General features: G+C 39.9%; 14 protein-coding genes and 1 long non-coding RNA gene across 28 annotated transcripts; 7 read left to right on the top strand and 8 right to left on the bottom strand.

Annotated features, from left to right (window-relative positions):
• Nucleotides 1-4,874: 4,874 nt before the first annotated feature.
• Nucleotides 4,875-17,404, top strand: dyrk3 (dual specificity tyrosine phosphorylation regulated kinase 3). 3 transcript variants are annotated; one of them, XM_037771379.1, is made up of 6 exons: nucleotides 4,875-5,795; nucleotides 8,777-8,886; nucleotides 13,356-13,561; nucleotides 13,678-13,981; nucleotides 14,101-14,517; nucleotides 14,613-17,404. In XM_037771379.1, exons 1-6 carry the CDS (start codon nucleotides 5,753-5,755, stop codon nucleotides 15,342-15,344), a joined length of 1,812 nt encoding a protein of 603 aa, XP_037627307.1. In that variant the 5' UTR covers nucleotides 4,875-5,752; the 3' UTR covers nucleotides 15,345-17,404. The 3 variants fall into 3 exon arrangements, with proteins under 3 accessions (XP_037627307.1, XP_037627325.1, XP_037627315.1); XM_037771397.1 differs by lacking the exon at nucleotides 4,875-5,795 and adding an exon at nucleotides 6,784-6,822; XM_037771387.1 differs by lacking the exon at nucleotides 4,875-5,795 and adding an exon at nucleotides 6,987-7,143.
• A 661-nt stretch (nucleotides 17,405-18,065) lies between these two features.
• On the top strand, nucleotides 18,066-21,789 carry LOC119480844. Its single transcript, XR_005205020.1, has 2 exons — nucleotides 18,066-19,057; nucleotides 21,444-21,789. It is a non-coding gene; the product is annotated as an uncharacterized LOC119480844 (long non-coding RNA).
• A 19,139-nt stretch (nucleotides 21,790-40,928) lies between these two features.
• mapkapk2a (MAPK activated protein kinase 2a) lies at nucleotides 40,929-77,251 on the top strand. Its single transcript, XM_037773971.1, has 10 exons — nucleotides 40,929-41,724; nucleotides 60,868-61,007; nucleotides 70,619-70,683; nucleotides 71,721-71,800; nucleotides 71,966-72,092; nucleotides 72,237-72,312; nucleotides 72,410-72,534; nucleotides 73,800-73,885; nucleotides 74,013-74,093; nucleotides 75,377-77,251. Exons 1-10 carry the CDS (start codon nucleotides 41,491-41,493, stop codon nucleotides 75,509-75,511), a joined length of 1,149 nt encoding a protein of 382 aa, XP_037629899.1. The 5' UTR covers nucleotides 40,929-41,490; the 3' UTR covers nucleotides 75,512-77,251.
• A 5,888-nt stretch (nucleotides 77,252-83,139) lies between these two features.
• il10 (interleukin 10) lies at nucleotides 83,140-86,713 on the bottom strand. The gene is made up of 5 exons (XM_037791508.1): nucleotides 86,291-86,713; nucleotides 86,018-86,077; nucleotides 85,094-85,258; nucleotides 83,759-83,821; nucleotides 83,140-83,639 (listed from the first exon to the last, which is right to left on the bottom strand). Exons 1-5 carry the CDS (start codon nucleotides 86,453-86,455, stop codon nucleotides 83,529-83,531), a joined length of 564 nt encoding a protein of 187 aa, XP_037647436.1. The 5' UTR covers nucleotides 86,456-86,713; the 3' UTR covers nucleotides 83,140-83,528.
• An 11,603-nt stretch (nucleotides 86,714-98,316) lies between these two features.
• On the bottom strand, nucleotides 98,317-100,328 carry il19l (interleukin 19 like). The gene is made up of 5 exons (XM_037779350.1): nucleotides 100,079-100,328; nucleotides 99,808-99,870; nucleotides 99,519-99,671; nucleotides 99,349-99,411; nucleotides 98,317-98,812 (listed from the first exon to the last, which is right to left on the bottom strand). The coding sequence occupies exons 1-5, from the start codon at nucleotides 100,235-100,237 to the stop codon at nucleotides 98,720-98,722; spliced, it is 531 nt and encodes a 176-aa protein (XP_037635278.1). The 5' UTR covers nucleotides 100,238-100,328; the 3' UTR covers nucleotides 98,317-98,719.
• A 3,081-nt stretch (nucleotides 100,329-103,409) lies between these two features.
• LOC119496751 (proline/arginine-rich end leucine-rich repeat protein) lies at nucleotides 103,410-118,443 on the bottom strand. Of its 2 annotated transcripts, none has more exons than XM_037784296.1 (7): nucleotides 118,392-118,443; nucleotides 107,450-107,888; nucleotides 107,182-107,367; nucleotides 106,935-107,092; nucleotides 106,625-106,821; nucleotides 104,257-104,332; nucleotides 103,410-104,118 (listed from the first exon to the last, which is right to left on the bottom strand). In XM_037784296.1, the coding sequence occupies exons 2-7, from the start codon at nucleotides 107,882-107,884 to the stop codon at nucleotides 104,028-104,030; spliced, it is 1,143 nt and encodes a 380-aa protein (XP_037640224.1). In that variant the 5' UTR covers nucleotides 107,885-107,888; nucleotides 118,392-118,443; the 3' UTR covers nucleotides 103,410-104,027. The 2 variants fall into 2 exon arrangements, with proteins under 2 accessions (XP_037640224.1, XP_037640214.1); XM_037784286.1 differs by lacking the exon at nucleotides 118,392-118,443 and adding an exon at nucleotides 111,892-112,020.
• A 7,196-nt stretch (nucleotides 118,444-125,639) lies between these two features.
• On the bottom strand, nucleotides 125,640-133,808 carry zgc:113307 (uncharacterized protein LOC553753 homolog). The gene is made up of 5 exons (XM_037786221.1): nucleotides 133,419-133,808; nucleotides 131,138-131,469; nucleotides 130,617-130,941; nucleotides 128,845-129,162; nucleotides 125,640-127,632 (listed from the first exon to the last, which is right to left on the bottom strand). Exons 1-5 carry the CDS (start codon nucleotides 133,498-133,500, stop codon nucleotides 127,481-127,483), a joined length of 1,209 nt encoding a protein of 402 aa, XP_037642149.1. The 5' UTR covers nucleotides 133,501-133,808; the 3' UTR covers nucleotides 125,640-127,480.
• Nucleotides 133,809-146,465: 12,657 nt separating this feature from the next.
• On the top strand, nucleotides 146,466-151,723 carry fmoda (fibromodulin a). The gene is made up of 6 exons (XM_037792659.1): nucleotides 146,466-146,574; nucleotides 147,243-147,638; nucleotides 149,077-149,199; nucleotides 149,309-149,449; nucleotides 149,533-149,800; nucleotides 150,809-151,723. Exons 2-6 carry the CDS (start codon nucleotides 147,273-147,275, stop codon nucleotides 150,958-150,960), a joined length of 1,050 nt encoding a protein of 349 aa, XP_037648587.1. The 5' UTR covers nucleotides 146,466-146,574; nucleotides 147,243-147,272; the 3' UTR covers nucleotides 150,961-151,723.
• Nucleotides 151,724-156,771: 5,048 nt separating this feature from the next.
• Nucleotides 156,772-165,892, top strand: slc6a14 (solute carrier family 6 member 14). The gene is made up of 15 exons (XM_037790355.1): nucleotides 156,772-156,867; nucleotides 157,660-157,804; nucleotides 157,894-158,025; nucleotides 159,960-160,121; nucleotides 160,351-160,465; nucleotides 160,572-160,704; nucleotides 162,138-162,278; nucleotides 163,157-163,292; nucleotides 163,388-163,480; nucleotides 163,576-163,701; nucleotides 163,822-163,940; nucleotides 164,027-164,126; nucleotides 164,216-164,325; nucleotides 165,246-165,413; nucleotides 165,566-165,892. Exons 1-15 carry the CDS (start codon nucleotides 156,802-156,804, stop codon nucleotides 165,683-165,685), a joined length of 1,866 nt encoding a protein of 621 aa, XP_037646283.1. The 5' UTR covers nucleotides 156,772-156,801; the 3' UTR covers nucleotides 165,686-165,892.
• Nucleotides 165,893-169,774: 3,882 nt separating this feature from the next.
• Nucleotides 169,775-173,262, bottom strand: LOC119500225 (acidic mammalian chitinase-like). The gene is made up of 11 exons (XM_037789894.1): nucleotides 173,152-173,262; nucleotides 173,033-173,062; nucleotides 172,740-172,941; nucleotides 172,588-172,644; nucleotides 172,333-172,498; nucleotides 171,593-171,717; nucleotides 171,019-171,142; nucleotides 170,750-170,932; nucleotides 170,343-170,462; nucleotides 170,119-170,257; nucleotides 169,775-170,033 (listed from the first exon to the last, which is right to left on the bottom strand). The coding sequence occupies exons 1-11, from the start codon at nucleotides 173,174-173,176 to the stop codon at nucleotides 169,792-169,794; spliced, it is 1,413 nt and encodes a 470-aa protein (XP_037645822.1). The 5' UTR covers nucleotides 173,177-173,262; the 3' UTR covers nucleotides 169,775-169,791.
• A 3,918-nt stretch (nucleotides 173,263-177,180) lies between these two features.
• On the bottom strand, nucleotides 177,181-180,607 carry LOC119498945 (acidic mammalian chitinase-like). The gene is made up of 11 exons (XM_037788101.1): nucleotides 180,497-180,607; nucleotides 180,378-180,407; nucleotides 180,085-180,286; nucleotides 179,933-179,989; nucleotides 179,678-179,843; nucleotides 179,174-179,298; nucleotides 178,598-178,721; nucleotides 178,329-178,511; nucleotides 177,922-178,041; nucleotides 177,698-177,836; nucleotides 177,181-177,612 (listed from the first exon to the last, which is right to left on the bottom strand). The coding sequence occupies exons 1-11, from the start codon at nucleotides 180,519-180,521 to the stop codon at nucleotides 177,335-177,337; spliced, it is 1,449 nt and encodes a 482-aa protein (XP_037644029.1). The 5' UTR covers nucleotides 180,522-180,607; the 3' UTR covers nucleotides 177,181-177,334.
• A 10,781-nt stretch (nucleotides 180,608-191,388) lies between these two features.
• Nucleotides 191,389-201,397, top strand: lrrn2 (leucine rich repeat neuronal 2). Its single transcript, XM_037768763.1, has 2 exons — nucleotides 191,389-191,696; nucleotides 197,998-201,397. The coding sequence occupies exon 2, from the start codon at nucleotides 198,387-198,389 to the stop codon at nucleotides 200,703-200,705; it is 2,319 nt and encodes a 772-aa protein (XP_037624691.1). The 5' UTR covers nucleotides 191,389-191,696; nucleotides 197,998-198,386; the 3' UTR covers nucleotides 200,706-201,397.
• Nucleotides 201,398-206,890: 5,493 nt separating this feature from the next.
• On the bottom strand, nucleotides 206,891-234,976 carry elmo2 (engulfment and cell motility 2). 4 transcript variants are annotated; one of them, XM_037772848.1, is made up of 24 exons: nucleotides 234,654-234,976; nucleotides 227,851-227,920; nucleotides 227,421-227,518; nucleotides 226,574-226,614; nucleotides 225,896-225,968; nucleotides 225,761-225,811; nucleotides 224,143-224,312; nucleotides 223,910-224,009; nucleotides 223,333-223,484; nucleotides 221,774-221,852; nucleotides 218,637-218,672; nucleotides 218,254-218,304; nucleotides 217,363-217,485; nucleotides 216,209-216,328; nucleotides 215,990-216,094; nucleotides 215,794-215,902; nucleotides 215,505-215,641; nucleotides 213,633-213,796; nucleotides 213,423-213,535; nucleotides 213,224-213,331; nucleotides 212,995-213,077; nucleotides 212,813-212,890; nucleotides 211,983-212,186; nucleotides 206,891-208,750 (listed from the first exon to the last, which is right to left on the bottom strand). In XM_037772848.1, the coding sequence occupies exons 3-23, from the start codon at nucleotides 227,496-227,498 to the stop codon at nucleotides 211,986-211,988; spliced, it is 2,172 nt and encodes a 723-aa protein (XP_037628776.1). In that variant the 5' UTR covers nucleotides 227,499-227,518; nucleotides 227,851-227,920; nucleotides 234,654-234,976; the 3' UTR covers nucleotides 206,891-208,750; nucleotides 211,983-211,985. The 4 variants fall into 4 exon arrangements, with proteins under 4 accessions (XP_037628776.1, XP_037629592.1, XP_037630323.1 ...); XM_037773664.1 differs by having other exon boundaries at nucleotides 223,339-223,484; nucleotides 234,654-234,975; XM_037774395.1 differs by lacking the exon at nucleotides 218,637-218,672 and having other exon boundaries at nucleotides 234,654-234,975.
• A 3,512-nt stretch (nucleotides 234,977-238,488) lies between these two features.
• Nucleotides 238,489-254,314, bottom strand: arfgap1 (ADP-ribosylation factor GTPase activating protein 1). 8 transcript variants are annotated; one of them, XM_037789164.1, is made up of 14 exons: nucleotides 254,078-254,314; nucleotides 250,101-250,171; nucleotides 249,007-249,116; nucleotides 248,748-248,919; nucleotides 247,905-248,005; nucleotides 247,733-247,819; nucleotides 247,523-247,637; nucleotides 247,358-247,414; nucleotides 247,197-247,229; nucleotides 246,941-246,970; nucleotides 246,047-246,103; nucleotides 244,330-244,389; nucleotides 243,701-243,756; nucleotides 238,489-243,000 (listed from the first exon to the last, which is right to left on the bottom strand). In XM_037789164.1, exons 2-14 carry the CDS (start codon nucleotides 250,158-250,160, stop codon nucleotides 242,661-242,663), a joined length of 1,278 nt encoding a protein of 425 aa, XP_037645092.1. In that variant the 5' UTR covers nucleotides 250,161-250,171; nucleotides 254,078-254,314; the 3' UTR covers nucleotides 238,489-242,660. The 8 variants fall into 8 exon arrangements, with proteins under 8 accessions (XP_037645092.1, XP_037646723.1, XP_037645938.1 ...); XM_037790795.1 differs by lacking the exon at nucleotides 244,330-244,389 and having other exon boundaries at nucleotides 243,701-243,750; XM_037790010.1 differs by lacking the exon at nucleotides 246,941-246,970 and having other exon boundaries at nucleotides 254,078-254,313.
• Nucleotides 254,315-256,497: 2,183 nt separating this feature from the next.
• On the top strand, nucleotides 256,498-258,300 carry LOC119485782 (ammonium transporter Rh type B-like). Its single transcript, XM_037765543.1, has one exon. The coding sequence runs from the start codon at nucleotides 256,618-256,620 to the stop codon at nucleotides 258,070-258,072; it is 1,455 nt and encodes a 484-aa protein (XP_037621471.1). The 5' UTR covers nucleotides 256,498-256,617; the 3' UTR covers nucleotides 258,073-258,300.
• Nucleotides 258,301-259,036: the final 736 nt, after the last annotated feature.

Below are 259,036 nucleotides of genomic sequence, written 5' to 3'. Positions count from 1 at the left end.
TTTTTTTACACCAAAGCTTAGAGGGACAGATCTATTGAGAGGATTTTAAAGGGATGAGAGACATTTTGGAAGTTTATCTAATTAAAGGTGGTGTATGTAAAGAAAATTAAACCAGCTTCTGTTTTTGCACATATAGATGCAGGTCACTGAGTAGCTCCCAGCTCTGCTGGGGCAGAGCTTGAATTTCTGCTTCTCTTTTCTTTTTACCTCCCCATCTTCCACCTAAAAAAAGAAACAAAAATATATAAAGTTCAAGATAATGGCTATGATGTACCAATGACGTGTTTGCAATGCATATGTATTATGTAGACACTGGAAAAAGAGTGACACGGTTGTTGTTATTACGATGAATATTAATATTCTTTTGGTATCATTCCTACTGGCTAGTGTGTGTGCCTGCGTGTGTGTGTGTGTGTGTGTGCCCATCTAGGGCAGGGAGGATAATGTGAATTGTGTTTTATAATGAGTGTCCGTTCAGCGCTCTCTCATTGGGCCTCACTTATCAAGTATTAAAACAGTGCACATGTTATATTAACACATTACAACTGGTTGTTTTGGAAAAGATATTTGACGTGCATGTATCATAAAATGAATGCATTTAAACCAAAGCATTTACTGTGAACATTTCCCACACACCCTTCTTTTTCATCTTTTTATTTAATACAATAGAAATACTGATAAATGAGGCCCTTCGTCCATAAGCACATGCTTCTCAGTAAACCCAATCCTGTTCTGTTTTTTTGTTTGTTGTTAACGCCACCACCCAAAGCCCAAGCTGTTCCTGCTGGCAGTGCCTTTTGTTTCATGTGCCCCCTGTGGATCTAATGTAAGGTGTGTTGCAGCACACAGGTGCCTGAGTGGATGTGTGGGTGCTTTTTGCATGTGTGCAAATCTGTGTTTCTTGGTGGTGTTGTCATTTTTCTTTCTTTCCTCCACCCTTAACGCATTTTGTCTTTCCAACAAACCCTCTGTGTGGGTGTGTGTGTGTGCGTGCGTGCGTGTTATTTATTTCATGGTCCACCTCATCCACATGATATCATGTCAAGGATGTTGAGACTTAATGCTTTTATTCTGCAATTTATTTTGTTTCATTTGAAGAAGTGTGTATAAATATAGCAGTAGAACTGTACAGAATATCACAATGAAATAAAAAGGTCATCCCTTTATTGAAATGTTCTCATATCCTCGTGTGTCAATGTGGTTTCACTGAAGGCCATACAGCAGTATAAAACATTACTCCTCTGCATTTTAAGTTTGTCGGTACCTTCAGTCTGTCTCTACGTCAGGAGGGACAGAATGGTTGCCTCTGTATGGATCTTCAACCAGCAGAAAATCACATCATGTAGACCTTTATCACATCACATTAAATATTTTAGAAAGTTATAAACTATGGGGCTTATCTTAGAAGAAATCCCAAAGAGATGCCTCTCAGTTACCTTGACTGAAAAGGCATTTTTCTTCCATCAATAAATCAAACTTTATTTGTATAGCAACTTTCAGACAGGCTAGTGCAGTTCAAAGTGCTTCACAGATGACTGACAAACCGAAAGTAAGACAGAAGACAGAAGTGTGAACCGTGAAAACAACAGAAAAAACAAAAAGAATTCAACCATTTAACAATAAAATAATTAACGCGACAATAACATGACAAAAATAAAATAGAATTAAAAGCTATAATAGAAATAATAGTAGAAAAACAGTGTGAAGTAAAAACTAGATTAATAAAATAACAATAAAATAGAATAAAAGTATACAGAATTAAATACAATAAAATAGTGATTAATAAAATAACAAAAATATAATAAAATTATACAAATTAAATATAATAAAATAAGTGACAAATAATATGACAACAATAAGATTAAACTATTCAAATTAAATATAAAATAAGTGACTAATAATATAACAAAAATATAATGAAACTATACAAATTAAATACAATAAAATAAGTGATTAATAAAATGACAAAAATATAATTAAACTATACAAATTAAATACAATAAAACAAGTGATTAATAAAATAAAAATATAATGAAATTATACAAATTAAATACAATAAAATTGGTTATTATTAAATAACAATAAAATATAATAAAATTTTACAACTTAATTACAATAAAATAATATAAATATTAATCAGTTTTAATCAAATGCCTAGCTGAATAGGAAGGCTTTACATTTACTTTTAAAGATTTCAGACTGTGCCAATGACATAATAGCTAAAAGTTGCCTCACCAAAGGTTTTAGTCCTGCACTTTGGAACAACTAACAGACTCGTGCCAGAGGACCTGAGGGGCTGTACTGGTTCATACACCGTAAACATATGAGACATATATGCCGATGCAAGATTTCTTAGTTCTTTAGTACAGGGTTGGGTGACAAAAAAAGACTTGAGAATAGCAGCAAAGGAATCAATAATTTACAGTTACTTGTTATTATGTGCACATCACCATCATCATATTATTGTAGACATCAAATTCAAGATTTTAATGCCTGCGGATTAGATCTACTTATTTATTCATATCTCTCTAAATGCATCATTTAGTGGCTCAATGATCTGAGACGAATGTGTCACCCAGACATGCCTCAAGTAGAAAGTGATGAGCTTTTCATCTTTTCATCAGCTTGTATTGTTTTCAAATCACCAGCAGGTGGCAGTAGCTCATCTAAACAGCAGGTGTTGTCTGAACATGCAGAATATAAGATGTGTGTGCAGTAGATGCACGTGTGTCATTTTGTTTTTTATATGCTCTGATATGATAACACATTTAGGTTTTATCACCGTTTTACACAATACTTTCCCTGACATGCTCTGTTGTCAAAGGGCATTCAAAATGAGGTGTTAGACCAATAAACCCCCCGCAGGTGTCAGTGTCTGTCACAGGCTCTGAGACCAAATACAGCCAGAACCCACATCCCCCCACGAGGACCTATAGGTAGCTTTGCACCTGGTCCCATCTCCTGCTGGGGTTGTAAATTCGCTGGCTGCGATTAGAGCACCTCTTCGTCCACACACTTTTACACCTTGAACCCTTTGGCGAGGAAAGTGCAATAAGCAGATGAATTTATTGGCATACTCTCTCTGTACACCACCATCTAAGAATAATCAGCATGGCCAAGCTGGCCTTAAGGACTGGCTGCTGCCCAGAGGGCCACCTAAAACTGTGTCAGGATGCTTATTTATGGCAGCAAATATAGACAGACCCCTCTTCTCACCTCTGAGAAAGAGCTAAGATTAGCACCACCCTCTGCCCAGCATGTATCACCGTCTGAATTTAGCCCGCTCCCCTCCTCATGCCTGGCCGGTCTCACTCCGTCTGTCCTCTGCCCTGCCCCTAACTATATCTAGCCCTGTATAGATCTCCATACCCTCTCCAGTTTCAGCCCACGGTTCAGCTTTCCTCTCAGGGTATGCAAAGTGAATGGCCAACAGCGCTGAGTGAGGAAAGGTCTTCTTAAGCTCTTGGTCTGCAACCAGTGGTTAGTTTCATTATCAGTTCTTCTGTTCATTATTCATCAATATGTGGTTTGGTCTATAAAAAGTAAAAAAAAATTCAATTAAAAAAGTGAATCACAATCTCCCAAAGAACGAGCTGACATCATACAATGGTTTGTTTTGTTTGACCGACACTCCAACAAAAAAAACTAAGAAAACCACCGACTACTTCCAAGAAGTCAGAGACACTTTTGCTAAAAAAGGACGTACTTTTCTGTGGATCAACTAATTAATAAATAGAGTAATTGTCCACTTTACCCTTAAGCTACATCTCAAACATGCATCTGTAAAGTAATTGGCACATGCACAAACATTTGGATTCAATGGTACCACTTCGTAGGTTTTTTTTTAGTTGGAACAAATGGCTTTATTAGTGGTTGATCAAACGGTCAAACTAGGCAGCGCTGATCAAATATGAATCAATATTCTGTTAGTGTAATGCCCATTTCTCGTAAAATGAGAAAGTTTGTGACCCGGCAGCCATGTTGAGATCAGTTGAGGAAATACCAAGCACCACCCACCAGCTGGAGCACAGCCAATAGGAACGCTCAATAGGAACGCTTTCTCGCTGAAATGACCTGTGATTGGTCAAAGTCTCCCGTCACAGGCTAGATTTTTTATAGGTGCCATATTGTAAAAAGTGAGATTTTCATGTCTTTTATATTATAAAGCAGATTTCAGTTCTTTATAAATACTGTGAAAGTATCAAAACGCTCAATCCATGGAGAAACACAGACAGCCTGTATTCAGAAACTGTGCGTTTGAAACAAGCCGTGAGGATTTCTGTCCATTTGTGATGTCACAAATATACAATATTTAGACCATTTCACAGTTTTAAACGTAAACATTCTAAATGTGTTGCAGTTTATTCCTGGTTGCAGTGTATGTAAATAACATCAGTTAACACAAAGTAAACATGGACCCAAACTGTTTCCTAGCAACGCAATTCCGTTGCCATTCCGTTGAAATGCGCTAAAACGGAGTGTTTCAGACAGATGGTGAATACAGGTATATTCAGGCAGACAGTACGAGAAAAATAAAGTGTTGTTTCAACATTAAAGCATGTAAACATGTTCTAGTAGAAACCCAAAATACAAGTATGAACCTGAAGATGAGCATAACATGTCCACTTTAAAGCCTGAAAACAGAGCCATGAGGAGGTGTAGTTTTCTCTCAGAACACTTGAAATACAACATGCTGAAAGGTTATTATGGATTTTTTTTTTAATGCCAAAAACATTCTACCTACTGCAGCTTTAATGACTTGATTTGAATGCCATAAAACCTGATATATATAATTCACGATGGCAGTTTATATAACACATGTAGAGTAAACATACAGTATATATACAGTATGCTGGAGCACACAGTCCCAGTCGCTCCATGCAGAGCTCCATGTGTCCGCTGCGGGTCGCCCTGCTGCTGCTGGCCGTCCTGGTGCTCACTAAGCACCGCCCTGCTCCCTCCCTCCCTCCGTCTGCCTGCTGACTCTCCGGAGCTCACAGAAGAAGACGCCCTTAGCAACAACACACTCACACAGCTGCTGCGTCGAATAAGAGACTCCTAACCAGCACAAGAAGACGGATTAAACCCTGCTGCTGCTGCTGCTTTACTCGCTGCACTGCGTACTAACTTTCCCTGCTGCTGCTCGGCGCTCTGCTCTGCTTGTTTCCATGGAGATGGAGATTGAGCTCAGCTAGCCTAGCCTAGCTTCGTGCTGCTAGCCATCATCATATCACCCACCCTGAAGAAGAAGAGGAGTCCCAGAAGGAGCACACACAGACATCGTGTTGTGGGGGGTTCACAAAGTCAGCTAGTCGGGATAATAAGCACGGGAATGGTGCTCTGGATCGAGTCACAGAGAAAGGAGACGAGGGGTACCCGGGTCAGAAGCTGTAATATCTGGACTCAAACTCTTTTTAACAAGAACAAGAGGGAGCGGCTCCTCCGGCTATCTTAGCTTAGCTTAGCTGAAGAGAAACGACCCCCAACAGCAACACCAACCAGCCTGCTCAGGTTCTCCTATCTGCAGCAATGTCAGCCTAACTCTGTGGTTTAATAAGGATAAACAACCAGCTAAAGCCAACAACAACAACAACAAGGAGACTCTAGTTAAAGCACAACTCTCAAAGGGACTTTATTAGCAACACACTACAGATGTTAGTGAAGTTTGCTACGTGACTTTTTTAGTTTTTTTTACAAGGGATTTTTCTTTTTTCTTCACTTCGGATGCTGGCATCACATATTAAATGCAATCATGATGATAATAAGCAGAAAACCAGAGGGCCCAATAGCAACAGGTAACCACAACAACAACAAAGGGTTGCAAAGTGTCTTTGTGTCAATAACCCTTTTTGTTTTCCCCTAAAGATGTTGTTTAAATGCAGATTTAAAGTGTTAGTTTCCACCTTAAGTGTAACAACAACAAAGTGTTGCAAAGTGTCTTTGTGTCAGTAACCCTTTTGTTTTCCCCTAAAATGTTGTTTAAATGCAGATTAAAGTAGTTAGTTTCCACCTCAAGCAACTCTTGTTGGCAAATACAGAAATATATTGTGGACTAAAATGTCTTTCCTTAATCTGTGGACAGACATATGTTAGTTAGCTGCCTGTGGGGAGGCACTAGACCCTTGTATAATATATTAATAATAATTAATAAACAGAAAACCAGAGGGCCCAATAGCAACAAGTAACCACAACAACAAAGGGTTGCAAAGTGTCTTTGTGTCAGTAACCTTTTTGTTTTCCTCTAAAGATGTTGTTTAAATGCAGATTTAAAGTGTTAGTTTCCACTTCAGGTGTAACCACAACAAAGTGTTGCAAAGTCTTTTGTCAGTAACCCTTTTTGTTTTCCCCTAAAATGTTGTTTAAATGCAGATTAAAGTAGTTAGTTTCCACCTCAAGCAACTCTTGTTGGCAAATACAGAAATACATTGTGACTAAAATGGCTTTCCTTGTTCTGTGGACAGACATATGTTAGTTAGCTGCCTGTGGGGCATTTCACTAGACCCTTGTATAATATATTAATAATAATTAATAAGCAGAAAACCAGAGGGCCCAATAGCAACAAGTAACCACAACAACAAAGTGTTACAAGTCTTTTTGTCAGTAACCTTTTTGTTTTCCCCTAAAATGTTGTTTAAATGCAGATTTAAAGTAGTTAGTTTCCACCTCAAGCAACTCTTGTTGGCAAATACAAAAATGTCTTTCCTTAATCTGTGGACAGACATATGTTAGTTAGCTGCTGCATGTGGGGCATTTCACTAGACCCTTGTATAATATATTAATAATAATTAATAAGCAGAAAACCAGAGGGCCCAATAGCAACAAGTAACCACAACAACAAAGTGTTGCAAGTCTATTTGTCAGTAACCTTTTTGTTTTCCCCTAAAAATGTTGTTTAAATGCAGATTAAAGTAGTTCGTTTCCACCTCAAGCAACTACATTGTGACTATAATGTTTCTTTCTTGGTTTAAATGTCAGTCTGTGGACAGACAGCTGTTAGTTAGCTGCTGCCTGTGGGGCATTTCACAAGACGCCCTGGTTGGTTGTAAACATGTTTTCTTTTGTTTTTGCAACTCCATATCAATCATGAGGCATGTGTCTGGATGTTTTGGAGTTCAGCCCAGGAAGCTCTGCGTTTGTTTTCAGGTCATTTTATTGTCTTATCATTGTTTCATAAGCCTTGATGTTTATCTCGGCTACTTGTTATTGTTTTATATGCGTTTATATATAACTAGGCACTCATCTTTGTGTTGCCATTTTTGAATTTGTATACTAGAAAAAGTAAAAAAACTTGACATTGCCTCTGTCAGATGGTGCACATTTGGACATATTTTTCTGCACACTTTGTCCAGGATACCAGGAAGAGGAGGATAAAAAGCTGTGACTTTACCCCACCACCACCACCACACTCCCACGTTTTATGACACATGATCTGCTGCATGTCTGCGTGAGCTCAAACCTTGTTCTCCAGTCTTTGCTGAGCACTGAGGGTGGATTCTCACAGCATGGAGGAGATCTGCACGCCAGCTGGACTTTGTAGTAGTAGGCTGGATGTTTGGTTACATAGAAGAAGTTTGGGCCCTGAAAAAGTTTGCTTGGACAACAAAGTTGAGCCCCCGCTGAGTAATAATTAGAGGGGTTTGCAGAGAGGGCTAATGAGGCCTTGCCTAATATTGTGTGTGTGTGGAGCCTTAATGCCTCTGTTTGCTGTGCTGTGCAGGTCTAATGCATCTGTATCCAGGCAGCAGGTCTAATCTGTCCCGGAGCTGACGAGCCAACGCGAGGGACACGGGCTCTGACGCACCTGCACATGGTTACGACACTCTCAAGGGCTAGTCAGAGACATCCCTGCCACAGTTTGGGGCTAATGCTAATGAGTTAACAAGACACAATAGCTCTATAAATGGCTTATGCCAACAGGCTGCTGCTCAGCCTTACTTCAAGCCATCAGAGATTGATACTTGTATTGCAGTGGCAACTTTTGTGAGATGAACAGCCGGCCGATGGAGGTTTGTCATTTGAGTAACTGGCTTCCTCCTACGGTCCCAAATGCTCCCCTCATCCGTCTACTTTGTGTCATCTCACATTCGGTGTTTTGGCTCGATGCCACAGAGGTGAGCGCACGCACACCGCACTATTGAATATCAGGCACCCGCATCCGACCATATGGGCTCTATTTCTGAGCACACCTGGTGTGTGTGCACTACATGACTCGGCCTGAACGGACAGATGGGCAGACGGAAAGATGGTGTCGTCACAGAGGCATCTGTTACCCCCATTAGGCCAATAATACCACTTGCAGCGCTAGCGATCTGGGACCCTAAGCCCTATCTAAGCTGGCCAGGTCGGCGCTCTGGCCTTGGATACAATGTATTGGACACAATAGATACAATGGATGTATCTGCTAATAATGGCCTTTTCATAGTAAATGTGGGTTAGGATGTTGTGGCAGACAATGTGCATCCCCAACGGTCTGCAGAGAGCAGTGTTGCGGGGCCGTCCTGCTGAGGTTAGCTGGCGGGATTCGTTGGGGCCATAACGAATCGTTTGTTTTAGTCTCAACTCAAGGTTTGAACTGGTGGGTTGATTGATGAAATAATCAATGGGACTTTGCTTGGTTTGAACAAACAGATTGTCTCCCTCTGTGGAGATTAGATTGCGTTCTGTAGACGCGTCGCCTCTGAACGTCATCCTCGAGCCTTTATCCCCGAGTGCGTCAATGTTGGAGATTTGATGATGCCACATTATCACACTGATTTGTTCGTCTCTGTTCCTTCAGCACGCCACGGCGATGGTCTGTATGACTCGTACATGAGGACGGACCACATCCTCAAAGACGAAGCGGATACAAACAGTCCGTCTGGACTGCCCCCTATGCCCAAACACACAGTGAGTACAAACACACACACATAAACACACACATCCAACAAAGGCCTGTTTCCTGTGCTGGAGCACGCTCTGTCTCCAGACATCCTGTTCCTCAGAGAGATATTCCCATTCTTCACATGCACGCCCCTCCCTCTTCCCTAGGTCTCGATTTGCAGGCTTATCTCTTATCTCATCTCTTATCTCCAACCAGTGTAATTCAGTCAAGTGTTTATACTCGTCAATGAGAATAACATGATCATGTGAGTAGTATTGATTGACTGCCTGAGGGGGATACCAGACTGTGTGTTGCAGAGGGGCAATTCTCCATGACCGTGTCAGCTTAGCTGAAGTCAAGTAGCCATTTTGTGTCTCCTTCAGCCAGAGTAAATGCAGAGATCCAACAGCAGTTCCCAGCCTTGTGAACCTACAGTTCACAGGATGCAAATTTAGAGCACAGTATATTGACCTATTGTATGTCTCCATTTGACTGCATGACTGCATCAACATGACTGCATCCGCTCGGCAATTAGAGTGCTGCAGCAATGAGTCCTAAAACCAAGAAATGAGCGAGCATTTTAGCACTTCCGGTTTCTCGAAGTCTGTGTTTGGCTGAAATAAGGTCTGTGGTTAACACAAGCTTAAAAAAACATTTTGTTCTACGATATAAAATACAGAAGTAAATACCTCACATGTGAATTTTAAAGGTTTTACGTGTCTTAAAAAAGGCGGTTGCTAACAAGTGGCTAAATGAGACTACTATCACGCCGACTCGTCCGCCTTTACAGCCTCGTTGTGCATACTAACACTCATGTAACAGTGGTGTAGTTAGTTTATAGCCTAACGTTAGCTTTTTACTTCTGGCGACTGCAAATTTTACGCTTCAAAAATCATAAAAGTGTATAGGAAAGTGTACGTGAACAAAACGTGTAGGTATCATAAACGTGTGTTTGCCACAGAGCTTATTTTCTGCAATAATCCAAAACCCAATGGAACAATCATATTGGCTTTTTGTCGGGGGAACCGGGGCGATGCTAACTTCCTGGTGGGCCTACAAAAATACGCCATCCCTGCACCACTCTGACTTCACTCTGACTTCACTCTGACTTCACTGTAGACCCAATCCCAAATCATTTTTGATCTGCAGTGTAGTCATACATATTTATGGGGACTATTAACTCTCATTGATATGATGCCGTTCATTAGATCATAAATTCAGTTCTATGACAGTAAACTGAATATCTTTGAGTTGTGGACAAAATAAGACATTTGTGGACATCATCTTGGGCTTTGGGAAACACTGATCGCCATTTTTCACCTTTTTCTGACATTTTATAGACCAAATAATTAATCGATTAATCAAGAAAATAATCGTTAGTTGCAGCCCTAGTTGGATTTATGCAAAAGATTTATTATAATTAATTTAAATGTGCTTCTGTTTTAGTTTTAAGGTGCTTACAAAGACACACATACACTGAGAAATCATTTTTCAACATTTTCTGACATTTTATAACCAAACAACTATTCAATTAATGGAGAAAATAATCAACAGATTAATCAACAATGAAAATAATCGTTAGTTGCATACATTTATCAAGACTTAAAAAAATGTCCTAGTGGGGATACCTTTCCGCTATGACTGCCTCTCTGAAAAGCCCCTTTGGCAGAAAATGCATACACATAGACAATGATACTCCATCGCCTCCCGCACCAGCAGAGGAAAAAAGGCTGGTTTGATATATTGTTGAGATTTATTGGGCTTGAAAATGTGACCCACAAAAAAAATCACCAATCAACATCCCTCCCCCCTTCCTCCCGTGCTCCATCTCATGTAATCCGCCCATCAGTGTTGCTTGCACAGGGGTTAGGCCTAGTTTTTTTTATTCACGCCTTGTCCTTCCTCCTTTGTATTTTCTGTCACGCTCACAGAGGTAATATCCTCTGTTGAATGTGACTGACGGTGGTTTGCCCCAGTTCAGTGTGTTCTAACAGCGAGTGCTCAGAGTTGCTCTATTAAAGTAAGACATTCATGTCGTCCCTGTTCATTGTTAGAGGAGGGGACAAACTGATAACATAAATTGTCGTAGCACTTAGCAGCGGGTTTGAATACAGCATTAATGAGACAGATCAGTTTAATTATTTCTGTAGGACCATGCTTTGCTAATGAGTGTGTGCTTGAGAGAAGGAGAATACTTAGGTGTTTCTCTGACAGCAGAGAGATTAGCTCTTCTCTCCATCTGTTGCACCATGCAGATTTGCACACAGAGGGCTCGCCACCCTACTCGGTGGTAAAAAAGATTCACGCTCTCACAGCGGTTTTCATTTCCTTCACTGGTCACTTTTCTTTTTTTCCCATAATAATTTATTGGGAGTAACAACAGGTGTACAGAAACATCAAAATAGAGCACAAATGTAAATGATTGTCCCTCCATATTTTGGTATTTTTCCCCCAAAGCCCCCTCCCACCCAACCCTAAACAATGCCAGTGAAAAAAGGGTAAAGAACAAAAAGGAAAGTTATATTAAATAAAAAAAAAAAAAATGTTTTTAAAGAAAATTAAAATGAAAAATAAAACATAAAGTACACATTGACATTAATGATAATTATAGGATAAATCCCAAACTACAGATAAAATAGGCTGATAAATGTTATCATGTACAAATGGACAATATAACTTATTAGTGGTCATTTCTGTTTACATAAATCAAACTTTATGATGTGCTGGTCACTTTTCAAAATATGTTTTTCTAATTGCGCCCCCATGTCCGCTCGATCAATAATCCATCACAGCTGGTGCTCCACATGCAGAGAGTTTGATTTTGAAGGCCAGCGTTTGTGTGTCCGGGTGAAGGGGGCTCAATCGATGACATTCACAGTGTTTGTAGTGCAGCTTTGGGACAACAGCTGCATGGGACCCTGGGTCAGCAGCAGGGCTGTTGTGATAAGTTAAGACTATATGGTTACATGTATGGAAACCCATCCTGCATTCCTGCTCTATTTCAGGACTCAAACATACAACACAAACACACTCGGAGCTGAGTCCTCGCTCAGTGGAACTTGTCAACACCTACTTTTAATATACGTTTCCTTGTTGTCTTTATCAGCTGACATGTTCTCAGCCGTAGACATGCTCAGCTGTGTGAACAAGCCTGAAGCCAGGAGCTCCACAGGACAGCATAGCAGTCTAATGGGAGAAAAGAAAACATTAAAATCTCCCGTCCCTGCCATTAAAATAAGGAGTGTTCCTGTGAAAGAGAGGCTAAATATGCCTCTCTCTCAGTGTGTCTGTATATAGGAAGGCCGTGCTGAGTTTATGTCGGCGTGTCTTATTAACAGCCACACTGCTTCTACAGTTTAAGAGTATAATCTAACTTTAATGACTGTCATTTCCCTCGAGCTCCATAATCTTGTGGAGGGTTCTTTCCGTTGTTAAGAGAGAGACGAGAGGGAGAGACGGAGAGAGAGAAAGAGAGCGAGAGAGAGAGGAGGAATGAATTCCTGGGGTTGCTGAAACGAAGTCGTTTTTCTGGCACGCAAGCGAGAGCGAGACTTTAGAGCTTTCCTGAAACTCTTATAAGCTTTCAGGTCATCGCCAAACGAAGGTGGATCTGTCGCTTTTAAAAGTTTGTCTGCAAATATGTTCAAAAAGGGCAACAAAATGTACAGTGGTTGTTTAGTCCAGATGCAAATGCAACCCCTGTCGCTCCAATTGCTTTTGTTTTGTGCACTGTGTAGTCATATTGAACCCCAAATCGAAATATTCAAATCCTTTTTAAGATATTAAATTCAGGACTTTACAAATTAATTTTTTTTTGCAATGCTGAGCCATGGATTGCCTATACCTTGATGCTAACAGCTAGCAATCAAAATAGGTGGGTGCGTGGGTCGTTTTGCATGCGTTATTGTTGGGGGTGGGCCTGTTAGTCTTTTGAATTTCCTGCCAGACGGGATCTAAATCCAGTTTCGCTGGTTCACCTGCTGCTTGCCGCATCTCTGCTAATGGCTCACTGCCCGCGTAGCTGTTTATTATTACGCCACTATCAACCAGAACCTGCCCTAGATCTGCTAACTAGCACGTTCTGCTTTTGTTTTTCTGTCGTCACTCTTTTGTGCTTGCAAAACGAGCCTGAAAGACTCCTTATCTCTATCTTTTATATTATTATGTATGAAATGTTGACATGATTCAGGCCAGCAAAGGATTATTTTGTGTGTGAATATTCAGTTGCCTCTCAGCTGAAGTCTCACAGGCTACAAGTACAACCCCTGTTGTGCACAATAATGTGTCTCTAGTCTGTAGATAGACAAAAAGCAGAGCAGGTCCTCTCTTCACTCTATTGAATACATTCATACAACACAATAAACTAGATGTCTTTTACACACTGAAGAAGTACAATGCGTACACGCTGTTCATAGACTGAATAAGCTCCAGTGAAGTGTTTACCAAAGGGATTTTCTAATAGCTTTTCTTTTTGTCTCCTTTCTTCCTCTAACAGGTCGTCAGTAACAAGACTGTTATGAGGGATCAGGTAACTGTGCGAGGTGGCCAGCTGAAGGTCAAGTACCTGTATGAAGACTCCACCAATAACCGGAAGATCAACGCCATAACAACAGCAACCACTCAGAACAGCGGGACCACAGGTCAGACGCCTAGTAAAGCCACCCCGGTCTCCAGTCTATCCAAGGAGCACAGCGTAGACAGGTGAGAAAGATCTTTTAACGCATGTTCAGTGGCCAAAAAAATCACAAATTTATAAGCCGTAGGAACACCACTTCAGTCGTTTAACGCCACATTTCTGTCATGCTTGTTTGCCGCAGCACTGAATCCAGTAAGGGCTCCAGTGACTCCTCCGGTCCTCATGGCGTTGCGAATGGAGGGAACAGCGGGAAGCTGTGCGGCCCGCTCACTCCCGACCAGGCTCTGAGACTGTACCGATCTCAGCTGACCACCCTGGAGCAGACGGAGATCCACTCCTACCCAGACATCTACTTCGTGGGACCCAATGCCAAAAAGAGGCCGGCCGTCGCTGGAGGCAACAACAACTGTGGCTACGATGATGAGCAGGGTGGATACATTCACGTTGCCCATGACCACCTGGCTTACCGCTACGAGTTCCTCAAGGTCAGACACACACATATTGTGTTTTTTAGGCTATCACAATCACAGTTGAGTGTAAAACTATAATGTTTCCCTCTTTGATGTTTAGCTAACCCAGTTTTTTTTTCTCTCGCCCTCTTCAGATCATCGGTAAAGGTAGCTTTGGTCAGGTGGCTAAGGTGTACGACCACAAACTGCAGCAGCACCTGGCTCTGAAAATGGTGCGCAACGAGAAGCGTTTCCACCGGCAGGCGCAGGAGGAGATCCGCATCCTGGAGCACCTGCGCAAGCAGGATCGCAACGGCACGATGAACGTCGTGCACATGCTCGAAAACTTCACCTTCCGCAACCACATCTGCATGACCTTTGAGCTGCTGAGCATGAACTTGTACGAGCTCATCAAGCGCAACAAGTTCCAGGGCTTCAGCCTGCCGCTGGTCAGGAAGTTTGCACACTCCATTTTGCAGTGCATGGAGGCCCTGAGTCGGCACCGCATCATCCACTGTGACCTGAAGCCAGAGAACATCCTGCTCAAACAGCAGGGACGCAGCGGCATCAAGGTGAGACACCCGTCACATTCATCGGTGGCCTGTGTGTGTGAAGACCTATAACAGGTTTCCTACATTGATTCTTTTCCTCTCTTGTCTCTTGCCAGGTGATTGACTTTGGCTCCAGCTGTTTTGAGCACCAGCGGGTGTACACCTACATCCAGTCTCGTTTCTATCGAGCTCCAGAGGTGATCCTCGGTTCGCGTTATGGCCTTCCAATCGACATGTGGAGCTTCGGCTGCATACTGGCCGAGCTGCTGACCGGCTACCCGCTGTTCCCCGGCGAGGACGAGGGCGACCAGCTGGCCTGCGTCATGGAGCTGCTGGGCATGCCTCCGCAGAAGGTCCTGGAGCAGGCCAAACGGGCAAAGAACTTCATCAACTCCAAGGGTCACCCTCGCTACTGCGGAGCCAACACCCTGCCCACGGGGGCCACCGTGCTCACGGGCACTCGCTCTCGCCGCGGCAAGATGAGAGGTCCCCCCGGCAGCAAGGAGTGGAGTGCCGCTCTCAAGGGCTGCGAGGACCCCACCTTTACTGACTTCATAAAGAAGTGTTTGGACTGGGACCCCTCGTCCCGTCTCACCCCTAGCCAGGCCCTCAGGCACCCTTGGCTGTATCGGCGCCTACCCAAGCCCCTACCTGGGACCGACAAGAGCCACGGTGCCACGGTGAAAAGGCTCCCCGATCATCACAGCACCTCCTTCCCCTCTATCCTGGCCAAAGGGGGGCCTAGTTTAGGCGCCACAGCTGTCAACAACAAACTGAGGAGCAACATGATGGGAGACTCAGGGGAGGCCATACCTCTTCGCACGGTCCTACCCAAACTTGTCTCATAGAGAGAGAGAGTCCTGTGATCTCCTCTCTTCTTCCACTTCTTCCTCCTCTGCACTCCTCAGGAGGAGTCAGAGAACAGGAGGAAGCGGGGACTAGGTTTTAAAACTCGTTTGGTTGTTCTTTTATTTGTTTTCTACTGAGAGGTGTCGACACCCCCAGTTCCTGGTTTTTAATATTAGCTGAACACGGAGAGAGAAAGACAATTAAAGAAACACTCTAAAAAAAAAAAAAAAGTTTTTATACAGAGGATTTCCTTGAGCGGCTGTGGAGTTTCTGTATTCAGCCAATTGATGAGGTTTGATTTTAGATAATGCTTTTTAAAAAAAACTTCCTCGTATGAGTGGGACGGCTTCGTAAATGAGCAAATGTTTTTAAACCTGCGTGTGTTCTCACGTGAGTGGTGTGTGTTTTTTTTTAGTAAAACACACTCAAGCACACCTGCACTGTCACTTGCCTCACTTCACTCTTTCTTAACACTCAGAGGACGCCACCCCTTTCTTGGGAAGTGTTTGTATGAGTGAAACTTGAAAAGGGCTACAGAGATTACTCTTATCACATTAGCAAACGATTTGTTCTGCCAACATGATTTAATAGAGGAAAATAAGAGTCATGAGCTAGTGTTTTGGCCCTGCACACACACACACACACACACACACACACTGACACAGATCTCCCTCATAAACATAAATGCCTTCACACAGGTAATAATGAGGGATCGGCATTATGTAACATTTTTTAGCAATAAGTCTTCACTTCTTTGTCTTTTCTAATTGCGCTCTTTTTTCTACCTTTCCTGATCCCTGGTGCTTGCATGTCAGCTCAATATGTGACGTTAGTATGTGTGTGTGCTTTAGCTTCATGGTGCTACTGCGGGAGTGGTATCGAGAGGGCGTCGGACAACCTATTTACAGCCCCCTCCACCTCCTCACCTCTCCCGTTTTGAGTAGGGGGGTGGGGAGGACAGTAGCTTCGCTCAAACTGTCACAAAGGTGTCACCGTCACAGTCGGTACTTCACAAACTGAGCCTGCCGTGTGAGGCCGGCTCACATAAATCGATATATATAGAGAAGGAGAGCTGCAAGTCATTGCACATACATACCTGCGGGGTGGAAAGTTGGCTGTGGGAAAGTTAAAAAAGTTTATATGAATGTCACCTGCCCATGCCCTCCTAATTGGCTGCTGTGATTTGTTGGCAAGTGGTGCATTCATTAATCCTAATGGAACAATAGTGCGAGATGAGATGGATCATGGGATAAAATGGTATGTTTTTAATATGAGCCAAGATGTTTTTTTTTTTATTTCAGGGGGGAGATGTTTGAAAAGTTGACAGGACGGGCCAGTGACAAAGGAGGGTTTTTATGGTACTGAAGAAAGGTTTCTCAGGGAGACATACTTGATACATCCCTTAATCTTATATTAACTGTGTTCCACTTAACAGTCCCGACTCTGGATGAACATGCATGCAGTTCTGTCCAACGAGAGCGAGAGAATGCGTATACGAGTGTGTTTGCGAAAAGGGGGTCTGCATGCTCCACAATCTGACCTAGATTCCCTTCTCCTCCTCCCCCCCTTCCACCATCGCTTTCTCTCTCTCGTTTTCTCTCACTCTGTAGGGCAGCAGGGAACCTCTTAAACTCACACATACATAGTGAATTATGGTGCTGTCCAAAACACACACAGACACACACGTCAGGTGCACGTTGTATGGACCACACCGCTCAAAGAGTTCTTTCTCTCGTCCCTCGAAGTGAATCTGTCAGGGATTTCTACTCTGTCTCCGTTTTTGTTTTCTTTTTTTTTTTATATAGAAGTGATTTCTATTTGCTATTCAGTCCAGAATATCAGAGGATGTAAAAACGCAAAAGCGGAAAAAGAGAAAGCAGTATACTGTCATGTTGTACCTAGTGGTGTGTGCGTTAGTAGGAGGGTGTTTGGTGTTCCAGCATGAAATCACAACCTGTTATCAGACTGAGTGACTATGAGAAGAGAAACTGTACAGTAACCAAATGAAGTTGTGATAGTTTCTTTTTCTAAAGAAAATAAAAATGATTATTAACTGAAACGTGCTGCTCTGGGATGATTTCTGATTTGAGAAACGCATATTTAGATATTGAAAAACTGCCTCGGTTACACGCAGGATGAAGGAAATGTTTCCTTTTTACGTCAACATCGGCCAAATCCCGTATGTGCTTTTTTACAGAATGCCAGATAAGCATTTTCCCATGAATGCTAACGATTATTTGACATCTTATTTTAAGATCAGCTCTGAGGAAAGCTTCCTGTGGAGATTTCCAGAGATAATGAGACAATGAATCATCCGAAAACTCTTTCCTCATTTGTCGCCTAACCTGAAGCTCTGTCGTAACCAGCGGCTACCGTGTTGTTTTTGCTACGTGACACCTGGGGCCTGTGTTATGAAACAAAAGTGAGTCTCCAGACAGCCCCCGGCTCAGTCGCTACAGTGAATCACTATAAAGTGAGTTGGATTTCAGTCTGTGATTAGGTTACAGATTCAGTGAACACTGGGACACTGATGAGTCAGTGGCCTGTGACACAACATAGAGCCAGCGTGTGATACTGACATTAACTTGTTATATTGCAATATATATACCATGAAAGTCACGAAGAACACAGAAAGCATGTAACATAGGTGTGAAGATTTCCAGTCATTATATATATATCTGGAAGTCAAAGGCCACATTTGCCTTTTTACTGAAACAATATGTGTCTTATGGGAGGTGTCACAGCTGCAGCTGGTAAAATGAATGATGGGTGGTTACAGTGAGCTAATGAGCAAGTGTCATTGTTGATTTGTAGCTGCAGCTTTTCCCTGCTGTGACACCTGAAATGGGTCCGTTGGGTGTGTCACGATGTCCCTTGATTGTCCCCCATTTTAGGAACCTATCGAGAGAGCTGGACATCTATTGTTCAATTCAATTTATTATTTATTATTTGATATAGCATCAAATCATAATAATCTCGAGGCGCTTTTCATATAGAGCAGGTCTAGACCGTACTTTAATAATTTAGAGACCCAACAAGAGATCCCCCCCCTGAGCATGCATTGTTATGCGACAATGGCCAGGCAAAACTCCCCTTTAACGGGCAGAACCGGGGTCTGGGTGGGTGGCCATCTGCCTCGACCGGTTGGTTGACATATGTCACAAAATATAATGACAATTCTGGCACTTGTTGACTCCCTGTGCAGTTCACCAACTCTTAAACTTGGGACTTAGGGGACCAAGTTAGGTGGATAATTGCTTAAATGTTTGAATCCACCTCTACATTTAGGAGGGACTCCTTGCAGACAAATCAGTAGTGTTCTTCCCCTGCACTAGCCATATTTATCTTTTCCAAAATATCTCTCTGCGAAAGTGCTTTGCACCTCTTCATAATGTGCCTCTGCTTTGCTCTTGCCCCTCATACCTCACAATTTGTCCCATCTGTATGGCTGACAGAACAGATGTACAGATCTGTGGGAACACTGCCAGAAATACTCCTGTGAATAAAAAGAGTGGGACGAGATTGATGATGACTCGCTGCTTAATCATGACGGTAGCCTGATCATCTCCTGTATCGCTGATGATTCACTGGTTGTTTACACTGCAGGCTGGTGCCCTGAGGGAAGAGAAAGTCAGGTACGCACGCAACATGAGGAGCAGGAACCGGTTGAGCAGCGTCGCCTACTGAAGAAGACGCAAGGTGGAGGTGTTTGGTGAGTGGCTGGTTGGGTATGTGTGGGGGAATTTAAACCAGGTGTTCGAGCTGATTTTAAAAGGATGTTGTGGTAAACGTGACGTTCTTTCTCATCAGCATCATGTGTGTTACTCACTCTTTCCATCAACAGCAAGATGTTCAAATGATGATGAGGTGAAACAAACACACAAACAAACAAGTAGACAATGTACGAGAGGAGACAGAGATGACTCTTTCCTTTTCAATTATATATTTATGACCTCCTCTCAGACTCTAACTACATTACAGTAAGTTGTTTGTGAAATCTAAATGACTCCGTCTGTCTTTGTCTCTCCTCTTTTCTATTAATGTAAAAGCAGATTAGATCAATCCCATTAGACACCAATCCAGTCACCTCCTGACCATATGGTCTGAAGCTCATTCGTCCCTACATCCCCCCGGCACACTGACTTGTATTCTCTGAACCGCACACGTTAGACGGTGTGTCCCTCCCTTGCCCTCCTCTCCTCCTCTCCTCCTCTCCTCCTGTATATGTTGAGAACGAGGAGTCTAAGCTTTCAGACCATATGGAGCCACAGCAGGATCTCTGGTGGTGAGCGTGGACAGGACAGGACAGGGCGGGGCGGTGACAGCTCTCTGATTACCAGGAGGTTAAGAAATCTTGACCTGCTTGTTGCTTCATGTTTGGCTCAAAGTGTAAACATCTCTCTATTCCCTTTATGTCCTTGTTGATGTTGTCGTGTGGATACCTGTGGTCAGATGTAATCAGTTATATACTGAACCTGCTGTCAGCTGTTGTCAAGACTCTTTGTTTGAGACGATAATATCATTAAGACTACAGTCTAGACCTGCTCTATATGAAAAGTGCCCTGAGATAACTTCTGTTATGATTTGTCGCTATATAAATAAATGTAATTGGATTAAAGGAGACCTATTATGCTTATTTTCAGGTGCATACTTTATAATTTATTATATTTTATTTTATATTTTGTATTTCTGGGTTTCTACTAGAACATGTTTACATGCTTTAATGTTCATAAAACAATTTACTTTTCTCATACCAGCTGTGATACAGCACCTCTTTTCACCCTCTGTCTGAAATGCTCTGTTTGAGCTCCAGCCCCGCCCTCTCGAAAAGCCCAGTCTGCTCTGATTGGTCAACGAGCCAAACTCTTCGGACTCCACTCCAACCTCCGCTCTAACTAGCTTTGTTTGAGGGCGTGCCAAACTAGCCGCTAGCCAGGTGTTATGCAATTGTGTTACTTGGTGACATCACTACATTACTGAAAGAAAGGCGGGACTTCAAGCAAGGCGTTTCAGGCAGGTCAGGCGCAGTGTTTCTGTGGGGGGAGTAATTCCCTTTGGTGTGGACTTTAGGCTTTATAACTTTGCAGACGTTTTACGTGCACAAAAAATTACATAACACACTAAAGGAAAGGGAAAAAGCACAAAAGCATAACAAGTCCTCTTTATAATGTAGATGAATAGAATTAAGCAAGGTGAATAAGAAAATATGTTTTTGGTAATTTAGGCAAACCAACCCTTTAATTTTATGTCTGTCTGTTTACCTAAACTCTTGGCTATGAGTTTTGGTATTTATGGCTTTGTTTGGGAGCTTAACTAGAACCAAAGTGGCCAAAATGTGGAATTTAACTGCAAAACAAATTTATCTTTTTTTCTTCTTAAAGGTACAGTGTGTAGGATTTTGCGACATCTAGGCCTAGTGGTGAGATTGCAGATTGCAGCCAACTGACTACCCCTCTGCTCACTCCTCTCTTTCCAAGACTGTGGTAACGTGAGCCGCCGAGTGCAAAACCGTTGTAACGCTGTTCGTACCATAACAACACTACTTTAGGAGTAACGGAAGTCAGACGGCGGCTGACAGTACTACAGTTTAGCACTCTGCAGCTCACGTTACCGCAGTTTAACCAGAACTACGGTGGCCTTCAGGTAACGTAGAAACAAGAAAGTCTCTCTCTAGAGCCAGTGTTTGGTTTGTCCGTTCTGGGCTACTGTAGAAACGTGGCGGACTCCATGAAGAGGACCCGCTCCCTTAGTAGATATGAAGGGCTCATTCTAAGCTAACGAAAACACAACAATTCTTAGTTTCAGGTGATTATACACTAATAAAAACATAGTTATGTACATTATATTTAATTTCTGCTAATAGATCACCCAAAATGTAACACACTGTCCCTTTAACAGCCTCTACTAGCTCTTTGCCATTGTGTAAGCTTCTTTTCTGGATGACCGAACCAAAAATGCAGTTTAAGGACATAAATCTGCATGATTGTTACTTACGTTGCTTACATAAATATGTTAAGGTGTATTTTGCTTCGACCATAAAGGCTTCAAAAGTGTCAGAAATATGCTAACTTTAACTTTTGTGCTTGTTCTTCTTGTAGATCTCCTGTGACAGCAAGACTTACTCAACCTGTGTTTACGGATGTGACAGAGTGCCCGAAACTTGATGGATTGCCCCGAGGGGCTGACAGTGCTTGTATAATGCTGTGTTTGTTCACATATGTATTTGCATGCTATATATGATATTCTTTATGTGGTTTGTTTGATGTCAGTGCGAGATGTCTGTTGTGATTCACCAGAGGATCCACTGTTGTCTGGACAATAAACTGCGACCAGGGCCGTGACTCACGACTCCACAGCGCTGTCGATCCTCAGTACTTCACTCCTCCATTTACACAAGCCTTTTTTTTTTTTTTTGCTTGATATTGGAACGGACACACAGAACTATAAACACACACAGTCCTGGGTCAGGGAGTGCAGACACACTCCAGAGCTATGTGTGTCGTCTGGCTTCGGTCCACTGGGACAGCTGAGGTACGAACCAGGCGATGGCAGCAGCAGGAGAATGCCACTTTAGCCCCACCGCCCCCCACCAACACCACCCCGTTGCACCAAAGAAAGAGAGACAACACATGTCCCCACATGCACAAAAGCAGACTCCAGCCTACTGTTCCTTACCTCATGTACGCACAATGACACACTCACAGCACTCACAGCTGAGCGCACACTAGTCACACACAAACACACACACACCAATGCACAGCTGAGCACATGTCGACACAGGCTGAACAGATGCAGATCGTTGCGAGAGGTGGGGTTGTGCTCCAGGAACATTTGCCCACCCAACCCACCAATCTACATTCCACACAGACTGCTGGGTAGAGGAGCTGTGCAGAGACCTTTAACTTCATCTTACCGGTTGAAACCTTAGCCGCCCAGTTACCGTATTCTCCACCTGCATATGCAGCCCCCATATTTAGGTTTTCAGTTTTCCTGTCTTGTTTACATGACCCGGCTGGGTCACAGTTAAGACCGGAATAGAAGATGACTCATCCCCCCCCTGTCTACAGAGATGAGTCTGTCTGTCTGTCTGTTTCTCTATATGTGTGTGTTTATGTGTGTGTAAGTTTTATGTTTTTATGGTTGTGTCTTTCCAGTGCTCTTATAGCTTCAAGGTAGCAGGTCTGCATAGCAACACTCTGGGAAGAAGCTCCAAGGGCACATGAAAGCTATCATTGTGCAATATCTGTGAAGCCACCCACTCGAAAATCTCTGCCGAGGTTATTTTCCTCAGTCTGCTCTTCTTCCACTGTACAAAATGAAGAGGCGGATGAATATATTTATCATAAATCGTGCAGTTCTTCTTGTGATTGATTGCTTCATGACTATACCCTGCATTTTTGCACATATTAATATCCAACTATACTGTACAAAAACAATCCAGCTATCTGCACCTTATTATTACTTTCTGAGCCATAAAAAGGTAAAACAATCTCTCTTTCTGCGTCCTTCTTTTTGTCTTCTATCAACTGCAAAGGCAAGATTATCTATACAGCAGCTTTCAACAACTCAATGTGCTTTGCAGAAGACATAGAAATGCATTAAAGGTGCTCTATTAGATAACCAGAGCATTAATATAGCAGCAAACAGCTATTTGCTATGTAAAGATATAGAGGAGTAAAGTCTACCTGAGCAGAGAATGAACTCACTCTCCCTCTGTGTGTGTTGTAATCCGAGCTTCTCTGTGCTTTGTTGACATAGACGGGCCGTGTGTGCTTTTAGTGCAGGTTTGTTTGAGCATGAGCACACCCCTCTGGTTAGCTCACGGCCGCCGCTCTGTACTGCTCTCATACAGCAGTTACTGCTGATAACGCTGTCCCGACCGATGGCGCCGTTGCAGAAGCATAGCACCCACCCTCCAGTTCCCCTTAACCTCAATGAGTTTTTACTCTTGGTTAAATAAAGAATAATATACCTTTTACCACTGGGAGCCATAAACGGCTGCTTCACACAGCAGTGCCCAACTACTGTCTTTCATAAAACCCAGTTCACTATATATTACTATCTGTTATTCCCCTCACACACACACATACGTCCACACACACATAGGATGTATAACAAACAGTAGACATGAACATGAAGGCATTTTCAGGTTTAACAGTCCCACCATCCCACCCACACTAGGGATGGTAAAAATGGGAGTGAAAATTAAGTAAATAATAATGGCAGAAATTACATAGGGATGAATAGTGGATAGCCACATACTTACGTATGCGCACATACATGCGTATATTCATATTTATATATACATATGCACATGTACACGCGTGCACCTGCATACAGAGCCGTATATAAACAGAACATTTTTAATGAAAAATAAATAATAGTGATGATAACAATAATAATAATAATTCTGCAAATAATAAAATAATGAATAAATGAACAAACAAATTGAACACGAATAAATAAATGAGTAAATTAAAAGACGGATAAAAACAAGTAAAAAATAAAATTATAATAATGATAAAATAAAAGTAAAAATATAATACTATTATTGTTATTATTATTATTAATATTATTATTATTATTAATAATAATAATAATAATAATAATAAAATACTATATATATAATAAAAAATAGATAAATAAATAAAAAAGTATAATGAAATAATAATAATAATAATAATGATAATAATAATAATAACAATAATAATAATAATAATAATAATGTACAAATAATAATAAAAAGAATGAAATAATAGTTACACTTATAAATCCAGCCATTTCCAAATATATGGTGTGACTAGTGTACACACCTGTATACGCGAATATATACACATGTTAACAATATACACTCACACACTACTAAGAGATGTTTTGATGAGCAGGGTGACCCAAGGCTGTCCACTTTAAACACATCACTTTGATGCTTTGCCACTGCGATGCTGCATTATGTTCTGGATGTGTAGCAGCCGCTAACAGAATGAGACTGTGTGTTATCTGTGGTGAAGCTCTGAGCTCCTACTGTATTGTCCGGTAAAGGGACCTACAGTCTGGACGCTGTTGTCACAACCTTTCTGTTGCTGGGGAAAATGGGATATTTATGGTTAGTTTCAAGTTTCACGGAGAAGACGGGGGGACAACCTTTAGCGGGGAATTTTTGGAGTTTGGGTCAGTCATCTGCTGGTGTGAACTTTGGTCCTTGTTAGTTTATCTCTCCTTCTTTTGAACTTACTGACCTTCAGGTGACTCCACATTAAATGATGGTCTCGGGGCAGTTGTAAACCAGGGGAGTTGCGTCTGTACTTAAAAAAAAAGCAAATAGCAAAAAGAACATGCAAATGTTTGTACTTGCCTGTCCCTCTGAGTTTGTGGTTGTATGTGTGTATGTAAACGACACCAGCTCATGCACTGTGTCAGCAAACACGGACTCGGTTTCTGTCACATGCTTCGTCTTGTTTGTACTTTCACTGAAACTGCTTTCCAAGTACAAAATTCAATATATGTTACGTAAGAAGAACAAAGACTTATGTGAAATTGACCTTTTGTGCTACTGTCGGTCAACGAGAACAACAATTTAGTGTCTTCCATGTCAGGTCATCTGTAATTTGAATGCTCTCATAATAGCCAGTACTCCTCCAGCAGCGGGGACAGTAAATCTAATTTGAAGATGACACGATGAATTATGTTGTCACAAGGGACGACAAAAGCTCCATTGAAATGTTCCCTGGAAGTATTAAACAGCATGTTATATGGCGATGTTTGCAGAACAGGAGCAGGCAGCAGTAGCTAGTGTACACAGCAGATATCTATATATATGTTTATATGTTTGTGTGTGTGTGCGGGGGGGTAAGCCCCATTGGCCTCATTCTCGCCGATGTCCTCCTTCTCTCGTCCGTCTCTCTCTCTCCTTTGTAGCAGCTGCTGGGTGAATTGTTGTCCTAAGAGCTTTTTCCATGGCAGTGTGGAGAGCCAGTTTCCGTCTGCTTCTGACAGGAAACGCGTTGACCTGCTGAGGAGCGGAGAGGAGAGGAAGGTTTCCTTTGGCAGACAAATCACACTGTGCACGGTGGATTCTCCTTCTCCTTTATCTCTCCGTCTGTCGTTCTGTCTGGCACTCACACCCCCACACATGAGGGAGACTGAGGAAATGTTTGAACACAGCCCATCAGCTGGGCATCAATAATTCAGTCATTCTGCAGTGCGTTAATGTTTATGTTTCACTGGTGGCTGAACACAGAGACTCTGTGCTATATTAAGACCTGGAGCGGAAAACTGTCTGCTTTGTAAAACATCACAGAATTACTGAGAATAACACAATGACCTTTTTTTGGGTCTGTTTTTACTCACAGGCCTCCAGTGTTCAAGGAGATGTTTGACAATTTGGGAAATACCCTTGTTTGCTAGAGTTAGATGAGAAGATTGATTCTCTCTATTTATTATAAGGCTACAGCCAGCAGCCGCTTAGCTTAGTTTAGCACAAAGACTGATAACAGGGGAAAAAACTATCCTGGCTCTTACCAACGGTAACAAAATCCACCAAATGTTTAGTCCGTACAAAAAACAAAGTGTAAAAAGTGTCAACCCTGTTGCCTTAAAGGGATAGTTCTGGTGTTATGAAGTGTGGTTGTATGAGATACTTATCCATAGTCAGTGTATTACCTACAGTAGATGACGGTCGGCACGCCCTCAGTTTGGAGAAGCAGACAGGAGTTACCACACAGGACCAAAGCAATGTACTGCTGTGCACGGGGCCGGCAGCAAAACGTATTTTAGCAACTTAAAAGAAAGGCCCACCTAAAAAAATCAATATCAGTTGAAGTGTATATATTTTCACCGCTTTATTTTGTATCAGACAGCCCTTTCAGACGGGGACTTGAAGCCGTATCCATCTATGCTCTCACCAAAGCCACCAGATTCCATTGAAAGAAACTGTAGTTTTACATTGTAGAACACGGAAAAATTATAATTTTTTTTTCAATGGAGTCTGGTTACTTTGGCGAGAGCGTGGATAACGGCTTCAGTTCCCAAACATAGACTGTTCAGCTGTCTGACGGCAAGGTAAACCAGCAAAAATATTCTAGATATAGCGTACAATATTGATTTTTTCAGGTGAGCCTTTCTTTTAGGTGGCTAAAATCTGTTTTGCTGCCGGTCCCGTCCACAGCAGTACATTGCTTTGCTCCGGTGCGGTAACTCCTGTCTGCTCCTCCAAACTGGGGGTGTGCCAACCGTCATCTACTGTAGGTAATACACTGACTATGCATAAGTACGTCATACAATCCCACTTCAAAACACTCAAACTATCCCTTTAAGACCCAGCAGAAGGGTGAATCTTTGCTCATGGTGGTTACAAGGTCAGAGTCAAGACTTTGGCTTAGACACAAACACACACAGATGAATACAAAGCAAAGCAGTGTGAGCCCTCCCGGATTGAACAGTGGCAGTCCATCCTCGATGTTCTCTGAGTGCATTAAGACCCGAGTTCAAGAGTGCAGGGCTTAAAGTTACTAATCCAGTCAGTTGAGAAATGCACACTGGAAACGTGAGGCAGCCAGTGCAGCGTTATGCATATACTGTATAGACTGTGGGGTCCATAATGACGTCTATTTATGTCAAAATGGCACGGGTTCACATCTTATAGATAAGCAGGTGTGTGCATGTGTGTACTGCACATCCACGTGGACATTCTGTATATGTATGTCAGGAGGAGGACGACAGCTAGTTGGCATGAGGCGTGACAGGACATGATATTGGCGGAGGGGACTATATGTTTGAGGAGGGAGCTCCAGGAATGGAAATCTACACCAGTGGGGCATGCTGGTCTGTGGGTCATACAACCTTACAAGGGCATAGTAGAGGCAGCGGACCATCATACCGGCCCTGCACATGCACACACATCTATGTGGGTGTGTGTGTGGGGGGGTGACGGGGTGGTAGTGCCAGCTGGGCAGCTTAAAAATAGTGCAGAGTGGAGCATTGCAACTGCACGGGACTCTAGGAACACATGACCGCCAGTCTGATAGTAATTCACAGCGGATTTCTCTCAGCTTTGTGATGACTGACGAGACAAGAGAGGACGATGATTAAACTGAGTGACCTCCTGTGTTTTTAATCACGGGAGACTGGTAGAAGCAAAGTGAGTGTGTTCTTAGGGGCAATATGTCAGGTAGGGCCGTGTTACAGGTGTCACAGCAGGGGCGGTAAGCTGAGGAGTATAGACGGAGTCCGTGGTGAAGCGAGCCGGGCAGACATGACGGGGCAGTGGGGCAGTAGGCTGAGAGTAGAAGGTGAAACGTAATGGGGATCAGACTGGCAGGATTAAAGAGCACCGTACTGACCTCTGCCGATGCACAGAACAGAGGGAAGGGGATGAAGAAGTGAGGGGGAGGATGCAGGAACATCTGCTCATTAAAGAAGGAACAGCACACGTCGCCCGCCTCCCCCCCACAATACATACACATGCAGATACATTAATACGTGTGCTCACATATGCAGAAATGTGCTAGTGTGCACACATAAAACATACGTAAACTATGGGAGTGATTTAAATTGGAGGATAATCTCATGCACAAAGTGGCTCTTTCACCTCACGTAATCTCAGTTTGGATTAAGATGGATTATTGGATTACAAGGGCCTCGCAACGGGGGGGAGACAGACAGACAGACAGAGACAAGAGAAGATGGAAAACTGAAGCTTGGAGAATATAGGAAGAATGTATTATATTTAAATATTGTATTATGATATTATCTTTACCTTTTATTTCATCCCCCACTGTACAGCATGTTTATTCATATATATATCAGTATAGTTCTAGAGTTTTTTAGCTATTTCGTGACGTCTGCTGAGCAAACTCGTATCATTTACCCTCAATTTTTTTCTATTTCTATGCTACTGCTTGTGTCTCCCTTTAAAGGAGCAGTGTGTAGGATTTGGCAGTAGCGTTAAGGTGGCAGATTGCAGCCAATTGAAGCTTCTCCCTCGTGCCAAGCCTGTAGAAGAACTGCGGTGGCAGACGCGAAACTGCAAATGGTCCTCTCTAGAGCTATTTGTTGTAAGAGTAGTGTAGGTCACACACCGAAGGCTGTGCCATTGGTGTGTGAATGAGTATTTAGATTAGATCCTGATGGGCAGGTTGGCACCTTGCATGGCAGCCTCTGCCATCAGTGCATGAATGTGTGTGTGTGAATGGGTGAATGTGCGCTTTGAGTGGTCAGAAGACTATAAAGGTGCTATATAAATGCAAGTCCATTTAACGTAAAGGTCGTTTCAGCAAAAAAAAGTGACAGCACAGCAGGAAATGAATCAGAAATGAAGGATGGGACAGAGAAGAGAACAGACAGGCTGAGAGTGAAGCGCTGGCATTGGCTCCATGGCATGGATGACTGGAGGAGGAGACACTGTTGATTTAACAGGAAGTTGACTTGAACTGAATACATAAGCATAAACCTCCAGGGTGACCTTTATGTCAATCTGTGAAGGACACAGCAGATGTATTTTTACACACACACACACTCATACACAACTAGATAAGAAACTCATATTCACAGTGTGACTATTCAATACATACATATCCATGAAAGGCCCCTTGTAAGCCCCATCATATTCTAGACCATCATAGCGGCCCCTCAGATGAGACTCATGTGTTTGTGTCAGTCCTCAGTGCCTGAACAGACACATTAAAGGGCCTATATGAGTGAGCGGGACTTTGTATCTTCTCTGTGAGACTGGGCCAGCGGCCTGGAGTGAATCACGGGAAGCAGAAGCAGCGTGACATTGTTGTGTCTGTGAGGAAGTCAGTGTTGTGCCAAAGCACCAATAACTGCAGAGACACGCTCTCTGTGTGGGAGAACTGGAGCATCTTGCCGCTCCACGTCACTCACTGGGTCAGTAGAATCAGACGAGTGTGCAAATGGGAGAATGAGGGTGAAAAAGAGTACTGTGGGTGAGTGTGTACAGTATGTATGTGGCTGTATGTTAGCGGGGTGGAGGTGAAATTGGGGCATTCTTTACAGCTGAGTAGGGCAGAAGACGAGCTGGCAACAGAAGTAGGCTAAATAATTGTCCTCTGTCATCAAACGGTCTCTTGTTTATTGGGGGCCAAGGGGGGGGGACAGGAATGTCCATGTGACTAAAACGTGAGCACAACTGCTCACAGCTAACAAGTTGCTGTCCCACTAACCTCGAAAGAAAGAAGAAATGAACTTGTAGTGTGTCAATCCACATGATTCTAGTTTGTATTTCACTTTCTTTGATTTTGCATAATTTCCCTCTTTCTCCTTGTTTCTCTTTCAGTCACCCAAAACTTTCCTCTCTCTCCTCAGCTCCACAGCTCCACAGCAGACCTGTGGTCAGTTTAAAAAAGGCCAGCAGCACACGCGAACACTGAGGGCCCTCATTCCTCTGCAGGGACCTATGCTGTTCAGGCTCTGTTCATAGATGAAAGGGGGATTCCAGCGGCGGTCACATGCTCCCTGCAGGGCTATAGAGGAGGCCGTCCATTTCATGGATGACGAGCCATACATGGTTTCCTTTGTGTGGTTGCAAGTGCAGATTTCTATGGCATTGTGCAGCTCTTCTGTTACAGGCAACCTGTGCACGACGTGTGCCTTTTCATGCTTGGTGCAGGTATTTATGTGTGTGAGAGAGAGAGAGAGAAAAGAAAAGATAACAAATGTTTGTCCTTGGTCCTCAAGGCTTTTAAAGTGGCAGTAGGCAGAATGTTTTTGGCATCGTGGGAAAAAAAATCCATAATAACCTTTCAGCATATTGTAATTCAAGTGAGATAACTATATTTCTGCACCTCCTCATGGCTCTGTTTTCAGGCTTTAGAAAATCTAGCCCGTGACGACAGATTTCGGCCAATCATAGGTCATTTCAGAGAGAGAGCGTTCCTATTGGTTGTTCATTCAACAGAGGCAGCTGTCAATCACTCGCTAACTTCAATCAAATGTTGAAATTAGGCAGCGCTGATCAAATATGAATCAATATTATGTTACTGTAATGCCTATTTCTTTCCTCAAATGTTGTCAGAAACATCTTGTAGTGCACTGTGTAGCTGTAAAATTAGAAAGTTTGCTCCGGCTGGTGGGCGGTGCTTGGTATTTCTTCAACTGATCTCAACATGGCTGCCAGGTCACAATCTTACAGCTAAACAGTACACTACAAGATGTTTCTGAAAACATTTTATGCAAGAAATAGGCATTACAGTAACAGAATATTGATTCATATTTTATCAGCACTGCCTAGTTTGACCATTTGATCGGAGTTTGTGAGTGATTGACAGCTGCTCAGAGACAGCAAGGCTCCAGCTCGGCTCTAATTGGTTGTTTTCCTCCGGTCTGTGAAATCTTGCAGATACCATTAGTAACACCGGAGGACACAGAGGAACATGATTTTTTTCAGATTTCCTGTCTCATGCACTACTGTCAGGACATAGTGGCCGTTTTAGCTCTATTTCTATCCACTGCAGCTTTAAGTGGAATATACTAGCAGGCAAAAGTGTGAGAATAATGTGAATGAAGTTATACTTAAATATATATGAGCTATATGAATAAATGATAATCACCCACGCATACTCACAGCAAGCATCATGTCCTGCAGGCCGTGGTCCACTTCCACCTCCAGAGGCTTGAGCTGCAGAGCTGAGATTGTGAAATGGCTTTGCACACTCTGTATCATTCTGTCACAAGACTGGTTTGCCTTGGAGCTGATAACGCCTGTGACCCGTTTGTGGGATCTTTTTACGACCTTGTGTATGTGTGCGAAAATGAGAAAGAGGAGGAGAGTGCGAGGAAAGAGAAGGGAGGATAGGGGGAAGTCAGCCGCTGCCCTTCAGAGCTTTACATTCTCTGAGGAACCGTACATCCGTCTCCAACGCAACCAGAACAAGGAAACCACCTCTTCTGTCCTCAGAGAGTTTTATCATGCTTCACTGAGGTGAACTAGGCGAAGCGAATCACGACACAAATAGGCCAGACGAGTAAACAGGCTGACAGACAAAGTTTCTAGTTTCTGCAGAGGTTCAGTTCAGACAGGCCCTGTGTAAACACATGCACTGCAGTGGTTGAAGGATGCAGATTAAAGCAGGGTTAAAATGAGCTCATGTGTAAATGTGGCTTCTTGGTGCTCTACATAGCAATTAGAGAGAGATGGAGAGACAAAGAGATAAGACTGAGAGCTCATACAGGGGGATCATGAGGGTGTGTGTGTGTGTGTGTGTGTCTGCGTGCATCAGAGGGGTGAGCAGGTTCAACAGGTCCCATGTTGGGAGGCTTGCGAGTGTTCAGGTGCTAGAATCCTATATCGGAGCCAGTGCTGACCGTGGGTCTATATCAAGAGCCGGCTAGGGTTTCAGCCCCAGGCGGCGATGGAGGATTATTCTGACAAAGACGGGTTCTGGCCAGCCTGAAATAACTGATCCAAAGTTGTTCTGACTTTTCGCGCACTAATGAAGAACAGAGGGAGGCGAGGGAAAGGCGAAGGGAGATGCACCTCCTGCCCCTGAGATTTCCTTCCCGTCAGGAAGTTAAAAGAAGTGCTGTGAAACAGGAGAGTGTGTCAGGGGAGCGTTCTGGGAAGCAGTGGAGAAAAGGAAAATGTCAGCACGCCAGATCCTGCAGCTCCGTGCGCAGGCCTCGCATTCCTGATGCTTGTACGCCAGGGCCAACTTTGGGACACTAAAGCCTAACCCATCATTATGGACAGAAATCTTCTATGTGCAGTGAGCATTCTGGTCTCTTTGATAGTGAATAAAGAGAATAATGGTTGGAGCCATGACGCCTTCCCCAGGGAGAGCCCTGTAATGAACAGGCTGTCCTGGGTGTCTCGGGAGCAGCTATAAGTGAACCTGCAGCTATGCAAAGTAACTGTAACTCTGTAGCTTGAGTTAATTCATCAGCACAAAGCTGTCAAAGCTGCAGGCAACAGTTTCCAATTTCAGACTCCTCTCTCACATAGCCTGTGTGTGTGTGTGTCTAGGTGCATATTACACATGTGTGTCTGCACGTGTGCCTATAGGTGTTTTAAAAGGTGTTCTCTGTGTGTTTTTATGGGATCCGTTTCGTGAGGACATGATGTGCTTGTCTTACATAACTCAGAATAATGACATGTCTGAAATGTATCCAAGTGCAAAAGCACTATGTCTCTTGGGAAGTTGGGAATCTTACATAATATCCTTTTAGGACATTATTTTATCAAACTGTAAATCAAGGATTTTATTATCCTTAAGATTAAAGGTACCCTTATATCATTCATTGAAACATTTTTAATTATAGGTGTAACAATGTTTGTTGAAGATTGTAACAGCATATTTCAAATTCACAGGACACAATGTCTACATAACTGATATTTTTTGCATAGAAGAAGCTCTACAAGGACGAACTGTATCAAAGACATTTTGTACAGACCAGATTATTTGTCTTCCTAGCTGCCAAGCAACACGTATTTCAGGGAATACTCTTTCTGGTAAAGTATGTAAAGGACAAAGGTGCAGTTTTGGATCTAAAATTTTTTTTAAAGTTCACTCAGTAATCATACATAACATTTTTGAAATGAAACATTATGAAAGGGACACACATCAAGATGAGTTGACTCATGATGGGGAGTCATCTGGTGAAAACAGTTGCAGCTTTCTAATGTCTGATAAAACTGATGCTATCATCAGGGTTATCACGGCATGGGTTTACAGACGAGTTGCATTGTGGGAATTTTAGGAATGTTTTGGACTTTATCAACTCTCGAGACTAAAAGTCAGAATATCTCTCCCTTTGCTGCATTAATCTCGACCATTTTGTTTTTAAATATGCCGCTTGTGAGTCTGTGAACTTTATGGAAGTGCAGTCTTAAATCGTTGGAGTTCCCCTTCAAAAATGAAACGTCATCATTTTACATTTTACTTCTATACATATACATTGGCCTCTCCTCAAATGTCCCTGGTCTCATTAGCCTCTTCGGTAGTAAATGTTTGATGGATGTCAGATAAGACAAATATTATTAGGGCTGCAACTAAAGATGGTTTTCATCGATTTTCATTGATTAATCGATTAGTTGTTTGGTCTATAAAATGTCAGAAAATGGTGAAAAATGTTGATCAGAGTTTCCCAAAACGCAAGATGCTGTCCTCAAATGTCTTTTTTTTGTCCACAACTCAAAGTCAATTCAGTTTACTGTCATAGAGGAGTAAAACAACCAGAAAATATTCACATTTAAGAAGCTGGAATCAGATGACTCAAACCGATTAATGGATTATCAAAATAGTTGGTGATTAATCGAATAGTTGATAACTAACCAATTAATCCTTGCATCTCTAAATATTATAACACTTATTTTGGGTGAAGACGCAGTTTCCCGTCTCTTTGTCACGTTGTCAGTGGTGTGGAATTACACTTAGCTTTCTAACAACGTGACACAATATAAACATCTTAGATTCATTAAACATATTTCGGTAATATTCCTTCTTGTTTGACGGCATTTAAAGAAAGCATTTCAAGATTAAATCTAACCAGAGGACGTACTGGGAGTAGAGTGGAGTGTGTTTCCATAGGTGGAAGTGGAGTTGAGGAGCTGGGTCTTGGCCCCTCCATCCTATTTATACATTGCATTACACAAGACTACGCTATATTTATTCTGTTTATTCTATGAAATCTGTTCTTGTCCTCTTAATGGTGTCATCTATAATCAGCTGATCTGAAGTCCTTTGAGAAAAGCTAGTGTGATTAAGGACAACCGCATCCATATAAACAGAGGTTAGCTGAGTGCATCGCTTCGCTCACAGCAAAACAAACCAAAGATGCATTGTTAAAAAATTAGGTTTGCTGACATGTTCCACATTTTTCAGATACAGCTGGGCCTATACAGTACACAGCTGTGTTATTACCCTACATACATACTGAGGCATTTCAACAATTTATTCTTTAAACCATGGAGGCGGTGACGTCTGATCAACACGTGTCCCTCAAGGCTGAGAGTATTTTCACTTCAGTGTATCTATTTTGATTGAGATTGAGGTGTTTGGAGGGTTTTCCAGGAGGACAATTACATTTTAATCAAGTGTCAGACAAATGGTCAATTATAATACAGTACCATACTTTTAAACACATTAAAAAATATGTGATTATGTGACTCCAACTGTATTGTCTTGTGTGGCCAACCCTAAAACACCGAGCTCTGCTATCGTTCAAGGCGAGGATAAAACCTTTGGTTGCTCTGCCATCTAGTGGTTACACACAGTGCTGCATTTAAAACCAATGAGTCCAAGAAATAGGCTACACTATAGAAGCAGAGAAAGTGTGATTTAAATCAGATTAAACAACACAGGATATCAGATGTGTGGACATTTTAATGTGAGATAACATAAGATTATAATGTAAGTATAACAGTATGAATTTACAGCGATGATTTTATAGTTAAAATGATTGTATAATTTAACTATTTTACTAGCACTGCTCCCAGTAGACCACTTACACGCCAAAAACTGAAAATAAATGCACTTTACTGTACACTGACTGTGCAATATCATTATTACTAGTCAAGTGTAATTCATACTGTGTAAAGTTTTCAGATGGAATTTCATTTCATTCTCACTGTGCAATATAATTTTTCCACTTGTGCAATTTTGTTAATAGTCTATTTATTGTCAATACTGTATATACTACTCCTATTTTTACATTTCCTTATAGTTAATTGTTCATATTTTGTTTCACTTTGTGTAGTTCTTTTTTTTTTTACTGTGTTAGCTGATGCTTGTTTCTGCACTATCCCCTTTGCTGCTGTACACTGCAAATTCCCCCACTGTGGGACTAATAAAGGAATATCTTATCTTATCTTATCTCTTATCTTAACTCTGATAGCCCTCATACAAAGGGTAATTCAAAGATGAACATATGGAATATAAGGTACTATGATATTTTAGAAGTCAGGGTATTTTTATTCACTGTCAGTGGTTCATTCATTCATTCAACCTTTATTTAAATCTCGAGGAATCATTAAGGGTATGCTCTCATTTTCAATGATGTCGAGAGTACAATAAAAACACACTATCAGCCAGACAACAATAGAACAACATTAAAAACAGTTACATTCACGAGTAGTTTGTAATCATGGATTTAAAAATCACCTAAAGGTACAATTGTGTTTAGTTCTAATCTGTTTTGTAAACTCTTCCATGTTTTTGCAGCACAGACACCAAAAGTCAGTTTCCCCAAACTCACTTCATTTGAACATTTACATTTTTTATGTTATATAATTCAATCGCTTGATTTAATGCACATACTTGACTTTAAAAGACGCAACATTCAGATTCACAAGATGTGACCAAACATGTGAATTAAACTGAATGTTGTTTCCCATTAAACCTGTGACAAAGTGAACTGCTAAATGAAAATGTTTGATTCATACAATCTGATGTCCAGTCCATTAAAATTACAGCTAATTGAAAGGTTTGGCCTTAAAATCCAACTATAACCAAGCATGCATCAAAGACACTACCATAGTCAATTAACAATTATGTTTTTGTTTCACTAGATATCTTGTTTATTAATATTTGCCAACAGACATTTCATTTCACTGCTGATTTGAATAAAGAGTGATGATAAGCTTGAAGGGTAAATGACAGTGCGAAGAGCGCTTTGTTAAGGGGAAAATGTTGAAGCCATTTAAGATTTCTATCAGTAAGTACCATGATTCAATCAACACGCATGCTAAAGGTCAGGGCCTTACTCATTTCATGTCATTTCCTGGTAATTTGGGTGGTTTTACCAACCTAGCGGAAGTTTACATTTAAAACTGTGCACATGGTGGGCGTTGTATGGGCTAATGTCAGTATTTCTAAACTACCTTTAGGCCAACAAATAAATATACAACGGATTCAGGGATTTTATTTGTGGCCGTGTGGAAAGGGATTTGAAACAGCCCTTTCCACACGGCCACCAGTGGTGGAAGAAGTACCCAGATCTTTTACTTAAGTAAAAGTACAAATACCACAGTCTAAACATACACCAGTACAGGTAAAAGTCCTGAATTCAGAATGTTACTTAAGTAAAAGTACCGAAGTATTATCAGCAAAATACTTCAAAAGTAAAAGTACTCATTATGCAGAACGTCTCCTTATAAAGTGTTATATTCTCATAGAATATTATACTATTCAGTTTTTATCACTAACACATATTTTAACATTCATATTTTTACATTACTGTATCATAGCACAAAAGAATATCATGTGTTTTTATGTAAAAAGTAAATAGTAGCTGTCGAATAAATGTAGTGGAGTAAAAAGTACAATATTTCCCTGAGTAGAAGTATAAAGTAGCAGAAAATGGAAATACTAGGTAAAGTACAAGTACATCAAAATTGTACTTAAGTACAGTAGACTACTTGAGTAAATGTACTTAGTTACATTCCACTGCTGACTGCCACAGACCTTCATGTTGTAGAGTAAAGGTTACAGAAGATATACAGTAACTAGCTAAACAGTGAAGTTAACAAATTCAATACAAATAATAATAATAATAAGAAGAAGAAAAAGAAATATGTATAAAGATACTTCCTCTTTGGTGTCTGAGTTTGGGGGTGGGAAGGGCACTTATAGCAAATTGTATAGCAGATTAACAATTGTGTTTTACCATGTTTTGAGGCCAATATTTGTGTTTCACTTGACCTATTGAGAGTCTTATCTTCTGGGCTGTCAGCAATAAAGCGTATAACTGAAGAAAAAGTGTAAAACAAATCAGATTTAGGCATAAATGAGTGAATTATGTTTTAATGAGGAAAAGCAGGCTGGCAAACACCATACCTCTCTGACCTTGAGGTAACCTATAGGACTTTAGTCAAAGATTACGGGTCTATTTTTGTCCTTCTCTCTTTTACTATCAAAACATCGTCAAGTGGGTCTCTTCAGAAGAACAGAGGTAATCTGCTAACTGACGGTGACCCGTGTGGGAAATTGAATTCCCCTTAAGGAACTTAAAGCTGCAGTGGGTAGAAATGGAGCAAATATAATATTAAAAAAATATTTTTATAAAATGGTCACTATATCCTGACAGTAGTGCATGAGACAGGTAATATGAAAAAAACATATTCCTCTGTGTCCTCCAGTGCTCCTAATGGCATCTGCAAGATTTCACAGACCGGAGAAGAAAAAAAAACATTCAGAGCCGAGCTGGAGCCTGCCGTCTCTGAGCAGCTGTCAATCACTCACAAACTCCGATCAAACGGTAAAACTAGGCAGCGCTGATCAAATATAAATATATATTCTGTTACTGTGATGACTATTTCTCGCCTCAAATGTTTTCAGAAACATCTTGTAGTGTACTGTTTAGCTGTAAAATGAGAAAGTTTGTGACCAAGCAGTCATGTTGAGATCACTTGAGGAAATAGCACCGCCCACCAGCCAGAGCAACCTTTCTCATTTTACAGCTAAACAGTACACTACAAGATATTTCTGAAAACATTTGAGGTGAGAAATAGAAATGACAGTAACAGAATATTGATTCATATTCGATCAGCGCTGCCTAGTTTGATTGTTTAATCAGAGTTTGCAAGTGATTGACAGCTGCCACCGTTGAATGAACAGCCAATAGGAACGCTCTCTCTCTCTGAAATGACCTGTGATTGTCTACCATCACGTGCTAGATCTTTTAAAGCCTAAAAACAGAGTCATGAGGAGGTGCAGAAGTCTAATTATCTCTCAGAAAAAATGAAGGTAACACTTCATTTTACAGGTCTGCAAATTTCATGCGAATTACTGTCAAAATACCCTAATAATTACCTCAAAATGTATTGCAAATTACTTTATCATAAACATTATTTAATAATTACATTCTGCTATTTCCCATAGATGGTAATGTATTTAATACATTTCCAGGAAAAGAATACAAAGTTAATTGATATGCTATATTTCCATGTCTGCTGATAAATAGATGATAATTAGCAAATAACTTTTGAAATATCTTTTAAAAACTCCCTAAATCATTACATTAGATACCAGGTTACAGTTGTGTAGACAATAAGTCACACAATGGTGAGATTTGTGCCTGATCAGAAGTGTCTTTTATTAGTTTGAAGAGCAGCGCACAGCCGCTTCTCAAGCCTATAAGGGCCCCATTTTAACGATTATACGCTATTTTAGCATATCATTTTTAAATAATGTTTATAATAAAGTATTTTTTGATAGATTTTGAGGTAAATATTGGGGTAATTTGGCAGTGATTTCAAAGAAATTTCAAATAGGTTACTTGCTAATTATCACATAATTACCATGACATTTTTGCTGTCAGGGCTCCCAAACTCTGGAAGGCACTTCCTATAGAGATGAAATCATCTAACTCTGTATCCACTTTTAAAAAACTTTTGAAAACGCATTTTTTTAGGATAGCATTCCTATAAGTAGAAGACTGGGTATAAATATATGTATGTATACATCCGTTTCTGGGCGCATGTGTACATTTATACACATTTATGTATATATTCTGTATATTTGTTTTATCAACTATTCCTACCATTTTACCACTTCTATTATTATTGATATGTTCTGTGATGTTCTGTTTTAGCAGTTACCATATCTTTTACTTTATTTATCTGCTTTTATTGTCTTGTGAAGCACTTTGTAACATCTGTTTTGAGAAGTGCTATATAAATAAATGTATTATTATTATTATTATTATTATTATTATTATAAATTTGCGGACCTGTAAAATGAAGTGTTACCCACTTGAATTACAATATGCTGATGAAAGGTTATTATGAAATTTTTTGCCCAATGATACAAAACATATACTGACACTTTAATCTACTAACTGACAGTGTGGTAAATTTAATCAACAAGATATATAGAAAACGAAAATGCGTTGGTTACTTTTCTTTTTCTTTTAAAATAAAGAGTAAAATATATCTATAAACCAGTATATATACATACACACATATATTAATAATATGAATAATAATAAAAAGGACGATGATGATGATGATGATGATGATGATGATGATGAGGCCGTGATAATAACATCAATAACAATAACAATAACAATACCAACACTTACAATAATAAGTGAGATAAATAAATAAATACATAAATAATAAATAAATAAATAAGTCAATAATAACAATAATAAAGAAAACAAATGTTTTAAGTTAATTCGAAGATCATTTATAATTATAACTGTGTATGTGTGTGTGCGTGGGCAGAAATGTCGCTTAAAGGGTAATTTAATTGCTGTCTTGTAATTGCTTTTCCCCATGTTGTCCATGTATCTGTTTTTATGTTTTTTATTTTTTCCCACTCACAATGTTGTTTGGTCACGATTACCCAGAAGTTTTTATAGATATTTAAATCAATATCCTCCTCACAAACAATAACCATACACTTCCACGCAACACACACACACACACACACACATATACTTGTCTTTTTTGATATATTTACTGTACTGTTATTGTTGTTATTATATATATATCTTGTCCTAATTGTCCTTATACTAATCTTGGCTTGAGAAGACTAACGGTACGTGTCCACAGGTTCCGTGCTTTCCACGCTCCCCATTCATTGTCTAAGCAAGCAGCCGCGCAATGCATTCCGGTAGCGTGGCGTCGCGATTCGAGAGACTAGGCGTGCAGGAAGCCCGCTCCTCATTTGCATAAAGTTGAAGTCCTGGCTACTTTATGCAAATCACGGGCGTCCGACGCGACTCGCCGTTTCTCGAAACTCCCGAAGATCTTTTAAAATAAACGTTGTCGATCCAAATTAAAGACATATTCAGCAACTGCATGGATTATTTCTCGCCTCAAATGTTTTCAGAAACACATTTCAGTGAACTATTTTCATGAAATAAGAGAAGAAAGTTTCCAAACGAGCCTCCATACTGGTTCCGGTTTGAAAGCTGGGAGCAGCAGCCAGCGGAGGGAAAGCGTTCGTCCAATCAGGAGCCGAGTGCCTTGTTTCTAGGGACACCCCACCAAGCGTCCAATGTTGGGAAGCGTCGCGTCCCCTCGCGATAAAAAACGCCCCTGTGGACACGTACCATAAGGGCCCTATTTAAAAGATTATATGCTATTTTAACATATAATTTTTTTGATAATGTTTAGAGTAAAGTCTTTTTTGATACATTTTGAGGTAAATATTGTGGCAATTTGGCAGTAATTGCCCTATTTTAACGATTATATGCTATTTTAGCATATCATTTTTTAAATAATGTTTAGAATAAAGTATTTTTTGATACATTTTGAGCTAAATATTGGGGTAATTTGGCAGTAATTCCAAAGAAATTTCAAATAGGTTACTTGCTAATTATTACCTAATTACAATGAAATTTGCGGACCTGTAAAATGAAGTGTTACCCATTTGAATTACAATATGATGATGATTTGCCTACTGCCACTTTAATCTCCTGATTTACAGTGTGGTAAAATTGAATCACCAAGATATAGAAAATGAAAAAGTGTTGTGTTGGCTGCATTGCGGTAATCAAGCCATAACTTTAATAATATTTAACTAGCTCTGTGACAGTCCTCAGTCCTCAGAGTGGAGCGTCTGTCTGTTATATAAACGCTCTCTTCCTCTCTCTCGTTACTTCTCCTTTAAGAACCGGAAAAAAAACCCCGGCCATGACGTCAGCAGTAAAACCTGCTCCGGCTGGCTGTCTGTCTGTCTCATGGTCTGTCTGTCTGTCGGTCTCAAAGTGAAGTGTGCTGCTACTGCTGGCGGAGTTTCCCCCCCTTCTTGTTGTCTGTCTTTCGTTGAGTGTTTTTTAACTTCACTCGCGGTCTTTTTACGTTTTATGGAGGTGTTTTATAAAAGTTCCTGAAGTGTTCTTTGAGGAAACCGGCGGACGGTCGGACGGTCGGACGGTTGGCGGATCAACCACCAGAGAGAGCGAGAGAGAGATGGATAAGCTAACTGATAGCTGAGCTTGTTAGCCTCGGAATCAACGGTCAAGAATAGGAAATCAAACTAGCATGCTAACCGCTAAGCTAACTTAGCATTTTAACGGCTAACCAACTGACTTTGTTTGAACCTGTAACGTCTCAGCAACTGCTTGTTTTGTTGTTGTTGTCTCGGGGCCTCTGCTGCTGCTACACCTCAGCTAACCCAGGAAGAAGAGTGTTTGTTGAGAGGTTGTTCCGTCTCTCAGCCACCACAAAACCACACCAAGAGCATGCTGTCCAACGCACAGAACCAGCCACTGTTTCCCAACCCGGCGGGTCAGCAGCAGAACCCGGGCCAGGGCCAGTTCCTCCCCTTCCACCAGACCACCAGACCCTCCTTACAGATCAAGAAGAACGCCATCACGGACGACTACAAGGTGACCAGCCAGGTGCTGGGTCTGGGCATCAATGGCAAGGTGCTGGAGATCTTCCAGAAGAAGACTGGAGACAAGTATGCGCTGAAGGTACGTTGTTATTATGTGGGAGAGAGAAACTTAAACTTAAACTTAGAGTAGAACTGTGGAGCCTGGAAGAAACAGACAGATAGGTAGGCCGCCTTGTTTTTATAATAGAGTAATGCTACTGTGGAAGTTGTGTGTCCCAACTGTGGGTTTAATCCAAACTATCCCAACTCTATCTATCTATCTATCTATCTATCTAACCGTGGGTTTAATCCAAACTATCCCAACTCTATCTATCTATCTATCTATCTATCTAACCGTGGGTTTAATCCAAACTATCCCAACTCTATCTATCTATCTATCTATCTATCTATCGTCCAACTGTGGGTTTAATCCAAACTACCCCAACTCTATCTATCTATCTATCTATCTATCTATCGTCCAACTGTGGGTTTAATCCAAACTATCCCAACTCTATCTATCTATCTATCTATCTATCTATCTATCTATCGTCCAACTGTGGGTTTAATCCAAACTATCCCAACTCTATCTATCTAGATAAAATGTCAAAAAGTCACTCTATCTGTCTATCTATCTATCTAACTGTGGGTTTAATCCAAACCATCCCAACTCTATCTATCTATCTATCTATCTATCTATCTATCTATCTATCTATCTATCTATCTAACCGTGGGTTTAATCCAAACTATCCCAACTCTATCTATCTATCTATCTATCTATCTAGATAAAATGTCAAAAAGTCACTCTATCTATCTATCTATCTATCTATCTATCTATCGTCCAACTGTGGGTTTAATCCAAACTATCCCAACTCTATCTATCTATCTAGATAAAATGTCAAAAAGTCACTCTATCTATCTATCTATCTATCTATCTATCGTCCAACTGTGGGTTTAATCCAAACTATTCCAACTCTATCTATCTATCTATCTATCTATCTAGATGAAATGTCAAAAAGTCTATCTATCTATCTATCTATCTATCTATCTATCTATCTATCTATCTATCGTCCAACTGTGGGTTTAATCCAAACTATTCCAACTCTATCTATCTATCTATCTATCTATCTAGATGAAATGTCAAAAAGTCTATCTATCTATCTATCTATCTATCTATCTATCTATCTATCTATCTATCTAAAAAAATCACTGTTTCTAGCTTCTTTAATGTGAATATTTACTAGTTTTTCCAGTCTTCTATGATAGTAAATTGAATACCTTTTTACATTTTGTGTTGTTGGTCGCACAAAACAAGCAACCTGAAGACATCACCTTTGTTTTTTTCTGACATTGTATAGACTGACTGACTAATATATTAACGAAGAAAATAATTTGCAGCTAGTTTCTTTGTGATGATATATTGCGTTGTGAAAGTTGTGATAGTATTGTTTTACTCACCTTTTTTAGTTTTTATCATCATCAGGATTACTTAACCAAAAAAATCAAACAGATGTTCGCTGATCAGGTATTAGCAGGTGATATGTGACTTATTCACCTCATATAGGATAGATGGGTTTCTCATATATTTCAAGTTGAGACAAAGATACTGGAGTATTTTATATGCGAACAATGGTCTAATTTATTAGAGGTACACCACCATCTCAGCTGTGATGTGCTGCCCCTCATCACGTGTCGAGTGTTGTGAGTAGTGGAGTCCAGAGCACGCTGCTGGACAGGCCATGTGATGTTGACACTGTTTCTGAACCCGCTCAATTGTAATTGTTTTGCCTATCGTTTATTGTGATGAGATAACACTGTGATAAGCAAATATTTGTTGGTAGTTTCAGCCCTCTGTGTGTTCTCTGGATTTTAATTTAGTTACTCCCCTGTGTCCTGTAAATTAGAAAAAGCTTAGGACAGGCTGTAAAGTGACTCTGCAGTGTCAGGAACTACATCTAGAGATCACTTTTGTTATCGGTCAATGATTGATAAAGAACAAACGCCACAACAGCTATCCACACATGGGTGACCGAAACACAACCCAGTGAAGCCATTTATTACCCATTCAGTTATTTCTTTATTATTACAGAAAGTGTAAAGCTCGTTAAAATAGGTATTGCACAAAATCTTCCCCAAGTGAATCACAGCCTGGGAACATCCTGTGTGGTGGTTCAAAATGAAATTCAGTCTAAATAATCGGGTCACAGCGTTCTGCACACGACTGTGTGTGTATATTAAACACACACACACACACACTCTTGCTCAAACCTGTTTGATGTCATGTCGTGATGTGTTTGTATGTTGGTGAGCCATGTATAATTAGTATTAAAAATAGAAAGTTACGTTACACTCTATATCAAATCGTTGTACCTTGTCAAGTGTCTTTTAACAAGGCGTTTGCTATTCTTCAAATTTTATTAGACTGTAGGGACGATACACCTATCTCCCGATTCGATACTTTCACAAAAATTGGTGTTTACCGCGTTGGATTTAAAATGTGAGGGTTCAAGTCGTATCCACGCGGACCCTACGTCGTTTTCTTCTTCCTTGTTGCGGATACGGAACGGATATGACGTCACGTTACTCAGACTACAACAATAAAAGCAGTAATTTCCTTCAACCTCCACATAGACTCAAATGAAGCAAATATATCGATTCTGGCATTAAAAAAATCTATTTCAAAATCGTAAAAAAAAAATTGCAATACTTAGGTGAATAGATTTTTTTCCCCACCCCTATTAGACAGTATTAAAGCTTAAGCCTGTGGAAAGTTACAGTTGGTGAAGATGTTGACATCAAGTGTGACATCATGTTATAATTTCAGATAGTCGTGATATTGCACCTGAAGAGAGCTTTTGTCATTGCAGTCCAACCACAGTTTGGTACATGTCACTGAATTGAAGGTTATTGTAAGTGCGTAAAATGGAATGACTCAACATTTTGACCTTTATGGTCATCCTCAGGCAAACAATTAATCATCCAAACATGTCTCTTAAAGTCCTTTGCAGTCAGGTAGCCACAAACCTAAAATTTCTCCTCTGATTCAGACCGGCTCAAACGTCATCAATGTTCAAGGCCACATTAGAACAAATAGTAAAACATGTCAAAACATTTTCCCAATCATCCACCAGTTTCCTAATTATATTTACGATGAGCCATCACTGTAAGCACAGTTACAAAATAGTTGTTGCGTTCAGACTGACAACATAACATGATCAAACCCTTGTCTGGGGCCTATCTGAATGGGTCGCAGGCTTGACCCTCCTCTTAACCTGGATTGGACGTGGGTTTGATGCTACCTGACTACAGTAATACGTGAAGAGAGAGAAATGAATATAGCAATAGAGAGTGTGCACATTTGGGTAGGGGCGTCACGATTTCGATTCTAAATTGGAAATCGTTTGAAATTAACTTCCGAGTCTCGATCATCAAAATCAAAACCAGGTTCGATGATCTCCAATGATTATGTACTGAGGTGGATCACACAGATACTGATATTGAAAAGAAGCTGCTTTTTATATTGTAGACTGTTGTTGTTTTTGAAGCACTTTCTTAACAAAAAGGGAGTTCAGTTCTCTTTTTAAAGAAGAATTTGAAAGTGCAAATGACAGTTGTCAGGGCATAAAACCAATGATCTGTGGATCTTTATGAATCAAGACTCCATAGTCAAACAATGGCATGTTTAAATCGAAAATCAAATTGAATGTGGCCTTAAAATTGAAAGTCAAATCGAATCGTAGATTTGGAGAATCGTGACACTCCTGCATGTGGGTGATGTAACAATTTTATAGTAAAAATATCTTGGCTAAATTATCACAGTACACTATAATATTTAGAATTATTAAATCCCAAAATTTAGTTAAAACATACATGTACTCAACTGAATCACCAGTGGGTTTACACCTCAAACAGATGTTGCTTAGCCAAGCTTTGTTTAACCCCCTGTTGCACAAAACATCTGGAAAATATGTTACAACTGAGAAACAGTTGCCAAACTGGCTGTATTTGGTCCCTTGTTTTATATTTTTAAAATACAGCTCAGTTTTTTTATAACAATATAAGGTGGTACTGGTTGATTAATTGATTCCTTGTCAACTATTATATTAATTGTCAACTATTTTGATAATTGCTTTGAGTAATTTTTTAAGAAAAAAAAAAGCGTTTGAGCTTCTGGACAGATGCCATCTGTGAGCTCTCTCTCTCATGTCAGAGCTGGAAATAGTCTCTATTTGTCAGATAACCGCATATGTATAAATACACACACACACTTGATTCAAAGACCACTAAGTTATATGATTGTAAAAGGCTCCTATATACTTCCTCGAACCCTCTCCAGTTACTTTTGTAGCTCTTAAAACTTGTTGCACTTCGGATGTAATGTGCTAGCGTCACTGATATCGTCACATGCTGTTGTAAGACGGACTGTAACCACATAGATTGATTCCTCCGCTGAATGAACTTATGCTGTTGTTGTTCCCTTCACTGACGTCCGCTGAGTCAGCCCCATCTCTTCTATTGTATTCATTAGGTAGGCAGTAGATGCCAGAGCCAGGAATCCGCCAGACTGGCCGAAGGTGACCTTACCTTGTAAAACTTTTACCTGTCTCTTGAACCAAGTTTTGTGCCAACAGTGCAGCCGAATAATTTGTAACTGTGAGTGTATGTGTTTGAAGGAGAGAGGCTGTGGCAGAGAAATGGAGACCCTAAAGTCTTGAAAAATGCATATTTTAATGCATTATATAACCTGTCGCAGAGAATCAATACCTTTTGACTTTGTTGCTTTTGTGAGAGACAACGCAATGTGCCCTTCTGTGTTGATTGATCTGTGTCCTGCCACACGGTCACTCTATAAGGGTGTGAGGCATCTGTAGGTATCGTCTTACAGTGACTACATTTATAAGCATACAAGAAAGCAGGTTATTGAGAGCAATCAGGTTAAGGCCACATTCTGACCAGAAATAGCACTGTGTTTAAAAAAACACACACACAAAGGGGTGTGTTGGTGTGGCCTTGATGCTACAGCATACTGGTAAGAAAATTAAGTTCTTTCACAAAGTTCAACTTTTTACAACTTTGGAACATCATGTGGATCTTTGGCAATAATTTTGTGGTAAACAGTAGAATAATGCAGTTTGCATTATAAGGCATTTTACCTTGAATCTGCACTTGAACGCAACTCGCTGTTACTGGATAATGTTGCATTGTTTTGCGGCAAAAGTTGAGCAGTGTGTGTGGTCAAATCCTTTGCCAGACAACGCTGCATTTTTTTGTGCAACCTTCGGTGTCTGGACCTCCCGCTGTGCCAACGCAGTGCAATAAATGAGGAGGTTGTCATTTTTAGTGCAAAACAATTGTTGGTTTGAGGAAGTTGAAGAATATTTCGTGCCATTTAGTTATGTACAGTTTTGGGCTTGGGGCAGGTTTATTTCTTATTATGTATTATAACATTATCTGTCTCTCTCGTGATTTCTCTCTTTCGTAAAGCATAGCTCATGCCTGGCGTTACCCTGCAAAAGTATCGGTTAAGTAAAGAAAAAATAACTTGCTAAAGGTAAACGTCTCAAAATCCACAGTGATTTCAGCAAGGTTTGCAGCAATGTGATGACCTGACCTGTATACTATCATTGTTCCCAACTACAATAAGGACTATTTTTCTATCTTTAAGTATAATGACTGCTGGGATTCAGGTTTCCTTTTCATGTCCTGTAGACCTCTACTCTGTAGTGAGTGAGAGCACACAGTGTTCTTTACTCCAGATGTGTCTGATTTGTAGGAACAGTTCTACTGTTAAGCTTTATAAACTCATCGCTTGTCTTGTACTGTATGTTTCAGTTTAGTTGGACTTTGAATTTAATTAATTTGGATTTAATTAATCAAATATATCTTAATCCCTCCCTCACCTGAATTTATGAAAGTTTTCTTGTTTACATGATATAGAAGCTATCTGGTCACTGCAAAAAAGCTGAAAATAACCAGTTTACTGTACATTTAACCCACTGAGACCTGCAATCTCGACCGACTTTACTGTCTTTCAGAGGCTGTAGCAGGTTCAGTTTTAGAGCTAGAGTGAAGCTACTGATATCATATGAAAATAGAAGAACTAAGGAATCCACTACCATGAATTCCCACTACCAACCATGTCATGTTAACTTGTTGGGAGGCTCAGTAACGCTCCAAAGTTATGCTAAGTTTTGGCAAGGAAAAACTGGTATGGCCATTTTCACAGGTGTCCCTTGACCTCTGACCTCAAGATATGTGAATGAAAATGGGTTCTATAGGTACCCACGAGTCTCCCCTTTACAGACATGCCCACTTTATTATAATCACATGCGATTTGGGGCAAAAACCATGGAGTTTTATGCATGCAGTATAAATGTGTTATTTTCACCTATTGTAAAATAGTGTATTTGAATATTTCTGCATACTGGGGTCCGTAAACAGTCTTGGAATTGCATTAATTGGGTATAACTGGAAAGCTGAGACTGTTATAGATCCAATGAGCCCAGTTGTATTCATGTGTGATGATGGTAGTCCTCATATCAATTCTCGAGAGGTTAAAAAAAAGTTTGGTTTCGACCCAAAAATTGCTGCAACAACTTATGAGACATAAGTGAGCATGGGAATGGCCATCATATACTGATATCATAATGTTCTTAGCCCTTACTTTCACAATGTATTTTGAGTAATTAATTAATTAATTTGTATTTCATGTTTATGACTAGAACAACTTGACACACAGTGCTGAGCTGCATATCAAATTAATCTTCAGGTTCCCAGCTTTCAAATGATGTACATCACTTCTATGTGACATCTACTGTTGACCTGCTTTCTACCCTTAAAGACCCCTGTACCCCCCTAAAAAAAAGAAAAAAATGGGTCTATTGCGGGTCTCAGAGGGCTAAAGACATTCAACGGACCAAAAGGTTGCAGTAATGTTGACTTACAAACTAGTACATATTGAAGTGATGACCAAGAAAAGGTTTTGAAAAACAAATTCTGGTCTTTAAGCCTAGTTCTGCCTCGTCTGGAAAGGAACTCAGTGAAATGTGTGTCGTTAAGGTGATGTAATCACAGACAGGATGACTAAATGTTTTGGCCACATTTTGTGGCCAAAGCGTATAAAAACGTTGAAGTTGCTCTTCCTGAAATTTGGGAAGATGTGGAAGTCGTGTGGTGAAGTAAACACACCTGTCAAGACTTGGCTAAGAAAAGAGGAACTGGAAACATTGGCCTGCTTTTTTAAATTTCCTCTTGACTTACTCTTGAACAGAAGACTTTGTTTAATTTGTGTGCTGAAATAAACGTGTCTTTCTAGTTTCACCCACCATCCACACAACATAAATCCTTCTGAATGTAGCATTGGCACTGTCAGCATGTCTGATTAAAGGTTAACACAGAGAGGAAGAGCCAGGCCCATGCTTCAGTCATGAGATGGTGAGAGAAAGGAAGGAAAAGGAGGGAGGGAGAGAGGAAGGAAGAGGTTATCTGGTGGCCTTCTTTGAGTTATTTCTCTACCCCTTCTGTCTAACTGTACCCTCATGAGAGTGGCATCTCTAAGATGTCTTTTATTCATTGCTGGAAGAGTACTAGCTCATGATTCCATTATACCACTGATTTACTGCTTGAGCAAGAGTAAAAAGTCCCAGCTTTCAGCATACTGAGTTCATTTATCATCACAATTTTTTTTCCCTTGTCCCGGAAAATTCGTTTTTGCCTCAGCAATGTGACATATTTTTTCACTGGTCATCTCCGCTATTCTAGTAATTACTCTCACAAGAAATGTTGACGATGAGAAAATGTTCTTACTTGGTATTTTATTACATAATGCCCTTAACTAATTTCCGTGTGTTGTGCAGCCAGAGATAAAAGCTGTTGGTTGGTGGGGGGGGTGATGTTTTTAGCTTTCCATGGGATGAAAATTGACTTGACAATATTGGCAATAACAGTGGCAGTTTATATGTTACGAACGCTGTCCTTACGTTCAACTATTGAGGTCATTCGGAACAACGGGCCTTTCTCAAACCGTGACTCCATTTGTAATCACAATCATAGCTGAATGAAGCACCCTTCTTTAAGGTGTAGGGTATAAATACAGCGGCAATCTTAGGGACGAACTTCCCTCTCTCTGACTGTAGCAAGCGGAGGGGATGTGCAAAGGTTCACAGTATTAAGAATAAAAAGAATATGTAATACACTGATCAGCAACTTATGACCACTGACAGGTGAAGTGAATAACATTGACAGGTGAAGTGAATAACATTGACTATCTCGTTGTAATGGTACCTGGCAGTGGGTGGGATATATTAGGCAGCAAGTGAACATTTTGTCCTTGAAGTTGATGTGTTGGAAGCAGAAAAAATGGGCAAGCATAAGGGTGTTAGCGACTTTGACAGGGGCCAAATTGTGATGGCTAGACGACTGGGTCAGAGCATCTCCAAAACTGCAGCTCTTGTGGGATGTTACCGGTCTGCAGTGGTCAGGACCTACCAAACAAGACGGGCTTCACTAGATATAACTTTGCGGTTTTGGTGCTTCTGTGTAGTTTGCGTTGGAGTCTTTTCTGAATAGCGTAGCCGCGCGCGAGCGCACATGGGACACCAACCCGCAATGATTTATACGTGTAAGAAGTTACACACAGTCCCTTTTAAGTTTAGTTGATCCCTTTTTGACCCTGATAAAGAAAAACGCCTTTTATTTCAATTTTAATTTTTGTAATCTTAAAATGAAAATCAAATAACCACTCATTTTTTGTATTTTAATATCCTTTTGTGAAAGGAAAATCGAATGACCAAAAGATACTGACCCTTTTCTTTTCTTTTTTGTAAGCATCTTCTCGTTTTTAAATCTGATGTTTATGTTATGTTAATGAGCTGCTTGGTTTTTGCAACAGTCCCTGTAAATATACAACACGTCAAATGAACACGTCTACCATTTTCTAGACTATACAAGGGTAGATTTGATCCTAAATACAATGTAACCTTAAGTTGTTAATGTATGTATGACAATATTAAATGTCTTAGTTTGAGCAGTTCACGTTTGTACGGGTAGTTGCATGGAACTACATTTGTGCGGACAGTGTTCCATAATGAACACAAAACGCTGTTGCACTTGGCCAGTAACTCAGCATTATCCTACTCTGAAGCAAAATACTTTAATGCTTCAGTATCTCAAAGCATAAAAAAGGTATTTCCACACTTATTTTCCATGACATTGTGGAGATGGGTTGCAAAATTATGATTTAATACTTTTCTTTGTCATGTACTATGTTAAACTGAAAATCTTTGGATTTTTACTGTGGTCTGCTACCGGAAATTGTAACTGCCATTTTTTGCTATTTTCTGATAGAAAAAATTATAAATTAATTACTCAATAATTAAAATAATCATTAGCTGCGGTCTGAGAAAATGTACCATTATTTTTTGGATTCTATGTTAGTATGGATTAGCATTGTTCCTTGCCACTTATATCCAATCCTGTGCCGAGCAAGAGTCTTTAAGTTCATATTTTTAACTCCAAGTTTTTGTTTAAATCAAACTCAGAATCAAATCTACAGAATTTGATTTTACAAATTGACACATAGATCAAGTGTAACTGCAACTTCGATGTAGTGTAAAGTAATAAAATCATGTCTGAGTAACAGTCCTTTAAGACTCTCACTCTGATTGCCATTTGTGAATGTTTGGACTACAGGAGAGCCAAATTGATTGGTTAGGTGTTACACAACCCTGTGTCTGTGTGTGCTTATAGAGGAATGTGTACTGTATCTTCAGGGAGAGTGGACTATTTATTTATTTGGCCAGTAGTTACAGCCATACTAAGGGGCAGAGACAATCTAGCCTGTTTATTGACTTTTTATAAATGTAAACTTTGTTCTTCTCTGTATTTGTTTTCCCTTGTCCAGTGAAATGCTTTTGGCTAGTAACATACTGGACTGGTTATAACTGGATCTGTATTGCAGCCTGGGGGTGTTAAAGTCTATATTGTTTGACATTGTTATGGCAAAACTATGACCGATCACTTAATGTCATAAGATCTTATTTCTCCCATCAGATTATTGTGAAAATATTTGTTTGCCATTTGTCACAAACAAACAGATTAGCCGAAGTAAAAGCTCCTTTGGTAAACATTTATCTTGGTGTTGTAAGCTCCTTTGACATAATATGATTTACTGGATTGCAATTTATACCGTCTGTGATTGTGTGCAGTATCCACCAACCCCCACACATTGACCTTGTCTTTCTCTGTTTCTCTGCCTCCCTTTCTGTTGGGGGAAGTGTATTTGGAAGGATGTGGTATTATAGTTGTGATAGATGGACCCAGAACTCGGTAACCAACCGTATCTGTGATACCGAGTAGTTTCCAAGCTGATGCAGCACTGTGTCATAGTGAAACAGCACTTATTTATGAATGGTTGTGGATACTTCCTTAATGGGCTCTCAAGAGATGTAACTTTCTTTTCATCATTTTATTGTTGTTGAACTCATTCTCCACCAACTGTTCTTGTATGTGTGTGTGTATATTTGTCCTGCTTGGGTCTTATGATCAGTTCCTAATAAGGAAGTAGTTGAATAGTGCTGAATGGTGTTAACGGTAAAGGGAAGTGAAATTTTTGCTATATTCCAGAGTTCATTCATTCAACGTGCTACACAAATACTCTGTTGTGGAGGATGAACCTACCAAAATAAATAGATAAATGAATAAAGGACTCAATAAATAAATGAATAAATATGTCATTAAATGTAGCAGAAATAATGTTAAAAATATGTAATCATTAGTTAATTGATCAAATGTGACATAAATTGATTTCTGTTTTAATTTGCTTCTTTATTTATTTATCTTTGTATTAATTCCCTTATTTATTTATGCTCCTGATTAATATTCCCTTTTATTTATTTATGTATTTATGCTTTTATTTATTTACTTTAGCATTTTTTTTAATGTATATTTATGTATTTAGTTATTTAAAAATAAATGCAGAAATTAATAAATAAGTTTAAAAATAAAAATAATAAATACATAAATAAATAAAAGAGAAAATTAAACAAGAGTAAAGAAATAAGGGAATTAAAACAGATAAATAAATAAAGAAGCAAATTAAAACAGAAATATCAATTTATGTCACATTTCAACAATTAATTAATGGCTACATTTATTTTTAATATTAATTTTGCTACATTTAATGACATTTATTAATTTATTTGAGTCATTTATTTATATATTTATTTTTTATTTTGGCTGTTTGTTTCAATAGGGGTGTCTTTAGATTCTAGGTTCATGGTGGAAAAGACAATGGGCAAAGTTTTTACAATAATAAAATTGCTTTCTTGGTGAGAGTTGGATGAGGAGATGGATATCCCTTTCATATCTGTATGGTAAATGTCTAGTTGAGCCAGCTGCTGGTTAGCTCAGCATAAAGACAGGAGGAAACAGGTAGTTTGTGAAAAAGGCAAACTTTTTCACAAACTCACTAATTAACAATTTTATGCCAGTACAAAAACTGAAGTTCGGTTTTATTTTTATGGGGGGTTATGTGCCAGACTATTTCTTTGCCGGGACTAGTAACTTCCTGAAGTCTTCACTGGTTGCCTGGCAACTGGTCTGTATTGCGCTTCCCTAATTTTATGTAGTCTGAAAACATACTCTTATGTACACACGCACAACTTATCAAAGGGCCAAATCACCAGCTCTCAGTGTGAATCCTCTGTCATTTTAAATCGGCTGATAATGCACCAGTCAATGTGTATCTATGAAGTGAAACCAAAAGTATACTCTGTTGCATCAGGCACAATGGTGGGGGATTCACATCATGAATCATAAGGTGTCAAAAGGGAGGAGTTAGTGAAGCCAGCTCAAAGGGACGGATAGAGGTAGAGGCTGTTGAAAATAATGCCAAATTCCTTTAGTCTCTAGTTAAGTTATTTATTCACACTGATCTGTTCATTATCTGTCTTTGTCCCTCACAACCCTGCTGTTCCTCTTAAAAGACTCTATCTCCTTCTTTGTTTCCATGCAGATCTTCCAGCCTGTATCAGGAAGTGAGACAGCTGTTTCTGTGTGTCGTACAGATGTCACACTCTCTCACTTCCTCCCCCTCGTCATTTTTTAAGAATGTGTGTTGTGTACTGAGACACCTGTTGGCTAAAGCTACTCACCTGCAAGCTAGCAATCTGTCTTGAGGGCTATGATGCCATCATGACTCACAGAACTGGTAGAGCATTATTTTGACAGGTGATATCTTCAAAACATGGAGCAGTCCTTTTTGAATAGGAAGATTTTGTCTTTCAAAGGTGTGTTCAAACACGTTTTCACCTTGTGATAGAGGCACGATTGACAGCTGGAGTGTTTTCTCACTCCCATGTTTAGTCTCCCCAAACCACCGGCTGGAATTCTAGGAAATGGGAATGTGTGCACCAACTAGTTTGCAACTAACAATTATTTTCATTGTCGATTAATCTGTTGATTATTTTCTTGATTAATCGATTAGTTGTTTGGTTTATAAAATGGTGGGAAATGTCGATCAGTGTTTCCCAAAGCCCAAGATGACGTCCTCAAATGTCTTGTTTTGTCCACAACTCAAAGATATTCAGTTTACTGTCATAGAGGAGTAAAGAAACCAGGAAATATATTTAGTTAATTATTAGAAAATAATTTAAGAAGCTGGAATCAGAGAAATTTTTTTTTTCTTAAAAAATTACTCAAACGGATTAATCGTTTATTAAAATATTTGGTGATTAATTTAATACTTGACAATTTATTAATTGTAGCAGCTCTAGCACCAACTGTGTGTGGAGAGTATGATTATGTGTCAGCTAAGACTGATTGATCTCAGGAGTTATCAGGAACTCAATTACTTTATTTTCCTGCAGTCTCTCAAAGTGGAGTCCTATAACCTTTTATACATCACACATTTTTCAATAAAATTTAAATATTTTCAATTTGTGCGATTGCGTCTTCCCCTACCTTGTGCTGCCCTGTGTAAAGTCAGGCCTATTTTTGTCCACTTGTGTCTTTGCATTGTCTTCATGTTAGTGTTGGCACAATACTGGAATTTCTGACTTTGATACAATACCTTGAAAAATATCGACTTTTGATTAAATTCAGGCCTATTTTTGTCCCCTTGCATTGTCTTTATATGCAATCACGCCCACTCTAATGGTGTGTTTACACAGTAGCACGTTTTTATGCATTACACACACTATTAATACATGATTAACACACACACACACACACACACACAGATATCTGATGGCCCTGTTAGGCCTAGCAGATGTCTTTAATCAGATCATGTCCTATGGATACACAAACATGTTTGCTGCTTCACTGAGCGCACAATGAACAAGTCACACACACACACACACACACACACACACACACACACACACACACAGAGACACCTCTTCTGGTATATTGTTGTTTAACCCTTTTTGTCAGGTTAAGAGGCTTTTCTGATTGAGCCAAGCTTAACCTGTCACCCCTCAATAATCTCTCCCCTCCACAGAATTTCACTGCACCGTCTCTCTCTGTGTGATATATTTTTCTGGTTTCACCATATCAACCCTGGACTCTTCCTCAGCTCACGAGTGGCAGGTGGAGGATGGGTGCTCCTTCAGCTTACCCCACCTCCCACTGTCCTGCCCCGGGGTTCGGGAGCTTTTGTGTTGGCTAGTGGAAGTGCATTGTGTGCCCATCTGCCCCCCCCCTCATCTCCCTCCTTCTCCACAAGCTTCGCTGTTTACCCTCAAAGGGCCAACAGCAGATGGGGGGCTATGTAGTCACACAAGCACCAGCAGAAAGGTGACGGGGGTGTGTTCTGGGGGGTGTGTGTCCTCGTGTGGGTATACAATTGTGAATGTGTGAAGTCTTTTGTTTGTGGAGGGAAGTCTGCTATATTTAGATGTGCCAATGTTAGTTTCCGCACATGATTCTTGTTTCCAGTGCATGCCTATATCTATCTGTTAGTTCCTCTCGACAGTTGGGCATCGAAACTCAAAACTGCCCCAGGCATCATCCAAAGTGACACAAATTTGTACATTGCTTAGTATTATTTATTAGTTATTGATGTAGACAGCATTGCAGTTGGTGTAAAGACCTATAGGTTATTAGCTATCAACAATTTGGAAGCAATAATGTTGTCATTGACTCCTGCGGGAAGGTGCCGAGACTTCCTGTCTGCTGGCTGTGGCTCAGCGCTGCTCTCGTTAAACTACAGACATCCCTGAAATATGGCCACTTTGTATATGGGGACTTGTGCCTAGGTATCTGAAGCCAAGGGTCACAGTGGCGTCATTTGACCACCTGGACGGGCTGCACATCCTGCATGCTGTTATTGGCTGGGCGTTTTTTCACTCTGCTGTGACGCAGAAAGTACGACCCACCCTTGTTTGCTCTGTCCCAAAGGTCGTTGAACTTTGCTGCTGTGTGTTCACTGTTGAGATAAAGCAGAGAGTAATACACCACTACGCCATACCAACTCTTCCCAGTAACAAAGAAACACATTTTTTTATTGGCCAGTCACTCAGCCCTCACAACCTCGCCTCTCACCTGAACAAGTAATCTATTTTGTAATTATAAAAGTAAAAAACTGCATGTTATCTCTCGTCTGTTCACCCTTATCTTTCTTGAGTACTTTCCTTTTTTGGTAATTACCTGTCTTATTGTTTTTCTTAGTTTGTTTACTTCATATCATATGAACAAAGTCACATGCAGAGGGTGGGAACAGTATCATTTTCACTTTTCAGTGTTGCAAACTCAAAACTAAACTAAAAGTTAATTGTCACAAACCGACTTGGATATTATCAAAAGGACCATATGAATTTGATGGATTTTTTTCAATAAAAAGACTACTGTTCATCAGCGGACTTAGTAGCTGTCAGCTCGTATTAACTTAAACATACTGCAGCACATCAAGAAAGTCAGCTCCAATCACAGAGCAACCTTATGTGAATTTTTAAAATAAATGTAGTCCAAGTGAAAGTAAAACCTGGTATACAAGAGTGACACAGAAACAATGACTTGACCGTTTTGGTTAGAATTGACATGTGCCTGACCTCCACGCTGCTGTGAGACAGGCCTCGTGCTGCGGTTTGAGGCTAGAAAATTGAGGCGAGGGTCTTTGAACTAAAAAAACAATGCCAGATTTAAATATGCTCTCTACATTATTAAAGGAAATCAAGAATATTGAGAGATCTGGTTCACTTGTAAAGGAATAATTGTAAGGAAACTTTGGAATTGGGTCAAAACAACAGAAAAAAACCCTCACCATCTAATATTAATGCAGTGGAGATAAAGTTTATGGCAAAAGTATCAAAATTGTCTAAAATGTGTGTTTAGAATTTTACTGTTGATCCTGCTGGCTTCATTGAGGGCATACAATTGTCTGCTGAAATGTCTGAAGCTATAAGACACCTGTTGTGCAGATTTTAACAGGCACAACCTTTTTCAATAATTTATGTTCTAGTTTAATTTAAACCCATTTAGAAACATAACAGCCTTATTGGCTTGTTTTGTATTGAAACGGACGCATGGACACACAAATGAGAACAGAGGCTTTTATAGCATGGTTTGACTTTGTGATCGGTTTGAGTTTAGGTAGTTTTGGTAGATTGAAGTTTGTTATGGTTGAACTGAGTTGAGATTTTTTATTAGATTGAGAAAGGACATAATGGAGCCGGGTGGACGAGTCAGGCCAGAACAGTGCATTTAAATACATAACCAGGTTACAGTTGGCTTTCTGAAGTCACCTGATTTCTTAAATATCAAGTTGTGAAAAACCCACAAGTTTTTTGTTATTCGGTCCTCTCACTATGCCTTCAGCCCTCCGACACACACCAAACAAACAAAATCAGAGAGCAGTGGCTTTTATCACTAATAGTTATATTAAGGAAGTAATGCTTCCAAAAATAAGGAGGTAGAGGAACATGTTATTGATGTTACTGATTTACAACTTTCCAGTAATCAGTTTTACCACAGTGTATGCAAATGCATTGTTTGCCTGTTGTTTTCTAAGTAACCTGGTTTCTTATGTGCATGTAAAGTGACAGTTTTCCAGAGAGCAGACTGGATACTCTGGCTCTCCCAGCACTCTTTGCCCGCTGGAACGAAGCCAACTGTTGTGTTGTGACTGTGGGCAGAGATGGAATGTAATACAGCACAAGATAGACAGACGATGGCTCATTGTCAAAGCTACAAGGCTGAATTCCTTCCATTGACTGACAAGGATATTTTAAGGGTTTTACTTTCAGTATTGTATATTGTATAATGAAATCTATAAACAAACAGTAGCGTTTATTTAACATTAAATTGTTACTACTTCAGTCACAACCTATACTTTGAGCGGCTTTACTGAAAAGTTGTTAAAATCTGCTATGAGTCAATTTCTTCATACCTATATTATTGACTTATTTGTGTTTTGATATCTTCTTTAGCAAAGGAAAATTAAAGTGTGGTGTTTTTTTGTTTATAAATTCAAACAAATTTTCATCACAGTCTGTTTTGAAGGTGTAGCTGTGTAATCAATACTGTCTCCTGGTTGATGAACTTAAAGATGATTATCTTATATTTACTCTTTGAGACAAGTTGGAGCACATAGTTCAGAAGTTCAGGCCTATATTTGAACCAGCAGCGACTCTTTTTACTACTGTAAAGGAGACAACTAGTTTCTTGTGACAATCTCGGTGGAATTTGTTGTTATTTACAACTGGCAAGGTCATAATATATGACCCTGTCCAGAGTAAGTCCTTCTGTTTACTAAACAGGGGTACCCAATGTTAAAAATTCATACTTAGTAACTCACTGACAGCTTTCTCTTAAGGCTGGCCCACACTAAAAGGTTTTTCAAATCTTAACAGATGTTGAAAATGTGGGAGACCCCACACGTTAAACAGCACACACACACACACACACTAACAGATTTGATTCATGAACAACAAGAGTCCCGACTCTCAAAACTGCAAATCTCGCAAAATCTCTCGCGATCAAACGTGATTTTAGTGTATATATACATGGCGGACGACGGGCAGGAAGAATTAGGTATGTTAAGTTTTTGCACTACTTTGTACTGAAAATTGAGGTAGAAAAAAGAACAAATATGGATGAAGTCATGGAGACACATTAAATAAACACTTGTGTGTTGTTGCCACAAATCAACAACAAGATGCTCCGCGTTTGCATTTGATGCTGCTGTTGCCCTTCGTTCTTCAGTCAGCTTGGTTCTCAATTGGCTATCGTTCTCTCCCACGCGACTGCGTCATCAGCCGTAAATATCGAACATGTTTAATATTTGCAATTTGAAATTGGTGCGGCCAGGATGGACTTCCGAGCAGATCGGGATGTAAAAACACTCTTAACATACCTCACACCACAGGAATATCTGGCAAGATAATCTTTAGAACCATTAAAAAAATCAGGGCTTTGCTGACCTTTGTCGGGAGAGGGGAATCGGGCCCAAAATCCACTTGATTCTAGTGTAGCATTAGCATAGCAGCATTACTTGCATTAGCATTATTGTGTGTCCTAGTTTTGCTATACATTTTCAAAAAGGTTGCCTTGGCTGTCATATTTCTAGAAGTGAAGGCTTGTTGTTATGTGATTTGTGAAATAAAAGGCAACCATTTGAAGGCAGCGTTCTAACAAAAAGTGAAGCTCAAAGTGCTTCACTAACAAAACAAAACAAAACAAAACAAAACAAAACAAAACAAAAAAAACTCACAAAGGACAACAAATAATGCTTATGGCAAGAAAAATATTCAAATAAAATGTATATTCAATTATCATACCTCTTACTTAGAATAAAGAAATTAACTTTTGTTTTTGTTGAAATCATATTTAACAGAAACGACAACTGCGTAAATGAATGTCCTCAAATGACCAAGCCTTTCGTTATTTACTTGCTCTACACCATGGTGATGAACATAATAACGTTGTGTTCCAGGGGAAAAAAAACACTATACCCAGACAATATTGCGAGCAGTGTAATACTGAATTTAATTACACCTGGCCATAAGGCCTGAGTCATGCCAGGTACCATAAGGCCAGAGTGTGCTTGAGCAGCATGCTGAACTTTTTAACCCTTTCTCTGCAACTGACCCTCGGGTTTTGTAGTAACATTTTACTGTTGTGGATTAGTAAAGTAGCAGCAATGAATAGATAAAAAATATATATTATGACACAAAATCTTTTGTTGAATGGTGCATTGACCTCTGGACACACAAAGAGGGTGCTACATTCACACAAGACTCGATTGGAAAATCTCTACACCATCTTTTCAACTTTCTGCCAGCTGATGGCAGCACTGCGCTTCTGTCTTTTATGCTTACTATTGATGTGAAGTAGTTGTGGCATTTGCAATTGGTTTCATGTTACCTAGTACAATACAACATTTATGTCACTCCTCATTAATGCCAACATGAAACAGATTATTATTTGGGGTCCAATTCTTTCTCAGTTCAGTACTTTTTATGTGAATAAAATGGGTAATTAAACAGTAGTGATGACTTGTAGTTAGGGATGTCACGATACCAGAAATCTAGTACCACGGTAAAAAATAAATATAAATAAAATAAATCCCATGTAATGTGTACATGTGTTTATCCTCAAATTGCAAGCAGTAGTTTAAATTCACTGACATGGTTTTGACATTTCACTGGGTATAGGCTACCAGAGGTGGGACCGAGTCATTGTTTTGCAAGTCACAAGTACAATTGGCTCAAACAAAGTGGATCTGGGGAGTTAAGTGTAAGATAATCAAATGCAAGTCCCAGTAACATTCCCCGAAAATAAAGAGTCCAGAGTTCAATAATAAAAAAACCCCACTTCTTTTCAGAGATTTAGCAATAAGCAACAAAAGATAGAATTTCAGTTTGTTAAGTTCAGTTCAGTTTTTCCCCCACGAGTGAATCCTCTTCTCGAACAAGTGCGTGCGTGCGTGCGTGCGTGCGTGCGTGCGTGCGTGCGTGCGTGCGTGCGTGCGTGCGTGCGTGCGTCAAACTCAGATAGAGAGCAGAGGACAGAAGCAGCCCCATTTGGCGCTTGGCGGGTGTTAATTTCAGACCCTGCAGGCATCGTACGGTACCCTCGGTACTGTGGAAAACGAGTACCGTCACGTTTTTCTAGAATTTTGGCATCGACTTGGTACTGAAGTATCGGTTCCCGTGACATCCTTACTTGAAGTATACTTTGTAATTTAACTGTTATGTTTATATTTGATGTTAATCAGCCTCACCTTCCTTGTCTCTGTCCTTCTGTCCAGATGCTGCAGGATTGTGCCAAGGCCCGTAGAGAAGTGGAGCTCCACTGGAGGGCGTCACCTTGTGCAAATATTGTGCGCATCATTGATGTGTTTGAGAACCTCTATCAGGGCAGGAAGTGTCTGCTTATTGTCATGGAGTGGTGAGTGCACAGTCTCAGTGACACACATACACTAAAATACCTATCCGTAGTGGTGAATAAGTGAATGCAGCTCCTCATCCTCCTGTCAAAACTCTTTTGAGTGCATTTTCAGCAGATGTGTTTTGGTTGGTCACAGTCGCAGATAATCCTTCTGACAAATAGATTTAATTGTGGAACGTAACATATGCAGACGGCAGCCACCCCAGCAAGATATCAACAGCACACTGCAGGCACACACATGGCTTTAGTGGTCCATCCTTGGTGGGTCTTTTGACAGCATGCTGCTCAATATGCAAAGGTGAGGATTTGATGGAGATGCTTAAAGTGAAATTGCTTTAATAGAGCAGAGGCTTGAGGTTACAGCTTTCCCTTTTCCTCCCAGAAAGTTGAAGTTTATTGTTGGAGCATCTGATCCGTGGTTTTGGTGATTTGCATGTGAAAGGTACTTAGTTGTCTATTTAAAGTGGACAAAATTTTGTTAAATTACATTTTCATTGCTGTATTTTTGAGATGGTATATGATACTGGTAAAAAAAAAAAAAGGATATACCACAACTGTTTTACAAGTGAGATGCCCCGCAGCAATGATGGCTTGTTTACATTCACCTTCAACGTGGATTAGTATATTATTTGATTGTTTCCAACAGGATTTTGTGAGACCGTGGTGTGTGGACCTCAGACTCTCTAGGGGTTTCTAGGGGCATGTTCCATCAGAAGAAATGTTGTACATTTTGAAGTTAAATGCATCAATCTGGTGCACTTTGAGAGTAAAATTAAGGGGCTAGATCTATGAAGACTGTTGTGTTCTTGTAAACAATTCTGTGCTCTAGCAGTGTTGGAATGTAACTAAGTACATTTACTCAAGTACTGTACTTAAGTGCAGTACATTTTTGTAACTTTATACTTCACCACATCTCAGAGGGAAATATTGTATTTTCAACTTCAATACATTTATTTGACAATATTAGTTACTAGGTACTTTGTAGATTCAATACAAATTAAAGCTGCGAGCAGCGATGAACGGCCCCTTGCCCCTCCTCGCGCGCGGGGGCTGCTGGAGGGACGCCGACCGACGCGGCCGGGCACATGACACCGAAACTCTGACGAGCGCCATGACGCCTTCAACTAGACTCTACGACAAACGGTTCACGAGTTATGAAAGGGGGCGTGGCTAATGTGTAGGGTGTGGGGATAACAATACCAACTTAACAGGCACTCTCTGTCGAGTGATATGACATCACCCACAAGAGTCTACGACAAACAGTGCATGAGTTCTGAAAGGGGGCGGGGCTTATGTGTTGGGGGCGGGGATAACCCTACCCAACTTAACAGGCACTCTCTGCTGAGTGATATGACACCTCCCATAAGAGTCTACGACAAACAGTTCATGAGTTATAAAAAGGGGGCGTGGCTAATGTATAGGGGGCGGGGATAACCTTCACCAATGAAACAGGACCTTTCTGCTGAGTGATATGACACCTCTCACAAGACTCTACGACAAACGGTTCATGAGTTACTAAAGGGGGCGGGGCTAACGTATTTGGGTGGGGCGAAGAGTATATTTTTTCATGTACATGTCCTCATGACTGGACCACCATCATACCTGAGAAATTTGTGGCAGAACGGACTATGTACAGTTCAGTTACATCAACTTCCTGTTTCATGGCTCAAAATGGCCGCCACGCCACGGTCAGGTCGTTAAGTGAAAACTCACCATTTTGGTAACTTTTCATCCTCAAGGTCTTAAGATGGTCCTGACCAAATTTCAACTCGATCTGATCAAATCTGTAGGAGGAGTTTGTTAAAGTACACGGCCTATAAAGCCCCAAAAATGGGCGAAAAATGGGAAAAATCGCACATTAAATTCAATATGGCTGACTTCCTGTTGAGTTTTGGGCATACCTTCAAGAGGCAATTTTGTGCGTCTCCACATGTTAGATCTGTCTGCCAAATTTCATACATGTAGGTGAAACCGGAGCGCGGGGGTCACTTTTCCTAATTTTCTAGGGGGCGCTAGCGAGTCATTTTGCAACGGCTAAGCTCGAGACCCTTAAAATATCAAATTTTTCACCGTGTCTGATAAGTCTGCAAAGTTAAGCAACTTTTTGAGATGGCTAAGGTCGTCAAAAAGGCGATTCATTTGAGAGAAGAAAAAGATGAGGAATAATAATAAGAAACATTACAGTTTCAATAGGGCCTTTGCTGGCCCGACATTGTCGGTGCTCGGACCCTAAATATATATCAACTGATAAGCTGATGTATCATTAAGTAGTATGTTATTAAGTATATAAAGTGGTTAAAATGAGCTCCTGCTGCAACATTAAAGTGCTAAAATCATTAATGCATCAGTAATTATAATCCAATGATATATACATACATTATTCTGAAATAGGCCATTCTGCATAATGAGTACTTTCACTTTTGGTACTTGAAGTATATTTTGATGCTGACACTTTTGTACTTGAATGCAAGTCTTTTATTTGTAACAAAGTATTTTAGCTTACAGTAGCTCACCTGGCCGAGCGGGCGCCCCATGTACCAAGGCTTTTTCCCCCCACCCCTAGTTATTAATGGGAAACACTGATGGTTTAAATGGACCAAAAAGTGCAATAATTTGCCATAACTACAGGCATTATTTTGAATAAAATATTTCCTTCTGTACAGAATTAGCTTGCTTTGCAAAACTATACATTCAATCAAATATGCTGAGTATTGGTTGAATTTCTTTGTGTAATTACAGTCTGCAGTTTCGAGAATTGGGAGGGCAGGTATGAGAAAACCTTGATTACCCCGAGCAAAAGTGAAGTGATAAGCATTTTGCCTTCTCAATTGTTCTAAACACATTTCATCCAGGTTAATTATTGTAAATCGGTATTGTACGACCTCAGTAGAAAATGACCCATTTCTTCTAAATGAGCGTTGTATCCTTTCCTCGCTTTTGTATTTCCATCTTGCAGCACTTTAAAACCACCAAACCCCCACGACTTGTCACACGTGCAATCGTTATGTTTTGTGGTGAAGTGTAGTGGTCTGCCTCTACAGTCACATGCAGCTGATGACTAATTTCCTTGAGAAAATGTTAAGCATGAATTGCCAATAAAGAAAAGTAGTTTTTCTGATGAAACTAAATAATTTCCTCGAATCTCACACACAGGAGGCTTGTGAGATCTAGATACTCAGTCTGCTTGCCTTCTGACTACTGAAATTGGGTCAGTCTGATGACCTATATTCTGCTGTTGAAGTATTCTCCCATGTTGTGTAAAGGGTCACTATGTCACTATGTCAAGTCACCTTGATAATTTAGGACATTCAGTGATGGTCCTTCATTATGATCAATATGGGCATTTAATTTAATTTAATTGTCAATCCCATATACACCATCCTCGGAGAATACTCAATAGCACACCACATTTGTAGCAGACTCCGTAACACATTGAAGAATCCACAAGCTGCCAGGTGTGCGCTACGAGCTATAAGCTGCAGTTAATATTGCACCTTTTAATATCAATAGAGCAAACAAACTTTTATTCAGTATGTAAAAGATCCATTTTATTATATCATAGAGTATCTCCAAACTGTAAAAACAAATAATTTTTTTCGATGCTGTTTTGGAAAAAAAAACAGCTGACGTGTATCAGGGTTTCTTTGTAAATGGTTATGATATCTCCAGCGAGTACATCTTATCATCCCTGCTGGCTTGGTGTCTCCATACAGTACACAAGATGTGAAAGAATGTAGACTGAAACTGTGTAAGGGTGTAACAAGGTTTCTTCTCTGATTGTGTAAGATGTGCACTCTTACACAGTAAGTATCTATTCTGCTGAGAATTCACACTTCACCTTCACCAACATTTTCAGAAACACAGGGTGGGGTCAAGAGACCTCAAGTTCATCTCTAACTTTGACCACATCAGAGAAATGACAGATCAGTGTGAAAAAACATTTTCTCACATTGCAATTATTTTGATATCAAAACGCACTGGATGGAGCTACCGTCCGTTTGTCAGTATGCAAAATGTGAATGTGAATGATTGATTCAGAGAAGTTAAAAGTGTGCTGTGGTTAAGCAGGGCTGTCCCACGGCTCTAAGTCTGCATGTCCTGCTCTCCCGTTAACACATGCACGCCTGTTGAATCCGTCGGTGCGGTCATGCACGTATTCACACACATATACATAAAATTGGCATTGATGATTGGACCTGAAACTCACACAGTCATACTGAGCAAAAAGATTAAATGAAACTTATCATCAAGCGCATTGAGTAAGATTTTCTCATACTCATTCTCATGCATATTGAATTCAGGTTAACAACCATTTAGCTTTGTATTTGACAGCACCAGTAACATTTTCTGTAATTCTGTCTTGAATGTGTCTGTGCTACCTTACTAAATACTTATGTTGTTTACAAATGTTCTTGATCTTTTAGTGGATTAGGGAATACTGAGTTATAATCCTAGTATTATAGTAATGATGCTGTAGTAGGATTTTTTAAACAGCCTTATAACAATGCAACCTGCTCAGCACTGTAGAGACGATTGCTGTGCTCCCAGTTATTAACATTTCCTCCCAGCAAAGGTCAGAACCTGATGATGTCTAAATTGCGTCCCATAGCCTACCTTTACATCTATATAATCTCAGTCGTTGTCAATCAGTGTGCATTACATCATTTGTTTTTATATTGTAGCAGGGCAAGCATGCTTGCTGAAAAAATGACGTGAACAGTGTTTCCTCTCAGGTGGTTGCAGGCTATGGGGGATGGGAATTGCGGAGCATTCTTGGGCACTGCGGCTAATTTTGGAGGGTAGCGTACGGAGCTACGGGAGACTGTCATTTTCTGTCACCGGTCTATTCATCTGTCATCTGTCAATCATCAGAAATGTACAAAGTATACGTGAAAGATAAATATCCATATAAAGAGAAGCTGAGGCAACACTGATGTGTTTTGGCGTTAGTGAACACTAGGGCTCTATGAAATCCGTTTTATTTTTTTTCCAGATTCCGTTTCATTTTTTCCGAAATACGTCATGTAGTGTGAACTATGCTAGAGAGGGCATCTTCGACATGAATGCGTGCATGTGCAAGTGTGTGTGTGTGTGTGAGCAGCAGTTGAGCTTGCTCTTGGTGAAACACCGACACAGAGCAGAGAAGCGAGGCGAGGCATGGTGCCCGTAACTGAAACCAAAATATAGCGGCATCGTTTTTTCTGTTCAGTCGGCTTAGGTGCTGTGAAAAAACGCTTATAATGGAAACCCCTGATTTTCATATATTGCATCAACATTTTAGCAAGTTACACACTGTTCTGCGTTTTGCAGCTTATTTAATTTTTATCTTCAGATTACGCGATTCCGTCCGTGTTTTCCACATCGCGGAAATCATAGGGCCCTAGTGAACACCTGTAAGTAGTTCAGAAAATGTAAATGTTTGGAGGCCCATGTCCAATTTACAAACGGATGTACAGGACCTTCAGATCTACAAGCCAAATACCAACTACAGAGTCATCTGCACAAAGTTAAGCAAGCTAACGTTATGCTAACTGAATACTAACAAAACAACGGCTAATACTGCATATTTAATCTATCGCTATCTTGCAAAATGAAACCCATAACGTTAGCCTACCCTTGTGTCTGACTGTATACTATATCGTATAAACTACAAATCTGTGAGCCACCTTCCCCGGTTCCGTGCCTTTACAAGCCGACCTAGAGCTGGTCATGGTGCACTGCCGCAGAGGAAATGCACCTGGTGAGGGCCAGCTAGCGCTGGGGAGAGATCCTCCCACACCGAGCGGCCGTCCCTAACCTGCAGAGTTGGGGGGAAGAAAAGGAACGAATCGTCAAATCTTTGTATTGAATAGCCAAATCCGACTAAAATAAAAAAAAATATGATTTGGGTACAGCCCTAATTTTCATACAATTTCAACAATATTTATTGTCTATTTTCAAAGTAGGATACTTTTAAAATACACACACATTGAACTGATATGATACTTGTATGGAATACAAATGCTGGTAGCTAACTAAATAAATATGAGTCCTAGCTAGGGGTGGAACGGTTTGTGTATTTGACCTGAATCGTTCGGTTCAGGACGTTCGTTCCGGTCCGCGACATCTTTTCGGTTCGCCGTTACCCAAACAGCTGTTTGTGTCTACTACTCGCACGCGCGGAACAGAAACTCAGGAGCGTTTGACCCGGAAAGTTTTGGCAGCGCACCAGGGATGATAGCAACGCTGTAGCGTCCAGTAGCTCATGATAGTCAAGCTAAACTGAGAACGATTTGTGTCAAACTGTACGCCGACACTGTTCAACTGAAGTCGGGTTTATATGTGGACACTTGAAACATTAAATTACGACGGCATCACCCGAAAATGTCGATTAGCGTAGCGAAACAAAAGCAGACTGGACGGAGAGTCCGTTCCCCCACAGCATTCAGGCAGCCTCCCACTGCAGATTCACACCGTGCCAAAGTAATATCTAATGCTATAAGAGTGTTTATCGCTGCATATACGACCACACTCGATCATAAACAATACAGAATTAAAGCATATGGTCAAAGAGTGTGAATGTTAGTCTGTTGTGCCTGCCCTGTATAAACTAGCATAAGCAGCAGTTGAGGATTTACCAACAGCCTTAAGATGGAACATTACATTTACATTACAGACATTTGTAATTTTATTTTTGTAATTTATTTTGTCTTATTGACAATATGTCAGTATTTGAGTGACTTAAGTTTTATAGTAAGAATTATGGCCAATGTGCCACTGTTGAATGAGTGGGACATAAAAAGCTATGTTTTTTAGCATAGTTCTGGTTGAGCTTATGCTTCAATGTATGGCCTTAGTTTATAATTTCATCATATTTATATGAAAATAACAAAGCTGCATTTTTTTGTTTGTACTAATTACTGTAGAAGACCTATTCTTTCTATTAAGATTTGTCAATGAAGAAGTGTTTGTTCCTTATGCAGCCATACTTTTGTTAAGGCAAACATTTGTTTACTTATTTTTGCCAAATAAATGAAAAGCATGTTGAAATCAGAGATTGACCTCCTTGCTGTAACATAAATGTACCGAACCGAACCGAAAACCGCGACCCCAAAACCGTGATATGAACCGAACCGTGAATTTTGTGAACCGTTCCACCCCTAGCACAATAAACTTAAGGCCTACATTTCAAGTAAAATAAATAAAAAGTGCCTCTTTTAAAACAGTGTAAACAGACCTTTGGGCAGCCCCTTTTCACTTTATTTTTAGAATTTTTTTTACTTCTTTCCCTAGTGAGATAAATGGGCCTGTGACTAGCAGCGGCCAGTAGTTTGAATCTTTACTTGAACGGAGTTGGTGGCATCTGCTTGGTGTTAATAATGTTCATAGCAGAGAAAACTGACTCACAGCTGTAAGTTCATGGTCAAGGTGTGTTGTGCTACTTTGGTTAGACCAGGATATACGTCTGTAGTCAGAAAGTAGCAGGTCAGATGCTTCATGCTGTTATCTCTCCCACATATTTGTCTTTACGCTGTTCTCTCTAGCGAAATGTCTTTGCACGACAAACAATCGATTTGATTGCCTCAATTGAGTGAAGCATCTGTAGTAACTGGATTAGCTGCGACCGTCAGGGGAAAAAAAACAATGCTCTGTGAAGATTATTATTTCTGCTCATGAATTTCTGAGAAATTGATCACAGGTCCGGATAGAACCGCCACTTGGTCCGCCATCTAGTCAAAATCAGATAACGGGAGATAAGAGCTCTGCACACGCTTTATTTCTTTTCCCTTAGTAAATGCTTACATTGAACACCTAAATTTGGAGAGCCTTTCTGTGTCTTCATTTCCAGCTCAGTAAAGTAAAATTTGTGTAATTGAGCTGAGCAACATGGCTACAAGCCATAACGTCAATAATTCAAGTCCTTTGACGATATAGATATTTACGGAAATTACTTTTCAAAGGATTTTTCTTATCAAAATAATAATTTAGACTAACCAGTCCTAAATAAATGTCATCAGTCTTAAACAGTCCATTACACCAGACTGGTACAAAGGTACTTTTATCAAACATTTACTGTTTTAGATAATGTTTTTGAGAAAATGAAATTAAAATACCAAAACTTCAACCACACACAAAGTTAACATATTGTGACAAATCCTGAAAGTAGCATCTCGCTACTAAAATCACTATAATTTCCTGTTTGTTTCCGGCAAGTTACAATTTTTCATCATTTATCATCATTTGTAATCAATTATTTTTTAGTTCAAACATGTTTTCGGATGCAAAATTGCCAAATAAAGACGTGATGTGTCTCTGCGTCCGATGAAATGGTGAACTCGTGTGCAACAGTCTAGTAAGTTACCGGTTGATTGTAATGCCGTACTGGTCATACATAGACTGATGGTGTGTACTGGATTATTAAAAAAAAGTTAAAATAGGTGTGATTTTGATAGTAATGGTGCCTTTGTAGCTCCTGCTGTGTAAGGTTTTAAATAGGGAGCAGATTGCTGAACTGGTCTTTAGCAAAGTTATGTGCAAAAGGTGTGAACCAGTCATTCAGATGGTTTCACACAGTGTTGGTCAACCAACAGACCACAGACCACCTCTTCTAGCAAACCAGTCAGAGGAAGAGTGGGAAAAAAAATTGCATCAGGGTACGCTATGTTTTATACATCCAGAGCGCAATTGGGATAAATCTTACATTATGCCATGCCGTTATTTTGGCTTAGTACGGTATTTTGCAATCAAATTTGATTATACAGTGGTGTAGCAATATGTTTTATTACCCAGAGCCTTCTTCTGCTAATTTTAGTTCACTATTCAGGGCTCAACAATAAGGATTGCCCGCTTGCAGGTAAAATGCCACGTAGTAAATCTAGCAACTCACAAAAAAAGAATTAAACAAATTGTTTTTTCAGGAGCTGATGATGGAAATAGCTAGGGAGTGAGCCATCTCGCTTCCTTCTCATCTCTGTTGAGAGTTTCACATGCACAGTAACGATCGGGCACTTGCGAGCAAATGACGGCAAAGACAAAGTTTGAAGTGAAGCGCAAGCGAACATTTCAATTATCCTGGAAACAGGAGTTTAGTTGGGTGGCGTTGGAGGATGTGAGCGGAACTCAAGATTAATTTACTTAAATAAAGATTAAACTTGACAATTTACTTTAATCTTTGTGGTTATTAGATAACCGGTAATAAATAAAACAATTTGTATAGAGACAAGAAAAAAATTGACGTAAGGCAAGTCGATTTCTGATCCACTTGGCCGACCAAGCAAGTTTAAAAAAAAAAAAAACGTTGACGTTGAACCCGGCTACTCAGAAATAATGCTGCTGAGGACAGTTTCCTATCTGTGTGTCCTTTCCTGTCCATGCAACACACCACCACGAGTGTGTCTGACACTTGATAACCTTTTATGTAGTCCAGGCATGATTCAGTGACCTGTCAATGAAAAGGTGTGCTTGTTGGCTCTCGTTGATCCATGATTGAACTTTGAGGCCTATTAAACTTTTGGGTTACATGTGCACCAAAGTTTCAAAATCAAAAAGAGGTAAGAGCCAAGGTTGAGGTTAGTAATGAGTACAGAAGTGTATCTGCTTATTATAGCCAGATCCTTTTCTTTTTTTTGCAGCATGGATGGTGGTGAGCTTTTTAGTCGAATCCAGGACCGAGGAGACCAGGCCTTCACAGAGAGAGGTAATAACAATCTATTGTTGACTTAAAACAATCACAGCATTTCTTTACGGCTGTCAATCGCTTAAAATATTTAATCGCATGATTGTCCAGGATTAATCGTAATTAATCACAAATTTTTTATCTGTTCAAAATGTACCTTAAAGTTAGATTTGTCAAGTATTTAATACTCTTATCAACATGGGAGTGGGCAAATATACTTGCTTTATGCAAATGTATGTATATATTTATTGTTGGAAATCAATTAACAACACAAAACAATGACAAATATTGTCCAGAAACCCTCACAGGTACTGCATTTAGCATAACAATTATGCTCAAATCATAACATGACAAACAGCAGCCCAACAGGCAACAACAGCTGTCAGTGTGTCAGTGTGCTGACTTGACTATGACTTGCCCCAAACTGCATGTGATTATCACAAATTGGGCATGTCTGTAAAGGGGAGACTCGTGGGTACCCATAGAACCCATTTACATTCACATATCTTGAGGTCAGACGTCAAAGGGCGCCTTTGAAGATGGCCATGAGAGTTTTTCCTCGCCAAAATTTAGCTCAAGTTTAGAGCGTTATTTACCTTCCTTTGCAATAAGCTCGTATGACATAGTTGGTACCAATAGATTTCTTAGGTTTTTTTAGTTTCATATGAGGCCAGTATCTTCACTTCAGCTTAAAAACTGAACCCGCTATAACCTCCGAAAGATTCGTTAAAGAAATTAGCGGCGTTAAAACAAATTTTCATTAACACGTTATTATCGCTTTGACAGCCCTACATTTCTTACAATACTTCTGTATTTTATTACATGATTACATAGCACACTGGTTCACATATGCTACTGTATCTATACAAGTGGCACATACTGACATCTGCTAAATATAAAGTTCATTTTTATGATCCACAACATCATGCAACTTTTATTGGTGTCTTTTACATTTGCTGCTGCGTTGAGATATACAGTATATGGTCAGTACGTTAGCTAGTTAAAGCAAAACTTCTGTCAATCTCTGTTAAAAATAGCTGTTTGTTTCTCTACTTTAGAGGCATCTGACATCATGAAGAGCATAGGAGAGGCCATTCAGTTCCTGCATGCAATCAACATTGCACACAGAGACGTCAAGGTTTGTAACATAACTTTATATTATCACATCGCTTAATAAGGAATTTCCTTGCTGTTTACTGAGAAATGGGAGCAATCTGAGAATGGGGTTAAAGGGTGACTTCCAGTAACTAACGTCATAACACCTGTTTTTCTTCTGGTTGGTTTCCCCGAATCCTCCCTGCAGCCGGAGAATTTACTGTATTCCACGAAGAGGCCCAATGCCCTGCTCAAACTCACAGATTTTGGCTTTGCAAAGGAGACCACTTCACACAACTCTTTAGCTACTCCCTGCTACACACCCTACTATGTTGGTAAGAATCTCTTTCTGTGTACTCTCATATCCGTTCCACTCGTTTCTCATTAATAAACAGTTGAAAATGATATATATAACACATTTCTCTGCCCTTCTCTTCCCTTGCTTTCCCCTTTATTCCTTCCTTTCTTTCTGTCTGTAGCTCCCGAGGTTCTGGGCCCAGAGAAATATGACAAGTCATGTGACATGTGGTCGTTGGGTGTCATTATGTATATCCTGTAAGTCAGTTTAGTTTTTAATATCTCTGAACCCTTCATCACATAAGATTATGTACTTGGTGCTATAACTAACATTTACCTTCTAATCCATCACCAGGTTGTGTGGATACCCTCCCTTTTATTCTAACCATGGTCTAGCCATCTCTCCTGGGATGAAGAGGAGGATCAGAATGGGCCAATATGAGTTTCCCAACCCTGAATGGTCTGACGTATCAGAGGAAGGTCAGACAACATACATACCTACGCTTTGTTTTTATATATAGGCGCTGGACGTATTGGGTTTAAATGTGTTGAACCGTTGAGGCTCGGCCTTTTTCCTAAAACTGATCGAAAACCAAATTATGTGAAGGATTATTTTGTTTATAAAGAAATGTGTCTCTCCTTAAAAGTAATATGTGAAGAGTCAGTTATTGGGTTGACAGAGGAGCACCTGCTATATTGGTCTTAACTGTCTGAACAAGAAATTGAAACTGATGCAGGTGTTTCACCTCCTATCTGCAACCAACAGTCACATCCACTGCAATTGAAAGTGATGTCTTATTTCCTGAGTAATGCTAAGCTTTTAGAAAGAAAAGAGAAGAAAATGTGATGATTTGCCAAATACCGACTCCATATCTTCCTGTATGAGCAACTTTTTTTGTATTGCATCATAACTGGATAGTATGCTCATTCACTTGTAGTGTGTGACAGTTATATTTGTCTGCTTGTATTGTTTGTGTTTATTATTTTAACATTGTTTATTGATATATATATAGATAGATGTAGGATATGCCAGTCAATCCACATATAACAAAAGTATATAACAATAGTCTCATTTGGCACCATGATGCCAGTGGAAGGGCCTCACTGTTTGGTAAGGGGTGCTCCGATCAGGATTTTTTGTGGCAATCACCGATCGCTGGAAGCAGTATCGGCAGATACCGATCACGGGGTCTATTTGAAGCCTTCTATTTATCATGTAGGATTATTTATTTATTTAACTATTCTTAACATTGTATATTCATTATTAAAATTAAGAGATGAGAAAGTATCATAGATTGTTTATTTATTGGCGGGCAACATATTCTCTCTCTTAGAGACACATACTATCTAATAAAACGACCCCTCATTACACCCGCTTTGACCCAAACAAAGCCGGCATAGTGCTGCCCCGGTTGTGATTTTAGATAGCATACCGGCGTGATGTGTAACACAACAGGGTCGGTGTCTTGTGCGTGTGTGTGTGTGTAGTACAGCCATGCCGGCTGTCCCTTTTACACAGACGTCGATACGGCTTAGAGAAATTGTCACGTCTTTTGCGTCATCTGATTTGCCTTTTTTAGAGACCACTGATCAAACTATTTAAAACGAATATCGGCCGATAACAATCGGTGGCCAATCGATCGGAGCACCGTTACTGTTTTGTTAATTTTCAGTGTTACACATACTTGGCCCTTTTGCATATGACTTTTCCTTTTTATTGACGTAAAAAATAATTGTGTTTGCAGCTAAACAACTGATTAGGACCCTCCTTAAGACTGAGCCGACACAAAGGATGACCATCACAGAGTTCATGAATCATCAATGGATCAATGTAAGCACATGTTCTATCATGCATTTTTTCTAGCTGACTTTCTTACCATCTTTTCAACTCCATTGTTCTGGCTGACATCCCTCCAGTGAAGTAAGATTTGGATGTGTTTCTGTGTGTCTTCATAAAGCAATCAATGGAGGTGCCCCAGACTCCACTTCACACCAGCCGGGTGCTAAAGGAGGAGAAGGACGCATGGGAGGATGTCAAGGTTAGATATCTGTTTCTCTTTGTATCAGTTTGGCTCTCTCTCAAAAAAAAGGAAAGGACAGCTCTGCCTGTATGGTAGTTACATTTAAGAGATATTAAATAGTTTTTACCTACCACTCATCCTGCTCTCAATTTTTAATGTTTTCATTGATGAAAGAATCCATCTAGTTCAATCTGAAAAATACCTATGATTAGCTTAATCTCAATGTATTAATCATTTTATTTACTGTTTGTTTGTGGTATTTAATCTTAAAAAGATAAAGCTGGTCAATGGCGCCAGCAGGTTTCTATTGATAGTACCCACAAGAACCGCCTCCACGCTTCTGCTTTTAACATCTAGGTTCCGATGCACACACATACACAGTCTACTCAGCGAGCAAGAGAGAGATTGATGTTTTTTTGCACTAACGTTACCGATACTACTCCAACATAAAACTCTGATTAGCCTACTGCACGCATTTCAATGACCAGCCAACAGGCCTGAAAAACAACAGCAGCCAGCAAAATTATAGGCTACAATATAGCCAGAAGAGCCTTATATTACTTTATGCTCTGCGGCTATGGACGTTTTGGAGGCCTCCCCCTTGGAGGCAACATTCTTCAGCACCTAGCGTCAATGGACAGCGACAAACAGTTAACGGATTGCCTTCCTTATCGGTAAACAGAATATGAAACTCATCAATATGAGACAATTCTGTAGTCGGTACCCAATACATTCACAACTCTCTAACTGCTTCAATGCATATTTGTTGGCGTTTAACCTTTCAAAAACAACATTTTCACTGCCAGCCCATTCATTAAGACGCCGTTGTGCGTAGGATTGTTTCTGACTTGTGTGATCCAAACACTTCCAATAACTCTAGAACATCCAAAAGTATACCAGTCACTGGCCTTCAAATGTATTTGCATCTAACGGCTTAAAGAAATGCACCTCAAGCACATTATTAAATTAAAAAAAGAATCCAAAGACAGGATCTGCTGTTGTCACAATTTTATTTTCAAGGTAGAATGTAAAAAACAACATCATAAAAATTAAACGTATGCACAGTGCATACATTTTTATGGCTGCCGCCGTCATTAAAGCCGGTGGTGTTTTATCTCTTTTGGCATCGACAATTTCCCTGAAGAAGTATCGGAGAATATTGCTTATGCCATAGAAAGTAGTGTCACACTGGACAGACGTCCTCTGCTTCGCCAGCTGGAAAGCAGTGGTGTCTATTCAAAAAACGCAGACTCTGGTTGGGCAAAGCAAGTAGCCTGATGAGCTTCTCTGTCGTTTTTCAGGAGGAAATGACCAGTGCCTTGGCAACAATGAGGGTCGACTACGAGCAAATCAAGATCAAGACCATTGAGGACTCGACCAATCCACTGCTAACGAAACGGAGGAAGAAAGCCAGTAACCCCATGGCGGACCCATAGTCTGCTGCCCACTGAAAGATGCACGCATGCATGCACATACAGACACAGGTTGTAAAAAGGAAGCAATAATTTGTCGACACGTGAGTCGCGTTGCATGGATTTTCTCAGTGTTTTATTTTTCATGGCAAATTCTAATGTTTTGTAGGAGTGTTTGTTTTTATTACTCTACCATTTTAACAAACCCACCGCTCTGCTCCGGCAGAGAGGATGTTGATCTGTGTTTTTACACCAGTGAAGAGATTATGAATTCTAGAAAAGGAGAGGAGACGGGAATCGGTGAGATCTCTCTCCTCTCCTTTCCCAAATATCAGGTTGTGTACTCAGAGGGGCTTGAATGTTGGAATCGGACATGAAGCCTTAGCATTAGCAGTAGTTCTCTTTCACCCCGCAGCCCTGTTCTAGCTCTAGCCCCAAACCTGTGAATGTTAAATCAAAAGGCTAAATCCCAAAAATAAAAGCAAGGGAACATTTCTTTTACGTACATGCAAAGTAAGCAGATGTATTTTGAACTGACAAGTGGAATGTAAGGACTCTGTCCCGGACTGTTGGAATTAGCTGGAAATAGTCGCCCAGTTCTGGGACTTGAAGTGGGAGTGTCTGTCAGGTTCAGTTTGTCTTCGTGAATGTCGAACAGAGGCCTATGCACTCACAAAGGCCATGTGCCATTCTGACAGAGCACCTCACTCGTGGCCCCTCTCTCCTACCTTAAATCTACGCTTGTTTTTTCAGGTACATAGTTTATAGGGCAGAGAAGGACGCCACGTTTAAGAACAGAAACTGGCTCAACCTTTCTCCCGCATGTAGCTCGTAGGAGAGTAGGAGCCAACCGATACTGTATTTTTTCATGGATTTTATGAACATATTAGCATAGGCCTTACTGAGTGTTGCTAAAGCAGCAAATGACTTTTAACCCCGACCTACCATTTGGTTCAGGCTTTTACCAATGTTATGCTTCCCAGTTTATAACATTGCCAGATTATATTTCAGGTTAATGCTATGCAGATGTGTTTGTCAGCTTGAAGTACTGCGAGGACCTTTTCCTTAGCGTTGATTTCTGTTTGTGTTGGTGAGATGTCGAGCAACAATAGGGAGCGTTTGTGTGTGTTTATGTTAGCAGTAGCATACCCTTGAGGGAATACGTGGTTCAGACGGACTCTCTCGGAAAAGATCACTTAGAGTTACTGTCGGTTGCACCAGCTGAACTGTCAGGAGCCTCAGTGGGACTAATCTGGTGCAATGCCAGTGTTCACCATCACTTCTCCTCCACACTTCCTGGAGGATTGATCGGAAGTAAAAAGTACTTAAGAGCTGCTCCTCGTCCCAGAGCAGAATCTCTGACAATACCACCAGCAAGCTGTCGTCACATTCAGACCGGGTGTGATGGCCGGTTTCTCTTCAATGTTCTTGTTAACGCAACAGGACGCTTCCAGCTCACTTGGGATCATGGGAAACGATTGTGTTAATTTTGCCAGTTTGGTTCACTTCACTTTGTAAAATCACATCCACATTACCTGTCACATCGCACCTACAAATCTCTCACTGTAAAAATGTTCTTTGAATGTTTGTGACAATGTTCCTCCTGTTTTTTTTTTTGTTTTTTTTGTTTTTTTTTTCATCCCTCACAACACCTTTTTTTTGTAGTGGAAGCACAGAAATGTCGTTGTTTTCCTGTCATTCAGCTCCACCTGCCGTACTTTTGTCTGCTTCAGCTTTGGATTAAAAAAACACATAAAATACAAACCTGCTCTCTTATCTCCATTTCTGCATATTAAATAACTTTGACATTGTAAAATGGATGGATAAGATTGACGACAACTCTAAGGTCTTTTTATATAAAATAGTCTAAAAAAAATTCAGAAACTCCTATTGTAGAAATTATTACAATTTACAATATTTCAAGCATTTAGTAGAGTTGTCTCCTTGATTACATTTTTTTCTCCAAAGCAGTCATGTTATTTGAATAGTTAAAACCAAGGTAATACAACATTTTTACTAGTTTTTACACAAACAAAAAGTTTATTAACTGTTTCTTATTGACAATGTGTGAACAGGTTGTAACCTAACAAAAAATAAATAAACCTTCCGCAAATTTCTGGGTTTCCTCTATCAGCCTGTAAACTGCTTTTAATGTGAAGGATCCGGGCTAGTTTTTCCATGAAAGTTCAACAGATGTGACATCATGCACGCTCGAGAGTGCCTTTATTTTCAGCTCCGCTTCAGGGCCAACAGCGTGCAACCATAGCTAATGTTCGGTTAGAAATGGAGTCCGCTAACGCCAACAAACTCGGACTCCAAAACAAACTCCACGGACGTACAAAAAAATAAAGTTATGTCTAGTGAAGCCCGTTTTGCAAAACAGGAATGTGACCGACGTCAAGGGGGAAAACTAGGATCAACATCAGCCGGGCCTCTGATTCATGGAGGGACCTTCGTTCGGTTTTTGGTATCAAAACGGTCCCCGAGCTGCATTGGACAGGTAAGCTTTTTACATTACTGCCAAGCATGTGAAATATAAAGTGATATTGTGGTTTTAGATGTCAATCACGTTCAGCCTCGTGTGTGTCACGTCACTGTTTTGACCAATTCTTGCTCGCATCCAGGTATTGCGAGCAACATGACGCTGACTGTCGTTGACTTAAAGGCCACAGATGTCACTGTTAACAAGCAATTTCTGATTCTTACATAGAGCCCCTTTTAATTTTAATGCAAACACTTGCTTATGGCCACCAACTTGTCTACTTGTTACTTTATGTGCGTATCCTGTTCTGAGTTGTTTGTCCAGTTGTTCATTAATTGAATATCAAATTTTAATATTTTGTCCATATTTGACCTTTGCCTCAACATTTAGAGAATTTTTCTGCTCATTCACGTCTCCGGCTATGACTCAGGTTGTCTGGTCCTCTGAGGATTTGTGGTTTTGACACGGAGTGCACAGACTCAACTCGTGACATGCTTGCTTTTGTGAGTGACTCCTGGAATATACGCATTTGCGTAGCAAAACAGTGTGGTGGCATTGAGTCAACAGACATTTGCCAACACTGGGGTGTTTAGAGCAGCTTCCCGCTAACGCACAAGCTTATTTCTCCTCAGGTACCAGGCGGTCGTAGACACCCGGATTCCAGCTTTGAGTGTGACGAAACCTACAGTCATCTCTCACTCTCTCTCTCTCGCTCAGGTAAGTAAGAAAAGGGGCAAGGGGAGCTTCAGGGGAGTCCCTCATGATAGATATTAGTCCTGTGGAGGTTTTACCCCTTTACCCCCGCCTACTACAAACCTCATGACACCCAACCACCCAGCACAATTCACAAGAAGCGGGAGGGCACCCTTCACCATTTTGTTTTCTGGCTGGTGGGAAATAAATCATGGAAGGTTAGAGGTAAATACTGTCAACGTAGCTTCTGACGTAATCATTAAGTCACCTTCTCGACATCAGAGTATTTCTATCATCGAAGGAAAACTGGATAAGACATTAATTTGTTCACAAATGTGAAAACAAGCGATACATAATACACAAACTGAAACGTGTCTGCGTGTCAGCCCCCGGTATGTCATCACCGTGTACACCCTTTTGAAAAGCGTGGGGAAATACGAAGGGTGGCGACTTCTCAACGGAGGTGGTGAGACGCAGCTCGGCATTCTTTGAAGTGGCATGCCATCCTGATTTCTTTCACACACAAAACACACTTCCTCTCAGACATTGCGGCGCCGACTGACCTCCCCCAGGCCAAGGAAGCAATAGTGAGACGCATCACGTCTCAGACATGATCAAATGGAAAGCTGTTTCGTTGTCAGTTTTGCATGTTCATCAGTAAAGTTGCTAATCTTTCACCTGTGCTGGAAAACAGATTGTTTTTACTGCCAAGTACAGCTCTGGGTACATGCTGTGGTGACTGTGGTTGCTTTGATTTTCTCTTTTTGTTTCTCTCTTCTGTTGTTTTTTTTGCTGATTATTTAAAAAACATACTTTTTCTTTTGGAACACATTATTCATTGTCCTCTAAGTATGTATGTATATAATCTAATCTTGACTCACGAGGTGTGAGCACAAAATCTCACCTCAAACATTATGAACCTTAATAATGAATCGGAACGGATGTTTTTGACAACTTTTGCGATGTTATCTTCCTTTTCTTCTCGGGGGTGTTTTTTTTTAAAGTCACATGCATCTTGACTATTTCCAGAGAAACTTCTCTAAATCATATGTGCTGGCAACTGTTTGAATAAACACAACTTTCAGGTCACCAACTTTAGCAAAAAAGAGACGCATCTTTGAAAACAGTGAACTATTTTCATGTTCACACAAATTTAAAAGCACATATCATCATACTAGGGGACTGTATGTACATCAGTAGGGGGATGGGGGCTCAGAGTAGAGGGAGCATTAAAGGGTAACTTTGGTATTTTTCAACCTGGACCCCATTTTCTCATGTTATTGTGTCAAAGTGACTAACGGGGACAACAATTTTTGTAACTGGTCCAGTATTGAGGAAAAGTGCTGTAACCGACAGCAGCGTAACAAGCTGTGAGGGCAAGTGAGCAGCGTTAATGTAATGTCACGTCCACTAAAAGGGCTTGCTTTTGCCACTAACAGACTCAGATTGTTATTATAAGTGTGTGACAACATTATGGAAAGTACCCTACAACCTTACCTTTCGCTTGATCCAGTCTGTTTATTATTGTGTCCCGCTCAAGGACAAGCCTCATTGTGAAATCTGAATATCCGTATACTCTGGCTCAAATAACAACACATTCTCATCCCAACTAGTCACTGACACTTTGTCAGATCCCTCAACATCACTTTTCGGTCGCTTAATGTTGTGATTTAAACAAAAACACTTGTTTAGGTTTAGGCAACAAAACCACTTAGTTAAGTTTAGGGAAAAAAACAACACGGTTAGGCTTAAAATGACAATGTTTTTACTGTTAAAATGTGACTTGACGTTGTGAATATGGGACACAAGCAACGGTGTATGAAAGCCCTGTGTTGTTGGGTCAGTATGATGATATGTGCTTTTTAAATTTCTTTAAACGTGTTTACATGAAAATAGTTCAAACTGTTTTCATAGATGTCTCTCTTTTTGCAACAGTTGTTGGCACATGTGATTTAAAAAACGTCTATTTGGAAATAGTCATATAATTCATGTGACATTAAAAACACTCAAGAAGAAAAGGAAACATCGCAAAAGTTGTCAAAGACATCTGTTCTGATTCATTATTTTGAATCATAAAGATTCATAAGGTTTGAGGGGAATTTTTGGTTGGGAAAAAATTAGAGAAGTTACCCTTTAAGCGGCCATTATTAGCTCCTTGGATGGTCGAATAGCTTCGGAAACCTACGAAAAACTTCTGTAATTTTTTCAGAATTTCACACCCACTTCATGACGTGATCGGCCAGCTGTGCGGTGGAGAGACATGAACCAGGGTTTGAACTTCGCTCTCTACTTTAGCTCTCTTTTTTTCCAATTCTGACAAAAACAATTTCTGTCACTTTTCATGTGAACAACCAAGTTCAACATTATGAATGTCTTCTAGGAGAGACTGTATGAAAATGTGCTGCCTTATCCTCTTATTGAAACGTTATTGCGTCTCCCCCATCTCCATGACGGACGGCTCAAGGGGAAGGAAATCTATACGTGTTGGGAGGGCAGGTGAAGCTGTTTCCACTTTTACTCTTTCCAGAATAATGTTTAGTGTTATGTTTACCATAAATATATTACTTTGAGATATTGGGTATTGGAGGGGTATCGAGTTGCGGGAGGGTCCAAAGAAAATATTAAGAACGATGTGAAGGGCCTTGCTTTTTTTATAAATTTAAATTTGAAGATCTAGCCCCCCTCCCCAGTATTATCGTACAGTCCCGAACAATGATTTGCATTTGGAGTCTTTTGAAGTAGGCCTAACAGTTTAATACTGTAAGGCAATGGGATCTGAACCCACACTCTTATCCTGAATTAGTTGACTTTACTAGAAAATTGCGTGGAAACCCGTTGCCTTAAACCATTTAAGTTTTTACACACGTTGAAACTAAACAGGTCAAGTTGTATTAACATAGAACCTTAAATGGATGCAGTAGACATATTGAAGTTTACATTTGTAGTCTTGACTCAATATTAGTTCACATAAATTATTTCTTGTCTGGAATCTAAGTTGTATAAAATAACTATTTTAAGTTAAACATACATAAACATATATATTATTCATCACTACTTAAAATCATTTGTTAATACAAGTAATGTCTTTTCTTCTAATTAAGTGTACTATTTTGAGATTATATTAAATACATTGCTTCATATAAAACTGAAAAGAAATTAAAAAATACATTTAAATGTTCAAATGTGTTTTATTGTTGCAAGGTAACACTTCAAATGTTTCATTGCAGCAATCAAAATAAAACCTTGTCAACCAAAAGATAAGTAAAAACAGGCATTAAAACTGCTTGGTAACAATTCCAACTTGTATAAGGAATATGAATGCACAGCATTCAACAATATCTGATATATCCTTTTGAACAACTGGACACATACAGAGAAGGTGCCGTGTGTATAGTCCAAACAGAGGGCTCAAATGGACTTTCATGTTGTGGGGATTTGGGATATCTTAACCTTTGAGGGGAAAGTGGTCGATCCATGTTTTAGATATTAAACCATTTTTGACCATTAATCATGATCATTTAAAAACTATGATTCTGCATTTTGCATCAAAGTCCCTACACTAGTGTGGAAGAGCCCATAACTGATGGTCTCCATTTTTTCTCACATTGCCTCGAAACCATTGCTCTCTGTACAGACACATCCAGTCATTACATAACAGCCAGACACGATCTTAACCAGAACGTTAACAGATTCAAAACGTTACCGCTGGTTTACGGGAGACAGAAGTCTGAATCAACACTTTGAAAGGAGTGAACACAACACTGATTAACACGATTCATCTTCTGTTAGCACTGGCCAAAATAAAGTAGTCATGCTCTATCAGACAGATGTTATGAATGATATCTTTGCATAAGGTACCGTCATTGCTGGAATGATACTATTCAGATCGTCCCAGGTTGACTAAGCAAGTGACGGATGAAATGTCTTAAGAGTAGTTTCAGTGCCGAGGCCTGAGTCAAGTCAGGAATGTTGTGTGACTTCGCAGTCAGACAGATGCAAGAACATACATTCAAATGTTATTACAGGGGCTTGTTTTTGTGCCCCTTAAAACATATTTTATTGCTCAGGTATGACTGTATTGTGGTATAGGTGATGAATTAGACCCAGGAGTTACCTAAAATCAGCAACATTTTTGAACGCAGGGCTGTTAACCCTAACCTTATTTCCCCCTGTGTGTTACTTCTGTTTTATGCTATGTGTCTGTGTCTGTGTGTGACTGATTGCTTTGGGCTTGCACGTGTCTGTGTGTGTGAATGTGTGTTGCAACTGTGCATATGCCATGAGGGTGAGATTGGCTAGTTACAGTTACGGTAAGTTAAGATACAGCAGGGCTGTTGCTGGTAAGTGATGTATATGGGTCACGTTTGAGGTTTTTGCATCAGCCTGCTTGAGTTTACACTCTAGTGTTTCCCCACATATAGACTGCAGAGCTGCAGGATGTGATGTTTTCAGCGCTCTACCAGTTACCCATTCCTAATAAATGGAACAATAACATCTCTATGGTATTGTGAAATAAAAATCAAAAGAGATTCATTCAGTATCGAGTCATTTATTCATCTGCAACAACACAATATTAGTCATCATAAATACAAAAATACATATTATATATGATAAAAAAAATAAATATCACAGCTTCATAAGTGACAGTTTTGGTTTGTAGCTTCATATGTGTAGGACTCAATATGGTCTTAAGACATTAACTTGTCCTCAGGACAAAAACAGAAGTCTCAGAATAACAAATACATCAGTTCAGCAGGCTACAACAACAACTGGCAACACTCACACCACTGAAAATAACGGATTGGATGCAAAAGAGTGCAAGAGTCAGAAGAACAAGGTCACATTTTGATTAGGGTCGACAGGTCTTCAAACTGTAGGCACCACGTTTGTGTGCTGTTTGGAAGCCAGGTATGTCTCAATGTAGTTAAACAGCAGATCCAGCTCCCCCATGGCCTTATATAGACCTTTACTCTCCATCTGTGGACAAACACATGGTTCTGTTTTAGTACAATTATCTGTAGCAATACAGGCATGCACATGTGTAAATTGAAAAGAAAACAGAATTTCACAATTAAAGATTGAATGTGGACACTCACCTGAGTGTAAGTAGAGTTCAGGGTTTGGATGTCAAAGTGTTTCTTGCAGGAGAAGTAATGTTTCTATAAGAGGAACAATAGAAAAGATGATGTTACTACACAGGGGCTACCAACTTTCATTAGACAGTCATGCCCTGAATTCGACCCCCCACCCTCCACTCTCCATCCAACAGACGCACAGAAAAAGAAACTTAAAAGTAAGCTAACAACATGCCAACCCGTCTCTTCCCCTTTTTGCATGAACTGGATGATGCACAGTTATGCACGCTGCTGCTGCACAGCAGTCGAGGACTCGCTGATTAACGCATTATTATGACCTGCCCTGTGAGCCACTCTTCCTCTTTCTGCAGCCTTTCTGTCACAATCAGCTATATGCCTCATGTCAAAAAAGTGTGGGGAATGTTTTGACAGTTTCTGGATGTAATCTAATGTGGTTTTGACGGTTTGTGGCAGACACAGGTCAGACTTTTAAACTGAGTGACAGCTAATCACATTTATCCCCTATGTCTGCATGCCAAACTGTATAAATCAAAACAGAAACTTATGCATGTGCTTTAGAGTAAACGTGTAACCTTTCAGTACAGTGGAATAGTTGAAAATGATTTTTAGCCTAATTTCTATCAGGAACATGTATCAAACAGCTTCAGATGGTGCAACATGCAGCTGCTAGAGTTCTAACCAAAACCAAAAGAAGTGATCACATCACTCCAGTACTTAAGTCCCTACACTGGCTCCCAGTAAGTCACAGAATTGACTTTAAAACACTACTGCTTGTTTACAAATCACTAAAGGGGGTGGGTCCAAATTACCTCTCAGTTATGCTTCAGCAGTACACACCTACTAGACCTCTAAGGTCACTTGAAAACATCTATTAGAAGTACCCAAGGTCAGAAGGAAACATGGTGAGGCTGCTTTTAGCTGCTACGCTGCTCAACTGTGGAACAAACTTCCAGATGAGATCAAAGATGCACCAACAGCAGCCACTTTCAGATCTAGACTCAAAACCAAAAACTGTTCTCAGATACTTTTCTTAATTGATCAAATGCTGCACTTTACTGTCTTTGGATTGTTTTTATTATCCTTTTATTTTTTTCTTTTAACTTGTACTTTTATATTCTTTTATTTGTTTTTATCTTATGCACTTTGTGCTCTTTTATCTTGCTTTTATATATGTAAAGCGCTTTGAATTGCCTTTGTGTATAAAATGTGCTATATAAATAAACTTGCCTTGTGCAATTACGCACTGAACGCAACTATAGTGGAGCTTTGGGCAGCATAGTAATATTGACATCTTCATTCCTCTGTAGGAGTAACACGTGTCTCAGCTATACTCACACATGTGGTGACTTCACTCTTGAGCTCGTCGAAGATTTGCTGTATGGACTCCATGTGAGGCTTTAGGTCTCTGGTGTCATCATTCACTCCAGCCATGGCTTTAGGCAGCACGGTGTTCAGATAAAACTCCAGGATGCTGTCCATGGTGTGGCAGGCAAAAGGGCTCTGAAAGGAGGAAAGCACCAGCTTGGTTACACTTTTTGCAAGAATTTTTACATTTTTTGTTTGTATTTCAAAATGACAGAATTTTTTTTTAAAAATGACATGTTTCTTTTGTGATTTATATTTAAATGGTCTTAGATTTACAGTATTTTTTGTAATCACAATCGTAATTATCTGTATTTAAGCTTTTCTTGATCATTTTTAAAGATAATTATTCTGTTTTTTTAGATGTTTATGACTCTATTTTAACAATTAATTTATGTTAGAAGAAAAAAAACATTTCATGGAATTCTAAAAATATTTCTTGTAAAAATACATATATTTTGTTTTTTGCAAAACTTCTGAGAGTTAATGTAAATTTGGGCTTTTGCAAAGTAAAATTACATGTTTTCATTTGTGATTTATATGTAAATAGTCTTAGATTTACGGTGTATGACTATTCTAACAATAAATATATGTTAAAAGTAAAATATTTCTTGTAATATTACAGTAATAAAGGCTAATTATATGAAGATAATTACTGTTTTTTTTTGTTTTTTTTACAGTTTATTTATGTAAATTAACGCACAGTATTTTTCTGTTTTTTTAACAGACATTTTCTGGCGCCCCTGCTGCTGGAAAATTTCCATTATTTTACACTTTTTTTTACAGTGTTTGTCATGTCGTTTAACTCTTTACTGGCGTGCACGATGCTCGTCTTGCATTTTTTACATTTTTTACATTTTACCATAATGAATGAACTTGGTGGAGATTTGAACTTACTTTGAAGGAGTCCTCGACGCTCTGGTCCAGCAGTGCAGAGTCTAAGTCATCGTTTGCTTCCTGTAAACAGAAAAGACTCAGTGCTCAGTGATCAGCAGCAGCAGCAGCAGCCACAGAGGCAGACAGACAGACAGAGAGGTGAGAAAGTGCAGCATCACCTGGACACCTGCAGGACTACACTACATGGTCCATCCACATGATGCTGCACTATATCTGGTACTTTGCACGCTAACTGGTACTTTCAGAGTATAAAACGTTGTGCTTTTTACTCACATAGAAGTCTCTGATCTGTGAATAGTCCTCTCTGAGCTTCTTTAGCCTGACAGGGAAAGACTCCACGAACCGACAGCACTGGTTGTTGCACACGGGAGTGCTGCAGGCAGAGCTGAAGATGGACAAGAGGACCAGGGCGGACAGCAGGATAGACAGAGGAGACATGCTGGAGGACAAGCTGCTGGATGGGTCTTCTGGAGGTAGAGTGAAGATGAAGAGAAGAGTGGAGATGCTGCTGGCTCAGTGGACGACGTGGATGTTTTCTGACCTCTGAGAGGTAAAATCTTCTTGGTATGATCTTGCTGAGGAGCTCAGAAGGTTGCATATTTGGCTCATCTCTTGAGCTCAATTTATAGTCAATTTTACCAGATACCTTCAGGAGGGAGGAGACTGACTGGAAGACAAACGGTTAAACATGCTTCATACATTTGTGTTCTCCTCCTCCTCCTCCTCCTCCCCCTCCTCCCATGAGATAGGTTGATACTATTCATAGATCTCAAGATGCTGAACTCTCAAGGAAAAATCTGACACAGCACTTATGGAATTTTTATATGACAATTTTTTTTTTTTTATCATCATCATCATCAGCAGCATGATGATCATGATCATCATATATACAGTATATATATATATGTATGTGTATGTATATATATGTGTGTATATATATATATATATATATGTATATGTATGTATATATGTATATGTATATATATATGTGTATATATGTATATATGTATATGTATATATATATATGTGTATATATGTATATATATATGTGTGTGTATATATATATATATGTATATATATGTATATATGTCTATGTACATATATGTCTATGTATATATATATGTCTATGTATATGTATATATGTATATATGTATATATAAGTAGTTATTATTACTATTATTATTATTACTTTGATATGACATAATTTTCTTTTATCATGTTTTTATTGTATACATATATACTGTGTATATATATATACTATATATGTATACTGTATATATAAAAATATGATAAAAGTAAATTATGTCATATCAAAGTAATAATAACTATTTATATAGACATAAATATATATATATACATATATATGCACGTATATATACACTGTATATATACATATATATATATAGATATACTATTTTTTTCTTTTTTTTGTTATTATGTTTGTTATTTTACTCTTATTAATGTAGTATCACTAGTACTAGTATGACAATATCAATACCATTACATTTTTCAATCCAAATCATAATGAATATTTAGGTGCAAAAAATAATGTTTAAAATGGCATCAAATCAAATCACAGAATCAAAAAACACAGGATGTGGTGTTAAAATCTCTCCCTTGGGCCAATAGGTGGTGAGCACTTCCACGAAATTGACCTTGTTGTTTAGAGTGGTTGTCAATTGACAGGTAGGGGGTTCTCAGAGTTTGTGGGCGGGTTGCCTGGGTTGTGACATTTCAGGACAACTGGGCACAGGATACATCATCAGTAGTGTCATTATTATTATCATTCCATGCATTCACAGTAATGGAGGAAATACTGCCACATAGATTGAACTGATATTAGTTGTGGTTTCAGTTGATGACGTTGTGGATTCTCTGTATGTCAGACATGCGTAATAAGAGTGACGAAGAGTGAAGACAGGTGATATGTACTCATCTTTGCTTTTTACTGCAAGTATGAGATAGAGATCATGGTATTCTTTCCGTTTGCATATATGTATATATGTATATATGTATTTATAAAAGAAGAAACCACATAGAGAAGTGTTTCGGGACTCTTAGCGGTTACAGCGTATAAGGGGTGTTTTCCCTTCAGTACTTTTTCTGTTGTATCCACAACGTCTTACCACTTTTAAGTTTGTCTGAGCCCATCTATGTTGGGCAACACTGGAATTTTGTAGGAAAAATCATTCCTGGTGATTATCAATGCATGTTGAAGACTTCACAATCTGTGCTAACACCCTTCCGGATGATGTGTCACGGGTCAAGTTGAAGTAAATTCCCTGGATGAAGCCTAGAGACCAAAGGATATCATAAGGTGCAAACATTTTAGTCAACATGCACGTGACATTGTCTTTTGTCAACTCTGAATTTCAAAAGCTGCGACAGTTTAGTGAATGTTGAACAAATATTCCACCAGAAATAGTGTTTTGAAGTAGTTTTGCTGATTAGTTTTCCAAGAAACAAAAAGAATCCAAAACATATGGAATGCAAAGAAGAGTCAGATGAACAGAAATGAGTCTACATCCAGTACAATTCATATGTTTTTCCTTTATTTAACTAGGTAAAGTCTGATTTAGACTAAAATCTCTTTTTCTAGAGAGAGCATTAGTATTTCTGCCACCATCATTGATTCCTCCGCCACCATCGGTGTATGAATGTGAATGTGAGGCAAATTGTAAAGCGCTTTGTTCGAAGAAGTTATCCAATTTGTTTCCAGAGAATTCTGTAAATTGCAAAACCGGACGAATCGAAGTGCAACAATATGCAGAAAAACGAGGTTATTGAACTGCACATACAAATTACAAAACAGAAAAATGCTGGTGTGTATTAATATAAAGATGTTATTCTGTAAATTGCTCAAAATATAAGAGTTTTATTAAAATTACTTTTATAGATTGATATATTAACATAAATAATCAATATCTTTTTTTCTTGAGTCTTTCAAGCAGCAAATATACCTTTTATATTTACATATATGTACATATTTTATATATACATATGTGAAATTAAGATGAATCAGCAGTAAGCAGTTTATGAGAAACCCCTCTGACTTGGCTGTGTGTGTGTGTGTGTTTGTGTGTGTGTGCGCGCGTGTTTGCGTGTGCATGCGTGTGTGTGTGTGCGTTTGCGTGTGTTTGTGTGTGTGTGTGTGTGTGTGTGTGTGTGTGTAGGTGTGTGCGCAGGTGTGCGCGCATGCATGCGTTTAGCTGTGTGATTTCATGACTTTATGTGGTTACAATGCATTTGAGATGCGTCTGCCCAATCTTCTGGGATTTCAGTTGTGGTATTGTTTATGTGCATGTGAAGCGATTTTGAGTCTGCTATTAAGTCATATAGGTTTTCAAAAAGTAACAAATTTTTAGCCGTTAGTCAGAGCGCCTCTTCCCTGCATACAACTCATAATTAAACCCAGCATACCAGATATGATGAGTGCAACTGCAACGTCACGCACCCTCACTGAGGTTGACAGCGGTCTACAGAATTGGGGTGTCATGAAAGTATGACTGTTTCATGATGATGTGTGAAGTATTATTATGATCCTGTCCGATCAAGAGATATTTATCTGTAACAGGTTGTTTCCTGGTTTCAGAAGAGTCTGTAGCACTAAAAAAAAGCAAACCACATTAATTAAGCACAGTCTCTCTCTCACTCTATTTGCATTTCTTTCTTGTTTCACCACCATGGTGAAACAACTGACAAATTAATGAGTTTCACTGAATACTGCAACTTTGCAAAGTGTAGGATTCAGAGAATATGAGAATCAGGTGGGTGTGCGATTTTGTTCTACTTTTTTGATGTGGCCATAATACTGTAACTAATATGATCACATTTGTAGGTCATAATAAAGTTGTGCACTCAAACCAGAGGCAAGAAGTCAGCAGTATTTCTTGCACTACTTATTCTGATCAAACTGTTTCCTCTGTGTCCCGATCGCATCAGCCTCCTCGTAACGTTGCCGGAGTTGAATCAGTCAAATCTTCTCTTTACATGTATCAATCAGCCGATCACTGAGTGACAGTCAGCAGAGCGTTGTGGGCTGTGGAGAGGATCAGGTGATGTGGTGAGGAAGTCTCTTTGTTCTCTCATGGACATCCGATTTAGTTTCTGATGTCGTCACTAACCGGTGATCAGAATCTGCAGTCAGCAACACATTACCTGAAACATGACTGCTGATATCACATCCAGTTGATTCAGCCCTCTGTTGGAATATGAATCACAGTGGAACATCAGATTACATCAAATTTAAGTGATAAATTGACAAAAATGTGATGCTTTTGGTGCAAAATCTCCTCTAAAATAACCTCTCCACTGCCGTTATAGGGTTAGGGATCAATCCCCCATACCCAGTAAACCACAACACACATCAGATATCACAATGGTTTTAAGATAAAAATTAAATTTTCTATTTTCATAAATAACTATTTATTATAATATAAATAAACAAGTAGTCCCTGATGTTGTTGGCTTAAAAGTGTTTAGTCAGTTTCACTACAATTTACACTTTTATTAACAATTAAGTGCATCAGGATGCAGAAAATTTGGACGGGCGCCCACCGGCATTGTTTAAAAACGTATTATTATTATTATTATTATTTTTTTAGATGGAGACCAGAGCCCCTCAGAAGGTGGCGCCTTAGGCGACCGCCTATGTGGTCCTTAAGCCAGGCCTGCTGGTAGCTGTTTGGACCATCATCTTGACAGCGTTTCCTTGCGCTTTGCAGACCAGATGAGCTCCACGATGTTCTGTAGTTTGTTGTTTTTACATTTTCACCACCTTATGCGTCACATTTGTTTTATTTGTGTGTGCATATTGGGCGCCTGCACTTGCGCCTTTAGAGGAAATCCATCCCTTTACGAATAGATTCACCACATTCCTCTTTCACTTTCACACCGGTCGTCTGTTCGACTGCGTATGTGTGCTTGTGTGTGTGTGTGTGTGTGTGTGCGTGTGTGTGTGTGTTTGTGTGTGTGTGGCATTTAATCCTTCAGAGGTCTGTTGCTTTTGTTGTTGTAACTATATGAGAAATGTATATGAGGTGACCAGGGTGGCGACATCCTGTCCATCCACTCACACATCTTCATTCATTAATGAGTGTTGTGTGACAGCTTGAATGAGTGAGGGCAGATGGTCATTATGAGGATTGCTCAGAACGGAAATGGGAAATGGCAACTTGGAATTTCATCTGTATTTCCTGTGAGTGACCTAAAGAGACCCTGGGTCTGGGTTTCAGATGAATTTTTGAGTCACTTCCTCGCAGTTCGCCCGTCATAGCATGAACTGCTGTCTGAACAACTGATAGATATTTAAATGTAACTGTGAGTAAAACTGACAAATTAAAAATAATGTATGCAAATGTGAACTTAAAATACCTACTAAAGAAGATAACCACAGACTTCCTCAGAAACCTCATCATTTCCACAGAGCTGAGCAAGCAACATTAGATGAATGTATTGCTGTAACCTGAAACTAACCCGTCTTCCGGCTGACAAAGCATCTTTTTGGGAGGCGATGAAACTTCGAAATTCCCACTGTACACGAAGTTCAGTTTGTCCTGGACATAAACAGTAATGTAAGATTAAATAAGCTTTCCAGTTCAATCGGTGATTGATATGTTCCAGTGTGATGCTTCCAAACGTATGACACCTAATTCTCCATACCGTATTTATGCACTTTAGGAAGTGCGTAAGCACATGCGTGCATATGGCCATTTGCATCTGTACCTGTTAGGGTGTTAACCGCACTTATGTAAGCACTTATTGTGACAGCTCATATTTTCCCATGGTTCAAACATCTGAGTGCTGAATTAGTGAAAGTAAAAAATAACACCGTTTCTCAATGCAATTTGAATGATGAATCACAGTTTCATTTATTATATATTCAAGTTCATTTGGACCTTATCTGACGATGCTCAGATGTGACACCAGATAGCACCTGGTGGGTGTGAAGAAGTGCAAAGAGGAGATATACTGTTATCCTTGTGGTCAATCATCATGCTGCTGCTGCTGCTACTGCTGCTGATGTTGGCTGTGAAACATCTGCTCACCTGTATTGGATAAAACACTGTGTTTTCACTGAGAACCACTAGAGGGTAATAATGCAGAGCTGTCCTCACTTGTGCTTCGCTTTTTATACTGTTGATTATAATAATGTCTGGTAGAGTTCAGACTGTTGCTGCTGATGGTTTCAAATCCCATGTTGTTAAAGCTGTCCCACAATGATCAAATGCCAAGATATAAAGGTGCTCTATACGATACGCAGAGCATAAATATAGCAGCAAACAACTCCTTGCTATGTAAAGATACAGAGGAGTAATGTCTACATGAGCAGAGAATGAAGTCGCTCTCCCTCTGTGTGTGTTGTAATCTGAGCTTCTCTGTGCTTTGTTTACATAGCCGGGTCGGCCACTCTACGATGCGCTCGTACGGCGGTTACAGCTGATAACGCCGTCCCAACCGACGGCGCCGTTGTCCACAGGGAGTCTGAACAGCGTAGCCACACGCTCGCGCGCATGGGAAACCGACCCGATAGATTTATACGTGTAAAAAGTTACAAACAGTCCCTTTAAAGGTGATATGAAAGAATAAAAAAAATAAAAAAATTGCATTGCTGTTAAACAGTGTAAGCTCAGTACATCTTGCTATGTCTTATACTTATAAATATACAAACACTGAAGTTGTGTTAATAAATGAATATGAATTATAAATATGAATAAATCAATACATATTTCTTACAGTAAAGAGAATTGCACTTTGGCACTGGTTAAAACTAATGTCTGATTCATTAACTGTCAACTAACCGTCGCTCAGTCTCTGTGCGTAGTAGTATTTGAGTCAGAGTTACAAGTCATTTTAGAAAATGGATTACACACCAGCAACATATTATTGCATGACAATATGGATTTTTCTCAAATTAATAATTACCTCCAGAAAACAGTTTTCTTGGAAAATAGATTAAAAAAAACTAAATATTCACTCAGAAGTATAATAATAAATAAATTAAATCCTAATAGATGGTGGTTGTGTTTGTGCAGGTCTTTTGAGATATTCTGAAGTGATACCTCATATAAGTGACAAAATACAATATTCCAAACAAAATATGTGTGAATTAAACATCAAATGTTCATAACTGCTTAAAACCAACTAGATTATAATTACAAAAGTGAAATAAATTGCTCCTTGGTCTCACTCCTTAGCACCCTCTGCAGTCCACTGTGAGAATGTTTATGTACAATATACTGCACACCTTGATTGTTCTGTGTCTCCTCTCCACAGTGAAAGTGCTATTATTAAATAATACGTTTGTATATCATTGCTAGATTAACCCGTTAGTGAGTAGATAATAAAATAGAAGAGGTAAATACAATAAAGTATAAAAATAAAATGAAATAGATAAATAAACCAGATAAAATTACACTTTTATTTTATTATTACAGCCTTTACAATGAATTAAAAACAAGATCTGAAAAAAGACCTTTCAACAGCCATAAGGGCAGCAAAAAGTCCAAGTTTAAGGCTTGTATTATTATGATTATTCCTTATATAAGGTGCACTGTAAGAGTTGCCCCGTCGATATTTAATTCATTGCTAAATTGGTAATCCATCTTTGATGTATATCGACAAAAGTGTTGGCGTTGCTGCCGTGGCTGAGAAGAGGCTTAGCTGCTGAACACTTTCTCAACATAGAAACGAAGCACAAGGAAACAAGACAAGACAACTCTTGTCAGGCGGATACCACAATGGGCTACTCCTACCATGAGCTACATTGGTACTATTGATAGATCTCACTTACGCACTTGTGGAATTTTGATACGACATAATTTTCTCAATTTACCATTACTCATGTTTTTAAATACTAATACGTATTAAATGTAAATCTAATTACAATATTCCACGCATTCACAGAGGAAATCATACCACTCAAATGGAAATGAGTGGTTTGAGTTTAACGCTGTGGTTTCCCTCTGTATGTCAGACATACGTAATAAGACTGACAAGAGTGAAGACAGGTGACATCTACTCATCTTTGCCGTGAGTATGTTATTGAGGTCAAGGTATTCCTTCTCTTTGGTGAGGTTTGCATATATATAAACTGGAAAAAGAAAGTTCGGAAACTTGTGTTTGGTTGATTATTTCTCTGTTGTTACAATGCTAATGGTCATTGTATTTTACATGGTTGGAAAGCCTGTTTATTTACCTTCACAATGATGTCCAACTTTAAAGGATCATGCATTTGTGGGATGAGCAGCACAGCTGATTATGTGGGGAGCTCCCAAGAAAAATTTGCCAAAATTCTCTGCCAATGGTAAACAGTGTATTCTCCTGCTGGTGTTGACTCTTGTTTGAGTTGTTTGGTGGATTGGATGATTGAACTCTCTATCAGTAACAAGGAACAAACAAGACATATTGGCTATTTTACACTTTATTCATTTAATACACCGTCAGAAGCCTCAGTAGCGGTGGAAGATCCATACGCAGCCACAACAGCCTGGCACCTCCTCCTCATGCTGGTCACCAACCTGGTCACACGTTGCTGTGGGATGGCGTTCCATTCCTCAACCAGGATTCGTTGCAGGTCAGCCAATGAGGTTGTGTTGGTCACTCTAACACGTACAGCACGCCCAAGCTGATCCTACAAGTGTTGAATTGGGTTGAGGTCTGGACTCTTGGCAGGCTGTTCCATTCTCTCTACTCCCACACATTGTGGAGGTAGTCTGTGATAACCCTGGCTCTGTGGGGGCGAGCGTTGTTTCTTGGAGGATGAAGTTAGGTCCCAGATTGTGGAGATATGGGATCGCCACTGGCTGCAGAATCTCATCCCGATATCTCACTGCATTGAGATGGCCTTCAATGATGACAAGCCCTGTTTTGCCAGTGACATCATTGAGGTAACACACAACAACGCTGGCTGACCTGCAACGAATCCTGGTTGAGGAATGGAACGCCATCTCACAGCAACGTGTGACCAGGTTGATGACCAGCATGAGGAGGAGGTGCCAGGCTGTTGTGGCTGCGTATGGATCTTCCACCGCTACTGAGGCTCCTGACGGTGTATTAAATGAATAAAGTGTAAAATTGCCAATATGTCTTGTTCCTTGTTTTTTCACAAAAAAAGTCATAGTATAGTATGTCAAAACTATGACTTTTTTAATGAAATTTTTTTGACATATTATGCTATGACTTTTTCTCCATAAAATGTTTCAACTGACTATACTATGACTTTTTTTTCGAGAAATCTTTCGACATACTATAGTATGACTTTTTTGCCATGAAATTTTTTCGACGTACTATACTATGACTTTTTTCATGAAATTATTCAATATACTGTAGTATGAACTTTTTTTGAGAATTTTTTTGACATACTATACTATGACTTTTTTTCCATAAAATTTTTGGACATACTATACTATGATTTTTTTTTGAGAAATTTTTGGACATAGTATACTATGACTATTTTTCCATAAAATTGTTGGACATACTATAGAATGACTTTTTTTCGAAAAATTTTTCGACATACTATAATATGACTTTTTCTTCCATGAAATTTTTTCGACATACTGTACTATGACCTTTTTCATGAAATGATTCAATATACTGTAGTATTAACTTTTTTTGAGAATTTTTTTGACATACTATTGTATGACTTTTTTCGAGAATTTTTTTGACATACTATACTATGACTTTTTTTTCCATGAAATTTTCCGACATACTATATTATGACTATTTTCGAGATTTTTTTTTACATACTATAGTATGACTTTTTTTTCCATAAAATTGTTGGACATACTATACTATGACTTTTTTTTTTCCATGAAATTTTTCGACAACTATACTATGACTTTTTTTGAGAAATTGTTTGACATGCTATATTATGACCTTTTCTTCCATGAAATTTTTCGACATACTATACTATGACTTTTTTTCGAGAAGGTTTGCGACATACTATTTTATGAGTTTTTTTCAATGACATGTTTCGACATACTATACTATGACTTTTTTTTTTATAATTTTTGCGAAATAATATACTATGACTTTTTTTATACATTTTTTTTGACACACTATACTATGACTTTTTCTTGACATTTACCATGAAATTATTCAACATACTATACTATGACTTTTTTTCATGAAATTTTTCGACATACTATAGTATAACTTTTTTACATGAACTTTTTCAACATACTATACTATGACTTTTTTTCATGAAGTTATTCAACATACTATAGTATACATTTTTTAACCATGACATTTTTCAACATACTATACTATAACTTTTTTAACATTAACTTTTTCGACATACAATACTATGACTTTTTTTTCGAGAAATTTTTCGACATACTAGAGCATAACTTTTTTACATTAACTTTTTCGACATACTATAGTAATACTTTTTTTTCCATTCAAGTTTTCGACATACTATACTATAACTTTTTTAACATTAACTTTTTCGACATACTATAATATGACTTTTTTTACCATGAAATTTTTCAACATACTATAGTGTGACTTTTTTTTCCATAACATTTTTTGAGTTAATATACTATATAATGAATGTAGTGGCAGCTTGCTCTAAACCGTCCTCGCCACTTCTAGCAGGATGTAAAGGTTTCTGACTCACGTAGACTGCCATGTCCAACTTCCACTTGCCTTCTGCAGACGATCACCCTCTGGTCAGCTTCAAAGATGAGGCTCGTATAGTGAGTCAAAAGTTTATTCCACGAAAATTAAAACAAACAAAAATATATCCACATGACAAATCTTGGATTATCAAAAACGGACCAATTCCGCTGGAAAATAACTGAATCTGTGATCTGTGTGATCTGTGTGACCTGTGTGGTCATAGAAATTGTTGCTCCCCATCTGCTCCACTGAAACCTAACTAACATTAACCATACTTAAAGGGACACGCCCACATTGTCCAATAGCAGGACGACTAGAGGAGCACATCTTAACAGGGCAAAACACAGATCATTGAGTCTATATAGATCAAAGCCTACATTACTAACTGACCTAAATTCTAATGTATGTCAAACATTATTTGATGGCATAACACAATGTACTTTTTAAATGATAATCAAATGCAAAAAACTATAAATAATACAATATGGCTCTTACAATTACTTTTTTGCGACATAATCTACATACTATACTCTTTTACTATAACTTTTTATGTTAGTATTCAACATACAGTACTATACTGTGACTTAGTTATGATATTTTTTCGACAAACTATACGAAAACGTATTATGACATTTTTCAGAGATACTATACAATGACTTTTTCATGACATTATATACCCTTACTATGCTATGACTTATCATGATTTTTTTCCGACATATTTTAATATTACTTTTTATGACATTTTTATGGCACACTATACAACTACATTTTTATGACATACTAAATTATGACATTTTAATGGCATACTATACTATGACATTTTTTATGACATTTTAATGGCATAATATACTATGACATTTTTAAGGCATTTTTATGGTTTACTTTACTATTACACCTTTATGACGTTTTTTATGAGATACTATACCGACTTTTTCATGACATAGTATACTATGACTTCTCTTTTGCACTTTGGCACCTTATTGATATGCAAAGTACATGTCTACTGTTTACTTTCTAGATTAATTATGAATTGTGATGTGAAAATGTAGAGTTCGCTTTGCCATTTCTATTCTACTGTAACTCTTGTCAGTCAGGGTTGACAACTAGACCCCTCCACACACAGAGTTAGATTAGAGACCTGCATTCATTTTAACAAGCTGTCATGTTAGGATGACTGTCTCACATTCACACACATTATGAGCTTCTCAGTGGCTTACATTTAATGGTTCTCTATTTGATATCCTGACCATTAATATAGCAGCAAACTTATTTGATATTTAAAGATATAGCGTAGTAATGTCTACCTGAGCAGAGAATGAAGTTGGACTATCTGCTTTTATGAATTGATAATATTACAGAAACTTATATGATTTGATTTTTAGGTGACTGAGTTAGAGTACGGTATGAGCCAGCGAATGCTTCATGTCAGCAAGTTAATGTTCATTATGTCAGATTTAATTTAACTTAATCACGCTCCTGCTTCGAATGATGATGATGATGATGATGATGATGATGATGATGATGTTGGGCTTTGTTCCATCATATAAATTGTATTGGTTTAAAACCCAATTTGTATTTTTATTGATCACCACTAGATGGTAACGCAGAGTAGACATCCCGTCTTTGTGTTGAAAGGAAACACTCAAAGTCAGAAAGTAAAAGTTTAGTTTTTATTGAAGTTTAAATTAAACCATTGAATTGTTTACCAATATATACAGTATATACACTACATTTAACCAATTAAAAGATTTCTTTAGTCTGCATAATAACCTTACAGTACAGTAGAAGCACACACATATAATACCTTAACAACTTTCTATTTTTGATAAATATAAATACTTTATGCCATGTTAATTATAAATATTAGTATAAAAACAGTCCACATGCTGGTGGTTAAATTATTAAGTTAATTCATGTAAAAAATAGAGAAATATACAACGGCACAGAAGTGAAGTTAAAAAACCTTCACTCTGCTTGCAAGTAATGTCAGGTCAGGAGTTACATCTTTGATGTTAGCTCGGGGACTCATCAGCCGCAGGCTCTTTGGGAATGCGGTGCTGATTTTGCTGAGTTTCTGTCTGATCATGCGGGTGTTATCGGGCCGAGTGACTCCATCCACTCCAGCACAGTGTCCAGTTCTCCCACGGCCTTCTGTGCAGCCTGGTTTATGTCTAGCTGCTCAATGGAAAGAAATGAAGAAAGGACAGAGAGAACAGTGGATTTAATGATGAGCACAACTGTATAGAAATAATTTGGTTTGCTTTGTCTTGATAGAGTGAGTCAGGTATATTCAGGACAAAAAATAGATATAAAGATAGATGGATACTGTAGCTTTTATATTAAAGAAATATATATATATATATATATATATTATTAATGACCTCCAGAAAGATTTCTTTCAAACTTGATTTAAAAGACTGTTTGAAAAGAAACCTGCCATATTGTAACCTTGTTGAGCTTCAGGAGTGCACTGAGAACCAAATATTCATATTGATAGGATTTTGATTTTAGGTTTGGTGGCTGTATTTTTGCAGGTCACATCTTTTTTTTAAGATGTTAGTAAGTGATACCTGATGTATTTAAAATATTCCAAATACAATATTTGTGAATTGGACACAAACAACTAACATATCATTTGAAAAAGTGAATTAAATTCCCCCATCTGTATGGATGTCTATGTACAGTGAGTTGTTATTCAGTCTCCTACATACCTTGATAAACTCAGCATGCAGAGTGTCAATTTTCCTCTGTGTGTCCTCTACACAGTGGCAGTGCTGCACAGAACAAAAGCACAATTATTAATACAACTTATTGCTGTTTTAAATTCAACCACTTTTTTTTTTTATCATTTGACAACTAAGTTATTGAACAGCTAACTTACACATGCATGTATGTCTTTTCTGATTCTGACAAAAGCGTTGGCCAGAGCGCTGGAGCAGCGCTGCTGCTGTGGCTGAGCAGAGGCGTAGTTGGTGAACACTCTCTCGAGGTAGAAACGCAGCACGAGACGCAGGAAACAGCAGGTCTGACCATCCTGATAGAGACACATGAAGGTCAGGTTAGAGCAGCTCTCTCACACATTCATGTTATATTCTCATATACTGTTTATAAGTTATCAGTCTGTGGCCTAGGGATAGAGAGAACACCACTACATGGTAAAGGTCACTCACTTGAAGATGATTTATCAATGATTTGTCCAGAAGTTTCACTCCAATCACACTGTCTCCTTCTATCTGTAATGCAAAGACCACAAAGAACAAGTTAGAACCAGTTAAAGTTGTCATAAACAGTGTTTGCTGTGAAAGGTTTCTGATATGTTTGTGTGGTATAAAGTGATTGGCTGTGTCTGCATGCTGTGCTGGATGAGACAGCTGCATTTGTTGATTTCTATTATTCAGTTTCAGTGGTTTTGAGAGTGTGTGTGTGCATCATTAAACTCACCGCATTTGATCGTATGTCATTGTAATATTTGCGCAGTTCGTGAGTGTGAACGTTGACAGCACAGCTCTGCAGGCTCAGGGTTCGGCTCTCCACAAGTTCACTCAGACAGCTGAGCAGGAGGAGCAGGCAGAGAGAGCAGCCGAGCAGCATCTTCATCATTGTGGTTGTTTGGTGGTGGGAGAGCTAAAAGAAACATAAATAAATATGAATACATTGGATCATACTGAAATTAGGGATTATTCTGTTTAACATATTTTTGATCAGTTAAATCTATAAAAAGTAAAGAAAATAGTAAAAACAAATGTCCATCACAATTTCCCAGAGCCAAAGGTGATACATTTACTATTCTTGTTTTAATTCTCAATTTATAATTTACAAAATAGAGAAAAGCAGCAAATCTAATTTCAGAAGCTGCAACCAGTAAATGTTTAGCATTTTGCTTAATGAATGACATTAAGCGATTAATAAACCAGTTTTGTTTTCTGTCGATAAGATAATATTTCAGCACCGTAGTAAAGCATTCATATAACCCTTCAGTATACATTTAAAGCGTATGAAGCTAAAAACGACATGGTATTTCCATATAATCTGTCATCCTATCAACGGCCATTGTGATGCTCAGGTCCCATCGCCCAGTGCCCTGACTCCAACCAGCACCACCTGTGTTTAGACTCACCTGTGTGTGTGTTACTCAGAGGAAGAGTCCTTGGAGAGATGTGCCTCTGTGTCGCCATCCTGTCTCCTCTTATAGTGGAGTGAGGGGGATTTTTAGGTGCTGCACAACTTGCACAGACACATACACACCTGCACATGTACAGTACACGAACACTAATTGGTTTACAGGAGGAGGAAGTGTGTTGCAATTTAAGAAATGAGTGTCTCAATACCTGATTGCAAGAAAGGAAGAGGAAACATTGAAGACTTCCTCCTCCCTGATGTGTGGCGTATAGTCATTGCAGAGAAATACCTTCCACTGTCAGTGATGTAATTATTTAATACGTCAATCATTAGAGTGTCATCATTTCTCTGCAGCGTTACTTTCTTTGGCAGCATTACAAAGTGCTACTTGCATCATCTAGATAATGTTTTTTTTAAATGTGTTGATCTATTATTTTAGGGTCGTTTCTAGAAGGTGCCACGCAAATTGCAAAACTCTCGCAAGATGGTTAAGGTTAGGCATTGACCTTGAATAGTTAAGGTTTGGATAGGTTGTCAGTCAGCGAGAGTTTTTGCAAGATTTCTCAATTTGAGGGATACCTTCTAGGCACAACCTTGTTTTAGGGTGTGCTTTGCACCAATAACAATCTGTTTTTGTGTTCTCATAGACCTCTGACCGATCACCATGTCTGCTCTCAAATCTTGTAGTAATTTCAGCTGTATACTGAACAGAGGAGGAGAGGAGCGCTCTCACAGACAGTGACTTCACTCCTGTCAGACAAGTCCTGATGGGAAACTCCTACCGGACCTGCTCAGCTGCTTACCTGGCCAGGTTAACTTTTGATGACACGTGGAACTGGGAAGTACAACTGAAAACAGGAATGTACTGTGTTCATGGAAATATATAGTAAGGGAACAAATAAGGGAAGTGAAAAAATCCAGATTCCACACTGGGAGGTAGTAAAAATAGCTGCCAGCACTTCCCAGCTCAGCAATGCTTGGTGCTGGTTTCTAGCCGCTAGAGGTCGTCACAAAGCATTTTGAATAAGGAGAAACTTCCAATGATCCAAGTCACAAATCTGTAATTCTGTGGTGCTGCTTCAGCTGCATCATCATCATCTACCGGTCGAAGATATTTCTGTTCATGTGATTTACTATTTTTTTTACTTTTACTACTTTGATGCAAAGTATATATTATATTTTTCTGAGATTGAGTTTCAGTCACTTTTATAGAAGCCACATTTCTACTGTCTCCAAAGTAGCAATAAAATCCTGTAACTCAGCCGTTGACAAAGTAACAGCAACGCCTTGCTGTGCAATACAGTACAATAATCCTGTGAGTTATTTTGGGTTGGCTAATAATGTTTTCTTGATATAAGGGTAGGCACAGTATTACTTCAACTCAGTTGTAATTTCTAGTGCTGTGCACCGAATGGACAATTTGTAATCACTATTACTCTTCGCAATTGCATTTTTCCCACGTTTCTGACATGTGTCACGATTTGTGAGACGTTCCCTTTGGTATATTGATTGATTGATTTGGTTATGTGAGCGTCCTGCACCATATGATGCCCAGCCCATATTGGCTCACAAGACACTGGACAGCAACAACAACCAGGACGGCCACTTCACCAATCATAACATACAGTTCCCCAAATTCTAAAAGAACATTATGTATGTCATAATTGTGCACTCTCTGTATATCTCTGCTTTATTAGAGGTTTGACGACCAAAGTTATTATATATGAAATTTCAGGGCAACAGGAAGCCACTATTAGAGGTAAAATAAAGTCAGATAATCAGTTCACTTCTAATCAGTTGCATATTTTCTAGTTACTAGTTATATATACAGTATTATATATATATATATACAGTGTATATACTGTATATAATATATACATATATATATCTATATATATATATAGATATCTATATATCTATATATATATATATATATACACACATATATACACATATAGTATATATATATGTATATATGTGTGTATATATATATACACACATATATATATACACACATATATATACACATATAGTATATATATATATATATGTATATATATGTGTGTATATATATATATATACACACATATATACACATATATATATACATATATAGTATATATATATATACATATATATATATACACACATATACATATATATATATACACATATATATATATACATATATACATACATATATATATACATATATACATACATATATATATATATACATATATATACATATATATATATATACATATATATATATACAGTATATATATACAGTATACATACATATACACACACAAGTTAATCATTTAATTTATTTATCTATTTCACACAAATCATAGATACATTTTGTTTTAAAGCAAAAAATAAAAGTTATGTTTACATTCAGTGTTTTTCACCAAAACACATTGTGTGTATTGTGTTTACATCCATGTCTAGTACTACTTGTAAAACATATATTGGTCCAAAACTCCAGAGGGTACCTTTAAGAAAAATCCCACTCTAAAACAGAATTTGACTTTCCTCAGTTTTGCACACCCAATTTCCCCAAAAATGACTTTAACAGAAGAGTTATCAGAGGAGCATAATACTAGAAGGGAGGGTGGTTAGAAAAAAAAAAAAAAAAAACACGATCAAATGATCAAAGAAAAAAAGGTTTATTTTCCATTATTTGTACAAAGCTTCTTTATACAGAAGAATAATATACAGAAGACTAAGAATAAAAAGAATAAAATGACATTTTTACATGGAGTACCTTGAAAATCACAGGCACATTTGGGACAGTTTCAACTACATGGTAGTTATGTTTTAAAGGGGTTCTTCTGACATCCACTGCAGGTCTGTTTGTTGTCCTTGGTGGCAGCTCTACTCTGGTCACATCTGCTAGTGAACATAACTACCCTCCAGAAGTGTAGCATGTCTGTCAATGTACCTGTATTTTCAGTCTTTACTCATTCTAGTTTTTTTTTGCAATGTATTTCTATAAACAAAAAACGACTGATAAAATGTAACATCTGGCAACAATGAAAGTCAAACTAAAGCTTTACAGTTTTTTCATTTATTTGTCCCTCTTTCAATAACGCAGCTCCACAGTACGTACGGTTGGATATACCTCGTCTCTCTCTGAGCATGCTTTGCCTTTACTTCAGTTTGCACACAGTGACTGTGCATATTTGTGTGTGTGTATACTGTATGTGTGTGGTTTGTGTGCGTGCGTGCGTGCATGCGTAACCTCAGGCCTTTAGGCACAGTTCTCCTAAATCACAATAGCGTGCAGGTGTCTGAAGCACATGATGACATCCAGAGGAATGGGGGGGCTCAGGTGATTTCCGTCCAAACGCAGGTACCTTAACGTGACATCACAATGCTTTTTAAAACTCATGTGGTTAAGGACATAATTACTTTGTTCCTACTTATTTCCTGTCAAAGGGGTGCCACTCTAGCAGTTTGCATTGAGTGCCAAGTTGTGACATCATGTGACGTACCTTAGTTTGGGCACTAGACTGAGATCACTCAGGTCGGCCTCCAGGCTGTACGGACAGATCTGGGTGCCATTGATGCCTGCCGGGAAAACACACAGTTGTGAACGTCTAGTATTCGAATAAGATGATTATTTCCTTCAAAAAAAAAAAATCTGCTGACTGGAAATAATTATTTTACTTGTCCATAACACTAATTATTTAATCTTGTAAATTTGTTTAGCAAGTCCAAAGTGCTTTAAAACGAGAGACACAAAAATACATAAATCAGTTAAGCAAACAAATTGGGTCATGCAGAATAACAATAAGAAAACAAATTAGATTTTTTAATTTAATTAAATAAATTACAGACAAGACAACATGGTGCAATGAATAAAAGACACTTATTAAGGAAAGGCTCACATTAAGTTTCTCTTCTGAAGTGTGATTTAAAACCTGTTATTGACTCTGCGAGCCTGAGGCAAAATTTTGCGGCCTAGTCAGCAAAAGCTTGTTCAGATTTAGCCTCGACACAGAAATACTCTGAAAGGAGTTGCAGGAAAAGCAATCTTCTGGCTCAAATAGGAAAGTAAACATGAACCAGTCCGTGCCAAGATCTAAATCTTAGTGCTGGTGTCCATCTTACTTCTAGATAGTATGACATGCTGAGATCAATGGAGTTTTGTCACTATGTGGTAGATTTTATGGAATTACATTTTACTTCGCTTGTCTTCATTTTGACTGTAAACAATCTGGTGAAACAGTATACGACAGTGTGTCAGCTCATGGTCATCATACATTCATCATGTTTCGACAGATTTACCTAAGTTAAGTGCTCGTTTACAAACAAAAAAACAAACTGTGTACAAGCACATGTCAAGCACAGCTGCACAAATTACTATCAAATGACTCAGCTCCAGGTAAGGTTAGAAAATTCAAATAAACCGACGGATAAACAAACACTTGTCTACACTTGTACACATTTATCAGGCATCGAGACACATTAGCATTCATTTTAAAATCATGTTTCTGGCCTACTGAGAAATGTAAGTAAAATATTCACTCTATTTTTAGTCTCCAATTCCATAGAAAAATAGTGAATGATTGACAGCTGCTCAGAGACGGAAGGATCCAGCTCAGCTCTGATCGGTTGTTTTCCTTTGGCCTGTGAATAATCATATTAATCATATTTGCTCCATTTCTACCCACTGCTGCTTTAAATTTGTTGTTAATCAGAGCTTGATATCCTTTCGTAGTGGTAGTTTGATTATATGTTGTCAGAAAAATCTTGCTGATAGTCAACAAGACTTCACTCACACTCCTGTCAGCTTTGTTCCACCTGTTAGGGCCGTACAACGTACACCATTATCATTCTATTTAATTAAGGAAAGGGAAAGGTAAGTAAGTAAACACAAATCTGTGGGGGGGGATGCAGGGACTTTATTACAACATTAAAGCTGCATTTATTTATATATGACCACTTGGGGGCAGCAGAGCGAGCTGTCAACACAAGATTGACCTTAATATTAATGCAAAATGTTGCTTATTTATTTACACATCGGCAGACACAATAGCCCAATAGCATTAGCATTCATTGGGGGTTTGGTTTCTGATGACCTGCCAAATGTAAGTCTATTATCTCAAGATCTGAATTGTTTCCACCAACCCGTTCCACTGCTAAATGCGCCACTGTCAACAGCTAACCGCTAACTTGGTCTGCTGGCTTTTTGGTGCCGGGCGGATAGTGTACAGTAGGTCTATCCAAGTTTCTTTTCACAGAAAACAGCTTCCTGTTGCCACTTGAATGATGATGAAAGCGGTGAGAGTGAATCAAAACAGTAAGGGGTGTGGCCCGTAAAACCAAAACAATGAGCTGAAATATGCCAAAACGCTCTACAGAGCGTGTGATAATTCTCTGAGGCCTCGTATGAGCTTTTTGCATTGCATGTCATTTGATCCATTGTCCTTATAAAAATATTGATTAGTGCAGCTTTAACTACACTAAATGTCTTGTAAAGATGAGTCTTGTTGACATGTATTATCTGATTAGTATATTATCAGTATTACACATTTCTGTTTCCTCTCACAAATCCACAAAGGCTGAGTCTTTTGCTTTGCTGCATGTCATCCCTACTCTTTCTCCCCCTTTCCCATCCATCTCCAGGGGTGTGTCTAGAAAGTAACCCACGAGTTGGGAGACTCTCGCGAGATGGTTAAGGTTAGGCATTGACCTTGAATGGTTAAGGTTAGGACTCGCAAGAGTTTTTGCAAGTTTTTGCCAGATTTCGCAATTTGTGGGTTATCGTCTAGGCATGACCAATCTCCAGTTGTACTAATAAAGGCAAAATAAAGCCCCCACAAGAAGATGGTGCAGATTGCTGCTGAGATAACTTACTCTCAATGGTGTTGTGGTTGAGGTGCAGCTGCTCCAGGTGGCCATTGAAGAGAGGAACAGAAGTGAGCTGGTTGTGGGCCAGCTGCAGGTCCAGTAGGGTGGATATGTTGAACACATACTTGGGAACTCCTTTATCACTCAGCTGGTTGTAGTTCAGCCTCACAAACGCCAGGTGGGTGAAGCCTTTGAAGTAGTCTCTGAGCAACGATGAGAAGAACAACTATAAAATTTGATCCAACCAGCGTTTGCAGTGCGTGTATGCATGTGTGTTCATCAGCTATATGTGACAACGTGGGCACTGTATACTTGCTTTGGGACGTCATCTATACGGTTCTTGTCCAGGAACAGTTGTATGAGGCCATTGGGTACGCCAGCAGGCATCTTTTTCAGGGTATTGTGAGCCAGATTGAGCTGCATGAGGCTCTTCAGGTCCTTGAATGTGTTCTTTTCCAGGTCACGGTCACTCAGCTGAAAGAGAGGTCATCGTTGACCTTGCACATACCTAAACAGCACAGTGTAGTAAATGCTCACAAAGGTACTTTCAAACTGAGGTTTACCTGGTTGAAGTACAGGTCGAGCAGTGTCAGGTTCCCCATCTTGTTGAAGGCACCAGCAGGAATCTTAGAAATACGATTCCTACCAAGGCGGAGCTGTTCTAGACTTGCTGGGAGTCCGGAAGGGACCTCTTTCAGGAGGTTACGCTGTGCATGGAGGTACAGCAGAGCTGGGATCTTCTCAAACACCTGCACAAGAGATAGAGACATATTTTAGATGGTTTTTATATCATTTTTAAATCATGAATATTCATTGAGGAAACTTTTTGACCTTTTTGTCTATTCGATGAATGCGGTTATTGGCCAAGTTGACCCAGCGGATCTCAGTGGCGTTGATGAACGCCTCTGCCGTCACTTCTCTGATGTAGTTGTTCTGCAGGTACAAGTAGTGGGTTCTAAGTGGGATGACCGGGATCACACGGATGTTCCGGTTCTCACAGTTGAGAGCATTGGGGTAGTTCGGGGTGCATAAACACTCTCGGGGGCAGTCAGGGAAGATCATTGAGGGTGGGCCAATGATGGGTGGGGGGAAGTCTGTCGGCTCCTGGGGCTCTGGCTCTGCCGGTCTAGCAGGCTGGGCGACAGAAGGCTTCCTGGTGGCGGCTGGGCGCTTGGTGGGCTTCCTTGGCCGAGGTCTGTCGGTGAACACTGCCCCCATCAGGAGGAACAGAGCCAATGCAGAGAAGAGTCCCGCGCCGGCCTTCATCGTCCTGTGACAGACAACAAAACATAGTTGATTTGTAGACTGGTACAGTTATATGGGATAAGAGAGAGAAGATGCCTCCGCACAACACACAACCTGTCATTTTGGTTCTGCTGGTTAACCAACAGCTCATCCCACCCACACAGAAAGTTTAACATCATGTTTTGGTGCTTTTTGTGTTTGTTGCGCTGTGTGGGGGCTCTGGAGCAGCGCTGCCTCTCGTGTGTGTACAAACCTGCTTCCTTGATTAGCAGGCATTAGAGGCTCAGAGCAGATCTCTGGTTACACAGAAAACTTTAAGGATTGCATTTCCCTTTAGCTTGGTCCTATTTTGAAAGCTGGTTTGAACTGGCCACATAGTATAGACAAACATAAAGCATGTTTCTTTTGGATTTTAGCCATGAAAACACAGAGACTGTAAACCAAGGAGATCAGCAGTCCGCTGCTGAAACTTTTACTGCAAATACTGCTGCCTGATGCTCTTACATAAGTGGAAATGTTGCTATTCATGACTTCAGTGTCCTGTTGAGATGATAATAAGTAAAAAATTTACGCTAAGAGAGTAACTCAAGTTTTAATATACAACCTTTCCGGTGTCCTGAGTAAGAAAAGTATGTTAATCAATGCTGTGAATCCATGAGTTATTGTCATAATGTCAAGGTAACATAAATTGATATGTTGTTTGTTGTTTAAATAAATGTTACGATGGGGTTTGGTAATACATGTGAAAGAGAGTGAGCAAGAAAAGGAGGCAGTGATTTGTTTAATTTGATCAAATCCAAGAGAGGAGGGGCAGATACTCCTACAGGAAATTAGTTCTTATGAGGGAGAGGAAAGGAAAGGTTTAGGGATAAAGGCTCTATTGTCAGGACTGGTCCAAAGGACTAGAGGGAAAGTTGTAGAGGATAAAAACTGCAGGTCTGGTAGGTTAAGACTCTTTGACCCTGGAGAGGCCCAAAGCAAACGGGGCTATATCACAACGAGACTTTAACGGAATCAATATGGATCTTTTAAACCATTAGAAATGCAAAAGTTTTGCAAGCAGATGTAAATCTACAAGTATATAGTTAGGTTTGAAGCTGTATTTGAATGATATCTTTTTAGATAATGAATAAGTGTAAGTGTTGTAAAAATTGCTTTTGTCCAAAATCTAGTTGTTTAGATAAAGGAGTTTCTACTTTGCATATCTTAGCAAGTTCACTCATCCAAGACACGACTAAATGTGAACTCTGATTTCAGTTGTGTACTGTGATTGATGACTTTTTAAAAAATATGTCAGACAGATGTGTGCAACTTAAATTGACCTCTTGTGTGTGTGTGTATACAATTTAATAACCTCCATGTCCTCAGACTGAGCGACTGACACACAGATGTTTGACTTAGCATCAGTATTTACCCTGGAGATAAAATTCACTCCTCAAAATGAAGCGATATCCTCTTAATCCTGAACTTTTACATTATTCAGAACGTCTGTATGTGTGCACTTGTTTCTTTACACGTTGCATCGTACCTCATCAGCATGAGCCTGCTGCAGTAAATAATCACCACGCAGCTGTCAAAATACATAATGCTTCGGTACAATTGCACCATTAGTTTCCAATCACTTTGCTCCAGTCAGGCATGCCTCCGGCCAATTTGATAAACATCACATATGAATCACGGGGCAGGAATGAGGCATGGAGCCATAATCTGTCCTGCCTGGAAAAACAAATGGGAACTTTTCTCTGACGGTGTTCCCCGGCACTGCCCTTCCTTTTCCCTCTCAGCCACCCAGAGCCTCCCAGCCCCTCGTTCAAAACAAGAACCAGCTCTCCTTCCTCTCCTGGTGCCGTCGCCATGATCAGTAGTCAGGCAAACAACTAAAGACTCAAGGTCAGAGATGGCTGACTCATTGAATTTGTGACCTCGATAAGTAAATCTGATCAGTATGAGAACTCCATGGTGGGTCAGAGATCCCTGGTGGATCATCATACATGGACCAGATTCAGAGATTTTCACCATTTGACTTTAAAACTCCCCAAAATATTGTGACATTTAGTTGGATCATCCTTTTTAAAAACACCAAGTCACACACACACAGGTCCATTTAGTGTCCTGGAGCTTTTGATTATGTAACAACTGTGTAGCAGATGTTTGTGCAGTTGTCATGGAAATGCAAAATCACCATTTTACATTTCCATTTGTACAAAACAGCTGTCAGGGACTTGAATCTCGTTTCCATGACAAATTGGCAAACTCCATATGCTGATGAAACTCATGTGATATGACTGAAAGCTCCAGAACAGCTACTGAATGGACCTATAGGTGGGAATGTTTTCTCAATTGCCATTTCCAGGGGCAACAACAGTGTATTTTGAACCTCTAACAACCAACATTAAGACAAACCATGACTCAAAATTAACATATCATTAAAAATATTTACTTTCTCATAATTGAAGATTGATTTTCCTTTTAACATCTAAGACCAAGATATTATTATTATCAGTCACAGTGCAGTATTTTTGCACAATTTAGAGGTCTTTACATCTTAATACTATATGAGTAACACTATGTGAAAATCCCCTTGAGATGGTCCACATGTATTAGGAGATTTAAAAAAACAAGCATAATTCTCATTGTCGAATCGCTGTCGAACAAAGCTCTTTGTTACCACAAATGATGAGCTCTTTCCAATTATTTTTTTTTCTTTTGTTGGCAGAACAGGCACCGTCATTCCTTTAACTGCACATATTTTGTAAGACCACTAAAAGAAGCCTTGAGTAAGAGCCACGTCACGCGCATCTGAATCCAGGGATCTGACTCAGATATCTGTGGTTAATCAACGCAATTACAAAAATCTCCACATTACATAATTGAGGATATAAGTGACGTCATAAAAATTACATCTTCTGACTGTTATTATGACTCCTTTCTAGGTATCTAAAACTTAGGTATGGGCAGTTGTGTTACTTAAAGATGGATTTAATGTTAAAGTTGCTTGTTATACATGCACTGGAAATGTTACAGTTACAGAAGTATTTGCCCTCCTTTAGAAACCCTCAGCAGCAGATACTCTGCATTAGTGCCAAAACATTTCCTTATGTGGGTGGGGCAGTCCTGCAGCGGCTGTGCAACGGTTGGATCTACATCTACATACAATCTGGATGTGAGGTGAAGGAGTTAGAAGGTGCACTGATAAAAACAACTGATTGATTTGTTAATAAACTAATAAAAAATTAAAAGTTAATTGAGAGCAGTAAAACAGAAATCTAGACTTCAGTCTGTTTTCCTGTCATCACTGCTTCTTTGTCCTGAACATCAGCCAGCTCCACTAAGCTCGCCCGTTGTTTTTACATTCTTCACACTCTTCACTGAGGGATTTAAAAAAAAAAGTTCAACCCTCCAACAACACAGTGATTCAACACAGGCTGCGATTTTGGAAACTAAAGGTGCATGCCTGAGATTCCTTTTCAGTTTTATTTTGGACTTCAGTTAGCATCGATCCAGAAATATTAAAGACAAAATAGTTTAAATTACAACTTCACTGCAGAGCAAGTAAAATGAATTTAAGCAAAAAATAAAAACAAAAACAAATTCCTGAAATTGAGGATCCATCTGATGAGCTGCAAAAATAAAGATTCCTCTCCACCAGCCAAAGTGAGCAACAGTGAGTTTTCCTATGACTTTCTTCACTCTCTTCATAATCTAACTTTCCTGCAGCAGCTGCTGCCGTCACACTGACGGAAAAGAAATCAAGGTGAGTGTGCAGAAGTGGAGAAAAGCAGTAGAGTCGAGGTGCGCTGCGGCTCCCTGGAGGACAGAGTACCACTTTGTATGGCATAGTGTTTCTATAGAAACACACCAGCATGGCTCAGCTGTGACCGTGCCAGGATGCCCCCCCTTAAATCCACAAACCCACACACTGATCTGCCTTTCACACACAAACACACTCCTGCCTGCGTTCTTATCTTATTGATAATGTCCCATCTAAAACAGCACCCCTCTTGGAGACAACAAATACAGTTTCTTACCTGCCTCTGGTACCTGCCCTCTTTTGTCAAGTCACAAGTTTTGTGTCTTTTCTTCTTTCTGCCTCTCTCACTCTTTTCCTTCCCCTCCCTCTCTCTCTCCCTCTTCCTCTGTTTCTCTCAGTCCCTAACCCTCCCCTCCCTCTCTCCTCCCCTCCCTCTCTCCTCCTCTCTCTCTCTCTCTCTCTCTCCTTTGGTGGACAAGCCTGCCTGTTGGGTTTGTTCCCTGGCTGTTTTCCCTCTGAAGGTCACAGTGGTTCTTTCTCCCTCTCTGCTCGGCTCAGGGCCACTGAGGTTTAATCTTAATTCCTGCTGGAAGACCGCGGGCTCTTTCATTTGTCTGAGCCGTGTCACAGTTTGTTATTATTTTTGTTCTGTTGCAGCATAGCATGAAGAGTGTTTGGGTGCATGGGCAAGTTTGCATATTTGTGTGTATGCACACATGTGTTTCTATATCAGTACATTGCTGTGAACACTGAACCTCTGTTATAGGGGGAATACCCAATCTCTCCTCGGTCTCCCACCCACCCCGCTATTGTTGAGATGACTGCACTCGGATCCAGTCATGTGCTTTTCATTAGCAGCATCCCTCCACCGACTCGACGGCATCTTTTCTGTGTCAGTTCAATATCCCTGAGGTTTTTTTTTCTTTCTTCCAGCACCAGTAAACTCAAACAGTCTGATTGCAGAGGTCCAGCCGAAGCATGGGGTGTTGTGGAGGGTCTTTCAGGAAGTGGAGCTGTGTGATTAACAAAGTGTACAGCCTCTATGTGTGTGTGTGTGTGTTTATGTGTCACTGGGGGCTAGGAGGTGGACATGTGTTTGCTGTCCTGCATTCCTGTAGAGTGAGCTGCAGCCGAAGGATAATGAGGCGAACATATGTGGGGAACCGTTTCAAACACACATGAACATGCATGTGCCTCCTTCTCCCACTTTCCCTCACTTTCTTTTTTATCAATTCTCCCGACTGCGCTCCTGTCTCCTCCTCACTCAGTCACCAACTTTGGATTATTGAGCTCAGCAGGGCCAAACATCTGGCCCAGAGACTGGTCCCAACAAGGAGAGGTTAAGGTTACATCAATGGATGGGACACAGAGGGAAATGGGTAGTTATTTAACAAATACGTCACTTTTTGGGTCACTGCTTTCTCATCTTCTCTGCTACCATTTAAGAGAAGGTTCAAGAATCCTATTTAATGACTCAGCTCCTCTGATCAACTAAAGTGACCTCATTTCTCTGTAAAAGTTTTTATTTAGTGCTAGCTGCCGGGATGACATCATTGGAAATAGCTGCTCATTAACAGCAAGCGTCTCATGATTTGGTTTAATGTTTTATATATCACATCCCTAATATGGCCCATCATCAGAAATGTATTTAGAACAGTGCAGTACATATGAAATATTTTAATTTAATAAACCGGAAATTAAAGCAAAGATGATTCTCTCAATGAGGCGGTCCGCCACAAATTGTTGGTATCTGGCTACTGTCTGGCTTTGCGCTGACACTAAATGTGACAGGCCTGGTCTGTGGCTGCAGTGCTCGCTCTATAGAGATCGCCAACAAATAAATGGGACACGCCATTTAATGAAAGCACATAATGGGAACCCAAACAACAAGGGAAGCAATACAGTGTGTGCCTGTGTCACATTAGTGCGAGACAGAGAAACACCAGTCCCACTATTTTAATGAATTATTAGGACATGATTGTGGCAATTTACTTCATTATCCAGACCAACAGATGGTGGACGCATTATACGCCCAAATAAACTGCAGGTGCAATTTTGTTGTCTGATCTGATAAACTCAGTTAAGTCACTCTCATGGCTGGATTATGGGCCGGGCCAGTGGGGCCAGTGCCTTCTGGAGGAAGTTGAGCTGACCACTAGGGACCCCGGGCAACTCGGTGCACAGATCAAGCTTAACACTCGGAGCCATGCACATTTTCTCCGTGCCGGTGTGCCATGACCGGCTCCTCCACCTCCACCTAACTGCTCGTAGAGAAAAAGGACAGCCAAAGTTTTTAGTATGTTTCGGAGTTGTAAATTACAATGGAGATACATTTCTGTATAATCTGAGATACCAGTATCCAATACAACAGCCATTTATGACACTGTTCTACAAATCAAATCATTAATCAACAATGTAGTATTATAAGAAACTGATTTGAGTCTATAGTCATGTGTTAATCAGTGACTGACTGATTACAACTAACAAATCTGTGCATGGATTGTTCTGCTATACGTTTTGTGTCAATTAATACAATATAGTGAAGAGATTAGAAACATGGGAGACAAACTATAAAAGTCCAATAATTATACCAGAGTCCATGGATAGATTTATGAACGTGCCTACTACCGGGGCTTTAAAAACCAGAGTTATATTTAAAGTGACTTTTAGATTTACCTTCGCAGAATGGAAGGAGAAAAAGTTATTCTGACACAGAAGGAGAACTTTGTTAACTTCTTTTTTTTTTTTTTTTTTTACTTTTTCATATTATCAACATTATCAAGATGCAAGTTAAAATTTGCCTGAGCTGTCCAAAGGTTTAGACAGAAAAGACACAATGTCCACCGCCTACTCTATATTGACCAGTGAGCTTTGACTCGATGATCATGATCCAGATCGCCACCAAAATCCAATGGATTATTCATTGTGCCACACCTCACCCCTCCAAAATTTCGTTCAAATCCATCGCAGACTTTTGGAGATATCCTCCAAACAGACAAACCAACAAACAAACCAACAAGCCAACAAGCCAACGCCAGTGAAAACATTACCTCCTTCCAGGGCCTTTGGCCTTGGTGGAGGTAATCATACTTGCTTGAATCTTTCAATTCATTAATTCAACTCACCTAAACTTTCACTTTCTAATTGTCACAGGAAACAAGCCACCATTACACCTTTAAAGAGTGTTTATTGTCTCAGGTTTTCTGTCTGACGTTTATGTCTAGCAGCCTGTGTTGACAACATGTAATATGGTGCTTCCTTGTGCAGCCCGTTCCCATCAACCAACACATTCTCATCCCAACTGGTCAAAGAGATGCTTTGTCAGACCCCTCGGCGTCACTTTTCAGTTGCAGTAAACATGTGCTTAATGTTGTGAATTAAACAAAACATTTGCTTAGATTTAGGCAACAAAACCACTTAGTTAGGTTTAGGAAAAAAACATCATGGTTGGGCTTAAAACGACTACGTTTGTACAGTGAAAATGACACTGGACGTTGTGAACACGGGACATGAACAAACAGCTGATTGTGACGTGACGCACTGGACACAGAACAGCGGTCTCCTGGATGAAAGCCCTGTTTTTGTTGGACCCATCCACCTCCCCTCCCTACCACCCAGTGTGTCTTTTCGCTCTTTAAACAACGTCACCACAACACTTTCCCACAGCGTTTAACGGCCATGACAGAGCGTCGGTAATTGACGCCCTGGGAATGAGAACGGGCTGCATCAACTCATGAATCTTACTGAATTTAATAGCTAACCTTTGAGGATAAAACTGTGTGCTTTGGTTTTGGATGTGAAAAGAGTCACGTGGTCTGTGGAATGTAACCGTTTGGTCTGCAGTGTTCAGAGAGACTGCCCAGAGACGGCTGGATGCTAGTGTTGTTCAGGGCTGGATTCAACCTGTTGATTCAAGAAGAGAGACTTTTATAGGGCACAGAACCTGCTTGTACTGCAGGAAATATTTAAGCAGCAGTCCTCACTACTATTACATACTGCAGCAGATGTTTTCCAAGCTGATGGCGAGAGCGAGGCAGGCTCAGGCTGTAGCCCAAAATGACCTGGTGTGTATAATAATCTAAGAACGTTCCAGGAACCGCCTGTTCTGTCATCAACAGAGAAATCTGGATGATTGAACTGTTCGGTTTAAAAGAGACAGTGCATGAGCTTCAGACAGAAATGTTCCCAGAGGAATATTGTTCCCAACATTTACAGATGACTTTCTAATGTGTTGCATTGCTGCAAACAGATGATACAGCATCCTGTACACGCTGTGTATACATACCTAAATTCTGCGGGCCGCACCCACTTTCTCCTCTCTTAAGTAAAGCCAAAATCCACAGCTTTGGATGCTCATCCTCAGAAATGTCAGCAGTCTTTGTTTGCCTTAGAAAAGGTTTTATGCAAATGCTAATTTATTGTCTCATAAATCATTTTATGATTTCACAAATTACATTATTATTGCATTAGTCTTGAATAAACTTTTGTTATTCACTTAAAACAATGCATGGTGTTTATAGGACGGAGGGATTTAGAGTATAAATGTTCAGCAGAAGAAAAGTGAAAACAAGCTCGGGACATTGATAGGCTCCCTTCACTGCTTATTTTATCTACCGCAGATAATCATAATAATCATGCTTTTGCTGTTGGCTACACCACCAAGAACCTGCCGAAGAATAGGACACTGTGCAGACAGGTGAGACAGGCGGAAGGAACTTTGTTTATCTATGAAGTCCAATGAAAAATATTTCTGTTAATCAAATAACAACCTGTGAATTATAAACTCTCACTCCTAATATGTTCAAACCACGTGTCTTTGTGCATGGGTTCGTCATATCAATGCAATGAAACACACACAGACCACCGTCAGTGACTGCGGGTCCCAAAGGCAGCTGATGAGACTGAGAAGCATTACATCATGCATGAAATCATACTAACTGAAAAGCACTTTCTCAAGTCAGCATATTGGTAAGCGAGTCACTAGAAGGAAGCCAACTGGATAGTAGACAGTTCCAAATCAAAGCTCATCCATCATGCATTAAACCAAACATCATCCAGCCGAGACAGGCTCCAGCCCACACGCTGTTTATACACAAACTGATGCAATGACTAAATTGCTTACTTATTTTTCCAGGATTGGACTTCAAACATTAATTCAAAGATTAATTAAAAAGGCCTGTTTTTTCTACGATATGCACTATAGCCTGTATACAAAGATGGACGACATGACAGCTAAAGTGAAGCCAAAACATCTTGATCGCCCCCTGCTGGCTGGCTGCAGTATAGGTCATAAATCCCGCCCCCTCCATATTAGCGGATGGGACATGGGCAAAATTTAAAAAGTCCAAAAACACATTATATACATTTTTCCAAAAGATGGTTTCAGTCATTTTAGGTAGTTCTTATCACGCTGATGTATGTTTTAATGTTAATTTTTCTGATAAGTTTGATTTTAATTAGTTATTTGATGCTATAAAAAGGGGGTGAGATGCCACGATTGACAGTGATACTCTCTCGCTAGCAAGCTGGGGTCGTGTTCGGCTTGAGATTGGTTTGGGCGGATGTGTGGGCAGGACTCAGGGCCGGTTTAAGGCATAGGCCATATAGGCGGTCGCCGAGGGGTGCTGGTCACCCTCTTAAAAAAAAAAAAAAAATGACGGTGGGTGCCGTTCCTCATTTTCTGCATTAAGGTAACAAACTAACAAATAAACAAAGAATGAAAGAAATCCGAATTCCGCCTCGGGCACCAAAAGGGATAGAGCCAGGCCTAGCGGGACCTCGAAAAATCTCACGATGGCGGCTCCTGTATCCGGGATATTTTGGCTTCACTTCTGTACAGTGGGAGGAAGTGGAGACGCGTCGTCTATCTTCATATACAGTCTATGGGATGCACTGATATAATACAGTTGGTTGGTGTGGAATGGTTAATTGAACCCATCCTATGTTGGCACTGTTAGCACATTTATGTCAGAAACCTTGATGAAGCCAGCTGTTGAAATGTTGGTCTGTTTAAACTACAAGTAATACATGGCTTTTTAATGCCTTTTAGTCAAATAAACACCCAGGATGTGTCAGAACTGTTTTCATGTGGTTCAGGCATCTTGTATTGTTTGTTTTTTCATATTGCTTCCCCCCCACAACATTTTGATTGTTATATCTGAAACTAATTAGTGCTTTGTAATTCATCACAGCAGTGTTTTGCCAGGAACGAATTCACAGATGAATCCAAAATTGCTATGTACTGTAGTACAGTATATTGCTGTTGGAATGGTTTCAGGAGAGGCATGAAAGTATATCTAGCTTAAGTTCACAGGTCATTGTTTTTCACTGCATGCTAATTTATAGGCTGGAAAGAGTGAAGACGTTTACACAGATGGACTCGTTTAGATAAAAAGGAAGCGCAAGCTTACCATGCCCATATGCTTCATGGTATGATAGATGGTAGTGGTGCGGTACGGTACAGAAGTGTGTGTGTGTGTGTCATTGTGTCCATATTGTGTTGGGTAAGCTGCATATGTTTCTCATATGAGACTCTGTTGGTACTCCGTTAAATAAGGAATGTGTGATACAGTCGAACTTTCCTCTCACACGCAACACACATCGTTCACACATACGACACTCAGTCTGGACCCTGAACTCCACACCTCCTGCACCTTTAACCACGCTCACGAGACCACCTACTCCCATAGCCCAGCCCCCACCTCTCTACAGTAGATGTTTAGTCAGCGAGCTAATGAAACTGTTATCTGGGTAAGCAGGAAAACCACAACTACTCACTGTTCTCCGAGTTATATCGGCTGAGAAAATCATCCAGTGGTGCACAGTGCAGGGACTACGGGAAAACCACAGGAAATGGTGTCATAAACTTTTCAGCATGTGACAAAATCTGCAGACTCTTCAGATTTCAAGGAGGATTACAAACAGACCAAATCCTTTATATTCCTCCAATGTGAGATATCATGCTTATTGTTAAAAAAAAAAAAAAAAAAAAGATCTGAGAGTAAAAGCTAGATTTGGCATTTATACCAAAAATGTGTCTATTGCTCATTCTTTGGCTCAAGCTGCTAGTCTCAAGAACAGAAGATTTTGTGTGATTATGTGTTTCCTGCAGTATTTCTGGAGCTTGTGGCCATAAATATTTCTGAAATTGTGTTCAAAAATTAATTGCTGCCATACGTCAAAAAAGGCGAGCCATCTCTCTTTTGCAAAGCGTTTTGCTGCACTGTATGTTGATGACTTTGTGAAATACAAGTAAAGGTAATACAAGACAGCAGAATCAGCATCTGTGTATGTGTGTGTGTGTTAGTGTGTGTGTGTCTAATGAGAGGGATGGAGGTCTTAGACTCGCTTGTAAACAGGCCTGTAAATGAAACTAACGGCTTCCTCAGTCATTTAGCCAAAACCACATGTACCATACAAGGTCTGCATTGGATTTAGAGATGATTTCTCCGCCCAGCAACAAACAGATTTTTCACAGCTGGGAGGTTCGAACCTCTCTGTGCATTATTCCCCTTTTAGAGTCAGTTGATCCATTTGTTGAATTTTAAAGATGCTGATTTTGTGGAACAATCAGGACACTGACACATCTTTGCATTTGAATCCTCTAAGCTAATCAACAAAAAAAAAACATCACACTATTTCACCAATTTAGTGACCTGCAACCACTGGAACATCTTGGCCTGCCAGATAGACCTGAAGTCAGTCATTATATTAGTACAGAAAAAGAAAATACACAAACCAGCCAATGCTTGCAGGTCAGTAACCTTAATCTCAAAATGTATCCACACTGCCAATACTTATTCCTTGAGGAGGAATAAATCAGACAGAACTGCTAACATTTGCCAAGCAGCTGGCTAAAGTTACTGTCACAAAGGCACAATGGAACATGCTCCAATTTGTCTGCTATCTGAGAAGGGACGTTAAAAACCAAGAAAACAACCCTCTGCTAACTCATTAACTTTACTTGCTCACATCCATCATCTCTTGCACATAATGCTAGCATTAAAGTTAACATTAGTTTGTTTAAACACCATCAGCTGAAACATTAAAATGATTTCTGTCAAGTAATTCAAACAGAATTTCTCTGATAATGCCATTCACTTAAGCGTGCAATCATTGATTTTTTTTGTCCACTTGGGAGCAGTGCAACAAGCTGTGAACACAACATTAACATATTTACACATAAAGTTAATATAAAACAAACAGTTGCCAATCTAGACATTCAGCAGACACGGAACAACATTAGCATTCATTTGAAGTTGTGTTTCTGGCCACCTGATGAGTATATGTATGTCCAATACTCAGCCTCCTTTTAGCTCTGTTTTGGTCTCTACCAACTCATGAGGGAACAATCTGGATCTTTGGGTCTAAATGCTCCACTCTTTTCATTAGAGTGGTAGGACTGAACAAAAATAATAAAGTTGTTGGCAGTAAAATAAAAAGATATAGCTGAGGGTCAGGCATAGATATAAAACAGTGTTCTCTGTGGGTTCATTACAAGTAACTCTTTTCACATTAAACAGTCATCTTTTGAATTGTTAAACGTCCAGTAGGAAGAAGGTTTTTGGCATCATTTGGCAAAAATTCCATAATAATCTTTCAGCATGTTGTAACTCAAGTGAGAGAAAACTAGACTGAATAGTTTTCCCTCTTCAGGCCTCTAAAAATGAATCCAAAATCAACAATCTGAGTGCAGAAAATCCCATATGTATTAATACATCAAGTACTAAACGTTAAAGTGGCAGCAGGCGGTATATTTTTGGCATCATTGGGCAAAAATTCCATAATAACCATAGAGCATATTGTAATCCAGGTGTTCTGAGAGAAAACTAGACTTCTGCTCCTCCTCATGGCTCTGTTTTCAGGCTTTAAAAAATCTAGCCTGTGACGGGAGACTTTGACCAATCACAGGTCATTTCAGAGAGAGAGCGTTGCTATTGGCAGTTCATTCAACGGAGGCAGTGCTGATCAAATATAAATTAATATTCTGTAACATGTCTTACCTCAAATGTTTTCAGAAACATCTGGTAGTGTACTGTTTAGCTGTAAAATGACAAAGTTTACACCGGCCGGTGGGCGGTGCTTGGTATTTCCTCAACTCTTCTCAACATGGCTGCTGGGTCACAAACTTTCTCATTTTACAGGTAAACAGTACACTACAAAATGTTTCTGAAAACATTTGAGGCGATAAATAGGCATTACAGTAACATAATATTGATTCATATTTGATCAGCGCTGCCTAGTTTGACCGTTTGATCGGAGTTTGCGAGTGATTGACAGCTGCTCAGAGACGGCAAGGCTCCAGCTCGGCTCTGATTGGTTGCTTTCCTCTGGTCTGTGAAATCTTGCAGATGCCATTAGGAGCACCGGAGGACAGTGAGGCACAGTGAGGCACATGATTTTTTAGATTACCTGTCTCATGCTTTTTTTTTTTATAAAAATAACTTTTTCTTTATCATATATGCTCCATTTCTACGCACTGCAGCTTAAATATACAAAATATCGGTAGGTACAGCTTTGAAAACACCCAGGTCCCAGACTTCTGAATAAATTTCAAATCCGTTTTTCTTGAAAGAAATGGAGAGATTCAAAAGAGTTTGTGGCGTTTGGACCATTTGAAATCTAACCTGTGTAGAGAGGATGTGATTTGTGAAGGGTCCTGAGCTCCTCTATGTTGCTGCATGGAGCTTCATTGCAGATTGTTTTGACTGATGGTTTCCAAGGCAGACTTTAGTTCAGAGGAGAGGAATGGCCAGAGCTTTAATGAGTCCACCAGTCAGAGTTTTGTTCTGTTTTTAAACGGCTGCAAAGATATTCTCCCCCACTAAAAATGCTTTATTAGAAATAATTTGTAAACTACCGTGACTTACTGTCTGTCTTGCAGTCCAAGTTCTATGAAAAATAATCTGAGTTTTGAAACCAGAACAGAAGAAATCCACTACAAATTGAAGCTGCTTTTTGAGATGAAACTGATGTCTACCAGTTTAAACATTCTTTTGTTGTTACCTTTTCCAGGTTCATTTTTCATTTTTCCACTTTGTTTAGATACTCCTAGCTGACCAAATCAGTGAGCCTGGAAGCAGCGATGGAAAAATTTACATGAGCTATCTGCTATTAGGTACAATGATCACCTCAATGCCTTGCGGTTAATGCAACAAAGCACATCAGTCAGTGGTTCAGTCCACTGGGATGTGCCAGGGTGTCTTTCAGGTGCTCACTTGTGCCATCTGGCTCCTCAGTGCCTCCTCCTGCGGCCAGCTGGGAATTCCTGAAAACCTACATCAGTTTCTTCTCAATTGGTGGGGAGGCATTAGAGTGGGTTGTGATACAGATTGTGTACTGTACCATATTCCAAATGTGTTTTTGTTTAACATACCAGTATTGTTACTGCTGATAAATCTGCAATTTGATCACCGATATGGCTCTGAAAAAGAGGAATGCAGCAGAAGTCTGGTTTAAGTGTGTGAGGATGACTGAGTGCAGAAAATAAAGAAAATCGAGAGGAAAATCGAGTTTGTCATGAAAAATAGCTAATATCACATTAATGAAGGACAGCGGGCAGGTAGCAATAACAAGACAAGGTTCAGAGCAGCTGAGGATGAGCATCAACCGGTTAAAAAGTTATTGTTCTAAAGTCATGCATAGACAAAATGTATCCTAATGTATCGGATATCTGTGACAGATGTAATTCCTCAAAAGGTACTCTTGGTCATACTTTTTGGTTTTGTTCTAAGAGTGTCCCTTTTTGGAAGGAAATCTTTAATTGGTATTGTAAAATGTATGATATGCAGATTGAACCTGATGTACTAATTGCCTTGTTTGGTTGCTCCGAAGCTTCTCTTGCATTACCACGCACTGTACAGCAGACCCTGATGACTGGTATGGTAGTAGCTAAGAGAATAATTCAAAAAGAATGGAAGGCTACCAGCGCTCCTTGTTTTTCTAGATGGCTGGGGGAACTAGTTTCAGGGATACACCTTGAGAGGCTTCAAAGCAACACACATGGTTCTCAAGAGAAATTTGAGTGTATTTGGGGCCCAATTATTAGACACCTTGACTCCCCTGACTGTTAGCCGAAGTCCCTACTGCGTGACATCCAGTTTGGCTATTCTTTATCGTTCTTTCCCTGATATGACATAGGCGGAAATGTGATTGTATCCTTGTCTCTCTAGTCTGGCTATCCTGTGGCGGTTGTCTTTTTGTGTTGGTGTTGTTTTTTTTATTATTTATTTATTTTTTATTAGTAATACTTAATTTTATTTAATTTATTTATTTATTCATTTATTATCATTCTGTATGTGGGGTTGGTATGTTTGTGAGTCTGTCTGTAGATGCTACTTTTTTGTTTTAGTTTTTTTGTCTGTTTGTGATGAAAATTAAAACAAAAAGAAGGAAAAAAAAGTTCTTGTTCTGTAGTGTTGACCTTCATACAGTAAGTCTGCATTCACACCAAATCAGGCATTAGTCTTCCCATTCATTTGAGTGTGGGTCGTGCATTTGGGCTGCAGCAGTGGGGATGGCAGGGGATGGCAAAAAACAAAAAAAATGCAACGGAGGTCACAAACCGCAAAGTTGAAAAATAATCAACTTTTGGAGAAACGCAACCTGATGTCACGCTGCGGTGACCAATCACGTAACCGGCGATCAATGGGCCATTCAAATCAAATGGGTCAATGTGATGAGTGTCACTCAAATGTGCCATTTAAGTGACACTCCCACACCGCCGCACAACCCTGCGCTAATCGCCACAATGCCTGATTTGGTGTGAATGCAGCCTAAAGGTCACAGAGAAGTTAAACATACGCTTTTTTGCTTTCTTGCCGAGAGTAAAATGAGGAGATTGATACCACTCTCATACATGTCTGTTTTATATGATATTATATAACAGTTATTTAGCTTAGCTTAGCATAAATACTGGAAACAAGGGGAAACAACTAGCCTTAGTCCTCTAAAGCTCACATATTAACTTTTTATATATTGTTTGTTTAGCCTTTAAAAAAAAAAAAAAAAAAAATGAAGTGTAAAAACAAGTTATGGTTTTATGGGGGGATATGTGGCTATTTAAGCCGTAAGATAACTGCCTCCTCGCTCCAGCTTCATGTTTAAAAGGACAGACATGAGAGTGTCCCTCTTCTCATGTAACACTCATTTCCCAAAATGTCAAACTATTCCTTTTAGACAGCGTGATGTAGCAGATGGGCTGCTTGTATTGTGTTTACAGCCTCTCCGCTGAACTTTCCATCATGACTTCATATGTAATAGACTGCCGGCTGGTCGTCATTGGAACAAGCTTACACAGACTTGTATGGTTAATACTCATCCCTCAAAGGAACTACGTGGTAGTGACTCTGGTCCAGACATAGCTCAAGTCTGATCAGACCAACAAACACACTAGGAGCATTTAAAAAGACATGGTGTCACCTGGAAAATATGGTAGTGGCTTTAGTAATGGTACACTGCACTATACACCCACCCACCCACACATACCCCCACACCCACACACCCACACACAGGATACAAATGAATCAAACAAAAAAACACTTAGGTAGGCTATGTTTTGTTTAGACTTTTTCATCATCTTTGCTAGTTTAATGTGAAATACTGGATAGTTTTCCCTCTTCAGGCCTCTAAAAAGGAATCCAAAATCAACAGTCTGAGTGCAGAAAATCCCATATGTATTAATACATTAAGTACTAAACGTTAAAGTAGCAGTAGGCAGTATATGTTTGGCATCATTGCGCAAAAATCCCATAATAATCTTTTAGCATATTGTAATTCAAGTGCTCTGAGAGAAAACTAAACTTCTGCTCCTCCTCATGACTCTGTTTTCAGGCTTTAAATTATCTAGCCCGTGACGGGAGACTTTGGCCAATCACAGGTCATTTTATTGAGAGAGTGTACCTATTGGCTGTGCTCCGGTCATGTGACCGAAAATTGGCGTTCCTTCATCAGATTTCACAATGGCTGCTGCGTCACAAACTTTCTCATTTTACAGCTAAACTGTACACTACAAGATGATTCTGAAAACATTTGAGGTGAGAAATAGGCATTACAGAAACATAATATTGGTCCATATTTGATCAGCGCTGCCTAGTTTGACCGTTTGGTCACAGTTCGCGAGTGATTGACAGCCGGCTCTCATAGACGGCAGATGGACAGCGGACCTCAGATCAGCTCTGACTGCTTATTTTACTCCGGTATGTGAAATCTCAACTTTTTTTTAAATCATATTTGTTCCAATCTCGCCTACTTCAGCTTTAAGTGGTCACAAGTAGGCATCGCATTGTTTGCAGTAATGGCACAAAATAAAAAAAAAGGCTGTGAACCTCTGTTTTAGAAAACAACCAGGCCACCTATATAGAATTTTAGCCTTATATTATATATAATAAAACATAATATTTCATAACTTTATCCTGTAATTACATATCTTACAATTCTGACTTTTCATTCTGAAATTATGAGGAAACTGTCTCAGAGTTATATAACCTTTATCTTGTAATGACGGGAAAATTATATCGCAATTATGAGATCTTTATCTCGTTATTATTAGGAAGTTGTTTCACAAGTTAAGTCATTATGAGAAAAGTGACTCCACCTCACTGCTACTTCCTTATTGGCTTGTGGCATTAAGAGGAAATGTAGATGGTGTTATGATTAGTGTGCCAACATTGTGCAGGCATTATATAACTCACTGGGGTTTTCTAGACAAAAGCACAGCACACACACTTGCTACTATCTTTTTAAGGTTTCAAATCAAACTCCCATACACGTCAGCACTGAATGTGATCGACATAATCTTATCTAATTTTGTTTGACAAAAGAAATACATAATTTCTGTTAGTGAAGCTACTAATTGTGACTTTGATTTCAGACTTGGCAGTCTTTATCAATACTTTTGTGACGGAGAGCTGTGTGTGTCTCTACACAGTACAGGAGCTCCTCAGTCGTCCAACACTATAAACTATGAGATGACATCATGACACAACGCAGGCTTGAAAAACAAAGTGCAGAAATGTTACACACAAATGGAAGTCAACCCAAATCCTTTAATGCACCATTAAAGGCCAAATGTCAGGGTAGTAAACAGTACAGTACTGAAATATGTGCTGCTGCCAGACAGGTCTCTGTCCCTGCTGTATTTGCTCCATCCATTATCTGAATTTAACTCTGACCATATATAACTTTTCTGTCTTCTTTCTACACTGTGTATACCCACTTGTTTATATTTGACATAATGTAGCTACTGTATAGAGATGTGAGATTGCATCCCTTACTATATTACCTCATTGGTTTATTGTCCATTCTGTGAATTCATTCTTTTTCTTTTTTTTTTTTACATATACCTATATGCACTTTGGTACCGTTTGCACTGGTTAGATGCTAAACTGCATTCCACTGGTAGGCTACTTACTGTAGGCAATACAGTTGATTCTAACATAATCTATTGTAAATCTATCTAATCTAATGGTATTATTTCTAAGAAGAAGAAGAAGAAGAAGAAGAAGAAGAAGAAGAAGAAGATAATCTCTCTTTAAGAGGTTGGTAACATGTGTCATATATTCTTGTTTTTGATTATAAATATTAACTAAATTGTATGAATAATATGGTACATAAAAACAAGGGTGTAATATGAATCACTATTGTCTCTAGATTGCTTTTATTTCAGGTATTGACAATTTAAAGCTGGGGTCGGCAACATTGGAGAAACCAGCAAGAGTACGCTACATTTTGAAACTACAACTCAGTGTTGCCAACTCTTTTCCAATAAAAGTAGCCAGCAGCCCCAAAAGTCCTTAAATCTAGAGAGAAAGTTGCCAAGTTGGCAACATTGACAGTCCGTCCTTTCAGGCCTCCCTCCAAAGCCCCTCACACAATTATCATAATGAACGTTAACAATGAACATGGTTAGCACTTACAGCTGTCAAGCTCGCAGCTTGTGGAAGACTCTGGTGATGTGGAATGAGTGTATGAGCAGAGTGCGATGAGGCAGGCAGATAGTCCGTCGAATCATTTCATTCGGGCCTAATGAAATGATTGGACGGGCTTATTACAGTCCTGCGACAGCCACAGATATCAGATTTTTTTTTTTTTTGTCAAAGCATTTGATTTATTGATTGCTTTCCAGATGTAAAGAGAATTTCAACAAATACAGTATAGCGTTAAGTATTGCAGTAAACAATATTATCTTATCATATTTCTCTGTTAGTTGTGCAAACCAAATTTCATGTTTTAGGATCATGCACATCTGCTTTCAAATCAGAGTTACAATATTTAGCAAGAAGAAGTTTAGAGAAAGTGAAGTTTATATTCCATGTGTGGATTGGTGTGGCTGTGTAACACTGTCCAGCTAACTGAGTCAGATTCTCTCAGGGGAAAGCTACTGAATTTTGCCATTCACGCATCTTTCCCTTTCCCCCTAACACAGCTCAGTCTAAACAGAGCACATTATTGTGGACAGTCAGAAATGAGAGGGTTTGTCACAGTTCCTATTCGGTAATAACACACAGATGTACAACACTGCTGATGCACAACTTGGAAAAGAGGAATGAGCGCGAGAGAGAGGAACCCATGGGAATGCACTGCTGGTATGAGAAATGTTTTGATCAGGACTTTTGGCTTTATGATAAAATAACACTGGTTTACTGTAAAGTTCAAGCTTTGGCATCTTTTGAAGGTCAGTTTCCCTTCAGTGCCTGGGTGTGTATCTACATGTTGGAAACATAATGAATCAGAGTCTTCTTTTCTGGTTTATAGCTGTAAGGCTGAGTTATTTGACTTCATAAGTGATGAGTTGGCTAGCGACGAAACAAAAAACTTAAACTGAGTCACGTTTTTTTCCCTAATTTGTTGCATGTTCAGAGGGTGGATCAGATGTAAATACTTTCAAGCACTCGCAGGCAGAAGACCCAGTCGGACGGCAGCTGTTGGTAGGACATCTTGTTTCCATCCAAACGTAGGATCTTCATCCTGGAGTAGGACAGAGGTCCCACCTCTCTGCAGAAACTGGTCACGTTGAACTCTAGTGAACAGACAGGAAATTTTAAACATACGCAGAAACTCGTTATTCACCAGAGTGACAGCCATCTGCCGATTGCCGACTTGTCAAAGCACTGGCGCTTTGACTTCACATCATGTACCATGTTCTGTTCATTATATATGGAAATGATTAAGATGAAGTGCTTCATTATGACATTTTCTTTATCAAAGAGGGTCTGTACAATCTGTAAATGTCCCTTTTCTTCTCACAGAGTCTGCGTTTCCTGTGTTGCAGGTGCTGTGGTGTGAATACGGAGGATGAGGAAAACCACAACGCCCTTGTTTGCTTTCTCACTTCATTTCAGTAGTAGAGCCTCCGTCGGCCCAGACTGTGGGCTTTGGCAGACAAGAACCGCGGTAGCTGTCATGCTGCTATAGCTAGACGATGAGGTGTGTGTTGTTGTGAAAGTGGTTTGCCGTCTGTCTGTCCCGTTGGTACACAGCCCCTTTTGTCAGCTGCTGCACAGATCGAGAAAACACTTTCACTTCGCCAGAGCCAAAATTGCACGCCAGGTCATTGCTGCCGGATGGTCATGTGAGTCAAAATGGCTACGAGTCTGCTGCAATGTTATTAGAAACCTATCGGCCAAAAAAGGCCGTAGTGAGGGGAAGCAGACAGAGAGAGAGGAAAGAGGAGACCATGAAGAGAGGAACAGCATGTGCTTCTGGCTCATCTGGCACTCTTACCTCTGAATCCATCACAGATGTTTTCATACCACTCTCCTCTCTTCGTTGCTATCCTACTTTCCCCTCACCCAACCACCCCATATTCCTTCTCCTCTCCTCCACCCTCTTCTTCTCTTTCCATGTCTCCGATGTCCCTCCCCTGCCTTCATTCTCTCTCTTCTTCCATCTCTGACTCGCCTCGCCTGCTAGCTGCCCTGCCCCAGCCCCTCCCGTGTCTGTAGGCTATGCAGTGATGAGGGCCGGCTGTGTTCGGGGTTTCTTTACGGTTCCTGTCACATTTTCCACGTTTCTTCTTCTCCCAAACCTCCCCAAGCGGTCGGCCACATAACTCAGTTAGACTTTATGTTGCTGTCACAAGAAGCGAGTGTATTGTTGAATTGTAAAATGTAGGAATGTGCGCACATGTGTGGGAAATTAACATTTCACAGGCATGAAGTCAGCGACACCGTTACACTCACAGCGTGACTGCATTTTGTGTCTGTGTGCATGTTTTCTTTGTGCACCTCACCTTGTATTTCATTGGCCTCCAGGTAGAGATACTGCAGGGTGCTTGGGACAGTGGGAATGGTTGTAAGTTTGTTATAAGAAAGGTCTAGTTCCACCAAGCTGGAGGAGTTGAAGACCTGCAGGTGCACGCTGCCGCTCTGCAGACCGCAGTGACTTAGACGAAGGAACTTAAGGTTGAGAAATCCCGAAAAACTGCCTTCATCCAGCTCAGAGAAACTGTTGTTGGACAGATAGAGCTGCTGGACAGAAGGGGGTAAATTCCTGGGGACAGATGAGAACAAATTCCCACTGATGTCGAGCTGGTTCAGACTGACCAGACCTGCAAGATGAGGGGAAGACACACACACACACACACACACACATACACACACACACACTATATATATATTAATACTGACAAATTTGTATGACATATAGAATGAGTGTAAACATTGTCAGTGTTAAAGGACCAGGGTGTAGGATTTAGTGGTATCTAGTGGTGTGGTTGCAGATTGCAACCAACTGAATACCCCTCCGCTCACTCCTCCCTTTCCAAGCGTGCAGAGAACCTCAGGTGGCCTTCAGGTAACATATAGGTGTGGACTTGATTCACATGACTTGGACTCGAGTCAGACTCAAGTCACAAATTTGATGACATTAGACTCGCCTTGACGAAATAAGAAAGACTCGCAACTCAACTTGGACTTTAACAACAATGACTTGTGACTTCACTTCCTTTTGACTTGAAAGTACTTAATACCTTCTTCAAGGTAGACAATCAACTGCCTGGTACCGGAGGTTGTCAATCTTGACTTGGGACTTGAGTGCAAAGACTTGAGACTTACTGTACTTGTGATTTGTAAAATAATGACTTGGTTCCACCTCTGGTAAAAACGTGAAAGGCTCTCTCTAGAGCCAGTGTTTGGTTTCCGTTCTGGGCTACTGTAGAAACATGGCGGAGCAACATGGCGGACTCCGTGAAGAGGACCCGCTCCCTATGTAGACATGAAGGGCTCATTCTAAGCTAACAAAAACACAATGATTCTTAGTTTCAGGTGATTATATACCAATGAAAACATAGTTATGAATATTATATTCCATTTCTGCCCCCTAAATCCTACACACTGGTCCTTTAAATGCCAGTAATATTCAGCGTTAATGAGTGTAGTCAGACTGTTCAGAGCAGTCTCAGGACCGAACATCAGGATGTGTAACGTACAGTAGGCCTAATCACATGGCAAATGTTTTTAAAACTGTTATCTCAACACGTATAGTAAGAGTTTCAGGTACACCAAACAGGCTCATGTTACTTGCAGTAGCAATCATTAATACATCACAATGTACTATTTTCATTGAAATATTAGTACTGACTACTGTCCACGCAGCATACTGAGCTTAAGCTTTGCCTTGAAGAAAAGTTATTCTTTACAGACGTATTTGCTTAGTTTTCTTTTGTAGACCTGTTTTATATTTTGGAATTATCAACTTATATTATGGACAATATGTGAGATGTTATGATGCATTACATATTTGCTGAGAGACATGCAATCAAATCACTGTTGAATTAAACAACCCCTTGACTCCAACCACCCTAATAACTACTAATGTTAAATGGACACTAGCCAGCAACAAAAGGAAAAACTTATAAAACCACCCCTTTCCAAATGTAATGTTTGTCTAATGTGTTGTTTTTTTTTGCATGATGTGAACAGGTACACAAGAGCAGGACTCTCTCAATTTCCAGCTCACAGTAGATTCTGTATGATAAAGAAAGGAAATGACACATTGCACTACCGTTGAGGTCTCCCTCTGGGATGGTTTGCAGTCGGTTTCCCTGCAGCAGCAGCAGCGTCAGGTTGTGCAGGTTCCTGAAAGCTCCGGGGCTGATGCTGCTGATCTGGTTGTGGGCCAGTCGCAGCTGCTTGAGTCCAGCCGGTAGAGCGTTGGGCACTGATGTCAGGTGGTTGTGGTTGGCAAACAAGTAACACAGCTGGATCTGGTTCTGCAGCTCGACCTGGTCCAGATGGTCGCTCTGCAGCTGGTTGTGGTCCAGGATGAGCCAGCGTAGATCAGTAATGTTGGTCAGGACAGAGGAGGACAGGGACGAGATGTTGTTGCCCTGCATGGGAACAAAAGAAAGAAGGATTTTGACTTTTCACACTTTACAGTTAAAACATATACAGTATGGTGCAGTGAAGGTCAGCCACTGTGGGAAGTGTACACTGTGAGCAGGAAATAAAAAACCACGGTGGGTTAAGTGGCAGACCATTGTAAAGGCAACACATGCTCAGTGCCCGTGTCAGTGTTTGTCCTACCTGTAGAAACAGGTACTGAGTTGTGTCCGGCAGGCGGTCAGGGATGTCCGCCAGGCCTCTGTGGTCGCAGTAGAGCGCCGTGGGCCACTGGATGGGGCAGTCGCACTGCTGAGGGCAGGTCTGGGGGTTGTTGGCCCGGAGCCAGGCTCGGTCAATCCGCCCCTGCAGGCTCACCACACTGGGCTCACCCAGCAGGCGATTAATCCACAGAGGAACACCTCCGTAGTCCATGTCAGCCAGTGTTGTGGCTGAGGCAGAGTCAAAAACACACAGCAGCACCAACACGGCACAGCACCGGAGAGCCATAGAGACAGCTGGTGAGATATGTGCTCCTGCAAATCAAACATCAAGACAAGGTCTTAAGTAAAGACAGATTTCACACGTCAAAGTCAATTTACTAGTCATGATGAGCAGTTTTATAAGAATGTGAAAGTTGTATGATGTCTGTGGGGGCTTTATCAAGTCTAAAATATGACTTAAAGCTAGGGCTGGTAAAGGTTTTAGAAACAATGATGAAATGATTGTGGGGGAGTGGCTTTGGACGGAGGCTTGAAGCAACGGACAGTCAGTGTTGCCGACTTGGCAACTTTGGCCTTTTCACACTTAGTCAGTATTTTTCGTCTCAATTTATCTCACTTTTAAAAATAAATAGAACCTCACGTTGTGTCAATCACGTTTACACGCCGGCTCTGAAACTTTCGTCCGTCATTATAGTTTTCGGAAAAGGTTAGATTTTCTGTACATACAGAGATGCAGAATTTAAAGACAGATTATGACAGGTGATTGTAGAACAGATTGGAATCTGGGATTGTCGCAAAACAAAGGATGTGTGAAAGATTAGACAGTAGTGATTGTGCTCTGTGCAGTTTAACGATAGCTTCTTGCTAATGTCATTCACTCATTAACCCCGTTTTGGACTAGCGTTATCCATTACACTCAAACCTGCAGACCTTTCCTCACTAGATTTAGGGACTTTTGGGGCCAATGTTGCTGGCTACTTTCATTGGAAAAGAGTTGGCAACACTGGACTGGGTTTCTCAGGTTGGATAATATTTAAAATGTATCGTACTCTTACTGGTTTCTTCAATGTTGCTGACCCCAGCTTTAAATTGACAATACCTGAAATTAAAGCAATCTAGAGACCACATTGATTCATATTACACCCTTGTTTTTATTAACTATATTAATCATACAATTTCGTAAATATTTATAATCGAAAACAAGAATATTTGACAAATGTTACCAACCTTTTAAGGGGAGATTATCTGCTGGATATATCTTCTTCTTCTTTGTTTTGTTTTAGTTTTTGGTAGCAAAACATCTTTGGGAAGACTTACAATAGATTATGCTGGAATCAACTTTATTGCCATAATGCCTACAGTAAGTAAAGGAATAGAGTTGGCAACACTGGGCTCAGTTTTTCGGTTGGATCATTTTTAAATATCTAGTGTACTCTTGCTAGTTTCTCAAGATCACCGACTCTGCTCTAAGTGACATCACTCAGGTATCTTGGCTTGGGCAAGGGGACAACACATTTGTATGCAGCATCAGTTTTGACCTTTCATTATAAGGCAAGTTTTCACTTGTCCAGCAAAATATCTTGAAATCTACTTGATGAATTGTCATGAAATTTAGTGTAGATATTTATGTGTACCTCAGGAAGAATTGTAATGACTTTAGTGACATATTTTTTAGACTCCGTCTCTTGCAAGTCCCCCACCTTGACGTGCAATACTACTACCTTACTGGAGTGTACCTTTAAGAAATGATGCAACCCGTGGGCTTTGAAAATCAAGACGAAAAATAGTTTAAGTGTGAGGTCAAACTAGGTCAACATTTATTTTTTATAGCAGCTTCTCTCTATGACGTGTTACAGCATTAGAATTAGCCGATATTAATGGAAATAGCATGGCACTGTTAGAAATGCAGCAGAAGTTGAAATGGCTGCTTTTGCACACACACTTAAAACTTTTTCAGTATGAGAGGGAAGAATACATTTTTTTCCCTGCATGCAAAGCTGTAGATGATTATACCACAAAGTTGCTATCCACACAAGCACACACAGACTCTCAGTTACAATATGACACAGTGGTTAGTGAGAAAGGTTTGCATCATCAAGAAGTTTGACTTTATCAGCATGTTTGCAATGTTGCATTCCACCATTCTTACCTTCAGCACCACCTTACAGTAATGCTGAAAAGGTTTCCAAGACATCGTTATGTAATTGTGCCTCAAGAGGAAATAGAAGCAGACGAGAAACCAACAACAGACTGACACTTACCTGTATGATCAGAACGAAGACACGTTGTCCTAAATTCCCAATGAAACCCTCGGGAGCTGCATGGAACTATGTGTGTGTTCATGCGTCTGAAGGTGTGTGTGTGTTTTCAAGCTACCGGCGATGTTTACCGACTGTCTGATACATTCCTCTTCTTCAAAAAACGCTGCCCACGTCCGAGACCCCAGACCTCCTACATAATCTTCCCTAACTCATTTCTTCCTTCTCTCTACTGTCAGCCCGTGGTAACGGTTGAACCCACAACATTTGGTGGCAACATGTTTGCTTGTACCATGGAGAGAAAATACACAGAAAGAGACTGAGGAGAACTGCTGAAGAGGGAAATGAAGAGGAAAGAAATCAAATTATGGCGACTGGGGTTGGATTCTGATGGTGCAGAGCTTTCAGTGAATATGAGAAAAAATGTTGATCAGCATTCAAGTATCTTGCGTACACGTGCGAATGTGTGTGTGTGTCTGTGTGATTGGGTCTACAGTATGTGTTCTGCCTGGAGACATTCAAGCCACAAAGTACCTGGGGAGCCAAGGAGACCATTCTCTCTGTGTGCCTCTGTGTCCATCTGTATGTGTTTCACTGCAAATACTGTATGAGGGGAGCACTGTGAGAAAAGAGGCTCGGTGGAGAACAAGAGGGGAAAAGTGGGGATAATATTTCCCCGATCAGAGAATGGAAAGAGCTCCCTCTAGGAGAAACCCATGGAATCACACCCACAATGGAGCCATAAAACCAAAGAGCCAATAAAATATAATAACATGTTTATTTTTTTATTGTAAATGCCACATCCACTCTTTCTGTGCGTGTGGTATATGTTACTGCAGCAGTTCCAATGTTATGTTTACATACAGTTTATGAATATGTAGGCAATCAAGAGAACCATACAAAAGAGTACTGTATGTATGTGTGGTTCAGTTCAAACTCTACAACTGACAGATTAAACACCAACAAAAAAAAAACAAGACTTGGGCACAGATGCTTTGAGCTAAATGATAATATCCGCATGTTAACATGGTCACATGGACAATGCTAACACGCTGATGCTAAATAAGGGATAATGCACAGCGAGCCGGTCATTGTTGTGGAATAAACCTGCACACAACAATGACCGACTCGCTGTGCATTATCCCACTTATTACATGGCTACTTACTTAAGAACTCAATAATTTGACACAAAAATGGTCATCCTGGCTCTGAGATCAGAACTACGCCCATAGCAACGATCTGTTATAAAGAAATAACAGATCGTAGAATGGCATGATGGACCAATTAGAATCGAGTATTCAACAAAGCCGTGTAATAAGCAGGTATAGTTTGCATTAGTGGACAACCTCCGGGTCTGAAAAGTGAAGCCAATGCTGAAGTGCCTTAAACTTGCATTCTTTCTAATAGCCAGCAGGGGGCGACTCCTCTGGTTGCAAAAAGAAGTCTGATTGTATAGAAGTGTATGAGAAGTGACCCTACTTCTCACTTGATTTATTACCTCAGTAAACATTGTAAACTTGAGTTTATGGTCTCAATCACTAGTTTCAAGTCTTCTTCAATACAGCATGATGTTCACTTAGTAAATTATTGTGCAATTTAGAGCCAAATAGACCATAAAGCAGGGTATGCTTTAGGGCGTGGCTACCTTGTGGTTGACAGGTCGCTACCACGACGTTGTCCAAGTTTTCGTCTTACAACTTTAACACAGTGTGTTTTCAGTTCATGGAAGTTAATTGGAACATTTTGGGTTGCCTAAAAATGTCTTATTCAGCGTTCGGTTGTACTTAGCTCCACCCTCTAGTGTCACCTCTGGTTGCAAAATACCAAGATTACGACGGCCAAAACGTCAAACTTGAAGCTTCAAAACAGCAGTCCACAAACCAATGGGTGACGTCACGGTGACTACGTCCACTTATTATAAACAGTCTATGGTTTGCATGCTAACATTTGCAAATTAACACTAAACGCAATCTACAGACGATGTCATGTTATGTAGTTTTGCAGGTATTGTTCATCAAGTGATGGTGTTAAATGAAGAGTTAAGGTATCACAGAAGTTATAACAATTCATCATGAGGGGGACATGAATGTTTGTACCAAATTTAATGGCAATCCATTCAACAGTTGTTGAGATATTTCAGTCTGGATCAGTGGTGAACAGACATTGATTGCATGCCTCAAGCGTCTGAAAACAATTGCCGGTTGTTGGGCTGATGGTGGCCGGTGGTTTTATTGGTTTAATTTTAATTATATATAATATATATTATATATTTAATTATATCGCCCAACCCTACCGGGCGGCAGAGTCCTGCTAACAGAACTAAATACTCAGCAGTATCGACAGTTTCTGTTTAGAGGAAGCGTTAAACAGTCAACATGACGCGTTACATAATGAACTGCAGTTTAGCTGCAAGGAGCCGGTGCAGACAGCTGCATAGATTAAATTGAGAACATGTATGTTGTGTGAGACATGCGAGTGAGACACGTCTGATATGCTTGCGGTCTAGATGGAGGGCAATTGTGGTTTGTAGTCATTCAATCAAACATTACAGCAGTGATCGTTGCAGACACACCTAGTTGTAAATGATTCTTGAGTGAAGGTGTCTGGGAACATGAGCGAGAGCTAGTACACAGTGTGTCAACAGCCGGCTGGCTGCTCCTCACCATCCTGCACACTGTGTGCTCTGCTACACGTCTCCGTCTGGTTTTCTCATAAACAGGAGAAGGAAATGGAAAAAAGGCCTCCTTCCATCCTCTGCTGGCCCTGATCCCTCTGCTCCAGAATTACACCGTTCACTGAAACGTTACAGGCCCTGCACATAAATATTCAGCTCACTCACACATCAAGTCAGGGCTAACTGGAATTCATGTTTATGCTTCATGAATATTCAGGTTCATGAAGCATCATATTTTCCCCTGCTAATTAAAGCTGAAGGCGAGATTGGAGCAAATATGATTAAAAAAAAGTTATTTTTAAAAAACAGTCGCTATATCGTGATTGTAATTAATCAAACAGCTAACCTGAAAAAAAATCATGTGCCTCTGTGTCCTCCGGTGCTCCTAATGGCATCTGCAAGATTTCACAGACCGGAGGAAAACAAGCAGTAAGAGCTGATCTGAGATCTGCTGTCCATCTGCTGTCTATGAGAGCCGGCTGTCAATCACTTGCAAACTCCGACCAAACGGTCAAACTAGGCCGCGCTGATCAAATATGAATTAATATTATGTTACATTAATGCCTAGTTCTCGCCTAAAATGTTTTCAGAATTATCTTGTAGTGCATGGTTTAGCTGTAAAATCAGAAAGTTTGTGACGCCGCTGCCATTGTGAAATCTGGTGAAGGAACGCCAAGTTCCGGTCACATGACCAGAGCACAGCCAATAGGAACGCTCTCTCAATGAAATGACCTGTGATTGGCCAAAGTCTCCTGTCACGGGCTAGATTTTCTAAAGCCTGAAAACAGAGCCATGATGAGGTGCAGAAGTCTAGTTTTCTCTCAGAGCACTTGAATTACAATATGCTGAAAGGTTATTATGGAATTTTTGCCCAATGATGCCAAACATATACTGCCTACTGCTACTTTAATGACACGTAACACAGTTTCTTCTCATCCAATGTGTGCTGGGATAAGCTCCAAACTCCTAAATCTGCACAGGATAAGTGGGCAGAGAAATTGGATGGATGGGTGGATAATATAGAAATTCTCAACAAATGAAAGCTGAGGAAGAAGAAGGAAGAGCTAACTGCTAAATTGAAACAAAAGAGGGTGCTGTAACACAACAATAAGGTTTTTGATGGGGGCCCTAGAAAGGTGAAAGGAAAGTAAGCCACAACTTGTTCACATCTAAAAACCAACGAGCACAAACTAAACAAAGCCTACAGGATAAAAAAAATTCCAAGAAGGAAATATGTTAATGCTTACGTTCATATCAAGAATTTAATCTACAAAATACAAATCTATATCTACACATACAATGTTTCAATATAGTATTTGAGGCCAAATAAAGACATTAAGCAAACATATTTCTAAATATGTTTTAAGTAAAAACACGTGGGCTTGGTTTAGGATCTTCAAATTTAACAAAAATCTTCCTGCTCACTACAACATCCAGCTGCCCCATAAAGATTGCAAATACAATAGATCAGCTTTCACCTACTGATTAGTACAGTACATATATCTCTAACTCAAGGGATTGTAATTTAAAAATCTATGGCACAGGAAAGAAACACCCAAGAACTAGAATGGCACTCGGAGAGCGCAGACCTCCACACCCTCTCTGTGCAGCTTGCGCCATCATCCACGTGTATTTTTGTTTATGATGACATCAGCTGTACATAGCGGAGCATCGTAAAACACTTCATTCAAACTGGACGGAAACAAAATAAAACTCACCTAAACTGTTGTTGTTACTCTTTCCAACAATCACCAAGTGTGCTTTGGTCGAACTCAACTGTAATTTCACAGAGTTTAAAATGAAAAAACGCCGAATCTACAGTTGTTCCACCCCCTGATCAAATTATTTTCATTACTGTTCAACTAGTCTGTGTAATGGAAGGTTATTTGGCATTGATACAAAAGTGTCCCACCCAACCCCGCACTCCCCTAATAATAGCCCCAAATTTCCAATACAGCATTAATAGTCTTTTTTATCATTATCATAATTGATGGTAAGTAAAAGAAGAGCTAGTCCAAGCTGATTATGTGGTCTTAACCCACATCTGTGCTATAATGCATGGAAATTAAATGACAGAAAATCTGTATCATTATGAAATCACAGAAAATACAAAAGAAGCAACAACAAAATAGTGTTCATTTTGTCACATATCATCATTAATGTCATCCATTATTGCTGGCATCATAGAGAGAGCCCCATGCTAAGCTAAATATGTATTAAAAGGTACAGTAGCAACTCGTGTAATATGAGCCATCCAATCTGACAGTAACAGTTACACAAAGCACACATGTTGCTACAAACACCAACATTAACATGACGTCACCTCTGGTGTACCTTCTGAGAAAAAGTAATACAACACAATACAAAGATTCATCAATCTGTTAAAGTAATTATTATTGGTTTATGATTTCTTGTTAATGAGTCATCATCTTTTCACATTAATTACATTTCCCATAGCAGACATTGCCCTCAGGTGGTTTCCTGTTAGAGAGCTGGCAGGTAAAGCATATCCTCAAACCGTTTGACAGAAATTATAAGGGCACGCCTAAAGCTGTTCCCTGAAAACCACAAATACTCTATAATCTTCTAAAGTTTCATGTTTTTACCTGCACTGCGTAGTGTAAGTGCAAGTCTTGCCTTTGTTTGGCTATGTGTCTGAAGACATTTTGAGGAAAAGCTGGTCATGGGAAATATTATTAATAATTATAGAGGCCACATGTGCCAACAAAGGCGGTTTAGAAGAAGACTGTTAGCTCGTAAACATGGATGTACTGTAAACAATGTTGGACTTGAAATCCACTTTGCAAATGTTTAAATGCATTCAACACCTTTGTTAAGGTGAGTAACACTGAATATCAGCATGACTTTTGTGTATTTTAAAGAAAACTCAACAGGGTACCTTTACGTTAAGTTCAACCTTAAGCTTAGAAACAACAATTGACAAAACAGTCTTACGTTGAGGTCAGTGGGTAAACCTCCAGTTCTGAAAAGTGAAGCGAATGCTGAAGTGCCTTAAAACGTTCATTCTTTCTAACAGCCAGCAGGGGGCGTCTCCTCTGGTTGCAAAAAGAAGTCTGATTGTATAGAAGTCTATGAGATAATGACCCTACTTCTCTCTTGATTTATTACCTCAGTAAACATTGTAAACATGAGTTTATGGTCTCAATCGCTAGTTTCAAGTCTTCTTCAATACAGCATGATGTTCATTTAGTAAATTATGGTCCCATTTAGAGTCAAATAGACCTTAAAGCAGGGGATGCTTTAGGGCGTGGCTACCTTGTGATTGACAGGTCGCTACCACAGCGTTGGGAGGTCTGGGAGTTGTCCGTGTTTTGGTCTTACAGCTTTAACCCTTTCACAGTGTGTTTTCAGTTCATGAAAGCTAGTCATAACTTTTTTTGGTCCCCTAAAATGTCATATTTAGTGTTCAGTTGAACTTAGCTCCACCCTCTCGTGTCACTTCTGGGTGCAAAAAGACCAGATGGCAACGGCCAAAAACCAAGGTGGCCACAGTCAAAATGCCGAACTCGATGCTTCAAAACGGCAGTCCACAAACCAATCACGGGGACTAAGTCCACTTCTTATACAGTCTATGCTTGAGGTCCATTTATTAGCTATTCTGGAGCTTTCATTCACATCATATGATCCTCATCATCAGATGGAGTTTGTTAAGTTAAATTTTTACTCAGAGCGCTGTAAACAATAACTTATTTTTAAAGGCCATTTGGGGACAGCGGAAAGCTGTTAACACAACACTGATACATCATCAGCTTTTAAGTTGATGAACATGGTAGCATATGGTTTGTATTTACACATCCAGAAGAATGAACCAAAACAGCCATAAAAACAGTGACTGAAAGACTCTAAAACTCTCTGTGGAGCTGAGATGAACTGCAGGTGATAATTATCCATTGGTAACATAAAAATATTGATTATATTATTATATCATATTACTTTGAGGACTTCACATTCGTGTAGGAATAAATGTTGCCATGTTTGTTTTTTGTGTGGGTGTGTTTTTTTGTTTTGTTCTCTTGACTAAATGGACTTGAAGTGACATTTTTTTTACTGTTCAATATCACAGAAACACAGATGCTTACACCGGTTAGCGTGTTATTTTTAGAAATCTAAACAATCAGTGTTCAACAGCACCAGCTGAGCCTGAATTAGTTTCTTCTCCCACCTCTTGTTCTTCCTCTTCTCATAATTTCACTCACCATCTGCTGCCTCAACGTGTCCCTCAACAGTTCACGTCTTTGACACTAGAGGGCAACATCTTCTGTGTAATCGACAGCACACACAAGCTTAGTATATGGTGATATAAACTAAGCCTTAGTTTATATAGTTACTAAGGTAAAGGTGTACTTTGCAAATGTTTATTGCACATTACATTACACATTAATACCAATAAATGGTATATAGATATTCTTTTGACAGATTGGATGTATTAATTCAAAGAAAAATAACGATTGTACCGACTGAAGAAGAAGATATATAATCTCATTATAACTATTAGACATGTATTTTTCTTTTGGAACCATATTATTTCTGTTAGTGTTTAAATTCATTTCAGGTTCACAAATGAAGTACTGCTCTAAGTTAAATGTGTTTTTTTCTTGGTGACAAAGTCATTTTCACATACTGAGTTTCATTACTGCAATACAACAGATAGTCCCCGGCATGAGATGGAGCAGTTGCGTGCATCATCTCAGACCACTTGGTTACCAGGACACCCTTAAGATTATTTTTAAGATCACATAGCGGATTTAACACCAGAATTTAGATTAGACCCGTAATTAAAATTGGTACCAACATACATACAAAACAATCTGCTGCTTTCATCTGTATGAGAAGAAGATGAGAAGCTTGACGTGGTGTAATCATGAACATCTGTGTGTGATTTATCTGTGTGTGTGTGTGTGTGTGGACATCTGCTTTCCATCCCATGGTTTATGCTGCCCCCTGTGCCCTGGGGTGCCATGGTTCAAGTTACCTTAAGGAGACCCATTGTCCAGGGACCGCTAAAACCGAATCTCTATCATTCCTAGAATGTTCCATTAGTTTGTGATATCATGAGTGCATCTTCTTTATGACTAGACCTACGTGTTATACTTTATATGTGATATTATGAAATTAAACAATCTTTGTATGTAAGTTATAACTCAGTATACTTTCTTTGATTTACAATAAGTGAGAATCATTGCTATGTGGGTGTGTGTGTGTGTGTGCGTGTGTGTGTGTGTGTGTGCGTGCGTGTGTTTGTGTGTGTGTGGGTGTGTGTGTGTGTGTGTGGGTGTGTGTGGTGGGGGGTGTAAACTTGTATAAATCACATTGTGGGGACAAAAATCCGGTTCCCATAAGGTTTACCATTGAATTGTAGGTTCAGATTTGGTTTTGGGTTCAGGTTAGTGAAAGAGTTGGTTAGAGTTAGGCATGTCATTTTTATGGTTAAGAACAAGAAAAGGGTTTGAGAGAGAGAGACTATAAGAGATGGACAAACTTTGTAGTAAAAGATAAACTGCCACAGATTGCATCGTGAAATTCATAATTAAATGATTTTATTTAAAGAAACAGTGTGTCACAAAAGTATGTTTTCTTCAGGTGTATAATCACCTGATAATAAGAATCGTTATATTTCCGTTACCTTAGAATGAGCCGTTTATATCTACAGGGAGCGGGTCTTCTCCATGGAGTCCGCCATGTTGCACCGTCATGTTTCTACAGTTGCTCAGAACGGACAAACCACACTCTGTTGACTTTTCCTGCTTGGGCCGGAGTCGATAACGTTACTCGCTCCCGTCGCCGCCGCTCTTTCTCTCTTGCTTCACCACTCACTTCCCACATATACATAGCTCTCCAACGCGCTTGGCACACGGGAGAGGCTTCAGTTGGTTGCAATCTCCTCACCTCGTCGCTAGATCCCGCCAGCACTGGACCTTAAAGGTTGATACAAAAAAATGTTGTTGTGTCTCCTTCTTCCACAGTAAAAAAAAAAAGCATCTTACTTAGAAAGAGCAGCATTTTTAAAATATGTGAAATCTATCAAGCCCATATGAATCTGTAGGGCAGATGTAAGAACATCTGACTGCCATTCATACATATAAAGACCATTTAATCCATCTCATGCGAAACAAAACTAGGTCTCCAAACAAAGGGAATTTCCTATCACTGACCTGCTTTCTTTCTGGAAATAAACACATCTTTGAAGGGCTGAAGAAAGCTAGGATGAGTAGATGTTTAGAATAGTTTTAATTATTTCAAACTTCTCTGCAGGTGAGTGAAGCAACGTCCAGAATGAAAATTCCTGTGACATTCCTGTGAAGAGTTCACGGCCTGATTGAAAAGGGCCAGGCCCTCTGATCTCTCTGATCCCTGCTCAGCGCTGCTCCTGACCCAGACGGGAGTCAGGGTGGGGGGCTGGGTTAACGTTGGGGGCCACGCAGAGTCCACCTGGGCCTCTTACTTTGAAGTCCTGGTCAGCAGAGAATCAATTTCTCTCACTCTAAATGGTAACTGCTGCACCTTCTGTTTATCTCTCTTTCACATTTCTTTATATTTGTTTGTATATGTAGATATGTACTTTCTGTCACGCGCACACATTAGACTTTATCTATTTAACCACCTCATATAAACAGGTCTTTAATGTTATGTTGCAAGAGGTATTTAACCTCAAACAGCTCATAAGCCAGTGGCGAGTGAAGGGTTGGAGTTCATCCTGGTTCAGTTCACAGGGGCTTCTCCATTCAGAGAAAAATAAAGCTGTGTTGAGAAGTAAGAACAACACACACCTCAAATCCCATTTTCAATAATAAATATGACTGGTTCAGTGTTTCATAAGGCTGGGCAGAGGACTGACCGGTCTGTTCAGCTGCATCGAGCTTCAACAATCACTGTCTCAGCCTTGTAAATTCCTCACCCAGGTCTCCAGCTCAGCTTTAACACAATGTGGCCATCTGGTTATTCATTTCTTCCCTTTTTGATCTATAAAGCCTTTTATTGTCAGATGTCTGACACAATGGCTATAACAAGTAACTTAATTAACATGTGTAAGGCACTGAGCCAGTTTACATAGCATACTTTCCTACGTGTACTGACAGGACTGCTCTTTGCTCTTTGATCGTTCACCAAGATGGTGCAGCCATTGGACAAATGTTAAAAGCAAAACAACAGGTTTAAAGGAATATTTCGACATTTTGGGAAATATGGGGGTGTAACAATTCTCCAAATCCACTACAAGAACACTTCAACAACACTAATGCTTACTTGCTTTATTGCTAAGAGTTAGATTAAAAAATGTATGCCACTGTGAAATATGAACAGCTAGGAGAAAGTTAGTTTAGCTTAGCATAAACACTAAGAAAACAAACACTGTGAGGTCGCCAGGCACAAAACAAAACATTGTTTTATGCTAACTGCAGTACCTGTGAGGGTTTCTTATTTGTCATTGTTTTGTGTTGTTGTGTAGGTATTTTGAACATATAAAAAATGTGAGATTAAAGGGACTGTTTGTAAGAATCAGAAATGCTTGTTAACAGCGACACCTGTGGCCGTTAAGTCAACGAAAGTCAGCGTCGGGCTCATGCTTGTGCTCGCTCTACATAGACATGAACGAGCATCGCTCAAAACAGTGAGGCGACACACGTCAGCTAAAACCACAATATCACTCTATATTTCAACTGCTTAGCAGTAATGTTAGCTGACCAGACGAAGGTCTCTCCATGAATCAGTGCTGATCCTGCGTTGGCTTTTCCTGCCTCAGCCTCCCGACCGCGGCCGGAGGGAACGGGTGAGACACCGGAGTTTTGGTCAGAGACGATAACCTTTCTCGCTTCGGAGCCCCGTCACTTCACAAGACACGGGAAACCTCTGTTGGTCTGGAGGAGCTGCAGCATTTATTTCTGCACAAACGTCCACTGGACATTCACTAGATATTCTCAGAGCTACTAACTCTTCTTCAGTGTGTAGTGTGCACGCATGCACTTGAGGTGGAGCGAAATAGCGAGAACGAGCGCGGTGAGTGAGTGAAGGCAAGCAGGCAGGCAGAGGAGCAGAGTACAGCAGAGACTCCGGCCCTGGAGACCAAAGCTACGGTCTCCCCCGCGTCCTCCGACCGCAGCCAACACTGTTTTGCAAGACGGGCTTCACTAGATATAACTTTGGTGCTTCCGTGTAGTTTGTGTTGGAGTCTTGTCTGAACAGCGTAGCTGTGGGACACAGACCAGGATTGATTTATACGTGTAAGAAGTTACAAACAGTCCCTTTAACTTGAGATAAAATATTTTAATCGATTGATAGACCTAGTTTAAATTGGTGTACAATGTACATGATTAAATAAGTTGCACCCAACTAACACTGTTATGTTATTCTTAAGCTGTGAACACGCCAAGCCGACATCAAAGAACTAGCGGCGACGAAGGCCGACTGTTGAGTCGCATCATGTCTCCTTTGTCTTGGCCAAAAAGTTGCACTCGAACGTACGTTCTGCGCCTGCGTGAGATGAAATAACTCTTCACACCAGCAGGTCGAGGTAGTCTGTATTTGTCATTCATAAAGGGAAACCAGAAGACCGAGGAATGCAGATATACAGGCCGTTGTTATGATACGTACATGAAATAAAGCGTCGTCTGCCAACCATTTTCACACCACTTTCACTCACCACTTAGCTTCATTCCAGATGACCATGTCATAGTGAAAATATCTCTGTATTGGAGTGATCAGATGAGATGAAAATGAAAAATGAGAAGCGCTTTCCTTCTTTACTTTACTCATTTGCATGCTTTCTTCACGTCCGTTTCTCTCCTCGTGCACTGATTTGCATAAACTGAATCACCAATCAGAGTGATTCCTCTCACAGACTGGCGCCGCCGCCGATTCGAAATGCTGAATCGGCCCAAAAAAATCGCAGACTCGGGCAGACCAGAGCTGACGTTGCGGGACACAACGAAAAACTTGGCCGATGGATGCTCACCGACGGCCCCAAACTGTCCAACAGCCAACCGTCAGCTTGGTGTGTCAGGGCCTTTACATGTTACAGGAAGGGTCTTGCATTTTTCTGTAAGAGGAGAGTTCCGAAGAAAACATAAGGGTTAGCCCACCTCACCACCCCAATCATTTATGTAATGTATGTCTGTGTATGTCTAACAGTCTCCTGGCATAAGTGTGTACTTGATCTTCTCATCTAACTCTTGGAAAGAAAGCAATTAATCCAGGTCAGAGTCAACGTCCTCAGCTCTTCCTTTCGCTACAGTAGCCCATATGTTTACACATTTAATGTGCAAACTTCACATATTCACAGGCCCTTTACTGCACTGCAGAGGATGAAACATGCAATGTAAAAATATTATATGTAGATCTCTGGAGGAAACACAAGCCAGTGGGTTTGTACTCAACATGAAATGGTACATCCAAAGGAAAGACTTTCAGTGATGCTTTTGTTCAAAACAAATAAGGTCCAGATACATCCTTTTCCTGTGCAAACATGTTTAGCTATCAAACAATCACACTACTCTTTTATAATGTGACCAAGGGACATTATAAAATGGTGTCCCACAATAACAAGAAAAAGAGAAGGATATATAGAGAAGAAAAAAGGGATAAAACTAATTCAGATGGAGATCGTGTCAGAGAAAGGACACAGAGGCAGGAAGAGGCCCGCATTAAGACCAGACAGACTGTCACACATGTTTTCATTTAACCCTTTACAAGATGTAAGGCTGTTGGAGAGGAATGGAAAGAGTTAGATCCTCCCCTGTTAAAAAAACTTTGTCTCTGGCACGGGGATTTTTGCTAAGTGGGCTCAAGGTGGTTGGGATATACCATTTTGTTATCCATTATCAGTCTATCTGAATAATGTTGGAAAGCAAAAAACTATTGTCTTTGTATAGTATTGTCACGTAACCCATAGTATTATAGTAGTTTAGTATAGTGTAGTATATTACTGCAAGATAATTAAAATAATAAAATCACCTTCAACAATGACATGACCTTACAGACATCTTTCCCACTGTCAACTACAGGAAATAAGTTGCCGTGGATGTAGATTGACTATTACTTAGCTAAAAGAGCATAATGCGCAATAACAATTTAACACACTTGTGTCATATAAACCACATGCACACACACACTCAGGTGTTTTAACAACAATAGAGGGGGTTGCAAAGGTGCAAATGTCTAACTATAGAAGAAATAATGGGATTCACAGCTAAAAGGACCTGAATGTGCTGCACACAGATGGGAACAATCCCTCACGGCCACTGCATCTGCACATCACTCACATTAGTGGAAAAAGAGGCACCAGAGTGGGGTGTGGGGTGTGCTGGGCCATGCCTGAGCAAACAGGGGGTGCAGGAAGGAGAGGGGGGATGTAAAAGAGAGCAGGGAGGGGAGGAAAGTGTTTTTTACAAAGTGTTTGTCAGAGTCCCCCTTCAGTCCTGAGCACAGTCTGAGAGAGAAGAGGGGACCAGGAGGGCGAGCCAATCTGATCAGGTAGGTGTGTGTGTGTGTGTGTGTGTGTGTGTGTGTATGTGTTTTTGTATGTGCATGCATGTGTGTGAACACTGTCTGTCTCTGTGGTATTTATCTATGAAACCTTATAGGAGATGAATAAACACGTGATGATAGAGTCATATTTTCGTTTGAGCTTTTGTTCTGCAAATCAGAGGGTATAATTATTGGATATTTTCCCACAATTTTGGGGGCAGCAGTGAAGAACCATTAACAAAGCTGGCATTCATGGCGAGGTTCTTTCTTTTTTTTTAATGCTTCCTCTCTGGATTCCCCGTGGATTAAGACCCCGAAGAATGTACCTCTCTGCAGGCAGTTACATTTCCAAAACAAAGTCAGTGAGCTGCACTGCACCTTTGACTGTTCATTTAGCAGCTTTTTCTCTAAAGGTGTTAGAGAAGTTTGTTTTTTTGACATTTTAGTGGCTTAATTAAGATTTTATTTCGTTTTTGCAAATCCATACCTCTTTACTATATAAGTGAGGAACTTTCCCTTAGTGAGTACAGACTCTGAAGTGTATCTGTTTCAAAATATTAAAGAAAATACTAGTCAATATACCCCTATTAACAAAAGAGCTCTGTCAATTTGTGAATAAATTCATTTCTATCTTGAATTGTATTGCCTTTTCTCTTTGTCTTTGTCTCGGTTAGATTACAGTGAAGATTTGTGTGACTGTGACCATGCGTGGGGTGATTGTCTTCCTCCTGTCTGCCCTGCTTCCACTCTCTCGCTCCCATGGACATGGACGGGACCCCTTCGCCTGGCTGTACGGCCCGCGGAGCCTAAGATATGGCTCCCTGCAGGCAGACACCACAGGAGGGGATTGTCCAGATGAGTGTGACTGCCCCCCCTCCTTCCCAGCCGCCATGTACTGTGACGGGCGGGGCCTGACAGCCATGCCGACCATCCCCTCCCGCGTGAAATACTTGTACCTCCAAAACAATGCCATCACAGCTGTGCCCGACTCAGCTCTAGTAAATGCAACAAACCTGATGTGGCTCATGATGCATCACAACCAGCTGACATCTGATGCCATTGGCAAGAAGGTAAACCCCACATGTGGTCTCAGTCAGATCCAGCAACACATGTGAGCTCAGAGCATGAAGCGGTGATGCTGCTCTAAATGGTTGTCAGATGGCTGGCTTTATGCAGTTGGACATGTGGTTCTTAGTTTTAATGTCCAACTGACATTAATTAAAATTACATGTGTTTTCTCAGACATCAAAAGGGAGACATTTGTATGTTTTGGTTTCATGATGGCTTTGTATTAATCCATCATAATACCGTTACTTTTCTTCCTACTGTACGTAGATGTTTTCATACAGCCAATCAAACTTCTGCATTAAGCAAAACAAGCAATAACGTCATTGTTCTATTATAGGCAGACAGTTACACTGGCAGCGTCCGAAATCACTTTCTATTAGTGCACCACATTTACTGCCATTTTATTAGAGTGACAGAATGTTTAAATATATCCATTATATATAGACAGTAGTGCCCTCAAAATATTCCCCAAAGGAACGAAGAAAGTCATGTCCATTGTATGTGAACTACTTTCCGCAAACAACCCCACGATGCATTTTTTAGATGCGAAAGTCACAGTTGCACGAGCCAACAGCTACCAGTGATGATGCAAAATGATGATGATAAATAAGTGTCTGAAATCTCAATTTACAGCACACTATTGCACACAAACAACAACTTGCATTAGCGTCTAACTTACAGCGTCTTGCCCTGAGCCTTAGCTTGTTGAACGAGCAACCAGCAAAAGAAAAAAGTGCACTGGTATCAAGCAAATTAGCTGCTCAGCTGCAGCACATTAAACAGCATGTAAAATACAAATGTCACTTAGATTGGTTTCGATACTAATGTCATTCTAACTCTTCAATAGAGTGCTCCAGGGATGATGTATTTTTGTAGGCCTACCAGGAAGTTAGCATCGCCCCGGTTCCCTCGACAAAAGGCCAATGGGATTTTTCCTTTGGATTTTGGGTTATTGCAGAAAATAATCTCTTTTATTATAATGATAATAATAAAAAATAATAATAATGATAATTTAATAATTATTCTTATTATATAATGAAAATAATGATAATAAGATACCGATAATCTTGTTTATGATACTTAGCAGCTCAGCAAGATAATCTTCACAAAGAACACTGCTTTTACGATTTTTGAAGTGTGAATGCAATCGCCAGAAGTAAAAAGCTAACGTTAAACTATAAACAAACTACAAAAAGGTTGCATGAGTGTGAGTATACACGACGAGGCTGTAAAGGCGGACGAGACGGCGTGATGACATTTAGAAGTCTCATTTAGCCATTTGTTAGCAGCCGCCTTTTTTAAAGACATATCAAGGCTTCAAGATTCACGAGTGGGGTATTTATTGATGCATTTTATGTCGTAGAACAAACATTAAAATCTCTTGTGTTAACCACAAACCTTATTTCAGGCATCTAACTATCAGGCATCTATCTTTTGTAGGCATTTCTGCAGTTGGAGAGACTAGAGCGTTTATATCTACAACACAACAATTTGACTGCCTTCCCTTCAAACCTCCCTCGCACCCTGCGAGACCTGAGAATCAACCACAACAAGATTGAAAAGGTAATGTTTTGCAATAGTTTGATATTCACGCAGAGCCCCTCTCTGTTCTCATTTACTCGTTTTGACCGTACGTCACAGACATAAGACTTAAAAAATTACTGTTGCCTAGGTAACACCTGCAGACGTAGAGGGAATGGATAACCTCACTATCCTGTATCTCCATGACAACGCTGTCACAGACATGGGCACATCACTGAAGGCACTCCAATCCCTCACACTGCTGGACATCAGCAGCAACAAGTTGACAAAGGTAATTGTGTGTATCTGTGTTTGCAAATGTCCCATGAAGTGAATCTGCAGTCCTCCCATAATATTTTCATTAACTGACTCCAGGTCCCAGAGGCACTCCCCGAACATCTGCACCAGCTCTACCTGGAGTCCAACTCCATTGATTCTCTACCAGAGGGCTTCCTGGGCCATTTCACTCAGCTGCAGTATGTCAGGATGGCTCACAACCAGCTGACAGACAAGGGTATCCCTGCCAACACCTTTAATGTGACCGGGTTGGTGGAGCTGGACCTGAGCTTCAATAAACTGGAGAGAATCCCTCCAGTGAGCACCACACTACAGCATCTCTATCTGCAAGCCAACCAGATCAAAGGTAAAGTGTATAGCCTACATGTTTTATGAATCATTTGTGTAGCACTACACATGTCTTTTTAGAAAAAAAAAAAATTAGAAAGCAATTTATAGAAGTTATTAAAGGGCCCAAACATTTCTCAATCAGCTTCTTTCTATGAGCAATCAGGTTCTAAATAAATACAGTTTTGGTCAACACGTTCTCATCCCAAACATACTGACGCTTTGTCAGGACCCCTTGGCGTCACTTTCTAATGCTCTGGGAAGCCCAGCGCATCAAACTATGATGCTGTGGTTAACATTGTGTATTCAAACAAAAACACTTGTTTAGGTTTAGGCAACAAAACAACTTAGTTAGGTTTAGGAAAAAACGCTTCACCACTCACTTCCCTCGCACACACACTCCAGTTCAGTTCAGGCTTCAGTTGGTTACAATCTCCACACCTCACCGCTCGATACCGCCAGATCCTACACACTGGACCTTTAAGACACACAACACGCTGTTGGTCTCACACGGCACATGAACCGCGGCCTCCTGGATGAAAGCCCTGTGTTTGTTGGACCCGTCCACCACCCCTCCAATGTGTTTTTTTGTTGCTCTTTAAACTAAGTCACCACACTCCCCGACTACTTTCTCTGAGTGAATATTGACGGCGATGGGTTTACATTGTAGTTAATTGAAAGCCTGGTAACATTAAAGGCCTTGTGCGTTGGTATCACACGCCGAGGGGCGTGACAAGGCGTCAGTATTTGACACCCTGGGAATGAGAACGGGCAGGTTTTGGTTGTTTGCTGATGTTTCCAGTCCACAGTAAATCAAATCTGATCAAACTACACACATGCAGTCCTGATGAAGAAGATAATCTTAAAAAACATTAATTTAGGAGTTTTTTTTTTTCCTATTTAGTCATGAATATTTAATATTATGGCAAAAAATACTTAGGACCTCTCAGCAGTTTCATTTCCTAACTGATATACAGGTGCTGTGACACAAACACAGTCTTTACCACCTCCCCATCTGTCCCTCTAGAGTTCACTCTGGGAAGTTTCTGCAGCGTTATGGACGTGACCAGCTTCTCCAAGCTCCGGACGCTGCGACTGGATGGGAATGAGATCAGCCGCCAGGACATCCCTACAGAGACAAACCGCTGCTTGCGCCAGACTTCCACCATTGAGGTCTAACTGTGTGTATATAGCTAAAAATCAACAGCAGGAGGCAGCAGATCTTACTGTACTGTAATATTCACTATTAACATCACAGTGAAAGCAAAGGTTGTCATATGTGGTTGTTTATATGACAGCAGTTTTACAGTAATTGGAGAAGCTTTACTAGATATGTCATTTTTCACAGGACATTTTCTGTGGAAAATACAAACAAGTTAAACTTTAAATGTTATGAGTTTCCCTAACAAATCTGGACAAATGCCCAAGTCTTGTTTGTAAAGTTAAATGAGCCCCTTCGCAACAAAATACAGTGTATAAACCTAATAAGATAGCCTACTGTATGAGCCAAATATTTCTTTTTTTGCGTATTGAAAATGATCTGATCCTCCTTATATGTTGCTGTGAGGATCTTTGTAATCAGTGCTGTTATCTCTCTTCCTACAAAGCATGCTTTTGATTGTTTTGTCTGATGATAAAAAATAGTATGTAACGTGTATGATAGAAGCATTACGATATCTTCATCACTTCTCTGACAACTGTGTCCCAAAGTGATATCTTATGGCAGTTGGGTACATTATTTTTTCTTTGTGATAAAGAAACAACAAAAAAAACTGTGACATAGATAGATATCTACCATGTGATAAATATCTCCATACTGTAGTGAATCACACACGAGGGGCTTTTAGGTGTGTGATTTAGGATTCTTGAGTTACTGTATGCATTACATGGATTGGTACTGACAAGTGGGTTACAGAATAAATAAAAGATGGGATTTTTAAAAACAACAAGTACTTTTTCTTTGTCTTCCGGTATTTGTAGTGTCTTTTACTGTCTTTGTGTGTGATGTGGGTTTGATTCAGTGATTTTATGGACTAAGGGTGGATTCAAGAAGAAGAAACAGAGGAGCACCGTAACATAGTTTGCTCAGGACAGTCGGCTTTTGTTCACACTGAACGGATGCAGGCAGCGACACATTCTTTGGCTATTAAATACACAAAGGCACTTGTTATCTCAAAAGTTAATGTGAAGGATATGAGAAGTTTTATGAGTTTAGAAAACATTTACACACGTACAATATGAGGAGCTTCAAAAGACGACAGATCTTCTGCTCACTAAATGGTATCAGGGACTTCCTGCGCCACATCCAAGTTGTTTGTGAGGTGGAACGTCTGCAAAGTGTTGGACTCTAGAGAAGATTTAGAGGCTGAATCCTCTCCAGCTAAATGAGTCTTTATGTACTTTTCTGAACCAGAGGTCAGTGGTGGAAAGTTACTCAGTACATTTACTCAAGTAGTGTACTTAAGTACAATTTTGAGGTTGAGTATTTCCATTTTCTGCCACTGTATACTTCTACTTCACTACATCTCAGAGGCAAATATTGTATTTTTTACTCCATTACATTTGTTTGATAACTGTAGTTACTAGTTACAGCAAGTAAATAATGATATTATTATATCAATAATTATCTATATAATGATAATATTCTTATTCATTTTTTATTTATACCATTCTTGCATTTATATTTAACACACTTTATAGATCCCACTTCTCAGCATTTTGTATTTACTTTTTTGGCACTGTGGTTATATGCTATATATTGCTCGTCTTAATGCAAATATTTGTACATATTTCCTATTTTTTATATTCTCATTTTCTTATTTTTAATGTTAGTACTTATATTTCTTTACATATATTTTGTTTATATTGTAGCATTATGTGCATGATTTACATACTCCTTTATTTCTATTTTCTTACATTTCTTATGTTTATACAAGAGCAATCCCCCGGGGATCAATATTTCTGATTCTGATATTATTATATTAATTAGACTTTATTGATCCCCAGGGTGATTTTCACAAGCTACCAAGCAGTACATGAATATAAAAATGAATTAAAATCAGCCTGCTGTAGTATTTAAGGGATATGCACATTAATAAATCAATAATCATAATACAATTATATATTTTATTATAAAAAGGGCTGTTCAACAAAATGAGTACTTTAAGTTTATTTTGATGCTAATACTTTTGTAATTTTATTTGAATTAAATTTTAAATGCATGACATTTACTTGTAACTGATTATTTTTTACCACTGTGGTATTACTACTTTTACTTAAGTAACGGATCTGAGTACTTCTACCGTCACTGCCAGTGGTGCACGAAGAGGTCAGTACATCTGGAAAGAGGAAACCGGAAAGAGTCAAAGCACTGTGACTGATGGTATGTTTGACTACTAAATAAAACCAATAGATAACACAGAGGACCGCTCTTAAGAGGATGTTGGCACAAATAGGTTAATATAGGCAATGAACCGCATGAGAAGATTAAAAGCTTTTCAACAATGCTGCAAAAGCAAACTATGACTCTGTGGGGCTGATATAAATGTTTCCAAGAATCTCTGTAGAAGAAGATTTAAATAATACCACCAAAAAAAAACAGCAGAGACCACCATGAAATAATCTGGCTTTTCGTCACCTTCCATTCTTCTTGAGACTGTTTGCTCCCCACAATCATGCCATATTATCTGTAAGGAGACTTATTTGCTCATGATTGTGAGGTTAGTGCTTGACAGTAAGTGGATCATCAGGTTGAGCTGCTGCAGAGGGAGAGCTTTCCTGTGTGTCAGCTGGCCCGTGGTGGGACAGTCAGACACAGGATGTGTATTTATAACATGTTTCTCCATCACTGTTTTGTAATCTGTGGCCACACCAGCAGATACCGTCATTACAGCTAATGTATATTATAGGTTTACAGTGATTAGGGTTGTGGCAACACGTCACTGACCAAAAATGGCTCAGAAACCAAAAGAGCATCAAGCAAAGCACATTACACATGTGAGCAGAGTTACACCCACACCCCGTCTGTGTGAGTGCCAAGAGGTCAGCGAGAACTGATGATACTATCCACTCTACTCAAAACTTACAAGCCAGTTTTGTCAGTTTTTCAATATGACGGATCACAAGAAAGTCAGTTATTGTAAATAATGCATGCTCTATATCTGAGTCATGGACTGTATATAAAAGATGGACAACATGAACAAAAGTGAAGCCAAAACATCTGGTTCGCACCCTGGTGGCTGGCTGCAGTATAGGTCATAAATCCCACCCCCTCCATGTTAGCGGATGGGACATGGGCAGACTCTGGCTCCAAACGACGTCTAAATCGCAAGATGACAGCTCCCGTATCCGGGATATTTTGGCTTCTGTACAGTGGGAGGACTGTAGGCAGCTGTTTTCAGCAAAAAACACTGAAAACCCACTGGACTCTACCTGCTCAGCACCAAATGACAGTCAGAGTTAGCGACTAGCTTGTGAACATAGCTGGTAAAAAGTCAGATATTTCCTTCAGGAGTCCAAAACAGAGATGGATATATTGGACCCACATTTGCAAGGTGGCAAGAAACGCGTCTCCACAGGAATGCTAATGTTACACACTGTAACTGCTGGATGTGTAAATAGTAAGGCTGTCAATTGATTAAAATATTTAATCGTGATTAATCACATGATTGTCCATAGTTAATCACGATTAATCGCAAATTAATCACACATTTTTTATCTATTAAAAATGTACCTTAAAGGGAGATTTGTCAAGTATTTAATACTCTTATCAACATGGGAGTGGGTAAATATGCTTGCTTTATGCAAATGTATATATATATTTATTATTGGAAATCAATTAAAAACACAAAACAATGACAGATATTGTCCGGAAACCCTCACAGGTACTGCATTTAGCATACAAAACATGCTCAAATCATAACATGGAAAACTGCAGCCCAACAGACAACAACAGCTGTCAGTGTGTCAGTGTGCTGACTTGACTATGACTTGCCCAAAACTGCATGTGATTATCATAAAGTGGGCATGTCTGTAAAGGGGAGACTGGTGGGTACCCAGAGAACCCATTTTCATTCACATATCTTGAGGTCAGAGGTCAAGGGACAAATGTTGGTACCAATGGATTCCTTGGGTTTTTCTAGTTTCATATGATGCAAGGATCTTCACTCTAGCTTTAAAATTGAAAAATCCCAAGTTGCTTTAATGCGTTAAAGAAATGAGTGGCGTCAAAACGAATTTGCGTTGACAGCCCGAGTAAATACGCAACTGTTTTTGCTTGTTCAACAAATCAACTTCAAGGATGTTATGTTCACATATGTGGAAAAAAATATCAAAAAGAAAATGTGGTTAAAAAAAAAACAGTTATTGCACATTCAAATATGAATTATTCATGAATGGTATATGAGGACAAACCATTTCAAACACCTTGTTAAGAAACATGAGGGGCAGAATACACTCATATCCGAGGAAGGGTTAAATCAGCATCAACTGGACTTGGTTTAGGTTCTTGAAGACGTTTCACTTCTCATCCCAAAAGCTTCTTCAGTTCTGACTGAATGGTAGGGGAACCCAGGAATTTAACCTCTGCGGGGTCGTTAGCAGGAATATAAAAAACACTCTGTCTGTGTTGAGCCATCCGTCTGACAGACGGGCCAACTCCTCAGGTTTAGACTCAGCAGTCTATCTACACCTGAAGAACAAGGGACACTCTTTTGATGACAATAATGTGCATATTTTGGACAGGGAGGAAAGATGGTTTGAAAGAGGAGTTAAAGAGGCCATCTATGCTAAAGTAGAGAAACCATCCCTCAACAGAGGAGGTGGCCTAAGGCATTACCTATCTTCCACCTACACCTGTCCTGGCATCCCTGCCCAGGAGATTAAACAACCATTCACACTTGAACGCACCCGACAGCCATTCACATTAGGTATCAGCAGACTTTAACAGCCCTTGGTTACGGTTGCCACGCCTAGGAGCACCATTGTACAGAGTGGTTTCTATATTCCTGCTAACGACCCCACAGAGGTTAAATTCCTGGGTTCCCCTACCATTCAGTCAGAACTGAAGAAGCTTTTCGGATGAGAAGTGAAACGTCTTCAAGAAGCTAAACCAGGTCCAGTTGCTGCTGATTTAACCCTTCCTCGGATACCATGACCTGGATGACTGAGAACCTTCACGAACAGTACACTCATAAATAGCTTATTCCCTTTAAGAAAGTAATTAATTCAACCCACTTGACAGTTTTGGGATGTGAGTGTGTCTGTTTATCTATGACTATTATCATACGTGTAATGGTTGTTGGTTGTAATAATCTGTTGATTAATGGGTAGAGCAGGGCGTTTTCATTTACCTCTCTCTGGGTCACCAGTCATGACATCTGACATGGTTGTGGTCACATCATCAGCTTGTGATTACGGGTGACACAGATGCCAACAGCTCAGTGATTATGTGTCGATGTCACCGACCAAAATGAGAACTATCCAGCATCAGTCACAGGTGGCTTTAGGGGAGTAGTTGTTAAGACGTGGTCACTGGTAGAGTCACTCACATCACACACACACTGCATACAGAGTGAGCGGCAGTCACGGCTCCACTGTTTTGTCCATTTATCAATACAGAGGATATAATGTTGTTATCACTCCTAACATAGTCTGAGGCGAGGAGTCCCATACAGTGTATAGGTCTGTTTTTGCTGGATGATATATAAAAATGAGCATCGTAGGAAATATATGGGTCAGAAATACTGACATAATACAGAAAGCAACACTAACCAGCTCTATATCAGATTGAGTGGAGGTAAATGAGTCACTATAATGTCATCAAGAGGAAAACTTCCTTTACTAATTTGCATTAAATAATGATTCCAGTTTAAAAAGTTTACTAGCTCAGCTGTGTTGTGAGGGGGGAGGTTACGGGTCAAGTGATTGGTTGGAAAACATCACTCCCTTATCTGTCAGAGGGGCTTTAAACCAGACCGACCTGAATGATGTGAACGTCTTATAACAAGCAGGTGAGAGGAGATGAGGAATTACAGCTGGAACCGTTTCAAGGATTTCATTTTCAGAAATCCTGCTGTTGTCGACCAGGTAGGATTTCAAACCTGTTGGACTTTCTCTCAATGATTTACAACACAATAGTTACATTAGATAAGGTTCTAACAGAAATTATAGCATTACTAATAATTAGTCAACATTATTATTATCATTTCATTGATAGTTAATAATTATTTTATTGTTAAAGTTTAAATAACTATCAATTCACCATTTATAAATTATGGTTATTATAAAGTGTTACCTGTTTGCTAAATTTGGTATCTAATTTAGAAAAATACTACATTTTCTGTTTTTAAATTGTAATAAGTTTAGAATTTTTTTTTTTTTTAAGACGTGTTGCAGCAGAAGTTGAAACAGGATCTCAAATAAGTAAATAATTGCTTAATTTAAGGGGACACAAAAGTGAAATTGTCTGGTGACGATTGACGTTGGAGTTTATGTCACTTATTGACTGAACTGAAGTTTGTGGGCTGAAACCACCACAATCCACTCTTAATGTCAGTGGAAATCATTTAAAACTTCCCAGTGAAAAGAGATATGTTTAATATCTTCATGTATTAATTGTAGCAGTGAGGAGGAATGACTGTAGTCGAGATGATCAACAGTGAAACTGGCTGCAGTAGTGACTCTGTGGTTTCAGCACACAGCAGAGAAACACTGTACAATATCTGGAGATTTTCATAAAATATTATCAGACAGCATTGCAGAAATGTGTTTTGCATTTTACTTTTCTCACTGCAGTTGTTTTTCTTAAGATGTCCTAGGTACAACATACAATATCTGAGACACTTTTTGTAACTGTTATTAAAACTTTTCAATGAGCAGGATCCACATGTTGGTGATGGTGATGAGAATACGGAGCGTGGGAACTGGGCCAACAAGAAGGAGTATATCCTCTCTACGATCGGCTATGCTGTTGGACTGGGAAATATCTGGAGGTTTCCATATTTGGCCTACAAGAATGGAGGGGGTACGTATTTGGTGTCTAATGCATCAGCGTTGGAAATCCTGTCTGATAGCATCACTGTTGATATATTTGTATTTAATCTGTACCTGCAGGTGCCTTTCTTATCCCCTACTTTGTGATGTTGGTGCTGGCTGGGATTCCTCTGTTCTTCCTAGAAAGCGCCTTAGGACAGTTTTGCAGCCAAGGTCCAATTAACGTATGGAGAGCAGTGCCAATCCTGCAGGGTAAGACCACCATTCAAGTTTTGTGAAAGATCAGTCAGGTGCATCTAAAGATAAAGATGTCAAACATGAGGGATTTAATGAGGCTGTTGGTTAATGGTCAACTGTGGAACAAAAAAACAGTCTTTTTTTATGACTCTTGACTTCAAAGGAAGCTTTTGGTTGTTTGATTTGAAGGCTTTAACCCTTTAAGGTCAATGCATATCCATCGAACATCTAAACCAAAGCTATAAGCTGAATTACAGCCTTGTGGTGAGAAGATGTTCTGGTCAGGTGCCCTTATGAAGAGTGAAACAAGTGTTTCTTGCTGTAATCATTCTTCCTGTTCATACTGGACATTAAAACAATGAAGGGGAGACACCCCAGGTTTTAACTAATACATCCCACCATGAAACGTCCTCAGTTGATTACATTAAGGCAAATATGTTCTGTATTGCAAGTTTTCTGAATATTGTTTAAATATACAAATGAGGTACTATCTTATTAAATATTTGCTAATTAACATACTTTCCGAGAACAAAAAAATTGGAACATTACATGAAGTCAGGTTCAAAATTCTTGTTTCATTTTGTTGACATATTAGAGACAAAGGTTTTACAGAGGGAATTTTGGATGTCTCTTTTTATCACTCAATAAATCCGAAAATACTCAACAGCCATAAGATATTCATTTTCACCATGTTCTTAGAAATGAAATGTTCTATAAATCAGGCTATGAATGATACATGAACAAACCCCTCGGTAAAAACCTTCAGAATATAGAGAGGAATGAAACTGGGAAGTTTGGTGTATGTAAGTGCTACTGAAGTGGAGATTTCTGGCTCAGAGTCTGAAAAAAAAAATATTTTGGCCTTTAAAGATATGTATTGTAAAATTTCAGACATTTTGCAAGACACTACAGGTGAACAGTGTAAAAGAAGTTATTAATTGATATCATCATGAAACATCCACAGTTGATTACTTACATTAAGTTTTCTGAAATTTTATTTTATTAAATAATGCTAACTTTTGGTTAATTGAGGAGGAATCTACGGACGCAATTAGACAAAGTAGTAAATTAAACACCTAAATGTGTATTTTGGATATTTTCTTTCCACTTGTCTGAAATAAGACATGTTAGTGAAGCCAAACAGCCCAAAATCTCAAAATTAAATGTTTGCCTGGGGAGTCTCGCTTTAAAAATGAAGGCAAAAAAAAAACCTGTTTCAGTGATTATATTGGCACCTCACTATTGCTTTAAGACACATTTTGAAAAATTGTGAACTTATTGTTTAAGTTTAATTAAAGTTATGAGACTGTGATTTGGGGTGTAGTCCAAGTTTCCAAATAAACTTGACCTAGAAATGAAAATCGTATTTGAGGATATGATAATAAGTCACATTTTATGATGTAATACTGAGGACAGTAAACATTACAAATATATGACTAACAACACATTACTCAAAGGAACAAAAAGCCATAATGACACTGAAAAAAAAGGTTAACTTTGTTGAATTAAAGCTGTTGCAGAAAGTCTGTTCACAGTTTCCAACTTTGATTCTGCTGGTTTCTCTTGAGGATTGAAAAGAAATTAGGAGAATATTACTTTCCAACCTTGGCAGGGAGCTTGGCAGTACTAGCAACTATTTGATTTAATTTAGTGTAATGTGTAACAAACTAAATAACTAAACTGTGTGAAGTTCTGGCTCCAGCTAGCAGCTTTCAAGTTATGAAGTTAATCTACTCTGGGGGATAGAGAAGTAAAACTATATCAGAGAATTATTCATCTAATAGCAGTTTCTACATCAGCAGACTCTAACTTAGTTTAAGACAAACTTTTTTCTTTACAAAGGGAATTATAGTTTTCAGTACACGTGAATTGACCAAAAAAAATGAGTTTTTAATGAGGCTTCATATAAGAACGTGCCTTATAACCTCTCTCTCGCTCTTCCTCTCCAGGTGTTGGCGTTGCCATGGTTCTGGTGACCCTCATAGTATCGATTTATTATAACGTCATCATCGCCTACAGCCTGTACTACATGTTCGCCTCCTTCCAGTTTCCTCTGCCGTGGTCCAGCTGCCTCAGTCAGGCTGACAGTAACTGCAGCAACACTCCTATAGGTGCTTTTGTTCATCTCAAAATCTAGTAAAGAGTTGTGTGGATTGTGTGACATAATCTGATTGAAATGAAAGATTGAAATGTATGCAAAACAAAAACTGCAGTTCGGTGCATTTTTATTTTTATTTACGGTGCTCTCTGCACTACTTCAGGTCAAAGCTAAATAATCAAATTAACTCATTCTGGGAAATTAATGCTCACTAAAAACATCCTTCTTTTTTACTTTTTTAGTGTACTGCAATGTAAGTGGTGTTTTAGTGGCCAACTGGACTCAGGACAACAGCACTTGTCCTTCATCTGACCTGATCACAGTTCCAGTGCAGAGCCCGAGTGAGCAGTACTGGGAGTAAGAATCACACACACTCCTGCAAACAAGCACAAATACACACATTTGTCATACTGCTGTGGCTGTACAGTCTGACGTCTCTCCTCCTCCTCCTCCTCCTCCTCAGTCGTGTGGCTCTGCAGAGATCCAGCGGTCTAGATGAAACAGGACCAGTAGTTTGGCACTTGGCTCTCTGTCTGCTGCTGAGCTCCATGATTGTTGCTGCAGCGCTCGTCAGAGGCATCAAGTCATCAGGCAAAGTAAGACAACATCCACCTCAGAGCACAGTCCAACATCAAGGCCAATGCATACTATAGACTATCAAGCCCACGGCAAAAATCAGCCAAATGCCCTGTCATTTTTATTTGCTGGGTGGGAGAATGGGAGAAGTGAACATGAACACAGAGATTGTGATTGATTATTTCACCCCATAGACAACAAAGAAAATATTGGCGCCGTTTTTCACAAGCCACATATCTTTCGAACACTCTGACACTAAAATTAAATTTTTCAGACGGACAAATCAGAAGAAAATTTACTTTGTTCGAGACCTTTCTCTGTCTCAGCAACGCACTCTCACAAGATCTGGCAGCTAACGTTCGCTAACTAATTTTCGCAATGCTGAATATTGCTGTTAGCTGTGTAAATATCTAATGTTAGCAAAAAATATAAATACATTTTGCAAATATAATCCAATCTGCTTTCATCCATCCACACAACATTCACCAGCCCGTTCTCATTCCCAGGATGTCAAATACTGAGGCTTTGTCACGGCCTGTCGGCATTTGGTACTGCCACACAAGGTACCCTATTTGCACCAGTATGAAACACACCAGGCTTTCCATTAACTACAATGTAAACCCATCCACGGTAACAGTAAACGCTGTGGGAAAGTGCTGTGTTGACATAGATTACAGAGCGAAAAGACACACACCGGGCAATGGGAGTTTGGTGGATGGGTCCAACAAGCGCAAGGCTTTCAGCCAGGAGACCGCTGATCGTGTCCTGTGCGTTAAGTTTCACGTTACAATCAGCTGCTCGTTCGTGTCCCGTGTTCACGACGTTCAGTTTCATTTTCACTGTATAAATGTAGTAGTTTTAAGCCCAACCATGATGTTTTTTCCTAAACCTAACTACAGTGGTTTTGATGCCAAAACTAACGTGACGCCAAGAGACGTGATGCAAAGTAGCGGTATGTGACGAGTTGGGATGAGAACATGTTGCATTCACAACACTTCCAAGAGAGAGGTGAACGCGCCATGACCACGGCCACTTATGAAACAGGAAGTGTATACCATATCAAACCATTGGCAGAGCTTGAAATGCATGATCTTTGTAGAGTATCTTTGCTGCAGCTACATATGTCACATACAGACATGAGTTATTTCATCTTCTCATCTTAAATCTCATCAAGAAAGCGAATAAGTGTATCGCAATTAATGTCAAACTATTTTGTAAAAATGTACACATTTCTATGCAGACTTTAGATGAAACTGGCTTGAGATTACAGTTGTGAGGAATTTGCAGAGACAAAAAGGCACACGTCAAGTGCAACATGGCAACACACATTTACAATTGAAAGCCCTGACAGGTTTCACAATTTATGCTTGAAACTCCAAGCAGCAATGCAAAACAAATATGAATTTTTTTTTTTTTTTTTCACAATTTTAACTCTTGGCTTTTGTCTCCCCAGGTTGTGTATTTCACAGCTACATTTCCTTATGTGGTGATTGTGATCCTGCTGATCAGAGGTGTGACACTGGAGGGAGCCAGAGATGGGATTGAGTTCTACATCGGTTCCCAATCCAATCTGACTAAACTGACAGAAGCACAGGTCGGGACCCATTTTAACCTGTTTCTGCCAAAAACTATATTTAGTATGATAAAGAAAAATGCCACATTTGCTCTGTTTGGTCAGAAGACTTGACTTGACAACACAACTTTGACATTTTTAGATCACATGAAAAATCACACTTTTATTAATAGTCAAAATCAGATCATCAAATGTTTTCCATATGAATTTTTCTTTTAGACTGGACATGTGTGTATATCTTTGATATTCCACTTGTTATATAGTTCATAAATACCAAATACTTGATTGTGCTAGTTTTAGTTTCTGAGATACAGACATTTTCATAATATACTATATCTAGTATTTGGGCACATGTGACAATTTTTTTCATGAAATATATTGGATAGGTGTAAGAAAATAGCAAAAATAGTGAATATCGTGATATTATATTTTGTGATACTGTATCGATTCTCAAAAACGCAGTATTGATTTTTAATTAATAACAGTTTACATGCAAAGACTGACTAAGTCAGTACTTTATTTCATTTGAAGAGAGATGCACCCTCTCAGTGTATGTGCCGTCTCAAAGTAGTGCTGTGATGCTTGATGTTACAGAGACTGTGATGAAGGCAAATGCAGATACAGTTTTCCTAAAATTAGTTTTAAAAAAATTGCAATATATCGCCTTGCTTACAGTATTGCATTATATTGAATCGTAACCCCTGTATCGTGATATGTATTGTATCGCCAGATTTCTGCTAATACACAGTCCTAATAACAGAGTCTATTGCAAAAACAGAAGTCCAATGTGCCCAAAGTGTAGATATACAGTAGTATGATAAGAAAAACTCACTTTTCAGCCAAACAGTTTGACTGATTTTGAAAATGTTTTTTGAAAGCCTGAGATGTGTGTTTTTTAGGTCTGGAAAGACGCGGCGACTCAGACCTTCTACTCTCTCTCGATTGGCTGGGGTGGAGTCATGACTCTTGCTTCCTATAACAACTTCCACAACAACATGTTCAAGGACTCATTTGTCGTATGTCTTGCCAATGCTGGTAGGAGCACAGCTACTGTAACAGCATTATCTAAAGAAAGTTTAAATCTGTTAAATCAGTTACTCATCTATTTTGCTATTTTCATCTTTTCCTAGGTACCAGTGTGCTTGCGGGCTTTGCCATATTTTCAATATTGGGTCACATGGCTCATATCTACAAAATGCCTGTTAGAGAAGTGGTGAAGGAAGGTCAGACGGAAAACACCATGTGGGCAATAATTAATAAAACATTTAGGAGACTTCAAGCAGCCTTTGATGTTTTGTTTCTTTGTCTATGTGTTCAGGATTTGGCCTGGCGTTCATTGCATATCCAGATGCTCTGTCTAAGCTTCCTATTTCCCCTCTGTGGTCCATTTTGTTCTTCTTCATGCTTTTGACTGTTGGCCTGGACTCTCAGTTTGCAGGAATAGGTGAGATTCAATTCAATTTATTTTTTAATTTATTTTAGATCTTCAGTTGCCATTCATACTTGCATAACACTGCTTTTGCGATAGACTGCTGTATCCTGAAATCTCTCCTGTTGTCATCAGAGGTAGCCACCACCTGCCTGCTCGATGCCTTCCCTAAAATATTCAAATCCAAACGAGTTTTATTGACTTTCACGATATCTGCCATCCTCTACCTGCTGGGCCTGCCATGTGTCACAAGGGTAAGTCTGCCTCATTGTAGCTCTGTGTTACTGCTGTCTGACAACGGCCTAGTTATACTCAGCTTGTGTGTGTGTGTCTGAGATAGGCAGGAATATACTGGGTGACTCTAATCGACCAGTTTGCTGCCACCTGGGTGCTGCTATTTTTGGCTCTCTTGGAGATCATTGGCGTCTGCTATATATATGGTAAATATGAGATATTATGTAGCTAACACATAAAGGTGACAGAGAGCCTTTTAACCTCCAGCTGTATGTACTCTTCTCATGCATTACAGGAGGGAACCGTTTTATTAAAGACATTGAGATGATGATTGGAAATAAGAGTTTCATGTTCTGGCTGTGGTGGAGAGCATGTTGGTTTGTCATCAGCCCCGGCATCATAACGGTGAGTACAGCCTCACACAATGCCCCTAAAGCAAAAGCAGCATGAAAAGGGGCATGAATGACACAATAACATGCAAGGCATTTAGCGTGCAATGAGAACGACTTTCTTGTTTTTGGCCTGTCATTTGTATGCCAGTTAGTCTGTATTGACCGCAATGTAAACACATCCGCGTAAATATGCTCCGCTCAGAGCTACAGACGTAGAATACAAAGCGAGAAAGAGAGAAAGGGCGGGAGGGGAGGGGAGGTGGATTAATCCAACAAACACAGGACTTTCAACCAGGAGACTTATGTTGCATCGTTTCCGCACATATTTTACTTAGTTTATGTACTTATTTTAAGCCCAACTATGATGTCATTCATCAACCTAAGTAAGTGGATTTGTTGCCCAAACCTAACTGCAGACGTTACCGTAGTGTTGTTGCACAAAATGACACACGAAAAGTGGCTTACAAATGACACGCAAAAAGTAACAAATAGCACTCAAAAAGCTTAAAATGTGTTCTCATGACACGCGGAACGTCCTTGTAATGTTGTGCTATTTATACCCCTTCCTGTGAGACCGGGTGTCAAAAGACGTTATCAATCACATGTCTGGCAGCATCTGCTTGAATCTACATGCATGTTTAAGAGTGCCATCAAATCGAGAATTATTATTGCCTCAAAACATACGTAAAGAAATGAAAAAAGGTGGCATTATTTCTGCCGGCAGCCGCTGAACTCGTATTTCAAGTTCTTAAATTGAATTACAGTTAAATTCTGATTTCATGTTTGTATGTAAAATAGTGAATAAATAAAACTGACCCTTGTCTAAACTGGTTCTGTAAATTCAGATTCAACCTTCTCGCACATACACATGTATACATCAACGTTAGTTCTGATCATGTTTGATGAGTGAAACCGGCTGCCTTTGTAATCTAGGTGATCCTGATCTGGTCTCTGATGTCATTTACGCCACCCTCCTATGGAGGAGTCCAGTTCCCAGCCTGGGGTTTGTCTCTGGGCTGGTGCATGGCTGTATTTATGCTCCTCTGGGTCCCCGTCATCGCTGTGTATAAGCTGATGAGAGCAAAGGGAAGCCCCTGGAAGGTGTGTATGTGTGTTATGATAGCTGATTAAGTATGGTGGGTCACTAACGTTGTCTTTTTCTACATTTTTCAAAGCATTGCATTTTGCACAGCTTAAGATTTTCCCACAAATTCAAAGACGAGAAAAATAAATGATGCTCTCTCTTTCCACAGCGTCTGAAGTCATTGTGCTCTCCAGCTGAAGAATGGCATCCCTATCTGGAGGTCCATCGAGGAGAACGCTACTCACAAGAAGGCTTCCGGCTGAGGATGAGCCATAAAACCAAACCATAAGCAAACGTAACTGTAATCTTGAGCTCATGGCTCTGATGTGTGTCTCCTTCACTTTGGTGCAGCAGTGTAATCTGTGAACACTTTGTACTGAAAGTTAAAGTTACATGAAGTGATTTATGACCTCCAGGAGGCAGAGAGCGACTCAAATACAAATCATGCACCGTTACCTGCTGAGGCCGGCAGCATGCAACCAGCTTGTGTGAGGTCATGTGTCTCGACCACACAGACCAATGACAGAAAACAATGAGTGAAAAGCAGCTGAAAGCTTCTTAAAACAATAATAGCAAAGCTTTCATGTTAAAGGAAATCATTTGAATCAATGTACGTATAAACAATGTTGCTTAGGGGGACTTCAGAATCAGGTAATGGTTCTTATTTTGTCAATGATCCATGGATTTGTATTTATCTCAACCTCTTTCATCCAATGTGTTTAATGTTCTGTCAGTAGTGACTGTGTCTATGTTAGGGAGTTACTTTTGTGTCTTTATTATGCAATCAAACAGAATAGGTCTGGGGGCAAAACTTTCCCCACTGTTGTCAAAAAATGTTTTATTGCAAGTAAAATATATTTGTGATTAAAATCTTGTTCACAAATCCCCAACTTTTGTTTTTGAATCCCAAACTTTTGTTGGCGAATCCAAAGGTCCCACCCACAAGATTCAGCTCAACAGCAAGCAAAACTTTTGGATTCGCCAACAAAACTTTTGGATTTGCATTAATACATTTTTATGCACAATGTATTTTACTTGCAGTAAAACATTATTTGATTGCAGTGTGGAAAGTTGTACTCAATTATATATATTCTGTTTGATTGCATAGTAATGATACAAAAGTAACTCCATACTAACTGCATCTTTTGTTTCTCAACTCTGATACTCTACAGTAAACAACTTATTTCTCCATCTCTGAAGTCAAGCTGCTTTAAATGCCATATCTATATAGATCAGATACATGTATTAAAACTGATCTCACGTGGGTTTCAGTGTCAGCATCTTATATTACAACTTAAGCATTATGAAGTTCTTCCCTTAAAGCTCAACTAGATGAGTACTGTATATGTCATGTCTGTGTTGTTTCAGTTCTTCCTAACAACAGGTTGCATTGCTCTCTCTTTGACAAAACCACTGGAGGGGCAACAAAGTCAGAAATAGTATTGAGCCTAAAACAATGGCATATACACTCAGTTGCCAATATATTAGGTACACCTAGCTAAAAAATTGCAAAAACAAATAGAACCCACAAACCAGCACTGTAAAAACAAATATTGATCTGTGAGTGTCCCACAGTCTCAGAGATCAGTCCCCTTTGTAAATAATCCACTTTCTTTTCCCCTCAACCCAAAACAGTCCAGTCCAGTCCAGCACACAGCCAGAGAGATAAAGACAACTCAATACTTCGCTCCGGGTTTTACTGCTGATCCCCAAAAAACGTAGAAAGTAGAAAATAACAATAACAGCGTTTGTGTATCAACAGTTCAGAAACAGCTGATTATTTACAGTAAACTATTACACATCAGCGGGTACTCACGGTTCTGTTGACCAGTCATCAGGTTTGCAGCTTCAACTCCTCCCAAAACACCAGCAGCTCCTGCAGAAACAAGCCTGGTTAGTTTCATACTGCCGGTTTGTTTGGAGGGCTGTGATTGGATGATTGGATGATTGGATGATTGAATGATTGGAAGATTGTGGGCGTTAACCTGTAGAAACATGAGTGACAGGTGGGCGGTGACGTCATCCTTCTAACAGCTGATCACTACTAGTATAATTATAGGAAGAACTTCATAAATTAGTTTTAATGGGTGCTATTTTCCTTTTGTTTCCTTTTATCTTCCTTCCATTTTAATTTATCTTATTTCAATTTATGGAGCCACAGGGTAATAAAGGAAGGACAAGATATTCAAGTTTCAAGATTCAAGATTCAAGATGTTTATTGTCACACTGGTTATCAAGTACAATCGTGTGAAATACTTTTTGCTGGGAAGCTCCTTTAAGTTAAGTTAGGTAGCAAAAAAAATAAATAAAATAAAAATAAAAATAATAGTGTATTTACAAATAATATACAGTATAATAATAAAGGAAGTTCTTGGTATATGGTAACTATAGAAGCAAATATATATATATACATATATATATATGGGAGCAGTAGAGGTTGCATACTATAAAAATATTGCACAGGCATTTTTTTTTTTTTTTTCAATATTGCACATATTGCATTGATAGATGTATTGCACTTGTTCATTGCACTTTTTGTGAGGGAGAGAGTGTTGTATGATTTATCTGTTTAAAAGTCTGACAGCCTGGGGGAAAAACTGTTCCTCAGTCTGCTGGTGAGAGTCCTGGGGGTCCTGTATCTTCTACCAGAGGGCAGGAGGGAGAACAGGCTGTTGTGGGGGGAGGGGGAGGGGTGTTGTCCTTAATGACCCTCAGGGACTTCGTGAGGCACCGCTGAGACAGTATTTATGTTTGAAAATGACAGCAATGGTAGTGGTGTGTGCACATTTTTAAGGAACAGTGTGAAACATTTCAGGGGATCTATTAGTAGAAATGGAATATAATATTCATAACTCTGTTTTCATTTGTGTATAATCACTTGAAACTAAAAATCGTTGTGTTTTCGATAGCTTAGAATGAGCCCTTCATATCTACATAGGGAGCGGGTCCCATGTATGTATAAAGAGAATTGGATACAGTGTTGAATGCGGGGCCCCGTTCATTCCTATGAAAGTTGCTCAGTGGCACGTGATGCCAAAATGGCTCGACTTCCGACTGGAAAAGTACCCAAATCTTCCAGAGATCTTCCGCATTCATTGAGACCATAGAATAGGCGCAGTAGTGTCCGCCTGGTCACATGGCTCGATCAAGGTGCCACAGCCGTCACGCTGTCGTCACGGCTTGTTCACTCCGCCTCCCAGCCCTCGCTCCAACCTCGGTCTGGGTCTCATTCACATGAACGGAGGAAGAGAAATAAAGTTGATTCACCTAAAAAAAAATTGTCCGTTGAGTTACAGAGGTCTCTTTCCCAATGTCAGCCTGTGGGGAAAAGCATTTTTTGGCCCAATGGCATCACGTGCCCAATGGCATCACATGAAGGACAGTGAAGTTGTCGTATTTGGCCACTACGAAAATTGGGATCAGCGACCGGCACTCTTCTTGGGCGGCTTGTTCTTCACGGAGTCCGCCATGTTGCTCCACTATGTTTCTACAGTAGCCCAGAACGGACAGACCGAAAACACTGGCTCTAGAGAGCGCCTTTCATGTTTTCACGTTAGCTGAAGGCCACCGTAGTTCCCCAAAATGCTTGTGAAACTGCGGTAACGTGAGCCGCCGTCTGATTTCCGTTGCTTCTCAAGTAGTGTTATTATGGTAAGGATGGTCCCTGAGTGAGGCGAACGACGTTACCACGGTTTGTCACTCGGCGGCTCACGTTACCGCAGTCTTGGAATGGGAGGAGTGAGCGGAGGGGTACTCAGTTGGTTTCAATCTGCAACCACACCACAAATCCTACACACTGCACCTTTAATGTATCTTATTTCGGTTAATGGAGCCACAGGGTAATAAAGTAAGGACAGGATATTGAGACAGTATTTATGTTTTACAAATTATAACAATTGTAATGCTGTGCACGCATGAGTTTTAATGGGAATATGTACTCGTTGTAACCTCTGTTGTTGCCTTTGTCTTTCTGCTACCATATTTTACTGCTTTATGCTGAACTATCCTGATTTTGTCTGCAGTGACTATTACTGTTTGTCTTTTCTTATTATATACACAGTTCTTGATGTTCTGCTGTGTGGGATACCGGAGTGAAAAGATAAAAAAATTGTGTTGCTCATGTTTGATAATCAACATTATTCTTCATTGAATAACTTAATTTTCATTCAGTGATTTGTGGTTTTATTATTTCACTGACTAGAAACATACACGAGACACACAAAACCATCAGAGATCTGAAGTTGCTTTCAATGTGATATTTTATTCAGGTTGGATCAGTGATAGGTGTTACGGAGCTGTTCTTGAATGGGCCTTAGTTGGATGGTCTTATGTTACATGATAGCTGACCCAGCTCCTAACTGAAAACAACCGGTATGAAGTTCAACCGTGGATGGTTTAGGCCCAGTTGCAGCACTTGCAGCTGACGTCGAACACGAGGCCGGCAGCACAGTGCTGGGCATAGGTATTTCCCTTGCTGCACTCATAGAAGTGGTTCTTGTTGGTTGGGTCAGGGTAGAGTCCGTTAGACTTGCCAGCGCAGAATCCAGATCCGCCGCTGCTGCTGCCGCCGCCGCTGCTGCTGCCACCGCCGCTGGGCTGGGGCACTGGAGGCAGGGGGTCAACACGAGACTTGCAGGCTGGGGAGAGAAATTAGAGAATTTAAAACATGGAAACAGCCTCATTATGTTTTTTTTAACCATAGGATATGTGTTTCATGCGTACTAGCTCCAGTTCCCAGTCCGCTCTTGATGGCGTTGATCAGGGGGTATCTTCCCTGGCCGCAGAAAGTGCCGCTGAAGTCGTCCAGATCCAAACTCCACACCATGGCTCCACCGAAACCGCTCTGCTTCAGCCACTGAATCTGTAGAGGTGAAACCAAGTGTTAAATAACCTTAAAACATAAATGTTTGTGACAGGAATTTTATTATTGTAATACAACTTCATACCTTGATATTGAAGCTCTTAACGTTGTCATATCCGACCCAGGTTCCGGCCTTGAAGGCATATGGCACATCCTGTTGGCTGTCCCAAGCCTGAGTGGCTCCCTGCTTCAGGAAAGTGCAAATCTGATGGGAGAGAGATTAAGGTTAGGAGTCTACACAATACGTTTGCACACAGTATGTTGTCCTGTCTTATAGTATAGGCCATAGACTGTATATAAAGATGGACGACGCGTCTCCACTTCCTCCCACTGTACAGAAGCGAAGCCAAAATATCCTGGATGCGGGAGTTGCCATCTTGAGATTTTGACATCATTTGGAGCCAGAGTCTGCACAGTAGTGTTCGTCATCATTATATACAGTCTATGGTATATGCATGCTCACACAGTTTCAGAAAAAAAAGAAGCGCAGACCTCATAGTAGGCCCAGAAGCCAGCCTGACGGGTGAAAGGTCCAGCAGCTCCGGCTCCACTGGCGGGAGCTCCCACAGCAGTGTTAGAGGAAGCCAGGCGGAAGGTGTGTCCGTAGGTGGGGAAACCAACCAGCAGCTTCTCAGCTGGGGCACCGTTGCTCTTCCAGTAGTTCATGGCATAGTCCTACACACGAGAGAGTATGCAGGCCAGCGTGAGTATCTGTTCTGTAATTTAATGATGATTAATTCCCAGCAGGAGCCCTCACTCACCACGTTGAAGTAGATCATGGAGCCCTGATCAGCGGGGCCCTTGTACAGAGGGCTGTTCTCTCCGACATTGTGCTCCCAAGAACCGTGGAAGTCATAGGTCATGACGTGGAAGTAGTCCAGCACACTGGCAAACAAGACAGTGAAGATTAATGTTTAGTCATGGCTGTCTTCTACAGGGCTGCAACTAATGATTATTTTCATTGTCGATTCATTTGTTGATTATTTTCTCGATTAATCGATTAGTTGTTTGGTCTATAAAATGTCAGAAAATGGTGAAAAATGTGTTTCCCAAAGCCCAAGATGACGCCCTCAAATGTCTTGTTTTGTCCACACTCAAAGACATTCAGTTCACTGTCATAGAGGAGTAAAGAAATCAGAAAATATTCACATTTAAGAAGCTGGAATCAGAGAATTTTTACTTTTCTTTTCTTAAAAAATGTATATTAATCGATCAAAATAGTTGCCGAATAATTGAATAGTTAACAACTAATCGATTAATCGCTGCAGCTCTAGTCTTCTATACAACAGATGTGAGGGTCCGTATTGTTTTGCATGTGTCTGATCATGTTCTTACGCTCCAATCGCGGAAATCTGGTATCCAGAGTCGATGGTTCCCTTTCCAGCAGAGACAGCAGCAGTCAGCATCAGACGGGGACGGTTGGTGTTCTTGCCCTCCTCCTCAAAGGCGCTCATCAGCTCCTACAGATGGGTGAGGAGAGAAACAGTTAAAGGTGCTGTGCGAAACTGAGAAAGCTTTGTAGATTATAACTTTTAGTTTAAAGGTGCCGTGTGTATGATATGGCGGCATCTAGCAGTGAGGTTGCAACCAACTGAAACGTGAACGTGAAACCATGTGCCAAGCGTGTAGGAGAACTACAGTGGCCGAGGCGAAAACATGAAAACACGAATGGCCCTATCTAGAGCCAGTGTTGGGTTTGTCCGTTCTGGGCTACTGTAGAAACACGGAGACCGGCTCTGTGGAGAGGACCCGCTTCCTATGTAGATATAAACGGCTCATTCTAAGCTAACAAAAACACAATGATTCATATTTTCAGGTGATTATACACTAAAGAAAACATAGCCTACTTTAATATTAAATTCTATATATGCCAATAGATTCCCCTAAATGTTACACACTGTTCCTTTAATGGCATTCGATGACTATATTTTCAACATATACTATAATATAAAGTTCAATGAAATCTCTTGGACAGATTATACTGTATATAGAATCCTATATACAGTGTATAACCACAGTAATGGTGGCTTGTGTACTTCATCTATAGCCAGACATTTAATAGCAATATGACTGACCTGGACCAGGACGGTGTAGCGCGCCTTATCCTGAGATGGGGAGCCACGAGATCCAGGGTATTCCCAGTCGATATCCAGACCATCAAACTGGTACTGGCGCAGGAACTTGATCACGCTGGTGATGAAGGTCTGACGGTTGGCAGGAGAGGAAACCATAGCGGTGAACCTGGAGACAAGAAGACAGTCACAGTGCTTCCACCTGTACTACAGGTTCCTCTCGGTGAGAGTATTGATCCTCATTTCATCACGACTTACTTTGCAGTTCCAAAGTTCCAGCCTCCGATGGCCAGCAGAGTCTTCAGGTTGCTGTTACTGTAAGCAGCAAAAACATCCACATTAACCTCTCACACTTCATGCATGCTAATGTGTATTAATGTGTCACACTATCAATATGAGTGTGCACTAACTCGTTCTTCAGGGCCTGGAACTGTCCGTAGAGTTTCTCATCGTCCCACTCGTAGGTCTTGATCATGTTGCCGTCCATTCCAGCGAAGGCGTAGATGAGGTGGTCACAGAGACATGGGTCAACGTTGGTGGGGAAATACTTACCTGCTCCGGGACGGTACTGTCCCCAGTTAGTGAAATAACAGGAGAGGATGTAGGATGATCCTGCAACATGTGGAACAATTGCTCTTACATTATGTCGCCAACATAAAAGACGTCTACACACCAACACTGAATGGATAAAGGATATATTTACCTAGCTGCACGTGCAGCAGGAGAGCCAGTCCTGCAGAGAGAGGAGACAGAATTAGACATGAATTTAAGTTTGTAAGAACAAAGTTTGAAAAGTTTCTATGAGCAAGGAGCTCAGCTTACCAACGCAGATGAGTAGTTTGCCCATGGTGCTTCTGTACAACGAACTGAAGACCGGCGGACTCTTTTATACACCCCGGTCTTTCCCTGTATCTGCATTATCTGAAACATATCTTTGATATGGTTTGCCTTTTCAGCAAAACTCAAAAGTCAAACTCATTCGTTTGTTTGTCTGACGCACTGGATTTACGTAAAGCACTGATAACTTTCAAGTGCCTTTTGATAATGATACGATCTGATTAAATTAGCTTTTTTCAAGGTTATTGTTGTTGGTCAAAAGTGCAGGTCACTCCAACAGCATTTTGGTTTTTAAGTTTACACTTTGCTCCATATTTCCACCAAGTGTTTAAGTACTGTGAGTACATCACTGGTTTATGAATATTTATAATATTTCTAAGTAATGTGGGGGGTTGAAGCTCAACGGTCGCCTTGGATTTAACTAACGTGGTTAGTTTCATACTGCGCGGTTTGTTTGGAGGTCTGTGATTGGATGATTGGATGATTGTGGGCATTAACCTGTAGAAACATGAGTGACAGGTGGGCGGTGACGTCATCCTTCTAACAGCTGATCACTACTAGTATTATAGGAAGTACTTCATAAATTAGTTTTAATATGTGCTTTTTCCTTTTGTTTTTCTTTTTTATCTTCCTTCCTTTTAATTTATCTTATTTCAATTTATGGAGCCACAGGGTAATAAAGTAAGGAAAAGATATTGAGACAGTATTTATGTTTGAAAATGACAGCAATGGTAGTGGTGTGTGCACGTTTTAAAGGAACAGTGTGTAACATTTCGGGGGATCTATTAGCAGAAATGGAATATAATATTCATAACTATGTTTTCATTAGTGTATAATCACCTGAAACTAAGAATCATTGAGTTTCCGTTAGTGTAAGATAAGATTTATTTTTGTAAAGATTTATTTTACACAGTATACATATTGTATTCTGCTCCTAAAGTTAGATCTGGAACTATATAATATGGCACACCTTACTTGTTTGTAAGGTGAGTGATGATTAAGATTGGCGGGGTGATATGAAGTAAGAAGTGATGTGCCACCTTTTTGGTTATGGGTGTTCAGTTGTCCTACGCTTGAGTTGAGACATTAAAGTGGATCCTGTTGCACAGACTAAAATCTCCCCATTCTCTTGGTTTACCCACAGCCCTACAGTAGCTTAATTAAGTAACGTAAAGTAAAGTAAAGTTTATAGTTAAGGAAACAAGAAACCTGTCTTACATTAGCTTAGAACGAGCCCTTCATATCTACATAGGGAGCGGGTCCCATGGATGTATTAAGAGAACTGGATACAGTATTGGAGGCGGGGCCCCGTTCATTCCTTTGAAAGTTGCTCAGTGGCGCATGATGCCAAAATGGCTCGACTTCCGAGTGGAAAAGTACCCAAATCTTCCGGAGATCTTCCGCATTCATTGGGCCCATGGAGCAGGCGCAGTCCGCTCCGTCACATGGAATAACTCTGGATTTGGCTATTAGTGCATTTTACAACTTTTAGGACCTAATTATTTAAACAAGGACTATTCAAGTGTTCGTACTTGGAAGTTGATTCACCCAAAAAAAAAAATTATCCGCTGAGTTACAGACGTCTCTTTCCCAATGTAAGTCTGTGGGAAAAAGTATTTTTGGGCCAAGTGGCATCCTGTGAGGGACACGGAAGTTGTAGTACCGCCGTTTGGCCATTACGAAAATTGGGATCAACGACCGGTGCTCTTTCGAGGCTTGCTTTTCACGGAGTCCGCCATGTTGCTCCACTATGTTTCTACAGTAGCCCAGAACGGACAAACCGAACAGCGCCTTTCATGTTTTCACATTATCTGAAGGCCACCGTAGTTCTCCAACATGCTTGTGAATCTGTGGTAACGTGAGCCACCGTCTGATTTCCGTTGCTCCTTAAATAGTGTTATTATGGTAAGGATGGTCTCTGAGTGAGGCGAATGATGTTACCACGGTTTGGCACTCGGTAGCTCAGGTAATCGCTGTCTTGGAAAGGGAGGAGTGAGCGGAGAGGTACTCAGTTTGTTGCAATCTGCAACCACACCACTAGATGTCACAAAATCCTACACACTGTAGGGACCCACCAATGTGACTGGTGGCAAGTGACCACATGAACTCAGTAACATGATCCTTGACCCATGGACTCAGCTCAGCTCAGTAGCCATTGACTGAGGACTCAGCTCAGTAGCCATTGGCTACTTTAGCATTCACACACAGGTGTGAAATTCACCGAGGACAAAACCAGAGGAATCTCTTTGTTCCTCCTCTTTCTGCTCCTTCTTCACCCCTCCTCACCCTTCGGCCCTGCTGAAGGTGAGCTGCTGCTCTCCGGACCAGAAGCAGCTCTGCTCCGATCTATGGCCTGTTAGGAAACAGCCATAGGCACACAAGGATCTTCTAAGGCAGAAGACGCGAGAGCCTGCCTTTTTACCTACTAACTTCAAGCAACAACCGCAAGGAAGTTAGCACCAAGCTATCAAGCTGCTGGGAAGAAAGTATTGGAGCGATCAGCTTCCTCCAATCTGCACAACTTGATTTGAGCACAGCAAAGACGACATCTTTGACTTGGAACCACAACTTCAGCACATGGAATTACAAACCCTTTTCTTCCATGGATTGGTAATGTACTGGGCTTACCTTAGCAGTAGCAATTGCACATGGCTGAACAAGACTGTTCAACTTTGATTTCTAGAATGTACTTGTATTGATTTGGTTTCATGTTATTCATTGAGTTTGACTGTTGTGATATTATTTGTAGTTAAGATATTCGGGTAGCTGGCTTTGCCACATCTGATGTGTTTAGTTTATGCTTCACATAGACAAGGTCTTGCATGCAAACTAACCATCTTTTCTAACCCGCTACATATCTGACACACATTAAGATCACATACATAAACTGTGAATTAGTCTTAAATATAAACATACAGCTTCAGATAATCTTAACCCCCCACATCACCCCCCTCTTTGTCCTTCCTGAGCACATGTGCTCCGAAGAACAAAGAGGCCACGTGGTGACATGTTGGCGGCCATCTTTGATCCCGCCATCTTTGTAGTTTTACAGTGCTCGCCATTTTGTCTGTAGGCCATTCAGACATCCTGAGACAAGTAGCCAGCCATCTTGTCTCTCTCCCTCTCTCTCTCTCACACACACACACACACATGCTCACACACTTTGTTTGGTTTGTTTAGTTTAGTTATTTGGTTAGATTAATATTGTGTTTTAAACCTTTATTATCTTGTAAATACATGTTTGTGGAATATACATGCTGGTCTGTTTAATGTTGTACAAGAGTGAATAATACCAACCTCTGCTATGTCAAGAACTCCGATATCCTTCAACCTTTACTATCTATTTTGGTTATAGTTATTAATTTAATTATTAATCAACGTTCCAAATTGATAGTTTAGTATATTTAATGAGACTATATTAATGTTTTGGTTATTGGTCCCTGATTCCAGGGTGGTTCCCCGTTTATTATTAATGTTTATGATAATTTTTATTAATAATAATAATTTTATTATTATTTATTAATTAATTTGCTAATAACCAAACCTGTTCCTGCCAAATCCCTACAACACTGTACCTTTAATGTATCTTATTTCGTTTAATGGAGCCACAGGGTAATAAAGTAAGGACAGGATATTGAGACAGTGTTCATGTTTTACAATTTATAGCAATTGTAATGCTGTGCACGCATGAGTTTTAATGGGAATATGTACTCGTTGTAACCTCTGTTGTTGCATTTGTCTTTCTGCTACTGTATTTTACTGCATTTTGCTGAACTATCCTGATTTTGTCTGCAGTGACTATTGCTGTTTGCCTTTTCTTGTTATATACACAGTTTTTGATGTTCTGCTGTGTGGGATACCGGAGTGAAAAGATAAAAAAATTGTGTTGCTCATGTTTGATAATCAACATTATTCTTCACTGAATAACTTAATTTTCATTCAGTGATTTGAGGTTTTATTATTTCACTGACTAGAAACATACACGAGACACACAAAACCATCAGAGATCTGAAGTTGCTTTCAATGTGATATTTTATTCAGGTTGGATCAGTGACAGGTGTTACAGAGCTGTTCTTGAATGGGCCTTAGTTGGATGGTCTTATGTTACATGATAGCTGACCCAGCTCCTAACTGAAAACAACCGGTATGAAGTTCAACCGTGGATGGTTTAGGCCCAGTTGCAGCACTTGCAGCTGTCGTCGAACACGAGGCCGGCAGCACAGTGCTGGGCATAGGTATTTCCCATGCTGCACTCATAGAAGTGGTTCTTGTTGGTTGGGTCAGGGTAGAGTCCGTTAGACTTGCCAGCGCAGAATCCAGATCCGCCGCTGCTGCTGCCGCCGCCGCTGCTGCTGCCACCGCCGCTGCTGCCACCGCCGCCGGGCACGGGCTGAGCGTGCGCGGTTGGTGTGACTGGCGGCAGGGGGTCAACACGAGACTTGCAGGCTAGGGAAAGAAAATAGAGAATTTAAAACATGGAAACAGCCTCATTATGTTTTTTTTAACCATAGGATATGTGTTTCATGCGTACTAGCTCCAGTTCCCAGTCCGCTCTTGATGGTGTTGATCAGGGGGTATCTTCCCTGGCCGCAGAAAGTGCCGCTGAAGTCGTCCAGATCCAAACTCCACACCATGGCTCCACCGAAACCGCTCTGCTTCAGCCACTGAATCTGTAGAGGTGAAACCAAGTGTTAAATAACCTTAAAACATAAATGTTTGTGACAGGAATTTTATTATTGTAATACAACTTCATACCTTGATATTGAAGCTCTTAACGTTGTCATATCCGACCCAGGTTCCGGCCTTGAAGGCATATGGCACATCCTGTTGGCTGTCCCAAGCCTGAGTGGCTCCCTGCTTCAGGAAAGTGCAAATCTGATGGGAGAGAGATTAAGGTTAGGAGTCTACACAATACGTTTGCACACAGTATGTTGTCCTGTCTTATAGTATAGGCCATAGACTGTATATAAAGATGGACGACGCGTCTCCACTTCCTCCCACTGTACAGAAGCGAAGCCAAAATATCCTGGATGCGGGAGTTGCCATCTTGAGATTTTGACATCATTTGGAGCCAGAGTCTGCACAGTAGTGTTTGTCATCATTATATACAGTCTATGGTATATGCATGCTCACACAGTTTCAGAAAAAAAAGAAGCACAGACCTCATAGTAGGCCCAGAAGCCAGCCTGACGGGTGAAAGGTCCAGCAGCTCCGGCTCCACTGGCGGGAGCTCCCACAGCAGTGTTAGAGGAAGCCAGGCGGAAGGTGTGGCCGTAGGTGGGGAAACCAACCAGCAGCTTCTCAGCTGGGGCACCGTTGCTCTTCCAGTAGTTCATGGCATAGTCCTACACACGAGAGAGTATGCAGGCCAGCGTGAGTATCTGTTCTGTAATTTAATGATGATTAATTCCCAGCAGGAGCCCTCACTCACCACGTTGAAGTAGATCATGGAGCCCTGGTCAGCGGGGCCCTTGTACAGAGGGCTGTTCTCTCCGACATTGTGCTCCCAAGAACCGTGGAAGTCATAGGTCATGACGTGGAAGTAGTCCAGCACACTGGCAAACAAGACAGTGAAGATTAATGTTTAGTCATGGCTGTCTTCTACAGGGCTGCAACTAATGATTATTTTCATTGTCGATTCATTTGTTGATTATTTTCTCGATTAATCGATTAGTTGTTTGGTCTATAAAATGTCAGAAAATGGTGAAAAATGTGTTTCCCAAAGCCCAAGATGACGCCCTCAAATGTCTTGTTTTGTCCACAACTCAAAGATAATCAGTTTACTGTCATAGAGGAGTAAAGAAACCAGAAAATATTCACATTTAAGAAGCTGGAATCAGAGAATTTTGACTTTTTTTCTTTTTTTTAAATGTATATAAATCGATCTAAATAGTTGCCGAATAATTGAATAGTTAACAACTAATCGATTAATCGTTGCAGCTCTAGTCTTCTATACAACAGATGTGAGGGTTCGTATTGTTTTGCATGTGTCTGATCATGTTCTTACGCTCCAATCGCGGAAATCTGGTATCCGGAGTCGATGGTTCCCTTTCCAGCAGAGACAGCAGCAGTCAGCATCAGACGGGGACGGTTGGTCTTCTTGCCCTCCTCCTCAAAGGCGCTCATCAGCTCCTACAGATGGGCGAGGAGAGAAACAGTTACAGGTGCTGTGCGAATCTGAGAAAGCTTTGTAGAGTATAACCTTTAGTTTAAAGATGCCGTGTGTAGGATATGGCGGCATCTAGCAGTGAGGTTGCAACCAACTGAAACGTGAACGTGAAACCATGTGCCAAGCTTGTAGGAGAACTACAGTGGCCGAGGCGAAAACATGAAAACACGAATGGCCCTATCTAGAGCCAGTGTTGGGTTTGTCCGTTCTGGGCTACTGTAGAGACATGGCGGCCGGCTCTGTGAAGAGGACCCGCTTCCTATGTAGATATAAACGGCTCATTCTAAGCCAACGAAAGACAAGCCATTCTAAGCCAAGACATTTAATAGCAATATGACTGACCTGGACCAGGACGGTGTAGCGCGCCTTATCCTGAGATGGGGAGCCACGAGATCCAGGGTACTCCCAGTCGATATCCAGACCATCAAACTGGTACTGGCGCAGGAACTTGATCACGCTGGTGATGAAGGTCTGACGGTTGGCAGGAGAGGAAACCATAGCGGTGAACCTGGAGACAAGAAGACAGTCACAGTGCTTCCACCTGTACTACAGGTTCCTCTCGGTGAGAGTATTGATCCTCATTTCATCACGACTTACTTTGCAGTTCCAAAGTTCCAGCCTCCGATGGCCAGCAGAGTCTTCAGGTTGCTGTTACTGTAAGCAGCAAAAGCATCCACGTTAACCTCTCACACTTCATGCATGCTAATGTGTATTAATGTGTCACACTATCAATATGAGTGTGTACTAACTCGTTCTTCAGGGCCTGGAACTGTCCGTAGAGTTTCTCATCGTCCCACTCGTAGGTCTTGATCATGTTGCCGTCCATTCCAGCGAAGGCGTAGATGAGGTGGTCACAGAGACATGGGTCAACGTTGGTGGGGAAATACTTACCTGCTCCGGGACGGTACTGTCCCCAGTTAGTGAAATAACAGGAGAGGATGTAGGATGATCCTGCAACATGTGGAACAATTGCTCTTACATTATGTCGCCAACATAAAAGACGTCTACACACCAACACTGAATGGATAAAGGATATATTTACCTAGCTGCACGTGCAGCAGGAGAGCCAGTCCTGCAGAGAGAGGAGACAGAATTAGACATGAATTTAAGTTTGTAAGAACAAAGTTTGAAAAGTTGCTATGAGCAAGGAGCTCAGCTTACCAACGCAGATGAGTAGTTTGCCCATGGTGCTTCTGTACAACGAACTGAAGACCGGCGGACTCTTTTATACACCCCGGTCTTTCCCTGTATCTGCATTATCTGAAACATATCTTTGATATGGTTTGCCTTTTCAGCAAAACTCAAAAGTCGAACTCATTCGTTTGTTTGTTTGTCGCACTGGATTTACGTAAAGCACTGATAACTTTCAAGTGCCTTCTGATAATGATACGATCTGATTAAATTAGCTTTTTTCAAGGTTATTGTTGTTGGTCAAAAGTGCAGGTCACTCCAACAGCATTTTGTTTTTTAAGTTTACCCTTTGCTCCATATTTCCACCAAGTGTTTACATATTGTGAGTACATCACTGGTTTATGAATATTTATAATATTTATAAGTAATGTGAGGGTTGAAGCTCAACGGTCGCCTTGGATTTACTCATGTATATTTACTTGAAAAGGGAAAACTTCCACAGTTTTGTAGTATCTTCTTACAGGAGTATTCAAAGCTAAGTTCTCCTAATAAGCAAACTGTACTACGGTGAGAAAATTGTGTGGCTAGGTCCTTAACTTGAGCCTAGACTGAACAAAACCACTGTTTTTACCTCAATAAGCACAAGAACCTACTTACCAATCTAACAGAAAGCTTATTGTTGCCTTTACAAAGTAACACATAAAGGACCTTACATCAAGATGAATTAAATCAAATTATCATTAAATGACTTTTAACCTTTTAGCATATTACTATTAATTAACTTATTCAATGAAATCACTCATTTATCTCACCTACATAAAATACAGACTGTGCTTATTTATTGAACTAAAACGTGTATATGAAACTTGTCTCCCACAAGTAACCCAATAGTTCTTAGACAGCAAAATTTGTGTTGTACCATTTTCCATTTACACAAAAGTTGTTTGATACTGTTGTTTATTCGGTTATCTTTAAGTTCTCTCTGCTACATGCCTTATCACCCTCAGACATGGTTTAGATATCACCTGGAATGAACCTTGCTGTCCGTCACACTGCAGAGAGGCAACAGGCTTTTTGTCCTTTCCTGTCCTTGAATGTGGCTCAGCAGTTTGGGGATTGTATTGCTACGTGGATTGGGAAATTAGTAACCGTTCGAGGTACTTTATAATGTGGTATTTTATTTAATTTTTTCTGCTCTTTTGCTTTTGGTATATATGTATTACCGGAAGATGAATGTTCTGTAAAACAGTGTGTCTTGTAATCCCATGTGGGATGGGCCAGATGTTTGGCATGACACAGAAATAAAATAAACTAACCAACTAAACGTACCCCTGCTTTATATATCCACAACATTTGAAAGAAAACAAAAACTAAGAGAAGCGGCAGGAAACAACTTTAGATTAAGCATTTATAGCAGCTTTTTATGGGTGTGGACGAGATAATAATACAGTATATATTTCAACCTGTACTAACCCAGGCAACGTTAACAAGGTCCAGCAGCAGCCTGCTTCATAACGGCACCTGGGAGGTTGCGTCTAGAAGGTAACCCGCAAATTGTGAAAACTTGCAAAAACTCTTGCGAGACTCGCCGCCCGCCTGACCTTAACCATTCAAGGTCAACGCCTAACCTCAAACCATCTTGCAAAAATTTCGCAATTTGCATGTTACCCTCTAGCCGCGACCCAATACAACCACAATATTTTACTGGTGACCACTGGTTGAACTGGAATAACAGGTTGACAATGGACAACACCTCTCTTAGTGTGGATGGGGAGAGTGTTACTTATTCATCACATTTTCCAACCAGGGCACAGATTCAAACTAGCAACCTTCGAGCCCCATGCACACTTATATTATCCTAAAGGTACAGTAAGAGATAAGATAAGATATTCCTTTATTAGTCCCAAAGTGGGGAAATTTGCAATTATAAATTAATGTATACAGAATATATGTCCCAGGATTAATTAGTGGTGTTGTGAGGATTAAATGACACAAAAACATCAAAATGATGTAGCCAGGCTTCATAACTACCACACACACATTATTATTTTAAAGTGGCAAGGTTTGAAAGTGCAGATTACAAAGGTCTCTTCACAGTAGAGCGGAGAAGTGCTCTAGAGCTCAAATGTTCTCCAGCTGTGTGGCTCAGCTCTGTTAGAGGGATAAGATGAGCCCCCTCTCAATGAGAGATAAGTACCAATTATTATATTATGATATTATAATTATTATTAAAGTACCAAGTATTTGGTGTGTGATGGATTAAACCTGATATATACTGCATACAGTATATCTCAGTGTGTTTATGGATCTTTGGATGCCTGCTTTTTAACTAAACAATAAAAACCCAAACAATTACTTATCACATTAAGATTTTTTTGTTTTGATTAAGACTAGAAACTAAGAGTCTACATGCCAGCAGCTCTGTAAGGCTGTACTTAGCAGTGCTTTGAGTTATAAGCCATGTTCACCACCATTTAAATTTAGCGCGTTATTGTACAAAGTACAGCTACATAGGAATGTCATATATAATTCTTCCATTATTTGGTTTTAAACCGACGTAGTGGGCAAAGATTTGACCTGCTGGTGGCACTACTGTATTCATGAAAGTCTGCGCAAACGTTTTGCTAATTTATCTTATACATGTAAAGGCATTTCACTATAAACCTAAAACATCAACTAATTGGTACTTGAGAAAAAGCTATACTGGATCATTTCAGTGGATAAGTGATCTGCTGGTGGCACTAAAAAGTCACAGGATCGCCAAAGTTATTAGGATTAATCTTCTGGAGACCTTGTGTATTGGTTCTTAATTTCCCTGTTGCATAATAACTGGACCAAAGTGGTGGAGCGACCCCAGACCCACACTGCTGGGATTTCCAAATTAAAAACAAGACATACCATCACCACTGCAGTATCTGCTATGTGGATTGCTAAACAGGTTTCCACACATGCCATTTCCAATAAACACATAATCACCTCTGAGCAGCGCAGCCAGTCCTTAATTTCAATTGTTTTTCACTCTAAATCTAATTTAAGTGTCAGCCGCAAACTATTATCCCTGCTAGCAACAACTCAGTGCTAAACTACTTGATAAACAAAGTGTGAAAAATATCAACCTATTGCATAATAGTTTCAGCATAGTGCAGTTCATTCAAGCCACACTGAAGTCTACATTTTGTCATTGTTTTGTATGTTTGCATCACTGTTGAATCATGATTCAAACGGCAATGTGTTATGGGTCCATTTTAAAAAGTTTCTTTTTTCCAACGGTGTGGACATATCTGGTAGGATTGTAGTTTTAAAGGAACAGTGCGTAACATTTTGGGGGATCTATTAGCAGAAATTGAACATCTGTACATTAGTGTATAATCACCTGAAAATAAAAATTACAAACACTGGCTCTAGAGAGAGCCTTTCACGTTTTTACGTTACCTGAAGGCCACCGTAGTTCTCCGACACGCTTGTGTAACTGCAGTAACGTGAGCCGCAGAGTGTAAAACCGTGGTACCGCCAGCCGCCGTCTGACTTCCGTTGCTCCTAAAGTAGTGTTATTATGGTAAGGATGGACTCTGAGCGAGGCGAGCGGCGTTACCCAGGTTTAACGTTACCGCAGTCTTGGAAAGGGAGGAGTGAACGGAGGAGTTCTCAGTTGTTTGCAATCTACAACCACAACACTTGATGCTGTCAAATCCTACACACTGTATCTTTAATATGTGGGCACTTTGAAATCTCCCCTCAGAGTTTTCCTTTATATGTCAGCAGAAGTGATTTGAATGCTGTTGGAGGATGTAATTGAGTGAATTTTGTGCCAATATTTAAAATAATGATGTACAGTATGTGCATGATTGTTTTGTTGCAACATGACCTGAGTGTTAGACACACTACCAAATCTCACCACCAGAGAGAGCCAATAAGCTACATGTGCAGAGTCCATTATGGTCCATTTTGTATAAGATGGTCAAGAACGAGAAACTAGAGAGACTATTTATTCTTGGAAGCAGTTGAGTTCCCCCTCCAGTGATGTCATCTGCTCTTTGAAATGGTCAAAACGCTCATGTAGCCTACGCTGCGAGCAAGACCGGTCTTAACCTCTGAAACAAAACAACACGTCTTTTTTTACTGTAGAGATGAATTACATTGAACTTACTGAACCGCAAACTCTTTCACCATGGCAACCGTGCACAGAGAGCCGGCTGATAAACACAGACCTGTTGCCATCTCCCACGCAGTACACACACACATACACACACACACCGACACACACACACACACACACACACACACGCTGTGCTAGTTAATTGAAATATGACACATGGAAATGATGATTAATCGTGATAAATCACGTTGTCTTTGCAGAGACAGGAAGAAGAAGCCACTGAACTACACCCATCTGCTGTATAAAACAACATATACTACAGAATAATGGTGAATCTCTGTAATTATAATACATTCATTTTTATGTTCAGGTCTATCCCAGCAGGGGAGCCGGTTTGACTAAGTTGTACAATTAGCAGTTTCTCTCTAAAGTGTGTGATTATTCTTGAGCCTGTGATCTTCCTCGGAGACGTAGGAGTGCATATTTTAAGGCATAACAAGCCTCCAATTGTGTTTTTTTTCTTTTCTGATTTAGTCTGGAAGGATGTCAAAAAGCATTTAACTGTGTGGACAGTATGAGGACACACAAACATGATCAAAATGTGAATACTGTGCAAACTGTGAGTAGCACTCAGTGTTGATTCCCTCTATCCCCCCACCTCCACCCTCACCCGGCTCCCCTCCTGCAACGGGCTTCTCGACAACCCTTTGCTGTTAGATACTGCCGGGCTCGTCACCATGGCAGCAAATTCTCAATCATTTTCTCTCTGACATGTTTCTATGCGTGCACACACTCTCAAAACCTCACATATGCATTTAGCTGTTATGACGTGGGAGGGTTGTCCGTGAGTCCTTGAGTGTTCCCGGGTCCAGCTGGTCCGCATGTGAACAGAATTCATACGGCGTGCTGTGATGGGGAAGGAAGGGATGCTGTGCCGTGTATATAGCATACCACATTTTCACATGCAACCTGTTATAGGATATCATGTGCCGTTGGGATTTTTGCACCCAACCGTGTGTGTGTGTGTGTGTGTGTGTGTGCGTGTGTGCGTGTGTGTGTGAGTGTGTGTGTGTGTGTGTGTGAGTGTGTGCACACTGTGTGTTTCCTGATATATGAGTCACATTCCTAAACTTGACAGATACGCTTGCTTCTGTTCAGATGTACTCAGAACAAAGAGTCAATTTACTAATAATATCAGTGAATGTGATTTAGGACCTTGACTCACCGACAGCTGAAAACACACTCAAATATTTGTCAAATGGTCTCAGGACACTGTCAGTCTCTGTCTCAGTCTCACTATTGCGGCAAGGATGAGGTACAAGTACTTTAATTCTACGTTGTATTCTTAAAGGAACAGTGTTTAGCATTGTGGGGGATCTATTAGCAGAAATGGAATTTAATATTCATAACTATGTTTTCATTAGTGTATAATCACCTGAAACTGAGAATCGTTGTGTTTTCGTTAGCTAAAGGCCCTGAAACACCAAGCCAACGGTCGGCTGCGGACAGTTATGGGCCGTCTGTGACGTCCTAGATTTTTGGTATGTCCCACACCTTCGGCTCTAGTCTACCCGTGTTGAATCTGCGGCGGCGGCGGCGGCGGCGGCGGCGGCGGCGGCAGCGCCCGTCGGTGAGAGAAATCACTCTGCTTGGCGGTTCAGCTTAAACGAATCAGTGCACGAGAAGAGAAACGGAGGTGAGGAAAGCAAGCAAACAAGTAAATTCAAGAGGAAAAACACAGAAGGCTCTTCTCATTTTTCATCTTCATCTCATCTGATCATTCAAATACATGGATATTTTCACAACAACACGGCCATCTGGAATGAAGCTACAGTAAGTGGTGAGTGAGAGTGGTGTGAAAATGATCGGCAGACGACGCGTTTTTCCACACACGTATCATAACAACGGCTGGTATAGCCGCAGTCCTCTGTCTTCCGGTTTCCCTTTTTGAATGACTAATACAGACTACCGCGACCTGCTGGTGTTGAGAGTTAATTCATCTCACTTAGGTGCAGGACGTACTTGGTAGTTTGTCGCCAGCTGTAGTCTTTGTGGTGTGTTTGAGTGCAACTTTTTGGCCAAAACAAAGGCGACATGAGGTGACTCAAAGGTTCACCTTCGTCGCCGCTAGTTCTTTCATGTTGGGTTGTTGTGTCTGGGCCTTTAGAATGAACCCTTCATATCTACATAGGGAGCGGGTCCTCTTCACAGAGTCCGCCATGTTGCTCAAACCAAACACTGGCTGAAGAGAGAGCCTTGGCGTTTCTACGTTACCTGAGGGCCACCGTAATTCTCCGACACGCTTGTGAAAGTGCGTTAACGTGGGCCTCAGACAAAATATAATTATTATGGTAAGGATGGCTTCTTAGCGGCGTTACTACGGTTTTGCATTCAGCGGCTCGCGCTACCGCAGTCTTGGAAAGGGAGGAGTGAGCGGAGGGGTACTCAGTTGGTTGCAATCTGCAACCACACCGCTAGATGCCGCCAAATCCTACACACTGTCATTTTAAAATATGAGACACGCTCATTGTTATTTTTCAGTACAGATTTGCACTTTTACAAAAACATTTTGTTCATTCAGCAGAGCAATAAAAAAAACTACAGCATCATTCATGATACTGCATCTTCAGCCATGTTGCTAAATCAAAGCGCTAATGAGAAAGGATTTGAACACCAGACGTGACTTGAATTTTCACGTCCCCGGCAGTTGACGTCAGCTCGTGGAAAAACGAAGTGAAAAAAAACCAGAAAGGTGATACAGAGAAAGGAGAACTGAAAGAGTGAGGAGAGTGAGATGGGAGGATAAGGCAGAGCTGATTTTCTTTTCTCCAATAAAAGCGACAACCCCCCGGTGTTGCTATGGCGACCTCCTCTCTCTCCCTTCCTTTCAGCGAGCTACCACTTATCCTTGCTGCCTTTCAGTCAGCCGGGCATGTGGGTGTGTGTGCTTTTGTGTGTTGGCTCCTGAATGAATCAAGCAAATGAAGGGGAAAGCCATCAGAGAGCCAAGTCAAACTGTTTCACATATACACAATAATACACACATATACAGTATATATATACATATATATATACATATACACACACATATAAGCCCACAAGATGCAAAAATGCTTCATACTTTTTAGTTGACTAACTCCACAGTTCTTTTCTGTTCAATCTCTATTTTTTTCGCCTCACAGTATATTCTGCAGACTCTCTATCCGTTTTTTACTCTTTCACAACCAGTGAACGATTTCAGTTGATCTGATTTTCAGTTAACACACACCCACTCAAATACACACATATCCTCTCCACCGCTACTCTCTGTAAATGTGAACAAGTTTTTCAGTTTTTCTTTCATACTGCAAAAGTCTGTGTGATTCAGTCATTTTTCATCACTGACCAGAGGCTGTGTTTATATACTCATCTCTTCACTCTTCACAAGCACATCATTTAATAAGCTCTAAGTGCTAAAATAAAAAATGCATGTCTTCATGCACGTTTCTGGCAGCTGCCAGCATCGTTTGACCCAGTAAATACTCCGGATGTCAAGTCCCTTCAGACGGACTAAATGTTTAATCATGTTTAACGCACATCGAATAAAACTTTCATTGAAATTTGTCTTTTATTTAATAATTTCTGAATACTTTCGCAGCAATCAATACAGTAGAGTTGGGCAAAAAAAGGTGGTGGTTGAAGTGATAAAATAATTTAGTATTTATGCACATTTGGGGGTTTTATTGCACACCTCAGATACCTTCTGGAAAGGATGAATCCATAACACTTTTAATATTATTGCTGCTGAAAGCTTTACATTTACCTAATCAATTATTCTAGCTATAGCAAGATCTCATTCTCACATAAAACAAATATCCATATAGAGTGCTCCAGGGATGACATCTTTTTGTAGGCCAACCATGAAGTTAGCATCGCCCTGGTTTCCTCGACAAAAAGCCCATTAGATTGTGCCATTGGGTTTTTGATTATTACAGAAAATAAGCTCTGTGGCAAACACACGTTTATGATACTTACATGTTGTTTAGCAAGATAATTTCTACAAATGAACACCACTTTTATGATTTTTGAAGTATAAATGCAATCGCCAGAAGTAAAAGCTAACGTTAAGCAATAAACAAACTACACCACGGTCGCATGAGCGTGAGTATACACAATGAGGCTGTAAAGGCGGATGAGTCGGCGTGATGACGTCATGTCGTAGAACAAAAGGTTAAAATCTCTTCAGCTTGTGTTAACCACAGACCTTATGTCATCTAACTAAAAACCCATTCAAAAAACTCGTTGACTTTCAGACGAGAGAACAGGAAGTGATAAAATGCTAACACATTTCCGGGTTTCAGGACTCATTCCTGTAGCACTCTGTAGCATACTATATCCACTGTGATTTGACACATGCAGAGGAATCCACTACCATCCTTTTGTCCACCTGATGAATGGAAGTCCAATTTTGACTTTTAATTCTTTGAGCTCTGTTTTTGGTCTCCACTAACTCCTGAGGTAAATAAGTGGCTCTTAGTGGCAAAATGTTCAACACCATATTGTCATTAACTTTGTCTGCAGTTTGGTGCTGAGTAAATAACGCACAGTGGAGTTTAGAACTTTTTTCGCAGGATTCGGCCGCCCGCTGTGGCGCTAAACAACTCTGATGACAGGGGTGAGTCTGAACCAAAACAAAGAGCTGAAAGATGCTAGAGAGGCCAGGGGAACTTAAGAGTTTGCTTATAGTTCTCTGTGGGTTCGTCACTACAAGTGGTACGTTTCACATTTCATGTAGTCACTTGTTAATATAAAGATATTGATTATAGCAGCTTTAAAAAATAATTACATCAAGTTAAACATAGTAAAACAAACTTTAGCCCAGATTCTGTGTCGAGATCATTAAACTCACTACAAGCTGATTTAGAGGCCAATGTGAAGCACACTTCAGTCATATTATGCTGCATGACCTGCCCATCTCACCAATCATCACATCTCACTGCACTAATCTGACAGTCTGCTTTAAGTTTTCAAGTCACATTTACTCTCCACACTCACAAGTGCTTCTCTGCTTTAACTGTACTGCGAACCACCACTTCTATGGAGGATGGACCCTGCCAAAAATAAAAGAATAAATAAATAAATATATGACTCGATAAATAAATAAATATGTCATGAAATATAGCAAAAATAATATTAAGAATAAATGTAGCTGATAATTAGTTGATAACATGTGACATAAATTTGTATTAATTATCTTATTTATTTACTCTCCTGTTTAATTTTCCCTTTTATTTATTTATGTATTTATTTTTTTTAAACTAATTTATTCATTTGTTTTTGCATTTATTTTTACTTATTTATTTATTTTTAAATGTATGTATTTATTCATGCATTTATTTATTTGTTTCTGCACAATTTTCCCTTTGCATTTCACCCTTTATTTATTTCCCCAAACTTATTTATTTCTCTATTCTTTATACACTTCTTTACACATTTCTTTTTACTTTTATTTTTTTATGCATTGCTGCGTCATAATGCAAATGAGGGGGCTGTCACTCAAAATAAATAAATAAATAAATAAGTGCATAAATAAGAAATATCAATTTATGTCACATTTTATCGATGGCTACATTTATTTTTAATATCATTTTTTCTACATGTAATGACACATTTATTAATTTATCAAGTCATTTATCTACTTATTCATTTATTTTTTATTTTGGCAGGTTCTGTCCTTGAGTCTCCACCTGCCTTAAACACCATTTGTATGAAGTGTCTTCTACTGCCAAGGGACAGAGGATTACTTCCCATGCTGCATGCATGCTATTTATCATGTTACTGCTGTGCTGCTGCAGCCTGGAGCGATCCACAGAGTAGAGTTATATCTCCATCCCAGGACAGTCAAACTGTATTGCCTTCGGCGATTCCAATATAAAGCCAAAGTAATGGCATACGTTATTCCTTACAGAGCTACGGTGGTGGTCTGATTGAAAATATATGCATGCCACAGTAAGTCTGAGATCCACTCAACGCCTGCACACATACTGTACATACCAGACTAAATGAATTTTCTTTCATACACAAATTACCACCACCTGTCAATGTGGCATTATACAGAAGCTGTTAGGAGAGAGGTCAGAAAATACCGAGACCGTTGGAATCAGAGAAATTAAATAAACAACTAAAAATTAAGAGTCAATTCACATCAACAGTACCCACAGTAAAATACTTCTCTTGTATATCGTTTTATCTTTTGTGTCTGTTGTTGCTTGCTGGTCTGAACAAAAGGTTTAATTACTGTATCAGTTTCTACTCTTGGCTATTTTCCATATTATTTAATGATACAGACTTTTAGGTGAGATGAGATTGGAATAAGGCTCATTAAAACCTTATTGAATGCTGCAATGTCTGAGCTCATACATTTTTTTTAACTCATGCAATAAAGAATTGAGATCTGAAATGATGTGCACTGAAGGTTTGTATGATTTGGAGACAATTCCACATTGAAACTTGACAAAAATGAAATCATTCAACAAGTCTATTTAATGAAGAGATGAGACACAATTTAAGTCACACTGATTGAATTTAGAGACAATGTACAAGGTAAAGATAAAACTTTCATAATTTAATCTGTGCCTCTCCTGCTGCTTTGTAACCTTCGTAATCTACGACCTGGCATTGTAAACAGGTCTTTAATCTGCAGACGACGGCAGAAAAACTAAAATGCCAGCAGGAGCCAAAGAAAACTTCTCATCCAGAAAAATCACACACTGTAACTAACGCAAGAGGTTTTCCTTCGGCTCGCAAAACAGGAAAAGAGTATACGAGGGAGAGAGCGAGGCAGGCAACAGAAAGAGAGGAGGAGAGATGAGAGGGACAGAAGCTCTGCTGCAGAACACACCTCATCTCCATTTTAGCTGGCGGGAGAGGGAGAGAGAGAGAGAGAGATTCAGTCTGTGCCAATTTACTCTTCAGCTCCAGTGACAGAGAGAGGAGAGCTATAAGTGATATTTCCACAAACGTGTGACTGAGAGGGAGAAGAAGAAGAAGAAATAAAAGCATCCCGGTACGTGAGGCATTTGCAAAGAAAAGAGTGAGCAAATGAAGAAAGGAAGAAATGACAGAGAGAGAGATGTAGTCGGTGCTTCAGTTGCGGTAAGAAACCTGATAGAATTTTTTAAGCAAACAGGTCATTGCAGCACTCAAACAGACGTGCAGCTGTGGACGCATCATTCACTCTGACTGAAAGCAGTATTGATTCCAAGGTTTTGGTAGCAGGTGTGTGTTGGAAATGGAGAAGCTCGAGGGGTCTCTATTGTCAAACATCGTAAGTTTGTGTGTCTGTGTGCATGCTGGAACAGATTCAGCTGCAGGGCAAGTTTTTTTTTTGCATTATTATTATTATCATTATTGGATCTGCATCCAGCACCTGTGTCTCTGTCATACATCCCTCTCTCCTGCTCTCTAAATCCTCCCCCTCTCTCTCTCTCTCTCTCTCTCTCTCTAGTCCGCCCTGTTGCAGTGTCTCTCTGTGTCGTAGCTGCACAGCACAAACAAACCTTATACAATGGACCGTTTCATGCAAGCATGTATTTCTACTCCATACCTATTTTCTCCCTTTATCCAATTCGAAAATGTAAAAGCTTTTCTCTGGCTCTCGCTTTCAAAGCAAAGCCAAAAGGAGCCGAAGGAGAGGCGTGTTTGACTTCAACTTCTGCAGAAGCATTCTTGTCTGAAATGACACAGGCTTTTAATTCCTGTTTGTTTGGTTTTTTTTCACATCCCATAGGGGCTCTGAAAACTTTCAAGCTATTGACTTCCTGATAGTTGTCCATTAGAGACCAGCATCTAATCAATTATCCCTCACCTAATTATCTCAGTTAAATCTAGTATTGCACAGCACAAGCTATACTGCAGGGAACTGCTTTTGGAAAGTAAAATAGATCTTTAGTTTAGCGTAAAAGAAATCTTAAAAAGTTCTTTCTCTCTAGAAAGCAAAGGTTTGTGTGTCAGTGTGAGAGCCACTTCACTATATAATTGTATTAGCTAGCTTTCCTCGCTTGGCTCGAAGGTAAACAGGAACTTTCTTGTATACGTGTCATGTGAAGTGGAGGTTCACACTGAAATGACAAACTGCCAGGAAAGTCCTGCAAAGGGGATCAAATGAAAATCAATTTTGATGCATTTTGATGATTATTTTTTGTTTAATTGGTTGCCATCTATCTACATGCGGATACAGTAAGTAGTAGAGGTTTAGCTAATATGCATAGGTATTAAGTCTGTGGGAGGAAAACAGATGTATAAGAGAATAATGTTCTACATTGGAGGGGAAAAAAAGAAGAAACAAGAAAAACCTGTCCAACAGCAACACAGATAGATTATGTTTTGACCCTGAAGTTTCACTGCGTCTGTTGGGTTCAGCATGAATATGAAAGTCAAACAATCCAGAAGAAGAAGAAGAAGAAGAAGAAGTCTGGTATGCTGAGTAGAACAGCATCTTCTGAAAGATAATAATGCACAAATACATATCTGCGTAAGAGGTTCAGCTAGACTTGAATAGATATTTTTTTTAGTACTGTCAGTGGTCGGTTTTGTGAGAAGGAATCGTGCAAACTTTAGTGACTGTAATGGCCTTTAACTAATGCTGCAGCCAGTATGGACAGCATGCAAGACAACTGGTTCCCAACCTTTATGGCTTGTGGCTTCTCGTCAAGATCGAGACACAAGAGTGTCTTTTGTGGCTCCAGAGGGAGTCTGATAAATGGCTTCTGGGTCTGAAGATTACAAGTTTGAAAAATAAAACAATCTGGAGGTGTTAGAAAGCACTGAGCGTATTTACTTTTCATCTGCAGCACGCTCCTCGTCACTGTTTGAGGTCAGCAGCTCAAGTCTACATTAGCCGTTACTAGCAAAACACACTCGAATAGCAAACCGCGGCAGTCTGGTTGCATTGTTGGTAATATAAACGCCAGGATTTGACAAGGAAGAGGAATGCGTGGAATAAAAGGACGATATCTCTGCTTCAATTTTCATACTATTTTTTCCCCAAAACTGTCCATCGTGAGTCTGACAATGACCTTTGACCTTGACAGCATACACATTCTAAAGGCCGTGTCTAGAAGTTAATACGGAAATTGCAAAACTCGTGCAAGATGGTTAAGGTTAGGCATTGACCTCGAACAGTTAAGGTTAGGATAGGTTGTCGGGCAGCGAGTCCCCCAGTTTTTGCAAGCTTTCACAATTTGTGGGTTACCTTCTAACGAGCCATTATAAATGGGCCCCTAAGTATTCCCTGTTCCAATCGTTGTTAATGCAGAAGCTGACAGGAAGTAAACTCGGACCAAAGCTGTTGACCTAGCAACAGAATGGCAATGAAAAGGTCTATAGGAGTGCAACGCTAAGTCGTTGGAGTACTCTTTTATTAAGAAGCTTCACAAAATGGATGGACAAGTGGGATAAAATGAGATTTATGTTAATGTTGGTGCATATGCATACGTATAAATCAATGGGTAACAAATTCAGAATTTAGGAATTACTGCCAAATTACCCCAATATTTACCTCAAAATTAATCAAAAATTACTTTATTATAAACATTGTTTAGTAATTATATTCCGCTATTTCCCAACAACTGGTAATATATTTAACACATTTCCAGTAAAACAATACAAAGTTAATTGATATGCTTTATTTCCATGTCTGCTGATAAATAGATAATAATTAGCAAATAACTTATCTGAAATTTCTATAAAAAAAAACTCCCTGAATCATTACATTAACTACCAGGTTACATTTGTGTAGACAATAAGTCACACAATGTTGAGATTTGTGCCTGATCAGAAGTGTCTTCTATTAGTTTTGGTTTTCCACCTCCGATGAAGAGCAGCGCACAGACGCTTCTCAAGCCTACGGGCCCTATTTTAACCATTATATGCTATTTTAGCATATAATTATGAAATAATGTTTATAATAAAGTCATTTTTCGATGAATTTTGAGGTAAATATTGGCGTAATTCAGCAGTAATTCCAAAGAAATTTCAAATAGGTTACATGCTAATTATCATCTAATTACCATGAAATTTGCAGACCTGTAAAATGAAGTGTTACAAATCAATACATCAAACTGTGATTGACTCTTTCAGTTGAGCGTTTGCTAAAAACATTTATGGGAACTGGAGTTGAAAGCTAAAACTGTTTATAACAAAAGTGGAAACACTTTAACCCATGGCATGTGGGAATTTAGGTCAGTACAATTGAATCACTATTTCTATTTAGATCAATATATTCCTTATGTAACATAAAACTATTTCCTCAGCTGTCGACTGGAGAGTCGCTTCAGATTTTGGATTAAGGTCAGCGCAGCTTTGTCTTTTTGTTAGCATTACTCATCCTTGTATGGCCGGGGTATTGCGGTGGATAATGTGTTAGCTACTGTGCAGTCATCCTACACTTTCAAAGAAATCTGAGTCAGAGGAGTCAGGGGAGCAATAACGGCCACTAAGAGCAAAACTATTCATCCTATTTCTCCAGAGGGAAAAGATTGCGGAGAGCTGGGAAGGGACAGAGATATGAAAGTAGCTGCTGAGTCATGCGGATCTATTTCACACTCTTTTTCTGAAGAGTTGAACAAATTACAAGGCAGCACAAGTCCTTTGTATACACACACGTATCTCCACACAGTTCTGGTTTCCTGAAACCGCCAAAAACATGGAGAGCTTTTGAGAGCAAATGACAAAAACGAGGGACATCAAAATTAAATGATGAATCCATTATTGAGCAGGCTGCATATATGAGAAGAGGAGAGGATGCAGATGAAAGTGTATGGATGATAGAAGAGTAAGAGGAGCCCCAGGAGGTAACTGCTCCTCTGTTTTTAACTGTTACAGCTCAGAGCTCGGTAAAACATGCTAACAAAGTCCTGCACTTTGCGCTTCTCATACATTAAACCACATAGTTTTTGAATGCTTTTCTCTCCATCTCATTAACTGTTCTGATTCTTTCTCCTTCTTGTTTATGGAAAACTTGGCAAGCATCTCTCCAAACTTTCTCCTCATCCGCTAACAGACGTTACAGCCTGCGGAGCTGTACAGTACTTCCTGTTAGTCATGTATCATCACGCCAGCTGCCAGGATGGAAAAACTCCACAGCAAGTGTCAGGAAAGGTTAAAAGTTCATCTTGTGAAAACTTTAATTATAATCAAACAGAATTTCATCACAGAAAAATGGGCTGATGTTGTTGAGCCCATGGAGATTAATTAAAGAGGAAATACAGTTTTGCAGCTTCAGATGTGAAGTCACGTTTCCTCGGTCCAGTCAGGGTTGTTTCATCTGTGTTCTTATCAACAGATACACACAGCAAAACAAACTCCAAAGTAAATCTCAAAACATGAGACAGAGTGAGGCTGGGAGATTTGTTTCCATGGCAACTATGCAGTAAGCCTTCTCGGCGTGTGTGTGTGTGTGTGTGTGTGTGTGTGTGTCATGCATGATACCAGTATCGCATAATATAACTCTCTAGCGTGTCCCACAGAAGAAACTCATTTGGGAGACAACAGTAAAACGTCTCCCAATATCTACTCAATTACAAGTAAACTTTTACCATATACTGTAACTAGTGATAATCAGATTGTTGTTAATGCAACAATAGTAATGTAATTCAACCCATTAACAAGCTATTTGTGCACAAGATAATGCAGTCTTCAACTTGGTCTCTGCTCAATGTTAAAGCCTCTCTGTGAAGGATTTATTCATTTCTGACTTTAGGCAATTTTCCTTTATTAGATTGTCTAATGTCTCTATGACCAGGACGTATATGATCACAATAATTTGAAAGGTGACAATCACATAAGAATTATATACATATGGGCGTTAAAGGGATAGTTTGGGTGTTTTGAAGTGGGGTTGTATGAGGTACTTATCTTCAGTCAGTGTATTACCTAGGAGATGATGGTCAGCACCCAGTTTGGAGAAGCAGACAGGAGTTAGCGCACGGAAGCAAAACAATGTACTGCTGTGGACGGGGCCGGCAGCAAAACATATTTTAGCCACCTAAAAGAAAGTCTCACCTAAAAAAATCAATATCAGTTTAAGTGTACACTATATTTACAATATTTTCTGACGGGGGACTGAACTGAAAGTGAAACTTATCTAAACTGTTTTTGTCAGCGGAGTCTGGTGGCTTTGAAGAGAGCATAGAAAAGTTTCACTTTCAGTTCAGTTCCCCGTCTGAAAGGGCCGTCTGACGGCAAGATAAAGCGGTGAAAATATTCTAAATATAACATACATTTAAAGTGAAATTGATTTTTTCAGGTGAGCCTTTCTTTAAGGTGCCTAAAATATGTTTTGCTGCCGTCATCTCCTGTCAGATGACACTGACTATAGATATGTACCTCATACAACCCTACTTCAAAAACACCTGAACTATCCTTTTAATATACAAGAACTAGCACGTAATCCTTAAGCCTGTACAGTTATACTTTATTGTTTAAAATATATCCTGACCTCCATCTACTATTTAAATGAAAACAGAACAGACAGGTTGATACCTGTTACTTTGACTCTACAGGTCAGCTGATTACTGGAATGATCTCAATGCTGCCAAACGTCTGCGATCAGTTAATGTGATGGTGTTGTACCATGCTCTGGATAAAAGAGCCTGCCAAATGCTCTAAATGTAAATACTGATGTAACTGGTGTGTTTGCGTGTGTCTCTCCATGTGTGTGTGTGTGTGTGTGTGTGTGTGTGTTTGTTTGTTCCGGCAGCAGCTACATTCACACAGTCTTTCCCATAACAGCCTTAAATACAGATAACAGATATGATAATATAAAAGATCCTTGGGGTCTTTTTAACTGTTACATAATAAATAACATTTGTGGGACGCTATGTTCTAACACTGAACACTGAATGTGAAGCGCTGACATGAAATATTTAAGTGCAACATGATTTCATCACTCCTGCATGTTTACCTATTCTGCCATAGGCTGAAAGAAACACTGGAGATCACAGCAGAGCGCTGTTATTCTCTCTTTCTCTTCAACCCAGATTGTCTTTCTTTCTTTCTTTCTTTCTTTCAGTTTTGATCTTCATTTGTTTGTCATTACTCTGTCTAAATGTGCAACTACAGTTGAGGCATGATCTCCTTTGGAAAACAGAGATTCCCCTCTGCATGTTTTTTGGTTTTTCAGCCTTTTGTCTCCGTGCTCATCCACCTTCTCTTCTCGGCTGCAGAGCATTTCTGCAAACTACATCCTTGAAAACTCCATGTAACCTTGCTAATACATCTATTGCATTTCAAATTAACACAGATTTGGTTTAGAGTGGGAACTGATGGGGTATAATGCTTAAAAATGTGTTTAAGTGACACCTTCTGTTTTAACATCCTGTAGAAAACAGCAGATTTTAGGTCATTTTCATTTCTCTCTGAATCTCTTTTTCTTCTTGTGTTTCTGTCAAAACAGTGAGGAGCCGCCACGCTGGGAGCCACAAGTCCTCCACCTGTGGCCAGAATGTGAGATCGATGGTGTGACAACAAAGGCCGTCGTCAAGCTACACCCGTTGTGAAGTCGCTGTTCTACCGCTGCAAACAAAGTTAAACATAGAAACGCTCTTTGACTACAGAGTGAACATAAACATTTCAGTTTTTGAAGCCGCTCTAGAACGCTGTCAACAATATAATCGCTCTTTAATCGGTTTACATTTTACCATCTGGCCTACCTTTCACAGTTTACACACCTTGAAACTGTCAGTAACAGACTTTCACACACATTTCTGGCCCAAATGATTCATCTCACATCCTCATAACAAACTCTTCCTCCACCTGAATCAGCTCCTGTGACCTGTGAGGATTATGAGGCCGACTTTGGTGTTTCTACAGTCGCAGTGTCTCCTGTGTGTGTTAGTTGGCGTGTGTGTGCCCGGCATTGTGGGCTCGCTACCTCACGCGCTACCATGGCACGTCTCCTGCCCGGTGCGGTGTGTGTGTCAGATCAAGCCGTGGTTCTCCCCTGACTCCGTCTACCATGAAGCTCCCACCGTGGACTGCAACGACCTGCTCCTGACTAAGCTCCCCTTACCCATACCCCCGAACACGCACACCCTGCGCCTGCAGAGCAACCTTCTGTCTGAGCTCAACACCGCGGTGCTGCACGGACTCGCCAACCTCACCGACCTTGACCTTTCCCAGAACCGCTTCAGCCGTGTCAGGACAATAACTCAGAGCTCCTCCCTGCCCTCTCTGCTGTCTCTACACCTGGAGGAAAACCATCTGAGTCACCTCCCTGAGGCCTCCTTCTCCTCACTGCCAGCTCTGCAGGAGCTCTTCCTCAGCCACAACAACTTGCACTCGATAGCACCCGGAGCCTTCATTGGTCTGGATTCCCTCCTGCGTCTGCACATCAACAACAACAGACTCACCACTGTTGACCCTCGGTGGTTCAGAGCTTTGCCTCGCTTGGAAGTTCTCATGCTTGGGGGAAACCCTGTGGAGGCCCTGCCTGAGCGGGGCTTCGTGGCCCTGATATCCCTGCGGAGTCTTGTCCTTGGTGGCATGGGTCTGAGAGGCTTGGCTGAAAAAGCACTGGAAGGGTTGGAAGAACTAGAGAGCCTCTCCTTCTACGATAACCTGCTGACAAAGGTCCCCACTCAGGCCCTGATGAGAGTGCCGGGTCTAAAGTTCCTCGACCTCAACAAGAACCGCATCAAACTCATCGAGACGGGAGACTTCCGAGACATGGTCCACCTGAAGGAGCTCGGCCTGAACAACATGGAGGAGCTGGTGTCCATTGAGAGAGCCGCCCTGGACAACCTGCCAGAGCTCACAAAGCTTGAGATCACCAACAACCCGCGACTGTCCTACATCCATCCGCAGGCTTTCCTCCAGCTGAGCCGGCTGGAGAGTCTGATGCTCAACTCCAACTCTCTGAGCGCTCTGCACCAGCACATCATGCTCTCCCTTCCGAGCCTCCAGGAGGTCAGCTTGCACTCCAACCCGCTGCGATGCGACTGCCTGTTTCACTGGGCCGCTGAAGACCGCTCTCACCATCACATTAAAGACACCAAAAAACAAACACCTCGGACGGTGCGTTTCATCCAACCCCAGGCCACGCTGTGCTCTGAACCCCCGGAGCTGAGAGCTCGCAGGGTGAGAGAGGTATCCTCCAGGGAGATGTCAGCTTCGTGTCTCCCCATGATCCCTACCAGCTCCCTCCCTTCCTACGTCGGGGTCAGAGAAGGAGGAAAACTGGTCTTGCACTGCCGAGCTCTTGCGGATCCACAGCCTGAGCTGTACTGGGTGACTCCCTCTGGGCTGAGACTTGGTCCTGCGCCGAGCCATGCATCCAAAGGATTACTGGCACCGGCTTCCTGCCACAGCCCGATAGCCTCTGAGGGATTCAACCACACATCCGTCTCCAGCCAGCCTCAAGATGATACTCCCTGTAACCCCTCCAAACACTACCGGCTACTGCCCGAGGGAACTCTGGAAATGAACAAGGTCACCCCCACCGAGGCAGGATTGTATACCTGTGTGGCTGAGAACGCTCTGGGAGCAGACACACGCAGCGTTACTGTGGGTGTGCATGGCAGAGAAAAGAAAAGAAAGAAGGGGATGGCTGCTAATATGAGGGGATATCAGTTATTCAGAGCGGACGCCAGGTTGGAGGTGAGGGAGGTCGGAGAACACTACGCTATCTTGTCCTGGCAGAGCGGACGCAACCTCCCTTCGACTCGCCTATCCTGGCAAGCCATGTACTCAAACGCACACACGCCCACATACACCACACGCATCCTGGCCGGCACTCAGAGCTTCAACCTGACCCACCTGCAGGCAGAGACATTTTACAGAGTGTGTCTACATTTAGGGATCAGCGAGGGCACCAAGCGGGCCAGCAGGAGATCAAGAGAGAGCAGAAAGCCTCAATGCGTTTCACTCAGGACGAAAGACATCCCGGAGCCTCAGCCCGGCCTGCAGCTGAGCCCAGAGCTGACCTCCACAGCAGTCACACTACTGCTCCTCGCACTCATACTGCTGCTGCTGGCAGGGCAGAGCTGGGACAACGAGCCCGGCGGCGATGGGGAAGGAAAGCACCACAGCACCATCCTCCAGGAAATCAAAAGTCCTAAAGCTCTGATCATCAATGAAAAGACAGACGGTGGCAACGCACATTAGCCAGAGCGGAGTGAGGAACTGCTGAGGTAGTTATGTTTGTGCACATTCAAATCCAGACAGAAAACACTGACACACACACATATACAGAATGTCAAATATACACTTTGTGAACCACAGCTAGAAGAGGGGAGTTATAGATCGGAGCAGTGGTGTAGAAAGAGATTTGTATTTATTTTATATACCGTATAAAGTATATATTGACATTGTTTCCGTGTTAAGATGTATTGTAAAGAATGCCTAAACCCTAACCAGGGGAATAAAAGTGGACAATCATACTCCTGCAACACAGCGAGTGAGCGCAAGAGAAACAAATGAGCTGCCGACGACCGCCGGACTGAAACTAAAGACAATGATTCAATCCAGGGGCAGATATGTGCAGAGGAGAGCGGCTCAGACCTCCAGGGTATTTGTCATGTTTCCTGTCTACATGTTCCACAGACTGAACCAAGCAGATGAAACTCTGTCTTGAGACTGATACTGAATGAAACTCCTGCATTGATGTAAACAACCCTTTTGCTTATAGCTTTCAGTACCTTGGACTGGGTTGTCCATCTTGCAGTACAGTATACTCATCCTGATTCCCCCGCCTAACGCCCCACATCCTCTCTCAGCATAAAAGTGATCTAAAAGTGATTGTGTTAAATTCTATTTTGAGCTATTATACAATAAAATCTTTTTAATTTACTCACTTTTACGGTCTATTTCTGTTTTCTTTGCCACAAACATGGTGTAAACGTAGCAGGACAGACCTTAAACCAAACTCTCTGCATAAAAGTCACACATTAGGGATTCATCTGCAGCTCCCAGCTCATCTGTATGCAGATGGCGTTGCTCCACAGTAGGAATAAGTATGATAATAGCTCAGGACATCTGACACCTACTCAGTAAACACAAGACGCAGTGTGTCCCCTGCTGGATAAGACCTGGAACTGAGCCGAGGCTTCAGCCAGGTGAAAGAAGAGTCAAATCAAGTTATTATCTTCCAAAGTGTTTCCTCGCTGAGCTGTAGGACAGGGAATGTGGTCCTAAAATGATTATGATAATACAAATATCACTTGATTTGTCTAACTCAGACTGATGAAGCCTCCTAATAACTTCAGCTCAACTTGATTTACACAATTACAGAAACTTACTATATATTATGTTAAAGCTGCAGTGGGTAGAACTGGAGCAAATGTGATTAAAAAAAGTTATATTTATAAAGCGGTCACTATATCCTGACAGTAGTGCATGAGACAGATAATCTGAAAAGAAATAATGTGCCTCTGTGTCCTCCGATGTTCACAGACCGGAGGAAAACAACCAATCAGAGACGAGCTGGAGCCTGCTGCCTCCGAGCGGCTGTCAATCACTCGCAAACTCCGATCAAACTGTCAAACTAGGCAGCGCTGATCAACAATATTCTGTTACTTTAATGCCTATTTCTCTCCTCAAATGTTTTCAGAAACATCTTGTAGTGTACTGTTTAGCTGTAAAATGAGAAAGTTTGTGACCCGGCAGCCATGTTGAGATCAGTTGAGGAAATACCAAGCACCGCCCACCAGTTGGAGCAAACTTTCTCATTTTACAGCTAAACAGTACACTACGAGATGATTCTGAAAACATTTGAGGAGAGAAATAGGTGTTACAGTAACAGAATATTGATTCATATTTGATCAGCGCTGCCTAGTTTGACCGTTTGATCGGAGTTTGCGAGTGATCGACAGCTGCCTCTGTTGAATGAACAGCCAATAGGAACGCTCTCTCTCTCTGAAATAACCTGTGATTGGCCAAAGTCTCCCGTCACGGGCTAGATGTTTTAAAGCCTGAAAACAGAGCCATGAGGAGGTGCAGAAGTCTAGTTTTCTCTCAGAACACTTGAATTACAATATGCTGAAAGGTTATTATGGAATTTTTTGCCAAATGATGCCAAAAACATTCTGCCTACTGAAGCTTTAAGAAAGAAAAGGAAAAAAATATTAATTTAGAAATAGAAATAGAAGATACATTAATGTCTGTTTTTCACGTACAAAAGGCTTTTCTTTGGTTCACATGCGCAAAAACTGCTATCAAAAGGGTACATTAAAACGCAACATATCAAATCCAGACAGGACACATTAAAAAACATTCACATAAAAATACACCAATAGAAGCTACATTAAAAAGGAGCACCAGGTAGTCAGTGGTGAGGACTGAATGAAGGTTAAATAAATAGACATAAAGTGCTGTGTGCTGAGGTCGCAGGCTGGCTTCAGAAAGTGGCTCTCCTCGCAGATTAAGATACTTTATAGCGACAGGGACAAATTATTTTTATAGATGTTTTCTTTGCACAGGGCGCTCTGTACCTTTGCCCTGACGGCAGTAGCTGGAAGTGGTGATTTAAGGGATGGCTGTGGTCATCTAACATTTTTCCACTTTAGCGTACTTACTGCTTTGCTGCGGTGAAGGGACAGTGAGGCCTATTTGTTGCCTGTAATTGTACTGCCCAGTTTGACTACTTTGGAAAGCTTTTTCTTGCTTTTGACACTGCGGTGTTCCAACCAGGACACAATGTTAAAAGTGAGTCTTTAGGGATTGGTATACTCGGTCTAAAGTGCACTGGCTGACCTCAAAACTCCGTAGCTTGTGCAGCACAAAAAGTCTTTTCTGCGCTTTTTTGTAAATGCATTCAGCGATAATCTGTAAAGGTAAAAGATTGGTCGAACTAAATTACCCTTTAAAGGTACTGAGTGTCCTTATTATCAGTTTGCACAACTGATACAAGCTGGCTGCACTGGAGCTGTTGTGGGTCAGAGGAGTGAAATGAATTGTAATTGTTGGTTTATTCATCTTTTAGCTTTATAATCCCTACAACCTACAGTCACAGTCTGTGATCACAGGAACACAAGAGTCATAAGGAACCTGCTGCTATCACGCTCTAACTGATTGACAGGATACTGTAGGACACGTAGTCCAACACTGAACTAGTAAATGTTATTTTAAGTGGTCAAAAGTAACTCAGTACATTTACTTAAGTGCTGAATTTAAATACATTTTTGTACTTAGGGCAATATATATCATCAAAACAATGTAAAAATGTCTATCATATATATTTTTCTATATCATTTCTATCGCGATATAGGCTAGGCCAATACTTATCTCTTTTTTCTCTATATTTTCACTTAAAACTGTTGTGTTCATTTTGCACTCAAGTTCTTAAAATTAGAAAATATTCAGTACTTTTCATTCGTCAAGTATTTAATCCACACAGGAGTATAAAAAAATAGGCTTTAGCATGTGGTTATTTCATATAGACAATTTATTTATTTATTGAATTACCAGAAAACAGGCTATATCGTGATATATATTATTATCGAGATATGAAATGACCTATATCGGGATAGAAGATTTAGACCATATCGCCCAGCCTTACTTGTACTTAAAGGGACTGTTGGTAACTTTGTAAGCGTATAAATGTAGCGGGTCGGCACACATGCGCGCTCGCATATTCGCGTTCGCGTGTAGCCGCTGTACCCTCCTCCTCTGCCTGCTCGCCTTCACTCAGACAGCGCGCGCGTTCTCGCTCAGCTCGCTCCACCTCTAGACGTGAACGCGCGCTCACTACACACTGCAGAGTTAGTTTAGCTCTGAGAATATCTAGTGAATGCAAAGGGGACGTTTGTGCAGAAATAACTGCTGCAGCTCCTCCAGACCAACAGAGGTTTTCCGTGTCTTGTGAAGTGACAGAGCTCTGCAGGGAGTTACGTTGTCTTCTCGTTACCGACCGGGTGCCGGTGTCTCCTCTGCTCTCTCCAGCTGCGGGCGGAGAGAGCAGTGAGACACGCTGCAGAGCCCCGCTGCCTCAGCCTGCACTTAGGCAGGAAAAGCCAACACTAGGGTCAGATCTAAATCATGTTCATGGAGAGACCTTCGTCTGGTCAGCTAACATTACTGCCAAGCAGCTGAAATATAGAGTGATATTGTGGTTTTAGCTGACGTGTGTCGCCTCACTGTTTTGAGCGATGCTCGTTCAGGTATATTTAGAGCGAGCAAGCGCGAGCCCGACGCTGACTTTCGTTGATTTCACAGCCACAGGTGTCGCTGTTAAGAAGCATTTCTGAAAGTTACAAATAGTCCCTTTAAGTGAGCTTATGAATATGGGATATATAGCTTTAACCTCCAGAAAAAAAATACCAAATGTAGATAAAAAAAATAGCTTCAACTTTGCCAGCTACAACACTAAAATACTACTTTACAACAATCAACATATGAGATAGATGTGATGACAGGGGCTCTATGCTTACATTTGTGATGTGTTTGGCTGCTAATATTTCTGTACCTTTACTGAAATAAACTGAATGAATTCTGAACTTTTACTTTCCATTTTAGTTTAAGGGGTCCTGAGTTTTCTTCTAAATGAACAAAAGTTATATTTACATTCATGTTTTACTCACCAAAATGCATTGTGTGAAATCCATGAGCTCTAAACCAATATGCTGAATTAATTCTGTCCTCATAACACAGTTTTAAAGCTGATTTTTAAAGTATTTGTTTAAATCCAGCATTGTTTACATCCATGTTTACTAGCAGCATGCAGTCTTCTTCTTCTTCTCTGCCTTTACTGGCACGGTGCTGCACATGTTGGTGTGTTACCTCCACCTGCAGATCAGTGGGATAGTGCGACATCACCGGTCGGACTGTGTATTGTATCAGCAGAGAGCGCGTGCGTGCATGCGTGTGATCGTGCGCGTGCCCGAGATGAGCAATAAACGGGGACGCGCATAGAGAAACAGCTCCACTAGAGGATATAACACACCACAGGGAAACTTTATGGAAAATATCTGAATAATTGTAACACTACACTGTCAAACGTTTTTTATTTTTTATATTATAAGCACTGCAGTAAAACTGTCCATACTTTCATTCTTTGAGAAACACAAATCCTGATTTCAGTTATATATATGAATATATTTTAACCCTCTGAGACCCAAAATAGACCAATTTTTGTCCTTTTTAGGGGCACAGGGGGTCTTTAAAGGGAGATAGCAGGTCAACTGTAGATGACACATAGAGGTGGTGTACATCATCTGAAAGCTGGGAACCTGGAGATTAATTTAAGATGCAGCTCAGCACTGTGTGACAAGTTGTCATAAATCACAAATAAACATGGAATTACTAATTGATTATTCAAAAGGAATAGTAAAGTGTATAAGGGCTTAGAACATTATGATAGAAGTATATGATGGCCGTTCCCATGCTCACTTGTGTTTGGGTTGATATTTGTTACACAGATTTGGTGCTAAATTTAACTATTTTTTACCACTGGAGAATTAATAAAAATGATCAATAATCCCTCCAAAATACCACATTAAGACACCAAGACCTTGAGGAACACCATAGAAAAAGCCATGCTGTGATTTGGGATCAAAAACTTTTGACATTTGGAGATTTCTGCAAGAATTGCATTTTTCGGTGATTGGATGGCGAGCACTTCTGTTCTGGAAACTGCTCAGAAACACCCTTATTGTCAATCCAGCTAGGAAAGCCATCCATCCCCTGAATGCCCTAGGTCTTTAGTTTATGGTTATAAAGTTTCATGAGGCTGTGATTATCCTAGAGGTCACCACAGGTTATTTTATACAGGGAGGTCAAATTTTAAAAAATGGTCTCACTACAATGAAATGGCTACTATTGGGACTAATATCATCACACATGAATACAATTGGGCTCATTGGATCCACAAGAGTCTCAGCTTTACAGAGATACCTAATTTATGTCAGTCCAAGACTGTTTATGGATCCCAGTATGCAGAAATATTCAAATACATCATTTTAGAATAGGTGAAAATAACACATTTATACTGCATAAAAGAAACTGCATGGTTTTTGCCCCAAGCTGCATGTGATTATCATAGAGTGGGCATGTCTGTAAAGGGGAGACTCGTGGGTACCCATAGAACCCATTTTCATTCACATATCTTGAGGTCAGAGGTCAAGGGACCCCTTTGAAAATGGCCATGCCAGTTTTTCCTTGTTAAAATTTAGCCCAACTTTGGAGCGTTATTTAGCCTCCTTCCCGACATGGTAGCATGACATGGTTGGCACCATGCCTCTGAAAGACAGTTAAGTCAGTCGGGTCTCAGGGGGTTCATTTATGTGGTTAATTAAATCCAGGTTTAATCAAAAAGGTAGAAACGGAAAATCACTGGCCAGTAAAAACACACTTTGAACAGTAGTTAGACTCTGTATTTATTCACACAAAACATAATACATTTTCTTCAATAAGGCAACACAATACTGTATATACATACAATGATCTATATGTATACCATATTTAGATTTGATGTTGTTATTTCTCATCTAACAACATGTCATTCTTTACTATCACTAGCAAGTGTAAATAAATAGTTTAGCAAGTCATGTAAAAGAGTCATACTGTTAGTACATCCAATGCAACAATCCTTTACTCGCTGTGGTACTTCGTGGTTACTTATATATTTTAGCTGCAGTTCAATGACTCACTGGATTATAAAATAACATTTTTTAAGCAGTTAAAGGGGCCCTGTGGAGTTTTCTTGTAAACAAACAAAATGTTTATATTCAGTGTTGCTCACTAAAACACATTGTGTGTCCTTAAGGTCTAACAAACGTGTCATAAAAGCTAATTTTTTTAAGCATTTTAAATCCAGTATTGTTTACATCCATGTTTAATAGCTTGCAGAATTCTTCTACCCTGCCTTTTCTGGTGCATTGCTGCATTTTTTGGTGAATTCCCGCCACCTGTTGGTCAGTGGAGTAGTGTGATGTGAAACCATTGGTAGAAATGTGTACCGCATGTGCATCCTCGTTTGCGTGCACGAGACAAACTAAACGGGGACCCACTCCGAGAAAAGCAGCTCCACAGCACCACTAAAGGTCTGAAACTCCACAGGGAACCTTTACAACCTCCAACATCAGTTAAAAACCAAACAGCAAAAACATTATTTGAAAAAATTTCAAATATTCCTTTTTCACAAACAGCATCAACAATAATGGCAATTTTCATTATTCCCATTAGCATTATAAGATACATTAACACTGACATCATCGTTAGGTGCTGAAGTGGGTGTCATTCCTAAACAATATGAGGTGCTTGTAGTGTGAAAACACGGTTGTGACCATAGACTGTATAAAAAGATGGACGACATGACGGCTCCCTAAAGTGAAGCCAAAACATCTGGATCGCCCCCTGGTGGCTGGTTGCAGTATAGGTAATAAATCCCGCCCCCTCTATGTTAACGGATGGAACGTGGGCCAAACTAAAAAGTCAAAATACGTCAAATACATTTTTCCCAAAGATGGTTTCTGTCATTTTAGGTAGTTCTTATCACGCTGGTGTAGGTTCAAGTGTTAATTTTTCTGATAAGTTTGGTTTTTATTAGTTATTTGATGCTATAAAAAGTGGTTGAGACGTCATGATTGGCTGCTGTGAGTCTTTCTCGCTAACAAGCTCGCGATTATTTCGGGCGAGTGACCGCAAATCACTCACTGCGCAGACTCTCGCTCCAAGGATATTTTGGCTTCATTTCTGTACAGTGGGAGGAAGCGTAGACGCGTCATCCATTTTTATATACAGTCTATGGTTGTGACTTTAAAAAAATATGAAGACCAAAAACATTTTGGTCATGTCCTTCCACAGTAAATGAGCGTGCTGAATGTACCGTACAGAGCGACGCAAAGTAAAAATGCTGTTAGTTCGATACCCATTCTCTTCACAGCTGATAAGATTGTACAATCATTTACAAAAATATAATTCTATTCTGCATTAACAAGTGACAGTAGTGATTAATACATTAAGTGACGTGAATAAAATACACAAACCAAAGACACTATGGAAATAAGAAAACGACATCAAGCAAAAGCACTAAAATTAATCTCACTGTATACAAAGCACAGAATACTGTCTGCTCATATGATACATGAGCAGCACTAGATGTCTCCGATGCCCACACAGCCATGTGTCACTCAGCTGTTTCTGACCTGCTTCCAATCATTTGAGGGTCGAGCTTCTAAAACAGGTCAACAGATCTGCTCTATGGTCCCGTTCGCCTGAATAGTGTGACAAAAAAGTCTAAAATCAAGCCTCAAAACTGCTGATTCATTCAAACACAAGGGGCATCAAACACTCTTGGGATGTCACGTAAGTTTGTTCAACCGAAAATAAACATCACTGTAACGTCACTATAATCTTTACAAATATGGTAACACTATATTTGAACCTAAACGTGGTGTAATTTAGCATTTATAAGCAGTATATAAACAATTTACTATAATGTAGTTGTAGCAGAAATGAGGAGAATTTTAAGTTTGTATTAATGTCTTTGTTAACAACTATTACTCCTCCTATGAAGCATTCAGAACTGGTGAATTAACAGTTAATCAGTGTTTAATAACACAGTAGTTGTAATAATACTTAGTCATATTTTCAGTAATTTTATATACACCTTTAAATAGTTTTAATCCTGCTGTACATAGGGCTGGACGATATGGTCAAAATCTTGAAAATATATCATATCTCCATATATAACATGATATAGCATGTTTACCTGGGTTCAATAAATAAACAGTCTCCATGAAATAACCACATGTTAATACCTATTTTTGAATACTCCTGTGTGAATTAAATACTTGACAAATGAAAAGTATCATCAAGATTATTTTCCAATTTAATTAAGAACTTTAGTGCAAAATGAACATAACAGTTTCAAGTTAAATTATGGAGAAAAAATAAATAAATATTTCCATATATACTCCGTTTGTTAATCACATTGAACTGAGTGGTGATGTAAAGTGTGATGTAAAAACAAAACCGCAGTATTCAAATGTTATTCCCTCAAAATATTTCACATCAGATATCCAGATAAATTAGTTTGAGCTTGTTATTATCAATTTAGACAACGTAATTGTGTATCACGATATCTCGATATATTATTTCATCATGATACAATTACATTTAAAGACAATCAATTATATTGAATTATCGCCCAGCTCTAGCTGTACATGTATACAGTCCATGTAAACAGTTAAATGATTTATAACACACTGTAAAGTTGTTATACTGTAAGCCAATATACAGCATGACGAATTGTTAACTATTGAAGATATATGATTATATATTATTTTAACTGTTTTACTGTTATCAAATATTAATTAACTGTTCATCCATCAGTAATGAACGCTTCGTAGGAGGCGTCATAGTAACACACAATGTGTTAGAAACCATTCATGTACTGCTTATAATATGTACTTTGGCTGATAAGGCAATGCTGTGACTATGATTCAACAAAAAAAGGGTCATTCATGTATTTTAATGTGTTGGATGTCGGAGCTTTGACCCTGTCTTCCATGAGCCTCACGCTCATAATATCATAATATATTCCTCCTTACATCGCTCAACATAAACGACTTACACTGAACCTCAAAATCTGCACACACACAAATACACACTCACAGACACATAAAGTAGGCAATGGTATCTTCACACCACGTACTTGAACAATTTCAGCTCAATGGGATCCGTCTACTCACAACGTTTAACAGGCTATGTGTTAGTCTGAGGAGAGAAGTGAGTCAAGCGATCTAAAGCAGCATGAATGTTGAGTAAACAGAAGCTGTAAGAAGGTATATGCTGACAACAACACTTTTGTGCAGCTGAAACGAATATCGAGTATCAACTGATTATTTGATGGACAGAAAATTAATCTGCAAACATGTTGAGAAACACTTAATCCTTTCAAGCAAAAACCTCAAAGCTTCTCAGATAAGACTATTTGCTGTTTTTCTTTTGTCTTCCGTAATAGCAAACTGAATTTTATGTTCACTTGAGAACTTCTCTTCTGGGGAATTATGGTGAGTATTTCCCACTAATTTATGTTGTTTCACAGATCAAATGATCAATTCATGAAATTCATGAAAACAACGTCCTCGTACGACGGTTCGTATGACATCTTATGAAAAGTTATTCCTCATTTTTCCTGCGTTTTCCTACGAATGTCCAGCAACACATCAATATCCGCTCGTTACATGCATACAGTCTTTTCAAAAATAAACTTCTGTCTTCACTTGGTTAGGTTTAGTAAAAGATTGTGGTTTGGGTTAAAATAACTACAAAAGTGCCGCAACTAATGTATGGAAGTTACGTGACAAATAAACCAACGTTAACTTCTGGTTTCACACTGGGTACAAACACCGGTCTCCTGGGCAAAAGTCTGGTGTTTTTTGACAGACCCATCCAACCCGATCTCCTCCCTACGCGCCTCTTGATACTTCCTGGTTCACGATTACGTGGATTACATACAAATTGATTTTGTGGGACATATACGGATTACAGTGCATTACTTTTCGTAGGTATAGATATGAACGGTGCCTGACAGCAGCCTAATGAAAATAATTGTTAGTTGCAGCCCTAGGCTTCTGTGTCCCAATAAAAACATGATAAAAGTAACAGATATTATAATAACACCTTATCTCCCTCTGCTTTAAAACAAGTTGATTTTTTTTTAAAATTGCGTTTCTATCTCTCTTTATCACTGAATTTCAACAAGTTTCTTTTTCAATACTGAACTGCTGGTCAAATATCTTCACATTAACGAGACCTCGATGGGCAGCAAAACAGTGTACCGATTAGGGAGACCGTCCTTCCACCAGATGTTTTCGACTATCCCTCCTACTGAAGTGACCTTGAGCAAGACCCTGGCTGTGTGAGTGTGTAAACTCTCGGCCCACTCACTCTACCCTGTGTGACGTTTCATCGTACGTCCGTCATGTGGAGGGACAGACCTGAAACTGGAATGGCAGCCACTTCATCTTCTGTTGCCATGGAGACCGTACGCATGGCTTGACTGACCGGTAATGCCACAATTTGAGAGAAATATACTTGATTAAAGACTAATTTGCAGATTTGTGCAGCTTGTCATCCATATTTTCCCATCAGACGCAGTATTCCTTCACTTTATAGGCAGGTTTATATCTTTTAAATAGTAAATAAAGAGTGGGGAGATGTTGCCTGGAGACTGCACTGATAAATGAGATTCACTCACTGAATCCCTACCAGCACCAGGAGAAACTGCTCGGTAGTGGACCCTGACTTCTGAACTCTCTGTGAAGCTATAAACACATTCCTCCTGTTTAACCATACAGCCTCACAAACACGGATGGAGAGAAGTCTCCTGGGCTCTGAAATGTTAAAAAAGTAACCTTTTACATCTGCGGCTAAATTCATCAAAAGATGCTCATCCTTGACAAACACACACATGCACTGTAAACACACACACACACACACATCTCAGCTGTAGTTGTAGGTGAAGTTATACGAGCTAGGCTCCTTCGGCACGGGGGGCGGGGCCTCTGGGATGGTGATGTTCTCAAGGTCGAGGAGGCGGAGCTTCATCTCCATGCTGATGAGGGTATCTAGGTCACTGCGCGTCAGGTCGCTGCCCATCTCTCTGCCCAGCAGCGCACACAGCCCGTCAGTCCAGATGCAGTACTGCTCCGAAAAACATCACACAGAGGAACATACGTGAAGGCTGAGAACAGTGCGTCATTATGGCGCTATGTACGGGAGGATAGCCAACAAGTTGTAGGTTAGTTAGTTTATTTGAACATCCAAATTCATGCATGGACTATGGGGGTTGCCCGGACATGGACAGACAACGAGGGACCCAAGGGACAGCAGCCGGGAAACCACGCCCAGAAGCACCAGGGACAGAGCGACAGGGGTAAGCAGGTCGAGGCCCACCTAAAGGTGACAAGTTTGCACCCCTGCTTTAGCTGCTAAATGCTCCAAGTTAGCTAATCGCTAACTGTGTCTGTCTGCTTTGTGGTATTGGACAGGTGGCGTACTGTGGGTTTTCAAAGTTTTTTTTCACTGAAAATAGCTGCCTGCTGCAGCTGGAAGTTGATGAAAGCCGGTGAGAGTGAACCAAAACAGTAAAGTTACAGGCCAGAAAGCCAAAACAATAAGCTGAAAGACGCTAAAATATGCAGAGTCAGGTGATAATTCTCTGTGGGCTCGTCACTAAAAGTGACACCTCTCCAATTACACATATTTGGCCCACTGTTCAAATCAACATTGAATAGTGCAGCTTTAAGCCTCACTGTTGCTGAGCTTACCTCGTACTTGTTGGGTGCAACAAAATTGAGTGTCTCATCGGGATCATAGAGGACAGAGAAGGCTAACTCCAGCACCTCCTGAGAGAAGCAAACAACACACTCAGTGACAGCAAGGAGTGAAAAAACAGCCAGGTGACTAGAATGACAACAATAATAATACAAAATAATAATAATAATATTACCTTGTTTTGTTTCAGAGCACTTTTTTCCTTCATATGAGGGCAGTCCTTCCCGGTCACCACAGACTTGATGTCAGAGACGGGAACTGAGAGGAATATAAAAGAGAGGGTTTATTAAGGTCAGCCTGCTGACAGATACAGTGTGATCGGCTAGTGAATGTGTCATCATGCGTGTAATGAAAGGTTTATGAGATGGGAGATTGAGCCACTCGAAGAAATAAAGGTGTCTTACTCTTGTCACTGAGCAGCTCGAAAGGCACTTCACCCTGAGGTGACTCGTCGAGGTCTCCATAGTGCAGCACTTTGTGATTCAGCGAGAGCCTACAGAACCAAAACTTCTCTACAAAAGAGGCAGGGTGCACAATGTTTAGCTGATAATCCAACAGCAGAGGCAGAAAACAGCAAAGTGATTGTATTGATACTGTATGTACCTTGCCTTCGGCGGTTCCCCAGCTTGCGGAAACAGCTCCCCTCACACAGCCGGTTGAGTCGCTGCTGCTTGATGAGCTCCAGGATCTCGGGCTGAATTCTCTCCCGCAGCTCACTGGAGGACAAACACAGCATGAGCAACAGGGACAAACACACACAAATGTGTACAACACCATACTATTGACTATTCTTTATATTTACGACAGACTGACATGATGGGAGGAGACTGGAAGTCGTCCTGGCTCATTCTCTCTGACTGCCGCAGACGCAGAATCTCCGAATAGTTGAGGCCTCGCAGTTTATTCTTCAGTTGGTCTAAAGACGACGGCTTCATCGCCAGAGCCCTGGTGATCTGCTCACGGACCACCTGCATCACCTGCTCAGGGTTAAAGCACACAGACGAGTACACGGAATGAGTCAGTTGGCAGATCTAACATTTTCAGGTCTACCTGCATTGGTTTTTAGTGAATACTGTTAAAGTGTTAATTCACAGAACCGTTATTTTCCCATTGAGAACCTCATTCTGCTGACAGATTTCCCCATCGAAAGGCATGAATGTTAAAAATACACCGATCAGCCAAACTGAACCAGCATTAACCTTTTCAGCAATTTGAGCTCCAGTAGCTCTTCTATTGGATCGGACAACACGGGCCAGCCTTCGCTCCCCACGTGCATCAATGAGCCTTGGGTCTGACCCTGTCGCCGGGTCACCGGTTTTCTTTCCTTGGTCCACTTTTGGTAGGTCCTGACCACTGCTGACCGGGAACATCCCACAAGAGCAAGAGAACATCCTTACGCTTGCCCATTTTTTCTGCTTCCAACACAAAGTTCAAAGGACAAAATGTTCACTTGCTGTCTTATATATCCCGCCCACTGCCAGGTGCCATGGTTACGAGATAGGTGAAGTGAATAACATTCACTGTCAGTGGTCTTAATGTTATGGCTGATCGGGCTGATCGGTGTATATACTAGATGGAGCCAGGTATTTAATAGATTCCTCATCCATTTAAATAAATGTCTGTATGAGCAGTAATTGATTTGAATGTTATCATCTGTTCTTTGACTCGAAATAGACAGCATTACGGATATAATTGTAATTAAATTAAATAAAAATGTATTATTTAAACCAAAAGCCTTTCAGCTGTCAGACAGCTGAGTGGGAAGCTCACTCACAAACAGCAGAATACAGCAGCTACAGTCGTTTTTAAATGTGCTTCATTCTGAGCAAACCTCAGTATGAATCCTTGCTGCAGGATTCTTAGTTATACAGTTCATTCATTCATTCATTCATTTATTCAGCGCTCCTCGTATGGGTGCTTCACCTCTATTTAAATTCCAACAGTTCCGGGCAGATGCAGCATATCCAAACAATTTCCAGTTAGAGGATTTTATTCTATAACAATTTCAGTTCTATAAATAGGGGGTGTAGGGGTGTAAGAAAGAAATATAGAGTATCGCGATATTATGTTTTGTGATACTGTATCGATTCTCAAAAACACGGCAGCGATTTTTAATAGTTTATATGCAAAGATCAACTCAGTCAATTCTTTATTTCATTTGCAAAGATGTGCATCCTCTCAGTGTATGAGCCCTCTCAAAGTAGAGCTATGATGCTGGATGTTACAGGAACTGTGATAATTGCAAAAAAAAAGTAAACCTCTTTTGGTAACACTTCATTTTACAGGTCCACAAATTTCATGGTAATTAGGTGATAATTAGCAAGTAACCTATTTGAAATTTCTTTGGAATTACTGCCAAATTACCCCAATATTTACCTAAAAATGTATCACAAATTACTTTATTATAAACATTATTTAATAATTATATTTCGCTATTTCCCAATAGCTGGTAATTTATTTAATACATTTCCATTAAAAGAATACAAAGTTAATTGATATGAGGGCCCTATTTTAACGATTATATGCTATTTCAGTATATAATTATTAAATCATATTTATAATAAAGTAATTTTCGATCAATTTTGTACACAATGAAAGTTGGGCCAAAGCAGGGAATGTAAACATAAACATATATATGAATATGAATGTGTTAAAGACGACTATGAGAGCACTTTATTCTCTGACCTTATTGAAGTCCTCAGCTGTGGCTCTCATCTCCTTCCAGGTTTTATTAAGCAGCTGGATGCAGACACAGAAGAACTCCTCCCATGCCCGGTCATGAGTGAAGAACATGGGGTGGTAGTCGTTGCAGCCCTCATTAGCTACACAGAAGAAAAATATTTCAATTGTAAACAATTTTGAGGCATTTCCTATCCTGGACTGGAGTAATGAGTGTCTTACCACAATTTCTGAGACATTTTAAGATTGTGAATTAATAAAAGTTACACCTCTCGTCAGATGCAGATCTACTTACGCAGTTCTCCAACCTGGAGGATCTCACACAACATTCGAGTGAGCTCGATGGCACACCGGCCAAAGGGACATTCGTGCTTGTCCTCGCGGCTGCTGTTCTCCAGCACAATCTGTCACGAGTGAGAAGATATGTTGAATGCGGCTGACTTTTCCACCTCAGTGAGGTGATCAATGTCATGCACGAGGCCAAAACTAACCCTGATGTACGTGTCCTGGTGAACCTTGGCGAGGTACAGCATGTTGTCCAGAGCCAGCATTCCCGGAGGAGTCTGGGTGAAGTCCATGGCCGGATTCACGTGGTTCTGCACGTGAAACAGAAATAACGTGAGCCAAGAGAGTGTTTCTATTTAAATCTATTCATACAGCTTGTGTTACAAGTGTTACAGAGGAAACTGAGATCTGTAGTGAAGACTCACAGTGAATCCCAGCATCTTATAGTCCTTGGTGTACATGGCCTTCCTTTTTTCTGTACCAGTGGGGTCATTTTCTCCATCGAAGGCAATCCTACGCAGCTCAAAGATGATGTCTCTCTGAGCCTGAACCACAGCAAGCAAACATGTTATCAGCATAAATATTGACACTTTTATCAATATAGCAGCAAAATAATAATGATTCTTCACTTTTTTTTGGAATTAAAAAATCTAATCTCAGGAAAAATTGATCAGAAATGATGTTCCTGTCTGTGGAACTTTTACAGGGTGCACTTTGTGCATGCAGATTCAAAGGCCACTTCAACACTGTAAACAAGCACTAAAGCAGATCTATCAGAGTGGACACCCAACTGAGAGAAGGTTGTCTCAAGGATGCAGATCACTGTTTGATTAACCATGTTGTTCATTTGAACATACCATGGGTGATTTCTTATTAGGGCTGTCAATCAATTAACATAGTTCATCACAACTAATCGCAAATTGCTCACACATTTTTTATTTGTTCAAAATGTACCTTAAAGGGAGATTTGTCAAGTATTTAATACTCTTATCAGTATGGGAGTGGACAAATATGCTTGCTTTATGCAAATGTATGTATTTATGTATTATTGGAAATCAATTAACAACACAAAACAATGACAAATATTGTCCAGAAACCCTCACAGGTACTGCATTTAGCATAAAACAATATTGCCAAATCATAACATGGTAAACTGCAGCCCAACAGGCAACAACAGCTGTCAGTGTGTCAGTGTGCTGACTTGACTATGACTTGCCCCAAACTGCATGTGATTATCATAAAGTGGGCATGTCTGTAAAGGGGAGACTCGTGGGTACCCATAGAACCAATTTTCATTCACATATCTTGAGGTCAGAGGTCAAGGGACCTCTTTGAAAATCCAGTTTCTAGTTTTCCTCGCCAAAATTTAACGCAACTTTGGAGCGATATTTAGCCTCCTTCACGACAAGCCAGTATGACATGGTTGGTACAAATTGATTTCTTCTCTATTCTACTTTACATGACGTGATACCAATATCTTCACTCTAGCTTTAAAACTGATTTCGCTACAACCGGAAAGTATCAAGTTCTGTTAATGCGTTAAAGAAATTAGTGCCGTTAAAACGTATTTGTGTTTTACCTGGTCATTAGGATCCATTTTGGTCATCATTCGTTCTTCCAAAAGGTTGAAGGTCAATACCTGCAGCACGTACAGCTGATGTGCCATTTCTGCTTTGATTGGTCGATTTCCTCTGATAACATGCTGATAAAAGAAGAGCAACACATTAAGGGCAAAGCTTCTAACTTGTGCACAAACGACACATCCAGTCACAAAGCACAAAACAAATCTAAAAAAATAATTGAAAACTTAATGGGAAGCTAAAGCTTGTCTGTAATGTTTGGAGAATCCCCTGAAGACTCGAGACAGAAAGCTGATAATGCTAATCATTTTTATAGACTCATAATGTGGCATCATAAAAACACATGCTGAGGGTCCAACAAGTAACCGGGTCTCATTAACAGACTGGCAGGGCACACAATGCTGGAGCTGCTCCAGGATGCTTCCTCGCTCCAGGCAGAAGGAGTGCAGCGTCTTCCTCACTGACATTTGAAGCCAGTTCAGTCAGGCACTTCCAGAGGAGTCGGTGCCAAAAGGAATCATTTTCAGAGCAGATTTGGTTCCACTTCAAGGACTTCATGCCACATCACATTTACTGGTTCTCTGTCACAGCTCTCCAAGTCAGTAAATCTTTACACTTTCTGAACTGGTGGTCCTTGAGATGAAACTTCCATCCCTCCCCCCCCCAACAACCACCAAACCCCAGCATAGGACAGCCTCAAAGAAGGCTGAACAGAAATATTTTGTTTATAGAATGTTTTAATAGCCACTAGTTTCAACCTCTGTGGGAACTGCTCAAATCCTGTGTTCACACCTGGATATTTCTCAGCCGCCTGAAAGCTTAATAGCCAGTAAAGCAGAGCGTTACCGCCAGAAATACTTTAAAACTTTCATTTCAGACTTGCTACTCACATTGAGGATGATGGATCGCAGGTGTTTCTGAGCCAAAGTGCTTGCCATTTCCTGAGGGTAAAGAGATACATTATTCCAACACACAGCGCAGATGAGGGAAGATGCTTTATCACACAGCAGAGCAGTAAATGGGAATTTTAAACAACTACTGAAATGCAGCAACATTTCCATCGCTGGTTTGAACCATTTGCCCTTCACACCTTCTGTAAAACATCTTCAATCTGTCAAAACAGTCTGTCTGTCTGCTGCTGCAGCAAGCTCTACTTTCATTTGCATGGATTATGCAGTGGGTGTCCATGACACAGAAAGAGACAGAGAGCGAAGGAGGAGAGGGGCTGTGGGGTGGAGAGGACGCTATGAGATGCTGAGGGATGTGTACTCACAGTGAGGTGCTGCTCCAGCGGGTTAGTATACTCCTCCTACAGGTTGAAGGGAGGGAGGAGGGACGTGGGTGCAACAGTGATGGAAACAAAGAGCGCACACACACGGACAATGAGATACAGGGATACATCACCGGCACAGCACGCAACGAAATAAGAACATAAAACAACATGTCAACAGCAAGTAGTCACGACATATGGCTGTTTGAAAAGCCTCACATGGCCTACATGCTTTATCAGACGACCACGCATTTATTGGTTCATCCAACTGGTTTTGAAAGGATTTCACAAACCGAAGAGCTGTGAAATTCTATCAACCCACAGAGGAAAACGGGATCTTTAAACCACCAGTTATGCATGAAAATCACTGCGCTGTCCTGGTAGCTCCCTTAAGGGTTGATCATGTAACCTTGTTCTGTCGAGGATTTTATTCACTGTAAAAATAAACTGGAGAGACAACTCATCAGTGATGGTATGATGTATTGGACTGTGCTACGCTGCTGCCAGAATTACTGCATGATTTTAAGGATTATTTTCACTTTCATTTGAAAACGATTAAAACTGCACAAGTGTGAATAAAAAACATGCATAAATCTAAATTTTAAAGAGTATCTCCGCTGTAATGTACTTAATGTTAGTACTGTTTGTGATCTGCTCAACACTGCGTGTCTCTCTGCTGCATTTATCTCAAAAGAATTGACTCAGTTCGCCCTCCAGTGGTCAACAACAGCAGCTGGAGATGAATGCACGTTCAAGGACAACTATCCGAACATACTGTGTGCGTCATATGGCCCTCATACAACCCACAGTAAAATAAAGGCAAATACTCCCCCTTCTCTTCTCACAATGTCATCTAACCCTCCGCCTTCATAACTCTGCTTCATTTTTCATCAACACTTTCAAAACTGAGTGAGGATTTGTTTTGAGGACTCAGGATTTAAGGAACTTTTGCATTTGGAATATTAATATTTTACAATATTAATATTTTCAGTCTCAATTTGACCTAAATTCAATGTAAAGTGTTGATTTACAGTGAAGCTACAGAAGCAAATACATCTTTCAGTCAGTCAAAGTCGTGTTTCCCGAAGCACAAATCAGTGACATCTGAACATCTCACTGCTTCGTCCATCTGATGTCGTTACTTTGTCACATTTGGCAAAATTAAAAGTGACCACCATAAAAACATTTGATCAAAGTGTTCGGACTAATTTTTAAAAGGAGGTCATGAGCGGCATTAACGTAGCTGTTTGTCAAACATTTAACATGTAAGCATTTATCATCTCAGTATTTGCTTTAAACAGCCCCCTGTCCTTTTCCTGCATATCCTCAGCTCTGACTCCATGAACTATCGTTACTAATTTATATATAAATTGCAATTTACTGTTTAAGTGTTGCATTTTGTTACTGAAATCTGACATGCAAAAGCATAGATACACAGATTGGAGAGGAAAAAAAGATGTCTGTCATAAGTTTTTGTTTATTTTATTGATGAAATGAAAATAAAGTTTGAGTTCGATGTAAATGTATGGTATTTAAATTATACTTTATGACGGTGATCAGACTGCTGAAATTCATAATATTTTTATTGTTTTATTTAAGTGAGATTTTATTGTGCTGTAGGATGTAATTAGTGAGTTTCTACTGTTCAATTCTCGCTCTTGTTCCTCGTTTTCCTCCAATTTAATTCCTGAGATATTATTCTCGAAGGCTGCAACTAACGAATATTTTTATTGTCGATTAATCTGTTGATTATTTTCTTGATTAATCGATTAGTTGTGTGGTCTATAAAATGTCAGAAAATGGTGAAAAATGTCAATCAGTATTTCCCAAAGCCCAGGATGACATCCTCAAATGTCAAAGATATTCAGTTTACTGTCACAGAGGAGTAAATAAACCAGACAATATTCACATTTAAGAAGCTGGAAACTGAGAATTTGTACTTTTCTTTTCTTTAAAAAAATGACTCAAACCCGATTCTCATCTCAAAATAGTTAGCGATTAATTTAATAGTTGACAACTAATTAATTCATCGATTAATCGTTTCAGCTCTATTATTCTCTAGGTCTAGTATTGAATATCTTTATAATAGAACAAGGCTTTAAAGTGTTTTTTTCCACGGTAAAAATGCAAAAATACATAACACATACAAATCAAATTTCAACATGGAGAACCGTAATTATAAACGAGACACACAGGGGGCAAGTGACGACGTATGAAACAGGATGAAACACTGCAGTGTGCTAGTGGTGCACTGTGTGAGCTGGGACAGAAGTTATCACTGCAGGGTGACAGATGAGACATTATGACAGTGATGATGAGTAACATGCTGGACAGACATCCAAAGAAGCACTCGCTCCTTTAGTCTCTGTACATTTGGCTGTGCTACAGAGATATTTCAGAATCTGTTTGGGATGTTTCTGTCTGACTTTGTTAAACGGAACTTACTGTCATATTTTAATATATTTGGATGTTATATGAATAATCTTTCACGCTACATTTTGTTAAATCTTGCTCACACTGGCCAGGTTTCACTTAATCATCTCAGTGGATTATTTCACACTCTACTCTCCATCATAAGCACATAGTGAAGAATGTCATATAGTGTACCACTGGCTGGCATCGAGTCCAATCCTTGAGTTTAATAGAAATAAGCACTTTTAAACGAATTTAGCCGATAAAATGAATCCTTAATTACTGCCTTCTGCTCCGATCCGATCCCAAGCTCTTTGTCTATTTAGCACAAACAGTCATCCTTCATCCTTGGTCTATCTCGCTGAGCTATTCTGAAATAACTGCAGCATAACAAATGTGCAAACTTCAAAGGAAAGCGAGTATTATTTTGAGTGAGTGTGTCATTACAGCGATGGCTGTCAGACAGAATCATGACAGCTGGCAGACAGACGTCTAATTCATGAGATTAGCTTCAGTAAGTAACCCACTGCTGCAGCCAGGGTGAGGCAATATCTGCAGCTCTCTGACACCAAAAGACATGCAGCTATTATGAATAAATGTCAGTCTATTATTTATGGAAGGCTTATTTTAGAGCGTAATGTGAGGATGGAACATTATTAGTATTCTAGCTAGGTCTATCTATTATGCACACTCAGTTCTCTTCTCTAATGCAGCACACTGACACTGACCTGCCGTCTGTCCTCTGGAGCCTTCAGGAAAAGAGCGTTGATGAGGGCGATGGCGTAGGTTTGGATCTCCTGGTTTGACCTGAAGAAATATCAAGCATCGTAACAACCAGTTAGAAGCATCGTGCTCCACACATGTCCTTACAGAGTTCAAACTAAAGGCTAACAACTACGCTACATAACAATTCGTCTTACTTTTATCGCTACTAATACTTGGGATTGGTGCAGGATTTTTAGAAGCCCCTCTTTCACACCAACAGTTTTGAATAATTGTAAGTAATTCTTCATTTTGTTATACGAGCAATAAAACTAAGAGTATCTTGGAAATTTTAAAAGTCATTGGTAATATCTTTACTTCCATAAAAAGACCAAAACCAACGAATGGATCCTACTAACAAGTATTGCCTGATATAGTTTTTTTCTTCTGTGCCACAGAGCTCCATTGTTATTCAGAAACTATTACAAAACACATCTAAGAGCCAGACTGGGTGACATGTTCCATTAATACAATTAACAATGGCATTTTGTGTTATTTTTAGCAATCCCACATACATCGTCCTGCTGCTGTAAATACTCACTAGAGAAGCTGTTCTCAACCAGTGGGCCGAGGTACTGCCGTGGTGTTAGATTCATTTTTTTTTTTATTTTTTGGTCATTTACAAGGAAAGTTATTGTTATATCTAAATGTGCTCAAGAATTTACATAAATAAAAAATGTCAAGTTAAAATGCATAATTTCAATCACCATGGCAATTATGTCCCATCATCAGGTAGAGACAAACGTGTTATGCCACTATTGGCTAACTAACGTTCCCTCGGATGCAGTGACACTAAATGGATCGGTTTTTGAAATGAAAAAGTGATGTGGGAGACAACCCACACCCACACCAGTAAAATCTCCAAAGTGTGTGGTGAGGAAATATGACCCTGAATACATTCAATTTTAATTCATACTGGCAGACAGTGATGGGTGAGGGTAAGCAGAATATTTATTTTGGTCATTAAAGCGGACAGTGGCATACCGCATATATACAGCACAGTTTATTCTTCTCCCTTTTTTGTTGTGTTGTTTTTTTCTCATTTATTTTCAAATAACAATCAGAAGTGGGCCTTAAGTTACCGAATGTTGAGAAACCCTAGACTAGAGTACCAAATGTTAATGTTAAATATTAATCCGCTGCTGAAAGTAGTCCCGAACAAGAGTGAAAACTTTTTCTGATTGAGCAACGTTTGCTAAAAGCTTAAAGTGCCCAGCTGTTTTAGGAAATTATGCACAAGTGATGGTGACCTGTTTTTTTAAGGTTTACGATGTCTTCAATAGGAACCAGTGGGCTTGGGGCTGAGAGCCACGAACGGGATAGAGAAGAAGGAAAGTATTGAGAGACAGACTAATGCATTGGTGTTTGATAGGGGTCATCTAAGCATCCTGAACTCACCCTTTAAATAGTGCCACGAGACAAATATCATGGCAAATTATATTTAAGTTACCCCACACTGCAACATTTACTCATCGCCCCCCAATATCAGAGTGCGTGACGCCCCTGTGCATGTGTGTGTGCTCACACTTGCAGGTGCCCGATGAGCTGTCCCACGGTGATCTCCTGTGCGACCCGGTGGTAGAGGCTGTGGCTGTTCAGGACCATGCTCTCCAGGATGGCCAGAGAGCGCTGCAGGATGGACACGTCCACCATCGGCTGGTTCACATAGCCTGCGATCTGAGCGAGGAAAGAGGAGAAGACCAAGCAGCATGAAGAGAACTCTGAACCTTTAACATCATCAATTCAACAAGAGCTTGTAATCCTTAAAAGATTAAAACCACCAAAAGTAGAGTTCCCTCTCCTTATGCAAATGTAAATCTATCTGCAAAAGAAAACTAGATCAAGAGTTCAGAAAGTTTTCAGAAGAAAACTAGTCACATACTGTACATACTGAAGGAGCTGGAAAAAATTTTGCTAGGCAACTGCACCCACTCATTTCCGGCATGTGGGAAGAAAGGTTGGTGAAGTAATTAAATAAAAGCGTTTGAATAAAAATGAATAAAAAAGACAGACCTTGAAATCTAAAACCGTTTCGAGCTGTCCGGTGGGCTCTCTGTGAAACTAATGTGTCGGATGAATTGCTCTTTTGTTGTACAATGTACCTGTTTGATGAAGGAGAGGGAGATCAGGTCCCAGGACACAATGCCGTGATCCATTAGCTCCAGGAAGGCAGTGAGAGTGAAGGCCAGCATTTCACCAAAGCTGAAGGAAGCAAAGAACCGTTAGTAAAGGGCCTTTTTCAACTGACCTTGTCCAACTACCAAGAAATAATAAAACATGTATAAAGAAGTAAAAAAAATATCATCGCTGTCAGAAAAACAGAGTTTGTGCTCACTGGGTGCCACTCTCAACAAGACGTGCCAGCGTCCCAATGCCCTCCATATTGATGAACTCTGCGGCAAAGGTCGGGTCTGCAGACAGCTTGGCGAGCTCTTTTAGAGCCTCCAGGCGAGCGTCGATACCGTGGGACTGGATCCTCTCCAGGAGCTGACGAGCAGCGCGAGCCTGTCAGACACAATAACCATCACTTTCATGTAGGGCTGTCAATCGATTAAAATATTTATTCTTGATTAATCGCATGGTTGTCCATAGTTAATCTTGATTAACCACAAATTAATTGCATTATAGCATTTTTTATTTGTTCGAAATGTACCTTAAAAGGGAGATTTGTTAAGTCTTTAATACTCTTATCAACATGGGAGTGGACTAATATACTTGCCATATGCAAATGTATGTATATATTTATTATTGTAAATCAATAAACAACACAAGACAATGACAAATATTGTCCAAAAACCCTCACAGGTACTGCATTTAGCATAAAAAAATATATGCTCAAATTATAACATGGCAAACTCAAGCCCAACGTTATTATGGCGAAAACTTTGACAGCCCTACTTTCATGATAAGTTTACCACTTACCCACCCAGTCACTGAATTATGATTTAAAGGCTATGCATCAGATCATTCTTAATCAGACCTACGTAGAAGTACTTCCAAAAGTTTGTTGTTGTATTTGTACATTCTGTTGGTTGGTAATTGACGCATTGTCTCCATAAACTTCCAGGGCTAAACAACTCTAATGTGTAAGTGCTAACTGTTTAAATATTATATACTGTATGTTGTCACCAAACATGTAATTCTTAATTTTTATTTTTATTCCAATGCCATTTTGATATAAACAGCTTCCAAATTTACAATTAATGACAAAGTCATAAAAAGAAAAACTGGGCGAAAAACAAAAAAAAATTAAATGTGTTTTAGTTCTGCATAAAAATGTTTGCATTTCAAGGAAACTTTTAGCTGTGGTGAAATAATTTGGTGAAACTACAATCTAATGTATGAATAGCAGTACACATGATTCATGTAATGACAGGTGGGTCTGAAGTGTCACTACAGCTTCAACTCAACATACTTAACGAAGCCTGTATGATATAAATGTTCCTGCCTTTGTCTGAAGTATTGTTTTATGTTTAGATGACTTTCAAAGGCTAGCAGAAGAACTTCAAAATCAAACATGAAGGGCTCTACTGATGGGAATCTACGCACAGAGCATGAAGAAATGCACGGCTGCTTTGAACGTGAAAGGTCAAAGTCGAACCAGGAAGAAAAAGTTGTACTAAATCCGAATTACTCTTTAAAGAGCAGCCGAGTGCACGCAGTGCGCCGGGAAGCACCTTGCTGTGCATGTTTTGGTGGTGGGGACGTGAGGTGCACCCACAGTGCTTTTGGGAGGAAGGGTGGGATTAAGAAGAATATATTATCATACATTATTATTGAATGTGTTGGGAGGAGGCTGGTATCAACTATGGCAAATCACATCAACCCCTTTTAAAAGCAATCATGCAAAAAAATCACCATCATGTGCTGATAGTCAGGTTATAGAGTACAGACAAGCGTGTTTTCAGAGGAAACCCTTTCAAGTTCAACAGGGATAAACAAAGCTGACTCACAGGTGAAATGGCTAATCGAAGGATGGTCCCGTTCTTGATTTCACCACGGCTCTGTAAGATAATGAAGGAAGAATGTTTCTACATGTTCAACACTAATTTACAACACAAACTTAGGGAGAAACTAGTCAAGCTCACCTGCTCAGTGATATAAAGCTGAGGCCCGTCAGCATAACGCAGAGCAAACTGCTCTGAGCCTGATAAAGACCAGCTGAGGATGAGGACACAGAGAAGTGAGATTTGAGTGGTACATAGCAACTAAAGCAGCAGTGGGACTTGTTTTAATGCAGCATACTGTAGTATGCATGAACATGCTGTTGAAAGTCACATTTCTCCCTCCAGCAGTTGTATTTACACGAAAACCGAGAGATTGTGGAGGAGAATTATTCAGTGGGTGTTAACAGTAGAGTGCAAAGAATTCTCAGATTGAACTGGAAAAGGGAGGCAGTGGGTAGATACAGCCAAGAGGTGGATGGGTGAGATGAAAAATTGCAATATTCATCACTAAAGTACACGACAGAAGAGCAAGTAAAGACAACAGTGAAGCGTTAAGACACAAGTAGACACGATGACAGATAAAAGAGAGAAATAATGGGTTATGTAAGGTGTCAACAGTCAGATTGTATCTCTATGTGCGATCCACTGGAATGCTGTGATACAACTGGTGTCTACATAACGGTGACAGGACTGGCCATCACAAGTTTAACAACTGCTATTCTCTGATTTGTTTCAGTCTTATATCATAGACGTGCACACATTTCATCGTTTGGTAATCAAACAGAAAGTCAGAGACAAATGTGTGGGAGTAATGCTTACCCATCACATACTTCCCGTATTATCGAGGACAAAGGTCTTTTCTGCAAACGGAAAAAAAAACATTACCAACAATGGCAGCTTGTGGTAAGGACACATACTTTTAAAAAGCAAGACTACATTTCCTAAATCTGTTACTCACAAAGGGTTATTTATTATAACAACCATTAAGGTACTTAGCTGTATTCTGCATAACTAAAACACATCGCAGCATTATTCATGCATTTTACATTCAGAACAAATTAAAGCACAATTCACCCGTTCAATAACCAAATTACTCTCTAAAAGTTTAGCCACTAACAGCTAGCGGAAGGTGAGTTATTAGTGGCAAACTGGAGATGTGTTTAAAGGGCCAGTGTGTAACATATCGGGGATCTATTTCCATAAATGGAATATATTATTAACAACTATGTTTTCATTAGTGTTTAATCACCTGAAACTAAGAATCGTGTTTTCGTTAGCTTAGAATGAGCCCTTCATATCTACATCGGGAGCGGGTCCTCTTCACGGAGTCCGCCATGATTTTACGTTACCTGAAGGCCACTGTAGTTCTCAAACACGCTTGTGAAACTGCGGTAACATGAGCTGCAGAGTGCAAAACCGTGTTACCGCCATCCTCCATCTGACTTCTGTTGCTCCTAAAGTAGTGTTATTACAGTATGGATGGACTCGGAGCGAGGCGAATGGCGCTACCACGGTTTTGCGCTCGGCGGCTGACGTTACCGTAGTCTTGGAAAGGGAGGAGTGAGCAGAGGGAAACTCAGCTGGTTGCAATCTGCAACCACACCGCTAGACGCCAACAAATCCTACACATTGTACCTTTAATGTCACGTTTTACACAAATACAGACCTGGTCCATCTCTATCAGCTGAGCATTAGCACCAGGCCATTCAATAGCCACCTTTACGATGTCAGCTGGGGGCGGCATGGCGGTCTTATCGCAGCACCCTGCATAAGAAAAAAGAAATTAGTTTTATCTCTAGTACAACTTCACCTGTTGGGCAGTATTTGGGCTGATAACATCAGTTATTAAAACACTTTTGACTTCAATTAAACTTACAAATATGTGACATGAATGCCATTAAAATGATGAATAATGAATCATGTTTGACAACTCACTTGTTCAGAATGTCATAGAAGTACTATTTTATTGTTATAACTCCTTATTCTGCACTCCTACAGTATGTCAAAATGTTTGGATGAGTAAAAACATTTTTGGGGGTTTTCAGTCTGATGATTGATTAACTTGAGAATAAGATGAACTAAAGGTTATACATCACCTAATGGAGCAGTGTTGGAGGGGTCAATCACTCTCACAGCTCTGCTGTAGAAACCGCTGAGTCAGCTCCCCTGTGAACACAGAAACCCACACAGCGGTCGTGTCAGTGCAAAACCTTGTTTTCCTTAAAGCCCAAAAGCTCGGCTTGCTCCATCCATCCCTGCATTTTCTCTCCTCTGAACTGAATCTGTCAGAGAACGGATCAATAAGCATGACTGTTTTACAAAACCACCCACTGCACACGAGCACACACACACACACAACCAGACTGGGTCGAGCCTTCTGCCTACTGGGCTCTGGGTTTGCTGTGCTTCGTTGCTCTTGACATGTAATTATTATTTCCAATAAATATGCCAAATATCTTGACACCCCAATTGTGTTACATCTTTCTTCACCAACTTTTTTTTTACATTTTACTTTTGGGTGTTGCAGCTTGAAGAAGTCAAACTGGGTTTCTGTGTTGGAGAAATAAAAAAATACACAACTTAATATGCAACACAAGTCTTTCATTGGGGGACCTATAGAGTCTGACCTCTATATTATCGCCCAATTTTATCTTATCATAGATACATATTTGTTGGCCGATAAGTAAACATCAATGATGTGTTTGAGATCATTTAGAAATATCTTGCTCACAATTCTTTAACAGACAAATTTAAGGTATAATGCTCCATCAGCTCTCATATTGTATATTGATATAGCTATCAGCCTCAAAACCCCAGTATCGGTCGAGCTCCAGAAGTATAAGAAAGAAAACACCATGATAATATTAATATTTGTTGTCACAGTGCTTGAAAAAAACAGGGTCCACAGATTTATTCCAGTTTCCCCGGATAGTGTCACATTTTGCATTTGAGCAACGAGTAAATAAACTCACAAATAAATCATACGTACAGCATGCCCCAAAAAGCTGTGCAGAGACAGTTACCAACAAAATGGAATACAACTGTCTGGCCATCTGCTCTTAGATTACATTTTAATGCCAACTCTCATGTAGATCACATATTTGTACTAATTCAACTTTTACAACTGTTTCATTTACATCATTGCAAAAGCACTCTTTTATTTACCCACAAACTTTTCCTGCTAATTTTATCAGCCCATTATCTCACCGTCAATACTTTTTACTGGTGCACTGACTCTTATTAAACTTGTTTCATTATTTGCTCTAAAATACAAGAGGGAGAAGAACACGGCAGTGAAATAGACCTCGCTCTCCCTCCCTGCTCTGACATGTGAGCATGAAAAGCTGTCTGACAGATTCTGCTGGTGATTAGAAGTCGGTGGTAAAGAAGAAAAAGACACTGCTGTTCTCCAAATAGCTCTTTGCATTCAGGGTACAAAACACTTTGTACGGCTTACAGCTGCTCATTTGAAAATCTTAATCATCACCAGACTGTTATGGGTGAAACAACCTGAACCAGCCTGAATCAACGACCGTCTTCCCGAGAGGTTTACCACAGTTGTAGTACATTTCTAGCACTGCAGCAAAGTCTTTTTTGTCTGATTCTATAAATATGTTCACCTGTCAGTTTACATCAACAATGGCTCTGACGTCTGACACTGTCGTCCTCTCATCATTCATAAAATAAAGGATATTCTGCTCTCAAGTTTATTCTTTTGAGATAACAGACTCGGTTGTCAGTGCATCATTGCACTGCAGCTGCCGGCTCCTCATGATGAAAACATCTCTAAGTTGTAATAAAAATTTAAGCTGTGGTATGATAAATAATAAGCAAGCCTGAGTCCTTTCATCTCAATAACTTTGAACCCCGGGATCATCGCATCGCATTCTCCACATAATTTGTCACAAATTATAGAGATTGACAGACTGAGGTAGGGTGATGTATATGTGATTAGCATCAACAACAACAAAGTGCCAATTCAATTCAGAGTCCAACCAGCCGAGTGATGGAGAGACTACCCAGCCTCTGCATCCTCAAGCAGACTGCCCATCACATCGCATGATGTGTGATCTCTCAGCCTTTTCTGAAAAGTTTGTCCTTTATTATAAATATATATTTTGCACAAGTTCTGGTGCTAATCTACATTTTTAAGCACTGACATTTGGCTAAAGATTTGCACAATGTTAAGCAGAAGCGTTATAGATACGTTGTCATCTATGCATCATAGTTGTTTTCCTGTGTGCCCATATTATTGTGCAGCGTGTACTATTCATATTTATGATTTATCATCTATCACTAACGTTATAATACTTTTTTCCTACTACGCATAATGATAAATTATATGTCTAAAAAACCATGGACTGTATATAAGAAGTGGACGTAGTCACCGTGACATCACCCACTGGTTTGCAAACTGCCGTTTTGAAGCCTCAAGTTCGGTATTTTGGCCCTTGCTATCTTGTTTTTATGCAACCAGAAGTGACACAAGAGGGTGGAGTTAAGCACAACCTAACGCTGAATAAGACATTTTTAGGCGACCAAAAAGGTTATAATTAACTTTCATGAACTGAAAACACATTGTGAAAGGGTTAAAGCTGTAAGACGAAAACACGGACAACTCCCAGACCGGACAACGCCGTGGTAGCAACCTGTCAATCACAAGGTAGCCGCGCCCTAAAGCATACCCTGCTTTATGTTTTATTTGACTCTAAATGGGACCATAATTTACTGAATGAACATCACGCTGTATTGAAGAAGACTTGAAACTAGTGATTGAGACCATAAACTCATGTTTGAAATGTTTACTGAGGTAATAAATCAAGTGAGAAGTAATATCATTTTCTCATAGACTTCTATACAATCAGACTTCTTTCTCAATAATTGAGAATGCAGCTGAAAAAGAAAGTTCAGGTTTGACACATTATCATGCAGTCAAATGAACACCAAGTAGACTGTTCAAGAGGTGATCCATCCATCCATCCATCTTCAACCGCTTATCCGGGATCGGGTCGCGGGGTCAACAGCTCCAGCAGGGGACCCCAAACTTCCCTTTCCCGGGTCACATTAACCAGCTCTGACTGGGGGATCCCGAGGCGTTCCCAGGCCAGTGTGGAGATATAATCTCTCCACCTAGTCCTGGGTCTTCCCCGTGGCCTCCTCCCAGCTGGTCGTGCCTGGAACACCTCCCAAGGGAGGCGCCCAGGGGGCATCCTTACTAGATGCCCGAACCACCTCAACTGGCTCCTTTCAACGCAAAGGAGCAGCGGCTCTACTCCGAGTCCCTCACGGATGAATGAGCTTCTCACCCTATCTCTAAGGGAGACGCCAGCCATCTTCCTGAGGAAACCCATTTCGGTCACTTGTACCCGCGATCTTGTTCTTTCGGTCATGACTCAAGAAGTGATATGGGTGTAATTGTGTTAGTCATATTAATAACTTTAACGATGGCTCTAATAATATAAGGTATCTTGTTCCAATTAATACGTCAACAAGACCCTCAAATTTGTTTTTAAACATATCAGATCACTGTCGACCAAAGCCATAGTGATAAATGATTTGATTCTCCAGCATAGTCTGGATGTGACCGGTTTATCTGAAATATGGCTCTAACTGAAATTTCCCTACCTGACTTCACTAATGCCCATGTTGCTCTGGCTACTAAACAAGGTGGGGGTGGTGTTGCCTCAACCTCTTCAATCCCAAGTCTCTTTTCTTCTCCATCAACTATGCATTGCTTTGTAAAGTAAAGCCTTTCTACTGCTTCTTGACTTGATCTAATCTCATGGGATAGAAGGTGCTGCTCTGACTGTCTCTCGTGTCACATCTGTGCTGTTAGATCACTTTCTTATCCAATTCGAAGCAACACTAGCCTGTCCTTGTAACGTTGGTGCTGATGTATTCACTACTTGTCACATTGGTCCGTCAACTGTACTTTTTGAGCGATTGCCTGTAGCCCTGGCTCCTTTCACTGCAGTGACAGGACCTGTCAAAAATTGTATTAGTGACTTCACTTTCTAGTCTTCTTGACTCAGTTGCACTTCTTTCTACTAAAACAAGATTGTCAAAGAGGTCTAAACCCTGGTTTAATGATGAAACACGTGACCTTAAGCAGGCCTGCAAAAATGCAAATGGTGTAAATCAAAACTGTTTTCTTTTTAGTTTTCTACGACTCTTCGCAAAAGTGTGTATCGGATTACAAGCATACTCTGTCCATGGCTAAAGCAGCCCATTTCTCTCGCTTTATCAGTAACAATAAACACAATCCTCGATGTATTTTTGACTCTCTAGCCAAACTCACCCAAAATCAGCCGACTGTTAGCTGCTCACCCTTTTGCTCATGACTTTTTCAATTTTTTCTTCAGCAAAATAGATGAAATTAGATACAGCTTGTCTGCAGAGCAATATTCACATGTTGAATCCTAGATAGTTTCTGTTCTGACAAATTTTGAGACCATCTTGGCCGTCCTAGGACCCCTCTCTCTCTCTCTCTCTCTCTGCTGGCTGCCCCATTCCAGATGTTTTGGATCCGGATCTTTGTCCAGATCCAGCCTCTCCTCTTGTCTCTCTCTCCCTTGTGTGCATGTTGTTCTTTCTCTCTCTCCCTTTGTGTGAATGATGTGCTTGAGCTTTGCCTCTTGTGTGTTTGTGTAGTCTGTCCTCTTTCCAAATCTCCATGGTGGAGAGGAGGCTGTGAGGTTCAGGATGTGTTTGGTGCTTCGGCAAGAAGTTGCTTGACGTCCTCCCTGATCCATATTCTCCATATAAGTTTACAATCGATCTAAGATTTTGTCATCCTGATTGTCCATACTTTAATGTTGGTTTATTCTGTACACACATGTATTGCATGTCTGTCCGTCCTGGGAGAGCGATCCTTCCTCGGTTATTCTTCGTGTGGTTTATTGGATTGTTTCCCAGTTGAAGGGGTTCTTAGGGGAGTTTTTCATTATCCAAATGAGGTTTAAGGACAGAGGGTGTCATATCCTGTAAAGATTGTAAAGCCCTTTGGGGCTAATTTGTGATATTGGGCTATATAAATAAAATTGACTCAACCCAGGGCAAATGAGCCAGCATGCAGAGTCCTTGAACCGACAGACCTGCAATTATTGTTATAAATTACACCTGTGCTTCTCCTGCTATGACATTTTTTGGTGGCTCAGTACAGGAAAGAACAGAGATGCATGCTGATGGCAACTGCAAAATTGAAGGTCCCATATCATGCTCATTCTCAGGTTCACACTTGTATTTTGTGTTTCTACTAGAACATGTTGGCATGCTGTAATGTTCAAAAAAACCTTTATTTTCCTCATACGGTCGGCCTGAATATGCCTGTATTCACCCTCTGTCTGAAACGCTCCGTTTTAGCACATTTTGACGAAATTGCAACAGAATTACGTTGCTAGGCAACAGCTTGGGTCCATGTGTACTTCCTGTCAGCTGGTGACATTCACATACACTGCAACCAGGAATAAACTGGGACACATTTAGAATGTTTACGTTTAAATCTGTGTAAAGGGTCTAAATATTGTATATTTGTGACATCACAAATGGACAGAAATCCTGACGGCTTGTTTCAAATGCAGAGTTTCTGAATACGGGCTGTGTGTATTTCCCTGGGGATTGAGCGTTTCGATACTTTCACAGTATTTATATAGGACTTAAGCCTGCTTTATAATACAAAAAACATGAAAATCTCACTTTTTTATAATATGGGACCTTTAACCACTTGAACGCCATGCATATCGTGTACACGACTTCCCAAACATGAGCTCACGAGTTCCATTTGAAGGCACCATAAATATTGTAGATTTGTGACATCACAAAATCCTGACAGGGCTGTGTGTATTTCTCTGTGGATTGAACGTTTTAATACTTTAACTGTATTTATATAACACTTTAACCTGCTTTATAATAAAAAATTAAAAAAGACGTGAAAATCTCACATTGGGACCTTTAAGTGATGGGAACAGCTTTCTATCCATAACACTGTTGTTCTACAGCCTTGTCATCATCTGACTGCTATATGAGTCTACTGGGTGTACTGGGCTGCTGCTGTACTGGGAGGTTTTAACCACTTAGCAACAGTTATTTAGGCTGCACGCGCTGCGCTGGTAGCATAGCAACAACTGCGAAGGAGCTTCAGCAGCCTGAACAGAAACCCCCCCGTGTGGTCTGAGCTCCGTCTCTAAAGACCCTCAACTTCTTGTGTCCCCCTCCAGCACCACCACCAGCAACACCACCACCACCAGCTACTCTCCACCGCGACCCGGATGTTTCTGACGCCATTTTATACTATTCTTATAATGTGGTTAGGGGGCTTCTGTCTGTCTCTAGGCTGCCTCTAATAAAACACTCACACACACATGTAGGCGTCTAACTTTTATGATAGCTAGTTGGCTAACGTTAGTTGAATATGCACACAGGGCGCCCCCTCTGGTTATACTTATTATTAGGAGATGAGTGGAGGAAAAACAGCCTCCTTTTTTATCCTTTTTTCGCATAAAAAAATGATTAAATTAAGACAGTCATATATAACAGTGCATGCTGGGATATGGAACGTTGGTAGATGGACCGTTGGTAGATGGACCGTTGGTTCCGTTAGCTAACGTCTCGCAGACGGTTAGTCACCGTTAATTACCGTTAATACATGTTTTTTTGTATCATAAACTTATAAATAAAAAAAAGGCCTGATTATTATAGGTGATACATCAGGCTGGGCTGAGATAACGTTATATGAAGTGTAATCACAGGGAGCTCACACACTGATGCACCAACGGCTATTTAACTGTAGCGAATTCAAATCACAACTAACGGTCGGTATATTAAACACTAACGGCTAACACAGACAGTGCTGCCTCCCAACTGCTATTCTCAATAAAGTGACAATAAAGAGAAAACTCACTCGCTATTCCAGTCAGTAAGCAGCGGTATTCCTCTCGGGAAGGCGGCCAGTGTGTGTTTTTTCAGTCATCCAGCCAGTCTCTGCTCCTCCATTGCAGTCATGATGCAGCCTGAGTCTCTCTCCCCCGGTGGTCACCGGTGCTCTTCAGATGATGTCCTGATGCTCTCCGGCTCGACTCTGTATGGTTTTACTGACTGAAGCCTGCTGCTGCTTCTTCTGCTGTTAATGTCGATGTTCCTCTGGCGGTGAGTGAGCCATTGATGATGATGCTCTCAGTATCCCTCTCTCTCTTTCTCATACTTTTGGAAAGGAGACACATATTTCCACGCCTTGTGGGCGGGACACAATGTAAATGTCACTAATGAGGCCCTTCATCTATTATTATTATTATTTGTGTGCACACTCAAAATCTTTTTCTAATGCAGTCTGGTAGGTACTGTAGTGAGGATGTATGTGACACCACTCTTTCTTATGTAGGTGCAGCAATCTTTGACAGATAAGACATGTTATCAAACACAGGATGTTTATAGTCCTTTTTAAAGGTCCCGTATTATGCTTATTTTCAGGTTCATACTTGTATTTTGTGTTTCTACTAGAACATATTTACATGCTGTAATGTTGAAAAAAAACTTTATTTTCCTCATAATGTCAGCCTGAATATACCAGTATTTACCCTCTGTCTGAAACGCTCCGTTTTAGCGCATTTTGACGGAATTGCAACAGAATTATGTTGCTAGGCAACAGCTTGGGTCCATGTGTACTTCCTGTCAGCTGATGACATTCACATACACACTGCAACCAGGAATAAACTGGGTAACATTTAGAATGTTTACGTTTAAAAATTGTGTCAAGGGTCTAAATATTGTAGATTTGTGACATCACAAATGGGCAGAAATCCCAACAGCTTGTTTCAAACTCACAGTTTCTGAATACGAGCTGTGTGTATTTCCCTGTGGATTGAGTGTTTCGATACTTTCACAGTATTTATATAGAACTTAAGCCTACTTTATAATAAAAAAAACATGAAAATCTCACTTTCTTATAATATGGGACCTTTAAACGAACCAGACTCAGTTCCCTGAAAGTGGACCAACAGAAAAGGGACTTCATCTATTATTATTATTATTTGTGCACACTGAAAATTACATATTTTTCAAATGCAGTCTGGTACTGTAGTGAGGATGTGACACCACTCTTTTTTTATGTAGGTGCAGCAATCTTTGACAGATTAGATATTATTAAACACAGGATGTGGGTATCCATAGGGGGGTGTTTCACATATAGTCCTTTTTAAAGGGACTGTTTGTAAGAATCAGAAATGCTGGTTAACAGCGACACCTGTGGCCGCTAAGTCAACGAAAGTCAACATCCCGTTGCTCGCGCTTGTTCTCGCTCTACATAGACATGAACGAGCATCGCTCAAAACAGTGAGGCGACACACGTCAGCTAAAACAGTTATTCTCAACCACTGGGCCAGGGCCCAGAGGGACACCTAGTGGGCCGTGGAGGACCTGCCAAATGTTTAGATTAACCTCTTCAATATCCGATGGCTGCTATTCTGTCTTTCAGAGGTCTTCAGTTTTAAAGCTACTAGTATCATAGGACACTAAAAAAAGAGTAAAGAAGAGACTATGCTGACCAAAGCTATGGTCTCCCCCGAGTCCTCCGACGGCGGCCAACACTGTTTTGCAAGACGGGCTTCACTAGATATAACTTTACGGTTTTGGTGCTTCCGTGTAGTTTGTGTTGGAGTCTGAGTCTGAATAGCGTAGCCACACGTGAGAGTGCATGGGACACCGACCCGGATTGATTTATAGGTGTAAGAAGTTACAAACAGTCCCTTTAAAGTGGACTAGTCAGTTCATCCTGGCTTAATTGGTTACACGAAGGCCAAGCCAGGCTGAGGAGGAACGACTAGGTTTAGCCAGGTGTTAGTAGTTCAGATAGATGTGCGTTCACTGCTTTCCTCAACAGACCACGAGGTCGATCACAGATCTACTGATGCTGAAATGGAGTAAACGTGTTCCGCGTACTTTAAACCCAGTGAGAAACAGCTTTTAATGGAAGATAACGAGGAAGTTATATAATATGTAGAAAAGGAGACACGGCTGTCAGCTGCTGTAATAAATCAGTGAGATTACAAACAGTCCCTTTAATGGAAGATTACGAGGAAGTTATATAATAGCCTATGAATATGACGATACCATATACTGTATAACAATGATTAATACATTGTTACATACATGCTTACAGTGTGCACTGGAATGATCACTTACTTCTCTTTGTAATTTCCTCAATGTCTTCCTTTTTATCTCCAGATCTCGGTCCAAGTCCTGCAGGGTTTTTTTGTGGTTTTAAACGTCGACTCTTTTTAAATAAATCCCTTTTTTCATTGATATTTGCACCTCTGCAAACTATATTTGCTTTTTTTTAAGTGTGTGCTGTATGCCTACAGACATCTGACAGTTTGTCAATTAGTTAAAACACATAGCACTGCAGGAATTGTGCATGGTCTGCCCTATTACTCCCATTATTTATATAGAAAGAAAGAAAGAAAGAAAGAAAGGAGGCTGGATGTAGCCTATGTCAATGGAAATACTTATCATCAAACCTCTAACAATATGAACAGCAGTCTTCATAAACACAATATAACCCTAATAATGATTATCACATGAATGATTATAAAAATAAAAATGAATGATGATCACAATGTTAAAATAAAAGTACTTAACTGAATGGTGGTATGTATTCATTTAGTTCTTATTTTTATTAGCCTGCATTCAAAAATAGTATTTAAATGCAGGCTAATAAAGATAAGGCAAAATACATCCATAAGGTCATGGACTAACTGTAAAATCTCCATGGTAACTTGTGTGCCACTGCTTTCGTGAAACCGAGTCAAGGCTAAACTGAGCCAGGATAACTGGAAAACCCCGGCGTAATCCGTTATCTTGGCTTTGTGAAACAGGCCTCTGGTACTGCATTTAGCATAAAAAAATATGCTCAAATCATAACATGGCAAACTGCAGCCCAACAGGCAACAACAGCTGTCAGTGTGTCAGTGTGCTGACTTGACTATGCCTTGTCCCAAACTGCATGTGATTATCATAAAGTGGGCATGTCTGTAAAGGGGAGACTCGTGGGTACCCATAGAACCCATTTTCATTCACATAATGTATCTTGAGGTCAGAGGTCAAGGGACTCCTTTGAAAATGGCCATAACAGTTTTTCCTCGCCAAAATTTAGTGCAATTTTGGAGCGTTATTTAGCCTCCTTCCCGACAAGCTAACATGACATGTTGGTACCGATGGATTTATTAGGTTTTTATAGTTTCATATGATGCCAGTATCTTCACTCTAGCTTTAAAACTGAGTCCGCTACAACTTCCGAAAGAACGATTGCATTAATGCATTAAAGTAATTAATGACGCCAAAACAAATTTGTGTTAACGTGTTATCGCGTTAACTTTGACAGACCTAATTTTAATATAATTTTTAGACTAGTTAATTTTCTCAAAGTCACCACAACTTTTGTAGCAATAACAACTTCTCATCAAATATCCATCTTTTACTCTCTTAAAGTTCTAGACAGTAATGCATTTCATATAAATTAAAAATAAAACACTGTATGGTTGGGGAGCCCCACATTAAACATGCCAGGCTAAACAACACCCAACATGTACAGTAGTGTAGAGGATGAACCTCTGATGTTGTAATTATCAGCTGATAGTTCCTTATCAGATCAATAACATTAATTTTCTCATTTATTTGAGAATATTGACCATCAACATATTGAGAATCACTAAAGAGAACAATTTCCCAAACAAACTAGCCCATCATTTAACAACTTTAATCCAAAGCAACCCTTTTCCCTAACATTTTTTATTTCGCTGAAGAAAACTTAAATCAACTTAACCATGTTGTGCGTCAAGTTTCTCTCCTGAACAGGGTCAACAAATGCTTCTGTAGATTCTGCACCACACAGGCAGCAAATGGCATTCACGGCACAATACATTTTTATTGAACACAGAAACCATGTGTACAGGTAAAATATCCACAGCCTCAACTGAGTAGGTAACACTGGCTCACCTCATGGGATGGCTGCTGGTGAAGGGGCAAGCAGACAACTGCACTTAAATTCACTGAGGAAAATCAAACAACAGCTGAATGCATTTAGCTCCACGTTACATCTCATGCATGACATCAAAAATAGTATTTCTGACATAACAGTTTCATCAACAAACACGGACACACCCAATCTCAAATGTTCGACAGGCACAGACACTGAGCCAAACTGCTGCTCTGGAAAGTTTAGAATTAGCTTCAGATTACATCGGGTTTATAAAAAATAAAATAAAAAAATCATTACCTTAAATCAAGACCTATTGGATGCATTTCAGTCAATAGCACATTCTGCAATTTATCCGTGAATCAAGTGTAGCGGAAACCCCAACATTCACCAATAAAAAAGTCAGAACTATGAGCTCTTACAGATTTCAGACAAGTTGCTGTTCAAATATTTCCCCTTTTTAAAACGTGAGATATCACAGCACAAAGTCTTTCATTCATTTCCTGGCAGTTTATATGTTTTATGTCATGCCATCATAAAGTTAAAATTAAAAAAAATAATAACTGACATAAAGATCAAGTAGGGAAGGCTGAGGGGTAACAATATATATTTGATGGTGGTTTTACTGACATGTACACCGCACTGCATCAGAGACACACGAGCAAACTGACATCAGTATCAACAGGAAGCAATCACAGCGGATTTTAAACACATGACCAGACAAACACAAACATGACTGCAGAGGTTCAGCGACACAAATATTCCAGGAGTGATCGTTTTTTTTACGTCATTGCATCGTCACTGAGAACACACCAACGCCGTAGACCTGTTGCTTTGCTTTGACACACTTCCTTCAGCAAAGACTAAATGAGGGTCTACAGCAAAACAATGCTGAAAGGTTCAGGAAAAAAAGGCATGTTCAAAAACTCTGCCGTAAACTGAAGACTTCTTGGAGGTAGGAAATGGGCATGGAATAAAGTTCCCAGGAATTAGCCTTCACACGTTAAAACCTGTGATAATAAAATATAACTTTTACCAATCATGAAGCCCAATGAGTACTGCCTACAGAAGTACAGCAAAGTGTTATAACACCCTAATAACAAACAGCAATCCAGCAGCTTTATTGCACTGGTAGACTGCTCTGTGAGCAGTTAATAATTAAAGGTGCTAAATGCGAGATTGGGAGCGAACGGTGGAAACAATGGCAACAGTGCTGACAGCTAACAGTGTTAACCGTTGGTCAGGACGCCGTTATCAGCTGTAACCGCCGTATGAGAGAAGGCAGGGTGGCGGCCGTGAGCTAGCCAGTGGGGCATGCTCACAAGCACTAAAAGCCCGCGCGACTGGCCCGGCTATGTCATCAAAGAACAGAGAAGCTCACATTACAACACACACAGAGGGAGAGTGACTTCATTCTCTGCTCAGGTAGACATTACTCCTCTATATCTTTACATAGCAATTTGTTATTTGATGCGATATTAATACTCTGGATATCGCATTTAGCACCTTTAACTACTGGCCCATGATCTCAAAAACACCAAGCCTCAAAGAATTACGTTAAAATGTCTTCTGATATTAGTTATTAACTTCATCATCTGTTGTAAAATGTTAAATAAATGTAGGCATCATCTATGAGGACTGGGTATCTGTAGGTTATTACATGTACAGGCAAATTAAACTCTACAGTCATTTACAGTATGATAAAGTTACAACAGCTTATGTTGTAGGGAATTAAAGGCCACATAGGGAAGTTAGGGTCTGCACAATTTCTGAACAGCTCATTTGAATTTTAAGATTACCAGAGGCTTGTAAAATACCCAATTTCACACTGATTACATTCCCACTTGTTAAAATAATGAGCTTTTCATGATACATCTGCATCTACAATGAACAATGGGAGTGCAGCTGCCAAATTAATTCATAACAAGTGTTGTGAAAGCTATGACCGTCTAAGCATCCAGCATATAATGAGCCTCATTAACATTACTCCACAATTTAGATGTTGATACAGAGTGTGAAGATATCTGTAACACCACAATCCTCACGATACATAATGACCGAGGTGCTGCAATAACACAGACGAGGAGAACGGATCAAATCACACAGAGTTGTTTCCTACGACATGAAATTTACAATGACCTGTCAGTTCAGTTGAGGTCACAAGTTACAGGCTGACAGGCAACACCATGCAGTTAACGTATTGAAACACAACCTCCACACTCGCATACAGTACATACAGAATATCATTACCCGGCAATGAGGGACTTTTGTGTGTATTTATCTACAATAAACTGTATATATAATCATTAGACACCAATAATTTAAAAATACCAAATGTTACATCTTGAAAATAAAATTGCAAAATTATGGATTGCACAATTGCTGATGTCCAACAAGTGGCTTTCATAATATGAGACATTATTCACTGTTTCTGAGCATCAGCTGGATTCATAAAAGAATGAGTGAATTCAGTCCGTCCTCACTGTGTGAACTCAAATTTGAACGTTTTAATTAAAATAGTATCAGCCAGCCTCAGAAAAAGAAAAAAACAAATACATGGCATAATATTACAATAAATCCCCCAGTAGATCAATAACTCTTTGCAGGTATTGGGACATTTTATTGTAATTTAATGCTTCACAATTTGATTTCTGACCTTTTTTTTCCTGATAATTTTCAACCCTAACAGATCAATTTAAAATGTAAAATAAAAAAAAACAATGTGATACCTTGCTTAATGTTACAGTATAAAATAACATTACTTGAGTAGTTGCATAACAAAAAATAATCCTAAAATGATGTTGGGGATGTGCTTAAAAGAATATTTGAACTTTGCAATGATTGTTTGAATGGGAGTCGCAGACAGGTCTTGAGCTGTTGTTAACAACAGACTTTGAGGATGGAGAAAAGTGACAGTACAATCACAATATTGTATCAATCAATCAGAATTAGTTTCAACAGCTCGCTGATGTTAAATTAAAATACAGTTTAAGTCAGCATGACACCGATGTGAAAAATGTATTTATCCTAAAGTAACTTAACAATTTTACAATTAAAAAGGGGCAATTATTGATAAACTTTATTTGTTTACTTTTAAGCATCCTGTCCATTTTCTGGTCTTGATAACATGATAATGTATCAGCAGCTCTCTGCTTCAAACCCATTGACTATTTGCACATTTTAACCAAAAAAAATGAAGGAAATTATACTATAAAATGGTCATTTAGCTCCAAGTCATTACACATTAGATGAGTTCATTTAAATTTACATATTTATTCACACACACTTGATTAATGATGGCCAATTTGTTACAGTGGTTATTTGTTCCTTTGTTTAATGTAACATTTTGTGAGTACAGCATGGAAAGAGCTCTAATTCTGTCAAAAATGCTTTTCAAAATCAATTTTACAAGAAAATGTGCAAAAGGTCCAGGGGCAGAACTTTGATTGAACAAACAGAAAATCATGTCATTAGTGTTTAGTCAATCATACTGTATTTACAAGGATTTATATTTACACTGTCAGATTTTCTCTGTCATGCATGTTTTTTATGTAGTGAATTGAGAACCAGTATCAGTAAACCCATACCGTATGATCACTGGATTATTCACCATTAAGAGTATTATATTTATTTGGGGAGCCCAGGCAGAAAGTTATGGCCATATCTACACTGATTTCTTCTTCGTTGCTTGTGATGAAGGTAATTTACAATAAAATACGACTGAAAGTCAGTATAGTTGTACATTTTAAGAATATTACTTTGATGATGAGCTCAACTTAACCCTGGGCCTCTTTTATAATAAATATATTTTTGAATGGATTGACAGGGACTGAGCTGACGCAGCTCTTTCCCTAAAAGTGCCAGTGAGATGAACTGAGAGAGACAGAGGGAGAAGGCCAGAGTGGGGAACAGGTGAGGAGATGTATGGTTGTGAGGTCACTACCAGTCTGCATTATCCCAGGTTTCCTCAGCAGGTTTTGTGGGACTCTTCTTCGTCTTACCCTCTGCGTTCTCCCAGTTGTTGTCCCAGGCTTCCCAGCTCTCCTCTGTGCTGTGTTTGTTGTTGGACGCCGCTTCGGAGCCCCAATTGTCCCAACTGTCAGAGCTCTTCTTTGCAGAATTATCTGGGATGGTCCAGCTGTCGCTGCTGGGGGATTTCTTGGCCTTTAAGGAGTTGTTGCTGCCAAAGGTTTCCCAGAAGTCCTTTGAGGCAGGCTGGCTAGAACTGCCCTGATATCCCTCAGTGGCATCCATGTTCTGGTAGCTCTCTCCAGTAGACCTGGACACAGTCACAACATGAAAACATGTTGTTAATGCTTCACATTAAAGGGATAGTTCAAGTGTTTTGAAGTGGGGTTGTATGAGGTATTTCTATCCATAGTCAGTGTATTACCTACAGTAGATGACAGTCAGCACACCCCCAGTTTGGAGAAACAGACAGGAGTACCACCACCACAGGAGCAAAATAATGTACTGCTGTGGACGGGGCCAGCAGCAAAACATATTTTAGCCACTTAAAAGAAAGGCTCACCTAAAAAAATCAATATCAGTTTAAGTGTACGCTATATTTAGAATATTTCCACCGCTTTATTTTGCCATCAGACAGTCCTTTCCGACGGGGAACTGAAATGAAAGTGAAACATATCTATGCTCTCACCAAAGCCAGCAGACTCTGTTGACAAAAACAGTTTAGATACGTTTGACTTTCAGTTCAGTTCTCTGTCGGAAAATATTCTAAATTTAGCGTACACTTAAACGGATATTGATTATTTTAGGTGAGCCTTTCTTTTAGGTACTCCTGCCTTTTTCTCCAAACTGGGGGCATGCCGACCGTCATCTACTGTAGGTAATACACTGACTATGGATAAGAACCTCATAAGACCTCACTTCAAAAAACCCAAACTATCCCTTTAAATAAAAAAAGTACAAAAGATTTTGTATGTGGGAGATTTTGTGAAATTGTATGAAGTTGTTATTACCCATCCTCCGGTTTTCCCGAGAATAGATTAGTCAATTTTGAACCAGCTCCCTGAACCTAAAGAACAGAGACAAGACTTTAATGCAGTTGTTACTTCAAGTGTTAAAACATTGTGACTTCATAAGAAACAAATGACTGATACATAGTATTGTACTTAAAATGGAAAATCAAATCCAAAAGTAAAAATTAACGGTGGTAGAAGTGACAATTGAAGTAATCTAAATATCATAAACAATCAATATTTGCTACACGACACGTGAAAACATTATGGTGAATCTAGTTTTAGCGACAGTTAGAGGCAGTAATAATAAAACTGCAAACAGATGTTGGTTTTCTAACACTTCACATCACAATGGTTGACCACCAAGTACTCACCACCAGATATAAAATGGCAGCAAGAAAAACAAGAGATGACATTATATTACAATTGTTCAAACATTCATCGTCACAGCAAAACCAGTCTCCTTTGAAGGTTATGAAGTTGGGGGCCGGGACTGCCTCTGCAGTTTTTGCTCATCTGCACTGAGACACCGAGGTATTAATTTACAAGTGTTGGATCAGAGCTGCTGCTGCTGGCTCAGGAGACTGGTTTTGCATCTGTACAGCGTGGCAGAGGTCTGCCAATCCTACCTTGCTTGCCAGCTCAGTGATGCCGACTGCCATTTCATCTAGCAATTTGCCATCTTTTACCTGAATGAGCCAAATTATTATTAAAAACTTCATCAACAATCTCCATCCACATATGTTTGTCTAATTTACATGTAGTAAGCAGCAGTTTGTTTTTGATCGTGAGAAAAGTGATTTGTTAAGGGCATTGATAATCAACATGAGAAAACAATAACATTTTGTTTGAGTTTAACAAAAGGTTATTCTTCTCAAGAGAAAAGAACTCCAAAGTAAAGCAGCTACAACTGTTCAGCAAGAAAGCAAGAAGACTGCTACAAAAGCGCATACTATAGATGCCTTAAGTTACCAATGCCAACTGTACATTAGAAGACAAAAACATTTAGTTTAATTCTGGTTTCTCTCAGTCAATCACACCTAGAGAGTAAATCACTACACAGCAGGGGGAAAAGAGATTTGTAACTAAAAGTAAACTTATTTTATCTTCCTGTATTTTGATTTATGAACTCATTTGCTCTCATTAAAAGACACATCCAGGAGCTTCTCACTTGACGGTAAGAGTTAGAGCAGTTATGTGGAAACAACGGTATGGTGACATATTCAGTTCATATGTGTTGCTGAAAACAAAGCCAAACTTGATGCAAAAGCTCAAACACATTGAATCTGCAAAGCCAGCGAGCAAATAATTGTGAAGTGAAGAGCTCCAGGTTGTGTCATTTCATGTTAACAGAACTCAACAAGAAAATCTCACTATTTTAGAAACCTAAGGACCGTTTTATCTTTTCCCATTTATCAGTGAAACTAACCTCTAAAATGTGAGCCAAATTACACATTTTAGAAGTTACCTCACCAGATGAATGGGAAAATAAATTTGGTTAAGATATTTGTATTAAATATAGATTTCCTTATTTGTGATGGTGGGTGTGGCCCAGATTTGAAGCTGAATTGGACCATTTTTTTTAAATGTAGCACTGATATTAAAGGTACAGTGTGTAGGATTTGACAGCAGTGTGGTTGCAGATTGCAACCAGCTGAATACCCCTCCACTCACTCCTCCCTTTCCAAGGCCCACTTCCAAACCACCCCCTGCACCCTCTCCCTATACTAGCTTCCACTCTGTTTGCGCGTTCGCGTGGAGGATCCGCCATGTTAGGTGCCGACTTAACCGGCCGCCCTTACTGACGACATGCAATGCTGTTTTGTGTTCGGCATGAAACATGCTCTGTACAAAAATCTAAGTTCCATGCGACTACCGGTGCAAACAAAGAAAAACTAAATTATTCAAACTAAAATAGACATTTAATATTGTCATATATAGATATTAACAACTTAAAGGTTACGTTGTTTTTAGGATCACATATAGGCCGACCCTTGTCTTGTCTTGGATACCTTAAAATGTACAGGACATCTGAAAAATGGCTCCTAAAAGTACTTTTAAGCCTTTGTTCAGTGACTGAAAGTTCACATCCGTTCCCAAATAAACAGTTCACAGCTGCGAGTTTCTGCAAATCCCATCAGTCTCTGGAGTCACTAACTGGGAGAAACAGAAGGTTGGATATTTTTTTTTTTTGCATCCTTGAAACCACAGCTTTTGTCGTTTAATGTAAGCTGGCATAAAGCAGATAAAGTGGCACAGACAGACAAGCGGCGTAGAAAATAGCACATTCACATCTGAAGCTGTCCCACCACCAAACCAACCAACAACTTCAAACATCAATGTTACCTTTTCTGTGGTGGGTTTGATAACATTCTCATTTAATGTCTGTCCTAACTCTGTGGCCTAGTTGGGAGTCAGAGGGGAGAATTCACTTGAATGAAACACAGTTTAACATTCACAGTTAGAGCAAGACACACTGAGCTGCTTGTTCTGCAGTCGCATGAAGTGACTGATCATTCCCATTCATCACCATGACATTTAACAAGCACTAGAGGGTGTAATGGTTCAACAAAAACTTGCATCATCAGTGTAAACTGAGGCAACACTACATACACTTTTGTCTGTGTAGTTTGGTGAAACACTAGAAGCCTTTTAAGTGTACATCTGTAATTCCAAATATTAAAAGACAACATCTTTGCTTTTTTACTCTGCAGAGCATAAAGCACAAAGGATTTAGGATTTCTTGTTGCCTTATTTACAGGGAAATAACAAAATAGTTGAGCAGCCAACACCTATAGCAAAAAAAACGTACTAAAGCCAAACTTAATTGCTTTTACATACCATTACACCTCTACGGCACGGTTAGCAGTCAACACAAAAACTGTCATGCATGAAAGGATAACCCATTATCAATGGATGTGAGTGAACAGTTCATGGAACAACATTTCTATATTAGGGGTAGGAATTAAAGGCAATCCCCATCCCACAATACAGTTACCAACTGTCTTTCACAGGTTATCCATAAACTCATAAAGTACAGGCACCAAGAAAAACACAGTATCTCCGAGCAGAAGCGTGTGACGATAGCGTTCACCATTTTGCAAAATGTTTGTTAAACTGTGAAAAAAAAAAACGGACTGAAAAACTGACAAAAAGAAAGATAATGAGTAATGTGTATATTAAACAAAAAAAAAAAACATGATGCGGCATGAAGCGCCATGCACCTATTATCTGCTTTACCGGTTCTGGGGGTGCTTTATAGCCCTTTAACTACATCCAGAGAAGGCAAAGAGATTGAAGTGGTAACACAGTTAATGCAGCTTAAAAGTTTACATTATATGGTGAGAGATTTACCAAGCAAAATGGCACTTATTTTGTTAACACTAAGAGGGTACTACACAATAAAACAGGCAGATAATGTCAGAGGAAAACTTCAAATGTAATCCCTTTATTAGCAGTACTGGTAACGGGTTAGTCATGAATATATCAGTCTTACCTTTAAGGTTGCTTGGTTTGCCAGTTTAGATGTCTGTATGAGGGGGAAAAAGACAAACATGTGAATATATATTATTCATAAGGGTTGCTATTTGAATTGTTAATTTAATTTTTTTAGGAAGAAATTCAGACTCAAATTCAATACAGCACAAATACACTTACATTATCTTTAGCGATAGTAGCAAATTTGCTAGCTCCAACAGCGAAACTGCTCCAACCCTGCAAAAAAATAAATATATAAATAAATAAATAAAATAGCCACAGGGGAAGAAAAATACAACAAAAAGTACAACACAGACAAACGATACTTTATATATCATGACCTACTGAATAAATAGAAGACATGGCATTGTTCATGAAGTCATCCTCCTTCTTCTCTGGGGTCACTGTGTTGCCAAAGCCAACATACCGGTTCTCTTGATTCCCACTGTAGCCCCCTCCGCTGAAGAAGCATTAAAAAAAAAAAAAACACTTTGTTTAAAGAAAATAACAGAAAAGCGAATACTAACAGAAATGTAAAGAGTGTGAGGCTCTCACCTCTGATATGAGTTAACGTCATCACTCAACCAGTCTTCAAAAGCTTTGTCGCCAGATTTTGCTGAGCTTTGTCCCGGTCCTCCAGGGCTGTACGACAGAAACATGAATTTACGGTGCTGTAATCTGCCATTGCACATAATGTGAGTGCGTTAAACATTTCCATCACTTTTACCGATGAGAGGATGAAAGGCTGGTCTTGGGTTGTGGAGATGTCCAGTTTCTGGCAGGGGATGTCTCAATGGACCACTCCTTACCCTCTGCTAAAGTTACAACCTGTCATATACAATTATATATAATTAATCTGATGAACAGAAGACACATTCACAGGCTAGTAATCTCACAGAAGCCTCAGACAAAACTAGAGCATTCTGTGAATAGTTTTCAATTACATTCATTATTTACAGTATGTGTTTAGCCCTTATGCATGGACAAATGGATTACTAGTGTGACAAACTACTAACATGCTTTATCAGGATCAGAATCAGAAATACTTTAATGATCCTCGGGGAGAAATTGTAATGTTATGATTCAGGGAGATTTTTAAGAAATTTCAAATAAGTTATTTGCTAATTATTATCTATTTATCAGCAGACATGGAAATAAAGCATATCAATTAACTTTATATTATTTTCCTGGAAACGTATTAAATAAATTACCAGCTATTGGGAAATGGCGGGAAATAATTATTAAATAATGTTTATAATAAAGTAATTTTCGATAAATTGTGAGGTAAATATTGGGGTAATTTGGCAGTAATTCCAAAGGTAGGTAACTTGCTAATTAACATCTAATTACCATGAAATTTGCAGACCTGTAAATTGAAGTGTTACCGAAATATGTACAAATATTTGCATGAAGACATGCAATATACAGTATAACATATAACCACAGTACAATTAAGTATATACAAAATGCTGAGATGACTTTAACTCTCTGAATGAGATAATGGAGAATTTAGTCCTAAATGTGAAATGTTTAGGAATTAATCAGAGACCGTTGAGTGTGTACACCTCACCTTGTCTCTAAAGAGTGCAGCAGCTTTACTGTTGTATTTCTCCTGTAAATTCCAGGTGGCATCATAATCATCTTGGATTTCAAGAAATAGGCGGAACTTTCCATTTCCTCCCGCTTTCATCTTCTCAAGCTCAATATCTTTCCATTTGTCCATGGTGACAGAGCGCACAAAACTGCAGACAGAGAGATAAATGAATCATTATCAGGCTGTGCAGGATCTCCAAAATCATCAACACCATAATACATGCTACTATTCTTACCTGAGATGTACTCCTAGGCCCCGGTGCTTTCCAGAGCACTCGAGACAAATCCAGATCCCATAGGTCACACTGACCCACTGAGGGTTAAAAGCCGCGCACTCAAAACATAGCTGAAAAACAACAACACATCTGTTCAGTAAAAACTACAGAGATGGATTTACAGACTTTTGTATATTAAAGATTATATGTAACCTGACACTGCATTTATAAGGAAAATATCTAAGAAATAGCTCATTAAAACATGTATTTTAACATTGTACAGAATAATTTCACACTGAATGAAGTTCTTGGGATCAAAGATCTAAAAGTTCTATTTTTTTTAACCTAACTTGTCAAAAGCAATGACTTTTAAATAATTACATTAAAAACATCTTCATATTTTAAAGGGTAACTTTGTGTCACAATGGATGTATTCTACTATTCCACCATTGTCTTGCAGCAACACGTCACCTCGCCAGATTTCAGAACGAGACTTCTCCTTGAGCAAGACTCTTTCCATAATGTTGTCAGACACTTATAACAACAATCAGAGCCTGTCATGGCAAAAACAAGCACTTTTAGTGATTGTAAATGAGGGCGCCAGCTTGCATCTATAGGATTACAATGCAGCTCATGAGCAGCTGTCAACAGCATTATCCCTCAATACTGGACACATTTCAGAATTTGTCCCTATTAGTAAGTTAGACACAAAAACATGGGAAAATTAAATACCAAAGTTACCCTTTAACATTTACTTGATTGATGTTTAAACATTATTTTCTTTAAGTCAGTTAAATAAATAGAACAATAACACATGTATTTATACAGTTCATTTATTTTTAGGTTAGGAGACATATCTGTTTACCGTTATTGCCAAAGACGCAGGCCAACAAGATGTCCTAGCAGTGAAATTCCCACCTAACATTACTCCCACCATTCATTTGAACCAGGATGAAAGCTGGGACATTTTGTGAAGGATTGTGTAAAGGTGCTTCTGTACTTTTCAAGCCTCCCAAATACCTGATATCACCAGCAATGTGAACTATAATGGCCAGTTAGGTGATACTATTTTAAGTGAAATTTAGCCACATAGATAAGTTGCTGTGAAGACTTACATTATTCTCGTCTGCGGTTCTCACTTCCTTCAGAACTCTTCTGGTCCTTGGACTCGCCATGTCGACCCACACTGAAAGAGAATGGTAGATTTAGTTTAAAAAACACAACAGAGTATTAAGACATTTGTACAAATCTGTTCAAAAGACACAAATACTCCTGAGAATTAAAACTCCTGAACCCAACTTTGTGTTACTAAGCTACACCTTGAAAGATGAATCCATGATTGAATAAAACCGTATCAATATCAGAGCACTATTTCACATATTGAAATCACACATTCCTATTTTACTGTCTCTTCAAGAGAAAAGCCACCCTTAAATAGAAGTGTTACCTCTTTATTATATAATAGAGGTCAGTTTTAATTGGTGAATCTGAACCAGCCTCTTGTTCAAAGCTGATAGCAGTGAGAGAAACTGTTTTGATGATGTCATCTAAAACAAACCCTGGACTTGCTCCAAAGACAGCAGGCTTGTTTGAGATGAACTGTGCCTCGCCTGGAAAGTGGATGAAAGCCAAGAGAAGTGACAAAAGGCTGCAGTAAAACCTTCCCACAATGAATATATCCAACATTTTCAGGTCACAAATAATTGTTAACTTATGTGGATATTCTGAGGGATAAGCCATATGAGAATCTCATATATCATTACATCTTGTGAGTAGGGCTGCAACTAATAATATTTACAATAATATAAGGATCGCCTGATTCATTTACTATCTAATCATACAGCAGTAATTTAAAGATACTGATGTTACTATTAGAGCTGCAACAATTAATCTATTAGTTGTCAACTATGAATGAAATGAATCGCCAACTATTTCGATAAACAATGAATCAGTTTGAGTAATTTTTTAAGAAGAAAAGTAAAAATTCTCTGATTCCAGCTTCTTAAATGTGAATATTTTCTGCTTTCTTTACTCTATGAAAGTAAACTGAATATCGTTGAGTTGTGAACAAAACAAGACATTTTAGGGCGTCATCTTGGGCTTTGGGAAACACTGATTTTTTTTCACAATTACCTCAAATTTTATAGACCAAACAACTAACTGATTAATCGAGAAAATAATAGACAGAGTAATTCATGTTTAAATAAATGATTACTAAAATCACAGTGCCCAGCTGTTTTAGGAAGGAACTTAGCAGTTTGTTGTTGTTGTTGTTTTTTAATAAACTGTATATATTTGTGTTAAAGATTTACGTATTGGGTGAGAATGCATGGTTGGTATTGTTCTTTTCATATATTTGATGACGATAACAAAAATATAAAAATTAGTCTTAGATTTAGTCTATAAAATGTGAAACAAAATCCAATTAAAATTTTGCAGAGCCCAATGTGACATACAAAATGAATGAAAACAGATGAAAACCCAAATACATCATATTATATTTACAATAAGATAATGTAGAGCTGCAACAATTGATTCTTTGTCAACTATTACATTAATACATTAATTTTTTATTATAATTATTTTGATAAACGACTAAATGTTTTGCATGATTTTTTAAGAGGAAAAAAAGCCTAAATTCTCTGATTTCAGCTTCTTAAATGTGAATATTTTCTGGCTTCTTTACTCCCCTATGACAGTAAACTGAATATCTTTGAGTTGTGGACAAAACAGACATTTGAGGATGTCACTTATGCTCTTATCTAATCATTACAGAAGTAAGATACTGATGTTACTATCACAGAAACCATACAATATACAGTACAACTTCTGTATTTGGTGGGATTTGAACTGACAGATGTGATCACACAGGTGTGATATTTTCACAGAGAGACACTGTTTACAAGTCCATACAGGCATTCAGGTGAATCTGAGGGATAGCATCAGCAAAGAAAACTCTCAGTCGACTGGTAAGTTTACATTCCTCAAACCGGCATTACTTCTGTGAATAAGTCATTGTTCATTTGTCCTCAAGAGCGACGATGCTGGTTAAGTTACTTGATAAACTGATTAAGAAGGCCGGCTCCGTAACTGGCTGCAAACCAGCCACTTTTGAAGTTGTGGTGGAGGGGAGGACACTGAAAAAACTGTTATCCATCATGAATAATCCTGACCACCCTCTCCACGACCTACTGGACAAACAGCAGAGCTCTTTCTCTATCAGACTGATTCAGCTTCGCTGTCACAAGGACCGATACAGGAAATCTTTCCTGCCTAAAGCAATAACTCTCTTCAACAGCATCACCTCTGTCTAACAGAGAACTCTCAGCTTTATAGTTTCTGTCTCAACCAGACTCCATTCTGTCTTAGTCTGTAATAATCTTACACATGTGGAATTTGCACATTGGTTTACTACCTTATTTAAATTTCTTCTAAAAGAAAAATTGTAACTTGCACACTTTGCTAATATATAGTATGTCATCTGACATGTGCAATAACACGTTGGTCACTTTTTGTGCAATGTAAATACTGTAAATCTACTGTTACGGATATGTATAAAAACATATGCTGATCACTCTGTGCAATAATTATCTGATGCTGTGCAATAATTATATAATTATCTGACTGACACTTTGTGCAATAATCTGGAAAAACTGCAATCTGGAAAAACTGTCATCTCATCATTATACATATTGTATTTTTATATTTTATATTGTATTATCTTTTATATTTTTTATATTTATATTGCACCATCTATTTTTTTATTGTATTATCTTTTCATTTGCACCTATGGGATTGCCACAATCTAATTTCGTTGTACTACACAATGACAATAAAGGGCTTGAATCTTGAATCTTTGTATCATTGCACACTTTGCTATTATATATACTATGTTATTGTTATTCTATGTTCATATTTTATATTTTCTAAGCTAGTTGTAGTAGTCTGGTATATCTATAGTGTATTCTAATATATTCTTTATATTGTGTATAATATAGATATTATCTCTAGTGTTGATATGTGTATTTACTGTTCAATAAAGAACATCTATCTATCTATCTTTCTATGTATCTGTCTATCTATCCATCTATCTATCTATTTATCCATCCATCTATCTACCTATCCATCTATCAGTCTGTCTGTCTGTCTCTCTCTCTATCTCTCTATCTATCTATCCATCCATCTCATCTATCTATCCATCTATATATCTATCCAACTATCTATCTATCTATCTATCCATCTATCCAACTATCTATTTATCCATCTATCTACCTATCCATCTATCTATCTATCTTTCTATGTATCTGTCTATCATCTATCCAACTATCTATCTATCCATCTATCCATCTATCTATCCATCTATCTATCCATCCATCCATCTATCTATCTATCTATCATCTATCCAACTATCTATCTATCCATCCATCCATCTATCCATCTATCTATCTATCCATCTATCTATCTATCTATCATCTATCCATCTATCCAACTATCTATCTACCTATCCATCTATCTATCCATCTATCCATCTATCTTTCTATCTATCTATCTGTCTATCATCTATCCAACTATCTATCTATCTATCTATCCATCTATCTATCTATCCATCCATCCATCTATCCAACTATCTATCTATCTATCCATCTATCCAACTATCTATCCATCCATCCATCTATCCATCTATCCATCTATCCAACTATCTATCTATCCATCTATGCTAATCAGATTTTATAATCAAGATTCACTTGTAGCAAGGCCTAAATGCAAATAGCCACAATTATAAAATTATTCGTCGCATCAGGTCATGATGAATTCAGTCTCTTGAGGAAATGTACTCACTAACGTTGAAACTATTGAAGATACCTCCATGTAGCTAACTGTAGTCGTGTCAACGCTCCTCGACTCGTACCACTAGCTACAGATGTCATACATCAGGTTTCTTGTATATGTAACGACATGACGTTAAATGACTGTTCGATGTCTTACTTCAGCTCATCATGTAACTCTTATTTCCACACCGACATGTTAACATTTAGGTGGATAGATGTGGTAACTAACGGCGACGCTAGCAGCTAGCCGACTGATCCGTTACCTGTCTGTGACTGATGAACAACGGAGAAGACGCTGCTTTCAGAGGCTCTGCTGCTCCACCGGTCAACTCTACTGAACTCTGTTCTTCTTCAGTAGATATAGTATCTTATCACAGACCGTGTGAGGCGAACAGAAGAGTGTTTAACGACGGACTGCTGATGTTAAGCACCGGTAGCCATGTTCCTGTTTGCATACGTTGGCAGTGCGGTGCATCATGGGAGTCGTCTTCTTCTTCTTCTCCTTCTTCTTTGGTGTTTATTGGCGGTTGCTAAACCAGCTTATAGGTGCCATGGTTACCATCACCTACTGGACTGGAGGGTGGAGCAGGAGACAAAATAAATATATAATAATAAAATAAATAAATAAATAAAACAAAAAAAACAACAACCAAAAAATAATAATTATTAATAATAATAACAATAATAATAATACTAATAATTATTAAATTCTCTCCATTATTCCTGTTGCCCTTAAGTAATTAATTAGAAGATTCTGTACTTTCTACTTTTTTTTGTAGATTGGCAGGAAAAATAAAAAAATAAATATAATAATAAAATAAATAAATAAATAAAACAAACAAACAAACAAACAAACAAAACGCCACCTACTGGACTGGAGTGTGGAGCAGTAGATTGGCAGGAAAAAAATAAAAAAAATAATAATAAAATAAATATTATTATTATTTATTTTTTTTATTATTTGCACATATATAAAACTGCAAAAAATCCAGTGATCAATGAAAAAACAAACAACAAATGTGTCAGGGGAGGTCAAGAAGCCACAAGCTTTTACAAAAGACCTCCCCCCAAACCCCAGGAGAAAAACTATAACAAAAAAGGAAGAAAGATCTAAACTAACATAATTTAAAAAATACAACAAAAGTTAAACAACAACAACAAGTACACAAAATGTGCAGAAAAACCCAACCAAACAGTGGAAAACAATCCAATGAAAACAATCCAATAAAAACAATGAAATACATACAAAAAACAGTTCATATAAATAATTATTAATAATAATAATAATAATAAAATAAAATAAATAATTATTAATAATAATAACAATAATAATAATAATAATAATAATAATAATAATAATAATAATACATTTTCTCCATTATTCCTGTTGCCCTTAAGTAATTAATTAGAAGATTGTGTCCTTTTTTTAGATGTCTTTCCTAGCAGATTCCCCATTGTAATATTATTTTTTTATTGCCTTTATTTCACAAACTGGTCATACAGGTTCAATTACAAAGACATGTGCAAAACTGTAAAAGGAACAACAAGACAAAATAACAGATGCCAGGGGATGAACAGCTTACAAGTACAAAGCCAGGGAAAATAAACATTTAGATAAATATATTAAAGGAGGTGCATAAAGTTACCGTCTTAATATTTCTTTGTCATATTTGTTGCACTCTATAAGAACATGCTTGACAGTTTCCGGTTTATTACAGTGCGTGCATAGTCCAGTTGGGCATCATGGGAGTCTGTCTTCCTCTTTCCTCAAGAAGGGAACCAGCAAACTGGGGGAAAACTCTCGCGAGATTGTTAAGGTATAAGATAGGTCGTCGGGAAGCAGGTCTCGCGATAGATCATAGTTCGCAGTTTACGGGTTACCTTCTAGACACGACACCTTCCTCGTCTTCATTTTGTTCACTGACACCTCTCTCTCTGTTTTCTGTCTCTGCTGCCTCCGTTGCTTCGGAGTATGAACAACATGCACCGTGATTTCACATAGGTAATCAAAATATAGTTTATCCCCTCTCAGTGTTAAAAATAATGTCTTTATCTGGGCAGAATTAGCAGAAATGTGCATATTTCTAGGCTAAACTGAGATGTCTTTCTCCTACTAGGCTACTCCAAATAGGCTAGACATTTTGACTTCCCTTACCAAAAAGAAGTTTATTCTAGTGTACTATTAGTATACTTCTTTTAAACTTAAAAGTATACTTTCAGTTTACTTTTGATGTACTTATCAAAGATATACTTGACAAGTATACAGAAAAGTATACTTATGCTTATACTAACTAGTTCGCTAGTTTTTATTCAAGATCAATTGTCATTACATAAACCCAACGCAAAATTAATGTTATCATGGTGTATTATTATCATTTGTGCAATGCAACACACAGCAATAATAATGTTGTAGGCTTTGAAAATTAAATGAACATGAGAAAACTCAAGGTAATTGTGAGTTAAACTGAATTTCAACAACTGCCAAGTGGCACAGCATTTACTGCCAGCCTCACATCTTTGTTGTGTCAAATTAACTCAAGCCTTAGTTTTACAGCACCCTTATTAATTATTAATTATTATTAACCCTACTCTTGTAATCTACCTTCAGAGACTTAACTATAGACGGGACTGTGATGAGGAATCTGAAGGATTAAAGTACAGTCTGCACTCACAGTGCTGCAGTGTTAATAATGGGGTTATTCTCCTCACCCAATGCCACCAGCTGCTCTTATCTGATCAAATAGAGGCTGTATAAAAGGGTTGATGCTGCAGCTGGTGGAGCGACTGTGAGCTGTGCATCATCATGAACGTGTCTACAAGTTTGAGGGTGCGCCTGCCGGTGCTGGTGCTGGTGTCGGAGGTTGTCATGATGGTTCTTTATGCTGTTTTTGTCACTTACGACGACAATGCCAATGCTAAGATGCAAAACAACGAGACCAACCCGATGGAAAACTCCGTGTATCGAGACTATCCATACTTTGCCGACGTGCAGGTGATGATCTTCATAGGCTTCGGCTGCCTGCTGGCCTTCTTCCGATTCTACGGCTTCGGTGGAATGGTCTTCAACTTCCTCACGGCCACGTTCGCGATCCAGTGGGCGATCCTGATACAAGGTTTCTTCCAGTTTTACTACGATGGTAAAATCCACCTGGGAGTGATCAACCTGCTGAATGCAGAGTTCGCCTGTGCCGTGGTGCTCATCTCTTTCGGCGCCGTGCTTGGGAAGACCAGTCCCGTTCAGCTCCTGGTCATGGCTTTGCTGGAGATCCCTGTCTTTGCTGTGACAGAGTGGGTTGTATTGAAATACATTAGGATCAATGATGCAGGTGGCACTATTCTCATTCACCTGTTTGCCTGCTACTTTGGTCTAGGGGTGACGTTTGCTCTGTACCGCCCGGGTCTGAATGAAGGTCACTCTAAAGAGACCACTAGTTATCATTCGGACATCCTCTCTGTGTTGGGAACCTTGTTTCTGTGGGTGTTCTGGCCCTCATTTAACTCTGCTCTGACCTTTAAGGGTGACGATCAACACAGAGCAATACTCCACACTTTTATAGGTCTCAGCTCGTCCACTATCACCCTCTTCGCACTCTCTGCAGTGTTCAATAAGCGAGGCAAGCTCACGATGGCTGATGTCCAGAATGTGACTCTGGCAGGTGGTGTGACTGTTGGAGCTTCAGTCGACATGATGATTTCTCCCGTAGCTGCCTACGCGCTGGGCGTCATGGGCTGCACGGCCTGTTTCTTTGGATACAGGTACCTGACCCCCTTTTTGGCCCGATACATGAGGATCCAGGACCAGTGTGGTATTCACAACCTGCACGGGCTCACTGGACTCATATCATCCACAGCAGGGATCTGTGCCATCCTCCTAGCCACTGAGGAGACCTACGGGCCCAGCATGTACCAGATCTTTTCCCATCGCGCTCCACCTGAGGGAGATCCAAAGCTCCTGGAGCTGCAGAAGCTGATTCCCGGGCTGAAGCCCGGCTTGGGTCGTACCGCGCAGGAACAGGCTCTCTACCAGGTGGCAGCTGTCTTCGCCACCATCGCAGCGTCTGCAATTGGCGGGCTGCTCACCGGTTTGGTCATGAAGCTGTCCTTCATGGCGTCCCCGTCTGACAATGACTGCTTCGATGATGAGCTTTTCTTTGACATGCCCTCTGACTTTGACAGTGTAGAAGCGCTCAAGACCCCCATAAGCTACGATGAAAAGTTACAAATGAGCTCCATGAACGACGCACAGAGGCCGTCATAATAAGTCATTCCATTTTTTAATTATTGTCATTTCAATTATTTCAAAATGTAGATATTTCTCACACTTGTTGCAAGTGTTACAGACGTGTTATGAAATGGTAGATGAAATGTATTTCAGATTTGAAATAAAGGATTCTTAGACATTAACCCTTCACCAAAAGCTGTTTACTGTTGCAGTTGGAGTTTTGTATGTGAAATGACAAAGGGCATGTAAAAGGGTAAAATATGACAGTTATTACAAAGAGAAGATATGTAATGTAATTTCATATTATATTTTAGAAATTTAATTTGAAATAAATGATTTTAAGAATACACTGATGTATCTTTTTTGTTCTTTTTACAATGTGTTGTAGCACATTTTCCTATGCAACATATTTATCGATATATACCGTGATCGAATTAAAACATCGGCTCGATTTTATTTTTGACAATTTTTTCTTACATTTATAATTAATAGTAACTCAGTTCTTTCTGCCTCCTCACTGAATTGGTCAACATTGCAGTTGACTGCAGAATACCCAACCAAGAGTTATATAATGTTATTGTCTATTTGCCGTTGTTTAAATGTGTTGCATTTTTATTTTTTTGGAAAGCACTTTGAGCTATGTCTCTTGTATGAAAAGTGCTCTATAAATCAAGTCCTTATGATTATGATTATTATCATTAGAAGAATAAAAGTATAAAACATGACATTTTTAAAGACATGATGTTTTTGATATGATAATCTCAAGGATTACTTCAACACTCTCTAATGTAAAATCAGAAACTGCTTTACGGTCTGTAGACACGAGTGTTACAGTTACAGTCAGGTAATCATCCGACTGAATTAGATTGGAAATTCAAACACAACAAAAGCATCCCCTTCTCAACTGAGAATATAATGAAGAGTGAATAACGTCTCATATGATGTCTCCTTATCACCATGGTTACGTTTAACTCACTAGTAGGAACTAACTGATCATCTA

The sequence above is a fragment of the Sebastes umbrosus genome, chromosome 1 (genome assembly GCF_015220745.1).
Source record: "Sebastes umbrosus isolate fSebUmb1 chromosome 1, fSebUmb1.pri, whole genome shotgun sequence".
In the NCBI taxonomy this organism is placed as follows: Eukaryota; Metazoa; Chordata; class Actinopteri; order Perciformes; family Sebastidae; genus Sebastes; species Sebastes umbrosus.
Note: the sequence above shows the minus strand (reverse complement) of the source record. Positions and strands in the feature narration are given on the sequence as shown.

What these genes read in the sequence shown, in the direction of transcription:
- dyrk3 (XM_037771379.1), top strand. Translation starts at nt 5,753, where the DNA reads ATGATGATAATAAGCAGAAAACCAGAGGGCCCAATAGCAACAG. An exon ending in AGAGGGCCCAATAGCAACAG is followed by an intron (nt 5,796 to 8,776) that starts GTAACCACAACA and finishes CTGTTCCTTCAG; the next exon opens with CACGCCACGGCGATGGTCTG. An exon ending in AAGGAGCACAGCGTAGACAG is followed by an intron (nt 13,562 to 13,677) that starts GTGAGAAAGATC and finishes TGTTTGCCGCAG; the next exon opens with CACTGAATCCAGTAAGGGCT.
- mapkapk2a (XM_037773971.1), top strand. Translation starts at nt 41,491, where the DNA reads ATGCTGTCCAACGCACAGAACCAGCCACTGTTTCCCAACCCGGCGGGT. An exon ending in CCAGGCCTTCACAGAGAGAG is followed by an intron (nt 70,684 to 71,720) that starts GTAATAACAATC and finishes TCTCTACTTTAG; the next exon opens with AGGCATCTGACATCATGAAG. An exon ending in CTACACACCCTACTATGTTG is followed by an intron (nt 72,093 to 72,236) that starts GTAAGAATCTCT and finishes TTCTGTCTGTAG; the next exon opens with CTCCCGAGGTTCTGGGCCCA.
- il10 (XM_037791508.1), bottom strand. Translation starts at nt 86,455, where the DNA reads ATGTCTCCTCTGTCTATCCTGCTGTCCGCCCTGGTCCTCTTGTCCATC. An exon ending in CACAGATCAGAGACTTCTAT is followed by an intron (nt 86,078 to 86,290) that starts GTGAGTAAAAAG and finishes TTCTGTTTACAG; the next exon opens with GAAGCAAACGATGACTTAGA. An exon ending in GCGTCGAGGACTCCTTCAAA is followed by an intron (nt 85,259 to 86,017) that starts GTAAGTTCAAAT and finishes TCCTCCTTTCAG; the next exon opens with AGCCCTTTTGCCTGCCACAC.
- il19l (XM_037779350.1), bottom strand. Translation starts at nt 100,237, where the DNA reads ATGATGAAGATGCTGCTCGGCTGCTCTCTCTGCCTGCTCCTCCTGCTC. An exon ending in CATTGATAAATCATCTTCAA is followed by an intron (nt 99,672 to 99,807) that starts GTGAGTGACCTT and finishes TGTCTCTATCAG; the next exon opens with GATGGTCAGACCTGCTGTTT. An exon ending in GAAAAGACATACATGCATGT is followed by an intron (nt 99,412 to 99,518) that starts GTAAGTTAGCTG and finishes TGTTCTGTGCAG; the next exon opens with CACTGCCACTGTGTAGAGGA.
- LOC119496751 (XM_037784296.1), bottom strand. Translation starts at nt 107,884, where the DNA reads ATGAAGGCCGGCGCGGGACTCTTCTCTGCATTGGCTCTGTTCCTCCTG. An exon ending in TTCATCGAATAGACAAAAAG is followed by an intron (nt 107,368 to 107,449) that starts GTCAAAAAGTTT and finishes TCTCTTGTGCAG; the next exon opens with GTGTTTGAGAAGATCCCAGC. An exon ending in CAACCACAACACCATTGAGA is followed by an intron (nt 104,333 to 106,624) that starts GTAAGTTATCTC and finishes TTTTCCCGGCAG; the next exon opens with GCATCAATGGCACCCAGATC.
- zgc:113307 (XM_037786221.1), bottom strand. Translation starts at nt 133,500, where the DNA reads ATGAACACACACATAGTTCCATGCAGCTCCCGAGGGTTTCATTGGGAA. An exon ending in TCTTCGTTCTGATCATACAG is followed by an intron (nt 131,470 to 133,418) that starts GTAAGTGTCAGT and finishes TTTGATTTGCAG; the next exon opens with GAGCACATATCTCACCAGCT. An exon ending in GGAGGCCAATGAAATACAAG is followed by an intron (nt 127,633 to 128,844) that starts GTGAGGTGCACA and finishes TCTGTTCACTAG; the next exon opens with AGTTCAACGTGACCAGTTTC.
- fmoda (XM_037792659.1), top strand. Translation starts at nt 147,273, where the DNA reads ATGCGTGGGGTGATTGTCTTCCTCCTGTCTGCCCTGCTTCCACTCTCT. An exon ending in GCAGCAACAAGTTGACAAAG is followed by an intron (nt 149,450 to 149,532) that starts GTAATTGTGTGT and finishes AACTGACTCCAG; the next exon opens with GTCCCAGAGGCACTCCCCGA. An exon ending in GCAAGCCAACCAGATCAAAG is followed by an intron (nt 149,801 to 150,808) that starts GTAAAGTGTATA and finishes CTGTCCCTCTAG; the next exon opens with AGTTCACTCTGGGAAGTTTC.
- slc6a14 (XM_037790355.1), top strand. Translation starts at nt 156,802, where the DNA reads ATGAGGAATTACAGCTGGAACCGTTTCAAGGATTTCATTTTCAGAAAT. An exon ending in CCGAGTGAGCAGTACTGGGA is followed by an intron (nt 160,466 to 160,571) that starts GTAAGAATCACA and finishes CCTCCTCCTCAG; the next exon opens with TCGTGTGGCTCTGCAGAGAT. An exon ending in GCATCAAGTCATCAGGCAAA is followed by an intron (nt 160,705 to 162,137) that starts GTAAGACAACAT and finishes TTGTCTCCCCAG; the next exon opens with GTTGTGTATTTCACAGCTAC.
- LOC119500225 (XM_037789894.1), bottom strand. Translation starts at nt 173,176, where the DNA reads ATGGGCAAACTACTCATCTGCGTTG. An exon ending in CCTGCTGCACGTGCAGCTAG is followed by an intron (nt 172,942 to 173,032) that starts GTAAATATATCC and finishes CACATGTTGCAG; the next exon opens with GATCATCCTACATCCTCTCC. An exon ending in TGGAACTTTGGAACTGCAAA is followed by an intron (nt 172,499 to 172,587) that starts GTAAGTCGTGAT and finishes TCTTGTCTCCAG; the next exon opens with GTTCACCGCTATGGTTTCCT.
- LOC119498945 (XM_037788101.1), bottom strand. Translation starts at nt 180,521, where the DNA reads ATGGGCAAACTACTCATCTGCGTTG. An exon ending in TTCCAGGCCCTGAAGAACGA is followed by an intron (nt 179,990 to 180,084) that starts GTTAGTACACAC and finishes TGCTGCTTACAG; the next exon opens with TAACAGCAACCTGAAGACTC. An exon ending in TTAAGAGCTTCAATATCAAG is followed by an intron (nt 177,837 to 177,921) that starts GTATGAAGTTGT and finishes TCACCTCTACAG; the next exon opens with ATTCAGTGGCTGAAGCAGAG.
- lrrn2 (XM_037768763.1), top strand. Translation starts at nt 198,387, where the DNA reads ATGAGGCCGACTTTGGTGTTTCTACAGTCGCAGTGTCTCCTGTGTGTG.
- elmo2 (XM_037772848.1), bottom strand. Translation starts at nt 227,498, where the DNA reads ATGCCGCCCCCAGCTGACATCGTAAAGGTGGCTATTGAATGGCCTGGT. An exon ending in AGCTGATAGAGATGGACCAG is followed by an intron (nt 226,615 to 227,420) that starts GTCTGTATTTGT and finishes TTCCGTTTGCAG; the next exon opens with AAAAGACCTTTGTCCTCGAT. An exon ending in AGCTTTATATCACTGAGCAG is followed by an intron (nt 225,812 to 225,895) that starts GTGAGCTTGACT and finishes ATTATCTTACAG; the next exon opens with AGCCGTGGTGAAATCAAGAA.
- arfgap1 (XM_037789164.1), bottom strand. Translation starts at nt 250,160, where the DNA reads ATGGCGAGTCCAAGGACCAGAAGAGTTCTGAAGGAAGTGAGAACCGCA. An exon ending in GAACCGCAGACGAGAATAAT is followed by an intron (nt 249,117 to 250,100) that starts GTAAGTCTTCAC and finishes GTTGTTTTTCAG; the next exon opens with CTATGTTTTGAGTGCGCGGC. An exon ending in CCATGTCTTCTATTTATTCA is followed by an intron (nt 247,415 to 247,522) that starts GTAGGTCATGAT and finishes ATTTTTTTGCAG; the next exon opens with GGTTGGAGCAGTTTCGCTGT.
- LOC119485782 (XM_037765543.1), top strand. Translation starts at nt 256,618, where the DNA reads ATGAACGTGTCTACAAGTTTGAGGGTGCGCCTGCCGGTGCTGGTGCTG.